At 47.2% G+C, this 286,069-nt stretch overlaps 8 protein-coding genes, 1 long non-coding RNA gene and 1 pseudogene across 23 annotated transcripts in view; 3 read left to right on the top strand and 7 right to left on the bottom strand.

Annotated features, from left to right (window-relative positions):
* LOC131086541 (uncharacterized) overlaps nt 1-18,572 on the bottom strand; it is a 27,577-nt gene extending 9,005 nt beyond the window's left edge. The window contains exons 1-6 of the mRNA XM_058029639.1: nt 18,489-18,572; nt 14,564-14,597; nt 12,728-12,822; nt 7,276-7,407; nt 349-382; nt 1-115 (exon numbers count right to left, since the gene is read on the bottom strand). The exon at nt 1-115 is cut by the window's left edge and continues 67 nt beyond it. Of these exons, the coding sequence (XP_057885622.1) occupies nt 1-115; nt 349-382; nt 7,276-7,407; nt 12,728-12,822; nt 14,564-14,597; nt 18,489-18,572 (494 nt within the window). The remainder of the gene's footprint in view (nt 116-348; nt 383-7,275; nt 7,408-12,727; nt 12,823-14,563; nt 14,598-18,488) is intronic.
* A 352-nt stretch (nt 18,573-18,924) lies between these two features.
* LOC131086458 (leucine-rich repeat-containing protein 14-like) lies at nt 18,925-37,893 on the top strand. The gene is made up of 5 exons (XM_058029518.1): nt 18,925-19,139; nt 19,745-19,803; nt 26,071-26,371; nt 28,133-28,762; nt 37,338-37,893. Exons 1-5 carry the CDS (start codon nt 18,925-18,927, stop codon nt 37,891-37,893), a joined length of 1,761 nt encoding a protein of 586 aa, XP_057885501.1.
* A 30,636-nt stretch (nt 37,894-68,529) lies between these two features.
* On the top strand, nt 68,530-70,590 carry LOC131086375 (uncharacterized). The gene is made up of 3 exons (XM_058029404.1): nt 68,530-69,621; nt 69,652-69,900; nt 70,546-70,590. The coding sequence occupies exons 1-3, from the start codon at nt 68,728-68,730 to the stop codon at nt 70,588-70,590; spliced, it is 1,188 nt and encodes a 395-aa protein (XP_057885387.1). The 5' UTR covers nt 68,530-68,727.
* Nucleotides 70,591-71,164: 574 nt separating this feature from the next.
* Nucleotides 71,165-89,271, bottom strand: LOC131085231 (leucine-rich repeat-containing protein 14-like). 2 transcript variants are annotated; one of them, XM_058027146.1, is made up of 4 exons: nt 89,253-89,271; nt 82,875-83,312; nt 79,842-80,480; nt 71,165-71,825 (listed from the first exon to the last, which is right to left on the bottom strand). In XM_058027146.1, the coding sequence occupies exons 2-4, from the start codon at nt 83,249-83,251 to the stop codon at nt 71,252-71,254; spliced, it is 1,590 nt and encodes a 529-aa protein (XP_057883129.1). In that variant the 5' UTR covers nt 83,252-83,312; nt 89,253-89,271; the 3' UTR covers nt 71,165-71,251. The 2 variants fall into 2 exon arrangements, with proteins under 2 accessions (XP_057883129.1, XP_057883137.1); XM_058027154.1 differs by lacking the exons at nt 82,875-83,312; nt 89,253-89,271 and adding an exon at nt 82,148-82,446.
* A 5,932-nt stretch (nt 89,272-95,203) lies between these two features.
* On the bottom strand, nt 95,204-97,001 carry LOC131085687 (uncharacterized). 4 transcript variants are annotated; one of them, XM_058028108.1, is made up of 7 exons: nt 96,853-97,001; nt 96,538-96,594; nt 96,404-96,484; nt 96,222-96,338; nt 95,756-96,095; nt 95,262-95,524; nt 95,204-95,221 (listed from the first exon to the last, which is right to left on the bottom strand). In XM_058028108.1, exons 1-6 carry the CDS (start codon nt 96,982-96,984, stop codon nt 95,289-95,291), a joined length of 963 nt encoding a protein of 320 aa, XP_057884091.1. In that variant the 5' UTR covers nt 96,985-97,001; the 3' UTR covers nt 95,204-95,221; nt 95,262-95,288. The 4 variants fall into 4 exon arrangements, 1 of the variants encoding a protein (XP_057884091.1); XR_009114671.1 differs by lacking the exons at nt 95,204-95,221; nt 96,538-96,594; nt 96,853-97,001 and adding an exon at nt 96,745-96,851 and having other exon boundaries at nt 95,268-95,548; nt 95,816-96,010; nt 96,168-96,484; XR_009114672.1 differs by lacking the exons at nt 95,204-95,221; nt 96,404-96,484; nt 96,538-96,594; nt 96,853-97,001 and adding an exon at nt 96,793-96,845 and having other exon boundaries at nt 95,268-95,548; nt 95,816-96,010; nt 96,168-96,386.
* Nucleotides 97,002-98,465: 1,464 nt separating this feature from the next.
* LOC131085695 (uncharacterized) lies at nt 98,466-100,768 on the top strand. 2 transcript variants are annotated; one of them, XM_058028134.1, is made up of 7 exons: nt 98,466-98,697; nt 98,791-98,978; nt 99,046-99,141; nt 99,303-99,391; nt 99,553-99,820; nt 99,891-100,016; nt 100,098-100,184. In XM_058028134.1, the coding sequence occupies exons 1-6, from the start codon at nt 98,466-98,468 to the stop codon at nt 99,975-99,977; spliced, it is 960 nt and encodes a 319-aa protein (XP_057884117.1). In that variant the 3' UTR covers nt 99,978-100,016; nt 100,098-100,184. The 2 variants fall into 2 exon arrangements, 1 of the variants encoding a protein (XP_057884117.1); XR_009114674.1 differs by lacking the exons at nt 98,466-98,697; nt 99,046-99,141 and adding exons at nt 100,203-100,669; nt 100,707-100,768 and having other exon boundaries at nt 98,909-98,978; nt 99,273-99,391; nt 99,553-99,803; nt 99,936-100,139.
* Nucleotides 98,673-99,996, bottom strand: LOC131085707 (uncharacterized). 8 transcript variants are annotated; one of them, XR_009114676.1, is made up of 6 exons: nt 99,930-99,996; nt 99,544-99,797; nt 99,053-99,253; nt 98,830-98,954; nt 98,768-98,797; nt 98,673-98,704 (listed from the first exon to the last, which is right to left on the bottom strand). It is a non-coding gene; the product is annotated as an uncharacterized LOC131085707 (long non-coding RNA). The 8 variants fall into 8 exon arrangements; XR_009114679.1 differs by lacking the exon at nt 98,673-98,704 and adding an exon at nt 98,986-99,026 and having other exon boundaries at nt 98,750-98,797; nt 98,862-98,893; nt 99,085-99,253; XR_009114680.1 differs by lacking the exons at nt 98,673-98,704; nt 98,768-98,797; nt 98,830-98,954 and adding exons at nt 98,712-98,735; nt 98,955-99,026 and having other exon boundaries at nt 99,085-99,253.
* Nucleotides 100,769-101,292: 524 nt separating the features above from the next.
* Nucleotides 101,293-104,413, bottom strand: LOC131086295 (uncharacterized). The gene is made up of 10 exons (XM_058029282.1): nt 104,287-104,413; nt 104,051-104,158; nt 103,643-103,869; nt 103,171-103,325; nt 103,001-103,051; nt 102,919-102,947; nt 102,795-102,819; nt 102,587-102,703; nt 102,004-102,162; nt 101,293-101,646 (listed from the first exon to the last, which is right to left on the bottom strand). The coding sequence occupies exons 4-10, from the start codon at nt 103,246-103,248 to the stop codon at nt 101,293-101,295; spliced, it is 813 nt and encodes a 270-aa protein (XP_057885265.1). The 5' UTR covers nt 103,249-103,325; nt 103,643-103,869; nt 104,051-104,158; nt 104,287-104,413.
* A 10-nt stretch (nt 104,414-104,423) lies between these two features.
* On the bottom strand, nt 104,424-274,060 carry ARHGAP39 (Rho GTPase activating protein 39). Of its 3 annotated transcripts, none has more exons than XM_058028088.1 (11): nt 274,004-274,060; nt 173,800-174,231; nt 164,997-165,077; nt 149,451-150,876; nt 136,984-137,551; nt 130,244-130,336; nt 118,848-118,921; nt 112,838-113,037; nt 110,553-110,644; nt 110,291-110,460; nt 104,424-105,135 (listed from the first exon to the last, which is right to left on the bottom strand). In XM_058028088.1, the coding sequence occupies exons 1-11, from the start codon at nt 274,012-274,014 to the stop codon at nt 104,941-104,943; spliced, it is 3,342 nt and encodes a 1,113-aa protein (XP_057884071.1). In that variant the 5' UTR covers nt 274,015-274,060; the 3' UTR covers nt 104,424-104,940. The 3 variants fall into 3 exon arrangements, with proteins under 3 accessions (XP_057884071.1, XP_057884063.1, XP_057884078.1); XM_058028080.1 differs by lacking the exon at nt 274,004-274,060 and adding an exon at nt 174,862-174,971; XM_058028095.1 differs by lacking the exons at nt 130,244-130,336; nt 274,004-274,060 and adding an exon at nt 174,862-174,971.
* A 9,366-nt stretch (nt 274,061-283,426) lies between these two features.
* Nucleotides 283,427-284,089, bottom strand: LOC131086214 (feather keratin B-4-like; annotated as a pseudogene).
* Nucleotides 284,090-286,069: the final 1,980 nt, after the last annotated feature.

The raw sequence follows: 286,069 nt of genomic DNA, 5'->3' as shown, positions 1-286,069 counted from the left end.
CAAAAAGTTTTGGCCACGCTCCGCTGGAGCCGCTGGAATTTTCCAGAAATGGGGAAAAATTGGGGATTTTGGGCCAAAAATTCGGGGGAATTTGGGGAAAATTTGGGATTTTTTTCTAATGAGGTTGGAGGGAAAATTTTTGGGGAATTTTTGGGATTTCCTGATGGAATTTTGGGTTCGAGTTCTGGGAATTCTTGGGGATTTTTGGGATTTTCTGATGGAATTTCAGGTCCCAACTCCGGGAATTTTTGGGAATTTTTGGGATTTTTTTCTAATGAGGGAGGAAGGAAAAATTCTGGGGAATTTTGGGAATTTTTGGGATTTTCTGATGGAATTTCAGCTCCCAACTCTGGGAATTTTTGGGAATTTTTAGGATTATTTTCTATTAAGGTTGGAAGAGAAAATTCTGGAAATTCTTGGGAATTTTCTGATGGAATTTTGGGTCCCAACTCTGGGAATTCTTGGGAATTTTTGGGATTTTTTCCCATTGATTGAGGAAGGAAAAATCTTTGGGAATTTTTGGGATTTTCTGATGGAATTTCAGGTCCCAACTCTGGAAAATTTTGGGAATTTTTGGGATTTTTTCCTAATGAGGGAGGAAGGAAAAATTCTGGGGAATTTTGGGAATTTTTGGGATTTTCTGATGGAATTTCAGCTCCCAACTCTGGGAATTTTGGGGAATTTTTAGGATTATTTTCTATTGAGGTTGGAAGGGAAAATTCTGGAAATTCTTGGGAATTTTGGGGATTTTCTGATGGAATTTCAGGTCCCAATTCTGAGAATTTTTGGGAATTTTTGGGATTTTTTTCTAATGAGGGAGGAAGGAAAAATTCTGGGAAATTTTGGGAATTTTTTGGATTTTCTGATGGAATTTCAGCTCCCAATTCTGGGAATTTCTGGGAATTTTTAGGATTATTTTCTATTGAGGTTGGAAGGGAAAATTCTGGAAATTTTGGGGAATTTTCTGATGGAATTTTGGGTCCCAACTCTGGGAATTCTTGGGAATTTTTGGGATTTTTTCCCATTGATTGAGGAAGGAAAAATTTTTGGGAATTTTTGGGATTTCCTGATGGAATTTCAGCTCCCACCTCTGGGTTTTTTTGGGATTTTTTGGGAATTTTTGGGTTTTTTCGGAGGTTTGGGGTCAGAGGAGGCTCCTGGAGAAAAAAAGAGAGAAAAAAATTCCCAAATTTTTTATCCACTCTGGAATTTCAAATCCTGAATTTGGAGAAAATCCAAATTTTGGGGTTTCTTGGTTTTGGGGTCCCAAATTTTGGGGTTTCAACTTTTGGGATTCTTCATTTTTGGGGTCTTTGATTTTTGGGGTCTTTAATTTTGGGGGAACCCAAATTTTGGGATTTTTCAATATTTGGAGTCCCAAATTTTGGGATTTTTCAATTTTTGGAGTCCCAAATTTTGGGATTTTTCAATTTTTAGGGGTGTCCAATTTTGGGATTCTCCAATTTTGGGGTTTCTTTTTTTGGGGTCTCCAATTTTTGGGGATCCCAAAATTTGGGATTCTCCAATTTTTGGGATCTCTGATTTTGGAGTCTCCAATTTTATGGGATCCCAAATTTTGAGATTCTCCAATTTTTGGAGTTTCCATTTTTTGGGATCCCAAATTTTGGCATTCTCTGAATTTTGGGGTTCTCCAAATTTGGGATCCCAAAATTTTTTTTCCCATTTTAATGGGTCCTGAATTTTGGGATCCCAAATTTTTGGTGTCTCCAATTTTCAGGACCTTCAATTTTAGGGGATCCCAAATTTTGGAATTTTTCAATTTTTGGAGTCCCAAATTTTGGGATTTTTCCATTTTTAGGGTCCCAAATTTTGGGATTCTCCAACTTTTTGTGTCTCTGATTTTTGGGGTCTCCAATTTTCAAGGTCTTTCATTTTAAGACATTTCAAATTTGGGGATTTTCCAAATTTTTTGGGGGAGTTTCCAGTTTTTGGTGTCTCTCTTTTTCCATTTTAAGGGGTCCTGAATTTTGGGATTCTCTGATTTTGGGGTCTCAAATTTTCAGGGGTCTCAAATTTTGGGATTCTCCAATTTTGGGGTTTCTTTTTTTGGGGTCTTTCATTTTTGGGCATCCCAAATTTTGGGATTCTCCAATTTTTGGGATCTCTGATTTTGGAGTCTCCAATTTTAGGGGATCCCAAATTTTGAGATTCTCCAATTTTTGGGATCCCGAATTTTGGCATTCTCTGAATTTTGGGGTTCTCCAAATTTGGGATCCCAAAATTTTGGGGGTTTTTTTTCCCATTTTAAGGGGTCCTGAATTTTGGGATCCCCAATTTTTGGTGTCTCCAATTTTCAGGACCTTCAATTTCTGGGGATCCCAAATTTTGGGATTTTTCAATTTTTATGGTCCCAAATTTTGGGATTTTTCCATTTTTAGGATCCCAAATTTTGGGATTTTTCAATTTTTAGACTCCCAAATTTTGGAATTTTCCAATTTTTAGGATCCCAAATTTTGGGATTTTCCAGGGTCCCAAATTTTGGGATTTTTCCATTTTTAGGGGTCCAAATTTTGGGATTTTTCAATTTTTAGGGGTGTCCAATTTTGGGATTCTCCAATTTTGGGGTTTCTTTTTTTGGGCTCTCCAATTTTTGGGGATCCCAAATTTTAGGATTCTCCAATTTTTGGGGTCTCTGATTGTGGATTTTCCAATTTTTAGAGTCCCAAATTTTGGGATTTTTCAATTTTTGGAGTCCCAAATTTTGGGATTTTTCCGTTTTTAGGGTCCCAAATTTTGGGATTTTTCCATTTTTAGGGGTCCAAATTTTGGGATTTTTCAGCATCCCAAATTTTGGGATTTTTCCATTTTATAGGGTCCCAAATTTTGGGATTTTTCAATTTTTAGAGTCCCAAATTTTGGGATTTTTCCATTTTTAGGGTCCCAAATTTTGGGATTTTTCCATTTTCAGGGCTCTCCAACTTCGGAATTCTCCAATTTTGGGGTTTCTTTTTTTGGGGTCTCCAATTTTTGGGGATCCCAAATTTTGGGATTCTCCAATTTTTGGGATCTCTGATTTTGGAGTCTCCAATTTTAGGGGATCCCAAATTTTGAGATTCTCCAATTTTTGGAGTTTCCATTTTTTGGGATCCCAAATTTTGGCATTCTCTGAATTTTGGGGTTCTCCAAATTTGGGATCCCAAATTTTTGGGGTTTTTTTTTCCCATTTTAATGGGTCCTGAATTTTGGGATCCCCAATTTTTGGTGTCTCTAATTTTCAGGACCTTCAATTTCTGGGGATCCCAAATTTTGGGATTTTTCAATTTTTAGAGTCCCAAATTTTGGGATTTTTCAATTTTTAGAGTCCCAAATTTTGGGATTTTTCAATTTTTTAGGGTCCCAAATTTTGGGATTCTCCAACTTTGGGGTCTCTGATTTTTGGGGTCTCCAATTTTCAAGGTCTTTCATTTTAAGACATTTCAAATTTGGGGATTTTCCAAATTTTTTGGGGAGTTTCCAGTTTTTGGTGTCTCTCTTTTTCCATTTTAAGGGCTCCTGAATTTTGGGATTCTCTGAATTTTGGGGTCTCAAATTTTCAGGGGTCTCCAATTTTGGAATTCTCCAATTTTGGGGTTTCTTTTTTTGGGGTCTCCAATTTTTGGGCATCCCAAATTTTGGGATTCTCCAATTTTTGGAGTTTCCATTTTTTGGGATCCCGAATTTTGGCATTCTCTGAATTTTGGGCTTCTCCAAATTTGGGATCCCAAAATTTTGGGGGTTTTTTTTCCCATTTTAATGGGTCCTGAATTTTGGGATCCCCAATTTTTGGTGTCTCAAATTTTCAGGATCTTCAATTTTTGGGGATCCCAAATTTTGGGATTCTCCAATTTTTGGGATCCCAACTTTTCGTGTCTCTGAATTTTGGGGTCTTTAATTTCAGGATTCTCCAACTTTTGTGGTCTCCAAATTTTTGGCTCCTCAAATTTTCTGAGTCTTTATTTTCAGGATTCTCCAATTTTTGGGGTCTCTGATTGTGGATTCTCCAATTTTTAGAGTCCCAAATTTTGGGATTTTTCAAATTTTAGGGTCCCAAATTTTGGGATTTTTCAATTTTTAGGGTCCCAAATTTTGGGATTTTTCCATTTTCAGGGGTCTCCAACTTTGGGATTCTCCAATTTTGGGGTTTCTTTTTTTGGGGTCTCCAATTTTTGGGGATCCCAAATTTTGGGATTCTCCAATTTTTGGGGTCTCTGATTGTGGATTCTCCAATTTTTAGGGTCCCAAATTTTGGCATTTTCCAATTTTTCAGGGTCCCAAATTTTGGGATTTTTCAATTTTAGGGTCCCAAATTTTGGGATTTTTCAATTTTTAGGGTCCCAAATTTTGGGATTTTTCCATTTTGAGGTGTCCAAATTTTGGGATTTTCTGAATTTTGGGGTCTCTGAATTTCAGGATCTCCAATTTTTGGAGTCCCAAATTTTGGGATTTTTCCATTTTTTTGGTGTCCCAAATGTTTGGATTTTTCAATTTTTAGAGTCCCAAATTTTGGGATTTTCTGAATTTTGGGGGTCTCTGATTTTCAGGATCTCAAATTTTTGGAGTCCCAAATTTTGGGATTTTTCAATCTTTGGAGTCCCAAATTTTGGGATTTTTCAATTTTTAGAGTCCCAAATTTTGGGATTTTTCCATTTTTAGGGTCCCAATTTTGGGGATTTTTCCATTTTTAGGGTCCCAAAGTTTGGAATTTTTCCATTTTCAGGAGTCCCAAATTTTGGGATTTTCAATTTTTAGAGTCCCAAATTTTGGGATTTTTCCATTTTTAGGGTCCCAATTTTGGGGATTTTTCCATTTTTAGGGTCCCAAAGTTTGGAATTTTTCCATTTTCAGGAGTCCCAAATTTTGGGATTTTCAATTTTTAGAGTCCCAAATTTTGGGATTTTTCCTTTTTAGGGTCCCAAATTTTGGGATTTTTCCTTTTTAGGGTCCCAAATTTTGGGATTCTCCAACTTTTGGTCTCTCTGATTTTTGGGTTCTCCATTTTTTTGGGGCCACAAATTTTCAAAATCTTCAATTTTGGGGTCTCTGATTTTTGCGGTCTTTCATTTTAAAGGGTCCCAAATTTGGGGATTTTCCATTTTCAGGGATCCCTAATTTTGGGATTTTTCAATTTTAGGGTCCCAAATTTTGGGATTTTACAATTTTTAGGATCCCAAATTTTGGGATTTTCCAGGGTCCCAAATTTTGGGATTTTTCAATTTTTTAGGGCCCCAAATTTTGGGATTTTTCAAATTTTTAGGATCCCAAATTTGGGAATTTTTCCATTTTTAGGGTCCCAAATTTTGGGATTTTTTCATTTTTGGAGTCCCAAATTTTGGGATTTTTCAATGTTTAGGGGTCCAAATTTTGGGATTTTCTGAATTTTTGGGATCTCTGATTTTGGGATTCTCCAATTTTTGGGGTCTCTGATTGTGGATTCTCCAATTTTTGGAGTCCCAAATTATGGGATTTTTCAATTTTTAGAGTCCCAAATTTTGGGATTTTTCAATTTTTAGGGTCCCAAATTTTGGGGCATTTCCGTTTTTGGAGTCCCAAATTTTGGGATTTTTCCATTTTTTAGATTCCCAAATTTGGGAATTTTTCCATTTTTAGGGTCCCAAATTTGGGGATTTTTCAATTTTTAAGGTCCCAAATTTTGGGATTTTTCAAGTTTTGGAGTCCCAAATTTTGGCATTTTTTCCATTTTTAGGGTCCCAAATTTTGGGATTTTTCAATTTTTAGGAGTCCAAATTTGGGGATTTTCTGAATTTTGGGGTCTCTGTATTTCAGGATCTCCAATTTTTGGAGTCCCAAATTTTGGGATTTTTCCATTTTTAGGGTCCCAAATTTTGGGATTTTTCAATTTTTAGGGTCCCAAATTTTGGGATTTTTCAATTTTTGGAGTCCTAAATTTTGGGATTTTTCCATTTTTAGAGTCTCAAATTTTGGGATTTTTCAATTTTTAGGGTCCCAAATTTTGGGATTTTTCAATTTTTGGAGTCCCAAATTTTGGGATTTTTCCATTTTTAGGGGTCCAAATTTTTGGATTCTCCAACTTTTGGTGTCTCTCATTTTTGGGTTCTCCAATTTTTTGGGGTCACAAATTTTCAGAATCTTCAATTTTGGGGTCTCTGATTTTTGGAGTCTTTCATTTTAAGGGGTCACAAATTTTGGGATTTTCTGAATTTTTGGGATCTCTGAATTTCAGGATCTCCAATTTTTGGAGTCCCAAATTTTGGGATTTTTCATTTTTTAGACTCCCAAATTTTGGGATTTTTCCATTTTTAAGGTCCCAAATTTTGGGATTATTCAAGTTTTGGAGTCCCAAATTTTGGGATTTTCTGAATTTTGGAGGTCTCTGAATTTCAGGATCTCCAATTTTTGGAGTCCCAAATTTTGGGATTTTTCCATTTTTAGAGTCCCAAATTTTGGGATTTTTCAAGTTTTGGAGTCCCAAATTTTGGGATTTCTCCATTTTTAGGGTCCCAAATTTTGGGATTTTTTACATTTTTAGGGATCCCAAATTTTGGGATTTTTCCATTTTTAGGGATCCAAATTTTGGGATTTTCTGAATTTTTGCGGTCTCTGAATTTCAGGATCTCCAATTTTTGGAGTCCCAAATTTGGGGATTTTTCAATTTTCAGAGTCCCAAATTTTGGCATTTTCCAATTTTTTAGAGTCCCAAATTTTGTGATTTTTCAATTTTTAGGGTCCCAAATTTTGGCATTTTCCATTTTTTAGGGCCCCAAATTTTGGGATTTTCCATTTTTTAGGGCCCCAAATTTTGGGATTTTTCCATTTTTAGAGACCCAAATTTTGGGATTTTGCAATTTTTTAGTGTCCCAAATTTTGGGATTTTTCAATTTTTTAGGGTCCCAAATTTTGGAATTTTTCAATTTTTGGAGTCCCAAATTTTGGGATTTTTCAATTTTTAGAGTCCCAAATTTTGGAAATTTCTGAATTTTGGGGTCCCAAATTTTGGTGGTTTTTTTTTTTGTTTTTTTTTTTTTTTTTGTTTTTTTTTGTTTTTTGTTTTTTTTTTTGTTTTTTTGTTTTTTTTTTTTTTTTTTTTTGTTGTTGTTTTTTAAATTTTTTTGTTGTTGTTGTTGGTTTTTTGTTTTTTTTTTTTTTCCAATTTTTGGGGATCCCAAATTTCAGGATTCTCCAATTTTTGAGATCTCTGATTTTAGGATTTTTCAATTTTGGGGTTTCTTTTTTTGTGGTTTCAGATTTTTGGGCTCCCAAAGTCCCCCCTTTTCCCCCTTTTAACCCTTTCCTGACCTTCCCAGTGGGTCCCAGTTTGTGTTTGAGTCGGATCCCACAGAATTGGGAATTTCCCGCCCGGGGCTGCCGGGCCCGGGGGGTTTGGGGGGCTCTGTTCAGGTGGGAGCCCCAACACCCCAAATCCTCCTCCTGCAAAAGAGAAAAATGACAAAAATCCACAAAATCTGCCCAAAGATAGGAAAAAATTAGAAAAAAAAATCAAAATTTCAGGTCAAAGTTACAAAAAAAACAACCAAAATTCCAGCCCGGAAACGCCAAATGTTCCCGAAATTCCAAAGAAAATCCCCCAAAAAATCTCATCCCTGGATCCCAAAAAATCTCAGCCCAAAACCCCCAAAATTCCCAATCCCAACGTCTCCCAAAATTCACTAAAATCACAAAAAATCTCCCCAAAAATTTCCCCCAAAATGTCCCAAATCTGCTCAATCCCAGCCCCCCAAAAAATTCCCCCAAATCTCAAAATATCCCAGCCCAAAATCCCAAAAATTCCCCCCAAAAATCCCAGAAAAAAACCCCAAATCTCAAAAAAATGCCAGCTCAAAATCCCCCAAAATTCTCCCCAAAATCTCCCAAATCCCCAAAAAATCCCAAATCTGCCTCCAAAAATCCCCAAATTCCATCCCAAAATCCCCAAAAATCCCAAATCCCAAAATTCCCCAAATCCCCAAAAATCCCAAATCCCAAAATTCCCAAAATTCCCAAAAAATTCCAAATCCCAAAATCCCCAAAATTCAAAAAAAACCCCAAAAAATCCCAAAATCCCCAAAAAATCCCGAATCCCAAAATTCCCAAAATTCCCCAAAAATTCCTAATCCCAAAATCCCAAACCCCAAAATCCCCCAAATGCCCAAAAAAATCCCAAATCCCAAAATCCCCAAAATTCCCCAAAATCCCAAATCCCCAAATCCCAAAAAATCCCAAAATTCCCAAAATTCCCCAAAAAATCCCAAATTCCCAAATTCCCAAAATTCCCCAAAAACCTCAAATCCCAAAATTCCCAAAATTCTCAAAAAATCCCAAATCCCAAAAAATCCCAAATCCGAAAATTCCCAAAATTCCAAAAAAATCCCCAAATTCCAAAATTCCCACAAAATCCCAAAATCCCCAAAATCACCAAAAAATCCCAAATCCCAAAATCCCCAAAATTCCCAGAAAATACCAAATCCCAAATTACCAAAAATCCCAAATCCCAAATCCCAAATTCCCCAAAAATCCCAAATCCCAAAATCCCCAAAATTCCCCAAAAATTCCAATTCCCAAAATCCCAAAATCCCCAAATTCCCAAAATTCCAAAAAAATCCCCAAAATTCCCAAATCCCAAAATTCCTAAAATTCCCCAAAAATCTCAAATCCCAAAATCCCCAAAATTCCCAAAAAAATCCCAAATCTCCAAATCCCCAAAAATCCCAAATCCCAAAATCCCCAAAATTCCTAAAAAATTCCAAAATTCCGAAAATTCCCCAAAAACCTCAAATCCCAAAATCCCCAAAATTCCCAAAAAATCTCGAATCCCAAAATCCCCAAAAACTCCCAAATCCCAAAATTCCCAAAATTCCCAAAAAATCCCAAAATCCCCAAATTCCAAAAAAATCCCAAAAAATCCCAAAAAAACCCCAAATCCCAAAATTCCCAAAAATCCCAAATTCCCAAAATTCGCAAAAAATCCCAAATCCCAAAATCCCCAAAATCCCCCAAAAATCCCAACATCCCCCAAATTCCCAAAAAATCCCAAAGCAAAATCCCCAAAATTCCCAAAAAAATCCCAAATCCCAAAATCGCCAAAATTCCCCAAAAATCCCAAATCACAAAATCCCCAAAAAATCCCAAATTCTCCAAAATTCCCAAATCCCAAAATCCCCAAAATCCCCAAAGAATCACAAATCCCAAAAAAACCCCAAATCCCAAAATTCCCCAAAAAATCCCAAAATCCCCAAAAAATCCCCCAAATGCCCAAAAAATCCCAAAACCTCCCAAATTCCCAAAAAAATCCCAAATCCCAAAAAATCCCAAAATCCCCAAAATTCCCAAAAAATCCCAAATCCCAAAATCCCCAAAATTTCCAAGAAAACCAAAATCCCAAAATTCCCAAAAAATCCCAAATCCCAAAATCCAAAAATACCCCCAAAACCCCAAAAAATCCCAAATCACAAATCCCCAAAATTCCTAAAAAATTCCAAAATTCCGAAAATTCCCCAAAAACCTCAAATCCCAAAATCCCCAAAATTCCCAAAATCCCCAAACCCCAAAATCCCCAAAAAATCCCAAATCTCAAAATTTCCAAAATTCCCAAAATCCCCAAAATTCCCAAAAAATCCCAAAATCCCCCAAAAAAACAAATCCCAAAATCCCCAAAATTCCCAAAAAAATCCCAAAATCCCCAAAAAATCCCCCAAATTCCCAAAAAATCCCAAAACCTCCCAAATCCCCAAAAAATCCCCAAAATCCCCCAAAAATCCCAAATCCCAAAGAATCCCAAATCTGAAAATTCCCAAAATTCCCAAAAAATCCCAAAATTCCCAAACCCCAAAATCCCCAAAAAATCCCAAATCCCAAAATTTCCAAAAAAACCAAAATCCCAAATCCCAAATCCCAAAAATCCCAAAATTCCCCAAAATTCCCCAAAAAACCCCAAAATTCCGGGAGGGTTTTTCACATTTTTTAGGGTTTGGGGATTTGGTGTTCCAGGCCCTGCTCCTCATTTGGGGTTTTTGGGGTTTTTTGGGATTTTTGGGGGATTTGGGGTTTTTGGGGTTTTTTGGGGGATTTGGGATTTTTGGGTTTTTTTGGGGATTTTTTGGGGGGTTTTTTGGGGGATTTTTGGAAGGTTTTTTCGGGATTTTTTGGGTTTTTTTGGGGAGTTTTGGGGTTTTTTGGGGTTTTTTTGGGGGGAATTTTTGGGGTTTTTTGGGATTTTGTGTTTCAGGTCCTGCTCCTCATTTGGGGTTTTGGGGTTTTTTGGGGGATTTTTGGAAGCTTTTTTGGGGATTTTTGGGGGTTTTTTAGGGTTTTTTAGGGATTTTTGGGGGCTTTTTTGGGGATTTTTTGGGATTTTGGGGTTTCAGGCCCTGCTCCTCTTTGGGATTTTTTGTTTTCTTGGGGTTTTTTGGGGTTTTTGGGGACTTTTTGAGTTTCAGGCCCTGCTCCTCATTTGGGATTTTTTGGGATTTTTTGGGTTTTTTTGGGATTTTTTGGGATTTTTTGGTCCCTCACCTGCTCCTCCTTTGGGGTTTTTGGTTTTTTGTGGCTTTTTTTTTTTTTTTTTTTTTTGATTTTATGGGAATTTTTGGGTTTTTTTAGCATTTTTGGGGGTTTTTTGGGATTTTTTTTAGGATTTTTGGGGTTTTTTAGGATTTTTTGGGGGTTTTTGAGATTTTTTTTAGGATTTTTGGGGTTTTTTGGAATTTTTTAGGATTTTTGGGCTTTTTTGGATTTTTTTTAGGATTTTTGGGGGTTTTTGGGTTTTTTTTTTAGGATTTTTGGGGTTTTTTAGGACTTTTTTTGTGCATCACCTGCTCCTCCTTTGGGGTTTTTGATTTTTTGTGGGTCTTTTTTTTGATTTTTTGGGGATTTTTTAAAGGATTTTTGGGTTTTTGAGGTTTTTTTTAGGATTTTAGGGATTTTTTGGGATTTTTTTTTAGGATTTTTGAGGGTTTTAGGGATTTTTTTATTTTTTTTTTAGGATTTTTGGGTCCATCACCTGCTCCTCTTTGGGGTTTTTGAATTTTTGGGTTTTTTTGGGGTTTCTTTTTTGTGATTTTTTAGGATTTTCAGTTCCCTCACCTGCTCCTCCTTTGGGGTTTTTGGGGTTTTTTTCTGAGTTTTTTTTATTTTTGGGGTTTTTTTAATTTTTTGGGATTCTTTTTAGGATTTTGGGTCCATCACCTGCTCCTTCTTTGGGGTTTTTTTTTGATTTTTTGGGGTTTTTTGGGATTTTTTTTAGGATTTTTGGGGGTTTTTTGGGATTTTCTTTTTAGGATTTTTGGGTTTTTTGGGGGGGTTTTTTAGGATTTTTGGGGTTTTTTAGGATTTTTTTGGGATTTTTGGGCGGTTTTTTTCGGATTTTGGGGTGTTTTGGGGTTTTTTTTAGGATTTTTGGGGTTTTTTGGGATTTTTTTTAGGATTTTTGGGATTTTTTGGGATCTTTTTTAGGATTTTGGGGGTTTTTTGTGGTTTTTTTTTTATTTTTTAGGATTTTTGGGGGATTTTTTTAGGATTTTTGGGTATTTTGGGGATTTTTTTTAGGATTTTTGGGATTTTTTTGGTATTTTTGGGGTTTTTTGGGATTTTTTAGGATTTTTGCTTCCATCACCTGCTCCTCCTTTGGGGGTTTTGATTTTTGGTGTTTTTCTTTATTTTTGGGGGTTTTTGGGATTTTTTTTAGGATTTTTGGGGTTTTTTTGGGATTTTTTAGGATTTTTGGGTCCATCACCTGCTGCTCCTTTGGGCTTTATGGTTTTTTGTGGGGTTTTTGTTTTTTGGTTTTGGGTTTTTTTGGACTTTTTTTTTAGGATTTTTGGGGTTTTTTGGGATGTTTTAGGATTTTTGGGTGCATCACCTGCTCCTCTTTGGGGTTTTGGATTTTTTGGGTTTTTTGGGATTTTTCGCTTCCATCACCTGCTCCTCCTTTGGGGTCTTTGTTTTTTTGTGGTTTTTTTTTATTTTTTGGGGTTTTTTTTTATTTTTTGGGGATTTTTTAGGATTTTCCGTTCCCTCACCAAACCCTCCTTTGGGGTTTTTGTTTTTTTGTTTTTTATTATTTTATTTTATTTTTTGGGGTTTTTTGGGATTTTTTTTTTTTTTAGGATTTTTGGAGGTTTTTGTGGGATTTTTTTATTATTATTTTTTAGGATTTTTGGGAATTTTTTTTAGGATTTTGGGGTTTTTTGTAGGTTTTTTTTTTATTTTTTAGGATTTTTGGGATTTTTTAGGATTTTGGGTGCCTCACCTGCTCCTCCTTTGGGGTTTCTGGTTTTTTGTGGGGTTTTATTTTATTTTTTGGGGATTTTTTGGGGCTTTTGAGATTTTTTTTTAGGATTTTTGGGTTTTTGGGGATTTTTTTGAGGATTTTTGGGGATTTTTGGGATTTTTTTGGGGATTTTTGGGTTTATCACCTGCTCCTCTTTGGGATTTTTGGTTTTTTGGGTTTTTTTATTTTATTTTATTTTATTTTTGGGGGGTTTTTTGGGATTTTTTAGGATTTGGGGGTTTTGGGGGGATTTTTTAGGATTTTTGGGTCCATCACCTGCTTCTCCTTTGGGATTTTTGGATTTTTGTGGAATTTTTTTTCGGATTTTTTGGGGTTTTTTGGGGATTTTTTTTAGGATTTTGGGGGGTTTTGGGATTTTTTTTAGGATTTTTGGAGTTTTCTGGGGATTTTTTTTAGGATTTTTGGGGTTTTTTTTGTATTTTTGGGGTTTTTTGGTATTTTGTAGGATTTTGGGTGCCTCACCTGCTCCTCCTTTGGGGATTTTTGTGCCCCAGGATTTTCTGCCTTCCCTGGGGGTTTCTGGAGCCGTTTCAGCTCCCGGTACTCCCGGTACAGCCCTGGCAAAGGAAATTCCGGAAATTATTGCAAAATTGGGAAAATTCAGGGAAATTTCAAAAATTTGGGAATTTGGGGAAAATTGGGGGAAAATCAGGGGAAATTTTGGGGAAATTTGGAGAAAATTGGTGCATTTTGGAAGGAAATTGGAAAAAATTGGGATTTTTAGGATAAAAATGATGCAGAAATTGGGAAAAATTGAAGAAATTTTGAGAGATTTGGGGGAATTTTGGGGAGAATTTGGGTAAAATGAGAATTTGTGGGGAAATTTGGGGGAAAATTTGGAAAAAATTTGGGAAAATGGGAGAATTTTGAGGAAATTTTGGTCAAAATTTGGAGAATATTTGGGAATTTTGGGAAAAATTTAGGAAAAAATTGGGGAAATTTGGGGGAAATTGGAGAAAAATGGGAAATTTGGAGAGAATTTGGAAAAAAATTTGTGAAAATTTGGGAATTTGGGGGAAATTAGGATTTTTTTGAGAATTAGGGGAGAAATGGGGAATTTGGGGGGAAATTGGGAATTTTGGTTGAAATTTGAGAATTTGGGGGCAATTTTGAGGAAAATTTGGTATTTTGGGTGTAAGTTGGGAATTTGGGGAAAAATTGGGAAATTTTGGGGAGAAATGAAGGAAATTTGAAGGAAATGTGAGAATTTTGGGGTAAATTTGGGAATTCCAGGAAAAATGAGATTTTTGAGAAGAAAAAAGGAGGGATTTGGAAAAATTTGAGAACTTGGGGCAATTTTGAATGAAAATTGGGAAAATTTGAAGGAATTTTGGGAAAACATGGGAAATTTGAGGGAAAATTGGGTAAAAATTGGGAAAATTGGGGAGAAATTGGGAATTTTGGGGTAATTTTGAGAAAAATTTGGAAATTTATTGGGAAATTTGGAGGAAATGTGGGAATTTTGTGTGAATTTTATGGAAACTTTGGGGTAAAATTGGGAATCTTTGAGAATTTTGGGGAAAATGTGAGAAATTTTGGGGTGAAACATTGGGAATTTTGGGGTAATTATGAGGAAAATTTTGTAATTTTGCAGAAATTTAGGATTTTTTTTGAAATTTGAGGGGAAATATGAGGGGAGAAATTGGGATATTTGGGGTAAAAAATCAGAAAATTTGGGTAAAATTGGGAATTTTTGAAAATTTTGGGGAAAATGTGAGGCAAATTTTGGAGAAAAAATTGGGAAATTGGGGAAATTGGGAATTTTGGGGTAATTATGAGGAAAATTTTGTAATTTTGGGGTAAAATTTGGGAATTTTGGGGTAATTTCCAGGAAAATGTGAGGATTTGGGTGAAAATTGGGAATTTTCAGAATTGGGGGAAGTTTAAGGGGAAATTTGGGAAAATTTGAGATTTTGGGGGTAATTTTGAGGGAAAATTGGGAAATTTTAGAATTTTGGGGGGAATTTGGGGAAAATTTTGGTAGGAAATTGGGGAAAAATGGGGGATTTTGGGGTAATTTTGAAGGAAAATTTGTACTTGGGGAAATTTGGAAATTTTTTTAGAAATTTGAGGGATTTTGGGGAAAATTTGGAAATTTTCTAGAAATTGGAGGGGAATTTGGGGGTAATTTTGAGGAAATTTGGGGTAAAATTGGGGATTTTGGGGGAAAATGTGAGGCAAATTTTGGGAAAAAATTGGGATATTTTGGTGAAAATTTGGGTATTTGGGGGAAAATTGGGGAAATTTCGTAAAATTTGGGGATTTGGGGGGTAAATTTGGGGATTTTTGTGCACTCACTGCGAGTTTCCTCTGGAGCCTCCTCGATGTCGGCCTGGAAGGAAAAAATCCCAAAAATTGAGAAAATTTGGGAATTGTCCCAAATTCTGGGACAGGGGAAGGATTTGGGGGTTTTTTGTGGGGGATTTTTGGGATTTTTGGGGGGATTTTATGGTGAGAAAACCAAAGGAAATTTTTTTTAATGGAAAAAAAAAAAACCCCAAACCCTTCCAAGGACCCCCCCTGAGGCCCCCAAAAATGGCCCCAAATATTCCAAGGACACCCCAAAATCCCATCAAGCAAAATCCCCATTTCAGGGACTCCCCAAACCCCCAAAACCACCTCAAGATCACCCCAAAAAAAAAACCCAAACCCCCCAAAATCAAATTCCCCCCATTGCAGGAGCCCTCTGAAGCACCCCAAGGAGCCCAAAACCTCCCCAAGGACACCCCAAAAAGCCCCAGACACCCCTAAATCAAACCCTTCTCATTAAACCGCCCCAAGGACCCCAAAAAAAAAAACCAGGACCCCCTAAACCAAATCCTGCCACCCCAGGACCCCCCTAAACCAGCCCAAGGACACCCCCAGCACCCCAAAATCACCTCAAGGACCCCCCAAAAAAACCCAGGACTCCCCTAAACCACCCCAAGGACACCCCCAGCACCCCAAAATCACCTCAAGGACCCCCCAAAAAAACCCAGGACTCCCCTAAACCACCCCAAGGACACCCCCCAAACTAAATTCCCCCAGTCCAGGATGCCCCAAAACCACCCCAAAGAGCCCCCCAGCACCCCAAAATCACCTCAAGGACCCCAAAACCAACTCAAAAACCCCAAAACCACCCCAAGGACACCCCAAAACCCTCCCTAAAGCAAATCCCTCCATTCCAAGGATCCCCCTAAACCACTCTCAAAACCCCCTCAGACCCCAAAAAACACCCCAAGAAAACCCAAGACCCCCCTTAAACCAAATTTCACCATTCCAGGATCCCCCAAAACCACTTCAAGGACCCCAAAACCCCCCCAAGGTCCCCCCAGTCCCGGGGTTCCCCTCAGGAATTTTCCCCTCAGGAATTTTCCCCTCACGGTTCCCCTCAAAAATTTTCCCCTCAGGAATTCTCCCCTCAGAATTTTTCCCCTCAGGATTTTTCCCCCCAGGAATTTTCCCCTCAGGAATTTCCCCTCACGATTCCCCTCAGGAATTTTCCCCTTCGGAATTTTCCCCTCACAAGTTTTCCCCTCAGGAATTCTCCCCTCAGGGATTTTCCCCTCACGATTCCCCACAGGAATTCTCCCCTCAGGATTTTTCCCCCCAGGAATTTCCCCTCACGATTCCCCTCAGGAATTTTCCCCTCAGGAATTTTCCCCTCAGGATTTTTCCCCTCGGGAATTTTCCCCTCAGGAATTCTCCCCTCAGGGATTTTCCCCTCAGGAATTCTCCCCTCAGGATTTTTCCCCTCAGGATTTTTCCCCTCAGGAATTCTCCCCTCAGGAATTCTCCCCTCAGGCTTTTTCCCCCAGGAATTTCCCCTCACGATTCCCCTCACGATTCCCCTCAGGAATTTTCCCCTCAGGAATTCTCCCCTCAGGAATTCTCCCCTCAGGATTTTTCCCCCCAGGAATTTCCCCTCACGATTCCCCTCAGGAATTTTCCCCTCAGGAATTCTCCCCTCAGGAATTCTCCCCTCAGGATTTTTCCCCCCAGGAATTTCCCCTCACGATTCCCCTCAGGAATTCTCCCCTCCGGAATTTTCCCCTCAGGAATTTTCCCCTCAGGATTTCTCCCCTCAGGGATTTTCCCCTCAGGAATTCTCCCCTCGGGAATTTTCCCCTCACGATTCCCCTCAGGATTTTTCCCCTCAGGAATTCTCCCCTCAGGATTTTTCCCCCCAGGAATTTCCCCTCACGATTCCCCTCAGGATTTTTCCCCTCAGAATTTCTCCCCTCAGGAATTTTCCCCTCAGGAATTTTCCCCTCAGGAATTCTCCCCTCAGGATTTTTCCCCTCGGGAATTTTCCCCTCAGGATTTTTCCCCTCGTGATTCCTCACAGGAATTTTCCCCTCAGGAATTCTCCCCTCAGGAATTCTCCCCTCAGGAATTTTCCCCTCAGGAATTCTCCCCTCAGGATTTTTCCCCTCGGGAATTTTCCCCTCAGGAAAATTCCCCTCACGATTCCCCTCAGGAATTTTCCCCTCAGGAATTTTCCCCTCCGGAATTCTCCCCTCAGGGATTTTCCCCTCGCGATTCCCCACAGGAATTCTCCCCTCAGGAATTTTCCCCTCAGGAATTTTCCCCCCAGGAATTTTCCCCTCACGATTCCCCTCAGGAATTTTCCCCTCCGGGATTTTCCCCTCACGAGTTTTCCCCTCGGGATTTTTCCCCTCAGGAATTTCCCCTCACGATTCCCCTCAGGAATTCTCCCTTCAGGAATTTTCCCCTCAGGAATTCTCCCCTCAGGATTTTTCCCCCCAGGAATTTCCCCTCACGATTCCCCTCAGGAATTTTCCCCTCCGGAATTTTCCCCTCACGACTTTTCCCCTCAGGAATTCTCCCCTCAGGAATTTTCCCCTCACGATTCCCCTCAGGAATTTTCCCCTCAGGAAATTTCCCCTCACGTTTCCCCTCAGGAATTCTCCCCTCAGGGATTTTCCCCTCAGGAATTCTCCCCTCAGGATTTTTCCCCCCAGGAATTTCCCCTCAGGAATTCTCCCCTCAGGAATTCTCCCCTCAGGGATTTTCCCCTCACGATTCCCCACAGGAATTCTCCCCTCAGGATTTTTCCCCTCAGGAATTCTCCCCTCAGGAATTCTCCCCTCAGGAAAATTCCCCTCACGATTCCCCTCAGGAATTTTCCCCTCAGGATTTCTCCCCCCAGGAATTTTCCCCTCAGGGATTTTCCCCTCACGACTTTTCCCCTCAGGGATTTTCCCCTCAGGAATTCTCCCCTCAGGGATTTTCCCCTCACGATTCCCCACAGGAATTCTCCCTACAGGAATTCTCCCCTCAGGAATTCTCCCCTCAGGATTTTTTTCCCCAGGAATTTCCCCTCACAATTCCCCTCAGGAATTCTCCCCTCAGGAATTCTCCCCTCGGGAATTTTCCCCTCAGGAATTTTCCCCTCAGGAATTCTCCCCTCAGGAATTCTCCCCTCGGGAATTTTCCCCTCAGGAATTCTCCCCTCAGGAATTCTCCCCTCAGCATTTTTCCCCTCAGGAATTCTCCCCTCAGGAATTTTCCGCTCAGAAATTCTCCCCTCAGGGATTTTCCCCTCACGATTCCCCTCAGGAATTCTCCCCTCAGGAATTTTCCCCCCAGGAATTCTCCCCTCAGGATATTTCCCCCCAGGAATTTCCCCTCACGATTCCCCTCAGGAATTTTCCCCCCAGGAATTCTCCCCTCAGGATATTTCCCCCCAGGAATTTCCCCTCACGATTCCCCTCAGGAATTTTCCCCTCACGATTCCCCTCAGGAATTTTCCCCTCAGGAATTTTCCCCTCAGGAATTTTCCCCTCACGATTCCCCTCAGGAATTTTCCCCTCAGGGATTTTCCCCTCACGATTCCCCTCAGGAATTTTCCCCTCAGGAATTTTCCCCTCAGGATTTTTCCCCCCAGGAATTTCCCCTCACGATTCCCCTCAGGAATTTTCCCCTCAGGAATTTTCCCCTCAGGATTTTTCCCCTCACGATTCCCCTCAGGAATTTTCCCCTCAGGAATTTTCCCCTCACGATTCCCCACAGGAATTCTCCCCTCAGGATTTTTCCATCACGATTCCCCTCATGAATTCTCCCCTTAGGAATTTTCCCCCCAGGAATTTCCCCTCAGAAATTCTCCCCTCAGGAATTCTCCCCTCGGGAATTTTCTCCTCCGGAATTTTCCCCTCACGAGTTTTCCCCTCAGGATTTTTCCCCTCACGAATTCTCCCCTCACGATTCCCCTCAGCCGCACCTGGCTGGGTTTGCGCTGCCGCTCCCGCAGGAATTCCGCTTCCCAACGCTTCAGCAGCACCTTCAGCTCCTGCTGCCGCTCCATGGCCGCCAAAGCGGGATTGGGGTCGGGATTTGGGGTTTGGATCAGGAATTGGGGTCGGGGATCGAGGGAGGCTCCGGGGGGATCCCAGAGCCGCCTCAGAGCGAACCTCCCGCTCCCGCCAAACGCCAGCCAATAGGAAGGCAGGGATCAGTGATTGACAGCCAAATGAGCCAATGGGAAGGCGGATGTAGAAGAGCCCGCCCGTGTCGCCTTAAGCCAATTAGAAGCTCTAAAACTATTGACGGACAGCTGTAGAAGCCAATTGAAATAAAGGAATCAGCCCCCAAGGCGGGTTTTGCCCGCTGATTGGTTGTCACAACGAGCAGAGACGGAAGTGAACCTTCTGTACGGGATGGGGGCCAGCGGGAGTTGCGGGCGGGCGGTGAGTGGGGGGCGCCATGAGGATCGGGAATCGGGATTGGGACCAGGACTGGAGTCTATGATCGGGATTAGGACCGGGATTGGGGTCGGGAATTGGGGTCGAGGATCCAGGGAAGCTGCGCCGAGAACCCCAAAGCCGCCTCAGAGCGAACCTCCCCCTCTCTCCAAGCGTCAGCCAATAGGAAGGCAGGGATTCGTGATTGACAGCGAAATAAGCCAATGGGAAGGCGGATTTAGAAGAGCCCGCCCGTGTCGCCTTGAACTAATGAGAATTTTAAAAAGCGTTGACGGACAATTGTAAGAGCCTATTAAAGAAAAGGACTCAGCCCCTAAGGCGGGTCTTGGACGCTGATTGGTTGTCACAACGAGGAAACACGGAAGTAAACATTCCGTACGAGTTGGGAGGCTGCGGGCGGGTGGTGGCTGGCTGCCGCCATGCGGATCGGGAATCGTGATTGAAACCGGGATTGGGGTCGGGATTCGGGACTAGAACCGAGATTTGGGGTCGGGATCGGGAACTGGGGTCGGGGATCGAGGGAGGCTCCGGAGGGATCCCAGAGCCGCCTCAGAGCGAACCTCCCGCTCCCGCCAAGCGCCACCCAATGGGAAGGCAGAGATTAGTGATTGACAGCCACATGAGCCAATGGGAAGGAGGATGTAGAAACGCCCGCCTCTCGCTTTGAACCAATGAGAATTTAATAAAACTTTGACAGACAGCTGCAAGAGCCAATTGAAAGAAAGGCATCATCCACTAAGGCGTGTTTTGCTCGCTGATTGGTTGTCACAACGAGCAAACAAGGAAGTAAAGCTTCCGTACGCGCTGGGGGCAGCCGGGGGCTGCGGGCGGGCGGTGAGTGGGGGGCGCCATGTTGGGGGAAGCTCCCGTCCCCCCGCTTTTGTGGGTGCCTGAGGGGACTTTGGGATCATTTGGGGATCCCTGTGGGAATTTCCACATCCCCGGGAGGGGAATTTGGGATCCTGTGGGAACTTGCAGATCATCGGGAGGGATTTGAGATTCTTGTGGGATTTTGGGGTGTCCGGGTGGGGTGGGGGAAGTCGGGGGTCTCCGAGACGCACTGAGGTTCCCCTCACAACCGCCGCCATCTTGTCCTGGCTTTTCTTTGGGATCTCCTCCCATCTGGGGTTTCTTTGGAATTCTTTGCTTCTCCATCACCCAAAAGATTCCCAAATCCCCACAGCCCCAGAAAATGCAAATTTTTCTTTGGGTTACTTTGCATTTGGGGTTTCCTTGGAATTCTTTGATCCCCAAATCTCCAAAGCCCACCCCGAGACTCGCTGAGGTTCCCCTCACAACCGCCGCCATCTTGTCCTGGCTTTTCTTTGGGATCTCCTCACATTTGGGGTTTCTCTGGAATTCTTTGCTTTTCCATCACCCAAAAGATTCCCAAATCCCCACAGCCCCGTAAAGTCCAAATTTTTCTTTGGGTTACTTTGCATTTGGGGTTTCCTTGGAATTCTTTGATCCCCAAATCTCCAAAGCCCACCCCGAGACTCGCTGAGGTTCCCCTCACAACCGCCGCCATCTTGTCCCGGCTTTTCTTTGGGATCTCCTCCCATCTGGGGTTTCTTTGGAATTCTTTGCTTCTCCATCACCCAAAGGGTCCCCAAATCCCCACATGCCCCCAAATTCCAATTTTTTTTTTGGGATATCCTCACATTTAGAGTTTCCCTGCAATTCTTTGATCCCCAAATCCCCACATTCCTCCCCGAGACGCGCTGTGGGTCCCCTCACAACCTCCACCATCTTGTCCCATCTTCTCTTTGGGATCTCCTCCCATTGGGGGTTTCTCTGGAATTCTTTGCTTCTCCATCACCCAAAGGGTCCCCAAATCCCCACAGCCCCATAAAATCCAAATTTTTCTTTGGGTTACTTTCTATTTGGGGTTTCCCTGCAATTCTTTGATCCCCAAATCCCCACAGCTCCCCCAGAGACGCCCTGAGGGTCCCCTCACAACCGCCGCCATCTTGTCCCGGCTTTTCTTTGGGATCTCCTCGCATTTGGGCTTTCTCTGGAATTCTTTGCTTCTCCATCACCCAAAAGATTCCCAAATCCCCACAGCCCCCCAAAATCCTGGCTTTTCTTTGGGATATCCTCACATTTGGGGTTTCCCTGCAATTCTTTGACCCTCAAATCTCCAAAGCCCACCCCGAGACTCGCTGAGGTTCCCCTCACAACCGCCGCCATCTTGTCCGGGCTTTTCTTTGGGATCTCCTCACATTTGGGGTTTCTCTGGAATTCTTTGCTTCTCCATCACCCAAAGGGTCCCCAAATCCCCACAGGCCCCCAAAATCCTGGCTTTTCTTTGGGATATCCTCACATTTGGGGTCTCCCTGCAATTCTTTGATCCCCAAATCCCCACACCTCCCCCTGAGACCCCCTGACGGTCCCCTCACAACCGCCGCCATCTTGTCCTGGCTTTTCTTTGGGATCTCCTCGCATTTGGGGTTTCTCTGGAATTCTTTGCTTCTCCATCACCCAAAAGATTCCCAAATCCCCACAGCCCCATAAAATCCAAATTTTTCTTCGGGTTACTTTCCATTTGGAGTTTCCTTGGAATTCTTTGATCCCCAAATCCCCACAGCCTCCCCCGAGATGCGCTGAGGGTCCCCTCACAACTGCCGCCATCTTGTCCCGGCTTTTCTTTGGGATCTCCTCGCATTTGGGGTTTCTCCATCGCCCAAAGGGTCCCCAAATCCCAAGTTTTTCTTTGGGATATCCTCACATTTCGAATTTCTCTGGAATTCTTTGATCCCCAAATCCCCACAGCTCCCCCTGAGACCCCCTGACGGTCCCCTCACAACCGCCGCCATCTTGTCCTGGCTTTTCTTTGGGATCTCCTCGCATTTGGGGTTTCTTTGGAATTCTTTGCTTCTCCATCACCCAAAGTGTCCCCAAATCCCCACAGCCCCCCAAAATCCAAATTTTTCTTTGGGTTACATTGCATTTGGAGTTTCTCTGCAATTCTTTGATCCCCAAATCTCCAAAGCCCTCCCTGAGACTCGCTGAGGTTCCCCTCACAACCGCCGCCATCTTGTCCCGGCTTTTCTTTAGGATCTCTTCACATTTGTGGTTTTCCTGGAATTCTTTGCTTCTCCATCACCCAAAGGGTCCCCAAATCCCCACAGCCCCATAAAATCCAAGTTTTTCTTTGGGTTACTTTCTCTTTGGGGTTTCCTTGGAATTCTTTGATCCCCAAATCTCCAAGCCTACCCCGAGACTCGCTGAGGTTCCCCTCACAACCGCCGCCATCTTGTCCTGGGTTTTCTTTGGGATCTCCTCACATTTGGGGTTTCTCTGGAATTCTTTGCTTCTCCATCACCCAAAAGATTCCCAAATCCCCACAGCCCCATAAAATCCAAATTTTTCTTTGGGTTACTTTGCATTTGGGGTTTCTCTGCAATTCTTTGATCCCCAAATCTCCAAAGCCCACTCCGAGACTCGCTGAGGGTCCCCTCACAACCACCGCCATCTTGTCCCGGCTTTACTTTGGGATCTCCTCACATTTGGGGTTTCTCTGGAATTCTTTGCTTCTCCATCACCCAAAGGGTCCCCAAATCCCCACAGGCCCCCAAAATCTTGGCTTTTCTTTGGGATATCCTCACATTTGGGGTTTCCCTGCAATTCTTTGATCCCCAAATCTCCAAAGCCCACCCCAAGACTCGCTGAGTTTCCCCTCACAACCGCCGCCATCTTGTCCTGGCTTTTCTTTGGGATCTCCTCCCATTTGGGGTTTCTCTGGAATTCTTTGCTTCTCCATCACCCAAAAGATTCCCAAATCCCCACAGCCCCCCAAAATCCAAATTTTTCTTTGGGTTACTTTCTATTTGGGGTTTCCTTGGAATTCTTTGATCCCCAAATTCCCATAGCCCTCCCGAGATGCGCTGAGGGTCCCCTCACAACCGCCGCCATCTTGTCCTGGCTTTTCTTTGGGATCTCCTCACATTTGGGGTTTCTTTGGAATTCTTTGCTTCTCCATCACCCAAAGGGTCCCCAAATCCCCACAGCCCCCCAAAATCCAAGTTTTTCTTTGGGATATCCTCACATTTGGGGTTTCCCTGCAATTCTTTGATCCCCAAATCCCCACAGCGCCCTTCGACACGTGCTCAGGGTCCCCTCACAACCGCCGCCATCTTGATCCCAGCTTTTCTTTGGGATCTCCTCGCATTTGGGGTTTCTTTGGAATTCTTTGCTTCTCCATCACCCAAAGGGTCCCCAAATCCCCACAGTCCCCCAAATTCCAATTTTTTTTTCGGGATGTCCTCACATTTAGAGTTTCCCTGCAATTCTTTGATCCCCAAATCTCCAAAGCCCACCCCGAGACTTGCTGAGGTTCCCCTCACAACCGCCGCCATCTTGTCCCGGCTTTTCTTTGGAATCTCCTCACATTTGGGGTTTTCCTGGAATTCTTTGCTTCTCCATCACCCAAAAGATTCCCAAATCCCCACAGCCCCCCAAAATCCAAATTTTTCTTTGGGTTACATTGCATTTGGAGTTTCTCTGCAATTCTTTGATCCCCAAATCTCCAAAGCCCTCCCTGAGACTCGCTGAGGTTCCCCTCACAACCGCCGCCATCTTGTCCCGGCTTTTCTTTAGGATCTCTTCACATTTGTGGTTTTCCTGGAATTCTTTGCTTCTCCATCGCCCAAAGGGTCCCCAAATCCCCACAGCCCCCCAAAATCCAAGTTTTTCTTTGGGATATCCTCACATTTGGGGTTTCTCTGCAATTCTTTGATCCCCAAATCTCCAAAGCCCACCCCGAGACTCGCTGAGGTTCCCCTCACAACCGCCGCCATCTTGTCCCGGCTTTTCTTTGGGATCTCCTCGCATTTGGGGTTTCTCCATCGCCCAAAGGGTCCCCAAATCCCCACAGCCCCCCCAAAATCCAAGTTTTTCTTTGGGATATCCTCACCTTTGGAGTTTGTCTGGAATTCTTTGATCCCCAAATCCCCACAGCCTCCCCCTGAGAAGCCCTGAGGGTCCCCTCACAACTGCCGCCATCTTGTCCAGGCTTTTCTTTGGGATCTCCTCGCATTTGGGGTTTCTCTGGAATTCTTTGCTTCTCCATCACCCAAAGGGTCCCCAAATCCCCACAGCCCCCCCAAAATCCAAGTTTTTCTTTGGGATATCCTCACATTTGGGGTTTCTCTGCAATTCTTTGATCCCCAAATCTCCAAAGCCCACCCCGAGACTCGCTGAGGTTCCCCTCACAACTGCCGCCATCTTGTCCAATCTTTTCTTTGGGAACTCCTCACATTTGGAGTTTCTCTGGAATTCTTTGCTTCTCCATCAGCCAAAGGGTCCCCAAATCCCCACAGCCCCCCAAATTCCAAATTTTTCTTTGGGATATCCTCACATTTAGAGTTTCCCTGCAATTCTTTGATCCCCAAATCCCCACAGCCTCCCCCAAGACGCACTGAGGGTCCCCTCACAACCGCCGCCATCTTGTCCCGGCTTTTCTTTGGGATCTCTTCGCATTTGGGGTTTCTCTGGAATTCTTTGCTTCTCCATCACCCAAAGGGTCCCCAAATCCCCACAGCCCCATAAAATCCAAGTTTTTCTTTGGGAAATCCTCACATTTGGGGTTTCTCTGCAATTCTTTGATCCCCAAATCTCCAAAGCCCACCCCGAGACTCGCTGAGGTTCCCCTCACAACCGCCGCCATCTTGTCCCAGCTTTTCATTCGGATCTCCTCATATTTGTGGTTTCTCTGGAATTCTTTGCTTCTCCATCACCCAAAGGGTCCCCAAATCCCCACAGCCCCAAAAAATCCAAGTTTTTCTTTGGGATATCCTCACATTTGCAGTTTCTCTGCAATTCTTTGTTCCCCAAATCCCCACAGCGCCCTTCGACACGTGCTCAGGGTCCCCTCACAACCACCGCCATCTTGATCCCAGCTTTTCTTTGGGATCTCCTCGCATTTGGGGTTTCTCCATCGCCCAAAGGGTCCCCAAATCCCCACAGCCCCCCAAATTCCAATTTTTTTTTCGGGATATCCTCACATTTAGAGTTTCCCTGCAATTCTTTGATCCCCAAATCTCTAAAGCCCAGCCCGAGACTCGCTGAGGTTCCCCTCACAACCGCCGCCATCTTGTCCGGGCTTTTCTTTGGGATCTCCTCACATTTGGGGTTTCTTTGGAATTCTTTGCTTCTCCATCACCCAAAAGATTCCCAAATCCCCACAGCCCCAGAAAATCCAAATTTTTCTTTGGGTTACTTTGCATTTGGGGTTTCCTTGGAATTCTTTGATCCCCAAATCCCCACAGCTCCCCCTGAGACGCACTGAGGTTCCCCTCACAACCGCCGCCATCTTGTCCCGGCTTTTCTTTGGGATCTCCTCGCATTTGGGGTTTCTCCATCACCCAAAGGGTGCCCGAATCCCCACAGCCCCCCAAAATCCAAGTTTTTTTGGGGATATCCTCACATTTGGAGTTTCTCTGGAATTCTTTGTTCCCCAAATCCCCACAGCGCCCTTCGACACGTGCTCAGGGTCCCCTCACAACCACCGCCATCTTGATCCCAGCTTTTCTTTGGGATCTCCTCGCATTTGGGGTTTCTCCATCGCCCAAAGGGTCCCCAAATCCCCACAGCCCCCCCAAAATCCAAGTTTTTCTTTGGGATATCCTCACATTTGGAGTTTCTCTGGAATTCTTTGATCCCCAAATCCCCACATTCCTCCCCGAGACGCGCTGAGGGTCCCCTCACAACCGCCGCCATCTTGTCCTGGCTTTTCTTTGGGATCTCTTCACATTTGTGGTTTTCCTGGAATTCTTTGCTTCTCTATCACCCAAAGTGTCCCCAAATCCCCACAGCCCCATAAAATCCAAGTTTTTCTTTGGGATATCCTCAGATTTGGGGTTTCTCTGAAATTCTTTGTTCCCCAAATCCCCACAGCGCCCTTCGACACGTGCTCAGGGTCCCCTCACAACCGCCGCCATCTTGATCCCAGCTTTTCTTTGGGATCTCCTCGCATCTGGGCTTTCTCCATCGCCCAACGGGTCTCCAAATCCCCACAAATTCCCAAACTCCTGGCTTTTCTTCGTGATATCCTGACATTTCTGTTTTCTCTGCAATTCTTTCTTCCCCAAACCCCCACAGCCCCGCCGATGGATTCCCTCCTCTTCCTCTGCGCCCGCCGCGTCGTCGCCCACCGCCCTCTTCCCGTCCTTCCCGCCGATCTCCACCCCGTCCTCTTCCAGGCGGCGTTCCTGGACGGGCGGCCCCTGGTGCTGCGGGACCTGGTGGCCGCGTGGCCGTTCCCGGTGCTCAACTTCCAGCGGCTGGTGGGGCGCCGGGAGCTGCTGCGGGACCATCCCTGCAAGCTCTGCGTCCAGGCCGTCATCCTGGCCGTGGTGGCGCAGCTGCGGCGGCAGCTGGAGGAGCCCGGCCACGACGCCAGGTGGGTTCTGGGCAGCGTCGGGATGGGGGCACCACCTCCGTTCCTGAGGTTCCTCTGGCGCTTTTGGTGGTTCCTGCTTGGTTGTGATGGTTTCCTTCTTGTGTTTGATGGTTTGATGTTCCCTTCCCATTTTTGGTGGTACCTTGTTGGTTTGGATGGTTTCCTTCTTGTGTTCGATGGTTCCTTCCCATTTTTGATGGTTCCATCCCGGTTTTGATGGTTCCTTTCTGGTTTTGATGGTTCCTTTCTGTTTTTGAGGGTTCCTCCTTGGTTTTGATGGTTCCTTCCCATTTTTGGTTTCCTCCCATTTTTGATGGTTCCTTGCCACTTTGGATGGTTCCTTCCTTGATGGTTCCATCCCGTTTTTGATGTTTCCTGTTTTTGATGGTTCCTTCCCATCCTTAATGGTTTCTTTCAATTTTTGGTGGTTTTCTCCCATTTTTGGTGGTTTCCTTCCATTTTTGAGGGTTTCCTCTTGTTCTTGATGGTTCCCATTTTTGATGTTTCCATCCCGTTTTTAATGGTTCCTTCCCATCCTTAATGGTTTCTTTCATTTTTTGATGTTCCCTTCCCATTTTTGGTGGTACCTTGTTGGTTTGGATGGTTTCCTTCTTGTTTTTCATGGTGTCTTCCCAGTTTTGATGGTTCCTTCCTGTTTTTGATGGATTCCTCCCATTTTTAATGGCTTCTTTTTGTTTTTCATGGTTCCTTCCCATTTTGGATGGTTCCATCCCGTTTTTGATGGTTCCTTTCTGGTTTTGAGGGTTTCTTCTTGATTTTGATGGTTTCTTCCCATTTTTGATGGTTCCATCCCATTTTTGGTTTCCTCCCATTTTTGATGGTTTCTTGCCACTTTAGATGGTTCCTTCCTTGACAGTTCCATCCCGTATTTTTGATGTTTCCTCCTGTTTCTGATGGTTCCTTCCCATCCTTAATGGTTTCTTTCAATTTTTGGTGGTTTTCTCCCATTTTTTATGGTTTCCTCCCATTTTTGAGGGTTTCCTCTCGTTCTTGATGGTTCCCATTTTTGATGGTTCCTTCCCATTTTTGATGGTTCCATCCCGTTTTTGATGGTTCCTTTCTGTTTTTGAGGGTTCCTTCTTGGTTTGGATGGTTGCTTCCCATTTTTGATGGTTCCTTCCCATTTTTGGTTTCCTCCCATTTTTGATGGTTTCTTGCCACTTTAGATGGTTCCTTCCTTGACGGTTCCATCCCATTTTTGATGGTTCCTGTTTTTGATGGTTCCTTCCCATCCTTAATGGTTTCTTTCATTTTTTGGTGGTTTTCTCCCATTTTTTGTGGTTTCCTTCCATTTTTGAGGGTTTCCTCTTGTTCTTGAAGGTTCCCGTTTTTGATGGTTTCTTCCCGTTTATGTCTCCTTCCCAGTTTTTTATGGGTTTTTTTTCCATTTTTGATGGTTTCTTCTTGTACTTGAACGTTCCTTCCCATTTTTGATGGTTTCCTCTCATTTTTGATGGTTCCCTCTCATTTTTGATGTTCCATCCTGTTTTTGATGGTTTCTTCCCGTTTATGTCTTCTTCCCAGTTTTTTATGGGTTTTTTTCCATTTTCGATGGTTTCTTCTTCTATTTGAAGGTTTCTTCCCATTTTTGATGGTTTCCTCCTAGTTTTGATGGTTCCTTCCCATTTTTCATGGTTCCTTCCTTTTCATGATTGTTCCTTCCCAATTTTTCATGATTTCTCTCCTTCTGTTTTTGATGTTTCCATCCCATTCTCGACGATTCCTTCCCACGTTCCCCAGCCTGCGCGTTCTGGACATCACCGGCCTCCCGGATTCGGCGTCCGGCCGCGCTCCGGCCGGGATGAGCGTCTGGTCGGGCACGGTGGCTTTGGCCAAGGCTTGCGTGGAGGTGTCCAAGCACCAGCGGGAATTCCAGCGGCGCGGATCCAAGCGGCACAAAGGCCGCTCCGGCGCCGCCACGGCCGCGGCCGCTCCGCAGCCCCCGGGCGTCGACGTCCACGCCGACCTGTTCGTCAACGGGACGTCCTACGGGATCCTGCGCGACGCGCTCCAGACCGGATCCGCCGGCCCGCTGCGCCTCAAGTGCCGCGAGCTCCAAGCCGAGGAGCTCTCGGCGTCGGCCATCGCGGCGCTGCTGGAATCGCTGGACCCGTCCTTCCTGCGCAGGGTGGACCTGAGATTCAACAACCTGGGGCTGGCCGGGCTCTCGGTGATCCTGCCGCACCTCTCGCGCTTCCCGGAGCTGCGCAGCCTCAAGCTGCAGTACAGCAACGTGGACGTGCGGCGCCCCACGCCCGAGTCGGCCATCGGCATCCGGTGCCTGGCCGGGCAGCTGGGAATGCTGCCCAGCCTGCGCGAGCTCAACCTGGGATCCTCCCGGCTCTCCGGGAACCTGCGCCAGATCCTCTGGTGAGCTCCTCGCGCGGCGGGGCCCGGCCGGGCCCTTCCCGCTCTTCCCCCCAAGGCTTGGGGGGCTTGGGGGTCTTTGCCACCCTCGGTGATCCCGTGGTTCCCGGATTTCATTGTCCCGATGTTCCCGTGGTTCCGCTATCCCGATAGTTCGTGACTCGGTGACTCCGTTGTCCCATCGTTCCGTGATCCCAACATTCAGTGATTCCAGGATTCTCCAATGCTGAACTTGATGATCTTGGAGATTTTTTCCAACTTAAGTGATCCCATAATTCCAGGATTTCATTCTCCCAATATTCCCACGAACCCATAATCCCAATATTTTATGGCTCAAGGCTTCCATTATCCCATAAATTCATGATCCCATAATTCCACGATTCCAAGATTCCCAAAGGTTGGTCTCGATAATCTTGGAGGTCTTCTCCAATCTTAGTGACTCCATGACTCCAGGATTTCATTATCCCAATATTCCCATGGTCCCATCAGCCCAATATCCTATGACTCAGCAATTCCATTATCACATAAATTCATCATCTCATAATTCCGCCATTCCACGATTCCCAGAGGTTGGGCTTGATGGTCTTGGAGGTCTTCTCCAGTCTCAATGATCCCTTGATTCCATGATTTCATTGTCCCAATATTCCCATGTTCCCATGATTCCATTATCCCAATAATTCATGACTCAGTGATTCCATGATCCCAGAATTCCAAGATCCCAGGATTCTCAAAGGCTGAACTTGGCAATCTTGGAGGTCTTCTCCAACCTTAGTGACTCCGTGACTCCAGGATTTCATTATCCCATTGTTCCCATGATTCCCTTATCCCAATATTTTATGACTCAACAATTCCATTATCGCATAAATTCATGATCTCGTAATTCTGCCATTCCAGGATTCCCAGAGGTTGGGCTTGATGGTCTTGGAGGTCTTCTCCAATCTTGATGATCCCTTGATTCCATGATTTCATTATCCCAATGTTCCCGTGTTCCCATGATTCCCTTATCCCAATAATTCATGACTCAGCGATTCCATGATCCCAGAATTCCATGTTCCCAGGATTCTGTGATTCCAAGATTCTCAAAGGCTGAACTTGGCAATCTTGGAGGTCTTCTCCAACCTTAGTGACCCCACGATTCCATGATGTCATTGTCCCAATATTCCCATGATCCTGTGACCCTCTCATCCCAATAGTTTATGACTCAACAATTCCATTATCACATAAATTCACGATCTCATAATTCCGCAATTCCAAGATTCCCAAGGTTTGGGCTCGATGGTCTTGGAGATCTTTTCCAACCTGAATGATCCCAAGTTCCCATGATCCCATGATACCACCAGTCCATGACTCCATGATTCCATAACTACGTGACCCCATAATTCTGCGATTCCAGGATTCCCAAAGGTTGGATTGGATGATCCTGAAGCCTTTTCCAACTTCAATGGCTCCATGAGCCTGGAACTCCATGATCCCATCATTCCTTAGTCCACGATTCCCAAAGTTTCTGCTCGATGGTCTTGGAGATCTTTTCCAACCTGAACGATCCCAGGTTCCCATGATCCCAACAGTCCATGACTCCATTTTCCCTTAAATTCAAGATTTCGTAATTTCTTAATTCCAAGATTCCCAGAGCTTGGGCTTGATGGTCTTGAGCATCTTTTCCAACCGGAATGATCCATTGATTTCAGGAACTTTTTATCCCAATGTTCCCATAATCCCGTGGTTCCGTTGTCCCAAGAGTTGACAACCCAGTGATTCCATCATCCCATAATTTCATGATCCCATCATTCCTCAGTCCACGATTCCCAAGGTTTGGCCTCGATGGTCTTGGAGGTCTTCTCCAGTCTCAATGATCCCTTGATTCCATGATTTCATTGTCCCAATGTTCCTGTGTTCCCATGATTCCGTTATCCCAATAGCTCATGACTGAGTGATTCCATGATCCCAGAATTCCACATTCCCAGGATTCTGTGATTCCAAGATTCTCAAAGGCCGAACTTGGCAATCTTGGAGGTCTTCTCCAATCTTAGTGACCCCACGATTCCATGATGTCATTGTCCCAATATTCCCATGATCCTGTGACCCTCTCATCCCAATAGTTTATGACTCAGCAATTCCATTATCACATAAATTCGTGATCGCATCATTCCGCAATTCCAAGATTCCCAAGGTTTGGCCTCGATGGTCTTGGAGATCTTTTCCAACCTGAACGATCCCAGGTTCCCATGATCCCATTATCCCAACAGTCCATGACTCCATTTTCCCCTAAATTCAAGATTTCGTAATTTCTTAATTCCAAGATTCCCAGAGCTTGGGCTCGATGGCCGTGAGCATCTTTTCCAACCGGAATGATCCATTGATTTCAGGAACTTTTTATCCCAGTGTTCCCATAATCCCGTGGTTCCGTTGTCCCAAGAGTTGACAACGCAGTGATTCCATCATCCCATAATTTCATGATCCCATCATTCCTCAGTCCACGCTTCCCAAGGTTTGGCCTCGATGGTCTTGGAGGTCTTCTCCAATCTTGATGATCCCTTGATTCCATGATTTCATTATCCCAATGCTCCCGTGTTCCCACGATTCCGTTATCCCAATAGCTCATGACTGAGCGATTCCATGATCCCAGAATTCCACGTTCCCAGGATTCTGTGATTCCAAGATTCTCAAAGGCTGAACTTGGCAATCTTGGAGGTCTTCTCCAATCTTAGTGACTCCACGACTCCATGATTTCATTATCCCAATATTCCCATGGTCCCATCAGCCCAATATCCTATGACTCAACAATTCCATTATCACATAAATTCACGATCTCATAATTCCGCCATTCCAAGATTCCCAAAGGTTGGGCTCGATGGTCTTGGAGGTCTTCTCCAATCTCAATGATCCCTTGATTCCAGAAACTCATGATCTCTTTGTTCCCATGATTCCATGATTCCATTGTCTCAGTAGTTCGTGACTCAGTGATTCCATTGTCCCATCATTCCAAGATCCCAGAATTCCCTGGTTCCAGGATTCCCAAAGGTTGGTCTCGATGGTCTTGGAGGTCTTTTCCAATCTCAATGATCCCTTGATTCCATGATTTCATTATCCCAACGTTCCCGTGTTCCCACGATTCCGTTATCCCAATAGCTCATGACTGAGCGATTCCATGATCCCAGAATTCCACGTTCCCAGGATTCTGTGATTCCAAGATTCTCAAAGGCTGAACTTGGCAATCTTGGAGGTCTTCTCCAATCTTAGTGACCCCACGATTCCATGATGTCATTGTCCCAATATTCCCATGATGACCCTCTCATCCCAATAGTTTATGACTCAACAATTCCATTATCACATAAATTCACGATCGCGTAATTCCGCAATTCCAAGATTCCCCAAGGTTTGGGCTCGATGGTCTTGGAGATATTTTCCAACCTGAATGATCCCAGGTTCCCATGATCCCACCAGTCCATGACTCCATGATTCCATAACTATGTGATCCCATAATTCTGCGATTCCAGAATTCCCAAAGGTTGGATTTGATGATCCTGAAGCCTTTTCCAACTTCAATGGCTCCATGAGCCCGGAACTCCATGATCCCATAATTCCTTAGTCCACGATCACCAAGGTTGGGCTCGATGGTCTTGGAGGTCTTCTCCACTCTTAATGATCCCTTGATTCCATGATTTCATTATCCCAATATTCCCGTGTTCCCACGATTCCGTTATCCCAATAGCTCATGACTGAGCGATTCCATGATCCCAGAATTCCATGTTCCCAGGATTCTGTGATTCCAAGATTCTCAAAGGCTGAACTTGGCTATCTTGGAGGTCTTCTCCAACCTTAGTGACCCCACGATTCCATGATGTCATTGTCCCAATATTCCCATGATCCTGTGACCCTCTCATCCCAATAGTTTATGACTCAACAATTCCGTTATCACATAAATTCATGATCGCATCATTCCGCAATTCCAAGATTCCCAAAGTTTGGGCTCGATGGTCTTGGAGATCTTTTCCAACCTGAACGATCCCAGGTTCCCATGATCCCATTATCCCAACAGTCCATGACTCCATTTTCCCTTAAATTCAAGATTTCGTAATTTCCTAATTCTAAGATTTCCAGGGCTTGGGCTCGATGGCCGTGAGCATCTTTTCCAACCGGAATGATCCATTGATTTCAGGAACTTTTTATCCCAATGTTCCCATAATCCCGTGGTTCCATTGTCCCAAGAGTTGACAACGCAGTGATTCCGTCATCCCATAATTTCATGATCCCATCATTCCTCAGTCCACGATTCCCAAGGTTTGGCCTCGATGGTCTTGGAGATCTTTTCCAACCTGAACGATCCCAGGTTCCCATGATCCCACCAGTCCATGACTCCATGATTCTATAACTACGTGACCCCATAATTCTGCGATTCCAGGATTCCCAAAGGTTGGATTTGATGATCCTGAAGCCTTTTCCAACTTCAACGGCTCCATGACCCCGTGACTCCATGATCCCGTAATTTCATGGCTCCCTGATCCCAGAATCCCAATATCCCACCATTCCCTAATCCCGTTAACTCCAGGATCCCAAAACTCCGTAACTCCACAATTCCCCGGCTCCGTGACTCCATAATTCCACGATTCTCAAAGGTGCAACTTGATGATCTTGGAGATTTTCTCCAACTTCAGCCATTCCATCATTCCATGATTCCATGACCATGCCACTCCATGGCCCCACAATCTCATGGATCCATAACTCCATGATCCCATCATCCTCAGATGTCAAACCTGATGGTCTTGGAGGCCTTTCCCAACCTGAGTCATTCCATAATTCAATAACCTCAAAATTCCCAAATCCCAGGATTTTCAGAGGTCAAACTCGATGTTCTTGGAGCTCTTTCCCAACCTCATCCATCCCACAATCCCACGGCTCTGTGATCCCGTAATTCCATGATTCTCAAACCTTGAACTTGATGGTCTTGGAGCTTTTCCCCACCCTCAGCCATTCCATAACTCCATGGTCCCACCATCCTCAGATGTCAAACCTGATGGTGCTGGAGACCTTTCCCAACCAGAGTCATTCCATAATTCCATTGTTTGATTCCACAGTTCCGTGTTCCTATGATCCCATAATTCCATGATTCTCAAAGCTTGACCTTGATGGTCTTGGAGACCTTTCCCACCCGGAGCAATCCCACGATTCCATGACCCCATAACTCCAAAATCCCAGGATTTTCAGAGCTCAAACTTGATGTTCTTGGAGCTCTTTCCCAACCTCAGCCATCCCAGAATTCCACGGCTCTGTGATCCCACAACTCCATGATTCCAAACCTTGACTTTGATGTTCTTGGAGACCTTTCCTGCCCTGAGTAATCCCATAACTCCATGACCCCATAACTCCACAATCCCAGGATTTTCAGAGGTTGAACTCGATGTTCTTGGAGCTCTTTCCCAACCTCAGCCATCCCACAATCCCACGGCTCTGTGATCCCTCAACTCCATGATTCTCAATCCTTGACTTTGATGTTCTTGGAGACCATTCATGACCTGAGTAATTCCACGATTCCATGACCCCATAACTCCAAACTCCCAGGATTTCAGAGGTCAAACTTGATTCTCGGCGATCTTTCCCAACCTCAGCCATTCCATAACTCCATGATTTTGAAACCTTGAACTTGATGCTCTTGGAGACCTTCCCGACCTCCATCATTCCATAACTCCACGATCCCATAATTCCCAAATCCCAGGATTTTCAGAGGTCGAACTCGATGTTCTTGGAGCTCTTTCCCCACATGTTCCCACTCGATCCTGACCTGTCCCTTTCCCCTCCCCGCAGCGACCTCCAGGCCCCGTTGGAGAGCTTGGAATTGGCCTTCTGCTCCCTCGTCCCCGCCGACCTCGCCCTCCTCTCCCAAAGAGTCTCTCCATGGCTCCAGAGCTCTGGGATCCATCCCAGCCTTCCATGGTCCCACATTCCACAAGCCCATGGATTATCGTCCAATATCCCACATCCCAGAACTCCATGATCCCACAATGATTTTCAATCCTTGAACTTGATGGCCCTGGAGGTTTTCCACAACCTCAGCCATTCCACAATTCCATGACCCCATAACTCCAAAATCCGAGGATTTCAGAGGTCAAACTCGATGTTCTTGGAGCTCTTTCCCAACCTCAGCCATCCCACAATTCCATCATTCTCAAACCTTGACCTTGATGGTCTTGGAGACCTTTCCTGCCCTGAGTAATTCTACAATTCCATGACCCCATAACTCCAAAATCCCAGGATTTTTAGAGGTCACACTTGATGTTCTTGGAGCTCTTTCTCAACCTCAGCCATTCCAAAATTCCATGACCCCATGATCTGATAATTCCATGATTCCAAAGCTTGACCTTGATGGTCTTGGAGACCTTTCCTGACCTGAAAAATTCCATGATTCCATGACCCCATAACTCCAAAATCCCATGATATCAAGAGCTCAAACTTGATGTTCTTGGAGATCTTTCCCAACCTCTGCCATTCCGTAACTCCATGATCCCATTATTCCAAAATCCCAGGATTTTCAGAGCTCAAACTCGATGTTCTCGGAGCTCTTTCCCAACCTCACCCATCCCACAATCCCATGATCCCACGGATGCAATCCCAGCTCTCATTCCCCACATTTCCCCACCAATCCCACCCGATCCTGACCTGTCCCTTTCCCCTCCCCGCAGCGACCTCCAGGCCCCGTTGGAGAGCTTGGAATTGGCCTTCTGCTCCCTCGTCCCCGCCGACCTCGCCTTCCTCTCCCAAAGAGTCTCTCCATGGCTCCAGAGCTCTGGGATCCATCCCAGCCTTCCATGGTCCCACATTCCACAGTGCCATGGATTATCGTCCAATATCCCACGTCCCAGAACTCCATGATCCCACAATGATTTTCAAACCTTGAACTTGATGGCCCTGGAGGTTTTCCCCAACCTCAGCCATTCCACAATTCCATGACCCCATAACTCCAAAATCCGAGGATTTCAGAGGTCAAACTCGATGTTCTTGGAGCTCTTTCCCAACCTCAGCCATTCCACAATTCCATGGCTCTGTGATCCCATAACTCCATGATTCTCAATCCTTGACTTTGATGTTCTTGGAGACCATTCATGACCTGAGTAATCCCATAACTCCATGCCCCCATAACTCCCAAATCCCAGGATTTCAGAGGTTAAACTCGATGTTCTTGGAGACCTTTCCCAACCTCAGCCATTCCATAACTCCATGATTTTGAAACCTTGAACTTGATGCTCTTGGAGACCTTCCCAACCTCAACCATTCCATAATTCCACGATCCCATAACTCCAAAATCCCAGGATTTTCAGAAGTCAAACTCGATGTTCTTGGAGCTCTTTCCCCACATGTTCCCACCCGATCCTGACCTGTCCCTTTCCCCTCCCCGCAGCGACCTCCAGGCCCCGTTGGAGAGCTTGGAATTGGCCTTCTGCTCCCTCGTCCCCGCCGACCTCGCCTTCCTCTCCCAAAGAGTCTCTCCATGGCTCCAGAGCTCTGGGATCCATCCCAGCCTTCCATGATCCCACATTCCACAAGCCCATGGATTATCGTCCAATATCCCACATCCCAGAACTCCATGATGACAGATTCCATAATTCCATGAATTTCAAACCTTGAACTTGATGGTCCTGGAGGTTTCCCCCAACCTCAGCCATTCCATAACTCCATGGTCCCACCATCCTCAGATGTCAAACCTGATGGTGTTGGAGACTTTCCCAACCTGAGCCATTCCATAATTCCATTGTTTGATTCCACAATTCCATGACCCCACAATCCCATCATTCCATGATTCTCAAACCTTGAACTTGATGGTCTTGGAAACCTTTCCTAATCTCAGCCATTCCATAACTCCATGACCCCAGAACTCCAAAATCCCAGGATTTTCAGAGGTCAAACTCGATGTTCTTGGAGACCTTCCCCAACCTCACCCATCTCACAATCCCAACATCCCATCATTCCAAAATCCCAGGATTTTCAGATGTCAGACTTGATGTTCTTGGAGCTCTTTCCCAACCTCAGCCATTCCACAATTCCATGACCCCATGATCTGATAATTCCATGATTCTCAAACCTTGACCTTGATGGTCTTGGTGACCTTTCCTGACCTGAGAAATTCCACGATTCCATGACCCCATAACTCCAAAATCCCATGATATCAAGAGCTCAAACTTGATGTTCTTGGAGCTCTTTCCCAACCTCAGCCATCCCACAATCCCACGGCTCTGTGATCCCATCACTCCATGATTCTCAATCCTTGACTTTGATGTTCTTGGAGACCATTCATGACCTGAGTAATCCCATAACTCCATGACCCCATAACTCCCAAATCCCAGGATTTCAGAGGTTAAACTTGATTCTCGGCGACCTTTCCCAGCCTCAGCCATTCCATAACTCCATGATTTTGAAACCTTGAACTTGATGCTCTTGGAGACCTTCCCAACCTCAGCCATTCCATAACTCCATGACCCCATAACTCCAAAGTCCCAGGATTTTCAGAGCTCAAACTCGATGTTCTCGGAGCTCTTTCCCCACCAATCCCACCCGATCCTGACCTGTCCCTTTCCCCTCCCCGCAGCGACCTCCAGGCGCCGTTGGAGAGCTTGGAATTGGCCTTCTGCTCCCTCGTCCCCGCCGACCTCGCCTTCCTCTCCCAGAGCTTCCACGCGCCGGCCCTCAAGCGCCTGGACCTGAGCGGCCACGACTTCTCCCAGGGCCTCCTGGAGCCGCTGCGGCTGCTGCTGGAGGAGACCTCGGCCTCGCTGCTGCACCTGGACCTCATGGAATGCCGCATGGCCGACCCCCACCTGGACGCGCTGCTGCCGACGCTGCGCCGCTGCTCCCGCCTGCGCTTCCTGGGACTCTACGGCAACTCCCTGTCCACGGCCGCGCTCAAGGAGCTGCTCCACAAGACCCTGGAGCTGCCCGACCTCCGCCTGGTGGTCTACCCCTTCCCCGTGGATTGCTACAGGCCGGAGGGGTCGCGCTGGGGTTTGGGGGACGCGGTGGATGAGGAGATGGTGGCCATGGTGGAGGTGGAGTTGGGGCGGATGCTGGAGGGTTCCGGGAGGAGCGACCTCGTGTGGAGCTGCAACCCCTGCGGGCACGGGGAGTTGGATTTCTTCGCGCTGTGATGGGGGGAAGGTGATTCAGGCCAAAATGCAAATTGTTCACGCCCAAAATTCACCCCAAAATCCAAATTCTTCATCACAAAATTCATCCCAAAATCCAAATCCTTCATCCCAAAATTCATCCCAAAATGCAAATTCTTCATCCCAAAATTCATCCCAAAATGCAAATTGTTCACGCTCAAAATTCATCCCAAAATCCAAATTCTTCATCCCAAAATTCATCCCAAAATGCAATTATTCATCCCAAAATTCATATCAAAATCCAAACCCTTCAATCCCAAAATTCATCCCAAAATCCAAATTCTTCATCCCAAAATTCACCCCAAAATCCAAATCCTTCACCCAAAAGTTCATCCCAAAATCCAAATCCTTCATCCAAAATTCATCCCAAAATCCAAATCCTTCATCCCAAAATTCATCCCAAAATCCAAATTCTTCATCTAAAATTCATCCCAAAATCCAAATTCTTCATCCTAAAATCCAAACCCTTCAATCCCAAAATTCATTCCAAAATGCAAATCCTTCAATCCCAAAATCCAAATTCTTCATCCCAAAATCCAAATTCTTCATCCCAAAATTCATCCCAACATCCCAACCCTTCAATCTCAAAAATTCATCCCAAAATCCAAATTCTTCACCCCAGAATCCAAATTCTTCATCCTAAAGTTCCCAAGTCCTTCATCCCAAATCCTTCACCCAAAATCCAAACCCTTCAATCCCAAAATTCATCCCAAAATCCAAATCCTTCAATCCCAAAATTCACCCCAAAATCCAAATTCTTCATCCCAAGATTCATCCCAAAATCCAAACCCTTCAATCCCAAAATTCATCCCAAAATCCAAATCCTTCAATCCCAAAATTCACCCCAAAATCCAAATTCTTCATCCCAAAATTGATCCCAAAATCCAAACCCTTCACCCCAAAATCCAAATACTTCAGCCAAAAAACATCCCAAAATCCAAATACTTCAATCCCAAACTCCAAATTCTTCATCCAAAATTCAAATCCTTCTATCCCAAAATTCATCCCAAAATCAAAATCATTCACCTTAAAATTCACCCCAAAATCCAAATTCTTCATCCCAAAATTGACCCCAAAATCCAAATCCTTCACCAAAAATTCATCCCAAAATCCAAACCCTTCCATCCCAAATTCCCCCCACCACCCAAACCCTTCCATCCCAAATTCCCCCCACCATCCCAACCCTTCCATCCCAAATTCCCCCCCCCGTCCCTTCCCCGCGGTCGCCGCCGGCCGGAGGGGTCGCGCTGGGGTTTGGGGGACGCGGTGGATGAGGAGATGGTGGCCATGGTGGAGGTGGAGTTGGGGCGGATGCTGGAGGGTTCCGGGAGGAGCGACCTCGTGTGGAGCTGCAACCCCTGCGGGCACGGGGACTTGGATTGCTGAGCGCTGGGATTGGGGGAAAGGTGATTCAGGGCAAAATATAAACATTTCACCCAAAATTCATCCCAAAATCCAAATTATTCATCCCAAAATTCATCCCAAAATCCAAAGCCGTCACCCAAAAATTCATCCCAAAATCCAAACCCTTCAATCCAAAAATTCACCCCAAAATCCAAATCGTTCACCCAAAAATTCACCACAAAATCCAAATTCTGCATCCAAAAGTTCATCCCAAAATCCAAATTCTTCATCCCAAAATCCAAACCCTTCATCCAAAATTCATCCCAAAATCGAAATTCTTCATCCCAAAATTCATCCGAAAATGCAAATTCTTCATCCTAAAATCCAAATTCTTCATCCCAAAATTCATCCCAAAATCCAAAGCCGTCACCCAAAAATTCATCCCAAAATCCAAATTCTTCAATCCCAAAATTCACCCCAAAATCCAAATTCTTCAAGCCAAAATCCAAACCCGTCACCCAAAAATTCATCCCAAAATCCGAATTCTCTGGGAAATTCATGCAAAAATTCACCCAAAAATCCACTTTCTTCATCCAAACTTCATCCCAAAATCCAAATCCTTCAATCCCAAAATCCAAATCCTTCACCCCAAAATTCATCCCAAAATCCAAACCCGTCAATCCCAAAATCCAAATCCTTCACGCAAAATTCACCCCAAAATCCAAATCCTTCAATCCCAAAAATTCACCCCAAAATCCAAATTCTTCATCCTAAAGTTCCCAAGTCCTTCATCCCAAATCCTTCACCCCAAAATCCAAACTCTTCATCCCAAAATCCAAATCCTTCATCCCAAAATTCATCCCAAAATCCAAATCTTTCAATCTCAAAATTCATCCCAAAATCCAAACCCTTCAATCGTAAAATTCACCCCCAAATCCAAATCCTTCACCCAAAAGTTCACCCCAAAATCCAAAACCTTCAATCCCAAAATTCATCCCAAAATCCAAATTCTCTATCCCAACATTCACCCCAAAATCCAAAATCTTCACCCAAAAATTCACCCCACAATCCAAACCCTTCAATCCCAAAATCCAAATTCTTCATCAAAAAATTCATCCGAAAATGCAAATTCTTCATCCCAAAATCCAAATTCTTCAGCCAAAATCCAAATTCTTCATCCCAAAATCCAAATTCTTCAGCCAAAATCCAAATTCTTCATCCCAAAATCCAAATTCTTCATCCCAAAATCCAAATCCTTCAATTCCAAAATTCATTCCAAAATCCAAACCCTTCAATCCCAAAATCCAAATTCTTCATCCAAAATTCATCCCAAAATCCAAATTCTTCACCCCAGAATCCAAATTCTTCATCCTAAAGTTCCCAAGTCCTTCATCCCAAATCCTTCACCCAAAATCCAAACCCTTCACCCCACAATCCAAACCCTTAATCCCAAATTCCCCCCACCATCCAAACCCTTCCATCCCAAATTCACCCCACAATCCAAATCTTTCATCCAAAATTCATCCCAAAATCCAAATCCTTCGCTCAAAATTCACCCCAAAATCCAAATTCTTCACCCCAAAATCCAAATCTGTCACCCAAAATTCATCCCAAAATCTAAATTCTTCACACCAAAATTCAAATCCTTCAATCCCAAAATTCACCCCCAAATCCAAATTCTTCATCCCAAAATCCAAATTCTTCACCCAAAAATTCATCCCAAAATCCAAATTCTTCAATCCCAAACTCCAAATTCTTCATCTCAAAATTCATCCCAAAATCCAAATCCTTCAATCCCAAAATCCAAACCCTTCAATACAAAATTCATCCCAAAATCCAAATTCTCTATCCCAACATTCACCCCAAAATCCAAAATCTTCACCCAAAATTCATCCCAAAATCCAAACCCTTCAATCCCAAAAATCACCCCGAAAATCCAAATCCTTCATGCAAAATTCATCTCAAAATCCAAATTCTTCAATCCCAAAATTCATCCCAAAATTGAAATTCTCCATCCCAAAATTCATCCCAAAATCCAAAATCTTCACCCAAAAATTCATCCCAAAATCCAAACTCTTCATCCCAAAATCCAAACCCTTCAATCCCAAAAATTCACCCCACAATCCAAACCCTTCAATCCCAAATTCATCCCAAAATCCAAACCCTTCAATCTCAAAATTGATCCCAAAATCCAAATTCTTCATCCCAAAATTCATCCCAAAATGCAAATTCTTCATCCTAAAATCCAAATTCTTCATGCCAAAATTCGTCCCAAAATCCAAATCCTTCACCCCAAAATACAAATTCTTCACCCAAAATTCACCCCAAAATCCAAACCCTTCAATCCCAAAATTCATCCCAAAATGCAAATTCTTCAATCCAAAATCCAAATCCTACACCCAAAATTCACCCCACAATCCAAATTCTTCACCCAAAAATTCATACCAAAATCCAAACCCTTCAATCCCAAAATTCATCCCAAAACCCAAACCCTTCCATCCCAAATTCCCCCCACCATCCCAACCCTTCCATCCCAAATTCCCCCCCCCGTCCCTTCCCCGCGGTCGCCGCCGGCCGGAGGGGTCGCGCTGGGGTTTGGGGGACGCGGTGGATGAGGAGATGGTGGCCATGGTGGAGGTGGAGTTGGGGCGGATGCTGGAGGGTTCCGGGAGGAGCGACCTCGTGTGGAGCTGCAACCCCTGCGGGCACGGGGAGTTGGATTGCTGAGCGCTGTGATTGGGGAAAGGTGATTCAGGGTGAAATGCAAATTCTTCACCCAAAAATTCATCCCAAAATCGAAATTCTTCATCCCAAAATTCATCCGAAAATGCAAATTCTTCATCCTAAAATCCAAATTCTTCATCCCAAAATTCATCCCAAAATCCAAAGCCGTCACCCAAAAATTCATCCCAAAATCCAAATTCTTCAATCCCAAAATTCACCCCAAAATCCAAATTCTTCAAGCCAAAATCCAAACCCGTCACCCAAAAATTCATCCCAAAATCCGAATTCTCTGGGAAATTCATGCAAAAATTCACCCAAAAATCCACTTTCTTCATCCAAACTTCATCCCAAAATCCAAATCCTTCAATCCCAAAATCCAAATCCTTCACCCCAAAATTCATCCCAAAATCCAAACCCGTCAATCCCAAAATCCAAATCCTTCACGCAAAATTCACCCCAAAATCCAAATCCTTCAATCCCAAAAATTCACCCCAAAATCCAAATTCTTCATCCTAAAGTTCCCAAGTCCTTCATCCCAAATCCTTCACCCCAAAATCCAAACTCTTCATCCCAAAATCCAAATCCTTCATCCCAAAATTCATCCCAAAATCCAAATCTTTCAATCTCAAAATTCATCCCAAAATCCAAACCCTTCAATCGTAAAATTCACCCCCAAATCCAAATCCTTCACCCAAAAGTTCACCCCAAAATCCAAAACCTTCAATCCCAAAATTCATCCCAAAATCCAAATTCTCTATCCCAACATTCACCCCAAAATCCAAAATCTTCACCCAAAAATTCACCCCACAATCCAAACCCTTCAATCCCAAAATCCAAATTCTTCATCAAAAAATTCATCCGAAAATGCAAATTCTTCATCCCAAAATCCAAATTCTTCAGCCAAAATCCAAATTCTTCATCCCAAAATCCAAATTCTTCAGCCAAAATCCAAATTCTTCATCCCAAAATCCAAATTCTTCATCCCAAAATCCAAATCCTTCAATTCCAAAATTCATTCCAAAATCCAAACCCTTCAATCCCAAAATCCAAATTCTTCATCCAAAATTCATCCCAAAATCCAAATTCTTCACCCCAGAATCCAAATTCTTCATCCTAAAGTTCCCAAGTCCTTCATCCCAAATCCTTCACCCAAAATCCAAATCCTTCACCCCACAATCCAAACCCTTAATCCCAAATTCCCCCCACCATCCAAACCCTTCCATCCCAAATTCACCCCACAATCCAAATCTTTCATCCAAAATTCATCCCAAAATCCAAATCCTTCGCTCAAAATTCACCCCAAAATCCAAATTCTTCACCCCAAAATCCAAATCTGTCACCCAAAATTCATCCCAAAATCTAAATTCTTCACACCAAAATTCAAATCCTTCAATCCCAAAATTCACCCCCAAATCCAAATTCTTCATCCCAAAATCCAAATTCTTCACCCAAAAATTCATCCCAAAATCCAAATTCTTCAATCCCAAACTCCAAATTCTTCATCTCAAAATTCATCCCAAAATCCAAATCCTTCAATCCCAAAATCCAAACCCTTCAATACAAAATTCATCCCAAAATCCAAATTCTCTATCCCAACATTCACCCCAAAATCCAAAATCTTCACCCAAAATTCATCCCAAAATCCAAACCCTTCCATCCCAAAAATCACCCCGAAAATCCAAATCCTTCATGCAAAATTCATCTCAAAATCCAAATTCTTCAATCCCAAAATTCATCCCAAAATTGAAATTCTCCATCCCAAAATTCATCCCAAAATCCAAAATCTTCACCCAAAAATTCATCCCAAAATCCAAACCCTTTATCCCAAAATCCAAATTTTTCCCTCAAAAATTCATCCCAAAATCCAAACCATTCACCCAAAATTCCCCCCACCATCCAAATCCTTCACTCCCAAAATCCAAACCCTGCAATCCCAAAATCCAAATCCTTCTCCCAAAATTCGCCCCAAAATCCAAACCCTTCATGCAAAAATTCATCCCAAAATCCAAACCCTTCCATCCCAAAAATTCCCCCCACCATCCAAACCCTTCCATCCCAAATTCCCCCCACCGTCCCAACCCTTCCATCCCAAATTCCCCCCCCCGTCCCTTCCCCGCGGTCGCCGCCGGCCGGAGGGGTCGCGCTGGGGTTTGGGGGACGCGGTGGATGAGGAGATGGTGGCCATGGTGGAGGTGGAGTTGGGGCGGATGCTGGAGGGTTCCGGGAGGAGCGACCTCGTGTGGAGCTGCAACCCCTGCGGGCACGGGGAGTTGGATTGCTGAGCGTTGGGATTGGGGGGAAAGGTGATTCAGGGTGAAATGCAAATTGTTCACGCCCAAAGTTCATCCGAAAATCCAAATCCTTCACCCAAAATTCATCCGAAAATCCAAATCCTTCAGCCAAAATCCAAATTCTTCATCCCAAAATCCAAATTATTCATCCCAGAATTGATCCCAAAATCCAAATTCTTCATCCCAAAATTCACCCCCAAATCCAAAGACTTCAATCCCAAAATCCAAATCCTGCATCAAAAATTGACCCCAAAATCCAAATCCTTCAATGCCAAAATCCAAATCCTTCGTCCAAACTTCATCCCAAAATCAAAATCCGTCACCCAAAAATTCATCGCAAAATTCAAATTCTTCACGCCAAAACACAAATCCTACATCCAAAATTCACCCCAAAATCCAAACCCTTCATCCCAAAATCCAAACCCTTCAATCCCAAAATTCACCCCAAAATGCAAATCGTTCATCCCAAAAATTCATCCCAAAATCCAAATCCTTCAATCCCAAATTCCCCCCACCATCCCAACCCTTCCATCCCAAATTCCCCCCCCCGTCCCTTCCCCGCGGTCGCCGCCGGCCGGAGGGGTCGCGCTGGGGTTTGGGGGACGCGGTGGATGAGGAGATGGTGGCCATGGTGGAGGTGGAGTTGGGGCGGATGCTGGAGGGTTCCGGGAGGAGCGACCTCGTGTGGAGCTGCAACCCCTGCGGGCACGGGGAGTTGGATTTCTTCGCGTTGTGATTGGGGGGAAAGGTGATTCAGGCCAAAATATAAACATTTCACCCAAAATTCATCCCAAAATCGAAATTCTTCATCACAGAATTCATCTGAAAATGCAAATTCTTCATCCTAAAATCCATATTCTTCATGCCAAAATTCACCCCAAAATCCAAAGCCGTCACCCAAAAATTCACCCCAAAATCCAAATTCTTCTATCCCAAAATTCACCCCAAAATCCAAATTCTTCATCCCAAACTCCAAATCCTACATCCAAAATTCATCCCAAAATCCAAACCCTTCAATCCCAAAATTCACCCCAAAATCCAAATCCTTCACCCAAAATTCATCCCAAAATCCAAATTGTTCAATTCCAAAATTCATCCCAAAATGCAAATCCTTCACCCCAAAGTCCAAAGCCTTCAATCCCAAAATCCAAATTCTTCACCCAAAAATTCATCCCAAAATCCAAATCCCTAAACCCCAAAATTCAAATTCTTCATCCAAAAATTCATCCCAAAATCCAAATCCTTCAATCCCAAAATCCAAACCCTTCAATTCCAAAATTCACCCCAAAATCCAAATCTTTCAATCCCAAAATTCATCCCAAAATCCAAATTCTTCATCCAAAAATTCACCCCAAAATTCAAATCCTTCACCCAAAATTCATCTCAAAATCCAAATCCTTCACCGTAAATTCATCCCAAAATCCAAACTCTTCACCCCAAAATCCAAACCCTTCAATCCCAAAATTCATCCCAAAATCCAAACCCTTAATCCAGAATTCAACCCAAAATCCAAAATCTTCATCCAAAAATTCATCCCAAAATCCAAATTATTCATCCCAAAATCCAAACCATTCACCCAAAATTCATCCCAAAATGCAAATTATTCATCCCAAAATTCATATCAAAATCCAAACCCTTCAATTCCAAAATTCATCCCAAAATCCAAATCCTTCAACCAAAAATTCGTCCCAAAATCCAAATCCTTCAATCCCAAAATCCAAATCCTGCATCCAAAATTCATACCAAAATCCAAATCTTTCAATCCCAAAATTCATCCCAAAATCCAAACCCTTCAATCCGAAAATTCACCCCAAAATCCAAACCCTTCAATCCCAAATTCCCCCCACCATCCAAACCCTTCAATCCCAAAATTCATCCCAAAATCCAAATTCTTCATCTAAAATTCATCCCAAAATCCAAATTCTTCAATCCCAAAATCCAAATTCTTCACCCAAAAGTTCACCCCAAAATCCAAATTCTTCAATCCCAAAATTCATCCCAAAATCCAAATCCTTCATGCCAAAATCCAAACCCGTCACCCAAAAATTCATCCCAAAATCCGAATTCTCTGGGAAATTCATGCAAAAATTCACCCAAAAATCCAAATTCTTCATCCAAAATTCATCCCAAAATCCAAATTCTTCAATCCCAAAATCCAAATCCTTCACCCCAAAATTCATCCCAAAATCCAAATTCTTCACCCGAAAATCCAAATTCTTCATCCTAAAGTTCCCAAGTCCTTCATCCCAAATCCTTCACCCCAAAATCCAAACTCTTCATCCCAAAATCCAAATCCTTCAATCCCAAAATTCATCCCAGAATCCAAATCCTTCATCCCAAAATTCACCCCAAAATCCAAACCCTTCAATCCCAAAATTCACCCTCAAATCCAAATCCTTCACCCCAAAATTCATCCCAAAATCCAAATCCTTCAGCCAAAAATCCAAGTTCTTCATCCCAAAATTCATCCCAAAATCCAAAGCCGTCACCCAAAAATTCATCGCAAAATTCAAATGCTTCACGCCAAAATCCAAATCCTACATCCAAAATTTATCCCAAAATCCAAATTCTTCACGCCAAAATACAAATCCTGCATCCAAAATTCATCCCAAAATCCAAACCCTTCAATCCCAAAAATCACCCCAAAATCCAAATCCTTCATGCAAAAATCATCCCAAAATCCAAATCCTTCATCCAAAATTCACCCCAAAATCCAAATCGTTCACCCCCAAAATACAAATTCCTCAATCCCGAAATTCATACCGAAATCCAAATCCTTCACCCAAAATTCACCCCAAAATCCAAATCCTTCGTCCAAACTTCACCCCTAAATCCAAATCCTTCACCCAAAAATTCATCGCAAAAATCAAATTCTTCATTCCAAAATTCATCCCAAAATCCAAATCCTTCAATCCCAAAATTCACCCAAAATCCAAACTCTTCATCCCAAAATCCAAACCCTTCACCCAAACCCTTCACCCCACCATCCCAACCCTTCCATCACCAAATTCCCCCCACCATCCCAACCCTTCCATCCCAGATTCCCCCCCCCGTCCCTTCCCCGCGGTCGCCGCCGGCCGGAGGGGTCGCGCTGGGGTTTGGGGGACGCGGTGGATGAGGAGATGGTGGCCATGGTGGAGGTGGAGTTGGGGCGGATGCTGGAGGGTTCCGGGAGGAGCGACCTCGTGTGGAGCTGCAACCCCTGCGGGCACGGGGAGTGGATTTCTTCGCGCTGTGATTGGGGGGAAAAGGTGATTCAGGGCAAAATATAAACACTTCACCCAAAAATTCATCCCAAAATCGAAATTCTTCATCCCAAAATTCATCCCAAAATCCAAAACCCTTCAATCCCAAAGTTCACCACAAAATCAAATCCTTCATCCAAAATTCATCCCAAAATCCAAATCGTTCATCCAAAAAATTAATCCGAAAATCCAAATTCTTCAATCCCAAAATCCAAATCCTTCAATCCCAAAATTCACCACAAAATCCAAGTTCTTCATCCAAAATTCATCCCAAAATCCAAATTCTTCAATCCAAAATCCAAATTCTTCATTCCAAAATTCACCCCAAAATCCAAACCCTTCAATCCCAAAATTTGACCCAACATCCAAACCCTTCAATCCCAAAATCCAAATCCTTCATCCCAAAAATTAATCCAAAATCCAAAGCCGTCACCCAAAAATTCATCGCAAAATTCAAATTCTTCACGCCAAAATCCAAATCCTTCCTCCAAAATTCATCCCAAAATCGAAATTCTTCACGCCAAAATACAAATTCCTCAATCCCAAAATTCATCCCAAATCCAAACCCTTCAATCCCAAAAATCACCCCGAAAATCCAAATCCTTCATGCAAAATTAATCTCAAAATCCAAATTCTTCAATTCCAAAATTCATCCCAAAATTGAAATTCTCCATCCCAAATTCATCCCAAAATCCAAAATCTTCACCCAAAAATTCATCCCAAAATCCAAACCCTTCATCCCAAAATCCAAATCCTTCACGCAAAATTCACCCCAAAATCCAAATCCTTCAATCCCAAAAATTCACCCCAAAATCCAAATTCTTCACCCGAAAATCCAAATTCTTCATCCTAAAGTTCCCAAGTCCTTCATCCCAAATCCTTCACCCCAAAATCCAAACTCTTCATCCCAAAATCCAATCCTTCAATCCCAAAATTCATCCCAAAATCCAAATCCTTCAATCCCAAAATTCATCCCAAAACTCCAAATTATTCATCCCAAAATCCAAATCCTTCCCCCAGAAATTCATCGCAAAATTCAAATTCTTCATCGCAAAATTCATCCCAAAATCCAAATCCTGCATCCAAAATTCACCCAAAATCCAAAGCCGTCACCCCCAAATTCACCCCAAAATCCAAATTCTTCAATCCCAAAATCCAAACTCTTCATCCCAAAATCCAAACCCTTCATCCAAATTTCATCCCAAAATCCAAATCCCTAAACCCCAAAATCCAAATCCTTCATCCAAAATTCACCCCAAAATCCAAATCCTTCACCCCAAAATCCAAATCCTTCAATCCCAAATTTCATCCCAAAATCCAAATCCTTCACCCAAAATTCTTCGCAAAATCCAAAACTTTCAATCCCAAAATCCAAATTCTTCATGCCAATAATTCTTTTCAAAATCCAAATTCTTCACCCAAAAATTCACCCCAAAATCCAAATCCTTCACATAAATTCATCCCAAAATCCAAACTCTTCACCCCAAAATCCAAACCCTTCAATCCCAAAATTCAACCCAAAATCCAAATTCTTCATCCCAAAATTCATCCCAAAATCCAAAGCCGTCACCCAAAAATTCATCCCAGAATCCAAATCCTTCAATCCCAAAATCCAAATCCTACATCCAAAATTCATCCCAAAATCCAAATCTTTCAATCTCAAAGTCCAAACCCGTCACCCAAAAATTCATCCCAAAATCCAAACTCTTCATCCCAAAATCCAAATTCTTCACCCAAAATTCATCGCAAAATTCAAATCCTTCACCCCAAAATCCAAACCCTTCAATCCCAAAAATTCATCCCAAAATCAAAATTCTTCATCCCAAAAATTCATCCCAAAATACAAATCCTACATGCAAAATTCACCTCAAAATCCAAATTTTTCATCCAAAATTCCTCCCAGAATCCAAATTCTGTTTTCTGTTTTATTTTATATTTTTTTCCCCTGATATTTTCTGTTTTATTTTATATTTTTTCCCCCACCCTGATGTTTTTTATTTTATTTTTTGACCCCACCCTGATGTTTTGTGTTTTATTTTATATTTTATTTTTCCCCCCCTGATATTTTCTGTTTTATTTTCTTATTTTTTACCCCACCTGATGTTTTCTTTTTTATTTTATATTTTTTACCCTGATATTTTATTTTATTTTATATTTTTTTCCCCCACCCCGATATTTTATTTATATTTTTTTAACCCCCACCCCAATATTTTATTTTTATTTTATATTTTCCCCCACCCTGATATTTTCTGTTTTATTTTATATTTTTTTGATGTTTTCTGTTTTATTTTATATTTTTCCCCACCCTGATGTTTTTCTGTTTTATTTTATATTTTTTTACCCTTGATGTTTTCTGTTTTATTTTATATTTTATATTTTATTTTATATTTCCCCACCCTGATATTTTCTGTTTTATTTTATATTTTTCCCCCACCCTGATGTTTTGTGTTTTATTTTATATTTTATATTTTATTTTATATTTTTTTCCCCACCCTGATATTTTCTGTTTTATTTTATATTTTGTGTTTTATTTTATATTTTTTTCCCCACCCCCGATATTTTAATTTTATTTTATATTTTTTTTTAACCCCACCCCGATATTTTATTTTTATTTTATATTTTTTCCCCACCCCGATATTTTAATTTTATTTTATATTTTTTTCCCCACCCCGATATTTTATTTTGGTTTTTTTTAACCCCACCCCGATATTTTATTTTTATTTTATATTTTTTTACCCTGATATTTTCTGTTTTATTTTATATTTTTCTCCCACCCTGATGTTTTCTGTTTTATTTTATATTTTTATATTTTTTTCCCCACCCCGATATTTTAATTTTATTTTATATTTTTTTCCCCACCCCGATATTTTATTTTTATTTTATATTTTTTTAACCCCACCCCGATATTTTAATTTTATTTTATTTTTTTTTCCCCACCCCGATATTTTAATTTATTTTATATTTTTTTCCCCCACTCCGATATTTTATTTTTATTTTATATTTTTCCCCACCCTGATGTTTTCTGTTTTATTTTATATTTTGTGTTTTATTTTATATTTTTTTTCCCCACTCCAATATTTTATTTTATATTTTTTTTAACCCCACCCCCGATATTTTAATTTTATTTTATATTTTTTTTAACCCCACCCCGATATTTTAATGTTATTTTATTTTTTTTTTCCCCACCCTGACATTTTCTGTTTTATTTTATATTTTATATTTTATTTTATATTTCCCCACCCTGATATTTTATTTTTATTTTATATTTTTTCCCCACCCTGATGTTTTCTGTTTTATTTTATATTTTATATTTTATTTTATATTTTTCCCCACCCTGATATTTTCAGTTTTATTTTATATTTTATATTTTATTTTATATTTTTTTCCCCACCCCGATATTTTATTTTTATTTTATATTTTTTTTTAACCCCACCCCGATATTTTAATTTTATTTTATATTTTTTTCCCCACCCCAATATTTTAATTTTATTTTATATTTTTTTCCCCACCCCGATATTTTATTTTTATTTTATATTTTTTTCCCCACCCCAATATTTTAATTTTATTTTATATTTTTTTCCCCACCCCGATATTTTAATTTTATTTTATATTTTTTTCCCCACCCCGATATTTTATTTTTATTTTATATTTTTTTCCCCACCCTGATATTTTCTGTTTTATTGTATATTTTATATTTTATTTTATATTTCCCCACCCTGATATTTTATTTTTATTTTATATTTTTTCCCCTTACCCTGATGTTTTATTTTATATTTTTTACCCCATTCTGATATTTTCTGTTTTATTTTATATTTTTTCCCCACCCCGATATTTTATTTTTATTTTATATTTTTTCCCCACCCTGATATTTTCTGTTTTATTTTATGTTTTGTGTTTTATTTTATATTTTTTTACCCTGATATTTTGTGTTTTATTTATATTTTATATTTTATTTTATATTTTTTCCCCACCCCGATATTTTAATTTTATTTTATATTTTTTTCCCCACCCCGATATTTTATTTTGTTTTTTTTTAGCCCCACCCCGATATTTTATTTTATTTTATATTTTTTTCCCCCACCCCGATATTTTAATTTTATTTTATATTTTTCCCCACCCTGATATTTTCTGTTTTATTTTATATTTTGTGTTTTATTTTATATTTTTTCCCCACCCCGATATTTTATTTTGTTTTTTTTAACCCCACCCCGATATTTTAATTTTATTTTATATTTTTTTTAACCCCACCCCGATATTTTATTTTTATTTTATATTTTTTTCCCCACCCCAATATTTTAATTTTACGTTATATTTTTCCCCCACCCCGATATTTTAATTTTACGTTATATTTTTTCCCCACCCCGATATTTTACTTTTATTTTATATTTTTTTTCCCCCACCCTGATGTTTTCTTTTTTATTTTATATTTTTTACCCTGATATTTTATTTTATTTTATATTTTTTCCCCACCCTGATATTTTAATTTTATTTTATATTTTTTCCCCACCCTCATGTTTTCTGTTTTATTTTATATTTTTTCCCCACCCTGATATTTTCTGTTTTATTTTATATTTTATATTTTATTTTATATTTTTTCCCCACCCCCGATATTTTAATTTTATTTTATATTTTTTCCCCCATCCTGATATTTTAATTTTATTTTATATTTTTTTTTAACCCCACCCCAATATTTTAATTTTATTTTATATTTTTTTTTAACCCCACCCCGATATTTTATTTTTATTTTATATTTTTCCCCCCCCTGATGTTTTGTGTTTTATTTCATATTTTTATATTTTTTCCCCACCCCAATATTTTAATTTTATTTTATATTTTTTTTTTAACCCCACCCCAATATTTTAATTTTATTTTATATTTTTTTTCCCCCCCTGACATTTTCTGTTTCATTCCAGGTTTCCCGTCCATTTTTGGGAGATTTTCCTGCCCCAATCCCGAAGTTTTTCCCGAGGTTTTGTTGCCGCGTCCGGAGGGGAAAGTTCTGGAACGTCGGAATTGCTGCGGGACGGGATTTAATTATGGAATAAATGTTAATTAAAGATTCAGCGGGAATTGGTGGTCATTAATTGGATGTGACCGCCCAAATCACCCAAATCCTGAATCCCAAAATCCAAACCCCAAATTCCAAACCCCAAATTCCAAACCCCAAATTCCAAACCCCAAATCCAAATCCTTCATCCAAAATTCACCCCAAAATCCTTCACCCCAAAATCCAAACCCTAAAATCCAAATCCTTCACCCCAAAATCCAAATCCCAAATTCCAAATCCCAAATTCCAAACCCTTCACCCCAAATTCCAAATCCCAAAATCCTTCACCCCAAATTCCAAATCCTTCACCCCCAAATCAAAACCTTTCACCCCAAAATCCAAATCCCAAAATCCAAATCCTTCACCCCAAAATCCTTCACCCCAAATTTCTTCACCCCAAAATCCTTCACCTCAAAATCCAAATCCCAAATTCCAAACCCTTCACCCCAAATTCCGAATTCTTCAATGCCAAAATCCAAACCCTTCATCCAAAATTCACCCCAAAATCCAAATCCTTCATCCTAAAGTTCCCAAGTCCTTCATCCCAAAATCCTTCACCCAAAATCCAAATCCCAAATTCCAAATCCCAAATTCCAAATCCCAAAATCCAAACCCTTCATCCCAAAATCCAAATCTTAAAATCCAAATCCTTCACCCCAAAATCATTCACCCCAAATTTCTTCAGCCCAAAATCCAAATCCCAAATTCCAAATCCTTCACCCCAAAATCCAAATCCTTCATCCAAAATTCATCCCAAATTCCAAACCCTTCACCCCAAAATCCAAATCCCAGAATCCAAATCCCAAATTCCAAATCGTTCACCCCAAAATTCTTCACCCCAAACCCCAAACCCCAATCCCAAACCCCAAATCCCCAAACCCCAAACCCCAAATCCCCAAATCCCCAAACCCCAAACCCCAAATCCCAAATCCAAACCCCAAATCCCAAATCCCCAAATCCCAAATCCCAAACCCCAAATCCCAAATCCCAAACCCCAAATCCCAAACCTCAAACCCCAAATCCCCAAACCCCAAACCCCAAATTCCAAAACCCCAAATCCCAAACCCCAAATCCCCAAACCCCAAAATCCCAAATCCCAAAATCCCAAATCCCAGACCCCAAACCCCAAACCCCAAAATCCTCGATCCAAAACCCCAAACCCCAAACCCCAAATCCCAAATCCCAAACCCCAAACCCCAAATCCCAAAACCCAAACCCCAAACCCCAAAACCCCAAACCCCAAAATCCCAAAAACCCCCAAACCCCAAACCCCAAACCCCAAATCCCAAATCCCCAAATCCCAAACCCCAAATCCCAAACCCCAAACCCCAAACCCCAAACCCCAAATCCCCAAATCCCAAACCCCAAATCCCAAACCCCAAACCCCAAATCCCCAAATCCCCAAATCCCAAACCCCAAATCCCAAAATTCCCAAAATTCCCAAAATCCCAAACCCCAAATCCCCAAACCCCAAATCCCCAAACCCCAAACCCCAAAACCCAAACCCCCAAATCCCAAACCCCAAATCCCCAAATCCCAAATCCCAAACCCCAAATCCCCAAATCCCAAATCCCAAATCCCCAAACCCCAAATCCCAAATCCCCAAACCCCAAAACCCCAAATCCCAAACCCCAAATCCCAAATCCCAAAATCCTTGATCCAAAACCCCAAACCCTTCACCCCAAACCCCAAACCCCAAAATCCCCAAACCCCAAATCCCAAACCCCAAATCCCAAATCCCCAAACCCCAAATCCCAAATCCCAAATCGCCAAATCCCAAATCCCAAACCCCAAATCCCAAATCCCAAATCCCAAATCCCAAATCCCAAATCCCAAACCCCAAACCCCAAACCCCAAATCCCAAACCCCAAAATCCCCAAACCCCAAAACCCCAAACCCCAAATCCCAAACCCCAAATCCCAAACCCCAAATCCCAAACCCCAAAATCCCCAAACCCCAAAACCCCAAAACCCCAAACCCCAAATCCCAAATCCCCAAATCCCAAATCCCAAACCCCAAACCCCAAAATTCTTCACCCCAAACCCCAAACCCCAAAATCCCCAAATCCCAAACCCCAAACCCCAAACCCCAAATCCCAAATCCCAAACCCCAAACCCCAAACTCCCAAACCCCAAATCCCAAACCCCAAATCCCAAATCCCAAATCCCAAATCCCAAACCCCAAACCACAAACCCCAAACCCCAAATCCCAAATCCCAAACCCCAAATCCCAAACCCCAAACCCCAAATCCCAAACCCCAAACCCCAAATCCCAAATCCCCAAACCCCAAACCCCAAATCCCAAATCCCCAAATCCCCAAATCCCCAAATCCCAAATCCCCAAATCCCCAAACCCCAAATCCCAAATCCCCAAATCCCAAACCCCAAATCCCAAAATCCCCAAACCCCAAACCCCAAATCCTCGATCCAAAATCCCAAATCCTTCATCCCAAATCCCCAAAATCCCCAAACCCCAAACCCCAAAATCCCAAATCCCAAATCCCCAAACCCCAAACCCCAAATCCCAAATCCCCAAATCCCCAAATCCCCAAATCCCAAATCCCAAACCCCAAATCCCAAATTCAGCATTTCAAGAAGAAATTTAATTTTTTTTTTTTGGGGGAAATTTTTTTAGAAATTTCCGGGATGAGAAAAAAGCGAAATTGGGAAGGGGGAGCCCATCCTGAAATGAATTCGGGAAATAAAAATTAAAATTTTTGGGGTTTTTTTCAGGATTTTTTAGGGTTTTTTTGGGTTTTTTTTAAAGGATTTTTTAGGATTTTTTTAGGGTTTTTTTTGGGATTTCTCGGTGTTTTTTGGAGGGGATCTTTGGTGTTTTTGGGGTTTTTTCAGTATTTTTTAGGGTTTTTTGGGGATTTTTGGGGTTTTTTTGGTGTTTTTTTCAGGGGATCTTTGGTGGTTTTGGGGTTTTTTTCCAGAATTTTTTAGGGGTTTTTGGGGTTTTTTTCAGTATTTTTTCAGATTTTTTTAGGGTTTTTGGGGCTTTCTCGTTGGTTTTTTGGAGGGGATTTTTGGTGTTTTTTTGGCTTTTTTGAGGACTTCTTTTAGGGTTTTTTTGAGGGTTTCTTTGGGTTTTTTTCAGTATTTTTTAGGGGGTTTTGGGTTTTTTTTTTCAGGATTTTTTAGGGGTTTTTTGGAGGTTTTTGGGGCTTTTTTGGTGTTATTTTGCAGGGGATCTTTGGTGGTTTTGGGTTTTTTTCAGGATTTTTTAGGGTTTTTTTAGGGCTTTTGGGGCTTTCTTGGTGGTTCTTTGGAGGGGATTTTTGGTGTATTTTTGGGTTTTTTCAGGACTTTTTTTTAGGGTTTTTTGAGGGTTTTGGGGCTTTTTTGGTGTTTTTTTTTTTGGAGGGGATCTTTGGTGTTTTTGGGGTTTTTTTCAGTATTTTTTGGGGTTTTTTGGGGCTTTCTTGGTCTTTTTGGGGGGCGGGGGATCTTTGGTGGTTTTGGGGTTTTTTTCAGGATTTTTTTAGGGTTTTTTTGGGGGGTTTCTTGGTGTTTTCTTGGGGTTTTTTTCAGTATTTTTTAGGGTTTTTTAGGGGTTTTTTGGGGCTTTCCTGGTGGTTTTTTTGAGGGGATCTTTGCTGTTTTTGGGGGTTTTTTTCAGTATTTTTTAGGGTTTTTTGGGGGGATTTTTGGAGGGATCTTTGGTGGGTTTTGGGGGTTTTTTTTGTCAGTTTTTTTCAGGGGTTTTTGTGGGTTTTTTGGTGTTTTTTGGAGGGATCTTTGGTGGTTTTGGGTTTTTATTTTCAGTATTTTTTAGGGGTTTTTTGGGTTTTTTTCAGATTTTTTTAGGGGTTTTTTGGGGTTTTTTAGGGCTTTTTGGGGTTTTTTGGAGGGGATCTTTGGTGGTTTTGGGTTCTTATTTTCAGGATTTATTAGGGGTTTTTGGGGTTTTTTTCAGGATTTTTTAGGATTTTTTTAGGGGATTTTTGGGGCTTTCTCGGTGGTTTTTTGTAGGGGATTTTTGGTGTTTTTGGGGGGTTTTTTTCAGTATTTTTTAGGGTTTTTTGGGGGTTTCTTGGTGGTTTTTGGAGGGGATTTTTGGTCGTTTTTGGGGTTTTTTCAGTATTTTTTAGGGTTTTTTTGGGGTTTTTTGGAGGGGATCTTTGGTGGTTTTGGGGGTTTTTTCAGTATTTTTTTAGGGGTTTTTTTGGGTTTTTTGGGGCTTTCTTGGTGTTTTTTTGAGGGGATCTTTGGTGGTTTTTGGGGTTTTTTTGTCAGTTTTTTTCAGGGTTTTTTTTCAGTATTTTTAGGGTTTTTTGGGGCTTTCTTGGTGTATTTTGTAGGGGATCTTTGGTGGTTTTGGGTTTTTTTTCAGTATTTTTAGGGGTTTTTGGGGGGATTTTTGGGGCTTTCTTGGTGGTTTTATTTTTGCAGGGGATCTTTGGTGGTTTTGGGGTTTTTTTCAGGATTTTTTGGGGTTTTTTGGGGCTTTCTTGGTGGTTTTTTGGAGGGAATTTTTGGTGTTTTTGGGGTTTTTTTTTTCAGTATTTTTTAGGGTCTTATTTGGGGTTTTTTGGGGCTTTCTCGGTGTTTTTCTGGAGGGGATCTTTGGTGTTTTTGGGGTTTTTTTCAGGATTTTTTAGGGTTTTTTGGGGGATTTTTGGAGGGGATTTTTGGTGTTTTTTGGGTTTTTTTCATTATTTTTTGGGGTTTTTTGGTGTTTTTTGGAAGGGATCTTTGGTGGTTTTGGGGTTTTTTCAGTATTTTTTGGGATTTTTTTAGGGGTTTTTTGGGCCTTTCTTGGTGGTTTTTTTGGAGAGGATTTTTGGTGTTTTGGGGCGTATATTTCAGTATTTTTTAGGGGTTTTCTGGTGGTTTTGGGGCTTTTTTCAGTATTTTTTAGAGGTTTTTGGGGGTTTTTTTCAGGATTTTTTAGGATTTTTTTAGGGGATTTTTGGGGCTTTCTCGGTGGTTTTTTGGAGGGGATCTTTGGTGGTTTTGGGGTTTTTTTTTTCAGGATTTTTTAGGGGTGTTTTGGGGCTTTTTTCTGGATTTTTTAAGAGGTTTTTGGGGTTTTTTTTTCAGGATTTTTTAGGGTTTTTTTGGGGCTTTTTAGGTGTTTATTTTTTTTGGAGGGGATCTTTGGTGGTTTGGGGGTTTTTTTCTGTATTTTTTGGGGTTTTTTGGGGGATTTTTCGAGGGGATCTTTGGTGGTTTTGGGTTTTTTTTCAGTATTTTTAGGGGAGTTTTTGGGGGTTTTTGGGGCTTTCTCGGTGGTTTTTTGGAGGGGATTTTTGGTGGTTTTTTGGCTTTTTTGAGGACTTTTTTTAGGGTTTTTTTGAGGGGTTTTTTGGGTTTTTTTTCAGTATTTTTAGGGTTTTTTGGGGTTTTTTGGGGCTTTCTCGGTGGTTTTTTGGAGGGGATCTTTGGGGTTTTTTGGGGTTTTTTTTCAGGATTTTTACGGGTTTTTTTGGGGATTTTTGCAGGGGATCTTTGGTGTTTTGGGGTTTTTTTTCAGGATTTTTTAGGGATTTTTGGGGGATTTTTGGAGGGGATCTTTGGTGGTTTTGGGGTTTTTTTCAGGATTTTTAGGGGTTTTTTGGGGGTTTTTTTCAGTATTTTTTAGGGTTTTTTGGGGGTTTTTGGAGCTTTTTGGAGGGGGTTTTTTGGGGTTTTCTTTAGTTTTTTTGGGGGCTTTTTTGGGGCTTTTTTGGGGTTTTTTGGGTCTTTTTTGGTGTTTTTCTGGAGGGGATCTTTGGTGGTTTTGGGGTTTTTTTTCAGTATTTTTTAGGGGATTTTTGGGGTTTTCTCGGTGATTTTTTGCAGGGGATCTTTGGTGTTTTTGTGGGGTTTTTTTTCAGTATTTTTTAGGGTTTTTGGGGGGATTTTTTGAGGGGATCTTTGGTGTCTTTGGGGTTTTTTTCAGGATTTTTAGGGTTTTTTGGGGGTTTTGGGGGTTTTCTCGGTGGTTTTTTGGAGGGGATCTTTGGTGGTTTTGGGTTTTTGTCAGGATTTTTTTAGGGTTTTTTTGGTTTTTTTTCAGTATTTTTTAGGGTTTTTGGGGTTTTCTCGGTGGTTTTTTTGAGGGGATCTTTGGTGTTTTTGGGGTTTTTTTCAGGATTTTTTTAGGGTTTTTTGGGGGTTTTTGGGGCTTTCTTGGTGTTTTTTTGAGGGGATCTTTGGTGTTTTTGTTTTTTTTTTTTCAGTTTTTTTCAGGGGTTTTTGGGGCTTTTTTGGTGTTTTTTTGGAGGGGATCTTTGGTGGTTTTGGGTTTTTTTCATTATTTTTTACGGGTTTTTGGGGGATTTTTGGTGTTTTTGGGGGTTTTTTTCAGTATTTTTTAGGGTTTTTTGGGGTTTTTGGGGCTTTCTCGGTGGTTTTTTGGAGGGGATTTTTGGTGGTTTTGGGGTTTTTTTTTTCAGGATTTTTTTAGGGTTTTTGGGGTTTTTTCTCTATTTTTTTAGGATTTTTTAGGGTTTTTTTGAGGTTTTTTGGTGTTTTTTGGGGGGGATCTTTGGTGGTTTTTTGGGGTTTTTTTTCAGTATTTTTTTAGGGGTTTTTGTGTTTTTTTCAGTATTTTTAGGTTTTTTAGGGGTTTTTGGGGCTTTCTCAGTGGTTTTTTGGAGGGGATCTTTGGTGGTTTGGGGTTTTTATTTTCAGTATTTTTTAGGGGTTTTTGGGGGTTTTTTCAGTAGTTTTTAGGGGTTTTTTGGGGGGGTTTTGGGGCTTTCTTGGTGTTTTTTGGAGGGGATTTTTGTTGGTTTTGGGTTTTTTTTTTTTTCCCAGTATTTTTTAGGGTTTTTTTGGGGTTTTTTTTGGGGGGTTTTCCTGTGGTTATTTGTGGTTTGTTTGAGGTTTTTATGGAGTTTGATTTGGGCTTTGCTGGGGTTGTTTTTTGGGGTTTTCTGGGGTTTTTTGGGTTTTTTTGGGGGGTTTTTTGGGATTTTCTCGATGTCTTTTTGGGGTTATTTTAGGAGGGATTTTTGGAGATTTCCAGTGGGGTTTTGGGGATTTTTTTGGGGTTTTTATTGGTGTTTTTTTTTTTTTTTTTTTTTTTTTTTTTTTTTTTTTGTGTTTTTGGATGGTTTTTGAGGCAGATTTTGGTTTTTTTCCAAAGCATTTTTGGGATTTTTCTGGGGTTTTTTTTGGGATGTTTTGGGGTCTTTTCCTGCTTTTTTTGGGACCATTTTTGGGGGGTTTTTTGGGATTTTTTTGGGGTTTTTTGGTTTTTTGGGATTTTTTTGGTTTTTTAGGGGGTTTTTTTGGTGCTTTTTAGGATTTTTTCAGTGTCATTTTGGGGTATTTTAGGAGGGTTTTTTTTTGAGTTTTCCAGTGGGGTTTTGGGAGTTTTTTATTTTTGGGGTTTTTTAGATGATTTTTGTGGCATTTTGCGGGTTTTTCCGTGTCTATTTGGGTGTTTTTCCAGTGTTTTTTGGGGTTGTTTTGGTGCCTTTTTCGGGTTTAATCCAGGTTCCATCCGGCTTTAATCGCGGTTTAATCCGGCTTTAATCGAGCTTTAATCCGGAATTATTTTGGCATCCGATCCGGATCCTCCCGGCTTTTCTGTGGGATCCTCGCTGCGATTTTTTCGGGATCTGCCCCGAATCCGGACGGGATCCGTTGCCCAGAACCCCCTCCCGATCAATCCCTTATCAATCCCTTATCAATCCCTTATCAATTCCTTATCAATTTCTTATCAATCTCCCTCATTTCTCCTTATCTACGTAATAAAAACACTCGCGGATTCCGCAGCCCCACCCCCACCCTCATCACGACCCCCGACAGGGCCGGGCCCCTCCCTGTCGCGACAGGCGACAGCGACAGCGAAGGCCGCGCCACCCGGAAGTGGCCACATGGGGGACCGCAATGTGCGAGCACCTCACGTGGTGCGGCGCTGAAAAGGTTCCGGGGGGAAACGAAAATTGAAGGAGAAGGGCCTGGGGGGGATTTTTCGGTTATAGGGGATTCTACAGATCTCTAAATCCTATAGAATCCTTCTAGAGACCCCTCAGAGTTTCTCTATAGGGGCTCAAAGCCATAAAAAGCCTCAGCGACGCCATAAAAATCCCGCTTTAGGTTCCTATAGCGCTGCGCCCCCTCATGGATGCGCCCCCCCCCCCCCCCCCCTCACGGCGGCTTCCCGCCATTTTCCCCTCAGGGCCCTCAGAGCCCCGGAGGCGACGAGAAAAGCTCCGGGTGAGGGAAAAAGTTAAAAAATGAGGCGGAAAAATCTCCGGGATGAGGGGAAATGTTGGAAAATGAGGCGGAAAAAGCGGCGGGATGAGGGAAAAAGTTGAAAAATGAGGCGGAAAATGCAGCGGGATGAGGTAGAAAAAGAGCTGGGATGGGGTGGAGAAAGAGCGGGATGAGGGGAAAACATGAGGGGGGGAAATTGGAACGCGAGGGGGAAAAGTGGAAAATGAGGGGGGAAAACACCGAGATGAGGGGAAAAATATAAAAATGAGTTGAAAAACAAACAAAATAACAAAAAAAAAAAAAAAAAGAGGGGGATAATTAATGAAATGAGGTAAAAACGCAGCAAATTTAGGCGGGAAGAACTGGGCTGTGGGGAAAGCCACTGGGATAAAGGGGAAAATATCAAAATTAGGTGAAAAACAAAAACAATTAAGAGGGGAAATAGGACCAGGATGAGGGAAAAACCTCTGGGATAAGGGGAAAAATATAAAAATTAGTTGAAAAACAAAAATTAAAAAAAAAAAGAGGGGGATAAGTAATGAAATGAGGTAAAAACGCAGCAAAATCAGGCGGGAATACACTGGGCTGAGGAGAAAACCACTGAGGGGATAAGGAGGAAAATATCAAAATTAGGTGAAAAACACAACAAAAAGGGGGGAAACCACCAGGATGAGGGGAAAACCACTGGGATAAGGGGAAAAATATAAAAATGAGGTGGAAAACTAAATGAAAAAAAAAATAGGGGGATAAGTAATGAAATGAGGTAAAAACGCAGCAAATTTAGGCGGGAAGAAAATGGGCTGAGGGGAAAGTCACTGGGATAAGGAGGGAAATTTCAGAATTAGGTGAAAAACAAAACAAAATTGCGAGGGGAAATAGGACCAGGATGAGGGGAAAAGCTCTGGGATAAGGGGGAAAATGTAAAAATGAGGTGAAAAACTAAAATAAAAAAGAGGGGGATAAGTAATGAAATCAGGTAAAAACGCAGCAAAATGAGGCGGGAAGAAAATGGGCTGAGGGGAAAGGCACTGGGATAAGGAGGAAAATATCAAAATTAGGTGAAAAACAAAAAAAATTGGGAGGGAAATAGGACCAGGATGAGGGGAAAACCTCTGGGATAAGGGGAAAATATAAAAATGAGGTGAAAAATTTAAAAATAAAATGAGGGGGATAAGTAATGAAATGAGGTAAAAACGCAGCAAATTTAGGCGGGAAGAAAATGGGCTGAGGGGAAAGCCACTGAGGGGATAAGGAGGAAAATATCAAAATTAGGTGAAAAACAAAATAAATTGCGAGGGGAAATAGGAGCAGGATGAGGGGAAAACCTCTGGGATAAGGGGAAAAAAATATAAAAATGAGGTAAAAAACTAAAAAAAAGAGAGGGGGATAAGTAATGAAATGAGGTAAAAACGCAGCAAAACGAGGTGGGAGGAAAATGGGCTGAGGGGAAAGGCACTGAGGGGATAAGGGGGAAAATATCAAAATTAGGTGAAAAACAAAACAAAAAGGGGGGAAACCACCAGGATGAGGGGAAAACCTCTGGGATAAGGGGGAAAATATAAAAATTAGTTGAAAAACAAAAAAAAAAACAAAAAAAAGAAAGAGGGGGGTAAGTAATGAAATGAGGTAAAAACGCAGCAAAACGAGGTGGGAGGAAAATGGGCTGAGGGGAAAGGCACTGAGGGGATAAGGAGGGAAATATCAAAATTAGGTGAAAAACAAAACAAAAAGGGGAGACACCACCAGGATGAGGGGAAAACCACTAGGATAAGGGGAAAAATATAAAAATGAGGTGAAAAACTAAAAAAAAAAAATGAGGGAGGATAAGTAATGAAATGAGGTAAAAACGCAGCAAAATGAGGTGGGAAGAAAATGGGCTGAGGGGAAAGCCACTGGGATAAGGGGGAAAATATCAAAATTAGGTGAAAAACAAAAAAAATTGCGAGGGGAAATAGGACCAGGATGAGGGGAAAACATCTGGGATAGGGGGAAAATATCAAAATTAGGTGAAAAACTAAAAAAAAAGAGGGGGGTAAGTAATGAAATGAGGTAAAAACGCAGCAAATTCAGGTGGGAAGAAAATGGGCTGAGGGGAAAGGCACTGAGGGGATAAGGGGGAAAATATCAAAATTAGGTGAAAAACAAAACAAAAATGGGGGACACCACCATGATGAGGGGAAAACCTCTGGGATAAGGGGGAAAATATCAAAATTAGGTGAAAAACAAAACAAATTAAGAGGGGAAATAGGACCAGGATGAGGGGAAAACCTCTGGGATAAGGGGAAAAATATAAAAATGAGGTGAAAAACTAAAAAAAAAAGAGGGGGATAAGTAATGAAATGAGGTAAAAACGCAGCAAATTTGGCGGGAAGAAAATGGGCTGAGGGGAAAGGCTCTGGGATAAGGAGGAAAATATCAAAATTAGGTGAAAAACAAAAAAAATTAAGAGGGGAAATAGGACCAGGATGAGGGGAAAACCTCTGGGATAAGGGGGAAAATATCAAAATGAGGTGAAAAACTAAAAAAAAAAAAATGAGGGGGATAAGTAATGAAATGAGATAAAAATGCAGGAAATTTAGGCGGGAAAAACTGGGCTGAGGGGAAAGGCACTGAGGGGATAAGGGGGAAAATATCAAAATTAGGTGAAAAACAAAAAAAATTAAGAGGGGAAATAGGACCAGGATGAGGGGAAAACCTCTGGGATAAGGGGGAAAATATAAAAATGAGGTGAAAAACTAAAAAAAAAAGAGGGGATAAGTAATGAAATGAGGTAAAAACGCAGCAAAATGAGGTGGGAAGAAAATGGGCTGAGGGGAAAGGCACTGGGATAAGGAGGAAAATATCAAAATTAGGTGAAAAACAAAAAAAAATAAGAGGGAAATAGGATCAGGATGACGGGAAAACCTCAGGGATAAGGGGAAAATATAAAAATGAGGTGAAAAACTAAAAAAAAATGAGGGGGATAAGTAATGAAATGAGGTAAAAACGCAGCAAATTTAGGCGGGAAGAAAATGGGTTGAGGGGAAAGGCACTGAGGGGATAAGGAGGAAAATATCAAAATTAGGTAAAAAACAAAAAAAATTAAGATGGGAAATAGGATCAGGATGAGGGGAAAAGCTCTGGGATAAGGGGGAAAATATAAAAATGAGGTGAAAACTAAAAAATAAGAGGGGGATAAGTAATGAAATGAGGTAAAAACGCAGCAAAATCAGGCGGGAAGAAAATGGGCTGAGGGGAAAGGCACTGGGATAAGGGGGAAAATATCAAAATTAGGTGAAAAACAAAAAAAAATAAGATGGGAAATAGGACCAGGATGAGGGGAAAACCACTAGGATAAGGGGAAAATATAAAAATTAAGTGGAAAACTAAAAAAAATGAGGGGGATAAGTAATGAAATGAGGTAAAAACGCAGCAAATTTAGGCGGGAAGAACTGGGCTGAGGGGAAAGGCACTGAGGGGATAAGGAGGAAAATATCAAAATTAGGTGAAAAACACAACAAAAAGGGAGGACACCACCAGGATGAGGGGAAAACCAGTAGGATAAGGGGGAAAATATAAAAATGAGGTGAAAAACTAAAAAAAAAAAGAAAAAAAAGAGGGGGATAAGTAATGAAATGAGGTAAAAACGCAGCAAAATCAGGCGGGAAGAAAATGGGCTGAGGGGAAAGGCACTGGGATAAGGGGGAAATATCAAAATTAGGTGAAAATAAAAAAAAAATTAAGCGGGGAAATAGGACCAGGATGAGGGGAAAACCTCTGGGATAAGGGGAAAAATATAAAAATGAGGTGAAAAACTAAAAAAAAAAAAAAAAATGAGGGGGATAAGTAATGAAATGAGGTAAAAACGCAGCAAAATGAGGTGGGAAGAAAATGGGCTGAGGGGAAAGGCTCTGGGATAAGGGGGAAAATATCAAAATTAGGTGAAAAACAAACAAAATTAAGAGGGAAAATAGGACCAGGATGAGGGGAAAACCTCTGGGATAAGGGGGAAAATATAAAAATGAGGTGAAAAACTAAAAATAAATGAAGGGGATAAGTAATGAAATGAGGTAAAAACGCAGCAAATTTAGGCGGGAAGAAAATGGGCTGAGGGGAAAGGCTCTGGGATAAGGGGGAAAATATCAAAATTAGGTGAAAAACAAACAAAATTAAAAGGGGAAATAGGACCAGGATGAGGGGAAAACCTCTGGGATAAGGGGGAAAATATAAAAATGAGGTGAAAAACTAAAAAAAAAAATGAGGGGGATAAGTAATGAAATGAGGTAAAAACGCAGCAAAATCAGGCGGGAAAAACTGGGCTGAGGGGAAAGGCACTGAGGGGATAAGGAGGAAAATATCAAAATAAGGTGAAAAACAAAAAAAATTAAGATGGGAAATAGGACCAGGATGAGGGGAAAACCTCTGGGATAAGGGGAAAAAAATATAAAAATGAGGTGAAAACCAAAAATAAATAGGGGGGATAAGTAATGAAATGAGGTAAAAACGCAGCAAAATCAGGCGGGAAGAAAATGGGCTGAGGGGAAAGGCACTGAGGGGATAAGGAGGAAAATATCAAAATTAGGTGAAAAACAAAAAAAATTGCGAGGGGAAATAGGAGCAGGATGAGGGGAAAACCACTGGGAGAAGGCGAAAAATATAAAAATGAGGTGAAAAACTAAAAAAAAAAAAGAGGGGGATAAGTAATGAAATGAGGTAAAAACGCAGCAAAATGAGGCGGGAAGAAAATGGGCTGAGGGGAAAGGCACTGAGGGGATAAGGGGGAAAATATCAAAATTAGCTGAAAAACAAAAAAAATTAAGATGGGAAATAGGAGCAGGATGAGGGGCAAACCTCTGGGATAAGGGGAAAAATATAAAAATGAGGTGAAAAACTAAAAAAAAAATAGGGGGATAAGTAATGAAATGAGGTAAAAACGCAGCAAAATGAGGTGGGAAGAAAATGGGCTGAGGGGAAAGGCACTGGGATAAGGGGGAAAATATCAAAATTAGGTGAAAAACACAACAAAAAGGGGGGAAACCACCAGGATGAGGGGAAAACCTCTGGGATAAGGGAAAAATATAAAAATGAGGTGAAAAACTAAAAAAAAAAGAGGGGGATAAGTAATGAAATGAGGTAAAAACGCAGCAAAATCAGGCGGGAAGAAAATGGGCTGAGGGGAAAGGCACTGAGGGGATAAGGGGGAAAATATCAAAATTAGGTGAAAAACAAAAACAATTAAGAGGGGAAATAGGAGCAGGATGAGGGGAAAACCTCTGGGATAAGAGGAAAAATATAAAAATGAGGTGAAAAACTAAAAAAAAAAAAAAAATGAGGGGGATAAGTAATGAAATGAGGTAAAAACGCAGCAAAATCAGGCGGGAAGAACTGGGCTGAGGGGAAAGGCACTGAGGGGATAAGGAGGAAAATATCAAAATTAGGTGAAAAACAAAACAAAATTAAGAGGGGAAATAGGACCAGGATGAGGGGAAAACCTCTGGGATAAGGGGGAAAATATAAAAATGAGGTGAAAAACTAAAATAAAAACGAGGGGGATAAGTAATGAAATGAGGTAAAAACGCAGCAAATTTAGGCGGGAAGAAAATGGGCTGAGGGGAAAGGCACTGAGGGGATAAGGGGGAAAATATCAAAATTAGGTGAAAAACAAAACAAAATTGCGAGGGGAAATAGGACCAGGATGAGAGGAAAAGCTCTGGGATAAGGGAAAATATAAAAATGAGGTGAAAAACAAAAAAAAATGAGGGGGATAAGTAATGAAATGAGGTAAAAACGCAGCAAAATCAGGCGGGAAGAAATGGGCTGAGGGGAAAGCCACTGGGATAAGGGGGAAAATATCAAAATTAGGTGAAAAACTAAAAAAATTTAGAGGGGAAATAGGACCAGGATGAGGGGAAAACATCTGGGATAAGGGGAAAAATATAAAAATGAGGTGAAAAACTAAAAAAAAAAAAAAATTAAGGGGGATAAGTAATGAAATGAGGTAAAAACGCAGCAAATTTAGGCGGGAAGAAAATGGGCTGAGGGGAAAACCACTGGGATAAGGAGGAAAATATCAAAATTAGGTGAAAAACAAAAAAAAATTAAGAGGGGAAATAGGATCAGGATGAGGGGAAAAGCTCTGGGATAAGGGGAAAATATAAAAATGAGGTGAAAAACTAAAAAAAAAAAAAAAGAGGGGGATAAGTAATGAAATGAGGTAAGAACGCAGCAAAATCAGGCGGGAAGAAAATGGGCTGAGGGGAAAGGCACTGAGGGGATAAGGGGGAAAATATCAAAATTAGGTGAAAAACAAAAAAAATTAAGATGGGAAATAGGACCAGGATGAGGGGAAAAGCTCTGGGATAAGGAGAAAAATATAAAAATGAGGTGAAAAACTAAAAAAAATGAGGGGGATAAGTAATGAAATGAGGTAAAAACGCAGCAAAATGAAGTGGGAGGAAAATGGGCTGAGGGAAAAATCGGAAAATGAGGTGGGAAAAGAACAGGATGAGGGGAAAATTATTGGGGTAAAGGGAAAATATTAAAATGGTGTAAAAATCTGAGGGGATAAAGGTGAAAATACCAAAATGAGGGGGGAAATGTCAAAATGAGGGGGGGAAAGATGAAATAAGGGAAAAAATAATAAAAAAAAAAAAAAAAAAAAAAAAAAAAAATAAATAAATAAATAAATAAAATTTAATAAATAAATAATAACTAAGGAAAAATAAATAAATAAAAATAAATAAATAAAATAATAAATAAATAGAAATAAATAAATAAAATAAATAGAAATAAATAAATAGAAATGAATAAATAAGTAAACAAATAAAATTTAATAAGGTGAAAACACCAAAGTGAGGTGGGAAAATATCAAAATGAGGTGGGAAAAGAATGAAATAAGGGAAAAAATAATAAATAAATAAATAAATAAAAATTAAATAAAAAAATTTAATATATAAACAAATATAAATAAATAAAATTAAATAAATAAATAAATATTAAATAAGCGAAAAATAATGAAATAAATAAATAAATAAATAATAAATAAATAAAAATAAAAAACTAAAATTTAAGTAAATAAATAAACAATAAATAAGGGAAAATAATAAAATAAAAATAAAATATAAATAAACAAATATAAATAAATAAAAAATAAATAAATAAATAAATAAATAAATGAAGAAATAAAATTTGATAAATAAATAATAAGGGAAAAAAGAAATAAATAAAAAAAATAAATAAAAATAAATAAATAGAAATAAATAAATAAAATGTAGTAAATAAATAAATAATAAATAAGGGGAAAATAATAAAATAAATAAATAATAAATAAATAAAATAAATATAAATAAATAAATAAAATTTAAATAAGTAAATAAATCATAAACAAGGGGAAAATAATAAAATAAATAAATAAATAATAAATAAAAATAAATAAATAAATAAATAGAAATAAATAAATAGAAATAAATAAATAAATAATTTAAATAAATAAATAATAAAGAAGGGAAAAAATAATCAAATTCAAGGGGGGATCGTGAGGGTGAGGGGGAAATATTGAGATAAAGGAAAAAAAACCAAATTTAGGTGGAAAAAAATGAAAATAAGGGAGAAAAAGAATGGAATAAAGGGGGGAATGATGGGGGGAGGGGAAAATATAAAAATGAGGTGGGAAATCACCAAAATGGGTGGGAATGACGGAAATCACGGAAAATTCTTGGGTTGGGAGGAGGAAATTCCGTCTGGGAACGACAAACGCGGCGGCCGGGCCGGGAGGAATTTATTTCTTTATTTCTTTATTTTTTTATTTCTTTATTTCTTTATTTGTTCATTTCCAGCAGACCCCGAGCAGGAGAACCAGAGCCCAAATCCAACTTTGCCCTCCCCCAATTCCCCCTCGGTCCCGGCGCTCCCGCCGACGTTCCGGGGAGATTTCCGTGGATTTCGACACTTTGGGAAGAGTTTTTCATGGATTTCTCAACTTTGGGAAGAGTTTTCCGTGGATTTCTTGGCCATGGGAAGAGTTTTCCATGGATTTCTCAACTTTGGGAAGAGTTTTCCCTGGATTTCTCAACTTTGGGAAGAGTTTTCTGTGGATTTCAAAACTTTGGGAAGAATTTTCCGTGGATTTCTCCAAGGTGAATCCATCCCACTACAAGTTTTCCATGGATTTCTCAACTTTGGGAAGAGTTTTCCATGGATTTCCCAACTTTGGGAAGAGTTTTCCATGGATTTCTTGGCCATGGGAAGAGTTTTCCATGGATTTCTCAACTTTGGGAAGAGTTTTCCATGGATTTCTTGGCCATAGGAAGAGTTTTCCATGGATTTCTCAATTTTGGGAAGAGTTTTCCGTGGATTTCTCCAAGATGAATCCATTCCCAGGTCAGTTTTCCATGGATTTCTCAACTTTGGGAAGAGTTTTCCATGGATTTCTCGGCCATGGGAAGAGTTTTCCGTGGATTTCTTGGCCATGGGAAGAGTTTTACGTGGATTTCTCCAAGATGAATCCATTCCCAGGTGAGTTTTCCGTCGATTTCTTGGCCATGGGAAGATTTTTCCATGGATTTCTCAATTTTGGGAAGAGTTTTCCGTGGATTTCTCAACTTTGGGAAGAGTTTTCCATGGATTTCTCAATTTTGGGAAGAGTTTTCCGTGGATTTCTCAACTTTGGGCAGAGTTTTCCATGGATTTCCCAACTTTGGGAAGAGTTTTCCATGGATTTCTCAATTTTGGGAAGAGTTTTCCGTGGATTTCTCAACTTTGGGAAGAGTTTTCCGTGGATTTCTCAACTTTGGGAAGAGTTTTCCGTGGATTTCTCAATTTTGGGAAGAGTTTTCCGTGGATTTCTCAATTTTGGGAAGAGTTTTCCATGGATTTCTCAATTTTGGGAAGAGTTTTCCGTGGATTTCTTGGCCATGGGAAGAGTTTTCCTTGGATTTCTCAACTTTGGGAAGAGTTTTTCGTGGATTTCTCAACTTTGGGAAGAGTTTTCCATGGATTTCTCAACTTTGGGAAGAGTTTTCCGTGGATTTCTCAACTTTGGGAAGAGTTTTCCGTGGATTTCTTGGCCATGGGAAGAGTTTTCCATGGATTGCAGAACTTTGGGAAGAGTTTTCCGTGGATTTCTCAATTTTGGGAAGAGTTTTCCATGGATTTCCCAACTTTGGGAAGAGTTTTCCATGGATTTCTCAACTTTGGGAAGAGTTTTCCATGGAATTCTCACCTTTGGGAAGAGTTTTCCATGGATTTCTCAACTTTGGGAAGAGTTTTCCATGGATTTCTCAACTTTGGGCAGAGTTTTCCATGGATTTCTCAACTTTGGGAAGAGTTTTCCATGGATTTCTCAACTTTGGGAAGAGTTTTCTGTGGATTTCTCAATTTTGGGAAGAGTTTTCCATGGATTTCCCAACTTTGGGAAGAGTTTTCCGTGGATTTCTCAACTTTGGGAAGAGTTTTCCATGGATTTCTCAATTTTGGGAAGAGTTTTCTGTGGATTTCTCAATTCTGGGAAGAGTTTTCCATGGATTTCTCAATTTTGGGAAGAGTTTTCCGTGGATTTCTCAACTTTGGGAAGAGTTTTCCATGGATTTCTTGGCCATGGGAAGAGTTTTCCATGGATTTCTCAATTTTGGGAAGAGTTTTCCATGGATTTCTCAATTTTGGGAAGAGTTTTCCATGGAATTCTCCATGAATCCACGCCCAGGTAAGTTTTCCATGGAATTCTCGTCCCGCGGCGAGACTTTCCCACGGATTTCTCCACGATAAATTCCTCCTGGATTTTTCCAAAGGCTCAATCCTTGGGGAATATCCTGCTCCAAAGGTTTCGTCCTCCAGGGGATTCCTCCCAGGAATCTTCTCCTTTTTTTATCATGGAATCTTCAGCTCCAGGATGAGCCTGGAATTTTTGGGAATTTTTGGGAATTTTTGGGAATTTTTGGGAATTTCCACTCCAGCACCACGGAATCGTCTCCAGACTCGTTTCTCTGCAAAATTCCCGCTCTGGAATTCCGTCTGTGCCCGGATTGGTTTTTTTCCAACTTCCGCCGTTCCCGACGGGATCGGGAGAAGCTTCCGGAAGCTTCCCATGGAATCCATCCAGCCCCGGAGCCTTCCCGGGATTTTGGCCAAATTCCTGATTGGAAATTACAATTTTCCTGATGGAAAAACACCGGGATGGGCTGGAAAAGCAACGAAATGAGAGGAAAAATATCGGGATCAGGCGGAAAAATAACGAAATGAGAGGAAAAAAAACGGGATGAGGCGGAAAATACTGGGATGAGAGGAAAACTATGGGGATGAGGGGAAAACTATCGGGATGGGGAGAAAAAAAATTAAACTGCGGTAGAAAAACTACGAAATCGGGGAAAAACTTGGGAAAGGGAGGAAAAACATCGGGACGAGCTGGAAAAACACTGAGAACGGGTGGAAAAGCACCGAAAAAAAGGGGAAAAAAAAAAAACTGGAACGAGGCGGAAAAACGCCCGGAATTTCGGAAAAGGACCCGGCGCCGCTTTTCCGGCGCGGAGGAGGCCCCGAGCTTTTTTTTTTTGTGAATCACAAGGAGAAGTAGTCCAGCGTGCCGTGGCCGTAGGGGTTGTAAGTCCAGACGAGGTCGGTGCGGCCGGAATTGGCCAGCAGCTGGGAGATCTCCGCCGTGGCCGCCGCCAAGCGCTCGCCGTCCATGGGCTCCTCGTAGATGCGCCGGGAGCCCGGCACGCGGCGCGGCGGCTCCGGCTTGTAGCAATCCACGGGGAAGGGGTAGACCACCAGGCGGAGGTCGGGCAGCTCCAGGGTCTTGTGGAGCAGCTCCTTGAGCGCGGCCGTGGACAGGGAGTTGCCGTAGAGTCCCAGGAAGCGCAGGCGGGAGCAGCGGCGCAGCGTCGGCAGCAGCGCGTCCAGGTGGGGGTCGGCCATGCGGCATTCCATGAGGTCCAGGTGCAGCAGCGAGGCCGAGGTCTCCTCCAGCAGCAGCCGCAGCGGCTCCAGGAGGCCCTGGGAGAAGTCGTGGCCGCTCAGGTCCAGGCGCTTGAGGGCCGGCGCGTGGAAGCTCTGGGAGAGGAAGGCAAGGTCGGCGGGGACGAGGGAGCAGAAGGCCAATTCCAAGCTCTCCAACGGGGCCTGGAGGTCGCTGCGGGGAGGAGAAAGGGACAGGTCAGGATCGGGTGGGAACATGTGGGGAAAGAGCTCCAAGAACATCGAGTTCAAGGTTTGAGAATCATGGAGTTATGGGATCACAGAGCCATGGGATTGTGGAATGGCTGAGGTTGGGAAAGAGCTCCAAGAACATCGAGTTTGACCTCTGAAAATCCTGCGATTTTGAGATTATGGGGTCATGGAATTGTGGAATGGCTGAAGTTGGGAAAGGTCTCCAAGACCATCAAACTCAAGGTTTGAGACTCATGGAATAATGGGGTCATGGAGCCGGGGAATTGTAGAATTGTGGAATTGTGAGGTCTTGGGATCAGGGATTTTGGAATTTTGAGGTTATTGAATTATGGAATGGCTCAGGTTGGGAAAGGACTCCAAGACCATCAGGTTTGACATCTGAGGATCCTGGGATTTTGAGATTATGGGGTCATGGAATTGTGGAATGGATGAGGTTGGGAAAGATCTCCAAGAACATGATGTTCAACCTCTGAAAATCCTGGGAGTTTGGAGTTATGGGGTCATGGAATCGTGGAATTACTCAGGGCAGGAAAGGTCACCAAGACCATCAAGGTCAAGGTTTGAGAATCGCGGAATTATGGGATCATGGGGTCATGGAATTGTGGAATCAAACAATGGAATTATGGAATGGGTGAGGTTGGGAAAGAGCTCCAAGAAGATCAAATTAGACCTCTGAAATCCTGGGACTTTGGAGTTCTGGGGTCATGGAGTTATGGAATGGCTGAGATTAGGAAAGGTCTCCAAGACCATCAAGGTCAAGGTTTAAGAATCTTGGAATGATGGGACCACGGGGTCATGGAATTGTGGAATGACTGAAGTTGGGAAAGATCTCCGAGAACATCGAGTTTGACCTCTGAAAATCCTGGGATTTTGGAATGGTGGGATCATGGAATTATGAAATGATGGAGGTTGGGAAGGTCTCCAAGACCATCAAGGTCAAGCTTTGAGAATCATGGAATTATGGGATCGTGGGGTCATGGAACTGTGGAATCAGATCATGGAATTATGGAATGGCTCTGGTTGGGAAAGGTCTCCAACACCATCAGGTTTGACATCTGAGGATGGTGGGACCATGGAGTTGTGGAATGATGGATCCATGAGATTATGATCATGGAACGCATGGAACGGCTGAAGTTGGGAAAGGTCTCCAAGAACATCGAGTTCGACCTCTGAAAATCCTGGGATTTGGGAATTTTGAGGTTATTGAATTATGGAATGACTCAGGCTGGGAAAGGCCTCCAAGACCATCAGGTGTGACATCTGAGGATGATGGGACCATGGAGTTGTGGATCCATGAGATTGTGGGGCCATGGAGTGGCATGGTCACGGAATCATGGAATGATGGAATGGCTGAAGTTGGAGAAAATCTCCAAGATCATCAAGCTGCACCTTTGAGAATCGTGGAGTTATGGAGTCACGGAGCCGGGGAATTGTGGAGTTACGGAGTTTGGGGATCCTGGAGTTAACGGGATTAGGGAATGGTGGGATATTGGGATTCTGGGATCAGGGAGCCATGAAATTACGGGATCATGGAGTTCCAGGCTCATGGAGCCGTTGAAGTTGGAAAAGGCTTCAGGATCATCAAATCCAACCTTTGGGAATTCTGGAATCGCAGAATTATGGGGTCACGTAGTTATGGAATCGTGGAGTCATGGACTGTTGGGATAATGGGATCATGGGAACCTGGGATCGTTCAGGTTGGAAAAGACCTCCAAGACCATCGAGCCCAAACCTTGGGAATCGTGGACTGAGGAATGATGGGATCATGAAATTATGGGATGATGGAATCACTGGGTTGTCAACTCTCGGGACAACGGAACCACGGGATTATGGGAACATTGGGATAAAAAGTTCCTGAAATCAATGGATCATTCCGGTTGGAAAAGATGCTCAAGACCATCGAGCCCAAACTCTGGGAATCTTAGAATTAAGAAATGACGAAATCTTGAATTTAAGGGAAAATGGAGTCATGGACTGTTGGGATCATGGGATCATGGGAACCTGGGATCATTCAGGTTGGAAAAGATCTTCAAGACCATCGAGCACAAACTTTGGGAATCTTGGAATGGCGGAATGATGCGATCGCGAATTTATGTGATAACGGAATTGTTGAGTCATAAACTATTGGGATGAGAGGGTCACAGGATCATGGGAATATTGGGACAATGACATCATGGAATCATGGGGTCACTAAGGTTGGAGAAGACCTCCAAGATTGCCAAGTTCAGCCTTTGAGAATCCTGGGATCATGGAATTCTGGGATCATGAAAGCACCGAGTCATGAATTATTGGGATAACGGAATCATGGGAACATGGGAATATTGGGATAATGACATCATGGAATCAAGGCATCATTGAGATTGGAGAAGACCTTCAAGACCATCGAGACCAACCTTTGGGAATCCTGGAACCAAGGAATTCTGGGATCTTGGAATGATGGGACAATGGAATCGCTGAGTCACGAACTACTGAGACAATGGAATCATGGAATCACGGGAACAAAGAGATCATGAGTTTCTGGAATCAAGGGATCATTGAGATTGGAGAAGACCTCCAAGACCATCAAGCCCAACCTCTGGGAATCTTGGAATGACGGAATTATGAGATCATGAATTTATGTGATAATGGAATTGTTGAGTCATAAAATATTGGGATAAGGGAATGATGGGAACAATGGGATAATGAAATCCTGGAGTCATGGAGTCACTAAGGTTGGAGAAGACCTCCAAGATTGCTAAAATCAGCCTTTGACAATCCTGGAATCTTGGAATTCTGGGATCGTGGAATCACTGAGTCAAGAGCTATTGGGACAATGGAATCATGGGAACATGGGAATATTGGGATAATGAAATCATGGAATCAAGGGATCATCAAGACTGGAGAAGACCTCCAAGACCATCAAGCCCAACCTTTGGGAATCCTGGAATGGCGGAATTATGAGATCCATGAATCGTGGGAACACGGGAACATTGCGATAATGAAATCATGGAATCAAGGGATCATCAAGATTGGAGAAGACCTCCAAGACCATCAAGACCAACCTTTGGGAATCCTGGAACCAGGGAATTCTGGGATCTTGGAATGATGGGACAATGGAATCACTGAGTCACGAACTACTGAGACAATGGAATCATGGAGTCATGGGAACAAAGAGATCATGAGTTTGTGGAATCAAGGGATCATTGAGATTGGAGAAGACCTCCAAGACCATCCAGCCCAACCTCTGGGAATCGTGGAATGGCGGAATTATGAGATGATGAATTTATGGCATAATGGAATTATTGAGTCATAGGATATTGGGCTGATGGGACCATGGGAATATTGGGATAATGAAATCATGGAATCATGGAGTCACTAAGATTGGAGAAGACCTCCAAGATTGCCAAGTTCAGCCTTTGAGAATCCTGGGATCATGGAATTCTGGGATCATGGAATCACTGAGTCATGAACTATTGGGATAATGGAATCATGGGAATATTGGGATAATGAAATCATGGAATCAAGGGATCATTGAGATTGGAGAAGACCTTCAAGACCATCAAGAACAACCTTTGGGAATCCTGGAACCAGGGAATTCTGGGATCTTGGAATGATGGGACAATGGAATCGCTGAGTCACGAACTGCTGAGACAATGGAATCATGGAATCACGGAAACAAAGAGATCATGAGTTTCCGGAATCAAGATTGAGAGTGGAGAAGACCTCCAAGACCATCCAGCCCAACATCTGGGAATCCTGGACTGGCGGAATTATGAGATTGTGAATTTATGTGATAATGGAATTGTTGAGTCATAAACTATTGGGATAAGGGAACCATGGGAACAATGGGATAATGAAATCCTGGAGTCATGGAGTCACTAAGGTTGGAGAAGGCCTCCAAGATTGCCAAGTTCAGCCTTTGAGAATCCTGGGATCTTGGAATTCTGGGATCATGGAATCACTGAGTCAAGAGCTATTGAGCCAATGGAATCATGGGAACAATGAGACAATGAGTTTGTGGAATCATGGGATCGTTAAGGTTGGAGAAGACCTCCAAGACCATCAAGCTCAACCTTTGGGAATCCTGGAATCATGGAATTATCGGACCATGAATTTATGGGATGATGGAAGCGGTGAGTGATAGGATATTGGAATGATGGGATTGTGGGAATGTTGGGATAATGACATCCTGGAATTATGGGATCATTGAGATTGGAGAAGACCTCCAAGATTCCCAAGTTCAGCCTTTGAGAATCTTGGAATCATGGAATTCTGGGATCATGGAATCACTGAGTCATGAATTATTGGGATAATGGAATCATGGGAACATGGTAATGCTGGGATAATGAAATCATGGAATCAAGGGATCATTGAGATTGGAGAAGACCTCCAAGACCATCGAGACCAACCTTTGGGAATCCTGGAACCAGGAAATTCTGGGATCTTGGAATGATGGGACAATGGAATCACAGAGTCACGAACTACTGAGACAACGGAATCATGGAATCACGGGAACAAAGAGATCATGAGTTTCTGGAATCAAGGGATCATTGAGATTGGAGAAGACCTCCAAGACCATCCAGCCCAACATCTGGGAATCATGGAACGGCAGAATTATGAGATCATGAATCTATGTGATAATGGAATTGTTGATTCATAAACTATTGGGATAAGGGAATCATGGGAACAATGGGATAATGAAATCCTGGAGTCATGGAGTCACTAAGATTGGAGAAGACCTCCAAAATTATCAAGTTCAGCCTTTGAGAATCCTGGAATCTTGGAATTCTGGGATCATGGAATCACTCAGTCATGAATTATTGGGATAACGGAATCATGGGAACACGGGAACATTGGGATAATGAAATCATGGAATCAAGGGATCATTGAGGTTGGAGAAGACCTCCAAGACCATCGAGACCAACCTCTGGGAATCTTGGAATGACGGAATTATAAGATCATGAATTTATGTGATAACGGAATTGTTGAGTCATAAAATATTGGGATAAGGGAGTCATGGGAACAATGGGATAATGAAATCCTGGAGTCACGGAGTCACTGAGATTGGAGAAGACCTCCAAGATTGCCAGGTTCAGCCTTTGAGAATCCTGGGATCATGGAATTCTGGGATCATGGAATCACTGAGTCATGAACTATTGGGATAATGGAATCATGGGAATATTGGGATAATGAAATCATGGAATCAAGGGATCATCAAGATTGGAGAAGACCTCCAAGACCATCGAGACCAACCTTTGGGAATCCTGGAACCAGGGAGTTCTGGGATCTTGGAATGATGGGACAACGGAATCACTGAGTCACGAACTATCGGGGTAACGGAATTACGGGAACATCGGGATAATGAAATCCTGGATCCACGGGATCACTGAGGGTGGGAAAAACATCCAAGAGCATTGAGCCTGACCTTTGAGACTCCTGGAATGATGGGACCGTGGAATTATGGGATAATGGAATAACTGAGTCATGAACTATTGGGATAACAGAACCGTGGGATCCTGTGAATGTTGGGATAATAAAATCCTGGAATTATGGGGCGAAGATTGGAAAAGACTTCCAAGATCGTAAAGTTTAGCCTTTGAGAATCCTGGGATCATGGAATTCTGGGATCATGGAATCACTGAGTCATGAATTATTGGGATAACAGAATCATGGGAACATGGTAATGCTGGGATAATGAAATCATGGAATCAAGGGATCATTAAGATTGGAGAAGACCTCCAAGACCATCGAGACCAACCATTGGGAATCCTGGAATGGCGGAATTATGAGATCATGAATTTATGTGATAATGGAATTGTTGAGTCACAGGATATTGGGATAAGGGAGTCATGGGAACAATGGGATAATGAAATCCTGGAGTCACGGAGTCACTAAGATTGGAGAAGACCTCCAAGATTGCCAAGTTCAGCCTTTGAGAATCCTGGAAACTTGGAATTCTGTGATCATGGAATCACTGAGTCAAGAGCTATTGAGATAATGGAATCATGGGAACAATGAGACAATGAGTTTGTGGAATCAAGGGATCATTAAGGTTGGAGAAGACCTCCAAGACCATCAAACTCAATCTTTGGGAATCCTGGAATCATGGAATTATCAGACCATGAATTTATGGGATGATGGAAGCGGTGAGTGATAGGATATTGGAATGATGGGATTGCGGGAATGTTGGGATAATGAAATCCTGGAATTATGGGATCATTAAGATTGGAGAAGACCTCCAAGATTCCCAAGTTCAGCCTTTGAGAATCCTGGGATCTTGGAGTTCTGGGATCATGGAATCACTGAGTCATGAATTATTGGGATAAGGGAATCATGGGAACATGGGAATATTGGGACAATGAAATCATGGAATCAAGGGATCATCAAGATTGGAGAAGACCTTCAAGACCATCGAGACCAACTTTTGGGAATCCTGGAACCAGGGAATTCTGGGATCTTGGAATGATGGGACAATGGAATCACTGAGTCACGAACTACTGAGACAACGGAATCATGGAATCACGGGAACAAAGAGATCATGAGTTTCTGGAATCAAGGGATCATTGAGATTGGAGAAGACCTCCAAGACCATCGAGCCCAAACCTTGGGAATCATGGAACGGCGGAATTATGAGATCGTGAATTTATGTGATAATGGAATTGTTGATTCATAAACTATTGGGATAAGGGAATCATGGGAACAATGGGATAATGAAATCCTGGAGTCATGGAGTCACTAAGATTGGAGAAGACCTCCAAGATTATCGAGACCAACCTCTGGGAATCTTGGAATGGTGGAATTATGGGATCGTGTATTTATGGGATAATGGAAGCCTTGAGTCATAAAATATTGGGATTATGGGTTCGTGGGAATATTGGGATAATGAAATCCTGGAATTATGGGATCACTGAAGTTGGAAAAAATCTCCAAGATCATCAAGTTCAGCATTGGAGAATCCTGGAATCACTGAATGTTGGGATCACGGAACGATGGGACAATGGAGCCACCGAGTCACGAACTATCGGGGTAACGGAACCATGGGAACATCGGGACAATGAAATCCTGGATCCACGGGATCGCCGAGGGTGGGAAAAACATCCAAGAGCATTGAGCCTGACCTGTGAGACTCCTGGAATGATGGGACCGTGGAATTATGGGATAATGGAATAACTGAGTCATGAACTATTGGGATAACAGAACCATGGGATCTTGTGGATGTTGGGATAATAAAATCCTGGAGTGACGGGGCGAAGATTGGAAAAGACTTCCAAGATTGCCAAGTTCAGCCTTTGAGAATCCTGGGGTCATGGAATCAGAGTAAGGAATTATTGGGATAACAGAATCATGGGAACATGGTAATGCTGGGATAATGAAATCATGGAATCAAGGGATCATCAAGATTGGAGAAGACCTTCAAGACCATCCAGCCCAACCTCTGGGAATCTTGGAATGGATGAATTATGAGATCATGAATTTATGTGATAATGGAATTGTTGAGTCACAGGATATTGGGCTGATGGGAACAACTGAATATTGGGATAATGAAATCATGGAATCATGGAGTCACTAAGATTGGAGAAGACCTCCAAGATTATCGAGACCAACCTTTGGGAATCTTGGAATCGTGGAATTATGGGATCATGAATTTATGGGATAATGGAAGCCTTGAGCCATAAAATATTGGGATTATGGGTTTGTGGGAATATTGGAAGAATGAAATCCTGGAATTATGGGATCACTTAAGCTGGAAAAAATCTCCAAGATCATCGAGTTCAGCATTGGGGAATCCTGGAATCACTGAATGTTGGGATCATGGAACGATGGGACAACGGAGTCACCGAGTCACGAACTATCGGGATAACGGAACCACGGGAACATCGGGACAATGAAATCCGGGAACCACGGGATCACCGAGGGTGGCAAAGACCCCCAAGCCCCCCAAGCCTTGGGGGGAAGAGCGGGAAGGGCCCGGCCGGGCCCCGCCGCGCGAGGAGCTCACCAGAGGATCTGGCGCAGGTTCCCGGAGAGCCGGGAGGATCCCAGGTTGAGCTCGCGCAGGCTGGGCAGCATTCCCAGCTGCCCGGCCAGGCACCGGATGCCGATGGCCGACTCGGGCGTGGGGCGCCGCACGTCCACGTTGCTGTACTGCAGCTTGAGGCTGCGCAGCTCCGGGAAGCGCGAGAGGTGCGGCAGGATCACCGAGAGCCCGGTCAATCCCAAATTCCGGAAGCGCAGATCCACCCTCCGCACGCAGGAGGGGTCCAGAGTTTCCAGCAGGCTGACGATCCCGGCCAGGGAGAGCTTCTCCGCTTGGAACTCGCGGCACTTGAGGCGCAGCGGGCCGGCGGATCCGGTCTGGAGCGCGTCGCGCAGGATCCCGTAGGACGTCCCGTTGACGAACAGGTCGGCGTGGACGTCGACGCCCGGCGGCTGCGGAGCGGCCGCGGCCGTGGCGGCGCCGGAGCGGCCTTTGTGCCGCTTGGATCCGCGCCGCTGGAATTCCCGCTGGTGCTTGGACACCTCCACGCAAGCCTTGGCCAAAGCCACCGTGCCCGACCAGACGCTCATCCCGTCCGGAGCGCGGCCGGCCGGGTCGTCCGGAACTCCCGTCACGTCCAGCACGCGTAGGCGGCACCCGCTGGGGAAAAAACGGGAACAAAAGGTCAAAATGGGGAAGAAACCATCAGAAACGGGAAAGAAACCATGAAAAATGGGAGGAAACCATCGAAAACAGGAGAGAACCGTGAAAAATGGAAGGAACCATGAAAAATGGGAGGAAACCATGTAAAAACGGGAGGAAACCATGAAAAATGGGAGGAAACTATTAGAAAACATGACGAAACCATCAAAAAAATGGGAGGAATCCATCAAAACTGGCAAGGAAACATCAAAAAAGGGAAGGAACCATCAAAAACAGGAGGAAACCATCAAAAATGAGAAGGAAGCATCAAAACCAAGAAAGAACCATCAAAACCAAGAAGGAATCATCAAAAATGGGAGGAAACCGTCAAAACCGGGAAGAAACCACCAAGAGTAGGAGAAAACAAAATGGAAAGAAACCATCAGAAACGGGAGGAAACCATCATAATGGGGAGGGAACCTTCAAAAACGGGAAGGAACCATCAAAAATTGGAATGATCAAGAACAAGAAGAGACCATCAAAAATGGTTGGAACCATCAAGGAGGAAACAATCTAAAATGGGAAGAAACCATCAAAACCAAGAAGAAACCGTCAAAACCAGAAAGGAACCACCAAAACCAGGAAGGAAACATCAAAAATGGGAACGATCAAAAAGTGGGAAGGAACTATCAAAACCAGGAGGAAACCATCGAAAACAGGAAGAAACCATCAAAACCGGGAAGGTACCATCAAAAATGGGAAGGAACCATGAAAAATGGGAAGGAACCATGAAAAATGGGAAGGTACCATCAAAAATGGGAAGGAACCATGAAAAATGGGGAGGAACCATCAAAATCAAAAAGGAATCATCAAAAATGGGAAAGAAACCAACAAAACCAGGAAGGAACCATCAAAAGAAGAAGAAGCCATCAAAAAGGGGAAGGGAACCATCAAGGGAAGGAACCATCAAAAACAGGAACTGTCAAAGACAAGAAGAAACCATCAAAAATGGGAACCATCAAAAACAGGATGGAACCAAAAAGAAAGGAACCGTCTAAAATGGGAAGAAAGCATCAAGAAAGCATCAAAACCAAGAAGGAACCATCAAAACCAAGAAGGAACCATCAAAACTGGGGAGAAACCATCAGAAACAGGAAGGAACCATCAAAACTGGGAAGAAACCATCAAAACCAGGAGGAAACCATCAAAAATGGGAGAAAACCATTAGAAACAGGAGGAAGCCCTCAAAAATGGGAAGGAGCCGTCAAGGAAGGAACCATCTAAAGTGGCAAGAAACCATCAAAAATGGGAGGATACCAAAAATGGGAAGGAACCATCAAAAATGCAAAGGAACCATGAAAAATGGGAGGAAACCATCAAAATCAAGAAGGAACCCTCAAAACCAGAAAGGAACCATCAAAAACGGGATGGAACCACCAAAAATGGGAAGGAACCATGAAAAACAAGAAGAAACCATTAAAAATGGGAGGAATCTGCCAAAAACAAGAAGGAAACCATCCAAACCAACAAGGTACCACCAAAAATGGGAAGGGAACATCAAACATGGGAATAAACCATCGAACACAAGAAGGAAACCATCACAACCAAGCAGGAACCCCCAAAAGCGCCGGAGGAACCTCAGGAACGGAGGTGGTGCCCCCATCCCGACGCTGCCCAGAACCCACCTGGCGTCGTGGCCGGGCTCCTCCAGCTGCCGCCGCAGCTGCGCCACCACGGAAAAAACCATCAAAAGCAGGAATGAATCAACAGGGATGGAACCATCAAAAATGGGAGGGAACCATCAAAAATGGGAACCATCAAGAACAAGAGGAAACCCTCAAAACTGGGAGGAAACCATAAAAAATGGGAAGAAACCACCAAAAAATGAAAGAAACCATTAAGGATGGGAAGGAAACATCAAAAACAGGAGGAAACATCAAAAACGGGATGGAACCATCAAGGAAGGAACCATCTAAAGTGGCAAGAAACCATCAAAAATGGGTGGAAACCATCAAAACCAAGAAGGAACCCTCAAAACCAGAAAGGAACCATCAAAAATGGGATGGAACCATCAAGGAAGGAACCATCCAAAGTGGCAAGGAACCATCAAAAATGGGAGGAAACCAAAAATGGGAAGGAACCATCAAAAATGGGAAGCAACCATCAAAACCAGAAAGGAACCATGAAAAATGGGATGGAACCATCAAAAATGGGAAGGAACCATGAGAAACAAGAAGGAAACCATCCAAACCAACAAGGTACCACCAAAAATGGGAAGGGAACATCAAACATGGGAATGAACCATCGAACACAAGAAGGAAACCATCACAACCGAGCAGGAACCCCCAAAACCGCCGGAGGAACCTCAGGAACGGAGGTGGTGCCCCCATCCCGACGCTGCCCAGAACCCACCTGGCGTCGTGGCCGGGCTCCTCCAGCTGCCGCCGCAGCTGCGCCACCACGGCCAGGATGACGGCCTGGACGCAGAGCTTGCAGGGATGGTCCCGCAGCAGCTCCCGGCGCCCCACCAGCCGCTGGAAGTTGAGCACCGGGAACGGCCACGCGGCCACCAGGTCCCGCAGCACCAGGGGCCGCCCGTCCAGGAACGCCGCCTGGAAGAGGATGGGGTAGAGGTGGGCGGGCATGGCGGGCAGCAGCACGGGCAGCGGGTGCTGCGCCACCATGCGGCGGGCGCACAGGAAGAGCAGCGAGTCCGAGTAGCCCGGCGGGAGCTGGCGCTTGGGGACGCACGGCGGGATCTGCGTGGAGCGGCTGCGCGACGGAGCCATGGCGGCGCTTCCGGGTGGGAGAAGGTTCTGGAAGTCCCGGGGGTTGTCCCGACGGCGGAAGCTGTGGGAGAAATGAGGTGGTGAGGAGAAGGTTCTGGAACTCCAGGGGTTGTCCCCACTGGAAAATGTGGGAGAAATGGGGTGGTGAGGAGAACGTTCTGGAATTCTGGGGGCTGTCCCCACAGGAAAATGTGGGAGAACATTCTGGAATTCCGGGGTTGTCCAACCATTGGAAGCTATTGGAGAAATGAGGTGGAGGGAGAACATTCCGGAATTCCGGGGGTTGTCCCGCCGACGGAAGCTGTGGGAGAAACGAGGTGGTGAGGAGAACGTTCCGGAATTCTGAGGGTTGTCCCCACTGGAAGATGTGGGAGAAGGTTCCGGAATTCCGGGGGTTGTCCCGACGGCGGAAGCTGTGGGAGAAATGGGATGGTGAGGAGAACGTTCTGGAATTCCGGGGGTTGTCCCCACTGGAAAATGTGGGAGAACGTTCTGGAATTCCGGGGTTGTCCCGCCATTGGAAGCTGTGGGAGAAATGGGGTGGTGAGGGGAACGTTCTGGAATTCTGGGGGTTGTCCCCACTGGAAAATGTGGGAGAGATGAGGCAGTGAGGAGAACGTTCTGGAATTCTGGGGTTGTCCCGCCATCAGGAGCTGTGGGAGAAATGGGGTGGTGAGGAGAAGGTTCCGGAATTCCAGGGATTGTTCTGGAAGGTGTGGGAGGAAGGTGGTGAGGAGAACGTTCTGGAATTCTGGGGGTTGTCCCCACTGGAAGATGTGGGAGAACGTTCTGGAATTCCAGGGATTGTTCTGGAAGCTGTGGGGGAAATGGGATGGTGAGGAGAACGTTCTGGAATTCCGGGGGTTGTCCCCACTGGAAGCTATTGGAGAAATGGGATGGAGGGAGAAGGTTCTGGAATTCCGGGGGTTGTCCCGCCGACGGAAGCTGTGGGAGAAACGAGGTGGTGAGGAGAAGGTTCTGGAATTCTGGGGGTTGTCCCCACTGGAAAATGTGGGAGAACGTTCTGGAATTCTGAGGTTGTCCCACCATCAGGAGCTGTGGGAGAAATGGGGTGAGGAGAACGTTCCGGAATTCTGGGGGTTTCCCGCCACCAGAAGCTGTGGGAGAATGTTCCGGAATTCCGGGGGTTTCTCCTGCTGCCGGAAGGTGTGGGAGAAATGGGGTGGGGGCAGAACGTTCTGGAATTCCAGGGGTTGTCCCCACTGGAAGCTATTGGGGAAATGGGGATGGGGAGAGAACGTTCCGGAATTCCGGGGAGTTGCTGCCGTCGGAAGGTGTGGTAGAAACAGGGTGGTGAGGAGAACATTCTGGAATTCCGGGGTTTCCTGCTATTGGAAGCTGTTGGAGAAATGGGGCGGGGGAAGAACGTTCCGGAATTCCGGGGTTTCCCGCCACCAGAAGCTGTGGGAGAAATGAGGCGGTGAGGAGAACGTTCTGGAATTCCGGGGGTTGTCCCCACTGGAAGCTATTGTGGAAATGGGGTGGGGGGAGAACGTTCTGGAATTCTGGGGGTTGTCCCCGCTGGAAAATGTGGGAGAACATTCTGGAATTCCGGGGTTGTCCCGCCATTGGAAGCTGTGGGAGAAATGAGGTGGTGAGGAGAATGTTCTGGAATTCCAGGGAATTGCCGCCGACGGAAGCTGTGGGAGAAATGAGGTCGTGAGGAGAATGTTCTGGAATTCTGGGGAATTCCTGCTGCTGGAAGCTGTGGGAGAAATGGGGTGGGGGAGAGAAGGTTCCGGAATTCCGGGGTTTCCCGACGCTGGAAGCTGTGGGGGAGATAAGGTGGTGAGGAGAACGTTCTGGAATTCTGGGGGTTGTCCCGCCATCAGGAGCTGTGGGAGAAACGAGGTGGTGAGGAGAAGGTTCTGGAATTCTGGGGGTTGTTCCCACTGGAAGATGTGGGAGAACGTTCTGGAATTCCGGGGGTTGTCCCCACTGGAAGATGTGGGAGAATGTTCCGGAATTCTGGGGTTGTCTCCACCAGTGGAAGGTGATGGGGAAATGAGGTGGTGAGGAGAACGTTCCGGAATTCTGGGGTTTGTCCCCACTGGAAGATGTGGGAGAATGTTCCAGAATTCTGGGGTTGTCTCCACCAGTGGAAGGTGTGGGAGAAATGAGGTGGTGAGGAGAAGGTTCTGGAATTCCGGGGGTTGTCCCGATGGCGGAAGCTGTGGGGGAAATGGGGTGGTGGGAGAACGTTCTGGTATTCTGGCGGTTGTCCCCACCACTGTAAGCTATTGGAGAAATGGGGTGGGTGAGAGAATGTTCCGGAATTCCAGGGTTTCCCGACGCTGGAAGCTGTGGGAGAAATGGGGTGGTGAGGAGAAGGTTCTGGAATTCCGGGGTTTCTTGCCATCGGAAGCTGTGGGAGAAATGAGGTGTTGAGGAGAAGGTTCCAGAATTCTGGGGGTTGTCCCCACTGGAAGATGTGGAAGAACGTTCTGGAATTCCAGGGATTGTTCTGGAAGCTGTGGGGGAAATGGGGTGGTGGGAGAACGTTCTGGAATTCTGGGGGTTGTCCCCACTGGAAAATGTGGGAGAGATGAGGCAGTGAGGAGAACATTCTGGAATTCTGGGGTTGTCCCGCCATCAGGAGCTGTGGGAGAAATGGGGTGGTGAGGAGAAGGTTCCGGAATTCCAGGGATTGTTCTGGAAGGTGTTGGAGAAATGAGGTGGCGAGGAGAACATTCTGGAATTCTGGGGGTTGTCCCCACTGGAAGATGTGGGAGAACGTTCTGGAATTCCAGGGATTGTTCTGGAAGCTGTGGGGGAAATGGGGTGGTGGGAGAACGTTCTGGAATTCCGGGGGTTGTCCCCACTGGAAAATGTGGGAGAAAGTTCCGGAATTCCGGGGGTTGTCCCCACTGGAAAATGTGGGAGAAAGTTCCGGAATTCCGGGGTTGTCCCGCCATTGGAAGCTGTGGGAGAAATGGGGTGGGGGGAGAACGTTCCGGAATTCCGGGGGTTTCTCCTGCTGCCGGAAGCTGTGGGAGAACGTTCCGGAATTCCGAGGGTTGTCCCCACTGGAAGCTATTGGAGAAATGGGGTGGTGGGAGAACGTTCTGGAATTCCGGGGTTGTCCCGCCATCAGGAGGTGTGGGAGAAATGGGGTGGGGGGAGAACGTTCCGGAATTCCGGGGTTTCTCCTGCTGCCGGAAGCTGTGGGAGAACGTTCCGGAATTCCGGGGAGTTCCTGCTGCCGGAAGCTGAGGGTGGGAAATGGGGGTGGGGGGAGGGTGAGTGAGGGGAGGGGTCCTAAAAATGGGGGGTGGAGTCTGAACCCCAGGGATCCCCCAAACCCGCCCGGGGACCCCAAACCCAGTCCAGGGACCCCAAACCCAGTCCAGGGATCCCCAATTCCAGCCCAGGGACCCCAAACCAGTTCAAGGACCCCCAAACCAGTCCAGGGACCCCAAACCAGTTCAGGGATCCCCAAACCCAATCCAGGGATTCCCAAACTTGGCCCAGGGACCCCAAAACCAACCAAGAACCCCCAAACCAGTCCAGGGACCCCGAAAACCAGCCCAGGGACCCCAAAACCAGCCCAGGGACCCCCAAAACCGGTTTGGAGATCCCTAAATCACTCCAGGAATCCCCAAACCCAGCCCAGGGACCCCAAACCCAGTCCAGGGACCCCAAAACCAGTCCAGGGACCCCAAACCCAGTCCAGGGACCCCGAAAACCAGTCCAGGGACCCCAAAACCAGCCCAGGGACCCCAAACCAGTTTGGGGACCCCCAAACCAGTCCAGAGATCCCAAAACCAGTTTGAGGACCCCAAAACCAGTTCAGGGATCCTAAAACCAGTCCAGAAACCCCTTATCCAGTCCAAAGACCCCAAACCAGGCCGGGAATCCCCCAAACCTGCCCGGGGACCCCCAAACCAGTCCAGGGATCCCCCAAACCTGCCCGGGGACCCCAAAACCAGTCCAGGGATCCCCCAAACCTGCCCGGGGACCCCAAAACAAGGTCAGGGACCCCAAACCAGTCCAGAGATGCCACAAACCAGTTTGGGGACCCCAAAACCAGTCAAGAAAACCCTAAACCAGTTTAGGCACCCCTAAACCAGTCCAGGGACCTCAAAATCAGTTTGGGGACCCCAAAACGAGCCCAGGGACCCCAAAACCAGTCCAGGGACCCCAAACCTGTCCAAAAACCCCAAAACCAGTCCAGGGACCCCCAATTCCAGTCCAGGGACCCCAAAATCGGTTCAGGGACCCCAAACCAGTCCAGAGATGCCCTAAACCAATCCAGGGACCCCAAACTGGTTTGGGGACCCCTAAACCACTTGAGGGACCCCAAAACAACTCTAGGGAACCCCAAACCAGTCCAGGGACCCCAAACCAGTTCAGAAACCTCTTAATCAGTCCAGGGACCCCCAAAACCAGTCCAGGGACCCCAAAACCAGTCCAGGGACCCCAAAACCAGTCCAGGGACCCCAAAACCAGTCCAGGGACCCCAAACCAATCCAGGGACCCCCAAACCAGTCCAGGAACCCCAAGACCAGTCCAGGATCGCCTAAACCACTGCAGGGACCCCCAAACCACTCGACCGACCCCAAAACCAGTCCAGGGATCCCCAAAACCAGTCCAGGGACCTCAAAAAGAGTTCAGGGATCCCCTAAACCAGTCCAAAGACCCCAAAACTGGTTTGGGGAACCCTAAACCTGCCCAGGGGACCCCAAAATCGGTTTGGAGACCCCAAACCAGTCCAGGGACCCCCTAAACCAGTCCAGGGACCCCCTAAACCAGTCCAGGGAGCCCCTAAACCACTGCAGGGACCCCCAAACCACTCGACGGACCCCAAAACCAGTTCAGGGACCCCAAAACAAGTTTGAGGACCCCCAAACCAGTCCAGAAACCCCTAAACCAGTTTGAGGACCCCAAAACCAGTTCAGGAATTCCCTAAACCAGTCCAAAGACCCCAAAACCAGTTCAGGGACCCCTAAACCCATCCGGGGACACCAAACCCAGTGCAGGGATCCCCAAACCTGTCCGGAGACCCCAAAACTGGTTTGGGGAACCCTAAACCTGCCCAGGGATCCCCTAAACCTGCTCAGGGACCCCAAAATCGGTCCAGGGATCCCCTAAATCTGTTTGGAGACCCCAAAATCGGTCCAGGGACCCCAAAACCAGCCCAGAAATCCCTAAATCCGACCAGGGACCCCAAACTTGTCCAGGGATCCCCCAAACCAATCCAGGGATTCCCAAAACAAATTTGGGGACCCCAAAACCAGTCCAGGGACCCCAAACCAGTCCAAAGACCCCAAAACCAGTTCAGGGATCCCCAAACCAGTCCAGGGACCTCAAAAAGAGTTCAGTGAACCCCTAAACCAGTTCAGGATCCCCCAAACCAGTCCAGGGATCCCCTAAACCAGTTCAGGGATCCCCTAAACCAGTCCAGGGACCTCAAAAAGAGTTCAGGGACCCCAAAATCGGTCCAGGGATCCCCAAAATCGGTTTGGAGACCCCAAAACCAGTCCAGGGACCCCAAAACCAGTTCAGGGACCCCAAAACAAGTTTGAGGAGCCCCCAAACCAGTCCAGAGACCCTCAAAGCCAGTCCAGGGATCCCCAAAACCTCTCCAGGACCCCCCCAAATGAACCCCGGGACCCCCAAACCCAGCCCAGAGACCCCAAACCCCGCCCCCCCCCCCACACCCCACCCCAGCCATCCCCTAAATCCACCCCGAGGAACCCCCAAACCCACCCCGCCCCTCCCTTGGGGACCCCCCCCCAAAAAATCCCCTCAGGGACCCCCCCCGGGATCCCCGATCCAGCCCGTCCCACCCACAGGATCCTTCCCATCCTCCCCGAGCCAGCCCGGGACCCCTCCCCAACCGCCCTGAGCCCCCCCAAGGGGCGCCCCCGGACCCCCCAAACCCCCTCAGGGTCCCCCCGGTGTGCGGAGCCCCCCCCGGGACCCCCCGGACCCCCAAAGCCGCCCCGGCGCCCCCCCCAACATGGCGTCCCCCACTCACCGCCTGCCCGCGGCCCCCGCCCGCCCCGGCCGCGACGGGAGCTCCGCCTGCGGGGCTGCGCGCTGCGCCCGCCAATCAGCGAGCGGGAGCCACCCGGAGGGCGGGGCTTCGCGGTTTTATTGGCTGTTCTAGCTGTCTGTCAAAATTCACCGTGGCGTCTCATTGGTTGGTTGCGTGTGGGCGGGCGAATCGGGGTGCTCTGGTGTTTATTGGTTCGCGTTGCTGTCAATCACTAGTCTCTGCTTTCCTATTGGGTAACGCGCGGTCGGAGCGGGAGGTTCGCTCTGAGGCGGCGGCCCCGGGTTCCCTCCCGAGCTCCGCTCGATCCCCGGTCCCGATCCCGGTCCCGATCCCGGTTCCAATCAACGAGCGGGATCCACCCTAAGGGCGGAACATCACAATTTTATTGGTTATTCTAGCTGTCTGTCACAGTTTATCATGCCGTCTAATTGGTTGGTGGTGTGTGGGCGGGCGAATCGGGGTGCTCTGATGTTTCTTGGTTCGCGTTGCTGTCAATCACTAGTCTCTGCTTTCCTATTGGTTAGCGCGCTGTTGGAGCGGGAGGTTCGCTCTGAGGCGGCGGCTCCGGGTTCCCTCCCGAGCTCCGCTCGATCCCCGGTGCCGATCCCGGTTCCAGTCAGCGAGCGGGATCCACCCTGAGGGCGGAACATCACAATTTTATTGGCTATTCCAGCTGTCTGTTACACTTCATCGTAGTAGAGTCTCATTGGTTCGTGGAGTGTGGGCGGGCGAATCGGGGTACTCTGGAGTTTATTGGTTTGCGTTGCTGTCAATCATGAATCTCTGCATTCCTATTGGCTATCTCGATGTCGTAGAGGGATGTTCGCTCTGAGGCGGCGGCTCCGGGGTCCCTCCCGAGCTCCGCTCGATCCCCGGTGCCGATCCCGGTTCCAGTCAGCGAGCGGGATCCACCCTAAGGGCGGAGCATCACAATTTTATTGGCTAATCTAGCTGTCTGTCAAAGTTTATCATGCCGTCTAATTGGTTGGTGGTGTGTAGGCGGGCGAAGCGGAGTGCTCTGATGTTTATTGGTTTGCGTTGCTGTCAATCACTAGTCTCTGCTTTCCTATTGGGTAACGCGCGGTCGGAGCGGGAGGTTCGCTCTGAGGCGGCGGCTCCGGGGTCCCTCCCGAGCTCCGCTCGATCCCCGGTCCCGATCCCGGTTCCAATCAGCAAACGGGATCCACCCTAAGGGCGGAACATCACAATTTTATTGGTTATTCTAGCTGTCTGTCAAAGTTCATCATGCCGTCTAATTGGTTGGTGGTGTGTGGGAGGGCGAAGCGGGGTGCTCTGATGTTTATTGGCTCGCGTTGCTGTCAATCACTAGTCTCTGCTTTCCTATTGGCTAGCGCGCTGTTGGAGCGGGAGGTTCGCTCTGAGGCGGCGGCCCCGGGTTCCCTCCCGAGCTCTGCTCGATCCCCGGTCCCGGTCCCGGTTCCATTCAACGAGCGGGATCCACCCTAAGGGCGGAGCATCGCGGTTTTATTGGCTGTTCTAGCTGTCTGTCAAAATTCACCCCGATTCGCCCGCCTACACACCACTCATTGGTTGGTGGTGTGTAGGCGGGCGGATCGGGGTACTCTGATGTCTATTGGTTTGCGTTGCTGTCAATCACTAATCTCTGCTTTCCTATTGGGTAACGCGCGGTCGGAGCGGGAGGTTCGCTCTGAGGCGGCGGCTCCGGGGTCCCTCCCGAGCTCCGCTCGATCCCCGGTCCCGATCCCCGGTCCCGATCCCGGTTCCAATTAACGAGCGGGATCCACCCTAAGGGCGGAACATCACAATTTTATTGGTTATTCCAGCTGTCTGTCAAAGCTTATCATGCCGTCTAATTGGTTGCTGGTGTGCGGGCGGGCGAATCGGGGTACTCTGATGTCTATTGGTTTGCGTTGCTGTCAATCACTAATCTCTGCCTTCCTATTGGGTAACGCGCGGTCGGAGCGGGAGGTTCGCTCTGAGGCGGCCCCGGGTTCCCTCCCGAGCTCCGCTCGATCCCCGGTCCCGATCCCGGTTCCAATCAACGAGCGGGATCCACCCTAAGGGCGGAACATCACAATTTTATTGGTTATTCTAGCTGTCTGTCAAAGTTTATCATGCCGTCTAATTGGTTGGTGGTGTGTGGGCGGGCGAATCGGGGTGCTCTGATGTTTATTGGTTTGCGTTGCTCTCAATCACTAGTCTCTGCTTTCCTATTGGCTAGCGCGCTGTTGGAGCGGGAGGTTCGCTCTGAGGCGGCGGCTTCGGGGTCCCTCCCGAGCTCCGCTCGATCCCCGGTCTCGATCTCGGTTCCAGTCAGAGATCCACCCTAAGGGCGGAACATCACAATTTTATTGGCTATTTTAGCTGTCTGTTAAACTTCATCGTAGTAGAGTTTCATTGGTTGGTGGTGTGTGGGCGGGCGCTTCGCGGTACTCTAGTGTTTCTTGGCTTGCTTTGCTGTCAATCATGAATCTCTGCATTCCTATTGGCTATCTCGAGGTCGGAGCGGGAGGTTCGCTCTGAGGCGGCGGCTCCGAGGTCCCTCCCGAGCGCCGCTCGATCCCCGGTCCCGATCCCGGTTCCATTCAACGAGCGGGATCCACCCTAAGGGCGTAACATCACAATTTTATTGGCTATTCCAGCAGTCTGTTAAACTTCATCGTAGTAGGGTCTCAGTGGTTGGTGGTCTGTGGGCGGGCGCTTCGCGGTACTCTGGTGTTTATTGGCTTGCTTTGCTGTCAATCATGAATCTCTGCATTCCTATTGGCTATGTCGAGGTCGGAGAGGGAGGTTCGCTCTGAGGCGGCGGCTCCGGGTTCCCTCCCGAGCTCCGCTCGATCCCCGGTCCCGATCCCGGTCCCGATCCCGGTTTGAATTAACGAGCGGGATCCACCCTAAGGGCGGAACATCACAATTTTATTGGTTATTTTAGCTGTCTGTCAAAATTCACCGTAGCGTCTCATTGGTTGGAGGTGTGTAGGCGGGCGGATCGGGGTGCTCTGATGTTTATTGGTTTGCGTTGCTGTCAATCACGAATGTCTGCCTTCCTATTGGGTAACGCGCGGTCGGAGCGGGAGGTTCGCTCTGAGGCGGCGGCCCCGGGTTCCCCCCCGAGCTCCGCTCGATCCCCGGTCCCGATCCCGGTCCCGATCCCGATCCCGGTCCCGGTTCCAATCCCCGATCCCGATCCCGGTCCCGGTTCCAATCCCCGATCCCGCGGCCCCCGGGAGCTGAGGGCGCTGCCGAAGCGCTGGGAACCGCAATCCCTGCGGGAACAAACCGCAAACCCAGCCCGGTCCTGCTGAGGGCCCGCGCGGGAAATCGTGAGGGGAAAATTCCTGAGGGGAACCCCGGAATTGCTGTGGGGGCAGGGCTGGGTTAGGGGTCCCTGTGGGGTTTTGGGGCGCTTTGTGATGATTTTGGGGGTCCCGGGGAAGTTTCTGGGCTGGTTTTGGGGCGCTGGGCAGGGGGAAGATCCTTGGGGTGATTTTGGGGGGCTCTGCGATGGTTTTGGGGTTCCCAGGGAATTTTCTGGGCTGGTTTTGGGGCGCTGAGCAAGGAGAGGCTCCCTGGGCTGGTTTGGGGGTCCCTGTGGGGTTTTGGGGTCCCTGGGCTGGTTTGGGGGTCCCTGAGGTGGTTTTGGGGTCCCTGGGCTGGTTTGGGGTCCCTGTGGGGTTTTGGGGTTCTCTGTGGTGATTTTGGGGGTCCCGAGAAAGTTTCTGGGCTGGTTTTGGGGCGCTGGGCAGGGGGAAGTTCCTTGGGGTGATTTTGGGGGGTTCTGCGATGGTTTTGGGGGTCCCGGGGAATTTTCTGGGGTGGTTTTGGGGCGCTGGGCAGGGGGAGACTCCCTGGGCTGGTTTGGGGGACCCTGGGTTGTTTTGGGGCGCTTTGTGATGATTTTGGGGGTCCCGGGGAATTTTCTGGGGTGATTTTGGGGTGCTCTGCGATGGTTTTGGGGATCCCGGGGAATTTTGGGGTGCTGGTGAAGGGAGCGACTCCCTGGGCTGGGTTGGGGGTCCCTGTGGTGTTTTGGGGCGCTTTGTGATGATTTTGGGGGTCCCGGGGAATTTTGGGGTGCCGGTGAAGGGAGAGACTCCCTGGGCTGGTTTGGGGGTCCCTGGGCTGATTTTGGGGTTCCCAGGGAAGTTTCTGGGGTGGTTTTGGGGCGCTGGGGCAGGGGGAGACTCCCTGGGCTGGTTTGGGGGTCCCTGTGGGGTTTTGGGGTCCCTGGGCTGGTTTGGGGTCCTTGGGGTGATTTTGGGGCGCTCTGTGATGATTTTGGGGGTCCCGAGAAAGTTTCTGGGTGGTTTTGGGGCGCTGGGCAGGGGGAAGTTCCTTGGGGTGGTTTTGGGGGGCTCTGCGATGATTTTGGGGTTCCCAGGGAAGTTTCTGGGCTGGTTTTGGGGCGCTGGGCATGGGGAAGTTCCTTGGGGTGATTTTGGGGCGCTCTGTGTTGATTTTGGAGATCCCGGGGAAGTTTCTGGGCTGGTTTTGGGGCGCTCTGCGATGATTTTGGGGATCCCGGGGAATTTTGGGGTGCTGGGGAAGGGAGAGACTCCCTGAGGTGGTTTTGGGGTCCCTGGGCTGCTTTTGGGGTTCCCAGGGAATTTTCTGGGCTGGTTTTGGGGCGCTGAGCAAGGAGAGGCTGCCTGGGCTGGTTTGGGGGTCCCCGCGGGTTTTTGGGGCGCTCTGCGATGGTTTTGGGGATCCCGAGAAAGTTTCTGAGGTGGTTTTGGGGCGCTGGGCAGGGGGAGACTCCCTGGGCTGGTTTAGGGGTCCCTGAGGTGGTTTTGGGGGTCCCTGGGCTGGTTTGGGGGACCCTGGGTTGGTTTTGGGGTCCCTGGGCTGTTTTGGGGGACCCTGGGTTGGTTTTGGGGTTCTCTGTGATGATTTTGGGGGTCCCGGAGACGTTTCTGGGCTGGTTTTGGGTTCCCTGTGGGGTTTTTGGTGTGTCCCTGCAATAGGAGTCGCCTGTTAGGGCTTTCCCCGATAAAATCCCCGATAAAATCCCCGATAAAATCCCCGATAAAATCCCCTATAAAATCCCCTATAAAATCCCCGATAAAATCCCCCGCACTCCGATCCAGCTCACAAAAACACCCGCGGCTTCTTTGTCGCGATGTCCCCGCCCTGTCGCGACAGCGGCGACCGGAAGTCGCGCCATGGGGGACCGGAATGCGGGGAGCACCTTTGAGGTTGGTTGGTGCGGCAATAAAAACGTTCCGGGTGGAACCAACAGCAGGGGGGGGGACATTTTGGGGACAAACAAAATCCCAAATTCCCAAATCTCATCCCGAATTCCCAAATCTCATCCCAGATTTCCAAATCTCATCCCGAATTCCCAAAATTCCACCCCGAATTCCCAAATTCCACCCCGAATTCCCAAATTCCCGCCCTTTCCCCGCTCCAAAAGGCAGCCGGAACCAGCAGCGCTTTCCATACGGAGCTTTATTCACACGCGAGGGAGGGGCCGCAGCCCCCCCCCAAATACAGAATTCGGCGCCCCCTTTTTGGGGGGACCCCAAAAAATCCAAACCTCCCCCCCCCCCCTTGTGTGGGGGGAGGGGAGGAAAATTCCCGAAGGAATTCCCGAGGGAATTCCCGGGATCGGGGGAATCCTGGGAAAACCCCGGGGGGAGGGAGCAGGGCCGGGTCTGTCCCTTTAAATTCGGATTTTTTTTATATATTTTTTTTTTATCCATTAATTTTTATGTCGTTTTATTTAATTAATAATAATAATAAATAAAAACCTCGAGGCTTTAAAAAAAAAACAAAATAAACCCCCACAAAAAAACCCCACCGGGAAAAAAAACCGATTTAAAAACTAATGAGCGAGCCCTAGGAATTAATTAAGAATTAATTAAAACTTAATTAAGCCGAGGAGGAAAATTGGGGGTCCCCTGGCAGTGAGCAGAGCTGGGAGGTAGCGCTGGGTTGGCCCCACCACCCCCAGTTTGGGGACCCCCCTCACCCCAAAATTTGGGGACCCCCACCCTAATTTGGGACCCCCACCCTAATTTGGGGACCCCCACCCTAACTTGGGGACCCCCACCCTAATTTGGGGACCCCCATTTTTGGGACCGTCCCCATTTTGGGGACCCCCTTTATGGGATCCCCTATTTTGGGGACCTTCTTCATCTTGGACTCTCCCATTTTGGGGACCCCTCGCATTTTGGGGACTGTCCCCACCTTGGTGACCTTCTCCAGTTTGGGGACCTTCTCCACCTTGGGGACCCCCATTTTGGGGACCATCCCCATTTTGGGGACCCCTCCATTTTGGGGACCATCCCCACCTTGGTGGCCTTCTCCATTTTGGGGACCCCCCCACTTTGGGGACACCACCCATGGGACCCCCATTTTTTGGACCATCCTCATGTTGGGGACCCCCTTTATGGGATCCCCTGTTTTGGGGACCTTCTCCATTTTGGGGACCTCCATTTTGGGGACCCTTCCATTTTGGGGACCATCCCCACCTTGGGGACCTTCTCCATTTTGGGGACCTCCATTTTGGGGACTGTCCCCACCTTGGTGAGCTTCTCCATTTTGGGGACCTTCTCCACCTTGGGGACCCCCATTTTGGGGACCGTCTCCATTTTGGGGACCCCCTTGATGGGATCCCCTATTTTGGGGACCTTCTTCATCTTGGGGACCTCCCATTTTGGGGACCCCCCCTCCATTTTGGGCACTGTCCCCACCTTGGTGGCCTTCTACATTTTGGGGACCCCCATTTTGGGGACCTTCTCCATTTTGAGGACCTTCTCCATTTTGGGGACCCCCATTTTGGGGACCATCCCCATTTTGGGGACCCCCAGTTTTGGGCACTGTCCCCATCTTGGTGACCTTCTCCATTTTGGGGACCATCTCCATTTTGGGGACCATCTCCATTTTGGGGACCTTCTCCATTTTGGCGACCCCCTCAATTTTGGGGACTGTCCCCACCTTGGTGACCTTCTCCACCTTGGGGACCTTCTCCACCTTGGGGACCTTCTCCACCTTGGGGACCTCCATTTTGGGGACCTTTTCCACCTTGGGGACCCCCTTCATGGGACCCTTCATTTTGGGGACCTTCTCCACCTTGGGGACCTCCATTTTGGGGACCATCCCCATTTTGGGGACCCCCATTTTGGGGACCTCTCCATCTTGGGGACCTTCTCCATTTTGGGGACCATCTCCACCTTGCTGACACCCCCATTTTGGGGACCTTCAATGGCATCCCCCATTTTGGGGACCTTCTCCATTTTGGGGACCATCCCTATTTTGGGGACCCCTCCATTTTGGGGACCTTCTCCATTTTGGGGACCCCCTTCATGGGACCCCCCATTTTGGGGACTGTCTCCACCTTGGAGATCCCCCCCAGTTTGGGGACGTCACCCATGGGACCCCAATTTTGAGGACCCCCCCTCCATTTTGGGGACCCCCATTTTGGAGACCCCCTTCATGGGACCCCCCAGTTTGGGGATATCACCCATGGGACCCCCATTTTGGGGACCATCTCCATTTTGGGGACCCCCTTTATGGGATCTCCTATTTTGGGGACCTTCTCCATTTTGGGGACCCCCATTTTGGGGACTGTCCCCACCTTGGGGACCTTCTCCACCTTGGTGACCTTCTCCATTTTGGGGACCTTCTCCACCTTGGTGACCCCCCCATTTTGGGGACCTTCAATGGGATCCCCCATTTTGGGGACCTTCTCCATTTTGGGGACCATCCCCACCTTGGTGACCTCCATTTTGGGGACCTTCTTCACCTTGGGGACCTCCATTTTGGGGACTGTCCCCACCTTGGTGACCTTCTCCATTTTGGGGACCTTCTCCACCTTGGGGACCCCAATTTTGGGGACCATCCCCACCTTGGTGACACCCCCAGTTTGGGGACATCACCCATGGGACCCCCCAATTTTGGGGACCATCTCCACCTTGGGGACCTTCTCCATCTTGGGGACCTTCTCCATTTTGGGGACCTTCTCCACTTTGGGGACCTTCTCCATTTTGGGCACCTTCTCCATTTTGGGGACCTTCTCCATTTTGGGGACCTTCTCCACTTTGGGGACCTTCTCCATTTTGGGCACCTTCTCCATTTTGGGCACCTTCTCCATTTTGGGCACCTTCTCCATTTTGGGGACCTTCTCCATTTTGGGGACCTTCTCCATTTTGGGGACCTTCTCCACTTTGGGGACCTTCTCCATGGGCCCTCCTCCATTTTGGGGACCTTCTCCACCCTGGTGACCCCACCTTGAGGATCTCCACCTTGGTGACCCCCAATCTCCTCCAGGAGCCACCTTGGGGACCTCCCCATTTTTGGGGACCTTCTCCACTTTGGGGACCTCCCACCCATGGGACCCCCCCACCCAATTTGGGACCTTCTCCACCTTGGGGACCTCCCACCCATGGGACCCCACCCAGTTTGGGACCTTCTCCACTTTGGGGACCTCCCAGGACCTGGTGACCATTTTGGGACCTTCTCCACTTTGGGGACCTCCAATTTTGGGGACCTTCTCCACTTTGGGGACCTCCCACCCATAGGACCCCACCCAGTTTGGGACCTTCTCCACTTTGGGGACCTTCTCCATTTTGGGGACCTTCTCCACCTTGGTGACCTCTCCATTTTGGGGACCTCCCACCCAAGGAACCCCCAATTTTGGGGACCATCCCCACCTTGGTGACCTTCTCCATGGGTCCTCCTCCATTTTGGGGACCTTCTCCACTTTGGGGACCTTCTCCATGTGCCCTCCTCCATTTTGGGGACCTTCTCCACCCTGGTGACCCCACCTTGAGGATCTCCACCTTGGTGACCCCCAATCTCCTCCAGGAGCCACCTTGGTGACCATTTTGGGGACCTTCTCCACTTTGGGGACCTCCCACCCATGGGACCCCACCCAATTTGGGACCTTCTCCACTTTGGGGACCTCCCAGGACCTGGTGACCATTTTGGGGACCTTCTCCACTTTGGGGACCTTCCATGGGACCCCACCCCAATTTGGGACCTTCTCCACTTTGGGGACCTCCCACCCATGGGACCCCCAATTTTGGGGACCATCCCCACCTTGGGGACCTTCTCCATGGGCCCTCCTCCATTTTGGGGACCTTCTCCACCCTGGTGACCCCACCTTGAGGATCTCCACCTTGGTGACCCCCAATCTCCTCCAGGAGCCACCTTGGTGACCCCCCCCCCATTTTTGGGGACCTTCTCCACTTTGGGGACCTCCCACCCATGGGACCCCACCCAGTTTGGGACCTTCTCCACCTTGGGGACCTCCCAGGACCTGGTGACCATTTTGGGACCTTCTCCACTTTGGGGACCATCCCAGGATCTTGGGGACCCCCCCACTGTGGGGACTTCTCCATTTTGGGGGACCTGGTGGACATTGGGGACACCGAGGTGGCACCTGGAGAAGATCTGGGGACACCAAGGTGGGACCTGGAGAAGGTTCGGGGTCACCAAGGTGGAACCTGGTGGACATTGGGGACACCAAGGTGGGACCTGGTGGGACTTGGGGGACACCGAGGTGGCACCTGGAAGTGGTGGGAGCACCAAGGTGGGACCTGGAGGAGATCTGAGGACACCAAGGTGGGACCTGGAGAAGGTTTGGAGTCACCAAGGTGGGACCTGGAGAAGGTCTGGGGTCACCAAGGTGGGACCTGGAGATCTGGGGTCACCAAGGTGGAACCTGGAGAAGGTCTGGGGTCACCAAGGTGGGACCTGGTGGACATCGGGGTCACCGAGGTGAAACCGGGAAGATCTGAAGAAGATTGAGGGGCACCAAGGTGGGACCTGATGGAGAGTGGCCAAGGTGGGACCTGGAGGAGACTCGGGGTCACCAAGGTGGGACCTGGAGAAGGTTTGGGGTCACCAAGGTGGGACCTGGTGGGACTTGGGGGACACCAAGGTGGCACCTGGAGAAGGTTTGGGGTCACCAAGGTGGGACCTGGAGAAGATCTGGGGTCACCAAGGTGGGACCTGGAGGACCTGAAGAAGATTGAGGGACACCAAGGTGGGACCTGCTGGAGAGTGTCCAAGGTGGGACCTGGAAGTGGTGGGGTCACCAAGGTGGGACCTGGAGAAGGTTTGGGGTCACCAAGGTGGGACCTGGAGGATCTGAAGAAGACTGAGGGGCACCAAGGTGGGACCTGCTGGAAGTTGGGGTCACCAAGGTGGGACCTGGTAGACATGGAGGTCACCAAGATGGAACCTGGAGAAGGTTTGGAGTCACCAAGGTGGGACCTGGAAGATCTGGAGAAGATTGAGGGGCACCAAGGTGGGACCTGCTGGAGAGTGTCCAAGGTTGGACCTGGAGAAGACTCGGGGACACCAAGGTGGGACCTGGTGGGACTTGGGGGACACCAAGGTGGGACCTGGTAGACATGGAGGTCACCAAGGTGGGACCTGCTGGAGGTTTGGGGTCACCAAGGTGGGACCTGGAGAAGATCTGGGGTCACCAAGGTGGGACCTGGTGGACATTGGGGTCACCAAGGTGGGACCTGGAGAAGGTTTGGGGTCACCAAGGTGGGACCTGGAGAAGGTTTGGGGTCACCAAGGTGGGACCTGGAAGTGGTGGGAGCACCAAGGTGGGAACCTGGAGAAGATCTGAAGAAGATTGAGGGACACCAAGGTGGGACCTGCGGGAGGGTGTCCAAGATTGGACCTGGAGAAGACTCGGGGACACCAGGGTGGGACCTGGAGGATCTGAAGAAGATTGAGGGACACCAAGGTGGGACCTGGTAGACATGGAGATCACCAAGGTGGGACCTGCTGGAGGTTGGGGTCCATCAGGGTGGGTGTGGAGGACCTGGAGTAGATGGGAGGGCACCAAGGTGGGACCTGGAAGATCTGGAGAAGATTGAGGGACACCAAGGTGGGACCTGGTGGGACTTGGGGGTCACCAAGGTGGGATCTGGTGGAGATCTGGGGTCACCAAGGTGGGACCTGGAGGACACTGGGGACACCAAGATGGGCTGGGCAGGACCAGGTGGAGATGGGTGCCCTGGTGGGTCCTGGAGGAGATGGTGGACACCAGGATGGCTCCTGGAGGAGATGGTGGAGACCAGGATGGACCCATGAGGAGATGGTGGACACCAGGATGGACCCAGGAGGAGATGGTGGACACTCAGGTTCAGGAGGAGATGGTGGACACCAGGATGGATCCAGGAACTGAAGGTGGACACCAGGATGGGCCCAGGAGGAGATGGTGGACACCAGGATGGGTTGAGGAGAAGCAGGAGGAGATGATGAACCCCAAGATGGACACAGGAGGAGATGGTGGACACCAGGATGGGCCCAGGAACTGAAGGTGGACACCCAGGTGGGTTCAGGAGGACCAGGAGGAGATGATGGACACCAAGATGGACCCAGGAGGAGATGATGGACACCAGGATGGGCCCAGAAGAACCAGGAGGAGATGGTGGACACCAGGATGGGTTCAGGAGATGGTGGACACCAGGATGGACCCAGAAGAACCAGGAGGAGATGGTGGACACTCAGGTTCAGGAGGAGATGGTGGACACCAGGAGGAGATGGTGGACACCTAGAAAGGTTCAGGAGCTGATGGTGGACACCAGGATGGACCCAGGAGCTGATGGTGGACACTCAGGTTCAGGAGGAGATGGTGGACACCTAGAAAGGTTCAGGAGGAGATGGTGGACACCAGGATGGGTTCAGGAGCTGATGGTGGACACCAGGATGGGCCCAGAAGAACCAGGAGCAGCAGATGGGAGGTCCTGGCACAGCTCCTGGTGGTGCCACCGTGGTGGGACGGGATGGACACGGGGACACCAGGGGACACCAGAGCTCCTCAGGATGGACAATCGGCCACCAGAGCTCCTCAGGATGGACAATCGGCCACCCCAGGATGGACAATCGGCCACCAGAGCTCCTCAGGGTGGACAATCGGCCACCAGAGCTCCTCAGGGTGGACAATCGGCCACCACGACCACCTCACTGCCATGGGGACCTCCCGGGTCTTCTCCATGGTCACTGAGGTCCTCTGGTGTCCAGGTGACCTCCTGAAGCCCATGGAGATCCACCAGGACCAGGATGTTCCTCAGGAACCCCTGGAGACACAGCCAGGAGGTCGGGGTGGACCTCGAGGACTTCTCCTGCTCCGGGTGGGTGGGGGAGGATGGGGACAATCCCTGGCCAGGAGGTCCTGCTGGAGATGGAGCTCGGTGAGGGGAGCATGGAGAAGCTCCTGGAGATCCTGGATCTTGGTGGAGATGGAGCTCAGCACATGGACCTCCAGGTTCTTCATGAAGATGGAGCTCACCACGTGGTGGAGAACCTCATGGACCTCCAGGTTCCTGGTGGACATGGAGCTCACCATGTGATGGAGAACCTCATGGAGCTCCTGGTTCTTCATGAAGATGGAGCTCACCACGTGGTGGAGAACCTCATGGACCTCCTGTTCCTGGTGGACATGGAGCTCACCACCTGGTGGAGAACCTCATGGAGCTCCAGGTTCTTCATGAAGATGGAGCTCACCACCTGGTGGAGAACCTCATGGACCTCCTGTTCTTGGTGGACATGGAGCTCAGCACGTGGTGAAGTTGGAGAACCTCATGGACCTCCTGTTCTTGGTGGGGATGGATCTCACCACATGGACTTCCAGGTTCTTCATGGAGATGGAGCTCACCACGTGGAGAAGAAGCTCATGGACCTCCAGGTTCTTGGTGGAATTGGAGCTCACCACGTGGTGAAGTTGAAGAACCTCATGGACCTCCAGGTTCTTGGTGGGGATGGATCCCACCATGTGGACCTCCAGGTTCTTCATGGAGATGGAGCTCAGCACCTGGTGGAGAACCTCATGGACCTCCAGGTTCTTGGTAGAGATGGAGCTCAGCACGTGGTGGAGAACGTCATGGACCTCCAGGTTCTTCATGAAGATGGAGCCCAGCACATGGTGAAGTTGGAGAACCTCCCAGACCTCCAGGTTCCTGGTGGAGATGGATCCCACCACCTGGTGAAGAACCTCCTGTTCCTGGTGGAGATGGGTGCCACCACCTGCTGAAGAACCTCCAGGATCTTGGTGTAGATGGATCTCCCCACATGGTGAAGAACCTCATGGATCTCCAGGTTCTTGGTGGAGATGGAGCTCAGCACATGGACCTCAGGGTTCGTGGTGGAGATGGATCTCACCACATGTTGAAGAACCTCCAGGTTCTTGGTGGAGATGGATCTACCCACATGGTGAAGAACCTCCTGGTTCCTGGTGGACATGGATCTCCCCATATGGTGAAGAACCTGCTGTTCCTGGTGGAGATGGATCTCACCACATGCTGAAGAACCTCATGGACCTCCTGGTTCCTGGTGGAGATGGAGCTCAGCACGTGATGGAGAACCTCATGGACCTCCAGGTTCTTCATGAAGATGGAGCTCAGCACGTGGTGGAGAACCTCATGGAGCTCCAGGTTCCTGGTGGAGATTGATCCCACCACGTGGTGAGGAACCTCATGGACCTCCTGTTCCTGGTGGAGATGGATCTCACCACATGGAGAAGAACTTCCTGGTGGAGATGGATCTCACCACATGGGGAAGAACCTCATGGACCTCCAGGTTCTTGGTGGAGATGGAGCTCACCACATGGACCTCAGGGTTCTTGGTGGAGACGGATCCCACCACGTGGTGAAGCTGAAGAACCTCATGGACCTCCAGGTTCTTCATGAAGATGGACCTCACCACGTGGTGGAGAAGCTCATGGACCTCCTGTTCCTGGTGGAGATGGAGCTCAGCACATGGTGGAGAACCTCATGGACCTCCAGGTTCTTCATGGAGATGGAGCTCAGCACATGGTGAAGTTGGAGAACCTCACGGACCTCCTGTTCTTGGTGGATTTGGAGCTCACCACGTGGTGAACTTGGAGAACCTCGTGGACCTCCAGGTTCCTGGTGGAGACGGATCCCACCACGTGGTGAAGCTGAAGAACCTCATGGACCTCCAGGTTCTTGGTGGACATGGAGCTCACCAGGTGATGGAGAACCTCATGGAGCTCCTGGTTCTTCATGAAGGTGGAGGTCAGCACGTGGTGAGGAACCTCATGGAGCTCCTGTTCCTGGTGGAGATGGAGCTCAGCACGTGGACCTCAGGGTTCTTGGTGGAATTGGAGCTCAGCACACGGTGAAGTTGGAGAACCTCACGGACCTCCTGTTCTTGGTGGAATTGGACCTCACTGTGTGGTGGAGTTGGAGGACCTCATGGACCTCCGGGTTCTTGGTGATGGAGCTCACCATGTGGTGGAGAACCTCACAGACCTCCTGGTTCCTGGTGGAGATGGATCTCACCACGTGGTGAAGAACCTCATGGACCTCCAGGTTCTTTATGGACATGGAGCTCAGTGCATGGTGAAGCTGGAGAACCTCACGGACCTCCAGGTTCTTGGTGGGGATGGATCCCATCACATGGTGAAGAAGTTCATGGACCTCCAGGTTCTTCATGAAGATGGAGCTCAGCACGTGGTGAAGAACCTCATGGACCTCCAGGTTCGTGGTGGAGATTGATCCCACCACGTGGTGGAGAACCTCACGGACCTCCTGTTTGTGGTGGAGACGGGTGCCACCACATGATGGAGAACCTCACAGACCTCCAGGTTCCTGGTGGAGATGGATCCCACCACATGATGAAGAACCTCCTGGTTCCTGGTAGAGACAGGTGCCACCACGTGATGAAGAACCTGCTGTTCCTGGTGGGGATGGATCTCACCACCACATGGTGAAGAAGCTCCAGGTTCCTGGTGGAGATGAATCTCAGCACGTGATGGAGAACCTGCTGTTCCTGGTGGAGACGGGTGCCACCACGTGATGGAGAACATCACAGACCTCCAGGTTCTCAGTGTAGATAGATCTCTCAACATGGTGAAGGACCTCCAGGATCTTGGTGGAGATGGAGCTCAGCACATGGTGGAGAACCTCATGGACCTCCAGGTTCTTGGTGGAGATGGATCTCCCCACACAGTGAAGAACCTTCTGGTTCCTGGTGGACATGGATCTCCCCATATGGTGAAGAACCTGCTGTTCCTGGTGGAGAGGGAGCTCACCACATGGACCTCCTGGTTCTTGGTGGAGATGGATCTCACCACGTGGTGAAGAACCTCATGGACCTCCTGTTCTTGGTGGAGATGGAGCTCACCACGTCATGGAGAACCTCCCGTTCCTGGTGCAGAGCGGCCACCGTGTGGGGACAACGACTGTGACTGGGGACACCGGTGGGGTGGGACAGATGGACAATCAGTGTCCACTATAGGATGCCCTCCATGAAGCTGGTGTCCAGGTGCTGGGTGAGGACACCGGTGGGGTGGGACAGATGGACAATCGGTGGGATGTCCACTATAGGACGCCCTCCATGAAGCTGGTGTCCAGGTGCTGGATGAGGACCCTCATGAAGGATGGACACCGGTGGGGTGGGACAGATGGACAATGTCCACTATAGGACGCCCTCCATGAAGCTGGTGTCCAGGTGCTGGATGAGGACCCGCATGAAGGATGGACACCGGTGGGGTGGGACAGATGGACAATCGGTGGGATGTCCACTATAGGACGCCCTCCATGAAGCTGGTGTCCAGGTGCTGGATGAGGACACCGGTGGGGTGGGGTGGGATGTCCACTATAGGACGCCCTCCATGAAGCTGGTGTCCAGGTGCTGCATGAGGACCCTCATGAAGGATGGACACCGGTGGGGTGGGACAGATGGACAATGTCCACTATAGGACGCCCTCCATGAAGCTGGTGTCCAGGTGCTGGATGAGCACCCGCATGAAGGACATCTCCTTGCGCGTGTTCTCGAAGATGACGCGCGGGTCGTCGGAGCGGCAGCGCAGGCAGTTGGGCGCCATCACCATGGCCAGGTTGTTGACGTCCATCTTGGTCACCGCCACGTTGGCCGGCTGCACGAACACCTGGGGACAGCAGGACATGGAGGTCACGGTGGTGGGACAGCACGTGGGGTTGGACCTTCAGCTGGTGGTGGCCATGGAGAAGCCAAAAGCACCTCAGGAGAACCCATGGGGTGGGAGAAAGAAGGAGGTGATGGGGTTGGTGGAACTCCTGGTTCTTCTCATGGTGACCTTGGGGAACCCAAACCCACCCCAGGAGAAGGAACCAGGATCGTAAACTGATGGGGTGGGAGGAGAAGGGGTGGTGGGACACCAGGTGGACACGGTTCTTCAGCTTGTGGTGACCAAGGAGAACCCAAAGCCACCTCAGGAGAAGGAACCAGGAGGTCACCAGGATCTCATGGAATGGGAGAAAGATGGAGGTGATGGGGTTGGTGGAACTCCTGGTTCTTCTCATGGTGACCTCGAAGAACCCAAACCCACCTCAGGAGAAGGAACCAGACCTGGAGATCACCAGGAGAACCAACTCATGGGGTGGATGGAGGAAGATGGAGGTGATGGGGTTGGTGGAACTCCCGGTTCCTCTCATGGTGACCTTGAGGAACCCAAACCCACCTCAGGAGAACCAACCCGACCTGGAGGACACCAGGATCTCATGGAATGGGAGGAGGACATAGAAGTGATGGGGTTGGTGGAACTCCTGGTTCTTCTCATGGTGACCTTGAGGAACCCAAAACCACCTCAGGATAAGGAACCAGGATCGTAAACTGATGGGGTGGGAGGAGAAAGGGTGGTGGGACACCAGGGAGACACGGTTCTTCAGCTTGTGGTGACCTTGGAGAACCCAAACCCACCTCAGGAGAAGGAACCAGACCTGGAGGTCACCAGGAGCTCCAACTCATGGGGTGGGAGGAACATGGAGGTGATGGGGTTGGTGGAACTCCTGGTTCTTCTCATGGAAACCTTGAGGAACCCAAATCCACCTCAGGAGAAGGAACCAGGAGATCACCAGGAGAACCAACTCGTGGGGTGGTAGAAAGGAGATGGAAGTTCTGGGATTGCTGAAACTCCCGGTTCCTCTCATGGTGACCTCGAAGAACCCAAAAGCACCTCAGGAGAAGGAACCAGGAGGTCACCAGGGTCTCATGGAATGGGAGAAAGATGGAGGTGATGGGGTTGGTGGAACTCCTGGTTCCTCTCATGGAAACCTTGGAGAACCCAAACCCACCTCAGGAGAAGGAACCAGCATCGTAAACTCATGGGGTGGGAGGAGGAAGGTGGAGGTCAAGGGGTGGTGGGACACCAGGTGGACACGGTTCCTCAGCTTGTGGTGACCATGGAGAACCCAAAAGCACCTCAGGAGAAGGAACCAGGAGGTCACCAGGAGCACCAACCCATGGGGTGGTAGAAGGGAAATGGAGGTGATGGGGTTGGTGGAACTCCTGGTTCCTCTCATGGTGACCTCGAAGAACCCAAACCCACCTCAGGAGCAGGAACCAGGAGCACCAACCCATGGGGTGGGAGGAGAAAGTTGGACGTGATGGGGTTGGTGGAACTCCTGGTTCTTCTCACTGTGAACCCAAAGCCACCTCAGGAGAACCAACCAGAGGAGAACCAACCAGACCTGGAGGTCACCAGGAGCTCCAACTCATGAAGTGGGAGGAGGAAGGTGGAGGTCAAGGGTGGTGGGACACCAGGGGGACACGGTTCCTCAGCTTGTGGTGACCACGGAGAACCCAAAACCACCTCAGGAGAACCCATGGGGTGGATGGAGGAAGATGGAGATGATTGGTTGGTGGAACTCCTGGTTCTTCTCATGGAAACCTTGAAGAACCCAAAGCCACCTCAGGAGAAGGAACCAGGAGCACCAGCCCATGGAATGGTAGAAGGAAAATAGAGATGATGGGGTTGGTGGGAGGTCCACCAGGTGGACATGGTTCTTCAGCTTGTGGTGACCATGGAGAACCCAAAACCACCTCAGGAGAAGGAACCAGACCTGGTGATCACCAGGAGAACCAACCCATGGAGTGAGATAAGGAAGGTGGACGTGATGGTGTTGGTGGAACTCCTGGTTCCTCTCATGGTGACCTTGGAGAACCCAAACCCACCTCAGGAAAAGGAACCAGACCTGGAGGTCACCAGGATCTCATGGAATGGGAGGAAGATGGAGGTGATGGGGTTGGTGGAACTCCTGGTGGTTCTCAAGGTGACCTTGAGGAACCCAAACCCACCGCAGGAGAAGGAACCACGAGGGTCAACCAGGATCATGAACTCATGGGGTGGTAGAAGAGAAATGGAAGTGATGGGGTTGGTGGAACTCCCAGTTCTTCTCATGGTGACCTTGGGGAACCCAAACCCACCTCAGGAGAAGGGACCAGGAGCACCAACTCATGGAGTGGGAGGAGAAAGGTGGAGGTCAAGGGTGGTGGGACACCAGGTGGACACGGTTCTTCAGCTTGTGTGGACCACGGAGAACCCAAAGCCACCTCAGGAGAAGGAACCAGGAGGTCACCAGGATCTCATGGAATGGGAGAAAGATGGAGGTGATGGGGTTGGTGGAACTCCTGGTTCCTCTCATGGTGACCTCGAAGAACCCAAACCCACCTCAGGAGAACCAACCCGACTTGGAGGTCACCAGGAGAACCAACTCATGGGGTGGATGGGGGAAGATGGAGGTGATGGGGATGGTGGAACTCCTGGTTCTTCTCATGGTGACCTCGAAGAACCCAAACCCACCTCAGGAGCAGGACCCAGGAGCACCAACCCATGGGGTGGGAGGAGAAAGTTGGACGTGATGGGGTTGGTGGAACTCCTGGTTCTTCTCACAGTGAACCCAAACCCACCTCAGGAGAACCAACCAGACCTGGAGGTCACCAGGAGAACCAACCCATGGGGTGGGAGGAGGAAGGTGGAGGTCAAGGGTGGTGGGACACCAGGGGGACACGGTTCCTCAGCTTGTGGTGACCACGGAGAAGCCAAAAGCACCTCAGGAGAACACATGGGGTGGATGGAGGAAGATGGAGATGATTGGTTGGTGGAACTCCTGGTTCTTCTCATGGAAACCTTGGAGAACCCAAAACCACCTCAGGACAAGGAACCAGACCTGGAGGTCACCAGGAGAACCAACCCATGGGGTGGGAGGAGAAAGGTGGAGGTCAAGGGTGGTGGGACACCAGGTGGACACGGTTCTTCAGCTTGTGGTGACCATGGAGAACCCAAAACCACCTCAGGAGAAGGAACCAGACCTGGAGATCACCAGGAGCTCCAACCCATGGGGTGGACGGAGGAAGATGGAGATGGTGGGATTGGTGGAACTCCTGGTTCCTCTCATGGTGACCTCGGAGAACCCAAACCCACGTCAGGAGAAGGAACCAGGAGCACCAAGCCATGGAATGGTAGAAGGGAAGTGGAGATGATTGGATTGGTGGAACTCCTGGTTCTTCTCATGGAAACCTTGAGGAACCCAAAACCACCTCAGGAGAAGGAACCTGGAGGTCACCAGGAGAACCAACCCATGGAATGGTAGACGGGAAATGGAGATGATGGGGTTGGTGGGAGGTGGGTGGAAGGACCACATGGACCTCTTGGTTCATGAGGGAGATGGGGGTCACCATGAGATGAAGTTGGAGAACCCAAACCCACCGCAGGAGAAGGAACAAGGAGAGTCACCAGGAGCATGAACACATGGGGTGGGAGGAGGAGATGGAGAAGATGGGGTTGGTGGAACTCCTGGTTCTTGGCCACCACGTGGTGACCTTGGAGAACCCAAAACCACCTCAGGAGAAGGAACCAGGAGAACCAACTCATGGGGTGTGAGGAGAAAGGTGGAGGTCAAGGGTGGTGGGACACCAGGGGGACACGGTTCCTCAGCTGGTGGTGACCATGGAGAACCCAAACCCACCTCAGGAGAAGGAACCAGGAGGTCACCAGGATCTCATGGAATGGGAGAAAGATGGAGGTGATGGGGTTGGTGGAACTCCTGGTTCCTCTCATGGTGACCTTGAGGAACCCAAACCCACCTCAGGAGAAGGAACCAGGAGCACCAACCCATGGGGTGGTAGAAGGGAAATGGAGGTGATGGGGTTGGTGAAACTCCTGGTTCTTCTCACAGTGAACCTAAAACCACCTCAGGAGAACCAACCAGAGGAGAACCAAGCAGACCTGGAGGTCACCAGGAGAACCAACCCATGGGGTGGTAGAAGAGAAAGGGAAGTTCTGGGATTGGTGGAACTCCTGGTTCCTCTCATGGTGACCTTGAGGAACCCAAAGCCACCTCAGCAGCAGGACCCAGGAGCACCCACCCATGGAACGGCCGACGGCAGATGGAAGCCATGGGCTTGGTGGAACTCCCGGTTCCTCTCATGATGACCTCGAGGAACCCAAAACCACCTCAGGAGAAGGAACCAGGAGCACCAAGCCATGGGGTGGATGGAGGAAGATGGAGGTGATGGGGTTGGTGGAACTCCTGGTTCTTCTCATGGAAACCTTGGGGAACCCAAAAGCACCTCAGGAGAAGGAACCAGGAGGTCACCAGGATCTCATGGAATGGGAGGAAGATGGAGGTGATGGGGTTGGTGGAACTCCTGGTTCTTCTCATGGAGAACCTAAAGCCACCTCAGGAGCAGGACCCAGGAGCACCCACCCATGGAATGGTAGAAGGGAAATGGAGATGATGGGGTTGGTGAAACTCCCGGTTCCTCTCATGGTGACCTCGAGGAACCCAAACCCACCTCAGGAGAAGGAACCAGGAGCACCCACCCATGGAACAGCCGACGGCAGATGGAAGCCATGGGCTTGGTGGAACTCCCGGTTCCTCTCATGATGACTTCGAGGAACCCAAAACCACCTCAGGAGAAGGAACCAGGAGCACCAACCCATGGGGTGGTAGAAGGGAAATGCAAGCCATAGGGTTGGTGGAACTCCCGGTTCCTCTCATGGTGACCTCGAGGAACCCAAAACCACCTCAGGAGAAGGAACCAGGAGCACCAACCCACGGATCGGCCGACGGGCGACAGAAGCCATGGCCTTGGTGAAACTCCCGGTTCCTCTCATGGTGACCTCGAGGAACCCAAACCCACCTCAGCAGCAGGACCCAGGACCACCCCTCCACGGAACGCCCGACGTGAGATGGACGCCATGGCCTTGGAGACCCCATAACCACGTCCGCCCACCCTCCCCCACCCTTGGGTCCCACCCCCCAGAAGGTCCCCGCGGCCACCTGGAGGAAGCGGATGAGGTAGCAGAGGACCATGCGGTTGATGCGGGGCAGCGCGTGCACCACGGCCACGGCGGCCTCGGGGCTCTCGTAGTGCGCGATGCAGCGCTCGTAGAACTCGTGCGGGATCAGCGGCTCCTCCAGCTCGCGGTACCACAGCTTCAGCAGCGACGCTGCAGAAGACAACCCACCACCGACCAGCCGTGAGGACCTCCTGCTGGTGGACACGGAGGTCCCACCGGCAAACACCGCCCCCAGGTCCTACCGGGAACGTGCGGGTCCTCCAGGCCCGTGGGGATCTTCCACTGGTCCACCTGGAGCTTGAGGGCGTTGACCTCGTCGATGTCACCGGGGACCCTGCGGGGGTGGAGGGGATGGTGGGGTGGGACCGGCGGGGACAACCCGGAGCTGCAGAGCTGGGTGGTCCAGGAGAAGCTGGTGGGGACGTCAGCTGGGCATGGAGATGGTGGGGCCACCAGGATCTCACCATGATTGTGGTGGCCACCACGGAGAAACCTCCATGGCCTTGGAGGCATCTTGGGAGCTTGGTGTCACCAAGATCTTACCATGACTGTGGTGGCCACCATGGAGAAACCTCCATGGAGCAGGGAGAACTTGGATGGTGCCACCAAGATTCCACCATGACTGTGGTGGCCACCATGAAGAAACCTCCACGACCTTGGACCCGTTTTGGAGATGTTTTGGGAGCTTGGTGCCACCAAGACCCCACCATTACTGTGGTGGCCACCACCAATGACCCCCATGACCTCGCAGCGCCCACCAGAGCAGCAGAACCCCAGAAACCCAAACCTCACCAGAACCTCCATCCACCACCACCACCAGCACCATGACAGTGGTGGCTTCCATGGAGAAACCTCCATGGACTTAAACTAAGGAGAAGCTGGAGGAACCCAGTGGATGGTGACCATCAAGACTCCGCCATGACTGTGGTGGCCACCATGGAGAAACCTCCATGGCCTTGGAGCTGTTTTGGGAGCTTGGTGCCACCGAGATCTCACCATGACTGTGGTGGCCACCAGGGAGAAACCTCCATGGACCAAGGAGAACCTGGAGGGACCCACCTGGATGGTGCCATGACTGTGGTGGCCACCAAGGAGCGAGGAGAAGTTGGAGGGACCAACAACTGGTGGCCACCATGGAGAAACCTCCATGGAGCAGGGAGAACTTGGATGGTGCCACCAACATCCCACCATGGCTGTGGTGGCCACCATGGAGAAACCTCAATGGAGCAAGGAGAAGGTGATGGTACCCACTGGATGGTGCCACCAAGACCTCACCATGGCTGTGGTGGCCACTGTGGAGAAACCCCCATGGCCTTGGAGACATCTTGGGACATTGGTGCCAGCAAGACCCCACCATGACTGTGGTGGCCACCATGAAGGAACCCCCATGACCTTGGAGATGTTTTGGGACCTTGGTGCCACCAAGCCCCCTCCATGACCCTGGCAAAGCTGTGGTGGGGTTTTGGTGGCACCATCCAGGTTCTCCTTGGTCCACGGGGGTTCCTTCATGGTGGCCACCACAGTCGTGGTGGAATCTTGGTGGCACCAAGCTCCCAAAATGGGTCCACCACCAACCATCCCCATGACCTCGCAGCGCCCACCAGAGCAGCAGAACCCCAGAAACCCAAACCTCACCAGAACCTCCATCCACCACCACCACCACCAACACCATGACAGAGGTGACCACCATGGAGAAACCTCGATGGACCAAGGAGACCCTGGAGGGACCCACTGGGTGGTGCCACCAAGACCCTGCCATGACTGTGGTGGCCACCATGGAGAAACCTCCATGGCCTTGGAGACATCTTGGGAGCTTGGTGGCACCGAGACCTCACCATGACTGTGGTGACCACTGTGGAGAAACCTCCATGGCCTTGGAGCTGTTTTGGGACCTTGGTGCCACCAAGACCTCACCATGACTGTGGTGGCCACCATGGAGAAACCTCAATGGAGCAATGAGAACCTGGATGGTGCCACCAAGACCTCGCCATGACTCTGGTGGCCACCATGGAGAAACCCCCATGAACTTGGAGACACCTAGGGAGCTTGGTGCCACCAGGAGCGCATCTTGAAGGACATCGTGGAGAAACCTCCATTGGGGATGGAGGGGTTGGTGGGGTGGGACCGGCGGGGACAACCCGGAGCTGCAGAGCCCCTCCAGGAGAAGCTGGTGGGGACGTCAGCTGGGCATGGAGATGGTGGGGGCGACCAGGATTCCACCATGGCTGTGGTGGCCACCATGGAGAAACCTCCATGACCTTGAAGGCATCTTGGGAGCTTGGTGGCACCAAGATCTCACCATGACTGTGGTGGCCACCACGGAGAAACCTCTACAGACCAAGGAGAACCTGGATGGTGCCACCAAGACCTCGCCATGACTTTGTTGTCCACCACCAACCATCCCCATGCCCTCGCAGCACCCACCAGAGCAGCACCCACCAGAGCACCCAAACCTCACCAGAACCTCCATCTCACCACCACCACCACCAGCACCACCACCACCACGCGCCGCCCGCGGTGGCCCCACCTGAAGATGCCCTCGGTCTGGTCGCCGTTGAGCGCCAGCACCTCCTCGGAGAGGCGCGTCTGCACCCAGGGCAGCTGGCGCTCGGGGTAGCGCTCGCGCTGCATGGCCACGATCTCCTGCAGCGAGCTGCCGAACATGGACGGGCTGAAGATGGCGTTCTTGGCGTGACGGATCTCCTCCAGGTTCGGCTTCTTCAGGCCCTGGAGAAGACAACCCAGGTCACCGCCGTGGTGGAGGTGGGATCTGCTCGGTGATGCCACCCGCGCGTGGTGGGGACGTGGAGGGATTCGGGGACGCGTGGAGATGGTGGTGGTGGCACCACCAGGCAAGGGGTGAAGTTGGAGAAGACAAAACGCTGTGGTGGCCACCAGGGAGAAAGCTCTGAGGAGCAAGGATAAAGAACCTGGATGGGGCCACCGAGATCCTGCTGTGATTGTGGTGGCCACCCTGGAGAAACCTCCATGGCCTTGGAGACATCTTGAGAGCTTGGTGCCACCAAGGTCTTGCCATGACCTCCATGGAGAAACCTCCATGACCTTGCAGCTGTTTTGGGACCTTGGTGCCACCAAGATGCCACCATGACTGTGGCGGCCACCGTGGAGAAACCTCCATGGCCTTGGAGCTGTTTTGGGACCTTGGTGCCACCGAGATGCCACCATGATTTGGTGGCCACCAGGGAGAAACCAACATGGAGCAACAAGAACCTGGATGGGGCCACCAAGACCCTGCCGTGGTTGTGGTGGCCACCATGGAGAAACCTCCATGGCCTTGGAGACACCTTGGGACCTTGGTGCCACCAAGACCCTGACATGACTGTGGTGGCCACCATGGAGAAACCTCCATGGCCATGGACCTCATTTGGGACCTTGGTGCCACCAAGACCTTACCATGACTGTGGTGGGCACCATGGAGAAAGCTCTGAGGAGCAAGGAGAAGCTGGATGGGGCCACCAAGGCCCTGCCGTGGTTGTGGTGGCCACCGTGGAGAAACCTCCATGGCCTTGGAGACATCTTGAGAGCTTGGTGCCACCAAGGCCCTGCCATGACTGTGGTGGCCACCATGGAGAAACCTCCATGGAGCAAGGAGAAGCTGGATGGGGCCACCAAGGCCCTGCTGTGACTGTGGTGGCCACCACGGAGAAACCTCCATGGAGCAAGGAGAAGCTGGATGGGGCCACCAAGGCCCTGCCGTGGTTGTGGTGGCCACCGTGGAGAAAGCTCCATGGCCATGGAGACATCTGGGGAGCTTGGTGCCACCAAGGTCTTACCATGACCTCCATGGACAAACCTCCATGGCCTTGGAGCTGTTTTGGGACCTTGATGCCACCTAGATGCCACCATGACTGTGGTGGCCACCAGGGAGAAAAGAACATGGAGCAAGGAGAACCTGGATGGTGCCACCAAGGCCCTGCCGTGGTTGTGGTGGCCACCGTGGAGAAACCTCCATGGCCTTTGAGACATCTTGAGAGCTTGGTGGCATCAAGACCCCGCCATGACTGTGGTGGCCACCATGGAGAAACCTCCATGGAGCAAGGAGAACCTGGATGGTGCCACCAAGACCTTGCTGTGATTGTGGTGGCCACTGTGGAGAAACCTCCATGGCCATGGACCTCATTTGGGACCTTGGTGCCACCAAGACCTCACCATGACTGTGGGGGCCACCATGGAGAAACCAACATGGCCTTGGAGGCATCTTGGGAGCTTGGTGCCACCAAGATCTCACCATAACTTTGGTGGCCACCATGGAGAAACCTCCATGGCCTTGGAGCTGTTTTGGGACCTTGATGCCACCGAGATGCCACCATGACTGTGGTGGCCACCATGGAGAAACCTCCATGGCCTTGGAGACATCTTGGGACCTTGGTGCCACCAAGACCCTGACATGACTGTGGTGGCCACCATGGAGAAACCTCCATGGCCTTGGAGACACTCGGGAGCTTGGTGCCACCAAGAAACCGCCATGACTGTGGTGGCCACCATGGAGCAAGGAGAACTTGGAAGGACCCACGACTGGAGGTCACCACGGAGAAACCTCCATAGAGCCAGGAGCTGTTTTGGGAGCTTGGTGCCACCAGGAGACCTTCTCGGGGGCCACCATGGAGAAACCTCCATGGCCTTGGAGACATCTGGGGACCTTGGTGCCACTGAGATGCCACCATGGCTTAGGTGGCCGCCATAGAGAAACCTCCATGGCCTTGGAGACACTCGGGAGCTTGGTGCCACCAAGACCCTCACATGACTGTGGTGGCCACCATGGAGCAAGGAGAACTTGGAAGGACCCATGACTGGTGGCCACCACGGAGAAACCTCCATAGAGCCAGGAGCTGGTTTGGGAGCTTGGTGCCACCAGGAGACCATCGTGGGGGACACCATGGAGAAACCTCCATGGCCTTGGACACATCTTGAGAGCTTGGTGCCACCAAGAACTCACCATGACTGTGGTGGCCAACATGGAGAAACCTCCATGGCCTTGGAGCTGTTTTGGGACCTTGGTGCCACCGAGATCCCACCATGATTTGGTGGCCACCATGGAGAAACCTCCATGGCCTTGGAGACATCTTGGGACCTTGGTGCCACCAAGACACTGCCATGACTGTGGTGGCCACCATGGAGAAACCTCTATGGAGCAAGGAGAACCTGGATGGGGCCACCAAGACCCTGCTGTGATAGTGGTGGCCACCGTGGAGAAACCTCCATGGCCTTGGAGCTGCATTGGGACCTTGGTGCCACCGAGACATCGCCATGACTGTGGTGACCACCATGGAGAAAGCTCTGAGGAGCAAGGAGAACCTGGATGGTGACACCAAGACCCTGCCGTGGTTGTGCTGACCACCCTGGAGAAACCAACATGGCCTTGGAGACATCTTGGGAGCTTGGTGCCACTGAGATCCCACCATGATTTGGTGGCCACCATGGACAAACCTCCATGGCCTTGGACCTCGTTTGGGACCTTGGTGCCACCGAGACCTCACCATGACTCTGGTGGCCACCACGGAGCGAGGAGAAGTTGGAGGGACCCACGACTGGTGGCCACCATGGAGAAACCTCCATGGCCTTGGAGGAAGCAGAAGTAGATGGAACACAGTGGATGGTGGCCACTGAGGTGACCTCAGGAGAAGGAACCAAATCCATCCATGGATCCACAAATCCATCGATCATCCATCCATCCAACCCCTCAGAGCTTGGTGGGACCATGTCTACATTGGAGCTTCTCCACCCAACGATTTTTCCAGGTGGAGAAGGAGCCACCACTCTGGGATTCTTCTGGAAAGCTCAACATCAGTGCTGGACTTCCAGAAGGTCTTCAGGAGTTCCTCAGGAAGCTCCCAGAAGGTCTCCAGAAAGTTTCTAGAAGGTCTCCAGAAGTTCCTCAGGAAGTTCCCAGAAGGTCTCCAGAGATTTCCCAGAGGTTCTCCAGGAGTTCCTCAGAAAGTTCCCAGAAGGTTCCTCCCCATAAGGTCTCCAGAAGGTCTCCAGGAGTTCCTCAGGAAGCTCCCAGAAGGTCTCCAGAAAGTTTTCAGAAGGTCTCCAGAAGTTCCTCAGAAAGTTCCTGGAAGGTCTCCAGAGAGTTCCCAGAGGTTCTCCAGGGGTTCCTCATGAAGTTCCCAGAAGGTTCCTCCCCATAAGGTCTCCAGAAGGTCTCCAGAAGTTCCTCAGGAACTTCCCAGAAGGTCTCCAGAGAGTTCCCAGAAGGTCTCCAGAAGTTCCTTAGAAAGTTCCCAGAAGGTCTCCAGAGATTTCCCAGAAGTTCTTCAGGAGTTCCTCAGAAAGTTCCCAGAAGGTCCCTCACCATAAGGTTTCCAGAAGGTCTCCAGAAGTTCCTCAGGAGGCTCCCAGGAGGTCTCCAGAGAGTTCCCAGAAGGTCTCCAGAAGTTCCTCAGAAAGTTCCCAGAAGGTCCCTCCCCATAAGGTCTCCAGAAGGTCTCCAGAAGTTCCTCAGAAAATTCCCAGAAGGTCTCCAGAGAGTTCCCAGAAGGTCTCCAGAGAGTTCCCAGAAGGTCTCCAGAAGTTCTTCAGGAAGCTCCCAGGAGGTCTCCAGAGAGTTCCCAGAAGTTCTTCAGGTGTTCCTCAGAACATTCCCAGAAGGTCCCTCCCCATAAGGTTTCCTGAAGGTCTGCAGAAGTGCCTTAGAAAATTCCCAGAAGGTCTCCAGAGAGTTCCCAGAAGGTCTTCAGGAGTTCCCCGAAGGTCTCCAGGAGTTCCCAGAAGGTCCCTCCCCAGAAGGTCTCCAGAAGTTCCTCAGGAAGCTCCCAGAAGGTCTCCAGGAGTTCCCAGAAGGTCCCTAGAGAGTTCCCAGAAGGTCTCCAGAGAGTTCCCAGAAGGTCTCCAGAAGTTCCTTAGAAAGTTCCCAGAAGGTCTCCAGAGAGTTCCCAGAAGTTCTTCAGGAGTTCCTCAGAAAGTTCCCAGAAGGTCCCTCCCCATAAGGTCTCCAGAAGGTCTCCAGGAGTTCCTCAGGAAGCTCCCAGAAGGTCTCCAGAGAGTTCCCAGAAGGTCTCCTGAAGTTCTCCAGATGGTTTCTGGAATGTCTTCAGAAAGTCCCCAGAAAATCCCCACAAGGTCTCCAGAACGTCCTCAGAAGGTCTCCAGGAGACTCTCAGAAGTTCTCCTGAAGATCCTTAGAAGGTTCCCAGAAGGTCCCTGCAGGATCTTCAGAGAGTTCCCACAGCATCTCCAGAAGATCTCCAGAAGATCCTCGGTCAGTGTCCGCGATGTCCTCAGAGGTTCCACAGAAGGTCCTTAAAATTCTCCACAAAGTCTTCAGGAGGTCTCCAGAAGAATCCCAAAAGTTCTCCAGATGTTCCTCAGATAATGCCTGGAAGGTCCTCCCTGCCAGGTTCTCAGAGGGTCTCCTGAAGATCTCCTGGTGGTCCCTGGGACATGTGAAGGCCCTCAGAAGGTCCTTGAGAAGTTTCCAGAACATTCCCAGAAGGTCCCTTGAAGATCTTCACGAGGTTCTCAGGAACTCTCCAGAAGTTCTCCAGAAGTTCTCCAGAAGTCTTCAGGACGTTCTCAGAAGGTCTCCAGAAGATCCCCAGATGGGTTTTAGGAGATGCCCAGAAGATCCTTCCAAGCTTTCCAGAAGGTTCCCAGAAGGTCTCCAGAAGATCCTCAAAAGCCTCCCTGAAGTTCCCCAGAAGTTCTCCAGAAGTTCTCCAGAAATGTTCCAGAAGGTTCCCACAAGTTCTGCAGAAGTTCCTTAGATGTTCTCCAGAAGATCTCCAGGTCTCCAGAAGATCCCCAGAAGTTCTCCAGAAGCTCCTTAGATGCTCTCCAGGGCATCTCCAGGTCTCCAGAAGTTCTGCTGAAGTTCTCCAGAAATGTTCCAGAAGGTTCCCACAAGTTCTCCAGAAGTTCCTTAGATGCTCTCCAGGTCCCCAGAAGTTCTCCAGAAGTTCTCCAGAAGATCCCCAGAAGTTCTCCAGAAGTTCCTTAGATGCTCTCCAGAAGATGTCCAGGTCTCCAGAAGTTCTCCAGAGGTTTCTTAGATGCTCTCCAGGTCCCCAGAAGTTTTCCAGAAGTTCTCCAGAAGTTCTCCAGAAGCTCCTTAGATGCTCTCCAGGACATCTCCAGGTCTCCACAAGTTCTCCAGGAGTTCCTTAGATGTTCTCCAGAAGTTCTCCAGAAGTTCCTTAGATGTTCTCCAGGAGTTCCTTAGATGTTCTCCAGAAGTTCTCCAGGAGTTCCTTAGATGTTCTCCAGAAGTTCCTTAGATGCTCTCCAGGACATCTCCAGGTCTCCCCAAGTTCCCCGCAAGTTCTCCCCAAGTTCTCCTCACCACCACCACCACCAGCAGCACCATCTCCTCCCATCTCCTCCCACCACCACCACCTCCTTCCCTCCCCCAGCCCCAGGAGCTCCAGGACGGCCCTGGTGGGAGGAGACCGTGACCTCCTTGGTTGTCCCCGGGTTGTCCCCAGGTTGTCCCCGGGTTGTCCCCCCTGGCCAAGGCCACCCCAGGTTGTCCCAGGTTGTCCCCCCTGGCCAAGGCCACCCCAGGTTGTCCCCGGTACCTTCTTGGCCCCGGTCAGCGCCGCCTTCTGCAGTTTGCTGTAGCAGTACCTGGCGTAGGTGCTGATGGCCACCCCTGCAAGAGAGGACACGGCAGCGGTGGGACGTCATCTCCAGGTGGTGGGATGTCACCTCCAGGTGGTGGGATGTCACCTCCACGACCTTAAAGATCTCCTGTCCCCTCCCCATGGTCCCCTCCCCATGGTCCTTCTCCATCTCCATCCTTTGTCCTCCTCAAACATCTCAAGAACCTTGGAGGAACCTTGGAGGAACCTTGGAGGAACCTCTGGAGCTCCGTGGTGGCTCCATCTCAGGGGGGTTTGGTGGCTCCATCTCAGGAGGTTTGGAGGCTCCACCTTGGAGAACTTTTGGTGGCTCCATCTCAGGAGGGTTTGGAGGCTCCATCTCATTTTGGAGGCTCCATCTCAGGGGGTTTGGAGGCTCCATCTCAGGGGGGTTTGGAGGCTCCATCTCAGGGGGTTTGGAGGCTCCATCTCAGGAGCTTTTGGTGGCTCCATCTCAGGAGGGTTTGGAGGCTCCATCTCATTTTGGAGGCTCCATCTCAGGGGGTTTGGAGGCTCCATCTCAGGGGGTTTGGAGGCTCCATCTCAGGGGGTTTGGAGGCTCCATCTCAGGGGGTTTGGAGGCTCCATCTCAGGAGCTTTGGTGGTTCCATCTCAGGGGGTTTTGGAGGCCACCCCTGCCGTGGTCACCGCTCCCACCCCGTCTGTCTTCTCCAGGTCCCACCACTCCCATCTCCTGTTCCCGATGTTCTCCAGGGAGGAGATGGCGCCGGTCCCACCAACCCTGCAGGTCAGAGAGGACCTGGGGGGACCTTCTGGACCAACCCTTGGTGGGACCTTCTGGGCCATCCCAGGAGAAGTCCTGGGGACCTGGTGGGACCTTCTGGACCATCCCAGGAGAAGTCCTGGGGACCTGGTGGGACCTCCTGGATCATTCCCTGAGCCTTGGGACCTTCTGGACCATCCCAAGAACCCTGAGAACCTGATGGGACCTTCTGGATCATTCCCAGAGCTTTGGAGTCCCGGTGGAACCTTCTGGACCATCCCAGGAGAAGTCCTGGGACCTAGGAAGACCTTTTGGACCAACCCTTGGTGGGACCTGGTGGAACCTCCTGGACCATCCCAGGAGAAGCTCTGGGGATCTGCTGGGGCCTCCTGGACCATTCCCAGAGCCTTGGAGACCTGGTGGGACCTTCTGGACCATCCCAGGAGAAGTCCTGAGAACCTGGTGGGACCTTCTGGACCAACCCTTGGTGGGACTTGATGGAACCTTCTGGACCATCCCAGGAGAAGTTCTGGAGACCTGGTGGGGCCTCCTGGACCAACCCTTGGTGGGACCTGGTGGGACCTTCTGGGCCACCCCAGGAGAAGCTCCAGGGACCTGGTGGGACCTCCTGGACCAACCCTTGGTGGGACCTTCTGGACCATCCCAGGAGAAGTTCTGGAGACCTGGTGGGACCTTCTGGACCAACCCTTGGTGGGACTTGGTGGGACCTTCTGGACCATCCCAGGAGAAGTTCTGGGGACCTTCTGGACCATCCCAAAAACCTCCAGGAACCTGATGGAACCTTCTGGACCATCCCAGGAGAAGCTCTGGGGACCTTGTGGGACCTTCTGGACCATCCCAAGAACCCTGAGAACCTGGTGGGACCTTCTGGATCATTCCCAGAGCCTTGGGACCTTCTGGACCATCCCAGGAGAAGCTCTGAGAACCTGGTGGGACTTTCTGGACCATCCCAGGAGAAGCTCTGGGGACCTGGTGGGACCTTCTGGATCAACCCTTGGTGGGACTTGGTGGAACCTTCTGGGCCACCCCAGGAGAAGCTCCAGGGACCTGGGGGGACCTTCTGGACCATCCCTTGGTGGAACCTTCTGGACCATCCCAGGAGAAGCTCCGGGGACCTGGTGGGACCTTCTGGACCATCCCAAGAACCCTGAGAACCTGGTGGGACCTTCTGGGCCATCCCTTGGTGGGACCTTCTGGACCATCCCAGGAGAAGCTCTGGGGACCTGGTGGGACCTTCTGGATCATTCCCAGAGCCTTGGAGACCCGGTGGGACCTCCTGGACATCTCCACGGGGTGGCCTCACGCCATGGACTCCTCTGGTGGAGTCACGGGATGGTCGGGGTGGGGAGGAACCTCCGAGGAACCTCTGAGGAACCTGTGAGGAACCTCTGAGGAACCTCTGAGGAACCTGTGAGGAACCTGTGAGGAACATCTGAGGAACATCTGAGGAACCTCTGAGGAACCTCTGAGGAACCTGTGAGGAACCTCTGAGGAACATCTGAGGAACATCTGAGGAACCTCTGAGGAACATCTGAGGAACATCTGAGGAACCTCTCAGGAACATCTGAGGAACCTCTGAGGAACATCTGAGGAACATCTGAGGAACCTGTGAGGAACATCTGAGCAACATCTGAGGAACATCTGAGGAACCTCTGAGGAACCTCTGAGGAACATCTGAGGAACATCTGAGGAACCTGTGAGGAACATCTGAGGACCATCTGAGGAACCTCTGAGGAACATCTGAGGAACCTGTGAGGAACCTCTGAGGAACATCTGAGGAACCTCTGAGGAACGTCTGAGGAACCTCTGAGGAACATCTGAGGAACCTCTGAGGAACCTCTGAGGAACATCTGAGAAACATCTGAGGAACATCTGAGGAACATCTGAGGAACCTCTGAGGAACATCTGGACCAAAGCCCGGCCAGGAGACCGGGCTGGACCTTGGGATGGAGGCCAGGAGAAGACGGAGAGAGACCTGCAGAGGGTGGAGCTGGTGGGACCTGGTGGGGTTTGGTGGGACCTGGTGGGATTTGGTGGGACCTGGTGGGATCCAATGGGACCTGGTGGGATTTTGGTGGGACCTGGTGGGACCTGGTGGGATTTGGTCCAGAGACCTTATGGGGAGGAACCTTCTGGTGGGACCTGGTGGGGTTTGGTGGTGTCTGATGGGATCTGGTGAGACCTGGAGGTGTCTGGTGGGACCTGGTGGGGTTTGGTGGAATTTGGTGGGACCTGGTGGGACCTGATGGGGTTTGATGGGATTTGATGGGACCTGGTGGGATTTTGGTGGGACCTGGTGGCATCTGATGGGGTTTGGTGGAATCTGGTGGGACCTGGTAGGGTCTCATGGGACCTGGTAGGACCTGGTGGGATTTTGGTGGGGTTTGGTGGGATCTGCTGGGATTTCATGGGACCTGGTGGGACCTGGTGGGATCCAATGGGACCTGGTGGGACCTGGTGGTGTCTGGTGGGATTGGGTGGGATTGGGTTGTCCCTGCTGGTCCCTGGTGGTCCCTGGTGGTCCCTGGAGGTCCCTGGAGGTCCCTGCTGGTCCCTGGTGGGATTGGGTGGGATTTGGTTGTCCCTGGTGGGATTGGGTTGTCCCTGCTGGTCCCTGCTGGTCCCTGGTGGTCCATGATGGTCCCTGGTGGGATTGGATGGTCCATGATGGTCCCTGGTGGGATTGGGTGGTCCATGATGGTCCCTGCCGGTCCCTGGTGGGGTTTGGTTGTCCCTGCCGGTCCCAGGAGGTCCCAGGTGGCTCCAGCCGCGGTTCCTGAAGGTCCGGCCCCACCAGGAGCTCCCCAGATCCTGCCCTGGAGCTGCCCTGGAGCTGCCCAGAACCTGCCCCGGTTCCTCCTGCAGGTTCCTCCCGCTGGTACCAACGCTGATACTGCCAACGCTGATATTAATCCCAACACTAATACTAATGATATTAATATTGGTAAATAAACGACACCAAGGCTACCTGACCGTTATTAATTACCCCAATTAATGCAATACCAATACCAATACCAATACCAATACCAATACTAATACCAATACTAATACTGATACCAATATGAACGCTACTCTAATACTAATACTACTTACGCTAATATTAATACCAACAGTAATACTAATAATATAATATTGTTAAATAAACGACACCAAGTCTACCTGCCCATTATTAATTACTCCAATTAATGCAATTAATGCAATACCACTACTAATACCCATACCCACACTAATACTATTACTAATACTGATACTGATACTTATACCAATACCAATACCACTAATACTAATAATATTAATATTATTAAATAAACGACACCAAGTCTACCTGCCCGTTATTAATTACCCCAATTAATGCAATACCAATACCAATACCAATACCAATGCTTATACTCCTAACGCTAATATTAATCCCAACACCAATACTAATAATATCAATATTGTTAAATAAACAACCCCAAGCCGATGCTGCTCATTATTAATTACCCCAAATAATGCGATACCAATACTAATACTACTCTAATACTAATACTACTAAGGCTGATATTAATATCAACAGTCATACAAATAATATTATATTATTAAATAAACGACACCAAGTCTACCTGTTACTAATTGCCCCAATTAATGCAATACCAATACCAATACTATACCAATGCCAATGCCAATACCAATGCCAATACCAATACTAATACTAATACTAATACTTCTCTAATACTAATACTACTAAGGCTAATATTAATATCAACACTCATACAAATAATATTAATATTATTAAATAAACAACACCAAGTCTACCTGACCTTTATTAAATACACCAATAAATGCAATACTAATACTAATACCAATACTAATACCGATACCAATACTAACACTAATACTAATAATACTAACGCTAACATTAATACCAACACTAATACTAATAATATTACTATTATTAAATAAACTACACCAAGTCTACCTAACCGTTATTAATTACCACAATTAATGCAATACTAATACCAATACCAATGCCAATACTAATACCCATACCCACACTAATACTGATACTAATACTGATACTTATACCAATACCACTAACCCTAATATTAATACCAGCACTAATACTAATAATATTAATATTATTAAATAAATGACACCAAGTCTACCTGACCGTTATTAATTACCCCAATTAATGCAATACTAATACTAATACCAATACTAATACCAATACTAATACTAATAACAATACCAATACTAACACTACTCTAATACTAATACTACTTACGCTATTATTAATACCAGCACTAATAATACTAATAATATTATTATTAAATAAACGACACCAAGTCTACCTGACCGTTATTAATTACCCCAATTAATGCAATACGAATACTAATACTAATACGAATACGAATACGAATACTAATACTAATACTAATACTTCTCTAATACTAATACTACTAAGGCTTATATTAATATCAACACTCATACTAATAATATTAATATTATTAAATAAACGACACCAAGTCTACCTGACCGTTATTAATTACCCCAATTAAGGCAATACCAATACCAATGCCAATACCAATACTAATTCTAATACTTCTCTAATACTAATACTACTAAGGCTAATATTAATATCAACATTCATACAAATAATATTAATATTATTAAATAAACGACACCAAGTCTACCTGATCGTTATTAATTACCCCTATTAATGCAATACTAATACCAATACAAATACCAATACCAATACCAATACTAATGCTAATACTACTAACCCCAATATTAATATCAACACTAATACTAATAATATGAATATTATTAAATAAATGACACCAACTCTACCTGACAGTTATTAATTACCCCAATTAATGCAATACCAATACCAACACCAATGCTTATACTCCTAACGCTAATATTAATCCCACCACTAATACCAATAATATTAATATTGTTAAATAAACGACACCAAGTCTACCTGACCGTTACTAATTACCCCAATTAATGCAATACTAATACCAATACCAATACCAATACCAATACTATTACCAATACTTTTACCAATGCCAATACTACTAACACTAATATTAATATCAATACTAATACTATTAATATTATTAAATAAATGAAACCAAGTCTACCTGACCATTATTAATTACTCCAATTAATGCAATACCAATACCAATACTATTACTAATACTAATATTATTACTATTACGATTACTAATACCAATACCCATACTAATACCAATACCACTCTAATACTAATAATACTAACGCTAATATTAATACCAACACTAATACTAATAATATTAATATTATTAAATAAATGACACCAAGTCTACCTGACCGTTATTACTCACCCTAATTAATGCAATAATAATACCAGTACCAATACTAGTACCAGTACAAATACTACTACCAATACCTATACTATTACCAATACTAATTGCAATACCAATACAAATACTAACACTATTCTGATACTAATAACACTAACATTAATACAACACTAATACTAATAATATTAATATTATTAAATAAACAACACCAAGTCTACCTGACTGTTATTAATTACCCCAATTAATGCAATACTAATACCAATACCAATATCAATACTAATACTAATACCAATACCAATACTAACACTACTCTAATACTAATACTATTTACGCTAATATTAATACCAACAATAATACAAATACTATTAATATTATTAAATAAACGACACCAAGTCTACCTGACCGTTATTAATTACCCCAATTAATGCAATACCAATACCAATACCAACACCAATGCTTATACTACTAACGCTAATATTAATATCAACACTAATACTAATAATATTAATATTATTAAATAAACGACACCAAGTCTAACCTGTTACTAATTACCCCAATTAATGCAATGCTAATACCAATACTGTACCAATACCAATGCCAATGCCAAAAGTAATACTACTAGTGCTAATAATAATATCAACACTAATACTAATAATATAATATTATTAATTAAACGACACCAAGTCTACCTGACCGTTATTAAATACCCCAATAAATGCAATAGTAGTACTAATACCAATACCAATACTAATACCGATACCAATACCAGTAGCAATACCACTCTAATACTAATACTACTTATGCTAATAATATTACCAGCACTAATACTAATAATATTAATATTATTAAATAAACGACACCAAGTCTACCTGACCGTTATTAATTACCCCAATTAATGCAATGCCAATACCAATACCAATGCCAATACTAATACCCATACCCACACTAATACTGATAGTAATACTGATACTGATACTTATACCAATACCACTGACCCTAATATTAATACCAGCACAAATACTAATCATATTAATATTATTAAATAAACGACACCAAGTCTACCTGACCATTATTAATTACCCCAATTAATGCAATACCAATACCAATACCAATACCAGCACTAATACTAATACTAATACTAATACTAATACTAATACTAATACTAGTACTTCTCTAGTACTAATACTATTTACGCTAATAATAATACCAACAATAATACAAATAATATTAATATTATTAAATAAACGACACCAACTCTACCTGACTGTTATTAATTACCCCAATTAATCCAATACTAATACTAATACCAATATCAATACTAATACTGATGCCAATACTTACACTACTCTAATACTAATACTACTTACGCTAATAATAATACCAGCAGTAATACCAATAATATTATTATTATTAAATAAACGACACCAAGTCTACCTGACTGTTACTAATTACCCCAATTAATGCAATACGAATACTAATACCAATACTAATACCAATACTAATACCAATACTAATACTAATAACAATACCAATACTAACACTACTCTAATACTAATACTACTTACCCTAATATTAATACCAGCACTAATAATACTAATAATATTATTATTAAATAAACGACACCAAGCCGATACTGCCCGTTATTAATTACCCCAATTAATGCAATACCAATACCAATACTTATACTACCAACGCTAATATTAATCCCAACACCAATACCAATAATATCAATATTGTTAAATAAATGACCCCAAGCCGATGCTGCTCGTTATTAATTACCCCAAATAATGCGATACCAATACTAATACTACTCTAATACTAATACTACTAAGGCTGATATTAATATCAACAGTCATACAAATAATATTATATTATTAAATAAACGACACCAAGTGTACCTGACTGTTACTAATTACCCCAATTAAGGCAATACCAATACCAATAACAATACTATACCAATACCAATGCCAATGCCAATACTAATACTAATACTTCTCTAATACTAATACCACTAACCCTAATATTAATATCAACACTTATACAAATAATATTAATATTATTAAATAAACGACACCAAGTCTACCTGACCGTTATTAATTACCCCTATTAATGCAATACTAATACCAATACCAATACCAATACTGATACCGATACCGATACCAATACTAACACTACTCTAATACTAACACTACTCACGCTAATAATAATACCAGCAGTAATACCAATAATATTATTATTATTAAATAAACGACACCAAGTCTACCTGACTGTTACTAATTACCCCAATTAATGCAATACCAATACCAATACTAATACTAATACCGATACCAATACTAACACTAATACTAATAATACTAACGCTAACATTAATACCAACACTAATACTAATAATATTAATATTGTTAAATAAACGACACCAAGTCTACCTGTTACTAATTACCCCAATTACTGCAATACCAATACCAATACTATACCAATACCAATGCCAATACTACTAACGCTAATAATAATATCCACACTAATACTAATAATATAATATTATTAAATAAACGACGCCAACTCTATCTGACCGTTATTAATTACCCCAATTAATCCAATACTAATACTAATACCAATACTAATACTAATACCCATACCCACACTAATACTGATACTAATACTGATACTTATACCAATACCACTAACCCTAATATTAATACCAGCACTAATACTATTAATATTAATATTATTAAATAAATGACACCAACTCTACCTGACAGTTATTAATTACCCCAATTAATGCAATACTAATACTAATACCAATACTAATACCAATACTAATACTAATAACAATACCAATACTTACACTACTCTAATACTAATACTACTTACGCTAATATTAATACCAACACTAATACAAATAATATTAATATTATTAAATAAATGACACCAAGTCTACCTGACCGTTATTAATTACCCCAATTAATGCAATACCAATACTAATACCCATACCCACACTAATACTGATACTTATACCAATACCAATACCACTAACCCTAATATTAATACCAGCACTAATCCTAATAATATTAATATTATTAAATAAACAACACCAAGTCTACCTGACCGTTATTAATTACCCCAATTAATGCAATACCAATACTAATACCAATACTAATACCAATACTAAGACCGATACCAATACTTACACTACTCTAATACTAATACTACTTACGCTAATAATAATGCCAGCAGTAATACCAATAATATTAATATTATTAAATAAACGACACCAAGTCTACCTGACTGTTACTAATTACCCCAATTAATGCAATACGAATACTAATACTAATACTAATACTAATAGGAATACGAATACGAATACTAATACTAATACAAATACTAACACTTCTCTAATACTAATACTACTAAGGCTTATATTAATTTCAACACTCATACAAATAATATTAATATTATTAAATAAACGACTCCAAGTCTCCCTGACCGTTATTAATTACCCCAATTAATGCAATACGAATACCAATACCAATACCAATACCAGCACTAATACTAATACTAATACTAGTACTTCTCTAGTACTAATACTACTTACGCTAATAATAATACCAACAATAATACAAATAATATGAATATTATTAAATAAATGACACCAAGTCTACCTGACCGTTATTAATTACCCCAATTAATGCAATACCAATACCAATACTAATACTAATACCGATACCAATACTAACACTAATACTAATAATACTAACGCTAACATTAATACCAACACTAATACTAATAATATTACTATTATTAAATAAACGACACCAAGTCTACCTAACCGTTATTAATTACCGCAATTAATGCAATACTAATACTAATACCAATACCAATACTAATACCTATACCCACACTAATACTGATACTAATACTAATACTTATACCAATACCAATACCACTAACCCTAATATTAATACCAGCACTAATACTAATAATATTAATATTATTAAATAAACGACTCCAAGTCTCCCTGACCATTATTAATTACCCCAATTAATGCAATACCAATACCAATACTAATACCAATACTATTACCAATACTAATACTACTCTAATACTAATACTACAAACGCTAATATTAATACCAACACTAGTACTAAAAATATTAATATTATTAAATAAACGACACCAAGTCTACCTGCCCATTATTAATTACCCCAATTAGTGAAATTAATGCAATACCAATACCCATACCCACACTAATACTAATACTGATACTGATACTGATACTTATACCAATACCAATACCACTAATACTAATAATATTAATATTGTTAAATAAATGACACCAAGTCTACCTGACCGTTATTAATTACCCCAATTAATGCAATACTAATACTAATACCAATACTAATACCGATACTAATACTAATACCAATACCAATACTAACACTACTCTAATACTAATACTACTTACGCTAATATTAATACCAGCACTAATAATACTAATAATATTATTATTAAATAAACGACACCAAGTCTACCTGACCGTTATTAATTACCCCAATTAATGCAATACCAATACCAACACCAATGCTTATACTCCTAACGCTAATATTAATCCCACCACTAATACCAATAATATTAATATTGTTAAATAAACGACACCAAGTCTACCTGACCGTTACTAATTACCCCAATTAATGCAATACTAATACTAATACCAATACCAATACCAATACCAATACCAATACTATTACCAATACTTTTACCAATGCCAATACTACTAACGCTAATATTAATATCAATACTAATACTATTAATATTAGTAAATGAATGAAACCAAGTCTACCTGACCATTATTAATTACTCCAATTAATGCAATACCAATACCAATACTATTACTAATACTAATATTATTACTATTACGATTACTAATACCAATACCAATACTAATACCAATACCACTCTAATACTAATAATACTAACGCTAATATTAATACCAACACTAATACTAATAATATTAATATTATTAAATAAACGACACCAAGTCTACCTGACCGTTATTAATTACCCCAATTAATGCAATACCAACACCAACACCAACACCAACGCTTATACTCCTAACGCTAATATTAATCCCAACACCAATACCAATAATATCAATATTGTTAAATAAACACCCCCAAGCCGATGCTGCCCGTTATTTTTCCCCCAGTTAATGAATTAATTAATTAGTTAATGAGTGAATTGCGGAGCCCCCGGCGCTGCCCTACCGGGGCTCTCGTGGCTCTGGGCCTTTGGTTTCTTGCGCAGTTTTGGTTTCCTCTGGGCGCTCCCGGCCAGGAGGAGCCGCAGGTGCCGCCACACTGGGGGGGACGGGAACGCGGGGACGGGACGGGGACGGAGACGGAAACGGAAATGGAAATCCAAATTAAAATTAAATGGAATCGGAATGAAAAATGAAAAAAACAATGAAATGGAGATGAAAATGAAAATTTAAACAATTAAATGGAAAACTGAATTAGGTTTAAATTAAAAGTTAAATTAAAATTGAAATTGAAATTGAAATTGAAATTAAAATTAAAATTAAAATTAAACATAAAATGACAATTAAAAATTAAAATTAGATTGAAAATAAAATAAAATTAATAATAAAATTGAAATTAAAATTGAAATTAAAATTTAAAAGTTAAATGGAAATCGAAATTGAAATTAAAAAAATTAAATTGAAATTAAAATTAAAATTTAAAAAATTAAATTTAAAACTGAATTAAGTTTAAATTAAAACTTAAATTAAAATTAAAATAAACTTAAACTTAAAATTAAAATTAAAAAATTAAAATTAATTTAAAATACAGTAAAATTAATATAAATAATTGAAATTAAAATTGAAATTAAAATTAAAAAAATGAAATGAAAATCGAAACTAAAATTAAAAAATTAAATTGAAATTAAAGTTAAAATCTAAGAAATTACATTTCAAACTGAATTAAGTTTAAATTAAAACTTAAGTTAAAATTAAATTTAGATTGAAATAAAATAAAATTAATAATAAAATTGAAATTGAACATAAAACTGAAATTAAAATTAAAAAAGTTAAATGAAAATCGAAATTAAAAAAATTAAATTGAAAGTAAAATTAAAATTTAAAAAATTAAAATTAGATTAAAAATTAAAAAAATTAATAAAAAAATTGAAATTGAAATTGAAAATAAAATTGAAATTAAAATTTTAAAATTAAAATTGAAATTAAAACTTAAATTAAAATTAAAGTTAAAATTAAAATGAATTGAAATTAAAAATAAAATAAAATTAAAATTAAAATTGAAATTGAAATTACAAAAATGAACTTAAAATTGAAATTGAAACTTAAATTAAAATTAGAACTACAATTAAAATTGAAATTAAAATTGAAATTAAAATGGAAATTAAAATTTAAAAAATTAAATTGTAATAAAAATTAAAATAAAAAATTAAATTACATTTTAAATTAAAAATGGAATTTAAAAAAAATTCAAAAATTAAATTGAAAGTAAAATTTAAGAAATTAAATTTAAGTAAAACCTAAAATTATTTAAATTAAAGCTGAAATGAAAACAGAAATTAAAGGAATTAAAAGTTATAATTGAATGAAAATCAAAATTAAAATGAAAACTATTATTAAAATTAAAAAATTAGAACAAAAATTAAATAAAATTTAAAATTATAATTGAAATTAAAAATCGAATCTGAAATTAAAAAATATTTTTAAAATTTTAAAATTAAAAAATTAAATTTAATTGAAATTAAAGCAAAAAATTAAATTAAAACAATGATTAAAATAAATGAGAAAAAATAAATTGAGATGCAAAGAAAAGTTAAAGTAAAAGTAAAAATAAAAATAAAAATTAATAAACCAAATTAAATTGAAATGAAAACAATCATTTAATTAAATGCAAAATTACAATTGAAATTAATGTAGAAAACATTGAAACAGAAACTGAAATTAAAATTTAAATTAATATTAAATCTAAAAATTTAAAATAAAATTTATAAAATAAATTAAAATTAAATTGAAAGAGAAAATTAAATTAAAATTAGAATTGAAATTAAAATAGGAAAAAAATTGAAATAAATGAAACTGGAATTAAAATTTGAAGCCAAATGGAAATTGAGCTGGAAATTTGAAATTGAATTTAAAATAAAAAATAAAAATTGAAATTGAAATTGGAATTGAAAATTTGAAATGAAATGGGAAGCAGCACGACAATAAAAATTTACATGAAAATAAAATTTGAAACCTGAAATGAAATAAAATTGGAAATGGAATGAAAATTGAAAAAAAAAGAAAACTTGGAATTAAATTCTATTATAAAACAAAAATAACATTTGAAATTACAATAAAATAACAATAAAATAAAATTAAAATTAAAACCAAAATAAAATTAAACAGGGAATTAATTAAAGTTAGCAATTCAAGTTCAAACTGAAGTTACAACATCAAAAAATAAAATTTAATTTTAAATTAAAAAAATATAAAATTAAAACATAAAAAAATAAAATTAAATCTAAAATTAAAAAAATAAAATTAAAACATCAAAAAATAAAATTAAATTTAAAATTAAAAAAATAAATTTAAATTAAGTTAAAGGAAGAATTAAAGGAACATTGCAATTAAAAAAAGAAATAAAAATTAAATAAAAATAAAAAAATAAAATTAATTGGAGGTAAAACTGAAAGGAAAATGAAGAAATAAAATGGAAATAAAATTTGAAAGGAAAATGGGAATGAGAATAAAAAGATTAAATAAAAATAAAAACACAAAATTAAAATAAAATGAAAACAGAAAAAAAAAATCCGTAAATAAAATTAAATTTAAAAAATTAAATTTAATAAATTTATAAATCGAAATTAAAAATTAATAAATCAAAATTAGGTAAGGAAAGATTAAAAACTTAGGAAAAGTGTCAAAGTTTGATGGAAAAGGAATAAAAAAATGAAAATAAAAATTAAATAGATATTAAAAATTAAAAAGAAAATTAAAAGAAAATTAATAATTAAGAGAAAATAAAGATGAAAATTGAAAATACCATGGAAATAAATTAAAATGGAAAAGAAAGTAAGAAAATAAATAATATAAATGAGATATAAATTAAATTATAAAATAAGAACAGAAAAAATTATAAGAAAATTATAAAGAAAATAATAAAGAAAAAATTATAAAGAAAATAAAATAAATTAAAATTCTTATTAGAATTAGATTTAGATTTAGAATTAGAATTTGAATTAGAATTAAAATAAAAATTGAAATTAAAATAAAATAAAAATTAAATCTAAAATTAAAATTAAATTAAAATTAACATTAAAATTAAAATTAAATCAAAACTAAATTATTTATAACTGAAAATAAAAGGAAAAAATAAAAATAAAATTAAAGACAAAACCACAATTCAAATGACAACGAAAATGCAAATTTAACCAAATGAGATGGACCCGAAATGCAAATTCAAACGAATCAACACCGACAAGGAAACCAATCCACACAAGGACAACGAAATCTGATTGGCTGGGAGGGGATTGGGGGCGGAGCTTTGGCTTTGGCGGGAAACGCATCAACATCGACCATGAAACCAATCCACAGAAAGACAACGAGATCTGATTGGCTGGGAGGTGATTGGGGGCGGAGCTTCGGCTTTGGCGGGAAACGCCTTCGGCACCTCTGGCGGGAGCGACCCGAGAAATCCCGGGATGTCCACGGGGTCTTCTCCACCCACCTGGGGTGGGACCTTCTCCTGGTGTCCCTATGGATGTTCCTCCAGGAGCTGAAGGAGACCTCAAAACCCCGGGAGAAATTTGGGATCCAGAATCGGGGTCTTCTCCACCTTCCTGGGGTGGGAGCAGCTCCTGGTGTCCCCATGGATGTTCCTCCAGGAGCTGAAGGACATCTCAGAACCCCGGGAGAAATTTGGGATCCAAAATCGGGGTCTTCTCCACCCACCTGGGGTGGGACCATCTCCTGGTGTCCCCCCATGGATGTTCCTCCTGGAGCTGAAGGACATCTCGGAACCCCAGGAGAAATTCTGGATCCAAAATCCCCCAAATCCTCCAGGATTCCCGATCCCACCTCACCCAAGAGCCACCAGGAGGTGACATCGAGTGGTGGGGACCTCCAGGGGGTGAAGGGTTTGGGACAACCAATCCCAAGGGCTGGAGAGGACCTCCTGAAATCCCCAAATTTGGGCCCAGAGCTTCTCGAGAGGAAACATCTGGAGATGTTAATGTAGGAAACCATGGAATCCTGGAATTGTGGATCCAAATAAGAAACATCTGGAGGTGGGAATGATGGAAACCATGGAATCATGGAAAGGTTTGGGTCCAAAGCTACTTGAGAAGAAACATCTGGAGATGGGAATGATGGTGGAACCATGGAATTATGGAATTCTCGGTCCAAAGAAGAAACATCTGGAGGTGGGAATGATGGTGGAACCATGGAATCCTGGAATTTTGGATCTAAAGATGCTTGAGGAGAAACATCTGGAGGTGGGAACGGTGGAAACCATGGAATCCTGGAATTGTGGATCCAAAGCTATTGAGGAGAAACATCTGGAGGTGGGAATGGTGGAAACCATGGAATCCTGGAATTGTGGATCCAAAGCTATTGAGGAGAAACATCTGGAGGTGGGAATGGTGGAAACCATGGAATCCTGGAATTGTGGATCCAAAGCTATTGAGGAGAAACATCTGGAGGTGGGAATGGTGGAAACCATGGAATCCTGGAATTGTGGATCCAAAGCTATTGAGGAGAAACATCTGGAGGTGGGAATGGTGGAAACCATGGAATCCTGGAATTGTGGATCCAAAGCTATTGAGGAGAAACATCTGGAGGTGGGAATGGTGGAAACCATGGAATCCTGGAATTGTGGATCCAAAGCTATTGAGGAGAAACATCTGGAGGTGGGAATGGTGGAAACCATGGAATCCTGGAATTGTGGATCCAAAGCTATTGAGGAGAAACATCTGGAGGTGGGAATGGTGGAAACCATGGAATCCTGGAATTGTGGATCCAAAGCTATTGAGGAGAAACATCTGGAGGTGGGAATGGTGGAAACCATGGAATCCTGGAATTGTGGATCCAGAGCTATTGAGGGGAAACATCTGGAGGTGGGAATGGTGGAAACCATGGAATCCTGGAATTTTGGATCCAAAGCTATTGAGGAGAAACATCTGGAGATGTTAATGGGGGAAACCATGGAATCCTGGAATTTTGGATCCAAAGCTATTGAGATTCCTTCAAGAGGAACGGAACCAAATCAACAGAACCATGGAAAGGTTTGGATCCAAAGCTACTTGAGGAGAAACATCTGGAGATGTTAATGGGGGAAACCATGGAATCCTGGAATTCTGGATCCAAATAAGAAACATCTGGAGGTGGGAATGTTGATGGAAACCATGGAATCCTGGAATTCTGGACCCAAAGCTATTGAGGAGAAACATCTGGAGATGTTAATGATGGAAACCATGGAATCCTGGAATTCTGGGTCCAAAGAAGAAACATCTGGAGGTGGGAATGTTGGTGGAACCATGGAATCCTGGAATTGTGGATCCAAAGCTACTGGAGAAGGAACATCTGGAGGTGGGAATGGTGGAAACCATGGAATCCTGGAATTGTGGACCCAAAGCTATTGAGATTCCTCCAAGAGGAAAGGAACCAAATCAACGGAACCATGGAATGGTTTGGGTCCAAAGCTACTGGAGAGGAAACATCTGGAGATGTTAATGATGGAAACCATGGAATCCTGGAATTGTGGATCTAAAGATGCTTGAGGAGAAACATCTGGAGATGGGAACAGTGGAAACCATGGAATCCTGGAATTTTGGACCCAAAGCTATTGAGATTCCTCCAAGAGGAAAGGAACCAAATCAACGGAATCATGGAATGGTTTGGGTCCAAAGCTACTTGAGGAGAAACATCTGGAGGTGGGAACGGTGGAAACCATGGAATCCTGGAATTCTGGACCCAAAGGTACTGGAGAAGGAACATCTGGAGATGTTAATGAGGGAAACCATGGAATCCTGGAATTGTGGATCTAAAGACGCTTGAGGGGAAACATCTGGAGATGTTAATGATGGAAACCGTGGAATCCTGGAATTGTGGATCTAAAGATGCTTGAGAAGGAACATCTGGAGGTGGGAATGGTGGAAACCATGGAATCCTGGGATTTTGGATCCAAAGCTATTGAGATTCCTCCAAGAGGAACGGAACCAAATCAACGGAATCATGGAATGGTTTGGGTCCAAAGCTACTTGAGAAGAAACATCTGGAGATGGGAATGATGGAAACCATGGAATCCTGAACCTCTGGATCCAAATAAGAAACATCTGGAGGTGGTGAAACCATGGAATCCTGGAATTGTGGATCCAAAGATGCTTGAGGAGAAACATCTGGAGGTGGTAATGGTGGAAATAATGAAATCATGGATCCAAAGCTACTTGAGAAGAAACATCTGGAGGTGGGAATGGTGGAACCATGGAATCATGGAATGGTTTGGGTCCAAAGATGCTTGAGGAGAAACATCTGGAGGTGGGAATGGTGGAAACCACGCAATCCTGGGATTTTGGATCCAAAGCTATTGAGATTCCTCCAAGAGGAAAGGAACCAAATCAACAGAATCATGGAATGGTTTGGGTCCAAAGCTACTTGAGGAGAAACATCTGGAGGTGGGAATGGTGGAAACCATGGAATCCTGGAATTGTGGATCCAGAGCTATTGAGGGGAAACATCTGGAGATGTTAATGATGGAAACCATGGGATCCTGGAATTTTGGACCCAAAGCTATTGAGATTCCTCCAAGAGGAACGGAACCAAATCAACGGAACCCTGGAATGCTTCGGGCCGGCAGCGACCCCACCGCCCATCCATGGGGACACCTCCCACCGTCCCATCTCTCTCCAATCCCCACCCGACCCAGCATGGAGACCCTCACCAGCATGGAGGACCACCCCAGACCCCACCGCGCCGTGGTTCCCGGCCCACCTTTGGCGTCGTTGACGGGGTCCATGTGGCGGTAGATGTACCCTTCCAGGTAGGAGTGGAACTTGGGCGTGGGCGGGAAGAAGGCCAGGCAGATGGCCATCAGCTCCCAGCCGCGCGCCAGGCTCTCGTAGCGGAAGTTCTCGGTGGTCTGCCGGCACAGCTGGATGTAGAGCTCGTCGCGCAGCCCCTGCACGCTCCAGCCCTTGGTGGCCACCTCCAGCGCCACGCTGAGCGGGTCGGCCTTGGCGCGCCGGTCGCCCATGTACATCTGGATCAGCTTGAAGATCTCGCACGCCTCCTTCTTGACGCTGCGGTCGCTGGTCATGATCATGGGCTTCTTGATGGACTCGCTGCTCCAGGCCAGCATGTTGGCGATGGAGACCTTGCGGCGGAAGAGGCCCTGCGTGTGCTTGTTGAAGTGCTTGGAGGCCCAGTTCTCGATGTCCGTCTCCGAGCTGGGCTTGCGCAGCGCGAACGCCGCCGGGAAGACGCAGCTGGCGCTCGGCATCATGGCGCGCGCCGCCGGCCGGCCGCCCTCGAACGGCGCGCAGGCGCCCAGGTCCTCCGACTGCGGGACACAGGGGGGAAAGGGGGTGAGTGATTGATCGATTGATTGATTGATTGATTGGTTGATTGGTTGATTGGGTGGGTGGGTGATTGACTAATAGAGGAATGGAGCAGTCAATAATTCAGTGAACTGATCAAGCGATGGCTTAATCAATAAATCAACCAGCAAAGCATCAAGCAACAAAGCAAACAATAAATCAATCAGGCAACCAACCAACCAACCAATGGCTCAATCAACCAACCAATAAATCAATCAACAAACCATCAACCAACAAACCAAGCAATAAATCAATCAGTCAACCAACCAACCAATAGCTCAATCAATCAATCAACCAACCAATAGATCAATCAACAAACCAATCAACCAACTGATCAATCAACAAACCAATCAACCAACAAACGAACCAATAAACCAATCAGTCAACCAACCAACCAACCACTGGCTCAATCAATCAATAAATCAACCAACCAATAGATCAATCAATCAACCAACTGATCAATGAACAAACCAATCAACCAACCACGGCCGCCCTCGAACGGCGCGCAGGCGCCCAGGTCCTCCGACTGCGGGACACGGGGGGGGAAAGGGGGTGAGTGATTGATCGATTGATTGATTGATTGGTTGATTGATTGATTGATTGATTGGTTGGTCGACTGATAGAGGGATGGAGCGGCCAATAATTCAATGAACTGATCAAGCGATGGCTCAATCGATAAATCAATCAGCAAAGCATCAAGCAACAAACCAAGCAATAAATCAGTCAGTCAACTGACAAACCAACCAACCAGCCAATGGCTCAATCAATCAATCAATCAATCAACCAATAGATCAATCAATAAATCAATCAGTCAACCAACCAACCAACCAACCAATAGCTCAATCAACCAACCAATAAATCAATCAGCAAACCATACACCAACAAAGCAACAAATAAATCAATCAGTCAACCGACCAACCAACCAATGGCTCAATCAATCAATCAATCAATCAACCAACCAATAGATCAATCAACCAACCAATCAACCAACCAACCAACCAACCAATGACTCAATCAATCAATCAATCAATCAACCAACTGATCAATCAACAAACCATCAACCAACAAAGCAAGCAATAAATCAATCAGTCAACCAACCAACCAACCAATGGCTCAATCAATCAATCAATCAATCAACCAACTGATCAATCAACAAACCAATCAACCAACCAACCAACCACGGCCGCCCTCGAACGGCGCGCAGGCGCCCAGGTCCTCCGACTGCGGGACACAGGAGGGAAAGGGGGTAAGTGATTGATCGATCGATTGATTGAGCAACTGATAGAGAAATGGAGCGGCCAATAATTCAGTGAACTGATCAAGCGATGGCTTAATCAATAAATCAATCAGCAAAGCATCAAGCAACAAAGCAAACAATAAATCAACCAACCAACCAATGGCTCAATCAATAAATTAGCCAACCAATAGATCAATCAACAAACCATCAACCAACCAACCAACCAACCAACCAATAGCTCAATCAATCAATCAATCAACCAATCAACCAACTGATCAATCAACAAACCAATCAACCAACAAACCAACCAATAAATCAGTCAGGCAACCAACCAACCAACCAATGGCTCAATCAATCAATCAACCAACCAATAGATCAATCAACAAACCATCAAGCAACAAACCAACCAATAAATCAGTCAGGCAACCAACCAACCAACCAATGGCTCAATCAATCAATCAATCAACCAACCAACCAATAGATCAATCAACAAACCAATCAACCAACTGATCAATCAACAAACCATCAACCAACAAACCAAGCAAGAAATCAATCAGTCAACCGACCAACCAACCAACAAACCAACCAATGGCTCAATCAATCAATCAATCAATCAACCAACCAACTGATCAATCAACAAACCAATCAACCAACAAACCAACCAATAAATCAATCAGTCAACCAACCAACCAACCAACCGACCAACCAATGGCTCAATCAATCAACCAGCTGATCAATGAACAAACCAATCAACCAACCACGGCCGCCCTGGAACGGCGCGCAGGCGCCCAGGTCCTCCGACTGCGGGACACAGGGGGGAAGGGGGGTAAGTGATTGATCGATTGATTGATTGGTTGATTGATTGATTGATTGATTGGTTGGTCGACTGATAGAGGAATGGAGCGGCCAATAATTCAATGAACCGATCAAGTGATGGCTCAGTCGATAAATCAATCAGCAAATCATCAACCAACAAACCAAGCAATAAATCAGTCAGGCAACCAACCAACCAATGGCTCAATCAATCAATCAACCAATAGATCAATCAATAAATCAATCAGTCAACCAACCAACCAACCAACCAACCAATAAATCAATCAGCAAACCATACACCAACAAAGCAACCAATAAATCAATCAGTCAACCGACCAACCAACCAATGGTTCAATCAATCAATCAACCAACCAATAGATCAATCAACCAACCAATCAACCAACCAACCAACCAACCAACCAACCAATGACTCAATCAATCAATCAATCAATCAATCAACCAACTGATCAATCAGCAAACCATCAGCCAACAAACCAACCAATAAACCAATCAGTCAACCAACCAACCAACCAGTGCCTCAATCAATCAATCAACCAACCAATAGATCAATCAACAAACCAATCAACCAACCAATAGCTCAATCAATCAATCAATCAATCAATCAACCAACTGACCAATCAACAAACCAATCAACCAACAAACCAACCACGGCCGCCCTCGAACGGCGCGCAGGCGCCCAGGTCCTCTGACTGTGGGACACAGGGGGGAAAGGGGGTAAGTGATCGATTGATTGATTGATTGATTGGTTGAGCTACTGATAGAGAAATGCAGCGGCCAATAATTCAGTGAACCGATCAAGCGATGGTTCAATCGATAAATCAATCAGCAAAGCATCAAGCAACAAACCAACCTATAAATCAATCAGGCAACCGACCAACCAACCGACCAACCAATGGCTCAATCAATCAATCAATCAATCAACCAACTGATCAATCAACAAACCAATCAACCAACAAACCAACCACGGCCGCCCTCGAACGGCGCGCAGGCGCCCAGGTCCTCCAACTGAGGGACACAGGGGGGAAAGGGGGTAAGTGATTGATCGATTGATTGATTGATTGGTTGGGTGGTTGGGTGATCGACTGATAGAGGAATGGAGCGGTCAATGGTTCAGTGAAGCAATCAAGCGATGGCTCAGTCAATAAATCAATCAACAAACCAATCAACCAACAAACGAACCAATAAATCAATCAGTCAACTGACCAGCCAATGGCTCAATCAATCAATCAATCAATCAACCAACCAACCAACAGATATATCAACAAACCAATCAACCAACTGATCAATCAACAAACCATCAACCAACAAACCAAGCAAGAAATCAATCAGTCAACCAACCAACCAACTAACCAACCAATGGCTCAATCAATCAATCAACTGATCAATCAACCAACCAACCAACCAACCAATAAATCAATCAATCAACCAACTGATTAATCAACAAACCAATCAACCAACAAACGAACCAATAAATCAATCAGGCAGCCAACAAACCAACCAACCAACCAACCAATGGCTCAATCAATCAATCAACCAACCAACCAATAGATCAATCAACAAACCAGTCAACCAACCAACCAACCAACCAATAGCTCAATCAATCAATCAATCAACCAACCAATAGATCAATCAACAAACCATCAACCAACAAACCAACCAATAAATCAATCAGGCAACCAACCAACCAACCAATGGCTCAATCAATCAATCAATCAATCAACCAACCAACTGATCAATCAGCAAACCATCAAGCAACAAACCAAGCAATAAATCAATCAGGCAACCGAACAACCAACCAATGGCTGAATCAATCAATGAACCAACCAATAGATCAATCAACAAACCAATCAACCAACAAACCAACCAATAAATCAGTCAGGCAACCAACCAACCAACCAATGGCTCAATCAATCAATCAATCAACCAACCAACCAATAGATCAATCAACAAACCAATCAACCAACTGATCAATCAACAAACCATCAACCAACAAACCAAGCAAGAAATCAATCAGTCAACCGACCAACCAACCAACAAACCAACCAATGGCTCAATCAATCAATCAACCAACCAACTGATCAATCAACAAACCAATCAACCAACAAACCAACCAATAAATCAATCAGTCAACCAACCAACCAACCAACCAACCAATGGCTCAATCAGTCAATCAGCCAACCAATAGATCAATCAACAAACCATCAGCCAACCAACCAACCAACCAACCAATAGCTCAATCAATCAATCAATCAACCAACTGATCAATCAACAAACCAATCAACCAACAAACCAACCACGGCCGCCCTCGAACGGCGCGCAGGCGCCCAGGTCCTCCGACTGCGGGACACAGGGGGGAAAGGGGGCAGTAAGTGATCGATCGATCGATTGATTGAGCAACTGATAGAGAAATGGAGCGGCCAATAATTCAATGAACTGATCAAGCGATGGCTTAATCAATAAATCAATCAGCAAAGCATCAAGCAACAAACCAAGCAATAAATCAACCAACCAACCAATGGCTCAATCAATAAATCAATCAACCAATAGATCAATCAACAAAGCAATCAACCAACTGATCAATCAACAAACCATCAACCAACAAAGCAAGCAATAAATCAATCAGTCAACCAACCAACCAACCAATAGCTCAATCAATCAATCAACTGATCAATGAACAAACCAATCAACCAACCACGGCCGCCCTTGAACGGCGCGCAGGCGCCCAGGTCCTCCGACTGCGGGACACAGGAGGGGAAGGGGGGTAAGTGATTGATCGATTGATTGATTGGTTGGTTGGTTGGTTGATTGGTTGGGTGGGTGATCGACTGATAGAGGAATGGAGCGGCCAATAATTCAGTGAACTGATCAAGCGATGGCTTAATCCATAAATCAATCAGCAAATCATCAAGCAACAAAGCAAGCAATAAATCAATCAGTCAACCGACCAACCAATGGCTCAATCAATCAATCAACCAACTGATCAATCAACAAACCAATCAACCAACCAATAGCTCAATCAATCAATCAATCAATCAACCAACCAACTGATCAATCAACAAACCATCAACCAACCAACCAACCAATAAATGAATCAGTCAACCAACCAACCAACCAACCAACAAATGGCTCAATCAATCAATCAATCAACCAATAGATCAATCAACAAACCAATCAACCAACCAACCAATACCTCAATCAATCAACCAACTGATCAATCAACAAACCATCAAGCAACAAGCCAACCAATAAATCAATCAGGCAACAAACCAACCAATGGCTCAATCAATCAACCAACCAATAGATCAATCAACAAACCAATCAACCAACCAATAGCTCAATCAATCAATCAATCAGTCAACCAACTGACCAATCAACAAACCAATCAACCAACAAACCAACCACAGCCGCCCTCGAACGGCGCGCAGGCGCCCAGGTCCTCCGACTGCGGGACACTGGGGGGAAAGGGGGGGGTAAGTGATCGATTGATTGATTGATTGGTTGAGCAACTGATAGAGAAATGGAGCGGCCAATAATTCAATGAACCGATCAAGGGATGGCTCAATCGATAAATCAATCAGCAAATCATCAAGCAACAAAGCAAACAATAAATCAATCAGGCAACCGACCAACCAATGGCTCAATCAATAAATCAATCAACCAACCAATAGATCAATCAGCAAACCAATCAACCAACCAACCAACCAACCAATGGCTCAATCAATCAACCAACCAATAGATCAATCAAGAAACCAACCAACCAACTGATCAATCAGCAAACCATCAAGCAACAAGCCAACCAATAAATCAATCAGGCAACCAACTAACCAATGGCTCAATCAATCAATCAATCAATCAATCAACCAACCAACAGATCAATCAACAAACCAATCAACCAACCAATGGCTCAATCAATCAATCAATCAATCAATCAACCAACCAACCAATAAACCAATCAGTCAACCAACCAACCAACCAACCAATGGCTCAATCAATCAATCAATCAACCAACTGATCAATCAACAAACCAATCAACCAACAAACGAACCAATAAATCAATCAGTCAACCAACCAACCAACCTACCAACCAATAGCTCAATCAATCAATCAATCAACCAATAGATCAATCAACAAACCAATCAACCAACTGATCAATCAACAAACCATCAACCAACAAATCAACCAATAAATCAATCAGGCAACCGACCAACCAACCAACCAATGGATCAATCAATCAACCAACCAACCAATAGATCAATCAACAAACCATCAACCAACCAATGGCTCAATCAATCAATCAATCAATCAATCAACCAATAGATCAATCAACAAACCAATCAACCAACCAACCAACCAACCAATGGCTCAATCAATCAATCAACCAATCAATCAATCAACCAACAAACCAACCAACCAACCAACCAACCAACCAACCAACCAATAGCTCAATCAATCAATCAATCAATCAACCAATAGATCAATCAACAAACCATCAACCAACAAACCAATCAATCAATCAACCAATCAACCAACCAACAAACCAACAAACCAACCAACCAACCAATCAATCAATCAATCGATCATCCCACCCTCCCGCACCATTCCGAGCTTTCCCCCGGCCTCCTCCTCTCCGGGAGCTTCTCCTCATTCCCACCCCGGCCGGTGCCGCGCGATTGGCCGGCGCCAGGGCGCGCCCGGCCCTGATTGGCCGCAGGAGGGAGGGAGGGCGGGGACAGCAGGGATGAGTGACAGCCGGGCCAGAAGAACTTGGTGGAACGTGGTGGTGGGAACAGAGTGGGCGTGGCCTTGGGTTCCTCCCGCCTTCTGGGGACACGCCCACCCCCGGCAGCCAATCACCTTCCGGGAGCGGCCGCGGGAGGAGGGCGGGGGCTCCTCCCAGCCGTGAGGAACGGGGAAGGTCCTTCAGAACCTCCTGAGGGACAGGAGATGCTCAGGAGATGGAGAGCCGCCGGTGGGAAGGACCCAGAGGAGCTCTGTGGAGCTGTCACCCCAGCAGGTGGGGTCACCAGCAGATGGTGGCCACCACGGAGGAGACCAACAGGGGACAATTGGGATGGACCCAGAGGAACCCAGCGTCCTCCTGCTGGCACCATCACAGCTTCTGGAGGTCACCCCAGGAGGTGGGGTCACCAACAGCTGGTGGCCACCATGGAGGAGACCAACAGGGGACAACTGCGATGGACCCAGAGGAACCCAGAGGAACCCACTGTCCTCCTCCTGCTGGCACCATCACAGCTTCTGGATGTCACCTCAGCAGATGGTGGCCACCATGGAGGAGACCAACAAGGGACAGTTGGGATGGACCCAGAGGAACCCTGTGTCCTCCTCCTGCTGGCACCATCACAGCTTCTGGATGCCACCCCAGCAGGTGGAGTCACCAAAAGCTGGTGGCCACCACGGAGGAGACCAACAAGGGACAACTGGGATGGACCCTGAGGAACCCAGAGGAACCCAGTGTCCTCCTCCTGCTGGCACCATCACAGCTTCTGGAGGTCACCCCAGCAGATGGTGGAGTCACCAAAAGCTGGTGGCCACCACAGAGGAGACCAACAAGGGACAGCTGGGATGGACAAAAGGACCCAGAGGAACCCAGCGTCCTCCTCCTGCTGGCACCATCACAGCTTCTGGATGTCACCTCAGCAGATGGTGGCCACCACGGAGGAGACCAACAAGGGACAGTTGGGATGGACCCAGAGGAACCCAGAGGAACCCAGCGTCCTCCTCCTGCTGGCACCAGCACAGCTTCTGGATGTCACCTCAGCAGATGGTGGCCACCACGGAGGAGACCAACAAGGGACAATTGGGATGGACCCTGAGGAACCCAGAGGACCTCTGTGGACCTGTGTGGCACTGGTGGACGTCACCCCAGGAGGTGGAGTCACCAAAAGCTGGTGGCCACCATGGAGGACAAGGAAGCCACCCAAAGAGCCACCAGAGCTGCTGGCAGCTGAACTTCTACTGAGCTTCTGGTTCTTCAGACAAGTCAAGGTTCTCGTGTCCCACCACTCCAATGTCCTGTTCCAACGTGGAGATCTCTCCATGGACATCGCTCCACTCCCATCATGACCATGGTGATGATGGTGGGGACGTGGGATGGGAGCCCTTCATCCATCAAGGAACCCAGCCCTGGTGTCCACATGGAGGTCACCTCACCCCAAAGGTCCTCCTGTGTCCTCCAACTGGTCAGCTGAAGGTCCACGGGGTTTCTACTGAGCTTCTTCAACCACTCGTCCTGTTCCAACGTGGAGATCTCTCCATGGACATCGCTCCACTCCCACCATGACCATGGTGACGATGGTGGGGACGTGGGATGGGGACACGGGATCTTCATCCCTCAAGGAACCCAGCCCTGGTGTCCACATGGAGGTCACCTCACCCCAAAGGTCCTTCTGTGTCCTCCAACTGGTCAGCTGAAGGTCCATGGGGTTTCTACTGAACTTCTGGTTCTTCAAACAAGTCAAGGTTCTTGTGTCCCACCACTCATCCTGTTCCAGTGTGGAGATCTTCCCATGGACATCGCTCCACTCCCATCATGGCCATGGTGAGGATGGTGGGGACGTGGGATGGGGACACGGGATCTTCATCCATCAAGGAACCTGGGAATGCTCAAGGGAGAAGGTCCTGGAGGTGCCACCTCAGGAACCCTCAAGGGAGAAGGTCCTGGAGGCACCTGGGTGGGGCTGGGATGCACCTGGGTGTGGGGACACTCCATGGTGACAACCACAGCCGTGACCATGGAAGGGACCTTCATGGTCATCCCATTCCAATGACCAGGGACACCTTCCATGGTCCCAGGTTTCTCCAAGCCCTGTCCAACCTGGCCTTGGACAATTCCACAGCTTCTCTGGGGAACCGTTGTTGGTGTCCCACCACCGTGGCGTCCCTGAGGTCGAGGACCACCAGGACAGAAACCTCTGGGGAGCGGAGAAGATTCCCACCACACCTTGTGAGGAAGTTTGGAAGTTCTCCAGGTGGGACTTGTCCTCACGGGTGGTGTCATCTCCTGGTTTTTGGAAGCCCTGATGACCTTGCCCTGGAGGGGAAGGGGCTGATGGAGGACATGCAGAAGATGATGGAGGACATGCAGAAGATGATGGAGGACAAGCAGAGGCTGGTGGAGGACATCCAGAAGCTGGTGGAGGACATGCAGAAGATGATGGAGGACATCCAGAAGCTGGTGGAGGACAAGCAGAAGATGATGGAGGACATCCAGAAGATGATGGAGGACATGCAGAAGCTGGTGGAGGACATGCAGAAGATGATGGAGGACATGCAGAAGATGATGGAGGACATCCAGAAGCTGGTGGAGGACATCCAGAAGATGATGGAGGACATCCAGAAGCTGGTGGAGGACATCCAGAAGATGATGGAGGACATCCAGAAGCTGGTGGAGGACATGCAGAAGCTGGTGGAGGACATCCAGAAGCTGGTGGAGGACATCCAGAAGCTGGTGGAGGACATCCAGAAGCTGGTGGACATCCAAGAGCCATGGAGACATCTGATGGTCTCCTCTGGAGTTTGGATCTCCAGGGAGGGAACGGGCAGCGCACAACCCTGGGGAACAAATCCTGGAGAAGTGGTGGCTCTTCCATCCCAAGGTTTTGAGGGACCACCTTGCTAAGGACCGACATCTTTGAAGGACCACCTTGGTAGGGACCAACTCCTTGAAGGACCACCTTGGTAAGGACCAACTCCTTGAAGGACCAACATCTTTGAGGGACCCCCTTGGTAAGGACCAGCTTTGGAAGACCACCTTGCTAAAGACCAACTTGTTGGAGAAACCACCTTGGCAAGGACCAACTTTGTGTGATCACCTCGGCAAGGACCAAGTTCTTTGAAGGACCACCTTGATAAGGAGCAGCATCCCTGAGGGACCACCTTGGCCAAGACCAACATCTTCGAGGGACCACCTTGGCAAGGACCAACTTTGAAGGACCATCTTGGTAAAGACCAACTTTGAAGGACCACCTTGCCAATGACCACCTTCAAAGGGACCACCTTGGCCAAGACCAACATCTTTGAGGGACCACCTTGGCAATGACAAACTTTGAGGGACCACCTTGGCAAGGTCCAACTTCTTTGAGGGACCATCTTGGTAAGGACCAACTTTGAGGGACCACCTTGGCCAAGACCAACATCATTGAGGGACCACCTTGGCAACGACCAATATCTTTGAGGGATCATCTTGGCAACGACCTCCTTAATAGGACCATCTTGCCAAGGACCAACATCTTTGAGGGACCACCTTGCCGAGGACCAACTTTAAAGGACCACCTTGGTAAGGACCAACATCTTCGAGGGACCATCTTGGTAAGGACCAACTTTGAGGGACCACCTTACCAAGGACAAACTTCCTTGAAGGACCATCTTGGTGAAGACCAACTTTGAAGGACCACCTTGCTAAAGACCAACTTTGAAGGATCACCTCGGCAAGGACCAATTTTTTGAGGCATCACCTTGGCAAGGACCAAGTTCTTTGAGGGACCACCTTGACAAGGACAACTTTAAAGGACCACCTTGGTAAAGACCAACATGGAGGGACCACCTTGGCAAGGACCAACTTTGAAGGACCACCTTGGCCAATGACCAATCTTGAAGGACCACCTTGGCCAAGACCAACTTCTGTGAGGGACCACCTTGGCAGGGACCAACCTTGGCAGGGACCAACATCCTGGAGGGACCACTTTGGCAAGGACCAAATTCTTTGAGGGACCACCTTGCTTAGGACCAACTTTGAAGGACCACCTTGGCCAAGACCAACATCTTTGAGGGACCACCTTGGCAAGGACCAACTTTGAGGGACCACCTTGGCACGGACCAACGTCCTGGAGGGACCACCTTGCTAAGGACCAACTTTGAAGGACCACCTTGGCCAAGACCAACTTTTTTGAGGGATCACCTTGGTAAGGACCAAGTTCTTTGAAGGACCACCTTGGCCAAGACCAACATCATTGAGGGACCACCTTGCTTAGGACCGACTTTGAAGGACCACCTTGCTTAGGACCAACTTTGAAGGACCACCTTGGCAAGGACCAACTTCTTTGAGGCATCACCTTGGTAAGGACCAAGTTCTTTGAGGGACCAGCTTGACAAGGACAACTTTAAAGGACCACCGTGGTAAAGACCAACATGGAGGGACCACCTTGGCAAGGACAAACTTCTTTGAAGGACCACCTTGGTAAGGATCAACATCTTTGAGGGACCACCTTGCCAAGGACCACCTTCAAAGGGACCACCTTGGCCAAGACCAACATCTTTGAGGGACCACTCTGGCAAAGACCAACTTTGAGGGACCACCTTGCTTAGGACCAACTTTAAAGGACCACCTTGGTAAAGACCGACATCTTTGAGGGACCACCTTGCCAAGGACCAACTTTGAAGGACCATCTTGGTAAAGACCAACATCTTTGTAGGACCATCTTGGCAAGGACCAACTTTTTTGAGGGATCACCTTGGTAAGGACCAAGTTCTTTGAGGGACCACCTTGACAAGGACAACTTTAAAGGACCACCGTGGTAAAGACCAACATGGAGGGACCACCTTGGTAAGGACAAACTTCTTTGAAGGACCACCTTGGTAAGGATCAACATCTTTGAGGGACCACCTTGCCAAGGACCAACTTTGAGGGACCAGGCAGGAGAACCCACGGCACGGAGCCGAGGCCACCACGTCCCAAAGATCCCCGTGCCCAACCCCAGGGACCAGGGACCATCCCACCAGATCTCCACCGGAGGAGAAACACCTGCTGGAGACCCCAACCCCGAGGGCGTTACCTGAGACGGATGCAGGTACGGCTCGGGCGACGCCAGGTTGGTCTGCACCGAGACGCTCTTCTCCAGCAGGATCTGCGGGAAGCCCAGCTTCTCGAAGGTGTTCCTCTTCCAGTGCTTGTTCTCCTGCTGCGCCAGCGCCTCGTCCTCGCTGAAGGCCCTCACCACGGGGCCCGGCATGGGCAGCGGCAGCGCGCCGTCGCTCTCGTAGCCCGAGCCGTCCTTCTGCGAGTCCCAGCTGCTCCTCTGCTTCATGTGGTAGTGCGCCTGCTGCGCCTCCCACGCCAGCCGCGCCTGCGCCAGGAACGGCTCCGGGAACGCCCGCGCCGCCGCCGCCGCCTCCGCCTCGGCCGCCTTGCTCTCCGTGCGGCTCATCGGCGACCGCGCCGCCGTCGCCGCCGCCCGCTCCTCGCCCGCCTCCCCCGGCGCCTCCCGCTCGGCCGAGCCGTCCGCGGAGGAGGCGCTGGCGTCGTGGTTGGCCGAGGGCTTGCGGCTTTTCCTCTTCCTGGTGGAGGGCGAGTAGCCGCCGGAGGACAGCGTGTCCTGCTGGCTGGACCACGACATGGCGTCCTCGGCCTGGCCCGGCGCGGCGCCCGCGGGGCCGGCGCAGAAGTCGGCGCCCTCCATGCTGCTGTAGTCGCCCGACCTGACGTCGAGGCGCTGCTCGCGCGGCGGGCAGGGGCTGTGCTGCAGCGAGTAGGAGCCGCCGATGGGGTTGGGCGAGTACTTGTGCCTCAGGCCTGGCTTCGCCTTGGGGCTGGAGCCCGCCTGCTCCACGTAGACGAGCTGCCGCACGTACTCCTTGCCGGCCGGGCTGTACTCGAGGCTCATGAAGCGCTCGGGGCACTTCTGCTTGGTGAGCACCAGCTGCTGGTAGGGCGAGTTGGCGCCGCCCTGCTTGGGCGACTGCAGGAACGGGTGCGGCTTGCGCACGGGCGACCGGTGCGGCGGCGAGCCGCCGGCCTTGCAGGCGCCGCTGGCCTCGTACTGCATGTCCACGGGCGGCTCGTCGTAGATGGGCGCCTGGTACTCCATGGGCGGCTCCTCGTAGAGCGGCGGCTCGTAGGCGTAGCGCGGCGACGACGGCTGCGACTCGCTCGAGGCCTTGCGGTGCTGCCCGCCCGGCGGCGGCGAGCAGAAGGCGTCGCCGCGGCCCAGCAGCGGCGAGCAGCTGCCGGCGAGCTCGGCCCGCTTCAGGAAGGGCGACGGCTTCCTCTCGGGGAAGAAGACGGAGCCGTCGGCGGCGTCCGAGGAGAAGGTCTGGAGGCCGGGCGACTGCTGGCCGCCCGAGGGGCGGCGGGAGCGGGAGCCGGGCGGGTTTTCGGCGGCGTAGCCGTTGCCCTGGTGGAGGAGGAAGCTGGGCTCGCGGTCCGTCACCTTGATCAGCATCCGCTCCTTGGTGCCGGCGTTCCATCGCAGCGATGAGGTCCTGCCGGGAGGAATGGCATGGGAGAGGGGTCAGAATTCCAACAAAGTTTGGGATTGCTGGTGCCAAATTTGGGATTATTGGTGCCTGGGACTGGAGGGTGGATGTTCCCAAGCGCTCAAGGGATGGGAGGGATTGGATGGGGTTGGATCTTGGACACGGCATGGAAGGATGGGAGACAGGGAATGCTCTCCCCCTTCCAGAGGGCAGCGTTGGGCGGGATAACGGGAAGGAATTCCACCCTGTGAGGGTGGGGATGCTCTGGGATGGAATTCCCAGAGAATCTGAGGCTGCTCCATCGGAGCGATGAGGAATGTCATTGGAGAGGGGAGGTCAGAATTCCACCGAAATTTGGGATTGTTGGTCCTGAACCTCCTGGGACTGGAGGGTGGATGTTCCCAAGCGCTCAGGGGATGGGAGGGATTGGATGGGGTTGGATCTCGGACAAGGTGTGGAAAGATGGGAGACAGGGAATGGCTTCCGCTTCCCGAGGGCAGGGTTGGGCGGGATAACGGGAAGGAATTCCACCCTGTGAGGGCGGGGAGGGGCTGGGATGGAATTCCCAGAGAATCCGAGGCTGCTCCATCGCAGCGGGCAGGAATGTCATTGGAGAGGGGGGTCAGAATTCCACCGAAATTTGGGATTGTTGGTGCCGAACCTCCTGGCACTGGAGGATGGATGTTCCCAAGTGCTCAAGGGATGGGAGGGATTGGATGGGGTTGGATCTCGAACAAGGCGTGGAAGGACGGGAGACAGGGAATGGCTTCCTGCTTCCAGAGGGCAGGGTTGGGTGGGATAACGGGAAGGAATTCCACCCTGTGAGGGTGGGGAGGGGCTGGAATGGAATTCCCAGAAAAGCTGTGGCTGCTCCATCGGAGCGATGAGGAATGTCATTGGAGAGGGGGGTCAGAATTCCACCGAAATTTGGGATTGCTGGTGCCAAACCTGGGACTGGAGGATGGATGTTCCCAAGCGCTCAAGGGATGGGAGGGATTGGATGGGGTTGGATCTTGGACGAGGCGTGGAAGGACGGGAGACAGGGAATGGCTTCCCGCTTCCAGAGGGCAGCGTTGGGTGGGATAACGGGAAGGAATTCCACCCTGTGAGGGTGGGGAGAGGCTGGGATGGAATTCCCAGAAAATCTGAATGTGCTCCATTGGAGCGATGAGGAATGTCATTGGAGAGGGGTCAGAATTCCACCGAAATTTGGGATTGTTGGTCCTGAACCTCCTGGGACTGGAGGATGGATGTTCGCGAGTGCTCAAGGGATGGGAGGGATTGGATGGGGTTGGATCTCGGACAAGACGTGGAAGGATGGGAGACAGGGAATGGCTTCCCACTTCCAGAGGGCAGCGTTGGGTGGGATAACGGGAAGGAATTCCACCCTGTGAGGGTGGGGAGGGGCTGGGATGGAATTCCCAGAGAATCTGAGGCTGCTCCATCGGAGCGATGAGGAATGTCATTGTAGAGGGGTCAGAATTCCATCAAAATTTGGGATTGTTGGTCCTGAACCTCCTGGGAGTGGAGGATGGATGTTCCCAAGTGCTCAAGGGATGGGAGGGATTGGATGGGGTTGGATCTCGGACAAGGCGTGGAGGGACGGGAGACAGGGAATGGCTTCCCGCTTCCAGAGGGCAGGGTTGGGTGGGATAACGGGAAGGAATTCTCGGCTGTGAGGGTGGGGATGCTCTGGGATGGAATTCCCAGAAAAGCTGTGGCTGCTCCATCGGAGCGATGAGGAATGTCATTGGAGAGGGGGGTCAGAATTCCAACAAAATTTGGGATTGCTGGTCCTGATCCTCCTGGGACTGGAGGATGGATGTTCCCGAGTGCTCAAGGGATGGGAGGGATTGGATGGGGTTGGATCTCGGCCAAGGCGTGGAGGGATGGGAGACAGGGAATGCTCTCCCACTTTGGAGGGCAGGGTTGGGCGGGATAACGGGAAGGAATTCCACCCTGTGAGGTGGGGATGTTCCGGGATGGAATTCCCAGAAAAGCTGTGGCTGCCCCATCGGAGCGATGAGGAATGACATGGGAGAGGGGTCAGAATTCCAACAAAGTTTGGGATTGTTGGTGCCAAACCTCCGGGGACTGGAGGATGGATGTTCCCGAGTGCTCAAGGGATGGGAGGGATTGGATGGGGTTGGATCTTGGCCAAGGCGTGGAAGGACAGGAGACAGGGAATGGCTTCCCGCTTCCAGAGGGCAGGGTTGGGTGGGATAACGGGAAGGAATTCCACCCTGTGAGGGCGGGGAGGGGCTGGGATGGAATTCCCAGAGAATCTGAGGCTGCTCCATCTCAGCGGGGAGGAATGTCATTGGAAGGGGGGGTCAGAATTCCATCGAAATTTGGGATTGCTGGTCCTGAACCTCCTGGGAATGGAGGATGGATGTTCCCAAGTGCTCAAGGGATGGGAGGGATTGGATGGGGTTGGATCTCGGACAAGGCGTGGAAGGACGGGAGACAGGGAATGCTCTCCCACTTTGGAGGGCAGCGTTGGGTGGGATAACGGGAAGGAATTCTCGGCTGTGAGGGTGGGGAGGGGCTGGGATGGAATTCCCAGAAAAGCTGTGGCTGCTTCATCTCAGCGGGCAGGAATGTCATTGGAGAGGGGTCAGAATTCCACAAAAATTTGGGATTGTTGGTCCCGAACCTCCTGGGACTGGAGGACGGATGTTCCCAAGTGCTCAAGGGATGGGAGGGATTGGATGGGGTTGGATCTCGGCCAAGGCGTGGAGGGATGGGAGACAGGGAATGGCTTCCCGCTTCCAGAGGGCAGCGTTGGGTGGGATAACGGGAAGGAATTCTCGGCTGTGAGGGTGGGGAGGGGCTGGGATGGAATTCCCAGAGGATCTGTGGCTGCTCCATCGGAGCGATGAGGAATGTCATGGGAGAGGGGTCAGAATTCCAACAAAATTTGGGATTTCTGGTCCTGAACCTCCTGGGACTGGAGGATGGATGTTCCCAAGTGCTCAAGGGATGGGAGGGATTGGATGGGGTTGGAAGGATGGGAGACAGGGAATGCTCTCCCGCTTCCAGAGGGCAGGGTTGGGTGGGATAACGGGAAGGAATTCCACCCTGTGAGGGTGGGGAGGGGCTGGGATGGAATTCCCAGAGAATCTGTGGCTGCTCCATCGGAGCAATGAGGAATGTCATTGGAGAGGGGTCAGAATTCCATCAAAATTTGGGATTGCTGGTGCAGAACCTCCTGGGACTGGAGGATGGATGTTCCCAAGTGCTCAAGGGATGGGAGGGATTGGATGGGGTTGGATCTTGGACAAGGCACGGAAGGACGGGAGACAGGGAATGGCTTCCCGCTTCCAGAGGGCAGCGTTGGGTGGGATAACGGGAAGGAATTCCACCCTGCGAGGGTGGGGAGGGGCTGGGATGGAATTCCCAGAGAATCCGAGGCTGCTCCATCCCTGGAAGCGTCCAAGGCCAGGCTGGACAGGGCTTGGAGCAGCCCGGGATGGCGGAAGGCGTCCCTGCCCTCGGAAGGAATTCTCCCGCGAGGAATTCCTGCCCGAATTTCCATCTCCTCCCTCCCCGCTCCTTGGAGGGAGAGCAGAGATGGATTTTGTGGAGGGATCCCGGCTGGAATTCGCCGTTCCCGAGGCTCAGGGCACAGCACATCCTGCCGCCGACCCCAGGAACGCTGGAACGGAACATTCCGGAGGCGCCGCCTGCTCTCCCGGCTCCTCCCTCCCCGGCTCCCGTTCATTCCCAGGCATTTCTCCCTCCTGCCCGACCCCCCCGGGAAAAGGCGGAGCGAGTTCAGTCGCCGAGTTTTGAGGGAAAAATTCCCAAAAAAAAATCCACAAACAATTCCCTGCAGGAGGCTCCGCAGCCTCTCCTCGCTTTTCCACCGCTTTGTTTGGGAACAATTTATTCCTCCCTTTTCCCGCCTTTGGAGCTCCTGGGGAATTGAGGCTCCTGCCAACTCCTTGCTGTTGGAAAACCTGGATGAGTTTGGGCTCCTCCACCTCACGGAGCCCTTCCAGACGCCCAAAATTCCATCCACGACCATAAAATCGTGGATTCACGGAACGGTTTGGGCTTAAAGCTCTTTAAAAGTTCTTGCCGTGGGTCGGAACATCTTCCACCCACCCCAGGTTGCTCCAAGCCCCTTCCCACCTTTCTCTGCTCCCGAAAAAATCTGCGATTCCCGCTCAAAAATCTCGGATCGCTCCGTGTTTCTTCCGGAATAGCTGGAGGTATTTAATCCTCAGGAATAACCTGATTTTTATACACAGATCCCAAAAACCGCGAGGAAAGAAAAAACAGGAGATCCCCAGAGGAACTGGGCTGGAATTTCCAGGGAATCTGAGGCTGCTCCATCCCTGGAAGCGTCCAAGGCCGGGTTGGACAGGGCTTGGAGCACCCCGGGATGGCGGAAGGCGTCCCTGCCCTCGGAAGGAATTCTCCCGCCAGGAATTCCTCCCTGAATTTCCATCTCCTCCCTCCCCGCTCCTTGGAGGGAGAGCAGAGATGGATTTTGCGGAGGGATCCCGGCTGGAATTCGCCGTTCCCGAGGCTCGGGGCACAGCACATCCTGCCACCGACCCCAGGAACGCTGGAACGGAACATTCCGGAGGCGCCGCCTGCTCTCCCGGCTCATCCCTCCCCGGCTCCCGTTCATTCCCAGACATTTCTCCCTCCTGCCCGACCCCCCCGGGAAAAGGCGGAGCGAGTTCAGCCGCCGAGTTTTGAGGGAAAAATTCCCAAAAAAAGCCGCAAACGATTCCCTGCAGGAGGCTCCGCAGCCTCTCCTCGCTTTTCCACCGCTTTGTTTGGGAACAATTTATTCCTCCCTTTTCCCGCCTTTGGAGCTCCTGGGGAGTTGAGGCTCCTGCCAACTCCTTGCTGTTGGAAAACCTGGATGAGTTTGGGCTCCTCCACCTCACGGAGCCCTTCCAGACGCCCAAAATTCCATCCACGACCACAAAATCGTGGATTCAAAAAACAGTTTGGGCTTAAAGCTCACTAAAAGTTGTTGCCGTGGGTCGGAACATCTTCCACCCACCCCAGGTTGCTCCAAGCCCCTTCCCACCTTTCTCTGCTCCCGAAAAAATCTGCGATTCTTGCTCAAAAATCTCGGATCGCTCCGTGTTTCTTCCGGAACAGCTGGAGGCCTTTAATCCTCAGGAATAACCTGATTTTTATACACGGATCCCAAAAACCGCGAGGAAAGAAAAAACAGAAGATCCCCAGAGGAACTGGGCTGGAATTTCCAGGGAATCTGTGGCTGCTCCATCCCTGGAAGTGTCCGAGCCCAGGGTTTGGAGCAACCCGGGATGGTGGAAGTTGTCCCTGCCTATGGAAAAGGGTTGGAATGAGACGATCCGGAAATTCCCTGCAGAAATCGGCGTTTCCGCGTTTTCCCCACGCCCACCCAACTCCCAACTCCCAAATCCCAACTCCCAAATCCCAACTCCCAAATCCCAACTCCCAAATCCCAACTCCCAAATCCCAAATCCCAAATCCCAAATCCCAACTCCCAAATCCCAAATCCCAAATCCAGGTGTTTCCACTCAAACCACCGCCCAATTCCCAGATTTTGCTGCCGGCATTCAACATTCCATCCTGGATCCGAAGGAAAATCCCCGAGGGAGCGGCGGCGGCGCTTCCGTCAAATCCTCAAATCAGCTTTCAGTCCCAAAAATTAAATAAACAGGGAAACGATATTCCAGAAAGATCCGTGGATTACGGTTTGGTGCCCCCCACCCAAAAATAATAAAAAAAAAAAAAGGGAATTTTCTGCCGACTAAAGGAAACCCAAAAAGGCAAATTTTGAAATTTTGGGGCTGAAATTGCTGCCCGCGAGAAAGAAATCCAAGGGATTTCTGGCGCCGTCAGAAATTCTGAGTTTTCCGGTTATTTCTGGCTTGACACCGCGTTCTCCCTGCTGTTCTCTCCGCATGGGGGACGATTTCTTTTTTTCCTGCTCCGTACATTTCCATGACAAAAGCCCAAAAAAATCCCCAAAAAATCCCCAAAAAATCCCCAAAAAATCCCCAAAAAATCCCTCCGCGTCTCCTACGCAAGAAATCCGTTTCTTTGGAAATTTCGCCATTCCCAAATCATTTCCCAGCTGGTTTGGGGCAGGATTTTTTTCCATCTTCTCCTGAAATTTCCTTCTCCTAAATTTCCTTCCCTGCTCCGACGTCGCCTCCGTGAAATTCTTCCAAACTTTGGGAATTCAGGGATGGAGGGGAGAGGAGAAACCCGGATCCCTCATCCCGGAATTCCTTTTGCTTCCCGTTGTTTAATCTGGGCAGACCCCACACCTGCAGACCACACCCCCTCATTTGCATATCATTATTCATTCCAGCATATCATTATTCATTCCAGCACGGCCCAAAATTCCTTAAAATCCCCACAGAGAACGAGCAAAAATTACGGATTTTTCGCATTCCCGATGCTTTTAACGGAGATTTTTTTATTTCCCTTTTTTTATTTCCCTCCCTCCATCAAGGTTGGGACTGAGGGAATAAATCGCATTTTAAGAAAATTGTTTGAAAATTAAAACTTCATTCTTTTGAACCAAAATTATTTGGGTTTTGATGGACTTGAGGTTTTTAAACAAGAATATTTCCAAACCCGACCCAAACCATTTCCAAGATTTCTTCCCCTGCCCCGGCGTTGTTCAGATTTTGCAGGTGAAGATTAAAATTTAGAGCCGGGATTAAGTGGATTTTCCCCTCCCGGGGAAAAAATCAGAATTATTTTGAAATATTTCACTATTTTAAACCAGAATTATTTGGTTCAGAATTTTTTTTTAAATATTTCACTATTTTAAACCAAAATTATTTGGTTTTTGATGGAATGAGGCGGCGACATGAGGTTTTTAAAAACAAGAATATTTTCAAAACCGACCCAAACCATTTCCAAGATTTCTTCCCCTGCCCCGGCGTTGTTCAGATTTTGCAGGTGAAGATTAAAATTTAGAGCCGGGATTAAATGGATTTTCCCCTCCCTGGGAAAAAGCAGAATTTTTTTTTAAATATTTCACTATTTTAAACCAGAATTATTTGGTTTTTGATGGACTTGAGGTTTTTAAAAACAAGAATATTTTCAGAACCGACTCAAACCATTTCCAACATTTCTTTCCCTGCCCCGGCGTTGTTCAGACTTTACAGGTGAAGATTAAAATTTAGAGCCGGGATTAAGTGGATTTTCCCATCCCTGGGAAAAAAGCAGAATTTTTTAAAAAATATTTCACTATTTTAAGCCAGAATTATTTGGTTTTTGATGGACTTGAGGTTTTTAAAAACAAGAATATTTTCAAAACCGACCCAAAAAACCCTCATAATTTACGTTAATTTGTAATTAAATTAAACTGCCTGGCAAAATCCCGAAATCCTTCGCCCTCAAGGTTTTGCTGTTCTTCGCCTGCCGACGCCGCTCCCAAAAAAACCTGGAATTCTGCGGGATTCCGTATCTTTAATAATCCCCAAGATTTGGGATTATTTTTTATTTTAAATTCTTTTAAATTCTACATTTTAAAATTTTCAAAATTTTTTAAAATTCCTGCTCAAGCCCTCAAAATTCTCAGTTTTTGTGGGATCTCCAACCCTTCCACACCTCCAATCCCTCTTCCCATTTTTCGGAAGCGTCGCTCCCTCCTCGGAGTTCATTTTTTTTTTTAGGAATCATTTTGATTGGTCGAAGCTGATCCCTAAAAAAACCAGAATGAGGAGAAATTCACAGAATTTGGGCGATAAAATGGATATTTGGGAAGAAGGGGAGCACCGGGATCGGGTTTTTCCAGGATGATTCGATGGATACAATGAAATCCACGGGATACCCAGGGAGGGGAAAATCCAGTTTGGTATTTCTGCGGGAATTTTGGAGCGGTGGGAATGCTGAATCCCAAAGATTTTTGACTTTTTTGATCAAATCTTGGTTTGGTGGATGTCCACGACCTCCTGGAGCTCCTCCACGCACAATTCCCTTCTCCGATGGGATATTCCCAAAGGATTACACCCATCAAAATACCACGAAAAAAACCCAAAAAATTATTTTTATTTTATTTTTTCCAAAATTTAAATTTTTCCAAAATCCAACCCCAGTCTCCGGACGGCGCTGCGGGATCACCTTCAGCTCCAAGCCCAAACCTCTCCATGAAATTTCTGCTGCTCCGGTGGCGTCGGCGCTAATTAACACCCGCGGAAGGCGATCAAGATAACGACCCATCCCAATCCCTCACCATCCCATTCCCGTTTTTTTTTTTCAGGAGAAGCAGGATGAAAAATCCATCAGGAAGGTGAAATTTCGCCATTTCCCGGCGGCCGTTTGGGTGGGATTGGTCAGGTCAGGACGTTGGAGGCCACGGATCCACAACCAAAGGATTTGATGGGATGTCCACGATGGGGAAACACCAAAAGGAACTTGGATGTTCATTCCTTGGATGAAGGTCAAGTTGAAGGTCAGCTCGGGGTGGACCTTCCCCACCCATCTTTGTCCTCTTGGTTTGGGACATCCATGATGGCCGGGGTGGTCTCCAGGGAGTTCCTCTGGGATCAATCCCATCAGGAACCCACCAGGAGGAACCACAAGACAAAAAGACCCAAACTGGACAAGGACACCAAATTCCCGGGAGCCATTTGGAGCTGCTCATCCCAACCGAAGCCATCCCCCAAAAATCGCTTCGTTCCCAAATTCCAAATGTCACCGAAAACAAGAGGAGATCTTTCCAGATTGGAGAGGGACGTTGGGAGGACATGAATCCACAACCAAAGGATTTTATGGGATGTCCACGAAGAGGAAACACCAAAAGGAACTTGGATGAAGGTCAGGTTGGCCTTGCTGAAGGTCGGCTCGGGGTGGACCTTCCCCACCCATCTTTGTCCTCCTGGTTTGGGACATCCATGATGGCCGGGGTGGTCTCCAGGGAGTTCCTCTGGGATCAATCCCATCAGGAACCCACCAGGAGGAACCACAAGACCAAAAGACCCAAACTGGGAATGGACACCATGGATCCCAAATTCCCGGGAGCCAATCAGAGCTGCTCATCCCAACTGAAGTCATCCCTCAAAAATCGCTTCGTTCCCAAATTCCAAATGTCACCAAAAACAAGAGGAGATCTTTCCAGATTGGAGAGGGACGTTGGAGGCCACGGATCCACAACCAAAGGATTTGATGGGATGTCCACGATGGGGAAACACCAAAATGGACTTGGATGAAGGTCAGGTTGGCCTTGTTGAAGGTCAGCTCGGGGTGGACCTTCCCCACCCATCTTTGTCCTCTTGGTTTGGCCGGGGTGGTCTCCAGGGAGTTCCTCTGGGATCAATCCCATCAGGAACCCACCAGGAGGAACCACAGGACCATAACAGGTGGTGCCACCACCGTGACACCACCAAAAGCCACCATCAACCCTCATCCCGTTTTTTCCCCAAAAGATGGGATCTTCATCTCATGGCTCCTCAGGGAATCACAGTTCTGCTCCTCTTCCTCACTTCCAAGGAAATGGATCGACTTCCAAAGATCAGGAATGGTTTGGGTGGGACTGGACAACCTTGGAGGTCCCACCCAAACCCAAACCTCCAGGATCGTTTCACAAACGGGGTTTGGAAGCGAGGGAGCTCCACCAGAAGCGTCTGGGGGCTCATCCCACCCCATGATGGATCCTGGAAGCTCTGGTTGGGTCCCACCCTGCTCCAAATTCTCCATCTCCTCGTTGGGACTTCCCAATCCGTGTCCAAAGGTCCTGGAGCACCACGGCACTTCCGTCCCAGGAATACTGGAAGGTGTCCCTGCCCTTGGAATGGTTTGGGTGGGACTGGACCATCTTGGAGCTTCCACCCAAACCTCCAGGATCGTTTCACAAACGGGGTTTGGAAATGAGGGAGCTCCACTGGAAGCGTTTGGGGGCTCATCCCACCCCATGATGGATCTTGGAAGCTCTGGTTGGGTTCCACCCTGCTCCAAATTCTCCATCTCCACGTTGGGACTTCCCAATCCGTGTCCCAAGGTCCTGGAGCACCACGGCACCTCCATCCCAGGAGTACTGGAAGGTGTCCCTGCCCTTGGAATGGTTTGGGTGGGACTGGACAACCTTGGAGCTTCCACCCCATGATGGATCCTGGAAGCTCTGGTTGGGTCCCACCCTGCTCCAAATTCTCCATCTCCACGTTGGGACTTCCCAATCCGTGTCCCAAGGTCCTGGAGCACCACGGCACCTCCATCCCAGGCCAGGTTGGACAGGGCTTGGAGCAACCTGGATTTTGGAAGGTGTCCCTGCCCTTGGAAGGGTTTGGGTGGGACTGGACAACCTTGGAGCTCCAACCCAAACCCAAACCTCCAGATCATTCCACAAACGGGGTTTGGAAGCGAGGGAGCTCCACTGGAAGCCTTGGAGGCTCATCCCACCACATGATGGATCCTGGAAGCTCTGGTTGGGTCCCATCCTGCTCCAAATTCTCCATCTCCACGTTGGGACTTCCCAATCCGTGTCCCAAGGTCCTGGAGCACCACGGCACCTCCATCCCAGGCCAGGTTGGACGGGGCTTGGAGAAACTGAAATATTGGAAGGTGTCCCTGCCCTTGGAATGGTTTGGGTGGGACTGGACAACCTTGGAGCTCCCACCCAAACCCAAACCTCCAGGATCGTTTCACAAACGGAGTTTGGAAGTGAGGGAGCTCCACCAGAAGCGTTTGGGGGCTGTTCCCACTCCATGATGGATCCTGGAAGCTCTGGTTGGGTCCCACCCTGCTCCAAATTCTCCATCTCCTCGTTGGGACTTCCCAATCCCTGTCCGAAGGTCCTGGAGCACCACGGCACCTCCATCCCAGGAGTACTGGAAGGTGTCCCTGCCCTTGGAATGGTTTTGATGGGATTGGGAAGACCGAGGCGCCTCCAGCACACGAGTGCGGCGACACCGACGCTTCGAATTCGTCCCAGACAAATCCCGACGGATTCCGGCTGCCGATCCCCGATTCCCAACCAAACTTCCCAATTCTGGCTCCTTCCCGCCCTTCCTGGGAACTGCACCCGTCCAATTCCAGGTGGGATCACGGATTCATGGAGAACGTTCGGCCAACGAGGATAAAATCCCGATCCCATTAAAACCCCATTCCATTCCCCCCTGGAAAGTTTGGAATTTTTTCCCTCTCGTCCTCAAGTGCCAATGAATTCCGACCCTCCCCAGGAGGTCACTCGGTGGTGGTGAACCCCATGGAATGTGGTGGGGACCAGCTTGGAAAACTCCTGGAGAACTTCTGGGTTTTGATGGGATTGGGAAGACCGAGGCGTCTCCAGTGATGAAGATTTTAATTGCCACCAGCCCAAATTCAAATTATCACCGACAAATCCTGACGGATTCCGGCTGCCGATCCCCGATTCCCAACCAAACTTCCCAATTCCGGCTCCTTCCCGCCCTTCCTGGGACCTGCACCCATCCAATTCCAGGTGGGATCATGGATTCATGGAGAACGTTCGGGCAACGAGGATAAAACCCCGATCCCATTAAAACCCCATTCCATCCCCCCTGGAAAGTTTGGAATTTTTCCCCTCTCTCCCTCAAGTGCCAATGAATTCCGACCCTTCCCATGAGGTCACTCAGTGGTGGTGAACCCCATGGAATGTGGTGGGGACCAGCTTCGAAAACTCCTGGAGAACTTCTGGGTTTGGATGGGATTGGGAAGACGGAGGCGTCTCCAGCTCACCAGTGCGGTGACACCGAAGCTTTGAATTTGTCCCCGACAAATCCCGGCGGATTCCGGCTGCCGATCCGCGATTCCCAACCAAACTTCCCAATTCTGGCTCCTCCCCGCCCTTCCTGGGACCTGAACCCGTCCAATTCCAGGTGGGATCATGGATTCATGGAGAACGTTCGGCCAACGACGATAAAATCCCAATCCCATTAAAACCCCGATCCATTCCCCCTGGAAAGTTTGGAATTTTCCTCTGCTCATCCCCAATTCCTGGGAAAAAAATTCCTGGAATTTGGGGTTTTACTCAAAACCCGGAGCAACCAGGCCGGGGGTGACTCCGTAAATCCCCAAAAAAATTCCGTTTTTTTTTATCGGCGTCTTGGAATTTTGGAATTTTGGGGTTTGACCGGGAGGAGCTGGTGGGGTCCAACGGGGAATTTCGGGGTTCGGGGAGGGTTTGGGGGATTCCAGATGGAATTTTGGGGTTCAGTGAGGAATTTTGGGGTTCAATGAGGATATTTGGGGGTTCAAGAAAGATTTTGGGGTTCATGAAGGAATTTTGGGAATCCACTGAGGATTTTTGGGGTTCAAGGAGGATTTTGGGGATTCAAGAAGGATTTTTGGGGGTTCAGTGAGGATGTTTGGGGTTCAGTGAGGATTTGGGGTTCAAGAAAGAATTTTGGGGAGGTTCAAGAAGAATTTTTGGAGTTCAGTGAGGAATTTTGGGGCTCAGTGAGGATTTTGGGGGTTCAGTGAGGATTTGGGGTTCAAGAAGGAATTTTGGGGTTCAAGGAGGATTTGGGGGATTCAGGAAAGATTTGGGGGATCCCAGAAGGAATTTTGGGGATCAGTGAGGATTTTGGGGTTCAGAAAGGAATTTTGGGGATCCATGGGGATATTCGGGGTCCAGTGAGGTTTTGCAGTTCGAGCAGGAATTTTGGGGTTCAGTGAGGAATTTTGGGGGTTCAGTGAGGATTTGGGGGATTCAAGAAGGAATTTTGGGGTTCAGTGAGGAATTTTGGGGTTCAGTGAGGATTTTGGGGATCCCAGAAGGAATTTTGGGAATCCAGTGAGGATATTTGGGGTTCAAGAAGGATTTTTTGGGGTTCAATGAGGATTTGGGGGATTCAAGAAAGAATTTTGGGATTCCAGAAGAAATTTTGGGGATCAGTGAGGATTTCGGGGTTCAGTGAGGATTTGGTGTTCAAGAAGGAATTTTGGGGGTTCAGTGAGGATTTTGGGGATTCAAGAAGGAATTTTGGGGAGGTTCAAGAAGGAATTTTGAGGTTCAGTGAGGATATTTGGGGTTCAGTGAAGTTTTGGGGTTCAAGAAGGATTTTTGGGGTTCAAGGAGGATTTGGGGGATTCCAGAAGGAATTTTCGGGTTCAGTGAGGATTTGGGGGATTCCAGAAGGAATTTTGGGGGTTCAAAAAGGAATTTCGGGGGTTCAGTGAAGAATTTTGGGGTTCAATGAGGATTTTGGGAATTCTGTGAGGATTTGGGATTCAAGAAGGAATTTTGGGAATCCAGTGAGGATATTTGGGGTTCAAGAAGGAATTTTGGGGTTCAAGAAGGAATTTTGGGGTTCGGGGAGGGTTTGGGGGATTCCAGAAGGAATTTTGGGGAGGTTCAAGAAGGAATTTTGGGGTTCAGTGTGGATATTTGGGGTTCAGTGGTGATTTTGGGTTCAAGAAGGAATTTTGGGGTTCGAGGAGGATTTGGGGGATTCAGGAAAGATTTGGGGGATTCCAGAAGGAATTTTGGGGATCAGTGAGGAATTTTGGGGGTTCAGTGAGAATTTGGGGGATTCAAAAAGGAATTCTGGGGTTCAATGAGGATATTTGGGGGTTCCAGAAGGAATTTTGGGGTTCAGTGAGGAATTTTGGGCTTCAAGGAGCATTTGGGGGATTCAAGAAAGAATTTGGGGCTCAAGAAGGAATTTTGGGGTTCGGTGAGGATTTGGGTGGGTTCAAGAAGGAATTTTGGTGTTCAGTGGAAATATTTGGGGTTCAAAAAGGATTTTTGGGGTTCAAGAAGGATATTTGGGGTTCACTGAGCTTTTGCCGTTCGAGCAGGAATTTTGGGGTTCAGTGAGGACTTTTTTGGGTTCCTTGAGGACTTTTTTGGGTTCCTTCAGGACTTCTGCCATTCCACCAAAACCTGAAGGGACGAGGAGAAGGACTGGGAGATCCTTGGGGAATAAACCACGGGTGCCATTCCCGGCGGGGAATAAACCACGGGCGCCATTCCCGGTGGGGAATAAACCACGGGCGCCATTCCCGGCGGGGAATAAACCATGGGCGACATTCCCGGCAGGGAATAAACCACGGGTGCCATTCCCGGTGGGGAATAAACCACGGGTGACATTCCCGGCGGGGAATAAACCACGGGCGACATTCCCGGCGGGGAATAAACCACGGCTGCCATTCCCGGCGGGGAATAAACCACGGGTGACATTCCCGGCTACCTGTAGTGCAGGAGCTGCCCCTCGGCGCCGTAATCGCGGTAAACGTCGAATTCCTTCTCCAGCGCCCCCGACGGCGACGAGCTGCAAAACAGCAACGAGTTTGGAGTCTTTAATTTATTTTTTTTTAATTTTGTAAATTTTTTTTTTATTTTTTAAATTTTTTTTTTTTTATTTTTTTTTATTTTTTTGATTTTTTTTAAATTTTGTAATTTTTTTTAAATTTTGTAATTTTTTTAAAAATTTTAAAATTTTTAATTTTTTAGATTTTTTTTATTTTTTTTGATTTTTTTTTAATTTTGTAATTTTTTAAAAAATTTTTAAAATTTTAATTTTTTTGAAATTTTTCTATTTTTTTGATTTTTTTTAAATTTTGTAATTTTTTTATTTTTTTTTATTTTTTTATTTTTTTTATTTTTTTGGTTTTTGATTTTTTTGATATTTGATTTTTTTGATTTTTGATTTTTTTTTAAATTTTTTGATTCTTTTAATTTTTTGGATTTTCATTTGGAGTTGTTGGCCAAGGATGATGACGACCAAGCCCAACCCGCGGTCGTGGTCTCTGGGTTCTCATCCAACCCTTCCAAGACCCAAAAAATTCCTCCCAATAAAACATCGGAGTGGATCCCAAACATCTCCCGGCTCCGTCCAACTTTTCCACGGCCTCGGACGGTGAGAGAAACACGGGAAGAGGAAAATCCCCCCGAAAACCCTCCAACCCTTCCCGAAAAAACCCCCCAGGTATTAGTTATTTTTATTTCTTTTTATTTATTTTTATTTAGAATATTTTATTTATTTATTTATTTTATTTATTTATGTATTTATTTTATTTATTTTTTATTTATTTAATTATTTTATTTATTTATTTATTTTATTTTATTTATTATATTCAATTGTATTTACATTGTATTTATTTTATTTATTATATATTTATTATCTTTCCGATATATTTAATTATATTTATATTGTATTTATTTTATTTATTATATATTTATTATCTTTCCGACATTATCCAACCCAATTTATTTATTTTATTTAATTTATTTAATTATATTTATATTGTATTTATTTTAATTATTATATATTTAATATCTTTGTGACATAATCCAACCCAATACAATTATGTTGTATTTATTTTATTTATTTAATTATATTCATGTTGTATTTCTTTTTCTTTCTTTTTATTTATAAAAATATATTTTATTTATATATTTTTATTTATTTTATTTATATATTTTATATATATATATTTAAATATATATATTAAAATATATATATTAAATATATATATTAAATATATATATATTATATATATTAATATGTATATTTAATATATATATTAAATATATATATTAAATATATATACATTTAATATATATATTTAAGTATATATATTATATATATATTTAAATATATATTATATAAAAATATATATATATAATTACATATATATATTTATATTTATATATATTTATTATTTGTTTATTTATTTATATATTTTTATATATATTTATATTTATATACATTATATAAAAAATATATAAAAAATATATATTTTTATATATAAAAACCATATAAAAATATTAAAATATATTTATATATATATATTTATATATATAAAAAATATAAATAATTTTTTTATATATATAAAAATATAAATATATATTTATATATATTTATATTTATATATTTTTTATATATATAAATATATATAAATATAAATATATAGATTTTTATATATTTAAATATATATAAATATATATTTATATTTACATATATATATTTTATAAATATGTTTATTTATTTATTATATTTAATTACATTCATATTGTATTTATCTTATTTATTATATATTTATTATCTTTCCGACATTATCCAACCCAACGAGCACAGGAAAATGTTGATTTTTTTTTTTGCCTTAAAAATCCCTTCCCGGCGGGAACGCGCTCGGATTCAATCCCGTTCGGAAAAACACGGAGCAAAGGTTTCTCCAGAAAATATCCGGAGAAATAACTTTATTAAAAAAAACATAAAATAAAAAATTCCCTAAAATCCCCCCGAGTCTCCCGTTAATAAAATTCGGATCCGATGTTGGTTTCGGGAGGGGAATAAAAAAGAGGGAAAAGCAACAAATCTCCCTAAGGGGATAAAGCTCCAAAATTTTAGCGGAGCAATAAAATCAAGGTTCTGTCAAAGGTGATTTTAGTTGGATTTAGCCCTGGAATTACGGAATCACGGATGTGAGGAATTGCTTAATCCCCTTTTCCTCACCGACTGGACCGTGTGAGTGGAATTATGGAATTATGGAATTATGGAATTCCCCCCTCCTGTTCCTGTTCCTGTTCCTCCTCCTCCTCCTGTTCCTGTTCCTCCTCCTCCTCCTCCTCCTCCTCCTCCTCCTCCTCCTCCTTCTGTTCCTCCTGTTCCTCCTCCTGTTCCTCCTCCTCCTCCTCCTGTTCCTGTTCCTCCTCCTCCTCCTGGATTCCCGAGAGAAAGGCGTCACCTCTGATCCCGGTGCTGTCCCCAAATCCATGATGGAATCCAGATGGATCCAAATCCATGGCAGAATCCAGATGGATCCTCAGATCCATGGAGAAATCCAGAGGGACCCCAAATCCATGATGGGATCCAGATGGACCCCAAATCCATGATGGAATCCAGATGGACCCCAAATCCATGGAGATATCCAGATGGATCCCCAAATCCATGGTGAAATCCAGATGGATCCTCAAGTCCACGGAGGAATCCAAATGGATCCCCAAATCCATGGAAGAATTTAGATGGATCCTCAAATCCATGTTGGAATTTAGATGGGCCCCAAATCCATGGAGGAATCCAGATGGACCCCAAATCCATGATGGGATCCAGATGGATCCCCAATTCCATGATGGAATCCAGATGGATTCCCCAAATCCATGTCAGAATTTAGATGGATTCCCAAATCCATGACAGAATCCAGATGGATCCTCACATCCATGGTGAAATCCAGATGGATCCCCAAATCCATGTCAGAATTTAGATGGATTCCCAATTCCACGACAGAATCCAGATGCATCCCCAAATCTATAGTGGAATCCAGATGGATTCCTAAATCCATGTCAGAACTTAGATGGATCCCCAAATCCATGACAGAATCCAGATGGATCCCCACATCCATGATGGAATCCTGATGGATCCCCAGTTCCATATCAGAATCCAGATGGATCCTCAGCTTCATGGAGGAATCCAGATGGATCCCCAAATCCATGATGGAATCCAGATGGATCCCCAATTCCACGGCGGAATCCAGATGGATCCCAAATCCATGTCGGAATTTAGATGGATTCCCAATTCCATGGCAGAATCCAGATGGATCCTCAAATCCATGGTGAAACCCAGATGGATCCTCAAGTCCACGGAGGAATCCAGATGGATTCCCACATCCTTGGAGGAATCCAGATGGATCCCCAAATCCATGTCAGAATTTAGATGGATTCCCAATTCCATGGCAGAATCCATACGGGCCCTCAAATCCATGGTGGAACTCAGATGGATCCTCAAATCCATGTTGGAATTTAGATGAATCCCCAAATCCATGTCAGAACTTAGATGGACCCTCAAATCCATGGAGGAATCCAGATGGATCCCCAAATCCATGTTGGAATTTACATGGATCCCCAAATCCATGGAGGAATCCAGATGGATCCTCAAATCCATGGAGAAATCCAGATGGACCCCACATCCATGGCAGAATCCAGATGGATCCCCAATTCCATGTCAGAATTTAGATGGATCCTCAAATCCATGGAAGAATTTAGATGGATCCTCAAATCCTTGGCGGAATCCAGATGGATTCCCAAATCCATGTCAGAATTTAGATGGATTCCTAATTCCACGACAGAATCCAGATGGATCCCCAAATCTATAGTGGAATCCAGATGGATTCCCAAATCCGTATCAGAATCCAGATGGATCCTCAAATCCATGGAGGAATCCAGATGGGCCCTCAAATCCATGGAGGAATTTAGATGGATTCCCAAATCCATGTTGGAATTTAGATGGATCCTCAAATCCATGATGGAATCCAGATGGATCCCAAATCCATGGCAGAATCCAGATGGATCCTCAAATCCATGGAAGTGTCCAAGGCCAGGTTGGAGCAACCTGGGATGGTGGAAGGTGGCCCTGCCCATGGGAATGGACGGATTTCGGGATCCTTCCCGCCCAAACCATTCCACGTTCGAGGTTTTCCCTGGAATCTCCACCTTGGCCTGGTTTGTGTCCCCAAGCCAGACGTTCCCACCCAACCTGGAACAAAAAAACCGGGACAATCCGGAAAACCCAACCCGAACAAATTCCCAAAGTGGGCACCGAGGACTTCCACAGGAACGGGGCCGCGGTCGCATCTCAGAAATCCCGATGGATAAAATCGGACAAATCTCAAGGTAAATCCTCATGGATTTTTCCTGGCTAACAGATTCCTTGGATTGAAGGATGAATTTTAGGATCTGTGGATGCTCCATCCATGGAATTTTCCAGGTTGGGTGGGACGGGGCTTGGAGCAACCTGGGATGGTGGAAGGTGGCCCTGCCCATGGAAATGGATGGAAATGGATGGAAATGGACGGATTTCAGGATCCTTCCCGCCCAAACCATTCCACGTTTGAGGTTTTCCCTGGAATCTCCACCTTGGCCTGGTTCGTGTCCCCAAGCCAGACGTTCCCACCCAACATGGCCTTGGAAAACCCGGGACAATCCGGAAAACTCAACCCGACCAAATTCCCAACGTGGGCACCGAGGACTTCCACAGGAACGGGGCCGCGGTCGCATCCCAGAAATCCCGACGGATAAAATCAGACAAATCTTGAGGCAAATCCTTATGGATTTTTCCTGGCTGCGGTCGCATCCCAGAAATCCTGACGGATAAAATCGAACAAATCTCAAGGCAAATCCTTATGGATTTTTCCTGGCTAACAGATTCCTTGGATGAAAGGATGAATTTTAGGATCTGTGGATGCTCCATCTGTGGAATTTTCCAGGTTGGGTGGGACGGGGCTTGGAGCAACCTGGGATGGTGGAAGGTGGCCCTGCCCATGGAAAAGGCTGAAATTCCACGATCTTCCAGTCCTCTCCCATCCCAAACCATTCCATAATTCTGCAATTCCACCATTCCGCATCCACCGGCACCGAACGGCCCCAAACCCATCTCCATCCCCAAAATCCCCCTGCTCCGGGAGGATCCTCCCGTTCCCAGGCTCGGAGATCCCATCAGCACCTCGGGAAGGCGGCACCTCCTCCCCGATGTCCCACACGAGAGCGCCGGCCCGGCCGGGAATTCCCGTTCCCGCCCAGCCGCCGTTCCCGGGAACGGGAATTCCGTCCCGCATTGGTCTCCTCAACCCGGCCGGCTCCTTAACGCGGTCAGAAGCATCAATTAAGGGAGGATAATTGCATTAATTAACGACCCGGAAAGCTGCGGCTGCTCCGTGCCTGGAATGGTCCCAGGTTGGGTTGGGTGCCTGGAATGGTCCCAGGTCGGGTTGGGATGGTGGGATTTGGGAAGGAATTCTTCCCTGGGAACGTGGTGAGGGGCTGGGATGGAATTCCCAGAGAATCCGTGGCTGCCCCTCGATCCCTGGAAATGTCCGAGGCCAGGTTGGATGTTGGAGCAACCTGGGATGGTGGAAGGTGTCCCTGCCCATGGAAAAGACTGAAATTCCACGATCTTCCAGTGCTCTCCCATCCCAAACCATTCCATAATTCTGCAATTCCACGATTCCTCATCCGCCGGCACCGAACGACCCCAAACCCATCTCCATCCCCAAAATCCCCCTGCTCCAGGAGGATCCCCCCGTTCCCAGGCTCAGAGATCCCATCAGCACCTCGGGAAGGCGGCACCTCCTCCCCGATGTCCCACACCAAAGCGCCGGCCCGGCCGGGAATTCCCGTTCCCACCCAGCCGCCGTTCCCGGGAACGGGAATTCCGTCCCGCATTGGTCTCCTCAACCCGGCCGGCTCCTTAACGCGGTCAGAAGCATCAATTAAGGGAGGATAATTGCATTAATTAACGACCCGGAAAGCTGCGGCTGCTCCGTGCCTGGAATGGTCCCAGGTTGGGTTGGGATGGTGGGATTTGGGAAGGAATTCTTCCCTGGGAACGTGGTGAGGGGCTGGGATGGAATTCCCAGAGCATCCGTGACTGCCCCTGGATCCCTGGAAATATCCAAGGCCAGGTTGGACGTTGGAGCAACCTGGGATGGTGGAAGGTGTCCCTGCCCATGGAAAAGGCTGCAATTCCACGATCTTCCAGTCCTCTCCCATCCCAAACCATTCCATAATTCCGCAATTCCACGATTCCACATCCGCCGGCACCGAACGACCCCAAACCCATCTCCATCCCCAAAATCCCCCTGCTCCGGGAGGATCCCCCCGTTCCCAGGCTCGGAGATCCCATCAGGACCTCGGGAAGGCGGCACCTCCTCCCCGATGTCCCACACGAAAGCGCCGGCCCGGCCGGGAATTCCCGTTCCCACCCAGCCGCCGTTCCCGGGAACGGGAATTCCATCCCGGATTGGTCTCCTCAACCCGGCCGGCTCCTTAACGCGGTCAGAAGCATCAATTAAGGGAGGATAATTGCATTAATTAACGACCCGGAAAGCTGCGGCTGCTCCGTGCCTGGAATGGTCCCAGGTCGGGTTGGGTGCCTGGAATGGTCCCAAGTCAGGTTGGGATGGTGGGAGGTGCAGGAGATGGACAAAGATGGATTTCAAAGCTCCTTTCCAACCCAAACCATTCCACCATTCCGTGATTCGCGGCTTTTAATCCATAAAAAAATGGAGGAGCGACACGAACGTTGTCCTTGGGAATGGGGCACCGGCTCCCTTCTCCTTCCCGAGGGAAATTGTCCCGGCCAGGAGCTCCCCAGAGCGGCGGGAGCGGCCGCGGATGTGCCGTGAACCATCCCGTGAAAAATCCCGTGGATTTTCCTTATCCAGGGAAATCACTGAAAACCCACAAAATTAGAATTGCCAGTCCTAAAAGCGAATTTCAAGTGGACGAGAAATTATTCCTTCAGGGAATCCTGTAAATCTAAAATATCCCTGAGGTGGAGAAACACCTTTTCCTGATGTTTTTCCTCCTTGGTTTGTGGAGGATCCAACTCAGTGGAGACCCACCAGGACTCGAGCATGAGGAACCATCCACAAAACATCTCTACCCAAACCTGCAGGACTTTGCTCTTGGAGACCACCAGCACTGGAAATTCCTGATTTTCTCCCACCCGGGCTCTAAACCCAAATTTCCAATCCTAAAAATGAATTTCAGAAGATGAGAAATTATTTCTTTAGGGAACATCTAAAATACCCCTGAGGTGGAGAAACACCTTTTCCTGATGTTTTTCCTCCTCGTTTCTTGGAGGATCCAACTCAGTGGAGACCCACCAGAGGTTGAGCACGAGGAACCAACCACAAAACATCTCTACCCAAACCTGCAGGATTTTGCTCTTGGACACCACCACTGGAAATTCCCAATTTTCTCCCGCTCGGGCTCTAAACCCAAATTTCCAATCCCAAAAACGAATTTCAATAGGATGAGAAATTATTTCTTTAGGGAACATCTAAAATATCCTTAAGGTGGAGAAACGCCTTTTCCTGATGTTTTTCCTCCTTGGTTTTTTGGAGGATCCAACTCAACGGAGACCCACCAGGACTCGAGCATGAGGAACCATCCACAAAACACCCAAGACCTGCAGGACTTTGCTCTTGGACACCACCAGCACTGGAAATTCCCGATTTTCTCCTGCTGGGACTCTAAACCCAAATTTCCAATCCCAAAAACAGAGGGAACCTCTAAAATACCCCTGAGGTGGAGAAATGCCTTTTCCTGATGTTTTTCCTCCTTGGTTTTTTGGAGGATCCAACTCAGTGGAGACCCACCAGAGGTCGAGCACGAGGAACCAACCACAAACCATCTTCACCCAAGACCTGCAGGATTTCTCTGCACTGGAAATTCCCGATTTTTTCCCACCCGGGCTCTAAACCCAAATTTCCAACCCTAAAAACGAATTTCAAGAGGACAAGAAATTATTCCTTCAGGGAATCTTCTAAATCTAAAATACCCCTGAGGTGGAGAAACACCTTTTCCTGATGTTTTTCCTCCTTGGTTTTTTGGAGGATCCCACTCAATGGAGACCCACCAGAGGTCGAGCATGAGGAACCAACCACAAAACATCTCTACCCAAACCTGCAGGATTTTGCTCTTGGAGACCACCACCACTGGAAATTCCCAATTTTCTCCTAATCGAGCTGTAAACCCAAATTTCCAATCCCAAAAACGAATTTCAGAGGATGAGAAATTATTTCTTTAGGGAACATCTAAAATATCCCTAAGGTGGAGAAACACCTTTTCCTGATGTTTTTCCTCCTTGGTTTTGTGGAGGATCCAACTCAATGGAGACCCACCAGCGGTCGAGCACGAAGAACGATCCACAAAACACCCAAGACCTGCAGGATTTTGCTCTTGGACACCACCACTGGGAATTCCCAATTTTCTCCCACCCGGGCTCTAAACCCAAATTTCCAACCCTAAAAACGAATTTCAGAGGATGACATTATTCCTTCAGCGAATCTTGTAAATGTAAAATATCCCTGAGGTGGAGAAACACCTTTTCCTGAGTTTTTCCCTCTTCCTCCTCCTCGTTTTTTGGAGGATCCAACTCAACGGAGACCCACCAGAGGTCGAGCACGAGGAACCAACCACAAACCATCGTTCCTCCTGGAGACCACCACCACCGCCACCACCGCAAATTCCCGACTTCCTCCCACCTTTACCTTTCCGTTTCCTCCTTCACCACCGAGTAGTGGCCGGGCTGGCGGCCGGGGCGCTGCTCCTGCCCCTTCTCGCTGCCCTCCAGCTCCTGCTCCAGGGACGAGCTGGTGCTCCCCTCGCGGCTGACATTGCTGCTCCGCCCGGGGCTGTTCTCCGTCGACGCCCGCGGCGACTCCGTGTTCTGCTTCAGTGTCTGCAGCTTGGCCAGCGGGATGATGTCGCAGTTCTGGGGCCGGTGCCACACCGTCCTCTGCGTGGTGGCATTGTAGTAGTAGAAGCGCGAGGTGTTGGGGTCGAAGAGCTCCCACCACTGGTTCTCATTGGTGCGCTTGATGCGCACGCCGGCCGGCGGGTCCCACACGCACTCGCCCGTGATCAGGTTGGCGTACATGCGCTCCCGGGTGCGGGGCTCGATGATTTCCACCCATTCCAGCCTGGGAAGGGACAGGGAGAGAAGGGGAACGTCAACCAAGAGACCTTGGAAGGTCACCCAAGCCACCCCATGATTTTGTGGTTTGACGACGTCACAGGATGGAGAAGAGCGACTGCTCAAATCTTCCTTGCACCCACACTGAGTCCAAGACTTGATAAATCCCACCAAGTGTCCAAGACTTGATAAATCCCACCCATTCCAGCCTGGGAAGGGACAGGGAGAGAAGGGGAACATCAACCAAGAGACCTCGGAAGGTCACCCAAGCCACCCCATGATTTTGTGGTTTGACAACGTCACGGGATGGAGAAGAACGACTGCTCAAATCTTCCTTGCACCCACACTGAGTCCAAGACTTGATAAATCCCACCAAGTGTCCAAGACTTGATAAATCCCACCCATTCCAGCCTGGAAATGGACAGGGAGAGAAGGGGAACGTCAACCAAGAGACCTCGGAAGGTCACCCAAGCCACCCCATGATTTTGTGGTTTGACAACGTCACGGGATGGAGAAGAACGACTGCTCAGATCTTCCTTGCACCCCCATCAAATATTCCATGTCCAAGACTCGATGATTCCCACCCATTCCAGCCTGGGAAAGGACAGGGAGAGAAGGGGAACGTCAACCAAGAGACCTCGGAACGTCACCCAAGGTCTGATGATTCCATGATTTGGCAAAGTGCGAAACGGAGAAGAGAAACGGCTCAACTCTTCCTTGCACCCCCATCGAGTCTCCTGTGTCCAAGACTCGATAAATCCCACCCATTCCAGCCTGGGAAAGGACAGGGAGAGATGGGAAACATCAACCAAGAGACCTCGGAAGGTCACCCAAGCCACCCCATGGCTTTCTGATTTGACAACATCATGGGATGGAGAAGAACAACTGCTCAACTCTTCCTTCCAGCTCCATCAAGTCTCCCATGTCCAAGAGTCGATGATTCCCACCCATTCCAGCCTGGAAAGGGACAGGGAGAGACGGAAAATTTAACCAGGTCCCTCCCAGCCCCAGCCATCCAATGATTCCGTGATTTGACGCGAGCACGGGATGGAGAAGAGCAACCGCTCAACTCTTCCTTCCACCCCCATCGAGTCTCCTGTGTCCAAGACTCGATGATTCCCACCCATTCCAGCCTGGGAAAGGACAGGGAGAGATGGGAAGCACCAGCCAAGGTCTCTCCCAGTCCTGACTCTCCGATGATTCCACAATTTGACGCAAACACGGCATGGAGAAGGGCGACTGCTCAACTCTTCCTTGCACCCCCATCAAATATTCCATGTCCAAGACTCGATAAATCCCACCCATTCCAGCCTGGGAAAGGACAGGGAGAGATGGGAAACATCAACCAAGAGACCTTGGAAGGTCACCCAAGCCACCCCATGACTTTCTGATTTGACAAAATCATGGGATGGAGAGGAACAACCGCTCAACTCTTTCTTCCAGCTCCATCAAGTCTCCCATGTCCAAGAGTTGATGATTCCCATCTATTCCAGCCTGGAAGGGAACAGGGAGAGATGGAAAATTTACCCAGGTCCCTCCCAACCCCAGCCATCTGATGATTCCATGATTTGACGTCAGCGCGGGATGGAGAAGAGCGACCGCTCAACTCTTCCTTGCACCCCCACTGAGTTTCCTGTGTCCAAGACTCGATGATTCCCACCCATTCCAGCCTGGGAAAGGACAAGGAGAGATGGGAAGCACCAACCAAGGTCCCTCCCAACCATCCAATGGTTCCGTGACTCGGCGCTCGTGGAAGAAGAGCAATTTGACAACTCGTCCTTCCACCCCTATAAAGTCTCCCATGTCCAAGACTCGATGATTCCCACCCATTCCAGCCTGGAAAAAAAACATGGAAAGAAGGGAAAATCCAACCAAGATCCCTTCCAACCCAAACCATCCAATAGTTCCGTGACTTGATGCTCACGGGGTGGAGAAGAGCAATTTCAGAACTTCTCTTTTCACCCTGTAAAGTCTCCAAGACTTGATAAATCCCACCCATTCCAGCCTGGAAAAAAAACACGGAAAGAAGGGAAATCCAACCAAGATCCCTTCCAACCCAACCATCCGATAGTTCCGTGACTTGATGCTCACGGGGTGGAGAAGAGCAATTTCAGAACTTCTCTTTTCGCCCTATAGAGTCTCCAAGAGTTGATAAATCCCACCCATTCCAGCCTGGAAAAAAAAACACGGAAAGAAGGGAAATCCAACCAAGATCCCTTCCAACCCAAACCATCCAATAGTTCCACGATCAACCTTCACAGTGAGCGCGGGATGAAGACCTCACAACTTCTTCCACCCCCACAGAATTATTTACACAAAACACAGAATTTTCCAAAGGTTTTCCGGCCAATCCCCGATTTTCAGCTCCCAGGGAAACCCAACAAGGCTGCAACACACACGCTCGGGGTTGGAGCATCACAATTTCCACCTGGGATTGTGGCGTCCACCCCGAACCCTTGAAGGTCCAGAGCCGGGGATCAAACCACATTCCATGGGGGAATGGGAAGGGCTGGAATCACCAGCCTGGAGATGAACTTCTCCTGCACCACCCACACCACCCAACCCGGCAGCATTCCCCGCAAAAACCCCAAAAAATTCTGGATTCGACCTCATCTGGTGCAGCTGGAGCAGATCCCGGAGCTCCTTCCCGCCCTGTCCCGGTTTGGACACCGGGAAAAGGCGTCGGCTCCGTGGGCCGGGTGACAACCACAACCAAAGAGCCGGGCCGGGTGACAACAACAACCACGGGTGGCACCGTCAGCACCGAAACCCGACGGTGACGGGGATGGAGATGGCGAGGGCGGGACAGGCCCAGCCGCGCCTGGGATCCGCGGGAAGGGATGGAAACGGGGATGGAAACTGGGATGGAAACTGGGATGGGATCATGGGATGGAAACTGGGATGGAAACTGGGATGGAAACTGGGATGGAAACTGGGATGGGCTGGGATGGGATCATGGGATGGAAATTGGGATGGGATCATGGGATGGAAACTGGGATGGAAACTGGGATGGAAACTGGGATGGGATCATGGGATGGAAACTGGGATGGGCTGGGATGGGATCATGGGATGGAAACTGGGATGAGGTGGGATGGGATGGAAACTGGGATGGAAACTGGGATGGGATCATGGGATGGGATGGAAACTGGGATGGAAACTGGGATGGAAACTGGGATGGGGTGGGATGGAAACTGGGATGGAAACTGGGATGGAAACTGGGATGGAAATTGGGATGGGATCATGGGAAGGAAACTGGGATGGAAACGGGGATGGAAACTGGGATGGGATCATGGGATGGAAACTGGGATGGGAACTGGGATGGGGTGGGATGGGATTATGGGATGGAAACTGGAATGGAAACTGGGATGGAAACTGGGATGGAAACTGGGATGGAAACTGGGATGGAAACTGGGATGGGATCATGGGATGGAAACTGGGATGGAAACGGGGATGGAAATTGGGATGGGATCATGGGAAGGAAACTGGGATGGAAACTGGGATGGAAACGGGGATGGAAATTGGGATGGGATCATGGGAAGGAAACTGGGATGGAAACTGGGATGGAAACTGGGATGGAAACTGGGATGGGCTGGGATGGGGTGGGATGGGATCATGGGATGGAAACTGGGATGGAAACGGGGATGGGATCATGGGATGGAAACTGGGATGGAAACTGGGATGGAAACTGGGATGGGCTGGGATGGAAACTGGGATGGAAACTGGGATGGGAACTGGGATGGGATCATGGGATGGAAACTGGGATGGAAACTGGGATGGGATCATGGGATGGAAACTGGGATGGGATCATGGGATGGAAACTGGGATGGAAACTGGGATGGAAACTGGGATGGGGTGGGATGGAATTTGGGATAGGATGGGATGGAATCATGGGATGGGATCATGGGATGGGATGGGATCATGGGATGGAAACTGGGATGGAAACTGGGATGGAACTGGGATGGGCTGGGATGGGATGGAAACTGGGATGGAAACTGGGATGGGATCATGGGATGGGATCATGGGATGGAAACTGGGATGGAAACTGGGATGGAAACTGGGATGGAAACTGGGATGGAAACTGGGATGGAAACTGGGGTGGGATCATGGGATGGAATCATGGGATGGAAACTGGGATGGAAACTGGGATGGGATGGGATGGGATGGAAACTGGGATGGGATGGGATGGAAACTGGGTTGGAAACTGGGATGGAAACTGGGATGGAAACTGGGATGGAAACTGGGATGGGATCATGGGATGGAAACTGGGATGGAAACGGGGATGGGCTGGGATGGAAACTGGGATGGGAACTGGGATGGAAACTGGGATGGAATTTGGGATAGGATGGGATGGGATGGAATCATGGGATGGGATCATGGGATGGGATGGGATGGGATGGGATCATGGGATGGAAACTGGGATGGGATCGTGGGATGGAAACTGGGATGGAAACTGGGATGGAAACTGGGATGGGGTGGGATGGAAACTGGGATGGGGTGGGATGGAAACTGGGATGGAAACTGGGATGGGATGGGATCATGGGATGGGATCATGGGATGGAAACTGGGATGGAAACTGGGATGGAAACTGGGATGGGATCATGGGATGGGATCATGGGATGGAAACTGGGTTGGAAACTGGGATGGGCTGGGATGGAAACTGGGATGGGGTGGGATGGGATCATGGGATGGGGTGGGATGGGATCATGGGATGGAAACTGGGATGGGATCAAGGGATGGAAACTGGGATGGAAACTGGGATGGGGTGGGATGGAATTTGGGATGGGATGGGATGGAATCATGAGATGGGATCATGGGATGGGATCATGGGATGGGTTGGGATGGGATGGGATGAGATGGGACGGGATGGTCCCATGGGCAAGGGGACACCTTTCCCCCTCCCAGGGTGCTCCAAACCCTGTCCAACCTGGCCTTTGAAACTTCCAGGGAACCACAAATTCTCTGGAAATTCCACTCCAGCACGTCACCACCCTCACAGAGAAGAATTCCTTCCCAATATTCCATCCATCCCTGCCCTCTGGCAGTGGGAAGCCATTCCCCGTGTCCTGTCCCTCCATCCCTCATCCCAAATCCCTCTCCAGCTCTCCTGGAGCCCCTTCAGTCTCTGAGGTCCCCCTGGATCCGTCCCTTCTCCAGGCTGGACATTCCCAGCTCTCCCGTCCTCTCTCCAGCCCTTGGAGCCGCCCCAGGGCCTCCTCTGGAATTGCTCCAGCAATCCCAGGTCCTCCTGCTGTTGGATCCTGGTGCAGAATTCCCGGTGGGATCTCAGGTCAGAATTCCCTCTTTCCCTGCTGCCCACGCTGTGGGACGAGCCCGGGACATTGGGCATTTCCAGGACCAGAGCACACGGATGAGTCCTGTGGAGCTTCTCGCCCACCAACATTCCCAAATCCCGTCTCTCCAGGGCTGCTCTCCATCCTTTCCCCCCCAATCCGCGTTTTCCCGGAATTGCCCTGACCCCCCCTCGCTCACAAACACAACCAAAGGGATTTTTGGGATCATCCAGCAGCAAATGGGAGCTTAGAAAATTCCAAAGAGGATGAAGAGACGTCGTAATCCCAAAAAAACCCAGAGAATTCCGATTTTTCAGATTGCCCCAAACACTGCACTCGTCACCTCTGGATAATCCAGAGGGCACCTGAGACATTCCCAGGATCCGCATTTTTATATTTTTATTCAAATTCCCCTTTTCTGTGGGTTTTTATTTAAAAAAAAAAGGAATTGAATGAAGTTATTTGGGATTTGTCCTCGCCTGCTTTTCCAAGGCTTTTAAGGAACGTCTGGGGAGGAATAAAAAGCGAAGTGAGGCTCAGTGAGGAAGGAACCTGACACAGAGTGGGACAAGGACGGATCACATGGATCCCATTCCCGGGAATGAACCCCTGGAGGCTCCTCAGAAACGCCCGATTTCCAAGGGAAAAAAAAAAATCCCTGGAGGGAGGAGCCGGGTGTGAGCCGGGCTCGGAGCCCTCAGCTGGTCCAGCTCGTTTTCCAACGGGATTCAAAATCCTCCAGCTGCTCTGGAAGAGGCGGAATGCCGGGATAACGCGGCCCGGCCGATCCCACAGCGTCGGAACTCAACTCCCCCCTTTGATTTTCCCGGAGATACAACCCCGGGATTTGCAACTCGGGAATGATTTGCAGCCCAAATGACGGCCCCGGAGGAATTCCCAGACCCAGACAAACCGGGATAACACGTCCTGGGATGTGCCACAACTTGGAATGCGCTCCGGGGAAGCTCCCGGCTGGCCAAGTTCTTCCTCAGCACTTTCAGGAGCCAAACGGAGCAGGAGGAGGAGGAGGAGGAGGAGGAGGAATTTTTTTTGCATAGGGATGAAGCTCCCGGATTTCTCTGCCGGCTTGGAATTGCAGCCCCTTCCCGAAGGAGTAAATCCCTGGATAGTTTGAAATGTCGGTGTTCTGACGGATCTGGGGGTGGCTACGAATGGAATTCGTGGAATTCCGACTTCCCCGAGCGAGGGAACCCAAGGAAAACGAGGATTTCCATGAGATGACCCCGTTGGAGAATCGGGGGGTGGAATCCAAGAGGGAATCATCTGATGTTCCCCAGCGTTGGATCGAGCACCATCCAAAGGCTCCAAAATCGTGACGCTCCACGAATCCCAAAATCCCCATCCCTGCTGCCAATGCCCTGATTCCACCGGGAATCAAAATCCTGGAAATTCGGGATGGGATTGAGCCCCAGAAACCATGGAATGGTTGGGGTGGGAAAAAAATTCCCGAAGAAACCGTAATTCGTGGAATTCCGACTTCCCCGAGTGAGGGAACCCAAGGAAAACGAGGATTTCCATGAGGTGATCCCGCTGGAGAATCGGGGGGTGGAATCCAAGAGGGAATCATCTGATGTTCCCCAGCGTTGGATCAAGGCTCCAAAATCGCGACGCTCCACGAATCCCAAAATCCCCGTCCCGGCTGCCAATGCCCTGATTCCGCCGGGAATCCCAAAATCCTGGAAATTCGGGATGAGATTGAGCCCCAGAAACCATGGAATGGTTGGGGTGGGGAGGGACCTTCAGGACCATCTAAATCAACCCCATTCCATGGGGCAGGAACACCTTCCACCATCCCAGGCTGCTCCAATCCTTTCCCAACTCGCCCTCGGACCCTTCCAGAGGTGGGACATCCGCGACTTCTCCATGAAATTCCCACAAATCCCGCCCTCAGAGGAAACAATTCCCGAAGAAACCTTAATTCGTGGAATTCCGACTTCCCCGAGCGAGGGAACCCAAGGAAAACGAGGATTTCCGTGAGGTGACCCCGCTGGAGAATCAGGGGGTGGAATCCAAGAGGGGATTCTGATGTTCCCCAGCGTTGGATCGAGCACCACATTTTTTTCCCTGCTGCCAATGCCCTGATTTTCTGGGAAATTCCAACAAATCCCACCCTCAGAGGAAAAAATTCCCGAAGAAACCTTAATTCATGGAATTCCGACTTCCCCGAGCGAGGGAACCCAAGGAAAACGAGGATTTCCATGAGGTGACCCCGCTGGAGAATCGGGGGGTGGAATCCAAGAGGGATTCTGATGTTCCCCAGTGTTGGATCCAGCACCATCCAAAGGCTCCAAAATCGCGACGCTCCACGAATCCCAAAATCCCCATCCCTGCTGCCAATGCCCTGATTCCACCGGGAATCAAAATCCCGGAGACTGGGGATGGGATTGAGCCCCAGAAACCATGGAATGGTTGGGGTGGGAAAAAATTTCCCGAAGAAACCGTAATTCGTGGAATTCCCAATTCCCCGAGCGAGGGAACCCAAGGAAAACGAGGATTTCCGTGAGGTGACCCCGCTGGAGATTTGGGGGGTGGAATCCAAGAGGGAATCATCTGATGTTCCCCAGCGTTGGATCAAGGCTCCAAAATCGCGACGCTCCACGAATCCCAAAATCCCCGTCCCTGCTGCCAATGCCCTGATTCCGCCGGGAATCCAAAAATCCCGGAGATTGGGGATGGGATTGAGCCCCAGAAACCATGGAATGGTTGGGGTGGGAAAAAAATTCCCGAAGAAACCTTAATTCGTGGAATTCCGAATTGCCCGAGCGAGGGAACCCAAGGAAAACGAGGATTTCCGTGAGGTGACCCCGCTGGAGAATCGGGGGGTGGAATCCAAGAGGGATTCTGATGTTCCCCAGCGTTGGATCGAGCACCATCCAAAGGCTCCAAAATCGCGACGCTCCACGAATCCCAAAATCCCCATCCCTGCTGCCAATGCCCTGATTCCGACGGGAATCAAAATCCCGGAGATTCGTGGAATTCCGACTTCCCCGAGCGAGGGAACCCAAGGAAAACGAGGATTTCCGTGAGGTGACCCCGCTGGAGAATCGGGGGGTGGAATCCAAGAGGGAATCATCTGATGGATCCAACCCAGCGTTGGATCAAGGCTCCAAAATCGCGACGCTCCACAAATCCCAAAATCCCCGTCCCTGCTGCCAATGCCCTGATTCCGCCGGGAATCAAAATCCTGGAAATTCGGGATGAGATTGAGCCCCAGAAACCATGGAACGGTTGGGGTGGGGAGGGACCTTCAGGATCATCTAAATCAACCCCGTTCCACGGGGCAGGAGCACCTTCCACCATCCCAGGCTGCTCCAATCCTTTCCCAACTCGCCCTCGGACCCTTCCAGAGATGGGACATCCGCGACTTCTCCGGGAAATTCCTATAAAATCCCGCCCTCAGAGGAAACAATTCCCGAAGAAACCTTAAAAACAATCAAAAATGATTTCAGAAGTGCGAAAACCCCAATTTCCCCTTTTTCACAGGAATTTTTTCCCCTTTTTCGGAGGAATTTTTCCCCTTTTTTGGACAAAATTCTCCCTTTTTCAGAGGAATTTTTCCTCCTTTTTCAGAGGAATTTTCCCCTTTTTCAGAGGAATTTTTCCCCCTTTTTCAGAGGATTTTTTCCCCCTTTTCAGAGGAATTTTTTCCCCTTTTTCAGAGGAATTTTTTCCCCTTTTTCAGAGGAATTTTTCCCTTTTTCAGGGGAATTTTTTCCCTTTTTAGAGGAATTTTTACTCCCTTTTTCAGAGGAATTTCCCCCCCTTTTCCAGAGGATTTTTTTCCCATTTTTCACAGGATTTTTCCCCCCTTTTTCAGAGAAATTTTTCCCCTTTTTCAGAGGAATTTTTCGCCTCTTATTCACAGGAATTTTTCCCCTTTTTCAGAGGAATTTTTCGCCTCTTATTCACAGGAATTTTTTTCCCTTTTTCAGAGGAAATTTTTCCCCTTTTTCAGAGGAATTTTTTCCTTTTTCAGAGGAATTTTTTCCCCTTTTTCAAAGGAATTTTCCCCCCTTTTTCAGAGGAATTTTTCCTCCTTTATCAGATGAATTTTTCCCCCTTATTTGGAGGAATTTTTCCCTTTTTCAGAGGAATTTTTTCCCCTTTTTCAGAGGAATTTTTCCCCTTTTCAGAGGATTTTTTCCCCTTTTTCAGAGGAATTTTCCCCTTTTTCAGCGGAATTTTCCCCCTTTTCAGAGGAATTTTTGCCCTGGAGAACGGAACGCCGCCATAAGAAACATTCCAACCCCTCCCATCTCCCAACATCCCGCTTTGCATCCGCGTTTTTGGCTTCCTCCCATCCCTTCTGCCCTGGAGGACACAGGGATAAAACTCCCAAAAAATCCCCAAAAAATCCCCAAAAAAACCCCTGGAGGCTTCAAAGCGCACCCTCAGAAAAGGGGAAAAAGGGAAAGGACGGAATTTTTATTTTTTTTTCCCCGTCTTATCGGCGCCCTTTCCGACGCTCCCGATCCGAACTTCACGGCTCAGGCATCTCCTTGAAACTCCAGGGAGAGAGGGGGAAAAAAAAATAAAAAAATAAAATAAAAAAAAAAGGAATTTAGGGAATTTAGGAAGCTGCCGGAGAGCTGATAAGGAAAAATGAACGGAAGGATCCGCACGGAAGCAGCGAAAGCGCCGGGACGACCTCGAGCCTCTCAAAGGAGCTCTGGAATTTTATCCCGAGGCTTTCGCCGCCCGATATCTCCCCCGACGCCAATTAATCACTTCAATCACGCCAATTAATTGGCCCGACGCCGATTAATCACTTTCTGAGCCTCTCGCCTCATTAAAGCCCGGAGAGGCCAAGGGCTCGGGGATATCAGGCCGGGAAAAGTTTGGGTTTGAAGGGAAGAGGGAAAACGAGGAGAGGAGGACGGGAATTGTTTTGGGCGAGGGGTGGGAGAGGGAACGGGAGCGGGATTGAGACGGAGGAGTCGTTTGTGATCCCAAAATGGCGGGAGAGGAGCTGGGGATGGGATTGGGATGGGATTGGGATTGGGATTGGGATGGGATTGGGATTGGGATGGGATTGGGATGGGATTGGGATGGGATTGGGATTGGGATTGGGATGGGATTGGGATTGGGATTGGGATGGGATTGGGATTGGGATGGGATTGGGATGGGATGGGATTGGGATGGGATTGGGATTGGGATGGGATTGGGATGGGATTGGGATTGGGATGGGATTGGGATTGGGATGGGATTGGGATTGGGATGGGATTGGGATTGGGATTGGATGGGATTGGGATGGGATTGGGATTGGGATTGGATTGGAATTGGGATGGGATTGGGATTGGGATGGGATTGGGATTGGATTGGGATTGGGATGGGATTGGGATTGGGATGGGATTGGGATGGGATTGGGATGGGATTGGGATGGGATTGGGATTGGGATGGGATGGGATTGGGATTGGAGGGAAAGAGGAGCTGGAGATCCCAGGGAAGGATCTGGCAGGGGCTGGGATGCCCATCCAACATTTTATCCAAGATTTTGGGACAACATTCCCAAAAAAAACCACCTTGGAGTGTTTTAATTGATAAAAAACTTCACAAATGGAAGATGCCCCCACAAGATCCCAGGAGAACTTTGGGATCCATTATCCATGATTTTTTAAATAAACCTTCAGGTCCTCATTGGATTCCACCCAAACCAAATCCAAACCAAATCCAAACCAAATCCAAACCAATGGATCCGAATTCCACCTTCCCTTGACTCGTCCTCCAGGAAAAGCCGCGTTCCCGGGGATTGTGGGGAAATTTTGGGCAATTTTTCTCATCTCAAAATGGTGGGAGAGGGGCTGGACAACACCATGGGATGGGATTGGGATTGGGATGGGATGGGATTGGGATTGGGATGGGATTGGGATTGGGATTGGATTGGGATTGGGATTGGGATTGGGATGGGATTGCGATTGGGATGGGATTGGGATGGGATGGGATTGGGATGGGATTGGGATGGGGATGGGAGGGAAAGAGGAGCTGGAGATCCCAGGGAAGGATCTGGCAGGGGGCGGGATGCCCATCCAACATTTTATCCAAGATTTTGGGACAACATTCCCAAAAAAAACCACCTTGGAGTGTTTTAATTGATAAAAGCTTCACGAACCGAAGATGCTCCAGAAAATCCCAGAACTTTGGGATCCATTATCCATGATTTTTTAATAAACCTTCAGGTCCTCATTGGATTCCACCCAAACCAAATCCAAACCAAATCCAAACCAATGGATCTGAATTCCACCTTCCCTTGACTCGTCCTCCTGGAAAATTCCGCGTTCCCGGGGATGGTGGGGAAATTTTGGGCAATTTTTCTCATCCCAAAATGGTGGGAGAGGGGCTGGACGACACCGTGGGATGGGATTGGGATGGGATTGGGATGGGATTGGGATGGGATTGGGATGGGATTGGGATGGGATTGGGATGGGATTGGGATGGGATTGGGATGGGATGGGATGGGATTGGGATTGGGATGGGATTGGGATGGGATTGGGATGGGATTGGGATGGGATGGGATTGGGATGGGATTGGGATTGGGATGGGAGGGAAAGAGGAGCTGGAGATCCCAGGGAAGGATCTGGCAGGGGCTGGGAAGCCCATCCAACATTTTATCCAAGATTTTGGGACAACATTCCCAAAAAAAAACCACCTTGGAGTGTTTTAATTGATAAAAAACTTCACGAATGGAAGACGCCCCCACAAGATCCCAGGAGAACTTTGGGATCCATTATCCATGATTTTTTAAATAAACCTTCAGGTCCTCATTGGATTCCACCCAAACCAAATCCAAACCAAATCCAAACCAAATCCAAACCAAATCCAAACCAACGGATCCGAATTCCACCTTCCCTTGACTCGTCCTCCAGGAAAAGCCGCGTTCCCGGGGATTGTGGGGAAATTTTGGGCAATTTTTCTCATCCCAAAATGGTGGGAGAGGGGCTGGACGACACCGTGGGATGGGATTGGGATTGGGATGGGATTGGGATGGGATTGGGATTGGGATGGGATTGGGATGGGATTGGGATGGGATTGGGATTGGGATTGGGATTGGGATTGGGATTGGGATGGGATTGGGATTGGGATTGGGATGGGATTGGGATGGGATTGGGATGGGATTGGGATGGGATTGGGATGGGATTGGGATTGGGATGGGATTGGGATGGGATTGGGATTGGGATGGGATTGGATTGGGATGGGATTGGATTGGGATTGGGATGGGATTGGGATGGGATTGGGATGGGATTGGGATTGGGATGGGATTGGGATGGGACTGGGATGGGATTGGGATTGGGATTGGGATGGGATTGGGATGGGATTGGGATTGGATTGGGATGGGATTGGGATGGGATTGGGATGGGATTGGGATTGGGATGGGATTGGGATTGGGATTGGGATGGGATTGGGATGGGATGGGATTGGGATTGGATTGGGATGGGATTGGGATGGGATTGGGATTGGAGGGAAAGAGGAGCTGGAGATCCCAGGGAAGGATCTGGCAGGGGGTGGGATGCCCATCCAACATTTTATCCAAGATTTTGGGACAACATTCCCAAAAAAAACCACCTTGGAGTGTTTTAATTGATAAAAGCTTAACGAACTGAAGATGCTCCAGAAAATCCCAGAACTTTGGGATCCATTATCCATGATTTTTTTAAATAAACCTTCAGGTCCTCATTGGTTTCCACCCAAACCAAATCCAAACCAAATCCAAACCAAATCCAAACCAAATCCAAACCAACGGATCTGAATTCCACCTTCCCTTGACTTGTCCTCCTGGAAAATTCCACGTTCCCGGGGATGATGGGGAAATTTTGGGATGGGAAGAGCCGAATTTCCAACCTCCGAGGTGGAGCAGATGATTCCCAACCTTGATCCATGAAACCCCACTCCTCAGATCAGCTAAAATTCGCTTCCCAAATCCCAAATTCTCATCCCTGAACATCCCAGGAACTGGAAGGAAGATTATCCCAGTGGGATTTGCCAGCACCGACTCAAACACTCCCTAAAAATCCGTAATAAATTAATCTCGTTCTGCTTTTCCAGTCGGAATCTTCCCAGGAAAAGGCGATTAACGGGAATAAGCTCTTTGGAAATGGGGAATATCGAGAGGAACACTTTGAGCCAAAAAAAACCCCGGAACAAGCAACGACCTGCACCAATCCGAGAAAAACCTGGAACGATCAGGATCGAGGGAAGAAATTTTCTCCCTGCCCCGAAAATTCCTGCGGGAAAAGGAAATTCTGCCAATCTCGGGAGTCTCCGTTTCGTATTTTGCGCAAAGAAAAACGCCGGGGAGCGGAAATCCAACACCACCAAAATTCCAGGAAAATTCCGTAAAAACACCAGGAAGGATGTTGCTTTTCCTCATTTTCACGGAATTCCTGGTGGTTTTGCCGCTGCCTTGCGAGCGGGATTCAGGAATCACCCGTGCCTCGGCTAAACTGATTTTTTGGTGTTTTTTTTTTAAAAATTCCCTATTTTTGTCGCCCTGGATAATCAGGGAGTGGCTTCCCGCTGCCAGAGGGCAGGGAAAGGTGGGAATATTGGGAAGGAATTCCTGGCTGGGAGGGTGGAATGGAATTCCCAGAGAAATCGTGGCTGTCCCTGAACCCCTGGAATTGTCCCAGCTTGCAGAAACCCGGGATGGCGGAATTTGTCCAAGGGGCTGGATGGGATTTTTCCCTTCCCAAACCATTCCATGATTTGGAAAATCGGTATCCCCGATTTTTCCCCTTTTTTTTTAAGGGAAAAAAGGCCGAGTTTGGTGGTTTGGGGCAGCGGCAGCTGAGGGAGAGGAGAAGGGAAAAAATTCCGGCGGCAGCTGCTGAATCCCGACCCTCCCCACACCACGTGTCCAAAACTCCCTTTCCTTGAACTCCTGCTTTTTAACTCCTTAGGGAAAAACCTCGTTTCCATTTAAAAAAAAAATTCCATTCGTGCCAAAGATTAAATTTAAAGATTGAAGCTTAAAAAAAAGTGGAGCCCGGGTGGATGGAGGAAAAGGCCAAGTGTGGATGAAGATTGGGAAAGCGGGATCCCCAAAGTCACAGAGGTTGGTTGGAAAACAGCAGGGAAAGGACAAAAAATTCCAACAAAACAGTAAAAATTCACTTTTTTTTTCGGGAATTCGAGACGTGTCAGAGCACGAGATTTTACGGATTTAACGTGGGGAAAATATGAAATCTAAACGCATCTAAAATTAAAATTTAATCTAAACATTTAAATTAGTCTAAACAACCTAAAAATTAAATTCCAGACTGGAATAACTTTAAATCCAGTTCCCCTGGGAGGAAAAAAGGGAACATTCCATAACAGCAAAAAAAAAAAACAAAACGAGGAACAATCCGCAAAAACCTTAAAGGGAAAAGCAGCACCGAGGAAAAAAAAAAAACTTGGAGAAAGTTTTGTTTTCCTTGCTGAGCCCAGCCCCGAGCGGAAGAAAAAAAAAACGAGGCCCGGAGCGCGTCCTGCGCTTTCTGAACTCCGAAAAATTCGTGGAATGAGGTCGGGAGAAGAGCAGGGAAGTGCAAACGGCAAATGTGAGCCGGGAGAGAAAAATGAGAGAAAAATAAGAGAAAAATGAGAGAAAAATGAGAGAAAAATAAGAGGAAAATAAGAGAAAAATAAGAGAAAAATAAGAGAAAAATGAGAGAAAAATAAGAGAAAAATAAGAGAAAAATGAGAGGAAAATAAGAGAAAAATGAGAGAAAAATAAGAGGAAAATGAGAGAAAAATGAGAGAAAAATGAGAGAAAAATAAGAGAAAAATGAGAGAAAAATAAGAGAAAAATGAGAGAAAAATAAGAGAAAAATAAGAGGAAAATAAGAGAAAAAATAAGAGAAAAATATTCCTCCTCCTCCTCCTCCTCCTCGTCCTCCTCCTCCTCCTGTTCCTCCTCCTCCTCCTGTTCCTCCTCCTCCTCCTCCTCCTCCTCCTCCTCCTCCTCCTCCGGGGGTTGGAATTCCTTGGAAATCCCGAGCCGGGGCTTTGGGACGGCTTTTCCTGGTCCCGGGGAAGCGGCAGCTGGCGGGGAGCAGGTGACCCCGAGAGGCCGCCTGTCGCCATTGGATCAGGATGAGGGAGGATTCCAGCAGGAGGAGGAGGATTTGGGGATGAAAACAAGGGATCCTTGTTTTCCCCAGAGCGTTAACTCCCTTTAACTCCCCGCGGAATTTGACGCCGAAAAAATTTAAAAAAATATAAAAAAAATATAAAAAAAATATAAAAAAAACTATTAAAAATATAAAAAATTATAAAAAAATATAAAAATATATTTAAAAAATATAAAAAAAATATTTAAAAAATCCCATCCCTGGGATGACGGGAGCAATGAGGTAAAATTGAAAAATGAGAGGATGGGAGCAATGAGGTAAAATTGAAAAACGAGAACGACCTTCCCGAGGTCACCTCCTGAATATCCGATGACCTTCTCCAAGAGGGAGGAAATCTTCCCGTCGGGATATTTTTAGGGTTGGGGAGATAAGGCCGCAAAACATTCCAAGCTCCAAGACAGCGAATCCCATCTGGGAAAAGAACTTCCTCCCTCCTCCTCCTCCCTCTGTAGGAGTAAAATCACGGGATCGGAGTTTGCGCTGCTTCCCCTGCTCCCAAATCCAGGAATAAAAAAAAAATTGGGATTGTTCCTCGGGACAGAAAAGAGTTGGGATTGTTCCTCAGGACATGAAAGAGTTGGGATTGTTCCTCGGGACATGAAAGAGTTGGGATTGCTCGTCGGGACATGAAAGAGTTGGGATTGCTCGTCGGGACATGAAAGAGTTGGGATTGTTCCTCGGGATATAAAAGAGTTGGGATTGTTCCTCGGGACGTAAAAGAGTTGGGATTGTTCCTCGGGACATGAAAGAGTTGGGATTGTTCCTCGGGACAGAAAAGAGTTGGGATTGTTCCTTGGGACATGGAAGAGTTGGGATTGTTCCTCGGGACAGAAAAGAGTTGGGATTGTTCCTTGGGACATGAAAGAGTTGGGATTGTTCCTCGGGACATGGAAGAGTTGGGATTGTTCCTCAGGACATGAAAGAGTTGGGATTGTTCCTCGGGACAGAAAAGAGTTGGGATTGTTCCTCGGGACATGAAAGAGTTGGGATTGTTCCTCGGGACAGAAAAGAGTTGGGATTGTTCCTTGGGACATGAAAGAGTTGGGATTGTTCCTCGGGACAGAAAAGAGTTGGGATTGTTCCTCGGGACATAGAAGAGTTGGGATTGTTCCTTGGGACAGAAAAGAGTTGGGATTGTTCCTCAGGACATGAAAGAGTTGGGATTGTTCCTTGGGACAGAAAAGAGTTGGGATTGTTCCTCGGGACATGGAAGAGTTGGGATTGCTCCTCGGGACATGACATGAAAGAGTTGGGATTGTTCCTCGGGACATGAAAGAGTTGGGATTGTTCCTGGGGACAGAAAAGAGTTGGGATTGTTCCTCAGGACATGAAAGAGTTGGGATTGTTCCTTGGGACATGGAAGAGTTGGGATTGTTCCTTGGGACATGAAAGAGTTGGGATTGTTCCTCGGGACATGAAAGAGTTGGGATTGTTCCTTGGGACATGGAAGAGTTGGGATTGTTCCTCGGGAGATGAAGGAGTTGGGATTGTTCCTCGGGACATGAAAGAGTTGGGATTGTTCTTGGGGACATGGAAGAGTTGGGATTGTTCCTCGGGACATGGAAGAGTTGGGATTGTTCCTCAGGACATGAAAGAGTTGGGATTGTTCCTTGGGACAGAAAAGAGTTGGGATTGTTCCTCAGGACATGAAAGAGTTGGGATTGTTCCTCGGGACATGAAAGAGTTGGGATTGTTCCTCAGGACATGAAAGAGTTGGGATTGTTCCTTGGGGACATGAAAGAGTTGGGATTGTTCCTCGGGACATGAAAGAGTTGGGATTGTTCCTCGGGACATGAAGGAGTTGGGATTGTTCCTCGGGACATGAAAGAGTTGGGATTGTTCCTCGGGACATGAAAGAGTTGGGATTGTTCCTCAGGACATGGAAGAGTTGGGATTGTTCCTCGGGACATGAAAGAGTTGGGATTGTTCCTCGGGACATGAAAGAGTTGGGATTGTTCCTCAGGACAGAAAAGAGTTGGGATTGTTCCTCAGGACATGAAAGAGTTGGGATTGTTCCTCGGGACATGAAAGAGTTGGGATTGTTCCTCGGGACAGAAAAGAATTGGGATTGTTCCTCGGGACATGAAAGAGTTGGGATTGTTCCTCAGGACAGAAAAGAGTTGGGATTGTTCCTCGGGACATGAAAGAGTTGGGATTGTTCCTCCGGACATGAAAGAGTTGGGATTGTTCCTGGGGACAGAAAAGAGTTGGGATTGTTCCTTGGGACATGAAAGAGTTGGGATTGTTCCTCAGGACATGGAAGAGTTGGGATTGTTCCTCGGGACATGAAAGAGTTGGGATTGTTCCTCGGGACATGAAAGAGTTGGGATTGTTCCTCCGGACATGAAAGAGTTGGGATTGTTCCTCAGGACAGAAAAGAATTGGGATTGTTCCTCGGGACATGAAAGAGTTGGGATTGTTCCTCGGGATATAGAAGAGTTGGGATTGTTCCTTGGGACATGGAAGAGTTGGGATTGTTCCTCGGGACATGGAAGAGTTGGGATTGTTCCTTGGGACATGAAAGAGTTGGGATTGTTCCTCGGGACAGAAAAGAGTTGGGATTGTTCCTCAGGACATGAAAGAGTTGGGATTGTTCCTCGGGACATGAAAGAGTTGGGATTGTTCCTCAGGACATGAAAGAGTTGGGATTGTTCCTCGGGACATGAAAGAGTTGGGATTGTTCCTCAGGACAGAAAAGAATTGGGATTGTTCCTCGGGACATGGAAGAGTTGGGATTGTTCCTCGGGACATGAAAGAGTTGGGATTGTTCCTCGGGACAGAAAAGAGTTGGGATTGTTCCTCGGGACATGAAAGAGTTGGGATTGTTCCTTGGGACATGAAAGAGTTGGGATTGTTCCTCAGGACATGAAAGAGTTGGGATTGTTCCTTGGGACAGAAAAGAGTTGGGATTGTTCCTCAGGGCATGGAAGAGTTGGGATTGTTCCTCGGGACATGGAAGAGTTGGGATTGTTCCTCAGGACATGAAAGAGTTGGGATTGTTCCTCAGGGCATGAAAGAGTTGGGATTGTTCCTCAGGGCATGGAAGAGTTGGGATTGTTCCGCGGGACAGAAAAGAGTTGGGATTGTTCCTTGGGACAAAAAGGAGTTGGGATTGTTCCTCAGGACATGAAAGAGTTGGGATTGTTCCTCGGGACATGGAAGAGTTGGGATTGTTCCTCGGGACATGAAAGAGTTGGGATTGTTCCTCGGGACATGAAAGAGTTGGGATTGTTCCTCGGGACATGAAAGAGTTGGGATTGTTCCTCAGGACATGGAAGAGTTGGGATTGTTCCTCAGGACAGAAAAGAGTTGGGATTGTTCCTCGGGACATGGAAGAGTTGGGATTGTTCCTCGGGACATGAAAGAGTTGGGATTGTTCCTGGGGACAGAAAAGAGTTGGGATTGTTCCTCAGGACATGGAAGAGTTGGGATTGTTCCTCGGGACATGAAAGAGTTGGGATTGTTCCTTGGGACATGAAAGAGTTGGGATTGTTCCTCAGGACATGGAAGAGTTGGGATTATTCCTCGGGACATGGAAGAGTTGGGATTGTTCCTCGGGACATGGAAGAGTTGGGATTGTTCCTCGGGACAGAAAAGAGTTGGGATTGTTCCTCGGGACATGAAAGAGTTGGGATTGTTCCTCGGGACATGGAAGAGTTGGGATTGTTCCTCAGGACAGAAAAGAGTTGGGATTGTTCCTCAGGACATGGAAGAGTTGGGATTGTTCCTCGGGACATGGAAGAGTTGGGATTGTTCCTCGGGACGTAAAAGAGTTGGGATTGTTCCTCGGGACATAGAAGAGTTGGGATTGTTCCTTGGGACATGAAAGAGTTGGGATTGTTCCTCAGGACATGGAAGAGTTGGGATTGTTCCTTGGACATAGAAGAGTTGGGATTGTTCCTGGGGACAGAAAAGAGTTGGGATTGTTCCTCGGGACATAGAGAGTGTTGGGATTGTTCCTCAGGACACGAAAGAGTTGGGATTGTTCCTCGGGACATGAAAGAGTTGGGATTGTTCCTCAGGACAGAAAAGAGTTGGGATTGTTCCTCGGGACATAGAAGAGTTGGGATTGTTCCTTGGGACATAGAAGAGTTGGGATTGTTCCTCTGGACATGAAAGAGTTGGGATTGTTCCTCGGGACAGAAAAGAGTTGGGATTGTTCCTCGGGACATAGAAGAGTTGGGATTGTTCCTCTGGACATGAAAGAGTTGGGATTGTTCCTGAGGACAGAAAAGAGTTGGGATTGTTCCTCGGGACATGAAAGAGTTGGGATTGTTCCTCAGGACATGGAAGAGTTGGGATTGTTCCTTGGGACATGGAGGAGTTGGGATTGTTCCTCAGGACATGAAAAAATTGGGATTGTGGGATTGTTCCTCGGGACATGAAAGAGTTGGGATTGTTCCTCAGGACATGAAAGAGTTGGGATTGTTCCTTGGGACATGAAAGAGTTGGGATTGTTCCTGGGGACAGAAAAGAGTTGGGATTGTTCCTCGGGACATGGAAGAGTTGGGATTGTTCCTCAAGACATGAAAGAGTTGGGATTGTTCCTCGGGACACGGACGGGGACGAAAAGCGGAGGGAAAATGGAGGGGGGCGTTGGTTATCCGCAGGGAACCGGGGCCATGCCTTGTGTGGATAATAAACCGCTCCGGGATCCGCAATCTAAGGGCTCGGCGCAGTTGGTTACTGAATCTGCCGCCTTAGCTGCCGCGAGGAGGGGAAGGGAGGTGGGAAAAAAGGGATTTTCCCAGTTTTTCCCCCTTTTCCCAAACCTTCACCCCATCCTGGAGAAATATGGATGGGCAGCTTCCTGCTGGCGGGGTGGGAAGAAGGAAAAAAAAAAGAGAAATTTTGGGCCTTTGGTGAGATTCCTGTTGCAATTCTGCACCCAGGTCTAGGGTGAAAAGCAGAGGGGTGTGGAGGTGTTGGAACAAATCCAGAGGAGGTCACATAAACTCCCAGGAAAATTCCAAACAGGCCCAAACATCCTCGAAATTTCAACAACAAAACCAAACAAAACCAACAAATCCAGAACACCAGAATTCCACCTAAAAGATTGGCACCGGAAATTGTGCACAAACCAAATCCGGGACTAACCCAAATCCAAGCTCATAAACTCCCAGGAAAATTCCAAACAGGCCCAAACATCCTCGAAATTTCAACAACAAAACCAAACCAAAACCAAATCCAGAAATAAATGTGGGGTTTTTTTTTGCCCCATGGATTAAAACACGGATATTTCGCTTCGGGAACCAAATCAGGGAATTCAGTAACAAAAATTCCACCTAAAAGTGCTCGTTTGGCACCGGAAATTGTGCACACACCAAATCCGGGACTAACCCAAATCCAAGCTCATAAACTCCCAGGAAAATTCCAAACAGGCCCAAACATCCTTGAAATTTCAAGAACAAAACCAAAAAAAAAAAAAAAAAAAACCCAAATCCAGAACGCCAGAAATAAATGTGGGGTTTTTTTTCCCATGGAATAAAAGACGGATATTTCACTTTGGGGACCAAATCAGGGAATTCAGTAACAAAAATTCCACCTAAAAGTGCTCGTTTGGCACCGGAAATTCCGCACACACCAAATCCGGGACTAACCCAAATCCAAGCTCATAAACTCCCAGGAAAATTCCAAACAGGCCCAAACATCCTCGAAATTTCAAGAACAAAACCAAACAAAAAAAAAAAAAAAACAAATCCAGAACGCCAGAAATAAATGTGGGGTTTTTTTTCCCATGGAATAAAAGACGGATATTTCACTTCGGGAACCAAATCGGGGAATTCAGCAATGAAAATTCCACCTAAAAGTGCTCGTTTGGCACCGGAAATTGCGCACACACCAAATCCGGGACTAACCCAAATCCAAGCCCATAAACTCCCAGGAAAATTCCAAACAGGCCCAAATATCCCTGAAATTTCAACAACAAAACCAAACAAAAAAAACCCAAATCCAGAAATAAATCGGGGAATTCAGCAATGAAAATTCCACCTAAAAGTGCTCGTTTGGCAACGGAAATTCCGCGAAAATTCCGCGTTCTTGGAAGGAGCTTTGCCGAAGGAATTCCCGAGGAGCAAAATCCTCACCCCGAGCCGAGCCCTGGGCAGGTGCGGGAGCATCTGCCGCTTCCAGAGGCTCCTCCGGCAGCAGGAGCGGATTCCAGAGGCTCACACCCCTTGGATGCTCCCCAAAACTCGGCCCGGATGAGGAAGGCTCGTTTTCCGCTGAAAACCTCGGATGTTTGGAAAAAATCTGGAATCCGGGAGCTTCCCCACGCACGGGAGGAAAGGAAAACTCGGCGTCCCAACCAGAGCGGCGTCGTGGTTTAGGAATTCATGGGTTTTTTTGGGAATCTTTCCCCAAAAAAACCCCAAATCAGGAGAGCCAGAACAACCCCTCCTCCTCCCTTTTCCAAGGTTTTTCCTCATTTTTCCCTTTTCCAAGGTTTTTCTCCAAGGGAGAATGGGAATCTGCCCTTCCCCAGCACCGTTTTCCCCTGTTTTTACAGCCCCAATATTTTAGGAAGGATTCGGAGGTGGCCTGGGCCACGTTCCTTTGCCAGGAACATGGAAAACTTGGAATTCTCCCATCCAGCACCATCTCCAAGGATGGATGTCTCCCCACCGTTCCTGCCGGCCAAAAATGTGGAAAACACACACCGGGAGACCCCTCCGTGCCGCAGGCATGGAATTCCTCCCACGGAAAATCCTGGATTTTCCCTTCCCCACCATCCCTTCAGTGTGGAGAGGACTCCTGGATCCGCTCCCGGGTTCTTCTCCTCTCCGTTGAGTGTTGATTTGGTGACCTCTGGGAATTTGTGGTGGATCCGCGTGGATCCCCGTTCCCGATTATCCGAGAAATTATCCAGGAATGATCAGGCGGCACCACCGGGGCTGGAGCTTTGGATCTGCACCGGAGCCATCCCCAGATCCCGGTCCTGGATGCTCCTCGCGGAATCCAGGAGAGATCCCAGCCATCCATCCGTTCCATAATTTGGTTTTTTTTTGGGATTTCTGCTACTCAGAGTTATTAAAATCGAGGTTTGGACCCTTAAAACCTTGAGGGTTTGATCCCAAACTTGAGGTTTTTGATCCTAAAATTGGAGGTTTTCATCCTAAACCTGAGGTCTGGACCCTAAAACCTGAGGTTTGTGGATCTGTTATCCAGAAAAAAAACCCAAAAAAACCAAAACCAAAAACAAAAACAAAAACAAAAAAAAAAACAGGAAAAAAATCCAGGCCAAAAAAAAACCCAGGAAAAAATCCATTGGGAAGTTTCCCAGACTGAAGCTGGACCCATCACATTCCTACTCTCATTCCCGTTTTCCCGAGGGTTTTGGAGGATTTAGAGCCGTTCCTGCGCTGGTTCCAGCCTGGAAAAATTGGGATTTCTCCTCCCTTCTCCGGTGGAGCCGGGTCTGGAAAACCGGGGAGACTCGGGAACAACGGCCAAGGAATGTGGGAGGATTCCCACCTGGAATATCCCACCGGGAATTCCCACCTGGAATTCCCACCTGGAATTCCCACCTGGAATTCCCACCTGGAATATCCCACCTGGAATATCCCACCTGGAATCCCCACCTGGAATCCCCACCTGGAATTCCCACCTGGAATCCTCACCTGGAATTCCCACCTGGAACCCCCACCTGGAATTCCGACCTGGAATATCCCACCTGGAATATCCCCACCTGGAATTCCCACCTGGAATATCCCACCTGGAATTCCCCACCTGGAATTCCCCACCTGGAATCCCCACCTTGAATTCCCACCTGGAATTCCCACCTGGAATCCCCACCTGGAATTCCCACCTGGAATCCCCACCTGGAATATCCCAACCTAGAATTCCCACCTGGAATTCCCACCTGGAATTCCCACCTGGAATTCCCACCTGGAATATCCGAACCTGGAATTCCCACCTGGAATCCCCACCTGGAATATCCCACCAGGAATATCCCACCTGGAATTCCCACCTGAAATTCCCCTCTTGGAATTCCCACCTGGAATATCCCACCTGGAATTCCCACCTGGAATTCCCACCTGGAATTCCGAACTGGAATTCCCCACCTGGAATTCCCACCTGGAATCCCCACCTGGAATCCTCACCTGGAATTTATCACCTGGAATTCCCCACCTGGAATTCCCCACCTGGAATTCCTACCTGGAACTCCCACCTGGAATATCCCACCTGGAATTCCCCACCTGGAATTCCCACCTGGAATCCCCACCTGGAATTCCCCACCTGAAATTCCCACCTGGAATATCCCACCGTGAATATTCCACCCGGAATTCCCACCTGGAATTCCCCACATGGAATTCCCAACCTAGAATTCCCACCTGGAATATCCGAACCTGGAATTCCCACCTGGAATATCCCACCTGGAATTCCCACCTGGAATTCCCCACCTGGAATCCCAACCTGGAATTCCCACCTGGAATATCCGAACCTGGAATTCCCACCTGGAATATCCCACCTGGAATCCCCACCTGGAATCCCCACCTGGAATTCCCAACCTGGAATTCCCACCTGGAATCCCCACCTGGAATCCCCACCTGGAATCCCCACCTGGAATTCCCAACCTGGAATTCCCACCTGGAATCCCCACCTGGAATTCCCAACCTGGAATTCCCACCTGGAATTCCCACCTGGATTTCCTACCAGGAATTCCCACGTGGAATTCCCACCTGGAATATCCTCACTTGGAATTCCCACCTGGAATTCCCACCTGGAATCCCCACCTGGAATTCCCACCTGGAATATCCCACCGGGAATTCCCACCTGGAATATCCCACCTGGAATATCCCACCTGGAATCCCCACCTGGAATCCCCACCTGGAATTCCCACCTGGAATCCCCACCTGGAATTCCTACCTGGAATATCCGAACCTGTAATCCCCACCTGGAATTCCCACCTGGAATCCCCACCTGGAATTCCCCACCTGGAATTCCTCACCTGGAATTCGCTCTTTGAATCCCCACCTGAAATTCCCACCTGGAATATCCAAACCTGGAATTCCCACCTGGAATATCCCACCTGGAATTCCCACCTGGAATTCCCACCTGGAATATCCCACCTGGAATTCCCACCCGGAATTCCCACCTGGAATATCTGAACCTGGAATTCCCACCTGGAATTCCCACCTGGAATTCCCACCTGGAATCCCCACCTGGAATTCCCACCTGGAATATCCCACCGGGAATTCCCACCTGGAATATCCCACCTGGAATATCCCACCTGGAATCCCCACCTGGAATCCCCACCTGGAATTCCCACCTGGAATCCCCACCTGGAATTCCTACCTGGAATATCCGAACCTGTAATCCCCACCTGGAATTCCCACCTGGAATCCCCACCTGGAATTCCCCACCTGGAATTCCTCACCTGGAATTCGCTCTTTGAATCCCCACCTGAAATTCCCACCTGGAATATCCAAACCTGGAATTCCCACCTGGAATATCCCACCTGGAATTCCCACCTGGAATTCCCACCTGGAATATCCCACCTGGAATTCCCACCCGGAATTCCCACCTGGAATATCTGAACCTGGAATTCCCACCTGGAATTCCCACCTGGAATTCCCACCTGGAATTCCCACCTGGAATTCCCCACCTGGAATTCCCACCTGGAATTCCCACCTGGAATCCCCACCTGGAATCCCCACCTGGAATTCCCCACCTGGAATTCCCAACCTGGAATTCCCACCTGGAATATCCCACCTGGAATTCCCACCTGGAATCCCCACCTGGAATATCCCCACCTGGAATTCCCACCTGGAATTCGCTCTTTGAATCCCCACCTGGAATTCCAAACTGGAATTCTCACCTGGAATTCCTACCTGGAATATCCGACCTGGAATTCCCACCTGGAATTCTCACCTGGAATATCCCACCTGGAATATCCGAACCTGGAATTCCCACCTGGAATTCCCACCTGGAATTCCCACCTGGAATCCCCACCTGGAATTCCCACCTGGAATCCCCACCTGGAATTCCCAACCTGGAATTCCCAACCTGGAATCCCCACCTGGAATTCCCACCTGGAATCCCCACCTGTAATTCCCACCTGGAATCCCCACCTGGAATTCCCACCTGGAATTCTCACCTGGAATTCCCACCTGGAATCCCCACCTGGAATTTCTCACCTGGAATATCTGACCTGGAATATCCGACCTGGAATCCTCACCTGGAATTCCCACCTGGAATTCCCACCTGGAATATCCCACCTGGAATCCCCACCTGGAATTCCCAACCTGGAATTCTCACCTGGAATTCCCACCTGGAATTCCCACCTGGAATTCCCAACTGGAATTCGCTCTTTGAATCCCCACCTGGAATTCCCACCTGGAATTCCCTCTGGGAATTCCCCACCTGGAATTCCCACCTGGAATTCCCCACCTGGAATTCCCCACCTGTAATTCCCACCTGGAATTCCCAACCTGGAATCCCCACCTGGAATTCCCACCTGAAATCGCAGAGAAATACGGAAATAGGGAAAAAGAGGAATTATGGAAAAAGAGGAATTGTGGAAAAAGAGGAATTGTGGAAAAAGAGGAATTACGGAAAAAGAGGAATTGTGGAAAAAGAGGAATTATGGAAAAGGAGAAATTGTGGAATGACGGCACGAGGAATTGCACGGCGGAGAAGCGAACCGGGCCGGCATCTCCATTCCCTACGCATCTTCCCGGCAAAAATTCCCGAACTTCGACATTCCAAATCCCAGATTTCCCCCTCGGATGGAAACAATTCCCTCTGGCGCCTTTCCCTGCAGGATTTTCCGGGCTGTGGCAAAGAATTCCCGGGAAGCGCGCGTCCCTTCCTTGATTCCTCGCATTTCATGGATAATTCCCTGATTTTTTATTTATTTATTTATTTTCCCAGCCATTTTTCCGTCTTTTTTTTTTTGGGATATTATTTGTGACATCTGCAGCCAGGAGGTGAAGTTCAGGGAATCCCGGAAAATGGTTTGGGTTGGGAGAGGCTTTGGAAAATGATCCGATCCCTCCCTTTTCCGTAGGCAAGGACGCCTCCCACCATCCCAGGTTTCTCCAAGCCCGGCCTTGCACAATTCCAGGGATGGCTCAGCCACGGAATTCCCTGGGAATTCCATCCCAGCCCCTCACCACATTCCCAGCCAGGAATTCCCTCCCAATATCCCAAATTCCCTCAGGAATTAAACCATCCCCCGCGTCCCGCCCCTCCATCCCTTTCCCAAATTCCACTTCCAGCTCTCCCGGCACAATTCCCGCAACTCCCCGGTTCTCCCAAGGAAGGAGAATCCAATTCCAATTTCCCTTTGGATCACGGGGGAACTCTCATCCCTGCTAAAACTTCCAGCTCTTTATTCCCTGATTTTCCACATCCTCATCAGGCAAATCCCATTTTCCCCTCCGCTTCCCACGGCTCAGCGTTCCAGGGGGAAAAAAAAGCCGGGAATGCGCCGCGTCACGCCCGGACACGGAATGAAATCCTCCCAAACGAATTCCCAGAGCCCGGGGAGCGGCATTCCGGGCACCCGCGCAACTCCGGGGCGTGTCCGGAATTCATTAATTAATTACCATAAATCCTGGATATTTAATTAGTTGAACCAGGCAGGGAAATACTTGGAAAGCAGAGAGGGGGGGAGGGGAGATCCCGATCCCGTTTTTTTTCCCGATCCCGGAATGAAACGGGGATGGGAAACGTTTTGGAGCGGGGGAAAAGGGGGGGAATTCTGCGCCTCTGCCGGAATTCCCAGCTGGAATCGCGAGGTGTGAAAGGAGAGAGGGGATGTGGAGATGTTGGAGGAATTCCAGAGGAGGGCACGGAATCGCTCCGAGGGTTGGGGAGAGGATGGGAGAGCTGGGAATGCCCAGCCTGGAGAAGGGAAGGATCCAGGGAAACCTCAGAGCTCCAGGAGAGCCGGAGAGGGAATTTGGGCACGGAATGGAGGGACAGGACACAGGGAATGGCTTCCCGCTGCCAGAGGGCAGGGATGGACGGGATTTGGGGAAGGAATTCTTCCCTGTGAGGAGCTGGGATGGAATTCCCAGAGAATCCGTGGCTGCCCCTGGATCCCTGGAATCGTCCAAGGCCAGGCTGGAGCAACCTGGGATCGGGATTTTCCCTCCCAACCCAAACTATGGGTTTTAACATCTGGTGAAGCTTTTCCGTGAAATTTCCGCGGAATTTCCACGATTTGATGAAGTTTTTCCAAGCCTGGAATCGTTGATCCCGTTGAAACTCCCACCTGGATCCGGATCGATCCCAAAACCTCCCTCATCCCCCCCATCCTCCTTAAGGACAAAGGGGATTGGCCTGGAATTTCTCCACCTTCCCACTCCTTGGCTCCATGGGGAACCTCATCCCATTCCCAGACCACGGAATTCCACTGGAAATCCTTCTCTTCCCAACTGGAGCCAGGCTGGGGAGAGCTGGGAATGTCCAGCCTGGAGAAGGGAAGGATCCAAGGAAACCTCAGAGCTCCAGGAGAGCCGGAGAGGGAATTCGGGCACGGGATGGAGGGACAGGACACAGGGAATGGCTTCCCACTGCCAGAGGGCAGGGATGGACGGGATTTGGGAAGGAATTCTTCCCTTTGAGGGGCTGGGATGGAATTCCCAGAGAATCCGTGGCTGCCCCTGGATCCCTGGAATTGTCCAAGGCCAGGCTGGAGCAACCTGGGATGGGGATTTTCCCTCCCAACCCAAACCAGGGGTTTTAACATCTGATGAAGCTTTTCCGTGAAATTTCCGCGGAATTTCCACAATTTGATGAAGTTTTTCCAAGCCTGGAATCGTTGATCCCGTTGAAACTCCCACCTGGATCCTGGATCCAAAACCTCCCTCATCCCTTCCATCCTCCTTAAGGACAAAGGGGATGGCCTGGAATTTCTCCACCTTCCCACCCCTTGGCTCCGTGGGAAACCTCATCCCATTCCCAGACCACGGAATTCCACTGGAAATCCTTCTCCTCCCCACTGGAGCCAGGCTGGGAGAGCTGGGAATGTCCAGCCTGGAGAAGGGAAGGATCCAAGGAAACCTCAGAGCTCCAGGAGAGCTGGAGAGGGAATTTGGGAAAAGGGATGGAAGGAAATGAGTATTTCCTAAAAAGAACCAAAAAAACCAACAACAAAAAAACCAAAAAAAAAAAAAAAAAAACCAAAAAAAACCCCCAAAACAAAGCAAAACAAAAACAAAAAAAAAAACAAAAAAAAAAAAAACCAAAAAAACCAAAAACCAAAACAAACAAAAAAAAAAAAAACACCAAAAAAACCAAAAACAAAAAACCAAAAATGGGATCTTGGGTGCCACAAACTCATCTCTTATCCCGACCTTTCAGAGAGGACAGGATTTGGGAATTCCCTGGATTGGCTTGATGGTAAAATGAGAAATACCCACAGCTTTTCCCAGGAAAGGATTTATTCCCTTTTAGAAGTCGCTAATGGGGGGGAAAAAAGGGAATTCCATTCCCAGCTCCAGACAGAGACGAATTCCTTCCCAATATTCCAAACATACTCTGGCAGCAGGAAGCCATTCCCTGTGTCCTGACCCTCCATCCTTTTCCCAATTCCCTCTCCAGCTCTCCCAGCTCCAAACCATCCCAAATTCGCCATTCCGACGAAACCGACAGCCGCAATTCCCGCCGATTTAAATTCCTTTGGCAAACCCACAGAAAGTCGCACCCGGCTCCCGAAATTGGATTTGTTTGGGTTTTGTTCCCTTTGTTTGTTTGTTTTTAAAGGATGAGATTGGGCCAACCCAGCCCTGTCTATGATTTATTTGCTGTAAATTATCCGATTTTTTTAAAAAATTGTCTAAATTTGAATGTCTACCCCAATTTTCTGATATTCCCACCTTTTCCCAGTGGGAAGCCATTCCCTGTGTCCTGTCCCTCCATCCTTTTTCCCAATTCTGCCTCTAACTCTCCCAGCTCCAAACCATCCCAAATTTGCCGTTCCGACGAAACCGACAACCGCAATTCCCGGGAGAACCACGGATTTACATTCCTCCGGCAAACCCAGCTCCCACAGAAAGTCGCACCCGGCTCCCGAAATCGGATTTGTTTGGGTTTTATTCCCATTGTTTGTTTGTTTTTAAAGGAGGAGATTGGGCCAACCCAACCCTATCTATGATTTATTTGCTGTAAATTATCCGATTTTTTTTTAAAAATCGTCTAAATGTGAATGTCTGCCCCCATTTTCTGATATTCCCACCCTTTCCCAGTGGGAAGCCATTCCCTGTGTCCTGACCCTCCATCCTTTTTCCCAATTCCCTCTCCAGCTCTCCCAGCTCCAAACCATCATCTATGATTTATTTGCTGTAAATTATCCAATTTTTTAAAAAATTCACCTAAATTTGACTGTCTGCCCTCATTTTCTGATATTTCCACCCTTTTCCCAGTGGGAAGCCATTCCCTGTGTCCTGCCCCTCCATCCTTTTTCCCAATTCCCTCTCCAGCTCTCCCAGCTCCAAACCATCCCAAATTTGCCGTTCCGACGAAACCGACAGCCGCAATTCCCACCGATTTAAATCCTTTGGCAAACCCACAGAAAGTCGCACCCGGCTCCCGAAATCGGATTTGTTTGGGTTTTATTCCCATTGTTTGTTTGTTTTTAAAGGAGGGGATTGGGCCAACATGGCCCAATCTATGATTTATTTGCTGTAAATTATCCGGTTTTTTAAAAAAAATCCTCTGAATTTGACTGTCTGCCCCAATTTTCTGATATTCCCACCCTTTTCCCAGTGGGAAGCCATTCCTTGTTTCCTGACCCTCCATCCTTTATCCCAATTCTGCCTCCAGCTCTCCCAGCTCCAAACCATCCCAAATTTGCCGTTCCGACGAAAGCGACAACCGCAATTCCTGACCGACAGCCGCAATTCCCGGGAGAACCACGGATTTACATTCCTCCGGCAAACCCAGCTCCCACAGAAAGTCGCACCCGGCTCCCGAAATTTGGATTTGTTTGGGTTTTATTCCCTTTGTTTGTTTGTTTTTAAAGGATGAGATTGGGCCAACCCGGCCCTGTCTATGATTTATTTGCTGTAAATTATCCGATTTTTTAAAAATTCACCTAAATCTGACTGTCTACCCCAATTTTCTGATATTCCCACCCTTTCCCCAGTGGGAAGCCATTCCCTGTGTCCTGACCCTCCATCCTTTGTCCCTGACCCCTCTCCAGCTCTCCCAGCTCCAAACCATCCGGAATTCGCCATTCTGACGAAACCGACAACCGCAATTCCCGCGGATTTAAATTCCTTTGGCAAACCCACAGAAAGTCGCACCCGGCTCCCGAAATTGGATTTGTTTGGGTTTTATTCCCATTGTTTGTTTGTTTGTTTTTAAAGGAGGGGATTGGGCCAACCCGGCCCTATCTATGATTTATTTGCTGTAAATTCTCCGATTTTTTAAAAATTCACCTAAATTTGACTGTCTACCCCAATTTTCTGATATTCCCACCTTTTCCCAGTGGGAAGCCATTCCCTGTGTCCTGACCCTCCATCCTTTATCCCAATTCTGCCTCTAACTCTCCCAGCTCCAAACCATCCCAAATTTGCCATTCCGACGAACCCGGCAACCGTAATTCCTGACCGACAGCCGCAATTCCCGGGAGAACCACGGATTTACATTCCTCCGGCAAAGCCAGCTCCCACAGAAAGTCGCACCCGGCTCCCGAAATCGGATTTGTTTGGGTTTTATTCCCTTTGTTTGTTTGTTTTGAAAGGAGGAGGATGAGGGACACCCATTCCATTCCATTCCATTCCATTCCATTCCATTCCATTCCATTCCATTCCATTCCATTCCGTTCCCTTCCCAAGTTTCCCTGCTCCTTGGCTCACCCGGCAGCTCCAGAGCTCCCACCGGGAATTCGGGGCGGAGGCAGCATTTTCCTGGCTCCTCAACCACTCCGTGGGGCTAATTAATATTCGTTAGGCGCCACGCCCCTAATTACAATAGACAAAAAAAGCCCTTTGGTCTCCCAAGTTTCTCTCTCTCGACTCCGACTCCGGATTTTCCCGGCGAGTTTACATTCCCGCGGAACACCCATTAACGCCGCGCTTTTAATTACGGCGTCAAAACCCTCTTGATTAGAGCACAACAAAAAAAAAAAAAAAAAAAAAAAAAGCCCTCGACTCTCAAATTAAGAGCACAAAAAAAATAAAATAAAATAAAATAAAATAAAATAAAATAAAACAAACAACCCCCCCAGCTCATTCCCTTGGTCCCGGCTCAGCAGGAAAACATTCCCAATCCCGACCGCGGCATTCCAGACGGCGACACGCGCCAAGGAAGAGGCTCGGAGACGGGGTGAGGGCTCCCCTCATCAGCATAAATTAGGGTAGAGCAGATTTAGCAATGAAAGGAACTCGGGGCAGCTCCCGTGGGAGTTGTGCAGCCTCTTCCAGAGGATCCCTCCGGGATAATTCCGTACGGATCGCGGCCCTTGACCGCGTCCGCCGGGACGGGAACAGAGCCTTCAGTGTCTCTCCGAGCCCTCTTCCACCCTCACTCCGCATGGAAAAGGGCTCGGATGAAGCTGTCCCCTTTTCCAGGGAGTGTTTTGCTCCCAGTGATCCTCAACCCAAAATTCCCGAAATCCGTCAGCCCTGGGTGTGTTCCAGAGCCAACCTCGGGAGCGCCGGGGTTTGATGGGAAGCGTCGCAAAATGAGGGAATATTTGACATTAAAAGCACCAATTCCCCCCCAAAACCGTGATCCTAACCGAAACACAGAGGGGGGAAAAAAAACACATGGAAAATGGATAATCAGCAGCAAAAAATGCAGGAAAATGGATAATCAGCACCAAAAAAATGCAGGAAAATGGATCATCAGCACCAAAAAATGCAGGAAAATGGATAATCAGCACCAAAAAAATGCAGGAAAATCGTGCTCTGAAGGAATTTCAGGAACGGAAAGCCCAGAAGTTGTCAAAACCTGCCCAGGGAAAGGGACCCTGGATGTCCCCTCCTTCCGTCATTCCCGCTCCTCCCGGGGCTCATTCCAGCCCCAAAGAGGGAAATTTGGGAATTCCAGCCCCGCGCACCTGCGGGGCGGCACCGAGGAGCACAAAGAGGGGTTGGAGTGGGAAATTAGGGAGGGAATTCTTCCCCGGGAGAGCGGGGAGGCCCTGGAATGGGATTCCCAGGGAATTCACCCCTGGAAGCGCCCAAGGCCAGTTCGGGTGAGGCTCGGAAGGTTGGAAGGGGGCAGGAAGGTGGAATTTTATGAGTTTTTTAACACCCTTCCGACCCAAACCGCTCAACAATTCCACCCTCCCGCCTTTTATTACCCGAGTTTTCTCCACCTGAGACGGGGGGAAAAAAAAAAAATCCCAAAATCCACCAAGGAAAAAAATCCCAAAAATCTGCCAAGGAAAAAAATCCCAAAATCCGCCAAAAACCAACAACCGCGCGACGCCCACCTCCTTCCACGGAGAGATCCCATCCTTCCTTCACCTGCCATCTCCCACCATCCCTCCGGGGCTCCTCAGGACGCTCCGGGGCCGCCCCGAAGGGTCGGGAATTTCGGAATTCGGGCCGCGATTCCCAAAATCCGGCAGCGAGCCTCCGCACGCCCTTGCCGAGGAGAACGGAGCCTCCAGAGGGCCTTGGCACAGATCCCTCCCCTCCGGAGCCGTGTGGGCGACGGCGCTGCCCTCCCCCGGGATTTTGCAACAGAAAGGGAACCACAGAGAAGTTTTTATTTTTCTTTTTCCTGCCTTTTTTTCTCAGAAGAGTTTAATTATTTAAGAGTTTAATTTTTTTTTTTTTTTTTTTTTTTTTTTTTTTTTTTTGTGTGGGGTTATTTGGCGTTCTGTCGTTTTGTTCCCTTTTTTATTTTTAATCCCTCCCGGAAAGTTTCCGATCTTCCCACTTCAACCATGAGTTGTTCCCTAATCCTGATGTTTACGACCAGACCGGCCTCCTATCGGCCATTTTTTAGGTAAAAAAAAAAATGAAAAGGGGAAAAAAAAAAATGGAATTTTCATCTCGCTGTGCTTCGGTTGTGAACTTGCAGCTGCAGCAGATGTTTAGGGAAGGTGATGGAAAAAAAGGCTCAAAAATTAAAAAAAAATGGGAAGGAAGACTCGACATAAATAGAGGTTCCCCAGCCAAGCCACAAGGTGAACAACTCGAAAGGTAAAATCCCATTTTTCCCAGGAAAAAGCAGTTTGGAAAAGACCTGGAAACCTTCAAAGCCGTGGAGATATCAAGATCAAACCTGGGATTCAAATCCCAGGAAAAAGCAGCTTGGAAAAGACCTGGAAGGCCTCAAAGCTGTGGAGAAATCAAGATTAAATCTGGGAATCAAATCCCAGGAAAAAGCAGCTTGGAAAAGACCTGGAAACCTTCAAAGCCGTGGAGAAATCAAGATTAAAACTGGGATTTAAATCCCAGGAAAAAGCAGCTTGGAAAAGACCTGGAAAGCCTCAAAGCCATGGAGAAACCAAGATCAAATCTGGGATTCAAATCCCAGGAAAAAGCAGCTTGGAAAAGACCTGGAAAGCCTCAGAGCCATGGAGAAAATCTGGGATTCAGATCCCAGGAAAAAGCAGTTTGGAAAAGACCTGGAAAGCCTCAAAGCCGTGGAGAAATCAAGATCAAACCTGGGAATCAAATCCCAGGAAAAAGCAGTTTGGAAAAGACCTGGAAAGCCTCAGAGCCGTGGAGAAAATCTGGGAATCAAATCCCAGGAAAAAGCAGCTTGGAAAAGACCTGGAAAGCCTCAGAGCCGTTGAGAAATCAAGATCAAATCTGGGATTCAAATCCTGAATATTTAAAATTGCTCAGGCAAGGAGTCCAGAAGTGACACCGTGTAATCCATTTTTAATGCTCCGTATTCTTCTCCTTCCTGATTTTTCCTCCTAAAAAAATTTTCGGAGCGACAATTTCATCCGGAGAGGTTTGATAAGGAATTAAAATTACAGCAGGGGAGGGATTGGGAGTTCAAGGATTCTCCTTCAGCTGGAAGGAGCAGCCGTGGCATAAATGAATTATTTCCTGAAAGTGGATTTTTTTAAAATTATTATTATTATTATTATTCCTTCCAGGCAGAGAAATTCCAGGGAGTGGAAGTGGGCCTGGATTTGATATGAGAATTGTGGATTTACTCTAAAAAAAGGGAAGATTCCGAGGAGGATGGATTTACTCTAAAAAAATTGAAGATTCCGAGGAGGATGGATTTACTCTAAAAAAAGGGAAGATTCCGAGGAGGATGGATTTACTCTAAAAAAAGGGAAGATTCCATCCCTGGAATTGTCCAAGGCCAGGTTGGATGGGATCGGAGCCACCTGGGACGGTGGGAGGTGTCCCTGCCCACGGAAAAGGGCGGAACTGGATGGGCTTTGAGGTCCATTCCCACCCAAAACCATTCCATGATTATCCACGCGCAATTCCAGAAGAATTGCTCCGGAAAGCAGAGCAATTAATAAATTAATAAAGCAGCTCGTTAATCCGGTCTCCCGGATTAAGTTTGGTCACCATGGAATGGTTTGGGTGGGAAGGGACCTTCGAGATCCGATTGTTCCCAAGGGCAGGGACAACTTCCAAGATCCCAAATCGCTCCAAGCCCTGCCCAGCCTGGCCTTGGACACTTCCAGGGACGGAGCAGCCGCAGCTTCTCCGGGAATTCCATCCCAGGGAAGAATTCCTTCCCAACGTCCAAGATCCCAAATCTCCCCTTTCCAAGTGGGAAAGCCGTTCCCTGCCTCCTGTCCCTCCATCCCAAATCCCTCTCCAGATCTCCTGGAGCCCCTTCAGGCACCGGAAGGAGCTCCAAGGTCTCTCCCCTTCCCCAGGTTGGACATTCCCAACCTCATCCCACAAACCTGGTGACACCACACCGATATTCCAGATATTCCATATCCTGGAGATTCCATGTCCAGACATTCCTTCCTTGCTCTATTTCTGGCAAAAAAACCCCCAAAAACCAAAATCCAAGAGCAGCAGCTCAACCATTCCAGCTTCTCCTCTGGGAAAAGTTTGAAGTGACATTTTCCACAGCTTAAAATTCCCAGAGGGATCTCTGTCCCATTTTTCCTCTTCCCTTCTTTCAGGCCGTGTTGTCCCCCATGGAAAAACCCAGGGATGCGTCCCTTGCTTCCCAAATCCCAAATCCCTCTCCAGATCTCCTGGAGCCCCTTCAGCCACCGGAAGGAGCTCCAAGGTCTCTCCCCTTCTCCAGGTTGGACATTCCCAACCTCATCCCACAAACCTGGTGACACCACACCGATATTCCAGATATTCCATGTCCTGGAGATTCCATGTCCAGACATTCCTTCCTTGCTCTATTTCTGGGCAAAAAAAAAAACCCAAAAAACCAAAATCCAAGAGCAGCAGCTCAACCATTCCAGCTTTTCCTCTGGGAAAAGTTTGAAGTGACATTTTCCACAGCTTAAAATTCCCGGAGGGATCTCTGTCCCATTTTTCCTCTTCCCTTCTTTCAGGCCGTGTTGTCCCAATCCTGCAGCTTTTCCCCCATGGAAAAACCCAGGAATGCGTCACTTGCTTCCCAAATCCCAAATCCCAAATCCCTCTCCAGATCTCCTGGAGCCCCTTCAGCCACCGGAAGGAGCTCCAAGGTCTCTCCCCTTCTCCAGGTTGGACATTCCCAACCTCATCCCACAGACCTGGTGACACCGCACCGATATTCCAGATATTCCATATCCTGGAGATTCCATGTCCAGACATTCCTTCCTTGCTCTATTTCTGTCAAAAAAAACCCCAAAAAACCAAAATCCAACAGCAGCAGCTCAACCATTCCAGCTTTTCCTCTGGGAAAAGTTTGAAGTGACATTTTCCACAGCTTAAAATACCCAGAGGGATCTCTGTCCCATTTTCCTCTTCCCTTCTTTCAGGCCGAGTTGTCCCCCATGGAAAAACCCAGGAATGCGTCCCTTGCTTCCCAAATCCCAAATCCCAAATCCCAAATCCCAAATCCCTCTCCAGATCTCCTGGAGCCCCTTCAGGCGCCAGAAGGAGCTCCAAGGTCTCTCCCCTTCCCCAGGTTGGACATTCCCAACCTCATCCCACAGACCTGGTGACACCTCACCGATATTCCAGATATTCCATATCCTGAAGATTCCATGTCCAAACTTTCCTTCCTTGCTCTATTTCTGTCAAAAATAACCCAAATCCAAGAGCAGCGGCTCAACCATTCCAGCTTTTCCTCTGGGAAAAGTTTGAAGTGACATTTTCCACCGCTTAAAATTCCCAGAGGGATCTCTGTCCCATTTTTCCTCTTCCCTTCTTTCAGGCCGAGTTGTCCCCCATGGAAAAACCCAGGAATGCGTCACTTGCTTCCCAAATCCCAAATCCCAAATCCCAAATCCCAAATCCCAAATCCCAAATCCCTCCTCCAGATCTCCTGGAGCCCCTTGAGCCACCTGAAGGAGCTCCAAGGTCTCTCCCCTTCTCCAGGTTGGACATTCCCAACCTCATCCCACAAACCTGGTGACACCACACCGATATTCCAGATATTCCATATCCTGGAGATTCCGTGTCCAGACATTCCTTCCTTGCTCTATTTCTGGGCAAAAAAAACCCCAAAAAACCCCCAATCCAACAGCAGCAGCTCAACCATTCCAGCTTTTCCTCTGGGAGAAGTTTGAAGTGACATTTTCCACAGCTTAAAATCCCCAGAGGGATCTCTGTCCCATTTTTCCTCTTCCCTTCTTTCAGGCCGAGTTGTCCCCCATGGAAAAACCCAGGGATGCGTCACTTGCTTCCCAAATCCCAAATCCCAAATCCCAAATCCCAAATCCCAAATCCCTCTCCAGATCTCCTGGATCCCCTTGAGCCACCGGAAGGAGCTCCAAGGTCTCTCCCCTTCTCCAGGTTGGACATTCCCAACCTCATCCCACAAACCTGGTGACACCGCACCGATATTCCAGATATTCCATGTCCTGGAGATTCCGTGTCCAGACATTCCTTCCTTGCTCTATTTCTGTCAAAAATAATCCCAACCCAAGAGCAGCAGCTCAACCATTCCAGCTTTTCCTCTGGGAAAAGTTTGAGGTGACATTTTCCACAGCTTAAAATGCCCGGAGGGATCTCTGTCCCATTTTTCTTCTTCCCTTCTTTCAGGCCGAGTTGTCCCCCAAGGAAAAACCCAGGAATGCGTCACTTGCTTCCCAAATCCCAAATCCCAAATCCCAAATCCCAAATCCCTCTCCAGATCTCCTGGAGCCCCTTGAGCCGCCGGAAGGAGCTCCAAGGTCTCTCCCCTTCTCCAGGTTGGACATTCCCAACCTCATCCCACAAACCTGGTGACACCTCACCGATATTCCAGATATTCCATATCCTGGAGATTCCATGTCCAGACATTCCTTCCTTGCTCTATTTCTGGGCAAAAATAACCCCAATCCAAGAGCAGCAGCTCAACCATTCCAGCTTCTCCTCTGGGAGAAGTTTGAAGTGACATTTTCCACAGCTTAAAATTCCCAGAGGGATCTCTGTCCCATTTTTCCTCTTCCCTTCTTTCAGGCCGAGTTGTCCCCCACGAAAAAACTCAGGGATGCGTCACTTGCTTCCCAAATCCCAAATCCCAAATCCCTCTCCAGATCTCCTGGATCCCCTTGAGCCACCTGAAGGAGCTCCAAGGTCTCTCCCCTTCTCCAGGTTGGACATTCCCAACCTCATCCCACAGACCTGGTGACACCTCACCGATATTCCAGATATTCCATATCCTGGAGATTCCATGTCCAGACATTCCTTCCTTGCTCTATTTCTGGGCAAAAAAAAACCCAAAAAACCCCCAAATCCAAGAGCAGCAGCTCAACCATTCCAGCTTTTCCTCTGGGAGAAGTTTGAAGTGACATTTTCCACAACTTAAAATTCCCAGAGGGATCTCTGTCCCATTTTTCCTCTTCCCTTTTTCAGGCCGAGTTGTCCCAGTCCTGCAGCTTTTCCCCCATGGAAAAACCCAGGGATGCGTCACTTGCTTCCCAAATCCCAAATCCCAAATCCCTCCTCCAGATCTCCTGGATCCCCTTGAGCCACCTGAAGGAGCTCCAAGGTCTCTCCCCTTCTCCAGGTTGGACATTCCCAACCTCATCCCACAAACCTGGTGACACCTCACCGATATTCCAGATATTCCATATCCTGGAGATTCCATGTCCAGACATTCCTTCCTTGCTCTATTTCTGGGCAAAAAAAACCCCAAAAAACCCCCAAATCCAACAGCAGCAGCTCAACCATTCCAGCTTTTCCCCAGGGAAAAGTTTGAAGTGACATTTTCCACCGCTTAAAATTCCCAGAGGGATCTCTGTCCCATTTTTCCTCTTCCCTTCTTTCAGGCCAAGTTGTCCGCATGGAAAAACCCAGGAATGCGTCACTTGCTTCCCAAATCCCAAATCCCAAATCCCAAATCCCAAATCCCAAATCCCAAATTCCAAATCCCTCCTCCAGATCTCCTGGAGCCCCTTCAGGCGCCAGAAGGAGCTCCAAGGTCTCTCCCCTTCTCCAGGTTGGACATTCCCAACCTCATCCCACAGACCTGGTGACACCTCACTGATATTCCAGATATTCCATATCCTGGAGATTCCACGTCCAGACATTCCTTCCTTGCTCTATTTCTGGGCAAAAAAAAACCCAAAAAAACCCCAAATCCAAGAGCAGCAGCTCAACCATTCCAGCTTTTCCTCTGGGAAAAGTTTGAAGTGACATTTTCCACAGCTTAACATGCCCGGAGGGATCTCTGTCCCATTTTTCCTCTTCCCTTCTTTCAGGCCGTGTTGTCCCAGTCCTGCAGCTTTTCCCCCATGGAAAAACCCAGGAATGCGTCACTTGCTTCCCAAATCCCAAATCCCTCCTCCAGATCTCCTGGAGCCCCTTGAGCCACCGGAAGGAGCTCCAAGGTCTCTCCTCTTCTCCAGGTTGGACATTCCCAACCTCATCCCACAAACCTGGTGACACCGCACCGATATTCCAGATATTCCATATCCTGGAGATTCCATGTCCAAACACTCCTTCCTTGCTCTATTTCTGGGCAAAAAAAAACCCAAAACCCAAAATCCAAGAGCAGCAGCTCAACCATTCCAGCTTTTCCTCTGGGAAAAGTTTTTTCCACCGCTTAAAATTCCCAGAGGGATCTCTGTCCCATTTTCCTCTTCCCTTCTTTGAGGCCGAGTTGTCCCAATCCTGCAGCTTTTCCCCCATGGAAAAACCCAGGGATGCGTCCCTTGCTTCCCAAATCCCAAATCCCTCTCCAGATCTCCTGGAGCCCCTTCAGGCACCTGAAGGAGCTCCAAGGTCTCTCCCCTTCTCCAGGTTGGACATTCCCAACCTCATCCCACAAACCTGGTGACCCCACAACGATATTCCAGATATTCCATATCCTGGAGATTCCATGTCCAGACATTCCTTCCTTGCTCTATTTCTGGCAAAAATAACCCAAATCCAACAGCAGCAGCTCAACCATTCCAGCTTTTCCTCTGGGAGAAGTTTGAAGTGACATTTTCCACAGCCTAAAATTCCCAGAGGGATCTCTGTCCCATTTTCCTCTTCCCTTCTTTCAGGCCGAGTTGTCCCCCATGAAAAAACCCAGGGATGCGTCACTTGCTTCCCAAATCCCAAATCCCAAATCCCAAATCCCAAATCCCTCTCCAGATCTCCTGGAGCCCCTTGAGCCACCTGAAGGAGCTCCAAGGTCTCTCTCCTTCCCCAGGTTGGACATTCCCAACCTCATCCCACAGACCTGGTGACACCGCACCGATATTCCAGATATTCCATGTCCTGGAGATTCCATGTCCAAACTTTCCTTCCTTGCTCTATTTCTGGCAAAAAAAATCCCAAAAACCAAAATCCAAGAGCAGCAGCTCAACCATTCCAGCTTTTCCTCTGGGAAAAGTTTGAAGTGACATTTTCCACAGCCTAAAATTCCCGGAGGGATCTCTGTCCCATTTTCCTCTTCCCTTCTTTCAGCTTTTCCCCCACGAAAAAAACCCAGGAATGCGTCCCTTGTTTTCCTGGATTTCAGCAATATTTATTTTAATCTGGCCCGGAATTAACTGGGATGGTTTTGCTATCCCTGAAATTCCAGTCTTGGAGCAACACTTGCTTTTGTGGTTCCAGGAGTCTTCAACTCATAAAAAAAAAAAATGAAATAAAATAAAATTGGGAAAAGTCACTCCGATTAAAGTCTCCGCTTCCCAAACCATCCAACTGGGAAAAGCCTGACCTACTTGGCAGGAACGCCGAGAGCCCGCGCTCTTCTCTTTATTTTGTTTTATTTAATTTTTTATTTAATTTTTAACTTTTTATTTCTTTATAATGATTCAAGAGAATCCAAACGGGAGGCGCCGGAGAGGCGGGAATTCCGCAAAGCCGTTACGAGACCACCAGGGGGGTTCGGAAGCCCCGATCCAATTTTATTTTTTTTTTCCCTGTAATCCGAATTCCCTCCATCAATTTCCCAAAACGGGGAATTTTACGCTGGGTTTTGACAGTTCCCAAACTGAGGTTTTTGGGGATGCGGAGAGGAATCCTGAGGAAAGGGGGAACCAGCAGGAAAATCAGGATGGAAATTTAGCAGGAAACACAAAAAATAGAGGGAAAAAAAAAATAAAAAGGAGAAGCCTCAAAGGGAAGGGGAAGGAAAATATCTGGAATTTTCTCCTTTTTGGTCACTCCTAAAAGACTGAGGGGGAAAAAAGGCTGGGATAGGATGGGGTGGAATGGGATGGGATTCCTTCTCATCCTGGAGAAGGGAAGGATCCAGGGAAACCTCGGAGACGCTTCCAGTGCCTGAAGGGGCTCCAGGAGAGCTGGAGAGGGATTTTGGACAAGGGATGGAGGGACAGGACACAGGGAATGGCTTCCCACTGCCAGAGGGCAGGGATGGATGGGATATTGGGAAGGAATTCTTCCCTTTGAGGAGCTGGGATGGAATTCCCAGAGAATCCCTGGAATTGCCCACGGCGAGTTTGGAGCAACCTGGGATGGTGGAAGATGATTTTTTTTACGTCCCTTCCACCCCAAATTCCACGATTCCACGATCCCACCACATCCGTCTCTTCCTCCACACGGAAAAGGAGGGCGTGGTCATGACAAAAACCTCATCCCAGTTATCCATAAAAACGAGACGAGGGACAATCCCCAATCCCATAAAATCCAACACCGGGACAGAGCTCTGGGCACGCAAAGAGGTCACTGCAGCGCCTCGAAATTCCCAGTGGGAGCAGAGCGGGTGGGACAAACAGGAATCTGCTCTTTTCCCAGGAGAATTCGTCTCCCTGCACTCAAATCCCTCCCGAGGAGCAGAATTCCTGCAGGAAATTCATCCTGCAGCGCTCAGGAGCAGCAAACCGGGAGAGGTTTGGATCCTGAGGACGGAGAGCCAGGATTAAAAAGCCAGGAAATTGCTGAGTGCTGATCCTGCTTTTCCAGGAGCGCGGAATTTTTTTTTGGGCGCCTCGAGCTTCCGGGGTGAAGGACGGTCCTTCGGGATGAACAACTCGAAATAACGGCGCAGAACGAGGCAAATTTAGCAGGCTTTTTGTCCGGCTCCGAGTCAGCTGTTCGCGGCTAATTACAGGGACGTCAGGGAATTTGGGATTTGTCAGCTGGGTTGAAGATGGGAGAGCGTTGCTTGGGAAAATGCCTTGATTTAAACTCCTCAAAAATCCTGCAAAAATCCTGCAAAAATCCTACAAAACGATCAGGATCTTTGTGGGGTTTTGGGGTTTTTTTGTTGTGGCTTTGGACACTTCCAGGGATCCAGGGGCAGCCACTGATTCTCTGGGAATTCTATGCCGGTGGAATTCTCGCTCTCACAAAAAAATTCGTTCCTGATATCCCAGCTACCCCTCTGGCAGTGGGAAGCCATTCCCTGTGTCCTGTCCCTCCATCCCTTGTCCCAAGTCCCTCTCCAGCTCTCCTGGAGCCCTTAAAGCCACTGGAAGGGGTTCCAAGGTCTCCCTGGATCCTTCCCTTCTCCAGGCTGGACATTCCCAGCTCTCCCAGCCTTTCTCCATCCCCATGACCTCCTCTGGATCTGCTCCAGCATCTCCACTGATGCTGGACCTCAGATCTGGATGTGGGAATTCCAGGCGGGAATTCCAGCAGAGGGGCAGAACGCTAAAAATCCCGCTCCAAATTGCAAAGAATTGCCCAAAAATCCCTCCCTCAATCTCAAAGTTTGGAGTTGCAGAAGCAGCGACGGTGACAAATCAAAGCCCGAAGCTGAATTTCCATCCACGCCCAACGCCTCAAAGCTCAGGGTCACGGTGTCGGCCCACTTGAGCGTGGCCTAAAACAGTTAAGCAAGAGCTGAGTCTGCACCTGAATCCTCCTGACCTTCATCCCATCCCATTAATTCCATCCCATCCCATCCCATCCCATCCATTAATTCCGGTTGCTCCGGGCGTTTCATACCTGATCGCCAAGGGAAGATAATTTGCTGTGCCAGCCCTGCTATCAAATCCCAGGCCCCGAGCACGGATTTGGGGCAGGGAGATCCCAAAAAGAGGGATCTTAAATTCCTCATTCCCAGTGAGGAATTTAAAATTTCAGAAGCCCACCAGAAATCGCGGATTAATAGGAAAAAAACACAAAACGGGGAAAAACGGGCCAATTTTTTTTTGATGTGAGCGGCGCGGGGAATGTGGAGATTCCTCCACTTGGCAAATCTCAACCGGTGGAACGAGTTTTCCCAGTTCAACTCAGGCTTGGTGGATCAAGGAAAGGGTTGGAATTGCTTCCAAAACATTCCTCTAATGATTATAATGAAGGCAATAAAAATCCTTCTCACAAATCCGATGCATTTTTTTTTGGAGATGAGGAATTTTCCTCAAAAGCCTGGAAATATTTTTCTGGAAACCAAGCTTGTGAGTTTTTCGCTGATAACTCCTGACAAATAAATTTCCTGATCCTGGTGGATACCTAAATCCACACCCCTGAAAGGGATTTTGTCCTGGAACCACTTCACGTCCTCATCCTGTTGGAATTCAACTGCTAAAAAAAGAAATAAAATAATAATAATAATAATAATGAAAATAATATTCTGTAATATTTACAGAGCAGAACCGGAATCAGGAGAGGTCAGAAAGTGCTTGGCCACCCAAGGGAAGACGATTTTATTCATTTTTGTGACGTTACTTCAGGCCCTGGCGGCCGCCCAGCGCCGTTCCCCGCGGAATTTCCGAGGGAAAACTGAATCCACGGATGGAATCAGCCCCGAGGAAAACGAGCTTTTATCAACACCCACGGCGGCGTCAGCGAGTGGATCTCGAGTTTTTTATTATTCAAAAAATGCGTAATTCCCCGATTCCACAGGGGTTGTGGTCTCCATAGCGGAGTTTGAGCCGTTTCCAGAATTTTATTTCCAGTTTAGCAGCGGGAATTAAGCGGGGACGAGTGGGGAAAAAAAAGGAGGAGGATAAAGAGTTGGAAGAAATCTGGTTTTGGGGAAATTCTCAGAGAAACCGTGGCTGTCCCATCCCTGGAAGTGTCCAAGGCCAGGTTGGAGCAACCTGGGATGGTGGAAGGTACCCCTGACCATGGAATGGGATGAGAGGGTCTTGAAGATCCTTTTCCAACCCAAACCATTCCATGGCTTTTTCCCCCCTGGATTTCTACATCCTAAGGAAGCCCCACTTTCCTTGGATGACTTAAAGAGAGGAAAAAAACAGCACCGGCCACGCTCCCAACCCACTTCCCACAGAGTTTTGTTTCCCAGAATTATTTAACAGCACTTCATATAGAATAACTACAAAGATCAAATTTAGAGGTGAGACAATTCAATTTACGAAAATTCCAATTAAAAAAAAAAATACAGGAAGCAACTCAGACCCTTGGCCAGGAGATTTCCCAAATACAGGACTTTTCTTGGCCAAACTGGGGGCTCTTGGCTTCAAAGAGAGAGGCTGGCAACTGGAGAAGCAGGAAAATCTCCTTAATGGCTCTCCCAACCACAAACTGTGGCGTTCCCTGGGTCCTGATGCTATCGGGGCTTCAAATATCCACGGGAGGGTTGTGTTATCCCGGTTTAATTCCCTGGCTTTGGTCTGGCCAGGCAATTACGGGAATTTTGCAAGCACTTAATCCTTAAATGAACTCGACTCCGGGCTTGGCTTCCCGCAGAGCCCGGCGGGCGCCTCTCAAAGAGGTGATCCGTGGAAGAGCCGGTTGGATCCCATCGAGCCGGGATGGAGCCAAGCACTCCAGGAAAAATAAACAACCCGATGCCACCGGGCCTGCTCAACGCAATACGAAGGCCGGGAGAAGAAATGGGAGCGTTGGGGTGAAACCTCACCCCTGTGCAGGAGGTGATTATCCAAAGCTGCCAGACAGGAGCCAGGTCCTGCTTTCAGCCTTCCTGAAGGCACAGGGAGGGATAAAACAGCCCCAGCCCATGATTAAGAGGTTCAGGAGTTCTGAGGACCCAAATGAAGCCACTTCCGCCAGGCCGCGGCCTTGTTTGGATGGGATAAATCCCTGGAAAGAAAGAAAAACCCAACTTTGGCTGAGAACTAATCTGCATTGATAAGAATCAGCATGCCAGACACGATCCAGGTCCAGCTTCCTGAAGATACAGGGCAGGATAAAACAGCACCAGCCCATTCTGAAGAGGCTCAGGAATTCTGAGGACACAAATGTGGCCACTTCCGTGAGGCCACAACCTTGTTTGGATGCAAAAAATCCCTCAAAAGAAAGAAAAACCCGGCTTGGTTGGGAACTAATCAATGCAGATTAGTTCAATGTACAAGGCAGGACCCAGGTCCTGTTTCCCAAAGACACAAGGAGGGATAAAACAGCCCCATCCATTTTCCAGAGGCTCAGGACCTCCTAAGTTTCACTAGGCCGCGGCCTTGTTTGGATGTGATAAATCCCTGGAAAGAAAGAAAAACCTAGCTCTGGTGAGAACTAATCAATGCAGATCAGTTCAGCATACCAGACAGGATCCAGGTCCTGCTTCCCAAAGACAGAGGGAGGGATAAAACAGCCCCATCCCATTTTCAAGAGGCTCCGGATCTCCTAACTTCCGCTAGGCCGCAGCCTTGTTTGGATGTGACAAATCCCTGGAAAGAAAGAAAAACCCGGCTCTGGCTGAGAACTAATCAATGCAGATTAGATCAGTGCACCAGACAGGATCCAGGTCCTGCTTCCTGAAGAGGCGGGGAGGGATGAAAAAGCCCCATCCCATTTTGAAGAGACTCAGGCATTCTGAGGACACAAATGCAGCCACTTCCGCTGGGCTGCGGCCTTGTTTGAATGTGATAAATCCCTGGAAAGAAAGAAAAACCCAACTTTGGCTGAGAACTGATCAATGCAGATTAGATCAGTGCACCAGAAATGCAGATTAGATCAGTGCACCAGACAGGATCCAGGTCCTGCTTCCCAAAGACAGAGGGAGGGATAAAACAGCCCCATCCCATTTTCTAGAGACTCCGGATCTCCTAACTTCCGCTAGGCCGCGGCCTTGTTTGGATGTGATAAATCCCTCAAAAGAAAGAAAAACCAAGCTCTGGCTGAGAACTAATCAATGCAGATTAGATCAGTGCACCAGAAAGGATCCAGGTCCTGCTTCCCAAAGACACAGGGAGGGATAACACAGCCTCATCCCATTTTCAAGAGGCTCAGAACCTCCTAACTTGCACTAGGCTGCGGCCTTGTTTGGACGTAATAAATCCCTGGAAAGAAAGAAGAATCTAGCTTTGGCTGAGAACTGATCAATGCAGATTAGATCAGTGCACCAGACAGGATCCAGGTCCTGCTTCCCAAAGACACAGGGAGGGATAACACAGTCCCATCCCATTTTCAAGAGGCTCAGAACCTCCTAACTTGCACTAGGCCGCGGCCTTGTTTGGATGTAATAAATCCCTGGACAGAAAGAAAAACCCAGCTCTGGCTGAGAACTAATCAATGCAGATTAGTTCAGTGCACCAGAAAGGATCCAGGTCCTGCTTCCCAAAGACACAGGGAGGGATAAAACAGCCCCATCCCACTTTTAAGAGGCTCAGGAGTTCCGAGGACACAAATGAAGCCACTTCCGCCAGGCCGCGGCCTTGTTTGGATGTGACAAATCCCTGGAAAGAAAGAAAAACCCGGCTCTGGCTGGGAACTAATCTGCTCTGATAAGAATCAGCGTGGGAACTGGGAGCTCCAGTAACAACCAGTCAAAGTCTATTTATACAAGACATCCCTGCCAGGGATCCAGAGGAGAACTGACACCGGGAAGTCTGCAGGGAGAAAAAATCTCCATTAAGGCGCTTGTTTCAGCAAATGAGGATCTGGGGAAAAGCAGTTTCAGCACTTTCATGGAGCTCTGTCTAGAAACTGTTGTCTCACTGGATGTTTTTATGGTGGAATTATGGATTTTGGATGGTAGCAATCATGATGGTGAGGACAATATCCAATTATTTAAAAATGGGATGAGTTTTAGAGCCAAATCCAGGTCTCACTCAGGGTATTCATCCAAGGCTTTACCATGAGTTTGGGTGAACTCCGGGTGTTTTTTCATTTCCACACCTGTACAGCCATGGAATCCACCCTTGAGTACGGAATTTTTACTGATCAGGGCATTCCAATTAAATGAATATTAATTCCTTCAGGTAGATTTAGAGGGAAGAATCCCAGACAGCACAATATCTACAACTTATCAATAATTTTATTTTGTTCATCCCCAATTTTTCGGACTCCTTTTTATCCAAATCCCAAGTTCTTCAGGGCAACTCTTTTACCACATCCGAGGTGCGAGCGCATTCCAATTAAATGGATATTAATTCCTTCAGGTAGAATTAGAGGGAAGAATCCCAGACAACACAGTAACTAAAATTAATCAATAATTTAATTTACTTATACCCAATTTTTTGGACCCTTTTTAACCAAATCCCAAATTCTTCAGAGCAACTCCTCCACCACATCCGAGGCGCGAGCGCTGAGCTCCGCACCCGGAATTCTGCACCTGGTTAACACCAACTTCCTTCCACTGCCGCTCTTTGAACGTGATGAATTAAAAAAATCCGGATAATTCCCGAGGCAGACAATGATATTCCAGAATTTCATTAGGAACTCACAACACCGCCTGCCTCTGAGCCGATTATTTTATTGTCGGAGTCGCATTCCCGCTCTGAGCTGAGCACGCGTCAGAAAAATACTCAGGTGGGTTTATCGGGGATAATTTTTTTGTTGTTTTAGAAGCAAATCACCTCAAATTAAGATACCGAACAAGATAAGGCTGAGCCGCTCATTTGGGATGGCCTTGGAGAGCTGGGAACGCCCAGCCTGGAGAAAAGAAGGATCCAGGGAGAGCTTGGACCACTTCCGGTGGCTGAAGGGGCTCCAGGAGGGATGGAGAGGGAATTTGGGCAAGGAATGGAGGGACAGACACAGGGAATTGCTTCCCACAGCCAGAGGTCGGGGATTTGGGAAGGAATTCCTCCCTTGGGAGGTGGTGAAGGGCTGGGATGGAATTCCCAGAGAATTTCTGGCCGCCCCTGGATCCCTGGAAGCGTCCAAGGCCAGGTTGGAGCAACCTGGGACGGTGGAAAGCGTCCCTGCCCATCGCAGGGGGTTTGGATTGGGATGGTCTTGAAGGTCCCTTCCCACCAAACCGTTCCGTAGCTCCGCGTTAATTCCAAACGCGACGCGACACAGCCCCACCCGTTCTTCCCAAACAACTTCGGGTTCTTTTCTCCCGCAAAACACCCCCCCAAAAAAAATCACTTTTGACAACACACGAGAACACCGCGGTCGGCTCTCAAAAAACGACCCATCTCCATCTGAATTTTAGGCATTTTTGACACGATCTCTCTGCTGTCAGAAAATCAATCCCAGCTCCCCGCGATTCATCCCGCTCTCCCGCAGCGGCTGCTTTGATGTTTCGCTATTCCCTAAAATCCTCCGCGCTTCCCCTTCCACACTTTTCCTCCCCTTTTCTTGATCAGCAAACCCATCGGAGGCGCCGCCACGTGCTCCAGAAGTGCCCTCGGGTTCTAAAATAAGAATTTTATCTTCAAAATATATTTGAAATTCCGAGATAATTTCAGGAGGCTCCGGTATCAGGTGGTGCAAATAAACAAAAAAAAAAAAAAAAAAAAAAGTCCTTCAGATTCCTGCTCTGCGCTGAGGCTTTGAAACTTCAAATCCTGTCTGGGGTGTGTTTTGTGAGCCTGAAATTCCACAAAAAAAAAATCACGTATTTGGGTCTAAATAATTTCTGTTATTTTTCGAGCCCCTCACGTCACTGTCCCAAGATTCCCCCTGCACTTTATTATCTGTATCCATAATTCCCTGGAGCGAGGCACCGCTGGATGAATCTCTTTTTTATTTCCCTGTCAAGTTGTGAATTCATAAACAATTCCCTCTCTCTACCCCTCGCTGTGCCCGGCGTGGGATTAACAGGAAATGGGGTTGGGATCCGAGAGGAAAACTCAAATAATCGAGCGCGAGTTTATCGTGAACTTCAAATTACCCCAGACGTTCCCAAAGCGCTGGGAAATTTCGGAGCTGCGGCTCCGGAAGGGGGGGAAAATCAGCGCTGTGCCCTTCATCCTCTGGAATAAAAGCTTCCTCTTCCTCACCTGCCCCTGGGATGTGTGGAAATTTAGGACAATCCATTCCCTGGCGCCGAGCAAGGGCTCAAATCCCTCAGAAAAGAAAATTAAAAGGTCTCAAAATGGGGGAAAAAAAAAAAAAAAAAGTTGATGTGAGGCTGTCAAAGCACCGAGAGACTCAAATTTAGATTTTTGTCAATTAGGCGGTTTTGACTTTTTTTTTTTTTTTTTTTTTTTTTTTGGAAGCTTTTAATTTATTTATGGAATAATTAGGGATAAAATGATTAAGCAGCAGTGGTGAAAATTCTCTCCCTGAAGTTATAATGAAAAATGTGGAAGAAAGCAGCGAGTAGAGCCTTGAACCCTGCTCTGGCTGCTCGACATCTGAGAGCAGCATAAATTTTCTTATTTTAAAGCCAACTTCATTTCTAAGGGCGGCCTTTAATTACAATTATTTCCTTGAACCTTGACAGCTTCCCATTTTGTTGGATATTATTGGATATCAGCCCGGAGAGCTCTTCATCTCACCCTGGGAAGTTACAAAGGAGTTCTTGGAGGGCGAAATAAAACTCCATTTCCAGTTTAAATCCAATTTTAGAAGGGGAATTGTGTGCCCACACTTCAGGAACTGCTTCTCCTATAAAGGACATCCCTGTGGGGAATGGTGGGGAAAAAAAACCCCCAGAATGGTTTGGATCCGTGGGATCATCCAGTTCCACGGATCTGGAATTTTCCCACATTTTCAACTGTCTCAGGTTGCTCCAAGCCCTGTCCAAACCTGGCCTTGGACAATTCCAGGAACGGGGCAGCCACAAATTCTCTGGGAATTCCATCCCAGCCCCTCACCACACAGGGGGAAAAAAAAAAAATCCCAATTTCCAAGAGAAACCAAATTATTTTTCCAAGCCCTGTCCAAACCTGGCCTTGGACCATTCCAGGAATGGGGCAGCCACAAATTCTCTGGGAATTCCATCCCAGCCCCTCACCACACAGGGGGAAAAAAAAAAAATCCCAATTTCCAAGAGAAACCAAATTATTTTTCCGAGCCCCGGGATCCTCGGGGTCACCTCTGTCCCGATTTATCCTGGAAACCGTCAGACTCGAGGATCCACGTGGGGCCTCTCCAGCCGTTCTCGGCAGAAACGGAAGCGAGAAATAAAATATAAATATCAAGGAATATAAAATAATATAGGAAATAATATAGGAATATAAAATAAATATAGGAATAAATATATCAAGGAATATAAAGTAAAATATAAAATATCAAGGAATCACAAGGCAGAGATTCCGGCGCCACAAACTGCAGGGCCCTGACGCATCCCAATGGAATGGGATCGTGGAATTCAGTCAAGATCATGTTGGCAAAGACGGGAGATCCGCATTTTTCCGGCTGTTTCACGGGATTATGGAATGTTTTGGGTTAGATGGGGCCGTCACATATTCCAAATCCATGGGCAGGAGCACTTTCCACTAGCCCAGGTGGCTCCAAGCCCCTTTCCAGCCTGGCTTTGAACACTTCCAGGGATGGGGCAGCCATGGATTTTTTGGGAAAACCGCGCCAGGGTCTTCTCCCTTTCCAAACTCGTCTCCTGCTCACTCCTGTGACATTCCCAATTCCCAGCCCGGGAAGTTTTCATTCCCTCTGGATTCACTGGACCACCGTCCTCCCGAATCCACAAACACCCAACTTTTCCATAATTGGAGCAGCTCCGGCCTTCCCACGGTTGTCACCATCCCCCATCCAGAAAAATCCCTAATAATTCCCTAAGAAAAAGGCAATTAATCCTTGTCCGGGTCGTTTATGGTGCAAACATCCAATAAAAAACATTTATTTATCTGGAATTTATCTCCGTTTCAGCTTAAAACCACAATTCAACCTCAGCCCTCTGCACAAAAATCAGCTCCAGAGGATTCCACCCAGTGGATCCACCCAGAAATTCCCTAAAAAAAACACAGCGGGAGAGCTCCTGCCCGGGTAGGATGAGTCGGAAAAGCTCCCACATCCCCAAAAATGGAATCCTGGATCCTAAAAAAGCTTTTTTTTCATGGAATGGGAGGACGCCTGAGGCTTGCAGGCACCTCTGGAGATCCCCCAGTACAACCTCCCTGCTCACGGATTCGGGACATCTCCACGGATGGAGATTCCATGGGCTCTCCAAATTATTCCTGGACCTTCCAACATTTTCTCCGCGGACGAAAAACAGAAAAGGATTCGCAGCTGGAACTTCTAGGGGGACCTTCAAGGAAGGAATTTGGGAGGAACGGTTTGGTTTGGAATAGACCCTCAGAGAGCAACCAGACACAACCCCCAGGAATTGTGGTGTCACCTGGGAATTGCGTCACACGGGGACACCTGTGACAACTACAGAACACAGACAAAATCGGGAAATTCAATTAGGAAATTCAAAATTAGGAGCAAAATCAGGGAATTCATGGAGTTAGGAAAATCTGAGGCAAGATTTGGGACAAAACGAATACTTTGGACAAATGTCACCTTTTGAAGGGCCGCGGAACATCACCTCCAAGTCCCCCAAATATAAAGGAAGCCATGAAAAGATTTCCCATTTTTTTTGGGAATCGGATTGAGGACACTAATTTTCTCTTTCTCCACAGAATTCCCAACAGCTCAGAGCCACCTCTTTTATCCTGTCCCGGGATTTTCGCTCCCATCAGGAGCCTCCCACCCATCGACCACCGCGATCCTCCCTCCTCGCCCCGGATTCCGGTCGGGACCGGGGCCCAGGAAATGAAAGAACCATTGTGAAACTGCCTGGAAATTCAGGAAATAAACTCTATGAAAATTTAGGAAATTCAGGAAATTCGTGGAGTTAAGAAAATCCCACATCAGATTTGGGACAAAACGAACACCTTGCACCAATGTCACCTTTTGAAGGGCCTCGGAAATCCAACACACAGAACATTTCCCCCCAAGTCGCCCAAAGATAAAGGAAGTCAGGACTAGATTTCCCATTTTTTTAGGGAATCAGATTGAAGATATTAATTCCCTCTTCCACACAATTCCCAACAGCTCAGAGCCACCTCTTTTATCCCGTCCCAGGATTTTCACTCCCATCAGGAGCCTCCCACCCATCGACCACCGCGATCCTCCCTCCTCGCCCCGGATTCCGGTCGGGACTGGGGCCCAGGAAATGAAAGGACCATTGTGAAACTCCCTGGAAATTTAGGAAATTCAGGAAAATAATGGAGTTGAGAAAATCTGAAACCAGATTTGGGACAAAACGAACACTTTGCACAAATGTCACTTTTTGACGGGCCTCACAAATCCAATCCACAGAACATTTCGCCCCAAGTCGCCCAAAGATAAAGGAAGCCAGGACCAGATTTCCCATTTTTTTTAGGGAATTCAACCCTTTGAGCATATTAATTCCCTCTTCCCAACAACTCCCAACAATTCCCAACAATTCAGAGGCACTTGTTTTATCCCGTCCTGGGATTTTCGCTCCCATCAGGAGCCTCCCACCCATCGACCACCGCGATCCTCCCTCCTCGCCCCGGATTCCGGTCGGGACCGGGGCCCAGGAAATGAAAGAACCATTGTGAAACTGCCTGGAAATTCAGGAAATAAACTCTATGAAAATTTAGGAAATTCAGGAAATTCGTGGAGTTAAGAAAATCCCACATCAGATTTGGGACAAAACGAACACCTTGCACCAATGTCACCTTTTGAAGGGCCTCGGAAATCCAACACACAGAACATTTCCCCCCAAGTCGCCCAAAGATAAAGGAAGTCAGGACTAGATTTCCCATTTTTTTAGGGAATCAGATTGAAGATATTAATTCCCTCTTCCACACAATTCCCAACAGCTCAGAGCCACCTCTTTTATCCCGTCCCAGGATTTTCACTCCCATCAGGAGCCTCCCACCCATCGACCACCGCGATCCTCCCTCCTCGCCCCGGATTCCGGTCGGGACTGGGGCCCAGGAAATGAAAGGACCATTGTGAAACTCCCTGGAAATTTAGGAAATTCAGGAAAATAATGGAGTTGAGAAAATCTGAAACCAGATTTGGGACAAAACGAACACTTTGCACAAATGTCACTTTTTGACGGGCCTCACAAATCCAATCCACAGAACATTTCGCCCCAAGTCGCCCAAAGATAAAGGAAGCCAGGACCAGATTTCCCATTTTTTTTAGGGAATTCAACCCTTTGAGCATATTAATTCCCTCTTCCCAACAACTCCCAACAATTCCCAACAATTCAGAGGCACTTGTTTTATCCCGTCCTGGGATTTTCGCTCCCATCAGGAGCCTCCCACCCATCGACCACCGCGATCCTCCCTCCTCACCCCGGATTCCAGTCGGGGCTGGGGCCCAGGAAATGAAAGGACCATTGTGAAACTCCCTGGAAATCCAGGAAATAAACTCTCTGAAAATTTAGGAAATTCAGGAAATTCGTGGAGTTAAGAAAATCCCACACCAGATTTGGGACAAAACGAACACCTTGGACAAATGTCACCTTTTGAAGGGCCTTCAGAAATCCAACACACAGAACATTTCCCCCCAAGACCCCCAAAGATAAAGGAAGCCAGGACCAGATTTCCCATTTTTTAAGGGAATTCAACCCTTTGAGCATATTAATTCCCTCTTCCACACAATCCCCAACAACTCTGAGGCACTTGTTTTATCCCTTCCTGGGATTTTCACTCCCATCAGGAGCCTCCCACCCATCGACCACCGCGATCCTCCCTCCTCGCCCCGGATTCTGGTCGGGACCGGGGCCCAGGAAATGAAAGGACCATTGTGAAACTCCCTGGAAATTCAGGAAATTCAGGAAATTCATGGAGTTAAGAAAATCTGAAACCAGATTTGGGACAAAACGAACACCTTGGACAAATGTCACCTTTTGAAGGGCCTCAGAAATCCAACACACAGAACATTTCGCCCCAAGTCGCCCAAAGATAAAGGAAGTCAGCACTAGATTTCCCATTTTTTTAGGGAATCAGATTGAAGATATTAATTCCCTCTTCCACAGAATTCCCAACAGCTCAGAGCCACCTCTTTCAACCTCTCCTGGGATTTTCACTCCCATCAGGAGCCTCCCACCCATCGACCACCGCGATCCTCCCTCCTCGCCCCGGATTCCGGTCGGGACTGGGGCCCAGCAAATGAAAGGATCATTGTGAAACTCCCTGGAAATTCAGGAAATAAACTCTCTGAAAATTTAGGAAATTCAGGAAATTCGTGGAGTTAAGAAAATCCCACATCAGACTTGGGACAAAACGAACGCCTTGGACAAATGTCACTTTTTGAAGGGCCTCACAAATCCAATCCACAGAACATTTCCCCCCAGGTCCCCCAAAGGTAAAGGAAGTCAGGACCAGATTTCCCATTTTTTTAGGGAATCAGATTGAAGATATTAATTCCCTCTTCCACAGAATTCCCAACAACTCAGAGGCACTTGTTTTATCCCGTCCTGGGATTTTCACTCCCATCAGGAGCCTCCCACCCATCGACCACCGCGATCCTCCCTCCTCGCCCCGGATTCCGGTCGGGGCCGGGGCCCAGGAAATGAAAGGACCATTGTGAAACTGCCTGGAAACATCTGGCCGAGCACCCACTCCCTCAATGCCCGCCTTGTTCCGCCCGCCACGTCCCCGGGACGAGCCATTCCAAGGGCGTGAGGCAATCCCGGAGAGGTTCACAAGTCCAAACTTCCATTTCCCCAACAACCCAGACCCGGCGTAAATTTTGCGTCCTCAAGCGAGAGCGGAGCTGCGAATTTGAAACTTTTCTGCGGAACCTCAGCCCAAATTCCCTCTTTTTTTTTTTTTTTTCTTTTTTTTTCTTTTTTTTTTTTTTCCATCCCATCTTAACCTTTCACCTGGAACAACTGAATAGTTGAGAGGATGAGGAATCAAATATTCAGGAGAGCCTTTTGTCTCCTCCCTCCCGTCTCTGATCCCTGTTAATCATCACCACGCTGATGATTTAAATGGGTTGGGCTCGTTTGTCCATCAGCTGGGAAGGTGGACAAAGCCAGAGCGGGATCTTGGGAATTTCAGGGATAAAGTTAAGGGTGTCACCTTCTTTATTCCGAGAGGAACAAATCCAGACCTTTGTTTAAAAAAAGAGTTGCCCGGGGAGGGGGGAATTAACCCCAGCTCCACCAGAACCAGGTTGGCGTCTCCAAATTCCTCGTGTTTTCCTGCTTGGAGCTTCCCTGAACACCCACCCTGAGGTGCCATCATTGTGATGCTGGTTTAAAAAAAAAAAAAAAAAAAAAAAAAAAAAAAGGGATTCAAAGGAAATTTGGGAATTTCTCCCAAATCCACGTCCAAAGCTTATATTTGTGACAAAACAAGGATTTGGGAGGAATGTTGTTTTTTAGGCAGCTCAGAAATCCAACCAATGCAACATTTGCCCAAAAGCCTCACCAAAATAATGGAAAAAGACCCAAAACCAGCAAAACTTCCACATCCTTTGATCCTCCACCAGCTTTTCCACCTTTTTATGCCAGGAATGAAGGTTGGAAGGTGACGCCACCCAAAGATCAATCCCTGATCCAAGAGAAGACGCTCCGTGACATTTGAGATTTAGGGATTTGGTTTAGTGTGAGCTTGGCAGTGCTGGATTCCATGGCCTCAGAGGACTTTTCCAATCACGATTCCGCAATTCCGGGGATTTCCAGGCCGAACGCTGCACCCAGATGAAGCCACAGGCAGCAAGGATAATGGATATGGCAGGGAATCGTGGAAAAATGGAATATCCTGAGCAGGAAGGATGACCTATGAGATCAACCAGATCCAGACCTCAGGAATTGTGGTGTCCCACGGGAATTGTGGTGTCCAATGGGACACCTGCAACAGGTGTAGAACGACAAAACCTGGAGCAAATTGAGGAAATTCAGGGGAGTTGAGAAAATCCGGGACCAGATTTCGAGGTCTGTCCCCGCCGGTAAATTTCACTCAGAATCTGGGATACGTGGATCATTAATTTAGGGAATCTGTTCCATCCCCATCCCATCCCTCTTCCAATACCACCACCAAGTGCCACAGAAATAACACCCAAAAATGGGGTAAATTCCCAAAAATGGGGTTTAGTCCTTAAAACCGAGGGACTAAACCCAGCCTGCACTACGGGAGGGTTTAACAAAGCCAGGGATGAGACCTAACCCATCCCAGTTTTTACGGAGGATTCCTCCCTCCTTCCAACTCTGCAAATTGAAGGATTGGCCTCAGGACAAAAAGCCTGCGAAAAAATCTCTTCCCTCGGGCAGATTTTGGCTTTAAGGGATGATTTTCCAAGGTGGAATTCCGATGGGAAAGGGCTGAGAGAAGGGGATGTGAATATCCAAGTTTCACCCAGAGTGATTCCACAAAATTCCAAACATTGTCACCAGGGATGAAAATTTTTTCCACAAATAAGGAGAGATTTGCTTTCACAACCACTTTCTCCACGCTGAGAGGATGAGGAGACAATAAAAGCATGGAATCACAATAAAATCCTGGAATAGTTTGGATTGGAAGAGCCCTTCAAGATCATGGAATTCCATCACCCCTCTGCCACGGGCAGGGACACCTTCCGCTATCCCAGGTTGCTCCAAGCCCCATCCAAACTGGGCATGGACACTTCCAGGGATGGAGCATCCACAACTTCTCCGGGAATTCCATTCCAGAGCCTCACAGGGTGTGGAATCGTGGAATTCCTTCCCAGGTCCTGCCCCTCCATCCTCAGAATAATTCGGGCTGGAAAAGACCTCGGAGATTCCACAAGCTCCAAACACCAAACCCCTCAAAACCCACCCGCTCCTCCTCACGTTTTGGGGAATTCGGGACCAAATCCCCAAGGGTTCCTCCCGAGCCAGGAGGTCGCGGGAGCCACGACAAATCCCGACAAATCCCCTCAGGGAAAAATTCCCGTTGGAAAAACCGCGCCGCCGCCGACAAGAGGGCGCCGTATTTTTAGAAAGGGACTTTTATCACTTGTTCTAAATTTTGTCCTCAACTCCGCTTCACCCAGCTGGGAGCTGCTACTCCACGGAAGCGCGGACGGGGCGGGATGTGGCAGAATTCCTGCCGGATTCGCAGGATTACTCACAGAGGAGCACAGAGTGATTCATGTTTGTCCTTCTGGAAAAGGAAAATTTTTTTTTTTTTTTTTTTTGTTCTCTTTGCCGTTCCTGCACGCCCCAGGACAACGTGTCCGTGGAGATCGCGTGGATTAAAAATTCCTGCTCGCCAGAACCTCCATCCAAAATGTTGGAATTCTGGGGGGGGAGAATTGGGCCTTAAAAAATGGATGTTAATTGGGAATACGTCGATCAGGTTGGAAGAGGAACCTGGAGGGATGGAGCGTGCCCAGAGATGGGAATGGGGCTGGGAATGGTCTGGAAGAACCAGGAGAGGCTGAGGAGGGTCATCCTGGAAAAAAAACTGGATCAAAAGGATCCCAGGGTGGATCCGGGTGTGGGTCGGGATCTGGTCCCAGGAAACAACGGAGAGGATGAGAGGAAACGGCCTCAAGCTGTGCCAGGGAAGGTTTAGGTTGGATTTCGGGGAATATTCCTCCTGGAAGGGGCTTTCCAGCATGGAATTCATGGAAAACAGGGAGTTTGTGGCCTCTGGAAGGAGGGCGGGAACTCAAGGCAAGGATGGCGGGAGGTTGGTCAGGGATAAAAATGGGAAAAGGAGCAAATCCCAGCTGGAATCAATCCGGGTTCTCGCAGCTCAAAGGCAATGGAAGATGTTCCCATGGATCCGTGGAAAATGGGGCAGAGGAGAATCTCCGTTCTTGGTGGGACGGACAGGGAAAGGGGACAAAGGATGAGGGAAAGGCTGAGGCGCTTCCTGACTTCCTTCCCTTGGCTGGGAAGGGAATTCCAAGGAGCATCTGAGGGAGCCGGGGGGCTCATCCCAGAGAAAAGGGGGATCGGAGCTCTCCCCGAATTCCCACCCCCACAGGAGATTGAGCTCTCCTGGAATTCCCAACCCTACAAGAGATTGAGCTCCTGCTGAATTCCCACCCCCACAAAAGATGGAGCACCTCTGGAATTCCCAACCCTCTAAGGTATTTAGGTATCCTGGAATTCCCAACCCTACAAGAAATTGAGCTCCTGCTGAATTCTGAACCCCAAAAAAGGCGGAGCTGCCTCTGAATTCCCAATCCCCTGAGAGGCTGAGCACCTCTGGAATTCCCAATCCCACAAGAGGTTGAGCTGCCCCAGAATTCCCAATCCCATAAGAGGATGAGCTCTTCCAGAATTCCCAAACCTACAAGAAATTGAGCTCCTGCTGAATTCCCAACCCCACAGAAGATGGAGCACCTCTGGAATTCCCAACCCTGTAAGGTATTTAGGTATCCTGGAATTCCCAACCCAAGAAATTGAGCTCCTGCTGAATTCTGAACCCCACAAGAGCTTGAGCTGCCTCTGAATTCCCAATCCCCGGAGAGGCTGAGCACCTCCGGAATTCCCAATCCCACAAGAGGTTGAGCTGCCCCAGAATTCCCAATCCCATAAGAGGATGAGCTCTCCCAGAATTCCCAAACCTACAAGAAATTGAGCTCCTGCTGAATTTTCTAATCCCATAAGAGGTTGAGCTCCTGCTGAATTCCCAACCCCACAAGAGGCTGAGCTCTCCCGGAATTCCCGACCCCACAAGAGACTGAGCACCTCTGGAATTCCCAACCCCACAAGAGACCGAGCACCTCTGGAATTCCCGACCCCACAAGAGACTGAGCTGCCTCTGGAATTGCCGAGCCCACAAGAGATTGAGCTCTCCCGGAATTCCCAAATCCACAAGAGGCTGAGCTCCTCTGGAATTCCCAAGGCCACAAAAGATTGAGCTCACCCTGAAATTCCCAATCCTACAAGAGGCTGAGCTCCTCCAGAACTCCCAACCCTACAAGAGGTCAAGCTCTTCCTAGAATTCCAAGCCCCCCAAGAAATCAAGCTCTTCCCAGAATTCCCAACCCCACAAGAGGCTGAGCTGCCCCTGAATTCCCAGCCCCACAAGAAATCAAGCTCTTCCCAGAATTCTCAACCTCACAAGATGCCAAGCTCTTCCCGGAATTCCCAATCCCACAAGACATTGAGCTCTCCCGGATTTCCCAACCCCACAAGAGGTTGAGCTCTTCCCAGAATTCCCAACCCCACAAAAGGGTGAGCTGCCCCTGAATTCCCAACCCCACAAAAGGGTGAGCTGCCCCTGGATTCCCAACCCCACAAGAGATTGAGCTCTCCCGGAATTCCGAACCCCACGAGAGGTTGAGCTCCTGCTGAATCCCCAACCCCACAAGAGGTCAAGCTCTTCCCAGAATTTCCAACCCCACAAGAGTTTGACCTCTCCTGGAATTCCCAACCCCACAAGAAGCTGAGCTCTCCCAGAGTTCCTAATCCCACAAGAATTCAAGCTCTTCCCAGAATTCCCAACCTCACAAGAGGTCAAGCTCTTCCCAGAATTCCCAATCCCACAAGACATTGAGCTTTCTTGGATTTCCCAACCCCACAAGAGGTTGGGCTCTTCCCAGAATTCCCAACCCCACAAAAGGGTGAGCTGGCCCTGAATTCCCAACCCCACAAGAGATTGAGCTCTCCTGGAATTCCCAACCCCACAAGAGGCTGAGCACCTCTGGAATTCCAAATCCCACAAGAGATTGAGCTCCTGCTGAATCCCCAACCCCACAAGAGGTTGAGCTCTTCCCAGAATTTCCAACCCCACAAGAGTTTGACCTCTCCTGGAATTCCCAACCCCACAAGAGGTTGAGCTCCTGCTGAATTCCCAACCCCACAAGATATTGAGCTCTCCTGGAATTCCCAACCCTACAAGAGGCTGAGCTCCCCCTGAATTCCCAACCCCACAAGAAATTGAGCTCCTGCTGAATTCCCAATCCTACAAGAAACTGAGCTCTCATGGAATTCCCAACCCCACAAGAGTTTGACATCTCCTGGAATTCCCAACCCCATAAGAAGTTGAGCTTTCCCAGAATTCCCAACCCCACAAAAGGGTGAGCTGCCCCTGGATTCCCAACCCCACAAAAGGGTGAGCTGCCCCTGAATTCCCAATTCCACAAGAGATTGAGCCCTCCTGGAATTCCAAATCCCACAAGAGATTGAGCACCTCTGGAATTCCAAATCCCACAAGAGGCTGAGCACCTCTGGAATTCCAAATCCCACAAGAGACTGAGCTCCTGCTGAATCCCCAACCCCACAAGAGGTCAAGCTCTTCCCTGAATTCCCAACCCCACAAGAAACTGAGCTCCTGCTGAATTCCCAATCCTACAAGAAACTGAGCTCTCATGGAATTCCCAACCCCACAAGAAATCAAGCTCTTCCCGGAATTCCCAAGCCCACAAGAGGCTGAACCCCTCTGGAATTCCCAACTCCACAAGAGATTGACCTCTCCTGGAATTCCCAACCCCACAAGAAGATGAGCTCTCCCAGAGCTCCCAATCCCACAAGAATTCAAGCTCTTCCCAGAATTCCCAACCCTACAAGAGGCTGAGCTCCTGCTGAATTCCCAATCCCACAAGAGGTCAAGCTCTTCCCAGAATTTCCAACCCCACAAGAGGTTGAGCACCTCTGGAATTCCAAATCCCACAAGAGATTGAGCTCCCCCTGAATGCCCAATCCCACAAGAGGTGGAGCTCTTCCCAGAATTTCCAACCCCACAAGAGTTTGACCTCTCCTGGAATTCCCAACCCCACAAGAGTTTGACCTCTCCTGGAATTCCCAACCCCACAAGAAGTTGAGCTCTCCCAGTGTTCCCAATCCCACAAGAGGTCAAGCTCTTCCCAGAATTCCCAACCCCACAAGAGGTTGAGCACCTCTGGAATTCCAAATCCCACAAGAGATTGAGCTCCCCCTGAATGCCCAACCCCACAAGAGGTTGAGCTCTTCCCAGAATTTCCAACCCCACAAGAGTTTGACCTCTCCTGGAATTCCCAACCCCACAAGAAATCGAGCTCTCCTGGAATTCCCAACCCTACAAGAGGCTGAGCTCCTGCTGAATTCCCAATCCTACAAGATATCGAGCTCTCCTGGAATTCCCAACGCCACAAGAGCAGCCTCGATCCCAGGAAAGCGAGGTTCCTGGCATTTTCCCAGTGCTTTGAGCCTTCCCGGGAGAACGCCCACCTCTGTCCCCGTCCTCACAAGGTTGATTTGTTCCCCGGCCATATTTGGGCTGCCGTGACATCATCCCATGGCTGGAACATCACGGGGAGAGAAAGGAGGGAGCAATAAAAGGAATATTCATCCCTAAAGGTTGGCAGGGCGGGAAAACCCACTCGCCTGGTGGATTCCGGGAAAGCGTGGGAAGAGCGGTCAAAAATGCTGAAGTTTGACATTCACGGGTTTCCCGACGGGAGCCCGTTCCCTCTACAGCAATAATATTTTGTCACGCCGCCTTTTAAAATCCTCTGACCAATTCCCAGAGGTTTTTTGGGCAAAAGTGGGAATTTCAGGTAAGGAAAACAGGATTTGCTTCACCTGCGCCAAAAAGAAAAAAAAAAAAAAAAAAAAAGGAAAAAAGGCGATTTGGAAGAGTCGAAATGAAATATTTAGGACGCGTTACATTAAAAATGAAAAGGCCACGGGTGGTGACTCCACCATGCTCCGTGACCTCCTTTCCCGGTCGTCCCTCCCAAGGGATTTGTAAATAAATTTGTCAATAAACTCTTAGTCAGAAAGAGCCACAAAACTCTGTTACAAAAGCCATATTACAAAACATTCCCAAAAAAAACAAAACAAAAACCTAGGGAGTGGAGCAGGCAGGATACCGCGGCTTTGCCCATTCCGAGGGATTATTGTTAAACCCTCCCTAATTAGGGCTTTACTCCGCTAATTCCGTTTAATAAAATTAAAGGTTCAGTTTGGTCCTGGACCTCACCAGAAGGAGGTTGGGGGAAGTTGTTTCCATCCCTGGAAAATCCAGATCCAGCTCCTGGGCCGAAGGGCTGGGAATGCCAGGACAAGGAGGGGGTTTAAATGGGCGGAGAGTGGGTTTATATGGAATATTGGGAAGGAATAGGTGGAGAGGTGCTGGAAGGGAATTCCCAGAGAATCTGTGGAGGTTCCATCCCTGGAAGTGTCCAAGGCCAGGTTGAGCAAGGCTTGGAGCAGCCTGGGATGGTGGAAGGTGTCTCTGCCCATGGCAGAGGGGTGGGACTGGAGGATCCTTGAGATCCCTCCCAACCCAAACCATTCCATGATTCCATGATTCCACCATTCCATCATTCCACCATTCCATCATTCCATCATTCCATCATCCCATCATTCCACCATTCCATGACTTGCTCCAAGCCTGCCATCCTGGTTGCTCGTTAGCTGCTCCGGAGCTAACGAAGCTCATCAAGACTCATCACGTGCAAAACCCACCAGGCACGGAGAGAAATTCCCGATCCATCGGGAGCCGGCCAGGAGCCCTCGCTCCACCAGACTTTTGGGACGCAGCTAAAAACGCCTTTGGGACGGCCTGAAACCACGAGGGATGACCCGAGCTGCTGCAGAGTGATTTTAATGATCTCCCAGGAATCCCTCAAAGCACCACATCGGGACGGATCCGTCCTTTCGGGGCCGCCTGGAATCCGGGAGGATCGGGAAAAGGATTCCTGGCCTGGGTTTCCAACCAAATCTCTTTTTGTTTGTTTGCTCGCCTTAAATATCACCTAAAAACCCGCGCTGACCTTTCCAGATGAAAGGACGGCTCTGTGCTGTTAACGGTTGGGATTTGTGACTTTGGAGGTCTTTTCCAACCAAAATAATTCCATTACTATTCCAACTAAAACAATTCCATTAATTATTCCATAATTCCGGCAAGAACAGCGGCAATATTTTGGTTAAAAGGAAGTTTGGGTTGTTATTCCTCAACAGGAGATGACCCTTGGATTCTCCTCCCTCTGCTAATTGAAATTCCCATAAATCAGAATTAAATTAAATTCCCTCAAGAAGGTGCCGAGCTCAACAGGAGCCCTCGGAGAAGCGCTGCTGTCACAACTGGAAATGGAATCATGGAATGCTTTGGGTTGGAAAAGACCTCCAAGGTCATCTCCTTCCAACCTCGCTCCACCATCCCAGGTTGCTCCAACCTGGCCTTGGACACATCCAGGGCTCCAGGGACAGCCACAGCTTCTCTGGGAATTCCCTTCCAGCCCCTCACCACCCTCACAGGGAGGAATTCATTCCCAATATCCCAAATTCCCTCCGTCACTCCAAGCCATTCCCCTCGTCCTGTCCCAAAGATTTCAGCCAAATCCAACTTTCCACGGGAAGCAAAGGAAGCAAATCCATGGGCCCCATCCCTTCCCTGCAGGATCCCAGTGCCAGCATCCCGTTATTCCTGACCCCGGGAAGGGAGCCCAAGTCCCTCCAGCCTGGAAAAGCCTCTGGAGCGACGGCTCTGCCCAAAGCAAACCCCGCGGCCTTGGAATTCACCGCTCTGGAGAAAAGCCGCCCGCACAAAGGGATTGGGAGAATCAGGGCACGGAACCAGCTGGATTTCAGGGTCCTTCCCAACCCAAACCATTCCATGAGGATTTAGGAGCCCAACCCGTTCACCTCAGCAGGGCCAAACTTTAGAGGGAATTTTTGGGGTTTCTGCCCGGGCCTCCCTGGGCCCGTGCGCACCAGGCCAGGCTCCGAACCCTCCTCCCCTCCCGGGTTTTGTTATTCCCGGGCAGGATTGCTCAGGAACCAGGAGAGGGCTCAGGTGCGGGCTGAAATTGGATTTATAATGCAATATTATTCATTTCTCGAGGACTGAAATTATATTTTCCACTCCCAAAATCCGCTGTTACTCAAGAGGACTTTGTGAATTCCTGCGGCTCCCAGGTGGGACAAAAACAACATTTCCCAATTTCCCAAGGAAAAGGGAAGGGCAAGGACAAGGACACCTTTTGGAGAAGCCAAACAAACAGAGATGAAGATTTTTTTATGAATGAATATTTTTAAATTTATATTTTATTTTATATAATATGTAAAATAAAATATAAATTTATATATAATATAATATAATATAATATAATATAATATAATATAATATAATATAATATAATATAATATAATATAGTATAATATAATATAATATAATATAATATAATGTAATGTAATGTAATGTAATATAATATAATATAATATAATATAATATAATATAATATAATATAATATAATCAACACAATAAATACAATATATTATATTTATTTCTAATATAATATATTATATGTTATATATATAAAATATATTTTATAATATTTTTATATTTATGAATGAATTTATTTTTTATTAATTTAGAAACTATTTAGGTGCATGTGAGCTGTTTCTAAATTCATAGAAAAATTAATTAATTCATAAATATAAAAGTATTTATTTCCTGGAGGGCCAGGAAAGCAAATTCACCAACACAGGGGAAAAAATCATTCCCAAAAAATGCTTTCCATCCTGAAGGAGTCCTGTTCTCCAGCTTCACTCCCTAAGGTTGGAATTTCAACAGGCCGGGGGGAACGCAGAGGGAGCAGCGTGTTCAAAAATGGGATTAAAACATCAGCACTCCAAGATTTGGGCTGCGGACACGCAGTGGAATAAATTGGATTGGATTTTATTCCCGGCGTGTGCAGCAAACAGGGGAAAAAAACCCCCATCAGAGCATCAGAGCAAAGGTCGTGGTGCAGCAAATGATTTTTACAGCATTAAATTCCACGGTGGACACCGGCCAAATCCGATTTCGTTACGGATTCGCGGAACGGTTTGGGCTGAAATGGATCTTTAAGCTCCTCTCCTGTCGTGGGCAGGGACACCTTTCACCATCCCAGGCTGCTCCCAAAGCCTGTCCAAGCTGGCCGTGGACAATTCCAGGAATGGGGCAGCCATGGATTCTCTGGGAATTCCATTCCAGCTCCTCACCACCCTCACAAGGTGAGGAGGAATTCACAAGAATTCCTTCCCAAAATCCATCTACCCCTCTCCTCTGGCAGTGGGAACCATTCCCTGTGTCCTGTCCCTCCATCCCTTGATCCAAGTCCCTCTCCAGCTCTCCTGGAGCCCCTTCAGGCACTGGGAGGGGCTCCGAGGTTTCCCTGGATCCTTCCCTTCTCCAGGATGAGAAGGAATCCCATCCCATTCCACCCCATCCTATCCCAGTCCTTTTTCCCCTCAGTCTTTTAGGAATGACCAAAAAGGAACAAATTCCAGGTATTTTCCTTCCCCTTTACTTTGAGGCCTCTCTTTTTTTTGTTTTTTCCCATCTATTTTTTGTGTTTCCTGCTAAATTTCCATCCTGATTTTCCTGCTGGTTGCCCCTTTCCTCGGGATTCCTCTCCTCATCCCCAAAAAAACCTCAGTTTGGGAACTGTCAAAACCCAGTGTAAAATTCCCCATTCTGAGGTTTTGCCTGGATCCTTCCCTTCTCCAGGCTGGGCATTCCCAGCTCTTCCCAGCCTGGCTCCATCCCTTGGAGCATCTCCATGGCCTCCTCTGGATCTGCTCCAGCATCTCCACATCCCTCCAATCCTGGACACCGAGGTTTCCCTGGATCCTTCCCTTCTCCAGGCTGGACATTCCCAGCTCCTCCCAGCCCGGTTCCAGAGCAGAGGGGCTCCAACCCTTGGAGCATCTCCACGTTCTCCTCTGGATTTGCTCCACATCCCTCCAATCCTGGACACCGAGGTTTGCCTGGATCCTTCCCTTCTCCAGGCTGGACATTCCCAACTCTTCCCAGCCTGGCTCCATCCCTTGGAGCATCTCCATGGCCTCCTCTGGAATTGCTCCAACATCTCCACATCCCTCCAATCCTGGACACCCCAGAACTCCACCCCATCCGTAAACACCCCAGAACTCCGCAGCCATCCGCGAGCCGAGAACGCCGGGATCCCATTTCCCATAATCCTCAGGATCGGTGGGATTCTGCCCAACCAGAAGGCCCCAAACCCTTGGAATCTGCAATTCCAGGGAAAAACTTCCCCCATCCCCGTGGCCCGGCAGCAGCAGAGGACGTTGGCGGCCGCCTCCCACCAGCCCAAGCCCGCGGGAAGCTTCCTGGCTGGCGCCATCCCAAAGGAAGAGCGAGGATCCTGGGATCCTGCCAAAGCCAACCGCACGCACGCAACGGTTGCTTGGAAACCTTTGGAAACCACGCTGAAAAATTCAGATTTCTATGAAGGGCAAAACAAGCCCCGAGTTTTTGCGCTTTAATTCCGCCTTTTCCTGTCACCGCCGTGTTCCCGCTCCCCAGAAATCCTGCAGAGCTCTGCAGGTCACCTCTGGGCCCGGGGGCTTCAAGGTTTTCCCAAGTTCGGGCAGCAAAGAAAGACCTGCCCTGAGCGGTGAATCTTCCCAGAAAATCCAAAATCGCCCAGCGCGACAATATTCCGATAAAAGAGGGGAAAGGGAGACGGGAGGGAAGGAAAAGAACGGAATTCCTGTCGCGCGGTGCCGCCCTGGCATCTAATCAGGCAGCCAGATGAAGGCAGCAATCTGTCTGCTTAAAATATGCATATTTTATTTTTTTAATTATTTTTTTATTTTTTTTTCCTCCCCCTTTTTCAGTGCTGCAGAAGGCGCTCGTTGAGAGGCTGCGCCGGGAACGTCCCTCTGCAATCACGAGGGACGGAACGAGCGATCCCGTCGTTAGCGGGGATTAATTGCCAGGAGCCAGAGCGCTCCTCAGCACCTGCCCTGGGATTTGGGATTGCGGGGGCCATGGAACACCGGGAGATTGTGGGATCACAGGCACCAGGCCCTTCCAGCCCATCCCAAATTTGGGTTTTTTTGGGTTGTCTTCTACAGCAGGATCTTCCTCATCTTCCATACTGAACCATTCCTCACCTTCCACATGGGATTATTGCTCATCTTTCACATAAAATCCATCCCCATCTCCCACATGGAATTGCTCCTCACTTTTCACATAAAATCCATCCCCACCTTCCACAGGGATTGCTCCTCACCTTCCACACTGGAGCTTTCCTCACCTTCCACACCAAACTCTTCCTCACCTTCCACACCAAACTCTTCCTCACCTTCCATGTGGGATTGCTCCTCATCTTCCACATAAAATCTGTCCCCATATTCCACACGGGATTGCTCCTCACCTTCCATATTGGAGCTTTCCTCACTTTCCACACCAGATCCTTCCTCATCTTCCTCACTGGACCATTCCTCACCTTCCTCACTGGATCGTTCCTGACATTCCTCACTGGATCACTCCTCATCTTCCTCAGTAGACCATTCCTCACCTCCCTCAGTGGATTGTTCCTCACCTTCCTCACTGGACCATTCCTCATCTTCCTCACTGGATCATTCCTCACCTTCCTCACTGGACACTCCTCATCTTCCTCACTGGACCATTCCTCACCTTCCTCACTGGATCATTCCTGACATTCCTCACTGGACACTCCTCATCTTCCTCAGCAGACCATTCCTCACCTTCCTCAGTGGATTGTTCCTCACCTTCCTCAGTGGATTGTTCCTCACCTTCCTCACTGGATCACTCCTCACCTTCCTCACTGGATCATTCCTCATCTTCCTCACTGGATCATTCCCAACCTTCCTCACTGGATCATTCCTCACCTTCCTCACTGGACACTCCTCATCTTCCTCAGCAGACCATTCCTCACCTCCCTCAGTGGATTGTTCCTCACCTTCCTCAGTGGATTGTTCCTCACCTTCCTCGCTGGATCATTCCTCATCTTCCTCACAGGATCATTCCTCACCTTCCTCAGTGGATCGTTCCTCACCTTCCTCACTGGATCGCTCCTCATCTTCCTCACTGGACACTCCTCACCTTCCTCACTGGACACTCCTCACCTTCCTCACTGGATCACTCCTCACCTTCCTCACTGGACACTCCTCACCTTCCTCACTGGACACTCCTCATCTTCCTCAGCAGACCATTCCTCACCTCCCTCAGTGGATTGTTCCTCACCTTCCTCGCTGGATCATTCCTCATCTTCCTCACTGGACCATTCCCAACCTTCCTCACAGGATCATTCCTCACCTTCCTCACTGGATCATTCCTCACCTTCCTCACTGGATCGCTCCTCACCTTCCTCACTGAATCACTCCTCATCTTCCTCACTGGATCATTCCTCACCTTCCTCACTGGATCGCTCCTCACCTTCCTCACTGGATCACTCCTCATCTTCCTTGCTGGACACTCCTCACCTTCCTCACTGGATCATTCCTCACCTTCCTCACTGGATCACTCCTCACCTTCCTCACTGGATCATTCCTCACCTTCCTCACTGGATCATTCCTCATCTTCCTCACTGGATCATTCCTCACCTTCCTCACTGGATCATTCCTCACCTTCCTCACTGGATCATTCCTCGCCTTCCTCACTGGATCATTCCTCACCTTCCTCACTGGATCATTCCTCATCTTCCTCACTGGATCACTCCTCATCTTCCTCACTGCACCATTCCCAACCATCCACAATGACCATTCCCAGCCTTCCACACCAGAACATCCCCAACCTTCCACACCTGAACCATTCCCAGCCTTCCACACCAGATTATTCCCAACCTTCCAAACCAGAACATTCCTAACCTTCCACATCCAATCATTCCTCATCTTCCACGCCAGACTCTTCCTCACCTTCCAGAACGATCATTCCCAACCTTCCACACAAGAACATTCCCAGCCTTCCACACCAGACCCTTCCTCACCTTCCAGAACGATCATTCCCAACATTCCACATGAGAACATTCCCAGCCTTCCACACCAGACCCTGCCTCACCTTCCAGAACAATCATTCCCAACATTCCACACGAGAACATTCCCAGCCTTCCACATCAGACCCTGCCTCACCTTCCAGAACGATCATTCCCAACATTCCACATGAGAACATTCCCAGCCTTCCACACCAGACCCTTCCTCACTTTCCAGAACGATCATTCCCAACATTCCACACGAGAACATTCCCAGCCTTCCACACCAGACCCTTCCTCACCTTCCAGAACGATCATTCCCAACATTCCACACGAGAACATTCCCAGCCTTCCACGCCAGACCCTTCCTCACCTTCCAGAATGATCATTCCCAACATTCCACACGAGAACATTCCCAGCCTTCCACACCAGACTCTTCCTCGCCTTCCAGAACGATCATTCCCAACCTTCCACACTGCACCAACCCTTCCTCACCTTCCCATCCAACCCTTTCCCACAGAATCCAAAACCCAGGACAACGCTGCCCACCAACACTCCGGAAGCAAACAGGGATTTCATCGTCAGGTTCCGCGCCAGAATTCCGGGTTAAATCCCTCCCATTTGAGGCTGGAATCAACTCCACACCAACCTACACCTGATTTTGTCCCCTTCCACATCAGAATTCCTCCTCCTGCCCCACGCTGTTTATTTTGGCTTCCCATTGGCTGCACGGCATGGATGGCATTCCCACTGCCATATCCATAATAAAACTTGGATTCAAGGAGCTCAAGGACCTGGCTGCTCCAGACTTCTCCTTCCTTCAAATTTTAAGTTCCTCCACGGTGGGATTGTGTTGTGTTTTTCCTTGAGGAAAACTGGATGGATATCCATGGATGGGTGTTGCTTTCCCAACAGATGGGGAAATGGATTCTCAGCCAAGATTTGCAATGGGATTTTTCAGGTCCCTTCCAACCCAAACCATTCCATGATTCCATGAGTTGCAGCTGGGACAGAGCCCTCCAATCCCCAATTTGAGGGATCCTCATCCAGCAGGGACAGCGCCTTAAACCAGCCATGAAATTCCCAAGTTCTTCCCGAGGAATCCCACCGAAATCAATGGAAAACTTTATCATTTCCTCCCAGCTTGCTCCAGGAGAAGGAAGATCAAAGGATATCCTTGCCACAACTCCTCTTTTCCCTACATCATTTTTCCCAAACTCCACATCCCGAATTTTCCCCTCCAGCCTCTTTTTCACGACTCACAGCAGCCAAAAAAACTCTGTGCTACAATTGCCAGGAATTAATGCAGTCTTGGAGTTTTTTTTGGTTTTTTTTTTGGTTTTTTTTTTGGTTTTTTTTCCCCATGGATTAACAGCTACCGGCAGTCTCCCAGCACGAGGGTTAATTCCCACCGGGATACAGCGGGGCTGGATCAACAATCCAGCGCCTGAAAGACGCAGCAAGGTACCAGCAGCACAAAGGAAGATGCAAATAAATTCGCATTTCCGAGCATCAAAGGCTCCGCGAGATCCCCGAGTATGAAAACATCTTTTCCCTGCAAGATGCCGAAGGAACGGCAGCGGGAGTGACGGGAGTGGGAGGACAGGAGAATGGGGAGGGGAAAAAAAAAAGGAGAAAAAGACAAAAAAGTGTGACTGCAGCAGGAGCTCGACAGTTGGAGAAATTCCAAGGGAACGGCAGAGCTTGGGCACGAGGAAAACAGTTGGGAAGGTGCTGACGGGATTTTGGAGCCGGATGGGGGCTGGGATCTGCTCCCAGGGAACGGGGATGAGGGGAAACGGCCTCAGGATGTGCCAGGGGAGGTTTAGGTTGGATATTGGGAATATTCGGGCTGTCCGGCCCCGGCACGGAGGTGGAATTCCCATCCCTGTGGATGTGGCGCTTGGGGACGCGGCCAGCGGTGGCCTCGGCAGTGCTGAAGGAATGGTTGGGATTCCTTGAGCATGGAAATCTTTCCCAACCCAAAAATTCCATCATTTTAAGAGAGATATTCCAAAACTTGACACCAGACAATTCCAACAGGGAATGACCAAAAAACGATGGGGGGAGGAGGAGGAGGAAACTCAAAAGTTGATCCCAAAAAAATGAGAAAAAAGGAGGAGCAACTCCATGAAATCTTTGAGCATGGAAATCTTTCCCAACCCCAACAATTCCATCATTCTGAGAGAGATATTCAATCCCCTGACACGAGAGAATTCCAACAGGGAGCGACCAAAAAACGATGGGAGGAGGAGGAAACTCAAAAGTTGATCCAAAAAAATGAGGAGCAACTCCGTGAAATCTCTGAGCATGGAAATCTTTCCCAACCCAAACATTTCCATCATTCTGAGAGAGATATTCCAACACCTGACACGAGACAATTCCAACAGGGAACGACCAAAAAACGATGGGGGAAAGAGGAGGAGGAAACTCAAAGGTTGATCCCAAAAAAATGAGGAGCAACTCCATGAAATCTCTGAGCATGGAAATCTTTCCCAACCCAAACATTTCCATCATTCTGAGAGAGATATTCCAACACCTGACACGAGACAATTCCAACAGGGAACGACCAAAAAACGATGCGAGGAGGAGGAAACTCAAAATTGATCCCAAAAAAATGAGGAGAAACTCTGTGAAATCTCTGAGCATGGAAATCTTTCCCAACCCAAACATTTCCATCATTCTAAGAGAGATATTCCAACACCTGACATGAGACAATTCCAACAGGGAGCGACCAAAAAACGATGGGGGAAAGAGGAGGAGGAAACTCAAAAGTTGATCCCAAAAAAATGAGAAAAAATGAGGAGCAACTCTGTGAAATATTTGAGCATGGAAATCTTTCCCAACCCAAACATTTCCATCATTCTGAGAGATATTCCAACACCTGACACGAGACAATTCCAACAGGGAATGACCAAACAATGATGGGAGAAGGAGGAAACTCAAAAGTTGATCCAAAAAAATGAGGAGAAACTCTGTGAAATCTCTGAGCATGGAAATCTTTCCCAACCCAAACAATTCCATCATTCTAAGAGATATTCCAACACCTGACACGAGACAATTCCAACAGGGAACGACCAAACAACGATGGAGGAAAGAGGAGGAGGAAACTCAAATGTTGATCCCCAAAAAAAAAGAGAAAAAATGAGGAGAAACTCTGTGAAATCTCTGAGCATGGAAATCTTTCCCAACCCAAAAATTCCATCATTTTAAGAGAGATATTCCAAAACCTGACACCAGACAATTCCAACAGGGAATGACCAAAAAACGATGGGGGGGGAAGAGGAGGAGGAAACTCAAATGTTGATCCCCCCAAAAAAAAGAGAAAAAATGAGGAGCAACTCTGTGAAATCTCTGAGCATGGAAATCTTTCCCAACCCCAACAATTCCATCATTCTAAGAGATATTCCAACACCTGACACGAGACAATTCCAACAGGGAACGACCAAAAAACGATGGGGGGGAAGAGGAGGAGGAAACTCAAAGGTTGATCCAAAAAAATGAGGAGCAACTCCGTGAAATATTTGAGCATTGAAATCTTTCCCAACCCAAACATTTCCATCATTCTGAGAGAGATATTCCAACACCTGACACGAGACAATTCCAACAGGGAACGACCAAAAAACGATGGGGGAAAGAGGAGGAGGAAACTCAAAAGTTGATCCAAAAAAATGAGGAGCAACTCCATGAAATCTCTGAGCATGGAAATCTTTCCCAACCCAAACATTTCCATCATTCTAAGAGAGATATTCCAACACCTGACACGAGACAATTCCAACAGGGAACAACCAAACAATGATGCGCGGAGGAGGAAACTCAAAAGTTGATCCAAAAAAATGAGGAGCAACTCTGTGAAATCTCTGAGCATGGAAATCTTTCCCAACCCCAAAAATTCCATCATTCTAAGAGATATTCCAACACCTGACACGAGACAATTCCAACAGGGAATGACCAAAAAACGACGGGGGAAAGAGGAAACTCAAAAGTTGATCCAAAAAATGAGGAGCAACTCTGTGAAATCTCTGAGCATGGAAATCTTTCCCAACCCAAACATTTCCATCATTCTGGGAGAGATATTCCAACACCTGACACGAGACAATTCCAACAGGGAGCGACCAAAAAACGATGGGAGGAGGAGGAAACTCAAAGGTTGATCCCAAAAAAAGGAGGAGCAACTCCATGAAATCTCTGAGCATGGAAATCTTTCCCAACCCAAACATTTCCATCATTCTGAGAGAGATATTCCAACACCTGACATGAGACAATTCCAACAGGGAGCGACCAAAAAACGATGGGGGAAAGAGGAGGAGGAAACTCAAAGGTTGATCCCAAAAAATGAGGAAAAAGGAGGAGAGACTCCGTGAAACACCTGTGGATGGAGTTTGCACATCCCTGCAGCTCCAGGAGCTCCGTGAAAAGAGGGATAATTTTGGTGCTCCTGCAGCTTTCCGACAGAATTCCGAGCCTCTCCTCGCGGGGATGGAGGAGTTTCTGCCGGAGCCGTGAAGGAGGACGCGGAAGGTGTGAAAAACGCGAGCGAGGAGAAATGGAGCAGAAGGAAAACGTGAGAAACAAAGGCAGGAGGGGGCAAATTTCCCAGCGAATCCCACAAGGCTTCTCAATAAAATTTTCAGACCTTCCAAGCCTGTAAAAAGTTTGGGATAGCCGGGAAAATCCTGGTTTAGAGTCTGTGTGTTCCATAGGGAGAAGAAGAGCCAAGGCGTGAGTAGAACGTTCTGGTTGAAGGCCTTGGAAGGGGAGAGATGAGGAGAAGAAAAAAACACTTCCAAAATCCCCAAAAAATAAAGCAAAATGAGATTTTTAGGGAGATGGAGCCCGGGAATGATGGGGAGTTGAAAAAATTGAATAATTCCAAAATTAAAAAAAAAAAAAAGTCGGAATGAGATTGTTAGGGAGATGGAGCCCGGGAATGATGGGGAGTTGAAGAAAATGGAATAATTGGTTGGGATTGTGAATGTCTTCCTATAAATAAATATCATGGGATGGTTTGGGTGGGAAGAGACCTTCAGGATCACCCAGCCCCACTCTCTGCCATGGGCATGGAATTCCCAGATTCCTAGAATCTCATCCCATGGGATATGGACCTTCCTCTATCCCAGCTTGCTCCAACGTGGCCTTGGACACTTCTAGAGATGGAATGGACACAGAATCTCTTGGAATTCCATCCCAGGCCTCACCACCCTCCCAGCCAGGAATTCCTTCCCTGTATCCCATCCATCCCTGCCCTCTGGCAGTGGGAAGCCATTCCCTGTGTCCTGTCCCTCCATCCCTTGTCCAAAGTCCCTCTCCAGCTCTCCTGGAGTCCCTTCAGGCCCTGGAAGGGGCTCTGAGGTCTCCTTGGAGCTTTCTCTTCTCCAAACTGGAAATTCTCAGCCTCTCTCCAGCCCTTGGGGCATCTCCTGGATTTGCTCCAACAGATTCAAGCCTGCCTTAAACAAACAGCAAGGGAAAGAAAGAAGAGCAGGCAGCTGGCGAAGGCAGACACGATAAATCAGATTTTTTTGTCTCATCCCGTTCAAAATCAGGTGCCCTGGAAGTCATCGCGGATCTGTCAGGATGATTAATCCCTGTTTTTCCACCACCAGAACAAGGGAATGAAAGGCTGGCAAGTGGGAAAGCCACGGGGAGAAGGAGCCGGGCGCGTGTGGGAGAGAAGCGCTCCGGAGGCAGCTGGGATGAGGAGCTGACTCAAAACTTTGGGATTTGTGGTTGGAGCTGCAGACGGGAGCTGGAAACGTAGGAGAAACTGTTGTGGGATAATCAGCCGGCGAAACGAGGGAATACCTGCGGCACCGGTCGAGTCAGGAGCCGCCGCTTTGCATAAGGAATATTTAAATGAGGATTTCCCCCCGGTCTTTAGGGCTCAAAGCAGAGTTTTTAAACCAGTTTGGGGAGGTTTAAGAGCCGGGAACTCAAGTCTTCCCAAGGAAGAATATTTTGGAACAGAAGTCAGGGTGGCCTTGGGTGTTCCGTGAAGAGGATCCATAAAATAAAATATTTTTAGGAATTCTGATGGTGCCGGGGCTGCTCTACAGAAAAGATCCCATTTCCATCACCCACACTCCGTCCAAAATGGAATTATTCCCTGCTTTAAGGCCAGCAATTTGATTTTAAGAGTGAAATTATTCCTTCCCCATATTCCCAGGCTTTTCCAGCTCCCACCACCCCCAAAACAAAGGGTGAGAATCACGGAAAGATTCTCAAAGCCACAGAATCAGAACCATGGAATAACCTGAGCTAATCCACAAGGACGGTCGAGTCCTGCACGAGACCACCCCCAAAACCCCACCATATCCTAGAGAGCCACTTCCAAAGGTTTCTTGGACCAGGAATCCACCACTCTGGAGAACGAAACAGGAGAGAAACCACCATGGAAAAAGGGAAGAGTTTCATCCAGCCCACCCATCGCCCACATCTTGGAAGCTGTGGATTGGAAAAACGGGGAATTCTCGCCGGGAAAACGATTCTTTTTTCTTTTGCATTGTCATTTTTGGAACAGCGACGCCGGGAATGGTTTTACCCGTCACGGCAATTTGGGCACAATAGCAAGAACCTGCAGCAATTAGGATCTGCTTTCATTACAGCGGGAAGAACAAATGACCCGAATCCCAACTCCCACGCCCTCTCCCAAAAAAGGCTGAGGTGACCAAATCCTCCTCCCCGAACCTGCTTCCCTTTGAATTCCGGCCCTTCCCAACCCTTTGTGAGGGCTCACAGCGGCCTCCTTCCCCAATAATAGGTGCCTGGAACAAAGCAGCTGGAAGGTTTGATTATCCCAAATCAAATCGGGCTCCAGGCCCCCGCGGGAGAGCGGAAAATTTCCCTCCTTATCCGCGTCACCCTCGCGGCGGAGCTGCCGAGGGAAAATAGGGCAGAGGAAAACGCAGGGATCCCTCTGAAAAACCACGGGGAAAGCAGGTAACCGGGTTAAGGGGATGCCGCGTCACGGAATTTTCACGGATGACGGGGGAATTTGGAGGATTTAACGCGATTCCCGAGGGTTGGAGCTGGATGTGGCTGAGTCACGGGGCGAGGCGGAGGGGGGGGGATTTTCATGGAAAGGCTCCTCCTCAGAGAACCCGGAATGATTCCTGTGGTTAAACAAAGTTTGAGGAGCTGCTCAAACCAGCAGGTCCTGCGTGCTCACAGCCTTTAATTCCACCCTCAAAAGAAATTTGGGAGCTCATCTCGAGACGACAAAGCCGAGCTGGGCCCTTGAACCCAAGCAGCAAGGCCGGGAGATAAGGCGGGAATCAGCCAGGCCTGCAATTTGCCGGCTGATTAAAACCCTCGGAGCGGCAGGGAAATTAGGGAAATCATCCCCCAGACACTCCAGGGACCCACAGCGGCTGCCTCCCGGGATAAACGATCCCATCCCAACCTTTTGGGGGTGTCAGTGGTTGTTTGGGAATGGGTGAGACGTCGTTGGAGCCTCCGGGACTGGCCGGGCCTGTCTGGCGCGGGGACTCGCCCAAGTGAGCTCACCGGGAATGTTTCCCACCACAAATTGTCCAAAAAAAAGTTGTTTATCCCTAATTTTGAGCCACTTGGGATGTTCTCCAAGCACGCTGAGTGTCCGTGGGGAAGGTCCACAGCCGGCTGGATCTTGGCCATAAAATGGCCACAGCTCTGAGGTGTTGGACGGGGAGCTGATCCAGTTATCCGGCAGGATTCTCCTTCCAGAGTGGCACCGGCAGGATAAAACTCCAGAATGGAATTTTATTGGGTCGGAAAGGACCTGCAAGACCATCCAGTTCCAACCCCCTGCCTTGGACAACTTCCACTATCCCAGGTTGCTCCAAGCACCATCCAAGGTGGCCGTGGACACTTCCAGGGATGGGACAGCCACAGCTTCTCCGGGAATTCCATTCCAGGGCCTCAGCACACTCTCAAGGCAAAATTCCTTCCCAAAATCCCATCTATCTCTGCCCTCTGGAAGTGGGGACCACTCCCAGTGTCCTGTCATTCCATCCCCTGTCCCAAATCCCTCTCCAGCTCTCCTGGAGCCCCTTCAGGCACTGGAAGGAGATCCCAGCTCTCCCTGGATCCTTCCCTTCTCCAGGATGGACATTCCCAGCTCTCCCAGCCTGGCTCCAACACAATCCAATTTTTTCAGGGAAAGGAAAATCAATCCCAACCCTCGAGGCCTTCCCAGCTGAGACCCTTCAAACCCAAACATTTGTGCAGAAACTCAGCAAGAGCAGGATAAAATTCCGGAATGGGTTGGGTTGGAAAGGACCTTCCAGACCATCCAGTTCCAACTCCCTGCCTTGGAAAACTTCCACTATCCCAGGTTGCTCCAAGCACCATCCAAGCTGTCCTAGGACATTTCCAGGGATGGGACAGCTGCAGATTCTCTGGGAATTCCATTCCAGGCCTCTTCAGCCTCTCAAGGCAGAATTCCTTCCCAATATTCCATCTATCCCTGCCCTCTGGAAGCCATTCCCAGTGTCCTGTCCCTCCATTCCGTGTCCCAAGTCCCTCTCCAGCTCTCCTGGAGCCCCTTCAGGCACTGGAAGGAGATCCCAGCTCTCCCTGGATCCTTCTCTTCTCCAGGATGGACATTCCCAGCTCTCCCAGCCTGGCTCCAACACGATCCAATTTTTTCAAGGAAAGGAAAATCAATCCCAACCCTCGAGGTCTTCCCAGCTGAGACCCTTCAAACCCAAACATTTGTGCAGAAACTCATCAAGCACCACCCAACACCCCTGCTCAGAAACGGAGGCAAAGATTCCAGGATAACACGGCGTTCCAAGATCCTGGATCCCAACCCTGAGAAAAAACCTCTTCCAACTGCCTGGGCAACAAATTTCCAGGGAAAAGAAGGAATTGCCAGACATTGCCAGGCTCTGAGGGCATTTCCATCCCCCAGGCAACGCCTCCGTTGGGTTCCTCACCCAGCGGTGCCCACCCGGCTCAATTCCGCCTTTCCGGACACAGATTCCTCAGAGCGACGCCGGAGCCAGAGGGAATCTCATCTGCCAATCTCCAGGTCGATGACCCGTGTTCGTGGAAGCTGCGGTTGAAAAGTGCAGCTAAGAACGAGGGAAGACGATGAGGCGAGCAGGAAAACTCCTTAAGCACCAAGATTTGGGGTTTGTTTTGGGTTTTGGAAGCTGCGGTTGAAAAGTGCAGCTAAAAACGAGGGAAGACGATGAGGTGGGCAGGAAAATTCCTTAAACATCAAAATTTGGGGATTTGGGGTTTGTTTTGGGTTTTGGAAGCTGTGGTTGAAAAGTGCAGCTCAGAACGAGGGAAGACGATGAGACAAGCTTTCCAGCCTAAAAAATTCCTTAAGCATCAAGATTTGGGGTTCGTTTTGGGTTTTGGAAGCTGCGGTTGAAAAGTGCAGCTAAAAACGAGGGAAGACGATGAGGCGGGCAGGAAAATTCCTTAAACATCAAAATTTGGGGATTTGGGGTTTGTTTTGGGTTTTGGAAGCTGCGGTTAAAAAGTGCAGCTAAAAATGAGGGAAGATGTTGAGATGAACTTTCCAGGCTAAAAAACTCCTTAAACACCAAGATTTGGGGTTTGTTTTGGATTTTGGAAGCTGCGGTTGAAAAGTGCAGCTAAAAACGAGGGAGGATGATGAGGCGAGCAGGAAAATTCCTTAAACACCAAGATTTGGGGATTTGGGGTTTGTTTTGGGTTTTGGAAGCTGCGGTTGAAAAGTGCAGTTAAAAACGAGGGAAGACGATGAGACGAGCTTTCCAGCCTAAAAAATTCCTTAAACACCAAGATTTGGGGTTTGTTTTGGATTTTGAAAGCTGTGGTTGAAAAGTGCAGCTAAAAACGAGGGAAGACGATGAGGTGAGCAGGAAAATTCCTTAAACACCAAGATTTGGGGTTTGTTTTGGGTTTTTGGGGGTTTTTTTTAGGATGTTTTTGATTTACTCTCCTCACTCGCACCCAGGTGAGGGTGAGACAGAAATTTGGGTTAAAAAATCCCCGGTGTGAGGTGGGGAAGGAGGACACATCTCCTAAATCAGGGTCCCGATGAGATCCGCCCACTCCTCACTTTTTTTTTTTCCTCCTTTGAAACGCGACCAAATAAATCCCTGCTGGCTTTAAACAGAAATCAAATTAACCGTGGACAGCCAAAGCAACTCAGTGACGGTCCAGCCATCGCTGGGCGCGCTCAGAAATCTTTTTATAAAAAACATTTTCCTCCCTCCATGCACGACGAGCAAATTGAAGCAACAAATCAATACCGGGAGAGCTCCAAAACCCAAATCTTATTCCGGCCGCATTAAAAACACTCTTGGAGCGCCGCTCGTGAAGGGTTGAATATTTTAAATTATTCTTCCTCCTCCTCCAGCTGACAGAAGAGTTCCTGAGTCAGATGTGGGAAAAAAAACCAAATCTGAGTATGATCTCCGAGTATTTTTGCCCTTTGGAGCAGTTCAAGGCCTTTTTTTGGGATAAAAGGGAATTTGTCAAGGGGAAGCGAGCCTAAAACTGGGAAAGGAATAAGTGCAGCACGCGGAGCAGGTTGGAAGAGTTTCCATTTAAATTGAGGAATAGGGGGAAAAAAGGAATTCCTTGGAAATATGTTTTGGTGGATTAAAGGGTTGGAAGCCCAACTGGAGCTTCTCCCTCTGATTTAGAAGACAAGGAGAGATCCCACACCCTTTTGTCATTCCTATTTCTGCATCCCGGGATTTTTAACTGGATTCCTCCTGATCTCCTGCACCAAACAGATCCTGCCTCAAACAGATTCTCAGTTAAGGCCTCCTTATCGTTCCCAGCCCAAAATATTCCTGTGCCAAAAATTCCAGGAGGAATTTTCCCAAAATCCAGCCTAGACCTGCCCTGGCGTGGCTGGAGTTTCCCCTGGTCCTGCTCCTTTTCCCCCGGGAGCAGATCCCAACCCCCAGCCAGCTCCAAAGTTCCCAAATGTTCTCCTCGTGCCCAAGGTCTACTTGGAATTTCTCCAAATGTGGAGCTCCTGCCACAGTCACACATTTTGTCATTTTTTTCCCCAATTCTCCCCTTTTTTTTTGGGATAAAAGGGAATTTACCAAGGGGAAGCGAGCCTAAAACTGGGAAAGGAATAAGTGCAGCACACGGAGCAGGTTGGAAGAGTTCCCATTTAAATTGAGGAATAGGGCAAAAAAAACATTCCTTGGAAATATGTTTTGGTGGATTAAAGTGTTGGAAGCCCAGCTGGAGCTTCTCCCTCTGATTTAGAAGACAAGGAGAGATCCCGCACCCTTTGTCATTCCTATTTCTGCATCCCGGGATTTTTGACTGGATTCCTCCTGATCTCCTGCACCAAACAGATCCTGCCTCAGACGGATTCTCAGTTAAGGCCTCCTTATCGTTCCCAGCCCAAAAATATTCCTGTGCCAAAAATTCCAGGAGGAGTTTTCCCAAAATCCAGCCCAAACCTGCCCTGGCATGGCTGGAGTTTCCCCTCGTCCTGCTCCTTTTCCCCTGGGAGCAGATCCCAACCCCCAGCCAGCTCCAAAGTTCCCAAATGTTCTCCTCGTGCCCAAGGTCTACTCGGAATTTCTCCAAATGTGGAGCTCCTGCCACGGTCACACATTTTGTCATTTTTCCCCCCAATTCTCCCCTTTTTTTTTGGGATAAAAGGAAATTTATCAAGGGGAAGCGAGCCTAAAACTGGGAAAGGAATAAGTGCAGCACACGGAGCAGGTTGGAAGAGTTTCCATTTAAATTGAGGAATAGGGGAAAAAAAAACATTCCTTGGAAATATGTTTTGGTGGATTAAAGGGTTGGAAGCCCAGCTGGAGCTTCTCCCTCTCATTTAGAAGACAAGCAGAGATCCCACACCCTTTGTCGTTCCTATTCCTGCATCCCGGGATTTTTAACTGGATTCCTCCTGATCTCCTGCACCAAACAGATCCTGCCTCAGACGGATTCTCAGTTAAGGCCTCGTTATCGTTCCCAGCCCAAAATATTCCTGTGACAAAAATTCCAGGAGGAGTTTTCCCAAAATCCAGCCCAAACCTGCCCTGGCATGCCTGGAGTTTCCCCTCGTCCTGCTCCTTTTCCCCCGGGAGCAGATCCCAAACCCCAGCCAGCTCCAAAGTTCCCAAATGTTCTCCTCGTGCCCAAGGTCTACTTGGAATTTCTCCAAATGTGCAGCTCCTGCCACAGTCACACATTTTGTCATTTTTTCCCCCAATTCTCCCACAATTTTCACTTTTTTTTGGGGGATAAAAGGAAATTTATCAAGGGGAAGCAAACCTAAACCTTTTTTCCCCCAATTCTCCGGCCCTTCTATTCCCATCGCTTCCTCCGACATTCCTTTGGAATCTCATGGAAAAAAGTTGGGATAAAAAACATTTCCAGGCGCGAACTTTGTCGAAAATACAAAGGTTCATTCATGGAGAAGGATCCCAAAAAAAAAAAAAAAAATCTGACTTTTGTGAGATCACATCCTGCCCATTCCCTTCTCCCTGAAATGTTTGGGATGAACGACAGAACCTCTCCCAGTCCCGAGCTTTCCCCTGGAATTCTCGGTTCTGTGAAGGAGCCAAAGCTGATTTTGTCAAATCACAAAATTGGGGTTTTTTTTTTTTTTGGTGATTTGACTCTTATTCCAAGGTTTCTCCTGTTCCTGCTCGGGAATTTCCTGCTGTAAAATTCCCGATTAAAAAAAAGGGATTTTTACGCGTTTATCTCACTACGAAAAGTATCATCCACCATTCCAGAAGCTCCAAACAAGATTCTTCCTTAAAAAGCCTCTCTGCTCCACTCCAACTCCCACCATTTCAGGCAAATCCACAAACTCATTTATTCCTGCCCTTCCCACCCCAAATCCCTCAAAGGCTCCAGCAATTCCACAACCTTCCAGGAACAACAATTCCTAAAAAAACCCCACGGAGGCGACACCGAATCTCCCTTCATTTCCGTGATTTAAACTTTTCTGGAATATTTTTGCACTCTCCATAAAATAAGGATTTAGGAAATGAAGCGCGGCTCGTTTTTTTTCCCCTCACAACCATTCCAAACTTCCCTGTTTTTTTGTTTTATTTTTTGTCCCCGAGCCTGCCCTTCATCCCTGATCACGATCAAAGGAGCCTCCGCGCTCCTCTCCCCGCACGCGACTTCCACGCGTAGCCCGGAGCGCCCCCGGCCTCCTTCACATCCTCTTCTCCTCTCCCGAGCTCCTGTCCCTTCGGATTAATTCCACGCTCGGGAATTAATTGGGATTTTTTTTTTCCCCCCCTTTTCAGAGTTCCTGCTCCGAGGTCGGAGCCGGGTGAAGGTCGGGATTTTCTCCCAAGGGGAATGAGGGATGGGGATGAGAGGAGATGGCCTCAAGCGGCATCGGGAGAGGTTTGGTGGGATGTTTCTGGGAGAATTCCTCCTGGAAAGGGAGGAATCCAAAGGGAGGGAATCCTGTCCGGGACGGATCCAAAATCCACTTGGGGACACGGTCGGTGGTGGCCTTGGGAGAGCTTAAAGCTCCTTTCCAGCCTAAAAACTTCCACGAATCCGCTTTTTAACTGTAAGTAATTTATTACTCATTCCCCTCTCATCTTTCCCTTTCCCCATCCCTGTTTTTTGACAGTTTTCCAGGTTTTTCCAGACCCCCCTCGGACATTTGTGCCTTTCTGTTCCGGCTCTAAATCCCGCCTGAGCCAAAATTCCACGGAGCTTTCAATTTCACAAAATCCTGGGATGGGCTGGGCTGGAAGGGATTGGATCCGAGCCCGTTCAGCTCCAACTCCCTCCCACTATCCCAGGTTGCTCCAAGCCCCATCCAATCTGGCCTCGGACAATTCCAGGGATCCAGGGGCTGGGAATTCCATCCCAGCCCCTCAAAGTGAAGGATTCCTCCCCAATATCCCACCCAACCCATGGGAAGCCATTCCATGGTGTCCTATCCCTTATCCCAAATCCCACCCAACCAGTGGGAAGCCATTCCCTGGTGTCCTATCCCAAATCCCTTATCCCAAATCCCACCCAACCAGTGGGAAGCCATTCCCTGGTGTCCTATCCCTTCATCCCCTATCCCAAATCCCACCCAACCAGTGGGAAGCCATTCCCTGGTGTCCTATCCCAAATCCCTTTTATCCCAAATCCCACCCAACCAGTGGGAAGCCATTCCCTGGTGTCCTATCCCAAATCCCTTTTATCCCAAATCCCACCCAACCAGTGGGAAGCCATTTCCTGGTGTCCTATCCCAAATCCCTTTTATCCCAAATCCCACCCAACCAGTGGGAAGCCATTCCCTGGTGTCCTGTCCCTTATCCCAAATCCCACCCAACCAGTGGGAAGCCATTCCCTGGTGTCCTATCCCAAATCCCTCATCCCAAATCCCACCCAACCAGTGGGAAGCCATTCCCTGGTGTCCTATCCCTTATCCCAAATCCCACCCAACCAGTGGGAAGCCATTCCCTGGTGTCCTATCCCTTCATCCCTTATCCCAAATCCCTCTCCAGCTCTCCCGGAGCATGAGAAAAGCTTCGAGATCCCCTCAGGGGCGTTCCTGAGGGTGAAATGATTCCCGGCACCCAGGAAAATCTGACAAGAGCCAGGAAAAGAGCTTGGATCAGGGAATGTGGGCGGAGGGAGATCCGTGAGTCACCGACAGCCTCAGGTTTGCACCCTCTGAAATTCCCTTTTCCAGGTTCTCCAGAACAAAACCGACCCCAGGGGAAAAAATGTTCACGGCGCTGAAGCATCCAGGCTCTGGGTTTTTCCAAATTTAGGAGTTTTCCGCGTTCCAGCGGAAGGAAAGGGAACGAGGAACGGAATCGGAATTCCTGGCTTTGCGGTGGAATTTGACACGAGGAGGGACGACTCTTAAGCTCAGCTCATTTATCCCTAAAAAAATTCCCTTTTTTCCCACCCCTCCCCAGCTGCTCCTGGTGTTCCAGACCTTTTCCCCAAATCCATTCCATGATTCCATGATCATTTATCCCTAAAAAAATTCCCTTTTTTCCCACCCCTCCCCAGCTGCTCCTGGTGTTCCAGACCTTTTCCCCAAATCCGTTCCATGATTCCATGATCATTTATCCCTAAAAAAAATCCCTTTTTTTCCCACCCCTCCCCAGCTGCTCCTGGTGTTCCAGACCTTTTCCCCAAATCCGTTCCATGATCATTTATCCCTAAAAAATTCCCTTTTTTCCCACCCCTCCCCAGCTGCTCCTGGTGTTCCAGACCTTTTCCCCAAATCCGTTCCATGATTCCATGATCATTTATCCCTAAAAAAATTCCCTTTTTTCTCCACCCCTCCCCAGCTGCTCCTGGTGTTCCAGACCTTTTCCCCAAATCCGTTCCATGATCATTTATCCCTAAAAAAATTCCCTTTTTTCCCACCCCTCCCCAGCTGCTCCTGGTGTTCCAGACCTTTCCCCCAAATCCATTCCACGATTCCACGATCATTTATCCCTAAAAAATTCCCTTTTTTCTCCACCCCTCCCCAGCTGCTCCTGGTGTTCCAGACCTTTCCCCCAAATCCGTTCCACGATCATTTATCCCTAAAAAAATTCCCTTTTTTTCCCACCCCTCCCCAGCTGCTCCTGGTGTTCCAGACCTTTTCCCCAAATCCGTTCCATGATCATTTATCCCTAAAAAAATTCCCTTTTTTCCCACCCCTCCCCAGCTGCTCCTGGTGTTCCAGACCTTTTCCCCAAATCCATTCCATGATTCCATGATCATTTATCCCTAAAAAATTCCCTCTTTTCCCACCCCTCCCCAGCTGCTCCTGGTGTTCCAGACCTTTCCCCCAAATCCATTCCACGATTCCACGATTAGGGAATCCACGCTCCAGCCCCCTCAGTGTCCTTCTTGTCATGAAGGGCCCAAAACAAATCCCGGGATTTGAGATCCCTCGGCACAGTTGGGAATGTCACTTCCCCGACCCAGGAATTCCCAAAAAATTATCCCCCCCAAAAAGCCACTTTTTTCCCCACGGTTAAAAGCCTCAAGGGAAGATATTTGCACATGCCAGGAGTATCCCGATTTTTCCGTGATCCCACAGGAATTCCAAAGGCCACAGATCCCTCCTGATAAGGCGCTTAATGAGCTGATAAGGCCGAGGAGGAACACATGGAATGAAGCGAAATCCCAACTGTGGCTGAAAAAGCCTGGATTGGGATTTTCCTGCGTGGAAAAGCATCGGGATCTGTCGCCAAATCTGCTCCTCCTCACACCCAGCTTTTCCCAAGGGTTTGGGCTGATTTCCTGTTTGGAGCTTCCCAAAAAAAACCCACTTTGGCGGATTACACAGAGACGATAAATAAAGATCAGTTTTCCTCCCCGTGTTATTCCCATGGGTTTTCCCCACAAAAAAATGTTTCCAATTTTATTCTGTGCTGTGAGCATCGGGACGAGGGGCAGGAATGGGACGGAATTCCCAGGGAATTCTGCGGCTGCTCCATCCCTGGAAGCGCCCAAGGCCAGGCTGGGTGGGATTGGAGCAACCTGGGCTGTCCCTGCCCATGGAAGGGGAGGTTGAGAATTCTTTTTAAGATTCCCTTTCCCAACCCATTCTTTGATCTTATTCCCAATTCCATGCTGATAAAAATCCCTTTTTCCATGCCCCTCCCAGCCGAGGGAAAAAAGAGGGAATTGTTCAGGTGAGCTGGAGCGTGACGGGACAGGAACAATTCCAGACTCACTTATCGGTGTTTGGAGAGTCCTGAGCACAGCAATTTCCTCAATTCAAAAAAAACAAAAATCAAAAAACCCTCAGGAAATTCCTGCTAAAACAGAAAATTCCCAGACAGAAAATACTTTCTCTGGATCACTGTGGAATTTTTGGGGGTTTGTTTTTTTTTTTTTTTTTTTTTTTTTTTTTTGGGAGCAGCACCCACTTCCAAAAAAAAAAAAAATCCCTGGAATGGAAGCGCCACGCTCCGACGTGGATCCCTCAAGGCGACTTTCAGGAGAAGAAGGGGGAAAAGAAAAAGGTTCCTAAAAGGTTGGATTGGTTCGGAATTTTCTCATTCCTGGCGGATCCAATGGAAACGTGGGAATAGGGAAGGGAACGGCCCCTGCTCCTAGGGAGAGGCAGAGGCTGCAATGAAAATCAATTTGATGTGGAATTAATGGGAAATAAATTAATTTCTTTCCCAAAAAAGAGGCTTTTCCACGTTTTTGTTGCCCGACTGCTCCATTTAATCCGGACACGCTTAATTAGGGAGGCACCAATCCCGAGGGAAGCCGCTCCCGCCCCCACAGGAATCAGCAATCCCAGGCCCCCAAGCCAGCAAAGGATTCCTGATCCATCCAGACCGGATTTAAGGAAGGAATTTATCACAGCGAGGCTGGAATGGAATTCCCAGGGAATTCCGTGGCTGCCCCACCCCTAGAATTATCAAGGTCAGGTTGGGAAGGGCTTGGAACAACCTGGAAAACGGGAGAAGGCGTCCCTGCCCATGGCAGGAGTTGGAACCGGCTGGTTTTTAATCCAACCCGTTCCATGATTCCATAAATAAGAAGAATTCCATCCCCGTGGACAATCCCAAGTCCAGCAGCCTCCACCAACAACCTCCGACCCAAATCCCACCATTTTTTTCCGGGAAGAGGAAGAAAAATCCCCTCCCACCTCACCCAGAGCCCGCTGAAGCGGTCAGAGATCCACGAGCGCCAATCCCTCAATTCCTCTTCTTTCAAAAGGAATTTTTCCTCTTTTCCCAATTATTTTCCTCCCCTCTTTTCCCTAATTATTCCCAAATATTCACAACTACGTTAAATCTTGCTGAGGATTTTTGTTCTGTTATTTATTTTTATTTTTTTTTTCAAGCAGTCCAACTGGGAAAGGGCTCCATGGAATTCCTCCTTTCCCCGTCATGGATCCATGGATGCACCCTTTGGATTAAAGGGAGCAAAGAACCGTAGGAAGCATCCAGAAATCCAAGCCCAGCTCCAAAAAAATGGATCCAGAAAACCCCCAAGAAGCAACTCAATTCCCAATAAAATCCAGGATGCATCCACAGATCCACCAAATCCCCGTGTCCGTGCTCGGGGCAGCTCGGGATGCGTCCCTGAAAATCGGGAATTTAAAAACAGACACCAAAAAGATGGAAAATAGCCCTGGAATGCGGAAAATAAGGAAGACGGGATCTTCAAGGAGCAGAATTTTCCCTTCCGAGCCCACCTGGAACTCAGAATCCAGGGACGGCTTCACTTGGAGCCTTCGGAGGGATTTAGAGTCCAAAAACATCCCAAAAAAAAAAAGATGGGAAAGGGTTTTGGAAGAAGGCGGGGAATGACAGGATAACAGGGAACGGGGGAAAAAGGGCAGGGATAGGTGGGATGTTGGGAATGAATTCCTCCCTGAGAGGGTGGTGAGGGGCTGGGATGGAATTCCCAGGGAATTCTGTGGCCGCTCCATCCCTGGAATTGTCCAAGGCCAGGCTGGAAGAAGCTGGGATCGTGGAAATTATCCCTTCCCATGGCAAAGGGGTGGAATTGGGCGCTCTCCACATCCTCATCCCACCCAATTCCGTGATCCCCTGATTCCCGCGCTCCCAACGCCCTGGACCGACGGCAGGCAGGAATTCCAAAGCAACAGAAATTCCCACGCTGTTCCCAGGCTCCTCACTGCCCATCCTCCTCTTCCAGACAGAAAACCACCCCATCCCCATCCCATATTTGCACTTTTCCAGGTTTTTCCTTGACCTCTCCCAGCCAAGGAAGATTTTTTTTTCAATTTTTAAAAAAACCGCGATTCCACAGCGGCGCTTCCCAAAGTAACGTTTTCCAGTGGCTTTCCAGGACACGCGGATCCGCTGAAGCCGTTTCCATTCCTGATGTTATTCCCAGGCTCCTCACTGTCCATCCTCCTCTTCCGGACAGAAAACCACCCCATCCCCATCCCATAACTGCACTTTTCCAGGTTTTTCCTTGACCTCTCCCAGCCAAGGAAGATTTTTTTTTCAATTTTTAAAAAAAACGCAATTCCACAGCGGGGCTTCCCAAATTAACGTTTTCCAGCGGCTTTCCCGGACACGCGGATCCGCTGAAGCCGTTCCCATTCCCCACATTATTCCCGGGCTCCTCATTGTCCATCCCCCTCTTCCGGACAGAAAACCACCCCATCCCCATCCCATAATTGCACTTTTCCAGGTTTTTCCTTGACCTCTCCCAGCCAAGGAAGATTTTTTTTTCAATTTTTAAAAAACTGCAATTCCACAGCGGCGCTTCCCAAAGTAACGTTTTCCAGCGGCTTTCCCGGACACGCGGATCCGCTGAAGCCGTTCCCATTCCTGATGTTATTCCCAGGCTCCTCGTTGCCCATCCTGCTCTTCCAGACAGAAAACCACCCCATCCCCATCCCATAATTCCACTTTTCCACACTTTTCCATGACCTCTCCCAGCCGAGGAAGGCCAATTAAAAAAATTCCATAATTCCACGGCGGCGCTTCCCAAAGTAACGTTTTCGAGCGTTTCCCGGACACGCGGATCCTCTGGAGCCGTTTCCATTCCTGATGGTATTCCCAGGCTCCTCATTGTTCATCCCCCTCTTCCAGACAGAAAACCACCCCATCCCCATCCCATAATTGCACTTTTCCAGGTTTTTCCGTGACCTCTCCCAGCCAAGGAAGATTTTTTTCAATTTTTAAAAAACCGCAATTCCACAGCGGCGCTTCCCAAAGGAACGTTTTCCAGCGGCTTTCCCAGACACGCGGATCCGCTGGAAGCCGTTCCCATTCCTGATGTTATTCCCAGGCTCCTCACTGCCCATCCTCCTCTTCCACACAGAAAACCACACCATCCCCATCCCATAATTGCACTTTTCCACACTTTTACATGACCTCTCCCAGCCGAGGAAGACCAATTAAAAAAATTCCACAATTCCGCGGCGGCGCTTCCCAAATTAACGTTTTCCAGCGGCTTTCCCGGACACGCGGATCCGCTGAAGCCATTTCCATTCCCCACGTTATTCCCAGGCTCTTCATTGTCCATCCCCCTCTTCCAGACAGAAAACCACCCCATCCCCATATCCCCATCCCATAATTACACTTTTCCAGGTTTTTCCTTGACCTCTCCCAGCCAAGGAAGATTTTTTTTTCAATTTTTAAAAAACCCACAATTCCGCGGCACCACTTCCCAAAGTAACGTTTTCCAGCGGCTTTCCCGGACACACGGATCCGCTGAAGCCGTTTCCATTCCTGATGTTATTCCCGGGCTCCTCATTGTCCATCCTCCTCTTCCACACAGAAAACCACCCCATCCCCATCCCATAATTGCACTTTTCCACGATTTTCCTTGACCTCTCCCAGCCAAGGAAGATTTTTTTTTCAATTTTTAAAAAAACCGCAATTCCACAGCAGCACTTCCCAAAGTAACATTTTCCAGCGGCTTTCCCGGACACGCGGATCCGCTGAAGCCGTTCCCATTCCTGATGTTATTCCCAGGCTCCTCGTTGCCCATCCTGCTCTTCCAGACAGAAAACCACCCCATCCTCATCCCATAATTGCACTTTTCCACGCTTTTCCGTGACCTCTCCGAGCCGAGGAAGTCCAATTTTAAAAAATCTGTAATTCCGCAGCAACGATTGCCAAATTAACGTTTTCCAACGGCTTTCCCAAACACGCGGATCCGCTGAAGCCGTTCCCATTCCCCATGTTATTCCCGGGCTCCTCACTGCCCATCCCCCTCTTCCAGACAGAAAACCACCCCATCCCCATCCCATAATTCCACTTTTCCATGCTTTTCCATGACCTCTCCCAGCCGAGGAAGGCCAATTAAAAAAATTCCATAATTCCACGGCGGCGCTTCCCAAATTAACGTTTTCCAGCGGCTTTCCCAGACACGCGGATCCGCTGAAGCCATTTCCATTCCCCACGTTATTCCCAGGCTCTTCATTGTCCATCCCCCTCTTCCAGACAGAAAACCACCCCATCCCCATATCCCCATCCCATAATTACACTTTTCCAGGTTTTTCCTTGACCTCTCCCAGCCAAGGAAGATTTTTTTTTCAATTTTTAAAAAACCCACAATTCCGCGGCACCACTTCCCAAATTAATGTTTTCCAGCGGCTTTCCCGGACACGCGGATCCGCTGGAGCCGTTTCCATTCCTGATGTTATTCCCAGGCTCCTCACTGCCCATCCTCCTCTTCCGGACAGAAAACCACCCCATCCCCATCCCATAATTCCACTTTTCCATGCTTTTCCATGACCTCTCCCAGCCGAGGAAGTCCAATTTTAAAAAATTCCATAATTCCGCAGCAACGATTCCCAAATTAACATTTTCCAACGGCTTTCCCGGACACGCGGATCCACTGGAAGCCACTCCCATTCCGAGGGGAATGGAGCAGAGAGGGAAGATCCACAAAAACACGACGAGGCCGGCAGGGAAATGCCAGAACCTCTGGGAAAAGGAGGCCCAGAATTCACCGGAATCCGGCCCCGGCGCGATTCCGTAGGGAAAAGACCGTGCGGAAGGAGCCGTGCCTCCATCCAGGGATTTTTCCGTGTTTTTTTGGCGGTGAAGGATAAAGGGACAGAGTGGGGTGAAGGCAGTCGTGGCCCAGGAGGTGAAATCCCAGGAAAATGGGAAAAGGGTTGGGAGTGTTCACCCGGAGAAGGGAAGAAAATCTGGGAGACGCTTCCAGCGCCTGGAAGGGATCCGGGAGAGCTGGAGAGGGAATTTGGGATGAGGGATGGAGGGACAGGACACAGAGGGCAGGGATGGATGGGATTTTGGGGAGGAATTCTGCCCTGGGAGGGTGGTGAGGGGCTGGGATGGAATTCCCAGAGAATTTGCGGCTGTTCCTGGATCCCTGGAATTGTCCAAGGCCAGCTTGGACAGGGCTTGGAGCAACCTGGGATGTTGGGAGCCCATGGGTGATCCTGAAAGTCCCTTCCCACCCAAACCATTCTGGGATTTTGCTCCAACCCCGAACACCAGAATTCCAAGCCCAATTTCCAGCCAGGAACGAAACCTGCCAGGATGCCAGAGTTGGGAAAATCCAACAAACAAAACCGGGAAAACCCAACAAAAACTGGGAAAATCCAACAAACAAAAACCAGGAAAATCCAACAAACAAAAACCGGGAAAATCCAACAAACAAAAACTGGGAAAATCCAACAACAAAAAAAAAAAACGGGAAAATCCAACAAAAACCGGGAAACTCCAACAAAAACTGGGAAAATCCAACAAACAAAAACCGGGAAAATCCAACAAACAAAAACTGGGAAAATCCAACTAACAAAAACCGGGAAAATCCAACAAACAAAAACCAGGAAAATCCAACAAACAAAAACTGGGAAAATCCAACAAAAACCGGGAAAACCCAACAAACAAAACCTTCTCCCTCTGAGTGTCCATTCCAGGCCTCTCATTTGCTCCGAGCCTTACGAGAGCTTCCTCAACAATCAGGAATTTTCCCTGCGGGAACGGCATTTCCTGGTCTGGGAATGACACCGCTGGGTCACTCCACTGCCTCTTCCCATTTATTTTTTGGGAAAGACTTGAAAAAACAAAAAAAGGAAATAAGATTTATTTTCCTCTCAGGAATGTGGAGATGGGGATATCCAGCTTCCCAAAAGACAGAGTGATGCTTTCAGCTCCCTAAAAAAAAAAAAAACTGGGATTGGTGGGTTTATTCCCTAAAAATCAGGATGGACGTGGGAATGTTTAAAGGGCAGGAGCGGGAGGAAGGAAATAAACCAAATCCCTGGATTTGTGAAGGTCAAGGAAAGAGCGAGGGGATGAAGAATTTGGGAGATGGGAGGCGCCTCCCATTGGAGCAGCACAATGTGATCCTTTCAGGAGCCGGAAAAACCAAAAAAAAAATCCCGGGATTTGGGGATGCCTGGGAGCAATTTCAGGGATAACACCGAATTCCCAAGGGCACGGGGAGGGTCTGGAGCGCTCGGCTTCTCCCCCTCGGCACCTGGAGCACATTCATCCCTCAAACACTTCTGGAATTAAAAATAGCCGGCCTGGATGAGCCGGAGAGAACAAATTCCAGCCGGAATGTTTATTTTTGGGAAGAGCCAGAGGAGGAAGAGGAAAAGGTCGGGGTTCAATGCGTTATTTAGAGCATGTAAGGAAATAATCACTGGAGCAAAAATGCAGGAGGGAGAGCGCGGAACGGGGATTTAAAGGAATTTTTTGGAATTTTTTTTTTTTTTTTTTTGAAGGAAGAGGTCACTGGAACAACTCTGTAACCGCCTTAACCAAATCTTAATAATCTAAATGAAATTCCCACCGATGCTTTTCATCCGGAGCAAACATTCCCGAATGAAAACTCTTAACCAAATCTTAATCATCTAAATGAAATTCCCGCCGCTATTTTTCATCTGGAGCGAACATTCCCGAATGAAAACTCTTAACCAAATCCTAATAATCTAAATGAAATTCCCACCGACGCTTTTCATCTGGAGCGAACATTCCCGAATGAAAACTCTTAACCAAATCTTAATCATCTAAATGAAATTCCCGCCGGTATTTTTCATCTGGAGCGAACATTCCCGAATGAAAACTCTCAACCAAATCTTAATCATCTAAATGAAATTCCCACCGATGCTTTTCATCTGGAGCGAACATTCCCGAATGAAAACTCTCGAACAAATCTTAACCATCTAAATGAAATTCCCACCGATATTTTTCATCCGGAACGAACATTCCCGAATGAAAACTCTCAACCCAATCTTAATAATCTAAATGAAATTCCCACCGGTATTTTTCATCTGGAGCGAACATTCCCGAATGAAAACTCTCAACCAAATCTTAATCATCTAAATGAAATTCCCACCGATATTTTTCATCCGGAACGAACATTCCCGAATGAAAACTCTCAACCAAATCATCTAAATGAAATTCCCACCGATATTTTTCATCCGGAGCGAACATTCCCGAATGAAAACTCTTAACCAAATCCTAATAATCTAAATGAAATTCCCACCGATATTTTTCATCTGGAGCGAACATTCCCGAATGAAAACTCTCAACCAAATCTTCATCATCTAAATGAAATTCCCACCGGTATTTTTCATCTGGAGCGAACATTCCCGAATGAAAACTCTTAACCAAATCTTAATAATCTAAATGAAATTCCCACCGGTATTTTTCATCCGGAGCGAACATTCCCGAATGAAAACTCTCGAACAAATCTTAATCATCTAAATGAAATTCCCACCGGTATTTTTCATCTGGAGTGAACATTCCTGAATGAAAACTCTTAACCAAATCTTAATAATCTAAATGAAATTCCCACCGATATTTTTCATGTGGAGCGAACATTCCCGAATGAAAACTCTCGAACAAATCTTAATCATCTAAATGAAATTCCCGCCGGTGCTTTTCATCTGGAGCGAACATTCCCGAATGAAAACTCTCGAACAAATCTTAATAATCTAAATGAAATTCCCACCGATATTTTTCATCTGGAGCGAACATTCCCGAATGAAAACTCTCAACCAAATCATCTAAATGAAATTCCCACCGGTGCTTTTCATCTGGAGCGAACATTCCCGAATGAAAACTCTTAACCAAATCTTAATAATATAAATGAAATTCCCACCGGTATTTTTCATCTGGAGCGAACATTCCCGAATGAAAACTCTCAACCAAATCTTAACCATCTAAATGAAATTCCCGCCGATATTTTTCATCTGGAGCGAACATTCCCGAATGAAAACTCTCAACCAAATCTTAATCATCTAAATGAAATTCCCACCGGTATTTTTCATCTGGAGCGAACATTCCTGAATGAAAACTCTCGAACAAATCTTAATCATCTAAATGAAATTCCCACCGATATTTTCATCTGGAGCGAACATTCCCGAATGAAAACTCTCAACCAAATCTTAATCATCTAAATGAAATTCCCACCGATATTTTTCATCTGGAGCGAACATTCCCGAATGAAAACTCTCAACCAAATCTTAATCATCTAAATGAAATTCCCACCGGTATTTTTCATCTGGAGCAAACATTCCCGAATGAAAACTCTTAACCAAATCCTAATAATCTAAATGAAATTCCCACCAATATTTTTCATGTGGAGCGAACATTCCCGAATGAAAACTCCATAAAACGGCGACAGAACGGCCCCAAAAATCCCAGATTTTATTATTTGGGATCCCTCCCCCAAATCCAGGCCCCTCCACGGCCAAATTCTAAATTCCACCATCGCGGAACGTGTGGTTTTACAGGATTTGACATCAATTTGACTCTGGAATCTGCCTGAATTCCCAGCTGTGTTTTGTGGTTTGGATTCGGGATTTTTTTTTCTTCCCCCCAAAGTTTTTGGGTCATTATTTGGTTGGGCTTTTTTTTGTGGTGGCTGTTCCCAAATTCCCAGAGGCGGGAACTCCCCAAATCCATCATTTCTCAGGAAAGGAATGACGGTAAAGCTTTGGTTTCCTGGGAATAGTTTAATGAGTTCCAAAAAACCTGGAATTTTGGGATCAAGGCTGAAGTGGGTCACCATCAAATCCAGGTAAAGAACTATGGATTCATCCCAATTTTCCGGGAAATGGAGGAAAAAAAAAAAACCTTTAAAGGAGCACAAAGTTGAGGGAATTCCTTCCCTGGAGCTCCACCTGAGAACATCAGGATTATCCACAGGGATGTCCTATGGGATCCATCAGGAATTCTCCATCCCTAAAGAGGGGATTTGGTGGGATGAGATTTTCATGGAGTGGATTCCCCACATTCCCAGGAATTGTGATGTCCAACCAACCACACACACACACACACAACATTTTTCCAGAAGCCTGGAATTCCACAAAACACCTTTTTTAAAAAATGATTGTGGATCATTTTGGGATGATCCAGCCTGGAAATCCTATAAATGTTGGAAAATCCATAAAAACCACGGATGGGGTTGCATCTAGGGTAAAAAAGCAGCTCCTTCTCCCAAAAAACAGCAGCACCAATGGATAAATTCCCAAAAAAAAAAATTTGGGATAAAACTGAACTGATCAATTTTCATGGATATCAGGAAAAACCCATCGTGAAACACAACCTGAGTCAGGAGTTGGAAAACCATTCCCTTTCCTTCCAACATTTTCAGGGTTGAACTCCATCTTTTTTTTTTTAATTTTTATTTTAAGGGCCTTTTTCCAGCCCAAACAATTCCGCAAATCCCTGACCCCTCGTTGCTCCCAGCACGCCAAGCAGCCGATCCCACGGCACAGCGGGACATTCCCAAAAATCCCTTTGAACCCATCTCCAGCCCCTCTGGAAAAGTTCAGCCCGAGGACATCTGGCTCACAGACGGCCCTCACAGACCTTGGATTTCGCGGATTTGCAGCTGGAAAAATCCAGGATTTGGGCGGGAAAAGCAAAGGTTTCCCTGGAAAACGAGGGCATCCCCGCAGGCCTTTCTTCCCAAAGAAAAGCACCAAAATGCTCCTTTCCAATGGGAATAATTATGGGATTATCCTAAAATCCATCCCTGGTTCTGATGGCATGAGTTGTGCCACCACCAGTGACACAAAGCTCTGATTTTTTTGAGTTAAATTCACCCAAATTCAGGCTTTGTTAGGCCTGGAATTTCTCCCTGCCAGCGACCCCAAGACCCAACACTCCAATCCAGGCCAAGCTGGATTGGGATTGGATAAATCTGGGATCATGGGAAGTGTCCCTTCTTGTGGGATTGGGCGGGGTTTAAGGCCTCTTCCTACCCAAACCACTCCAGGATTTTGTAATTCAGGATATTCCAAGAAAATGGATATTCCAATTCCAGGGTATTCCAAGAAAATGGATATTCCAATTCCAGGATATTCCAAGAAAATGGATGTCCCAATTCCAGGACATTCCAAGAAAATGGATATCCCAATTCCTGGATATTCCAAGAAAATGGATGTCCCAATTCCAGGACATTCCAAGAAAATGGATATCCCAATTCCAGGATATTCCAAGAAAATGGATGTCCCAATTCCAGGATATTCCAAGAAAATGGATATCCCAATTCCAGGATATTCCAAGAAAATAGATATTCCAATTCCAAGGAAATGGATATCCCAATTCCAGGATATTCCAAGAAAATGGATATCCCAATTCCAGGATATTCCAAGAAAATGGATATTCCAATTCCAAGAAAATGGATATCCCAATTCCAGGATATTCCAAGAAAATGGATATTCCAATTCCAGGATATTCCAAGAAAATAGATATCCCAATTCCAGGGTATTCCAAGAAAATGGTTATCCCAATTCCAGGATATTCCAAGAAAATGGACATCCCAATTCCAGGATATTCCAAGAAAATGGATATTCCAATTCCAGGATATTCCAAGAAAATAGATATCCCAATTCCAGGATATTCCAAGAAAATGGATGTCCCAATTCCAGGATATTCCAAGAAAATGGATATCCCAATTCCAAGAAAATTGATATCCCAATTCCAGGATATTCCAAGAAAATAGATATTCCAATTCCAGGATATTCCAAGAAAATGGATATCCCAATTCCAGGATATTCCAAGAAAATGGATGTCCCAATTCCAGGATATTCCAAGGAAATGGACATCCCAATTCCAGGATATTCCAATTCCCTTTGGAGGAAAGGGAAGGCCGCTGGATGCTCATCCCGAGGGAAGGAATAAAACCCTCGATCCCCCCCAAAATCCACATGGAAAAACACTCGGAGAACTCCAAAACCCAGCACAAAACCACACAAACAACCCGAGATCCCACAATTCCGGACCGATCCACATCCACAACCAAATCCCCCCTTCCCCGAAACCATGGGCAGCACCAAATCCCAGTCCCGCTGATTTTGGGATCCACGAGCTTCCATCTGGGAAAAGCCGTTCCATGGGGGAAGGAGCAGAACCAAGCCCTGGATGGAATCATCCCATCCCAATTCCGGCCCTGCCCGAGCCACCTGCTGCCGGCAGCTCCCTCCAAACATCCCAAATCCGCCCGTTCTCCATGGAAAATGTGGTTTTTTGTTGTTTTTTTAATTTTTTTTTTTTCCCTTAATCCCAGCCAGCTGCGTGTGCCAGGTGAGGCTCCGGAGCAGCTGCGGATTTCTCCGCAGAGGTCACTCCGGGGGTTGATTAAAGTGGGAATAAATAAGAGGATAAATAAATGACTCCGCGGATAACGAAATAAGTGAAGGACCGGACAAATAAACGAGGGGAAAAAATTATAAAATAAAAGGGGGGGGGGGGGGGGGAAACAGATAAATGGGGGAGGAAATAAATGAGGAAATAAATGAGGAAATAAATGAGGAAATAAAGAGGAAATAAATGAGGAAATAAATGAATGAGGAAATGAATGAGGAAATAAATAAGGAAATAAACAAATGATGAAAATAAATGAATGAGGAAATAAATGAATGAGGAAATGAATAAATAAGGAAATAAATAAATAACTCCACTCCCACCCTGCAGTTTTCGCTGCCGGAGGGAAATGCAAGGAATGGGGGAAACGGCACAGGGGAAAAAAAAAAATAAAATAATAAAAAAACATCCCGGACCGGCGGCTCCGTCGCCCTCGCGAAATAAAATAAATCCCGAACAACTCTGCCCCTCCGCCTTCCCAAATCCAGCGGGTTTGGGCCCCACGGATCCCCGCCCCAAATCCCAAATTCCGCCGCTGCAGCCCCCGCTCCATCCCCGCCGTCCCTTCCATCCCAGCCGGCTCCATCGCTGCCCGCTCCCCGTTCCCGGCGCTTCCATCCACACCCATCGCCGCCACACCTTCCACCTCCACGGAAACACCGCCCGCACCCCGCGGGATCCGCGCCGGGCAGCGGGAACCTTCCCCCGGCCCGAGGCCGGGCGGCCAGCGGGATGGGGACGGATGCGGCCCCTTCCATCGTCACCTTTGCCAGCCAGGAGGGTGGGATTTAATCCCCCCACCCCATCACCATCACCATCATCATCATCACCATCATCCTGCGGAGGGTGGGATCCAAACCCCTTCCATGGGATCCGGCAGCTCCAAACGTTGCCGGAAAGGGGAGCGGGGTGGGATTCGAGCCCTCCCGGAGGGAGCGGGGTGGGATTCAGCGCCTCCATAGGGAGCAGGGTGGGATCCAGCCCTTCCAAACCCCCCAAAAAGGGAAGCAGGGTGGGATTTAACCCTTCCACAAGGAGCAGGGTGGGATCCAGCCCTTCCAAACCCCCCAAAAAGGGAAGCAGGGTGGGATTTAACCCCTCCATAAGGAGCAGGACGGGATCCAGCCCTTCCAAATCCCTCTCAGGAAGGGCAGGGTGGGACCCAGCACCTCCAAACCCCCCAAAAAGGGAAACAGGATAGGATTTAACCCTTCCATAAGGAGCAGGGTGGGATCCAGCCCCTCCAAACCCCCCAAAAAGGGAAGCAGGGCGGGATTCCACCCCTCCATAAGGAGCAGGATGGGATCCAGCCCTTCCAAATCCCTCTCAGGAAGGGCAGGGTGGGATCCAGCACCTCCAAACCCCCCAGAAAGGGAAGCAGGATGGGATTTAACCCCTCCATAAGGAGCAGGATGGGATCCAGCCCTTCCAAACCCCCCAAAAAGGGAAGCAGGGCGGGATTCGACCCCTCCGTAAGGAGCAGGGTGGGATCCAGCCCTTCCAAATACCTCTCAGGAAGGGCAGGGTGGGATCCAGCACCTCCAAACCCCCCAAAAAGGGAAGCAGGGTGGGATTTAACCCCTCCATAAGGAGCAGGGTGGGATCCAGCACCTCCATATGGATCAGGACGGGATCCAGGCCCTCCATGAAACCCCTCAAGGAGAACAGGGTGGGATCCAGCCCTTCCTAAGGAATAGGATGGGATCCAGCCCCTCCATGAAACCCCTCAAGGAGAACAGGACGGGATCCAGCCCCTCCAAACCCCTCTAAAAACGGAAGCAGGGTGGGATTTAACCCTTCCATGAGGAGCAGGACGGGATCCAGCATCTCCAAACCCCCCCAAAAGAGAAGCAGGGTGGGATTTAACCCCTCCATAAGGAGCGGGATGGGATTTAACCCTTCCATAAGGAGCAGGACGGGATCCAGCCCCTCCAAACCTCCAAAAATGGAAGCAAGGTGGGATTTAACCCCTCCATAAGGAGCAGGGTGGGATCCAGCATCTCCAAACCCCCCAAAATACAAGCAGGGTGGGATTTAACCCTTCCATAAGGAGCAGGATGGGATCCAGCACCTCCAAACCCCCCCAAAATAGAAGCAGGGTGGGATTTAACCCTTCCATGAGGAGCAGGATGGAATCCAGCACCTCCATGAAACCCCTCAAGGAGAACAGGATGGGATCCAGCCCCTCCAAACCCCCCAAAATAGAAGCAGGGTGGGATTTAACCCTTCCATAAGGAGCAGGATGGGATTCAGCATCTCCAAACCCCCCCAAAATAGAAGCAGGGTGGGATTTAACCCTTCCATAAGGAGCAGGATGGGATCCAGCCCCTCCAAACCCCCCCAAAATAGAAGCAGGGTGGGATTTAACCCTTCCATAAGGAGCAGGGTGGGATCCAGCCCCCAAAAATAAAGCAGGGTGGGATTTAACACCTCCATAGGGAGCAGGATGGGATCCAGCCCTTCCAAACCCTTGTCAAGAACATCAGGGTGGGATCCAGCCCCTCCGTCAACCAGGGAACCGGGATCCAGCCCCAGCCACGAGGAGCAGGACGGGATCCAGCCCCTCCATAGAACGCTCTGAGAGGAGCAGGGTGGGATCCAGCCGCTCCAGGTGGGATCCAGCCCCTTCCACAGCCCCTTCCAAAGGGAGCAGGGTGGGATCCGGCCCCTCCAAACCCCCCCGAAGCAGAAGCAGGGTGGGATTTAACCCCTCCACGAGGAGCAGGATGGGATCCAGCACTTCCAAACCCCCCCCAAAAAAGGGAAGTAGGGTGGGATTTAACCCCTCCACCGGGAGCAGGATGGGATCCAATCCTCCCCCTTAATCCTTTCCCAATTCCCCCCGAAATCCAGGGTGGGGTTCGGCTCCATCCCCCCCCCCCGTTTTTCCCCATCCCCTTCCTGCAGCCACGGGCATCCAGGTGGGCGCATCCAGCCCCCCCCTCCATGCACCAAAATCCGGGACGGGGGTTTCGGAATTCTCCAGCCCCACCAACACACCTGGATGCAGCGCAGGTGGCGATGCCCACACCCAGCACCCCAAAAAACCCAAAAACGGAACCGGAGGAGGACGGAACACCCAAAAAGGGGCTGAGACCCCCAAAGTGCTGACGGGGGAGGGCAAAGACCCCCCAAGGGCACCTCGGAGAGGGGGGGGCATCCCGATAAGCGCCATAGGAGGAGGACGGGGACGCAACAAGGGGTCCCCAAAGGGGGTTTAGGGGGGGTTTGGACCATGCGGCGCAGCCCCCCCACCCCCACCCAGCCCACCCTCCCCCCGCCCCCAATTCCCCCGCCGCGGTGCCGCCGCTCACCTCTCCGCCATGATCCCCGGCGGCTCTACCGCTCGCCGCCGCCGGCCCCGGCCCCGGTCCGGGCTCCCATGGCCCCCCCGTGACCGACCCCGAGCCCCCCCCCGGCCCCTCCTCGCTCCGCGGCCGCTCCCGGCGCGCTCCGACCCCGCCGCGTCCCCGTCACCAGCGACAACGGCGGCGCGGCCAATGGGGGCAGAGCCGGGGGGCGGGGCCAGGCGCGGGACACGCCCTTTATTCAAATGAGGGGGGCGGGGAGAAGGCGCCTCCCCGCGGGGGATGATGGGAGGGGTTGGAGGATGGGGGTTTTGTGGGGGGGTGTAGTGCGCGTGCGCTATGGGAAACACGGTAGCGCGGGAGGGTGGGGGAGGCGTGGTGCGCGTGCGCGCTGGGAATTACGGTAACCACGGAGATGCGGCGCGTATTGTGCGCGTGCGCACTTGGAAATACGGTAGTTTCGTGATGCGCATATGGAATTACGGTAGCTGTGTTCTGATGCGCATGAAGAAATACGGTAGCTGTGTCGCGATGCCCATTAGGAAACACGGTAATTATATTCTAATGCGCATTAGGAAATACGGCAGTTGTTTTGTGAACGCGCATTGGGAATTACGGTAGTTGTTTTGTGATGCGCACTCCGAATTACGGTAGCCGCTGCGCGCAAGAGCATTTGTGGTTAGAAGATTGCGCTGCTCTTTGGGAAAAACGGTACTTGTGCGCATGCGCGTTTAGGAGCATCGTATTTCTAGTATATGCGGTTGCAATTACGGTAGTGGTGGTGCGCATGCGCTCTGGGCGACATGGTAGGGTGCGATACACACTCGGAATTACGGGAGTGATGGCGCGCATGCGCGTTTGGAAGTGATATTTATGCCGTGCATGCGCATTGAGAAGTACGGTACCTCTGGAATTTCGGCGCCTTTGGAATTACGGCACTTGAGAGGCGATGCGCATTTGTAATTACGGTAGCCGTGCTTGGATGAGCATTTGGAATTAGGGCGGTTGTGGTGCGCATGCGTATCTGGAAACGCGGCGGTGCGGGCGCGCATTTGTAATTACGGTATCGCGGTGCGGCGCTTGGGATCTACGGCGTCTGAGGAGCGCATGCGCAACTGTAAATACGGTACTTGCGCGATCCTCATGTGGAACTGCGATACTTGGTGTGCGCATGCGCTTTTGGACACACGGTGCATACAGGACATTACGGTATTTAAGGTGGGCATGCGCATGTCGAGGTACGGTAATTTTGTGATGCACAATCAGAATTGTTTTAGTTGTGATTGCGCGTGCAATCCTGGAATTACGGTAACCGTGTGATGTTGCGCATTTAGAATACGTTCCTTTCAGTGCGCATGCGCACGGTGAAATTACGGTAGCGCGACGGGCACGCAAAAAAAAAAAAAAAATCCGGTATTTCTTTTGCACATGCGCATTTGAAATAACGGCGGCGGCAATGCGCATGCGCGCTGGAAATTACGGTACCGGTGTGATGCGGTACCCGCGGCGCGCACGCGCATTTGTAACTACGGTAATGCCGTATTTCCCGAAGTTTTGGAGGGGGGAAACACGCGTGGGAGCCGCCCCATCCACACCCACATTCCCATTCCCTCCCTGGAGTCTTTGGGATGGGGATGGAGACCCCAAACCGGGAGGCTCCAACCCCTCCATGCCCTCCCAGCTCTGCCCACTCTTCACTCTTGGGGTCCCCCCTGAAATTTGTTCACCCCAAATTTTTCCCTCCATCAGACATTCCCTCACTGGGATCCGCACACCCCAAAACTCCAAACACCCCAAGGAAAAAACCCAAAATAGATTTTTTAACCCAAAATATATTTTTAGAAGGATAAAAAACACCTGGCAATGGTGACAACAGAGCTGAGGACACCCCGAGACTTTTGGAGCAGCTTTCACCCCGTGGCAAAAAGTCGGGGAAATTCAAATTTCTCATGGGGGGACAAGTTGGGTCACGGTGAGAAACCAACCACAAACCCCTTTTATTCCCTTTCCAGCCCCGGCACAATCCCTGAGGGTTTTTTGCAGTTTTTCCAGGGGGACGGAGACCCCAAATTAGGAGGTTCCAACCCCTCCATGCCCTCCCAGCTCTGCCCACTCTTCACTCTGGGGGATCCGCTGAAATTTGTTCACCCCAAATTTTTCCCTCCCTCAGAAATTCCCTCACTGGGATCAGCACACCCCAAAACCCCCAAAAACCCCAAGGAAAAAAGCCCAAAACATATTTTTAACCCAAAATATATTTTTAGAAGGATAAAAAACACCTGGCCAGGGTGACAACAGAGCTGAGGACACCCCGAGACTTTTGGAGCAGCTTTCGCCCCGTGACCAAAACTCGGGGAAATTCAAATTTCTCATGAGGGGACAAGTTGGGTCACGGTGAGAAACCAACCACAAACCCCTTTTATTCCCTTTCCAGCCCCGGCACAATCCCTGACTTGCAGTTTTTTCCAGGAATTTGGCCGGCTGGCTCAGCAGTGCCCGGGGTGCTGCTCACATGTTCTCTCTCTCCTCTCTCCACGGCTCCCTCACGTCCAGCCGTGGTTTTTTTTGGGAGCAGAAAGACCCAAACCCCGCCGGGTTTTCTCCTTTGGGACGTGCATGGAGGCTGGGAAAGGGTGAGTCAGAAAAATTTTGGGTTTTTTTCTCCCGTTTCTGTCGCTCTTTAGGTTTAGTTTTGGAAATATTTTGTTTTGGGATAGTTGTTTTTATGGGTTTTGGTGGTTTTTTGTTTTTTTTTTCAATTTAACCTGATTTTTACAGAATAACAGAGCAGCTTTGCCCTTTTCTCTGAGGATCCTGATCCGAGAAAATCCATTCCATCACCAAATCATGGAATGGTTTGGGTTGGAAGGGAATTTCACCAAATTCCACCCCCCTGCCGTGGCCAGGAACATCTCCCACCGTCCCAGGGTGCTCCAAGCCCCGTCCAACCTGGCCTTGGATGCTTCCAGAGGAAAATCAGGACATCTCTGAGGGGTGGGATGTGGCACTTGGGGACGTGGCCGAGCTCCCCTCCCACCCAAAACCATTCCATGATTTTATTCCTGGGCTTAGCCTCTCTTTGCTCTGCCTGGAGCTTTTCAGGGGGGCTCCCAGTGAATTTTGAATTTCCGTGACTTTTAAACCTTGATTAAAAACGAGATGCCCGTGAATTCCCGCTGTCTCCGTCGCCATGGAAACGTGAGACTGTTGTCTTTTAATATTTTTAAGTTATATAAAGGCTTGGAACAACTCTGAAACCGCCCCAGTGACTAAACAAGAGGAACAGTGGAAAAATTAAATCCACTTTTGGAGCAAGGAAATGACGGGAATGGATGGTCTTGAACCAGTCTGAACCATTCCATAAATAAAATCCAACGAATTAAAATTCCATAAATAAAATTCCATAAATAAAATCCAATCCCATTTATTCCACTCCCATTTATTCCACAGCCCAAATCTTGGAGTGCTGATGTTTTAATCCCATTTTTTAACACGCTGCTCCCTCTGCGTTCCCCCCGGCCTGTTGAAATTCCAACCTTAGGGAATGAAGCTGGAGAACAGGACTCCTTCAGGATGGAAAGCATTTTTTGGGATGATTTTTTTTTCCCCCCATGTCGGTGAATTTGCTTTCCTGGCTCTCCAGGAAATAAATGTTTTTGTATTTATGAAGGAATTAATTTTTTATGAATTTAGAAACTATTCACATATGCCCAAATAGTTTCTAAATTAATAAAAAATGAATTCATTCAAAAATATAAATATATTATAAAATATATCTTTTATAGATATAATTTATAATGTATTATATAGAAACATATAATATTACAATTACTATAATATAATATAATATAATATAATATAATATAATATAATATAATATAATATAATATAATATAATACAATATAATATAATACAATATAATATAATATAGTATAATATATTATAATATATTATAATATAGTATAATATAGTATAATATAGTATAATATAGTATATAATATAATATAATATAATATAATATAATATAATATAATATAATATTATATTATATTATATTATATTATATTATATTATATTATATTATATTATATTACATAAGAAAATATTATATAAGATAATAAATATTAAATATTTATTATATTATATATAATACAAAATTATATTTTATTTGATGTATTATATAAAATAAATTATAAATTTTAAAATATTCATTCATAAAAATCTTCATCTCTGTTTTCTTGGCTTCTCCAAAAGGTGTCCTTGTCCTTCTCCTGAATTTAGAAACGACTCACATACACCTAAATAGTTTCTAAATTAATAAAAAATTAATTCATTCATAAATATAAAAATATATTTTATATATATAACATATATTATATTAGAAATAAATATAATCTATTGTATTTATTGTATTGTTTATATTATATTATATTATATTATATTAGATTAGATTAGATTAGATTAGATATAAATTTATATTTTGTTTTACAAATTATATAAAATAAAATATAAATTTAAAAATATTCATTCATAAAAAATCTTCATCTCTGTTTGTTTGGCTTCTCCAAAAGGTGTCCTTGTCCTTGCCCTTCCTTTTTCCTTGGGAAATTGGGAAATGTTGTTGTTGTCCCACCTGGGAGCCGCAGGAATTCACAAAGTCCTCTTGAGTAACAGCGGATTTTGGGAGTGGAAAATATAATTTCAGTCCTCGAGAAATTAATAATATTGCATTATAAATACAATTTCAGCCCGCACCTGAGCCCTCTCCAGGTTCCTGAGCAATCCTGCCAGGGAATAACAAAACCCGGGAGGGGAGGAGGGCTCGGAGCCGGGCCTGGTGCGCACGGGCCCAGGGAGGCCCGGGCAGAAACCCCAAAAATTCCCTCTAAAGTTTGGCCCTGCTGAGGTGAACGGGTTGGGCTCCTAAATCCTCATGGAATGGTTTGGGTTGGGAAGGACCCTGAAATCCAGCTGGTTCCGTGCCCTGATTCTCCCAATCCCTTTGTGCGGGCGGCTTTTCTCCAGAGCGGTGAATTCCAAGGCCGCGGGGTTTGCTTTGGGCAGAGCCGTCGCTCCAGAGGCTTTTCCAGGCTGGAGGGACTTGGGCTCCCTTCCCGGGGTCAGGAATAACGGGATGCTGGCACTGGGATCCTGCAGGGAAGGGATGGGGCCGATGGATTTGCTTCCTTTGCTTCCCGTGGAAAGTTTGATTTGGCTGAAATCTTTGGGACAGGACGAGGGGAATGGCTTGGAGTGACGGAGGGAATTTGGGATGTTGGGAATGAATTCCTCCCTGTGAGGGTGGTGAGGGGCTGGAATGGAATTCCCAGAGAAGCTGTGGCTGTCCCTGGAGCCCTGGATGTGTCCAAGGCCAGGTTGGAGCAACCTGGGATGGTGGAGAGAGGTTGGAAGGAGATGACCTTGGAGGTCTTTTCCAACCCAAAGCATTCCATGATTCCATTTCCAATTGTGACAGCAGCGTTTCTCCGAGGGCTCCTGTTGAGCTTGGTACCTTCTTGAAGGAATTTAATTTAATTCTGATTTATGGGAATTTCAATTAGCAGAGGGAGGAGAATCCAAGGGTCATCTCCTGTTGAGGAATAACAATGCCAAACTTCCTCTTAACCAAAATATTGCTGCTGTTCTTGCCGGAATTATGGAATAATTAATGGAATTGTTTTGGTTGGAATAGTAATGGAATTATTTTGGTTGGAAAAGACCTCCAAGGTCACAAATCCCAACCATTAACAGCACAGAGCCGTCCTTTCAGCTGGATATTTAAGGTGATATTTAAGGTGAGCAAACAAACAGAAGAGATTTGTTTGGAAACCCAGGGCAAGAATCCTTTTCCCGATCCTCCAGGATCCCAGGCGGCCCCGAAAGGACGGATCTGTCCCGATGTGGTGCTTTGAGGGATTCCTGGGAGATCATGAAAATCACTCTGCAGCAGCTCGGGTCATCCCTCGTGGTTTCAGGACATCCCAAAGGCGTTTTTAGCTGCGTCCCAAAAGTCTGGTGGAGCGAGGGCTCCTGGCCGGCTCCCGATGGATCGGGAATTTCTCTCCGTGCCTGGTGGGTTTTGCACGTGATGAGTCTTGATGAGCTTCGTTAGCTCCGGCGCAGCTAACGAGCAACCAGGATGGCAGGCTTGGAGCAAGTCGTGGAATGATGGAATGATGGAATCATGGAATGATGCTTGGAGCAACCTGGGATGGTGGAAGTTGTCCCTGCCCAGGCAAAAACATTGGAATTAAAGATCTTGAAGGTCCTTTCCCACCCAAACCCTTCCGGAATTCCCTGACCTCCGGATTGTCCCAAATTTTCCATCAGGGTGGGGACAGGGAGGGCAGGAGGTGACAACACCCAAAACTGGTGGTCCAAGGACCCTGAGGATTGTGAATTGTGACATGGAATTGGTGCAGAGCTGAGGGGTCTGAGGCACCCAGGACATTTGTTTTGGGAAATTTCAGAATTTGTTCTTTTTATCAACATTTTTGGCAGCATTTTGACTTTGGATCACTGTCCATCCCTCTTTCCCGCAATTTACATTTTTTTGTTTTCTGCCGTTTTTCCCCCTCTTTTTGTTAAAATTTATTCCTTTCCCTTTCTCCCTCTGTGTTTGTGGGCTCATTGCTCAATCTTAATAATTTCGTTAGGTGGATTTTACTTTCCAGGTGTTTTCTATTTTTTTGACAGCCTTTCTCCCCCAGAAGGCCTTTGCCTGGTGGTTTGGTTTTGGCGTTTATTCTGATTTATCCTGGTGGGGCTTTATGGATTTACTTAAAACAGGAGGTTTTTGGGGTTTTTTTTAACCTTTATGGGGTTATTTTTCCTTCCCCATCTGCTTGCAAGGGTCTGTTGATGGATTTATCAATTGCAGCTGGTTTTGAGAGTTTTGCTATTATTATTATTATTATTATTATTATTATTATTATGTTGAAAATCAGGGGTCCTGATTCCATAGGACATGGAAAAGATGAACAGCACTTTCACCTCCACACCAGAGTGTCATGAAATTAATTTTTCTGGTTGATTAAACACTCACTGTGAAAGGCACCAAAAAAAACCTGGATTAATATAAATTACATTTTATTATATTTTGTTGATATAGGGTTTGATGGGAAGGTCCACTCTACTAATTAAATCATATCCTAAAATTTTGGGGTTGGGAAAAACCTCCAAGGCTGTCAACTTAGGGAAAAAGGGAACATAGAATTAATTTATAATTATTTATGTGGATAACGAAATAGTAAGATTTTATCAGGGGGTTATCATTGTCTTATCACTGGTTTATTGTTCTTATCAATGAAGTGACTCATTAGGATTGGCCACAATTAGAAGAGGGACTGAGCCATAGGTTGCAGATGGCAAAATTCGATATTTATATTTGTATAAATATATAAATGTATTTAAATTTATTGTAAGGATTATATTTATGTTTATATTTATATTTATATTTATATTTATATTTATATTTATTTTATTTTATTTTTATTTTATTTTTCGTTTTTTTAATTTTTAGTTCTAGTTTTAGTATTTTTATTTTTATTTTAATTTTTATTTTCATTTTTATTTTTATTTTTATTTTTATTTTTATTTTTATTTTTATTTTTAATTTTATTTTTATTTTTATTTTTATTTTTATTTTTATTTTTATTTTCATTTTCATTTTCATTTTCATTTTCATTTTCATTTTTATTTTTTTATTGTAAGGAATTGAAATCTTGAAATCAGCTTCCAAAGGGGCATAAAATCGTGGAATTGTTGAGATTGGAAAAGCCTTCTGAGACTGAGTCCTACTCTTCCCCCAGCAGTGCCAAAGCCACTCCAAACCATGTCCCCGAGTGCCATTCCCACATGGATGTTGGTCCCTCTCAGGGATGGGGAATTCCGGGAAGGAGTTTTTCAATATTTGCTTTCCAAAACGAAATATTTCTAATTCCACGGGGAATTGTTTATAAACCAACCCATCCTGGCCTTGAATGGTTCCAGGGATTGAAGTGAGGCACGGGATGGTTTTTGTGGCCATTCCTTGGCCTTGGCTTTGACGCAGGACACGGGAGATGCCTTGGACAATGAGGGAAGTTTTCCCCATGCGAAAGGGACCAGAGCTTGTTTGGTTGGTTCCTTACAGGTTATGGAATGGATATTGGACTATAATTCCATTTTATAACTCCAAAAGCCCATTCTTTATTCACATAACTCGTTTTTTTTACACTTTTACAGACTCCAATCGGTTGGTAATTTCTTGCCAATTACTTTATTGGTTAGTAATAAATTGTTATTCTGTATTGATTGGTCACTCAAACGCCCTTTGTGTACATACAGGAAAAGTTGTTTGTGAGAGATAATTATCATTTTTCTATCTAACATTGTAAAAACAGTTTGTACAGGTGTAAGTTGTTTTTTTCAAGCAGGAATAGATTGTTTTGTTAACAAACTGTTCATACAAGGATTGCTCCCACATGGGGAATTTCAAAGTGCTAACTTGACAAGGCCAGCCACTGATTGTAGGAGAGCAGGCTTGATTTTATGAGGCCTTTCTTTATAATTTTTTGTGTAATTATTTTTTATAATTTTTAAAAATAATTTTTAATATAATTTTTCTACCTTACTGCAACAAATAGGGACATTGAAGTCAGTGCTGAATCCATGGAAGGGAATAACACATTTTTCCCCACTTCTTTTTTCTCCTCCTCCTTTCTCCCCTGCCTCCAGAATTCCTTTCTGTTTCTCCTTATGGAGTGGTGTTAGGGAAGGAGGTTGGTCAAAAAGGAAGGAAAAATTAAACCAGGCTGAAATATTGGGCTGAGATATTTCCCTGAATAAGCCTTGGCATCTTGGAGGGTCATTTCTTCTGGGATGAGTGGAAAAAGGGTGAACACCAAACCTGAGGCCTGTTGGAGCTGATGGAAAATTGAAACTTGGATGGAGGCTGTGAGTGGTCGGAAGAAGCTTGGTAGAAGAAATAAAAAGGAATCATGATGCAAGAAAACTTTATTGAGGCAAAAAAACAAGTAAAAAGCTGGAGAAATAAATAAATGGAGCTGGTCTGAGGTGGAACAGGACAAACATCAGCACAGATCCTTTCATTGCAGCAGGCCTGGCCAGAGCATCGGGGATTTCCTGTCCCACAGTGGAAGCAGCCAGGCAGAGCTGCCCGAGGGTCTCTGGCTTGGGAGAAGGGGTTTGTCCAGAGGGGAATGGACAGAGACAAAGGGTCCATGGAGAGCAGGGAGCAGGAGAAGAGCAGGAGGCAGATGGGCCACGTTTGGGGACAGCTGGCCTGCTGCCTTGGTTGGTGCCCGCAGAGCAGGAGCTGGAAGTGCTGAGTCCGTTTGAGAATCTGGTCCCAGAGATGTGTCCTCAATGCCTGAGATGAGTTCCATGGAGTGGGTGGTTGGTGTCAGGGGTGGTGCTGAGGGCCCTTAGCAGATGTTGCCATAGCCCCTCCTGCCATAGCAGCCCAGGCCTCCCAGCCCGTAGCCAAATCCACGGCCATAACCAAGGCCGTAGCCAAAGCCACCAAATCCGCCAGAGATGGGCTGTCCCTGCACACTGAGCTCAGTGCCCACGGCAGCGGAGGAGGTGGATCCGACGGCGGTGCTCTGGGGGAAGGAGGTCATGATGGGTCCTGGCAGGGTGACCAGCACGGGAGAAGGCTGGATAACAACTCGGGAATCCTGGCATTGCAGGGCACAGGGCTCGTTGCAGCTGTTGGCCAGCGGGGTGGGTCCGCAGGGTTGGCAGATGTTGTTGCAGGCCATGGGTGTGGTGTGGAGGGTGCCTGGAAGGGAGAGAGGGATGAGGCCGGGTGGGGATGCAGCAGGGTGATGGAGTGTGGAGGCTGTAGTGGGGCTGTGGGGAGGTGTGAGAGGTGCTGGGGCTGGGGCTGAGCGTGCTGGAAGAGAGGGGTGAGAGGTGCAGGAGCAGGAGGGTCAGGGGATTCAGGGTATTGAGGCTCACCTGGTAGTCTGCAGGAGCAGGAGGAGAAGGCTTGAGGAGAAGTGTGTGAGGGAGAGAGGCTCTGGGACGGCTTTTATGCTGCTCCTGGATGGGTGGGACAGCCCTGTGCCATGGCCTTGGGGCATTTTTGAGGCAGCAGTTCTTTCGTTACTAGTGATTAATGAGGTGGGGAATGTTTTCCCTCCCACAATTTTGCAGTTCCGTGTCCAGCTCTTGTTGCTGTGTACATTTGACCTTGGCAGGAACATTAATAATTTGGTATTTGGGTGGATGTGATTGTTCAATGTGTTTCAGCGAGGGCTTAATAAGCAACCAGGGCCCTGAAGATCTGCGATGTCATCAGTGAGATCATTTTGTGGCACTTGTGTGCTGTGGTTTGGGGGTGCCTTGTGAAGACTGGGACTCTGTTCTGTGCCGCTGGATGTCCATCTGTCGTTGTGTCCATCCAGGAATGCTGAGGGAGCTTTGAGGAGCTCCTGGGCAGGTCACTCTGGAACAGCTTGGCAAGGTCCTGGTGCCTGGAAGTTCCTTGTGATGGATGAAAGAGATTTCTTGGCCTTGTGCCTTGAGTGAGATCGAGAGACAATCTGGAAAACGAGAGCACAGTCAGGCTGAGATGTTCCAATGTTTGCTTCCATTTGTATTTTTCAAATTTACAAGACAGCATTCACTGTCATTTAAAGTGCATTCCTTGACCTGGTTTAGAAATCCAGTAAACAAACAACAAACCTGATCCCTTTTTGCCGGGGCTGTGACCTCGATTCTCTCATTCAAGCCACGAGGTTTCATAACTTTTGTTCTATAAATGTTAACATTGTGTCCCTCTGAGCAAAACCTAATAATTACTAACAGACAACCAGTGTGGTCCTTCCCCTCCCCTCTCATGGTTCCGGCGTGTCTTTGTCAATTATGTGATTCCACGTCCCTCTCTTGAGGCCATGCCCACCTGACCTTGGTGACAGCTTTTAATTAATTGCAAATTACAGTGACCAAATCCTGCTGCTGATGGTTCTTGCCTGGGCAGGCTGAAGACGTGACCAGGGTTTTGGAGAGCTGTGGTGTCATCATTTAGGTCATCCCGTGGCCCTGGTGTGCTGTGGCTTTGTGGGTGTGTTGTAAAGAGTTGTCCCCAGTTTCTCTCAGCCTTGTCAGGCCGGGCTGAGCTTTGCAGCTGTTCCAAGTATCTGGTGCTGTGTCGGGATCTCTGGTTTATCAGAGTGACCCCAGGAAAAGTTCCAAAGTCTCTTTTCCCAGCTTGGCGCTTGAAGAAGGAGTCAGGGCTCTTCGGTTCTCGGTCTCAAGGTTGTTTATTGTATCTTATCGATAAAAAATTTTCTCCTGCCCTGCCAAGGTCCGCCCAAGAGGGCAGTTCCAGGCACTCTGCCTACCCTTGAGGTGGTGTTATGTCTTTATGTTATGCCTTTATACTAAAAACTCCGTACACAACGTTTACAATTACTTTCCAATACCTATCACCTATGTTATACACTGAGCTCCTACTCTAAACCAATCTGCGAGTGCCAACATCACAGCAGAAGATGGAGGCCAAGAAGAAGAAGGAGGAGAAAGGCTGGACATGCCCGGTTCCCTCCATCCTGCCTCCTGAACCCTCATACCAGAAACCCCAAAATCTACTTTTTCACCCAGTGATAACTTCACTATCATTCTACTTAAACTCTTGTGGATTGCTGGTCATCATATAAGGTTGGTAATTTGCTCCACAGGTCATGATCAAAACTGAAGGTGTTTTGGGCTCCCTGCCAGGGCTTCTGAGCCCCCTGGCAGGGGTCCTGGCCATCCTGGACTGCCAGAGGGACGTTCTGGGTTCCCACAGTGATGCCCCTTCCATCACATTCCCTCTTTCTCTGCATTTCCCCAGTCTGGAAACTCTGACATTAAACCTTGTCTTTGATGTTGGTTGTGCTCTTCCATTGCCCCTCTTGATTTCAGAGTTTTGATATCCAGGGCATTTTAGGTCCCAACTTGGGCTGAGGTGTGAGGACACTTCTCTGGTCAGTATCTGGTGGTCAGAATGAGGATTTGGTGGTTGCCCAGGGTTGTTGGAGGCGAGCATTGCATGATCCTCAACAACCAGGCAAGTCCAG

The sequence above is a fragment of the Melospiza georgiana genome, chromosome 1 (genome assembly GCF_028018845.1).
Source record: "Melospiza georgiana isolate bMelGeo1 chromosome 1, bMelGeo1.pri, whole genome shotgun sequence".
NCBI classification, from domain to species: domain Eukaryota; kingdom Metazoa; phylum Chordata; class Aves; order Passeriformes; family Passerellidae; genus Melospiza; species Melospiza georgiana.
The sequence above is the reverse complement of the archived record's forward strand: the minus strand, read 5'-3'. Positions and strand labels throughout refer to the sequence as shown.

What these genes read in the sequence shown, in the direction of transcription:
- LOC131086458 (XM_058029518.1), top strand. Translation starts at nt 18,925, where the DNA reads ATGGGGGCCAGCGGGAGTTGCGGGCGGGCGGTGAGTGGGGGGCGCCAT. An exon ending in AAGCGTCAGCCAATAGGAAG is followed by an intron (nt 19,140 to 19,744) that starts GCAGGGATTCGT and finishes TGTCACAACGAG; the next exon opens with CAAACAAGGAAGTAAAGCTT. An exon ending in CCGGGGGCTGCGGGCGGGCG is followed by an intron (nt 19,804 to 26,070) that starts GTGAGTGGGGGG and finishes AAACCCCCACAG; the next exon opens with CCCCGCCGATGGATTCCCTC.
- LOC131086375 (XM_058029404.1), top strand. Translation starts at nt 68,728, where the DNA reads ATGGATTTCTCAACTTTGGGAAGAGTTTTCCCTGGATTTCTCAACTTT. An exon ending in ATTTCTTGGCCATGGGAAGA is followed by an intron (nt 69,622 to 69,651) that starts GTTTTCCTTGGA and finishes AACTTTGGGAAG; the next exon opens with AGTTTTTCGTGGATTTCTCA. An exon ending in ATTTCTCAACTTTGGGAAGA is followed by an intron (nt 69,901 to 70,545) that starts GTTTTCCATGGA and finishes GATTCCTCCCAG; the next exon opens with GAATCTTCTCCTTTTTTTAT.
- LOC131085231 (XM_058027146.1), bottom strand. Translation starts at nt 83,251, where the DNA reads ATGGCTCCGTCGCGCAGCCGCTCCACGCAGATCCCGCCGTGCGTCCCC. An exon ending in GAGCCCGGCCACGACGCCAG is followed by an intron (nt 80,481 to 82,874) that starts GTGGGTTCTGGG and finishes TTTTTTCCCCAG; the next exon opens with CGGGTGCCGCCTACGCGTGC. An exon ending in AACCTGCGCCAGATCCTCTG is followed by an intron (nt 71,826 to 79,841) that starts GTGAGCTCCTCG and finishes TCCTCCCCGCAG; the next exon opens with CGACCTCCAGGCCCCGTTGG.
- LOC131085687 (XM_058028108.1), bottom strand. Translation starts at nt 96,984, where the DNA reads ATGGAGGTCACCAAGGTGGGGATGGTCCCCAAAATGGAGAAGGTCCCC. An exon ending in AAATGGAGAAGGTCACCAAG is followed by an intron (nt 96,595 to 96,852) that starts GTGGAGAAGGTC and finishes GGGATCTCCAAG; the next exon opens with GTGGAGACAGTCCCCAAAAT. An exon ending in AGGTCCCCAAGGTGGAGAAG is followed by an intron (nt 96,096 to 96,221) that starts GTCCCCAAGGTG and finishes AAAATGGAGAAG; the next exon opens with GTCACCAAGATGGGGACAGT.
- LOC131085695 (XM_058028134.1), top strand. Translation starts at nt 98,466, where the DNA reads ATGGGACCCCACCCAGTTTGGGACCTTCTCCACCTTGGGGACCTCCCA. An exon ending in TGGACATCGGGGTCACCGAG is followed by an intron (nt 98,979 to 99,045) that starts GTGAAACCGGGA and finishes AGAGTGGCCAAG; the next exon opens with GTGGGACCTGGAGGAGACTC. An exon ending in GGGACTTGGGGGACACCAAG is followed by an intron (nt 99,142 to 99,302) that starts GTGGCACCTGGA and finishes GGGGTCACCAAG; the next exon opens with GTGGGACCTGGAGAAGGTTT.
- LOC131086295 (XM_058029282.1), bottom strand. Translation starts at nt 103,248, where the DNA reads ATGAAGAACCAGGAGCTCCATGAGGTTCTCCATCACCTGGTGAGCTCC. An exon ending in TCTCCACCAAGAACCTGGAG is followed by an intron (nt 102,704 to 102,794) that starts GTCCATGAGGTT and finishes CAGGAACAGGAG; the next exon opens with GTCCATGAGGTTCCTCACCA. An exon ending in TCTCCATGAAGAACCTGGAG is followed by an intron (nt 101,647 to 102,003) that starts GTCCACATGGTG and finishes CAGGAACAGGAG; the next exon opens with GTCCATGAGGTTCTCCACCA.
- ARHGAP39 (XM_058028080.1), bottom strand. Translation starts at nt 174,953, where the DNA reads ATGGGGGTGCAAGGAAGAGTTGAGCCGTTTCTCTTCTCCGTTTCGCAC. An exon ending in ACCTTGGGTGACGTTCCGAG is followed by an intron (nt 174,232 to 174,861) that starts GTCTCTTGGTTG and finishes GTCCCTTCCCAG; the next exon opens with GCTGGAATGGGTGGAAATCA. An exon ending in GTGAAGGAGGAAACGGAAAG is followed by an intron (nt 165,078 to 173,799) that starts GTAAAGGTGGGA and finishes GCTGTTTTGCAG; the next exon opens with CTCGTCGCCGTCGGGGGCGC.